Consider the following 288358-nt stretch of genomic DNA (forward strand, 5'->3'; position numbering starts at 1 on the left):
GCAAAGTCTTGCATACCTCGTAGAACTCGATCCATGAGCCTTTGAAAAGTCGCAGGGGCCCCATGAAGCCCAAACGGCATAACCGTAAACTGATAGTGCCCAAAAGGAGTACGGAAGGCTGTATATTCTCTGGAATCCTCTGCTAAGGGAACCTGCCAATATCCCTTACACAAGTCCAAGGTGGTGATAAACTGGGCTTTCCCAACCTTCTCTATCATCTCGTCAATTCGAGGCATAGGATAGGGGTCGAATTTAGACATTGCATTGACTTTCCGAAAATCGATGCAAAATCGGAGGCTGCCATCCTTCTTTGGGACAAGTACGACGGGGCTGCTCCACTCACTGCTGGTAGCTTCTATGACTCCCAAGGACTTCATACTTTCCAACTCATCACGCAACCGTGGAATCAGTTTTTCTGGCACCCTGTAGAACTGCTGTCTGATGGGGTCGACATCCTTCAACGGGATCCGATGCTCCACTAGTCTAGTGTATCCTGGTCTTTCTTGGAACAAGCCAGGAATTAAACAACTAGAGATCTCTCTCTGGTGATCTGCCGATAGATGGCTCAAGTTTGGGCCATGTGACCTTTCATCTGTAGGAAAGTATTGCTCAGTCCGATCTTCCTCCTCCTCTACAGCTCTAATCAAGAGATGCTGCTGAGGCTGCTCAGGACGACTATACCATGGTTTTAATAGGTTAACATGGTAAACCTGCTTAGTCTTGCGGCGGTCTGGCATGGCAATCTCATAAGTCAGCGGGCCCATCTTCTGCAAGACTCTATATGGACCTTGCCATTTAGCCAGCAGCTTGTTTTCTTGAGATGGCAATAGCAACAACACATCTTGACCACGCTGGAACTCTCTGGTACGTGCTGATTTGTCATACCAGGCCTTCTGGTTTTGTTGTGCTTGCTCCATGTTTTCCTGTGCCAATGTCGTCATCTTTTGCAGCCGGTCGCGCATTTGCAGCACGTAGCTAACAACCGTTTGGTCTTCCGCATGGCTCGACTCCCAGGTCTCTCTTAGGATATCCAGCGGCCCTCGCACCTGCCTGCCATACAAGAGTTCAAAAGGTGAAAACCCAGTTGATGCCTGAGGGACTTCTCTATAGGCAAAGAGAAGGTATGGTATCCATTGATCCCAATCTCCTCCTGTCGTGGACACAAATTTTCCCAGCATCGCCTTCAGGGTTCGATTAAAACGCTCCACCAGGCCATCTGTCTGAGGGTGGTAAGGTGTGGTCCTAATACTTTTAATTCCCATCAGCCTGTAAACCTGGTGTAATAGTTTCGATCTAAAATTTGTACCCTGATCCGTAAGAATTTCTCTTGGGATACCTACCCTTGAAAACAATTGTATCAATACATTAGCTATTGGCCTAGCCTTGACATTCCTCAAGGGAAATGCCTCAGGATAGCGAGTTGCATAATCACATATGACCAGTATATATTTATGGCCTGATCTACTCCTCTCCAATGGACCAACCACATCCATGGCTATGCGTTCAAAAGGTGTACTGATTATAGGAAGAGGTGAGAGGTGGGCCTTAGTCCCCTTCCCCCCTGCACATGAAAACTGACACTCAGGACAAGACTTAACAAAATCCCCAACTTCTGTGTATAGGCCTGGCCAAAAAAAACGACTTGCAATACGGGCAAGAGTTTTCTGCTTCCCCAAATGACCCGCCCAGGGGATTGTATGTCCCAACGTCAAAATCTTCCTTCTTAAGGCTTCGGGAATGACCAGTTGCTCTCCTTCCTTACTCTGACGGTACAGTAGGCCTTTAATTAACACAAACCAAGCATCGTTTAAATGATGGCTTCCCTGCTCCCCCTCAATACTAGACAATCTAGTGTACAGAGACTTCAATGTCCCATCAGCTCTCTGTAACTGTTCTAGGTTGTCAGGAACTTCCCACTCCACAGACACAGGAGGTTGGTTCTGACTCAACTTGTCACTCTGCGTTAACCGAGTGGTTCCTCTCAACTTTTCTTGGCGCCTCTGAATCCTTGACTTCTTAGGCCTTATTTCTGATGTTTCAATCTCTGCATCAAAAAATGGCAAGTGATTCAGAGACTCAAGTTGCTTTCTACTCTGTGCTCTAGTAGTCACTACATTACAGGGTCTAGCTACTCCCAGCAACTCCCCTAGTATAGGTATATCTCTACCCAAAATTACACTGTATGGCAACTCATCAACCACACCCACAGTCACTAAAAATGTCTGATCCTGAATAACCAGATAAACATCTGCTGTCGGATACATTTTCTCTTCACCATGCACACAGAGGATCCTAATGCTAGCTCCCTCATTCAAACTCCCTCTAGAGATTAAACTACTCACGACCAGAGTCTGAAAACTCCCAGTGTCTAGAAGAGCTTGACCCCATTTACCATTAACAGAGACTTGTACTAAATTCTCATACACACCCTTTTCCTCCACTGGTTTAGTAGGTCTAGGCACATAACACAAGTTTGATGGTTTAGGTTTCCTCAATGGGCATTCTGGTCTATAGTGACCTGCCTGACCACAGTGATGGCATATTACTTGTTCCCTAGCAGATTTACCAGGCTGATTGGGTAGAAACTGATTTTTAACAAATGGACCACAACCCTTCCTCCACCCTGCAGACTTACCCGGTGTTGGTGTTATGGACCCCCTGGTGTAACGGTAGGCCTTCATTCCTCTCCGAGCCGAGACATAGACATCAGCTAGATGGGCGGCCTCCATAGCAGTTGATGGGTCGTGTTCTTTAATCCAGGTGCCAACCTCTGGATTCATCATCTTCAGGAACTGCTCCAGGATGATAGTTTCACCGATCTGTTGCACTGTGTGATTGTCTGGTTTTATCCATTTCTCATACATTTCTTTGAGACGCACATAGAGTTCTTTTGGGGTCTCCCCTTCCTGGACCTCCAACGCTCTGAATCGTTGACGGTAAGTCTCTGTATTTATTTCATATTTTCTTAGTATAGCAGCTTTCACTTTCTCATAGTCAAGTGTCTCGTCAGGGTGCATAGCCACAAAGGCGCTTCTGGCTTTCCCTGTTAAAAGTGGAACCAGCCTCACAGCCCAGTTAGTTTTCTCCCATGCGCAAGCCACCGCCATGCGCTCAAATGTGGTTAGAAAGTGCTCGATGTCATCTGAGTCTTCTAGTTTCTGCAGCTTTGGCTCTCTCCAGCCCCTGGACCAACCTTGCCTAATATCAGCAGAAGTGTCCTCTACTTTTCTGCCCTCACTGCTGCTCTCAAGGACTCCTCCTTGAAGGCTGTGATGCACTTCTCCTTGAAGCTGGGTGAACTGATGATGTAAACGTCGATATCTTTCATCCTGTCTGACACTCTCTTGTTCTATTCGCTCCTCTCTGGCTCTCTGCACCTCAAGATAGCTTTTGAACATCAATGCTAGTTCATTCACCACTTGATCACCGCCAGATACTGGTTGCACCGCAGCTTGGGAAGTTGCAACTCCACTTGCCATGGCTCCTTCTTCAGAATCCTCTGGTCTCTCTCTTCTCCGCTTTGCAGGCATGTTGCAAACTTTCTGCTGCTTTCCACCTCTCTTCTGTGCTGATGTAATTTTAGAGTGCCTCCTGCTGGCCACTGATGCATCCCACCGCTGCCACCAAATGTTGGAGAGTGCAGCCAGCGGCTGGTGTTGATTCGCAGGGAAGCACGCAGAGCACAGAGAAGTTTGGTGTAAAACCAATTATTTTTATTTAAGAACAATAATTAAACAAAAAGCTAATTGAACCAAATATCAAACAACTTGAAGAAAGAAAAAGTGGAAACCAAAAATAACTATTTATAGTCACCTAGTCACAGGTACTGACTTCAATAAATAAGTCCAACCATAGAGCTGCAAAACTGCTCTCTGATCTACACAAAAGGAAGATCCTGACTGAACCAAATGACAGCCTTTATACCTTTCCAGGCCTACCCCTCCCCCCAGAATAAACCATTATGCAGGTGGTTATACAAGAACAAAACAGCAAACAGTTATCAATAATAAATAAAGTATTCAAAAAGAAACAAATCAATGAATATGTATATATACTAAACATTAATCTAACACATGCATTAATACTATGCTTTAAAACAAACAGAGGGAAAAATAATTAAAATCAACTATCCCCCCCTATCAATATCTTCTACAGGTACAGCCCTGCTACAGGAAGTCAGTACCCAGGGAAGTCAATAAAAGCTTCCCTCACCAACATGGCTGGTTCCCCACTTCCTGTCAAGATGGAGGACCATACCACCACACCCAACTCAGGTTACCTAAACCATTGCATATCAAAAAAACATGCATATTAAAATAACTGTTGTTCATTTTAGCTTAACAATAGTACTGCAATACATTGTTCTGGAAGTGTGCACCCTTCCAAACCAACTGTCTAAACAGTACTCTTGATTAACCTCTCTTTTGTTTTTCAGGACACTCCCAACCACAGGCCTCCAGTCCTGATACCCCAGGTAAGTGAATTTTGTTTTTATTATTTTCCTTACTAGACCCAAGGTTCAGCAACACAATACACAAACAGTTAAAAAAACAATTTGCAGAAAATGTCCAGATACATACAGAGACAAATGTGAGGGTCTCCTCCCTCACACTTTGCCTCACCTTGTAAAAAAGCTGCTAATAACCTTGGTTGTTTCGATGCCATTTGAACACAGCTATGGTGGTATGAGCTGTATGGTGTTGCATTAGTCTGCAGTGACAGTAAAATATTTTGAAGAGCATGTATGCATAATATATGCATATAATGAGAGATGAAATGCATTTTATTTTGCAGCAAAGCAACATGTAAGAGATTTTAACCAAGGCCTGTGCCTTGGGTGGCTCACAGCTGACTATGGCCTTGTATATAGACCAGGGGACTCCAATCCTGGTGCCCCTCCTGGTTTTTGTTCCAACTGTACCCTAAATTAATAAATTGGACCAATTAAGCTCCTAATAAGCAGTGCATCCACAACGAAGCCACCAGACCTATAGTCCCAGAGGACAACACAGATTTTAATGGCTCCACTGCAGACCCGCAGGCACCCTATCAGCCACAGGGGTCGCTGGTGCGCAGTGAACCATAGATTGCCCTGCTGACCTAAGCCCTCCCTACCCGGGCGGCACTCAGCCAATTGTGCGCCGCCCCCTAGGAACCCCCAGTCATGGTCGGCAATGACATAGTCTGGATTGGAACCTGCGACTTCCAGGCTATAGGGCACATCCTGCACTCCGCGCAGAGCGCCTTTACTGGATGCGCCACTCGGGAGCCATGCTACAGCTTTTTAATGTTATTTATTCATTTACATCTGTTTGTCTGAAATAATCAATGTAGTCCACAAAGAGTTTTTGTCAGCAGGGCTTGGGGGTCTCTGTTAAGCGATTCATCAGTAAGCAGTGGTTTTAGAACAGGTGTAATTAATTAGTGTCATCTTTTCCGTTATTAAGAATATAACAGAATGGCTGACCTCCCTACAAAACAATGGGAGAGCTGTATCTGGCTGTTGTATAATAAAATTGATAACTTCAGTGTCCAATGAGGTAACCATCGTGAGAGGATAACTCCCCCGTTGGAGGCACCCTCTTGCTAAATCTAAGTGGTGTTTCCATTCTTCCGGTCCTGGATATGTGCTGCTTCTCTGTGGAATCAGTATAAGTGGTAGGCAATGCTGTGCCGAGAATGGGAGCCTTTGTAATATTTGTTTACAACTATACCTTGTTCCATTGGCAGGATATAGAATTAGAAATTAGTGAACGAGATGCCACTTGGCACAAGATGATTATTATATGGTATTGCCCGTGATACATACAGACGTGCTCAAATTTGTTGGTACCCTTACAGCTCATTGAAATAATGCTTCATTCCTCCTGAAAAGTGATGAAATTAAAAGCTATTTTATCACGTATACTTGCATGCCTTTGGTATGTCATAGAATAAAGCAAAGAAGCTGTGAAAAGAGATTAATTATTGCTTATTCTACAAATATATTCTAAAATGGCCTGGACACATTTGTTGGTACCCCTTAGAAAAGATAATAAATTATTGGATTATAGTGATATTTCAAACTAATTAGTTTCTTTAATTAGTATCACACATACTAATTCGTATCTCGTAATCAGTCATTCAGCCTATTTAAATGGAGAAAAGTAGTCACTGTGCTGTTTGGTATCATTGTGTGCACCACACTGAACATGGACCAGAGAAAGCAAAGGAGAGAGTTGTCTGAGGAGATCAGAAAGAAAATAATAGGCAAGCATGGTAAAGGTAAAGGCTACAAGACCATCTCCAAGCAGCTTGATGTTCCTGTGACAACAGTTGCAAATATTATTAAAAAGTTTAAGGTCAATGGAACTGTAGCCAACCTCCCTGGGCGCGGCCGCAAGAGGAAAATCGACCCCAGAGTGAACAGAAGGATAGTGTGAATGGTAGAAAAAGAACCAAGGATAACTGCCAAAGAGATACAAGCTGAACTCCAAGGTGAAGGTACGTCAGTTTCTGATCACACCATCCGTCGCTTTTTGAGCAAAAGTGGGCTCCATGGAAGAAGACCCAGGAGGACTCCACTTTTGAAAGAAAAACCAACAGGATAATGACCCAAAACACACAGCTAAAAGCACCCAAGAATGGATAAGAACAAAACATTCGACTATTCTGAAGTGGCCTTCTATGAGTCCTGATCTGAATCCTATCGAACATCTATGAAAAGAGCTGAAACTTGCAGTCTGGAGAAGGCACCCATCAAACCTGAGACAGCTGGAGCAGTTTGCTCAGGAAGAGTGGGCCAAACTACCTGTTAACAGGTGCAGAAGTCTCATTGAGAGCTACAGAAAACGTTTGATTGCAGTGATTGCCTCTAAAAGTTGTGCAACAAAATATTAGGTTAGCGGTCCCATTTGTCCATGCCATTTGTTTTCTTATTTACAATATTATGTTGAATAAAAAATCAAAAGCAAAGTATGATTTCTATTAAATATGGAATAAACAATGGTGGATGCCAATTACTTTTGTCAGTTTCAAGTTATTTCAGAGAAAATTGTGCATTCTTCGTTTTTTGTGGAGAGTGTATATCCATAGATAGTGTCATAGAATACTGGTACAGTATACCATTTTTTTTTTTATTAGGTAGAAATAAATCACTGAATGCATTTTGTTACGATCACTCATTTCTACACGCATTCTGTAAATGCGAGTCCCCACCCCTTACTACGCTCGCACACACTCAAGCCCGAAAAGGGGGAAGGGGCGGCGCTCCATCCTGCAGTCAGCTACAAACAGCGCTTGCTGCTGAAGAAGAGAAAGTCGTTTTGTTGCTGAAACGGGAAACCTGGATAGAAAAGGTAAGTGGTGGGAAGACATGCGAGGCGGGCAGGGTCGAGAAGGGCCTCTACTATGTATGAAAGCTGAAGTGGATACAGGCTTAGATAGTGCATGCATTGTGTTTGAATAATGTCTCGAGAAAATGCATCATCCAAAACACGCCAGCCGTGGCCCGCCTGTACAGTGTTATATAGATTAGAAACCTACAGGCAAGGTATTTCCCCTCTTTGAAACCAGTTTCATCGTACGGTACCAGTTTATTTTTGGTGACACTAAAAACGGTTTCAGCAAGAGGTACACGCCTATATTACATACCGATTGTAAATCAAATGTGTGTGATATACGGAAGGTATCCCTTTAGAGATTTATTTGGTTTATTTTTACATTGTGCACCATAAAGTGACTGTTAATGCAAACAATGCTACTGTGCTATAATGCACAACACGTATAACCTATTGAGCCACGCTACATAGTCTTTTATTTACATGCGTTTAATATAAAACAAAAAAACAAGCTCACGGTAAAAAATAAATAAATAAATAAATTGAAATGCACTGCATTCTATTCTGCACTATCCCTGAACACTGGAGATAATTTAGGTGCGGTAACTCGTGAAATCGCACCTCATGTGTTTAATAAACACAAAAAGGCAGAAGTTTAGTGCTGCGTCTGCCTGTGTTAGCCCAGTGACAGCTATTGGCTATACGGCAAAGGCTAATGAGTAGCAAACATAATGCAAAAATGCGCTGCTGTGGTTGACAATTTCTGTTTTATTACACAGAGCACAGTTTGGGAACTGAAGAAGACAAGCAACGTGAGGGGGGAAATGCAGTACTGATCCGTGTCCCTTAAGCAACATTGGGCTGTCTGACAAAATATGCCCTTACTCGCACACCTGTCTCGGGACAGAGGCGAGCTGAGAGATTGGAAGAGAATATTTGTGAGCAAAGGCGTGTATTTAAGTGGTGCTTATTTAACAATTCTAAAGTCTTACATTCATTTTATTGAGCACTTCAAGGAAGTGGGTGGTTGTTTTTCTATTTTTCACATGGAAGGGGGCCGAGGAGAAACTGCCGAGCACGGTGCAAACACCAGACTAGTAGACCGGCACCTTACAGAACAAGTGTGCAGTCCAACCGCATTCATTCCAAATTCCCAATGAAAGCGCACGCCGCTTTATCGATAAGTATTTTCAGCAGAAAGGTAAATAAAGACAGTTTCCACTTTTGACCTTGGTTTGGGGATTCATTAATAATCGTACAGTATTTGGTTATTACCAGCAAGACTATGCTAAACATGTAAACGGAACAGAAGCCGCTGAGGTCTCGGTAATGTGATTCAGAGATGCTTGTAAAGACATAGCAAACAACAAGAGACATGGAAGAGGACAGTGGGAGCTGGTCTGCCATAATTGGGAACAAAAGCGGGATCCTCACCACAGCTACAAAGATTTGGGATTTCCAAAACACTTCCAGTCCGCTGGTTTATTGGGATAACGACAACAAGAGTGCGAATCGGATCATCCCGTTGGAAAGTAAGGGTTACAGTCAGGAGCAAACCTACCGGAACTTCACAATCGCGGCGCAGGTGCTCATCTTCATTGGGTCACTGTTGGGTGAGTTGATTGCAATGCCGTGTGTTGAAATAGAAAGGCGTGCATGGAATATAACTGTATTTATATATGACATTAGCAACCTGCGAGTGTGGGTACGATTGGCTTGTGCAGCTGGTAAAGCTGTATGCTGTTCCAACTGTCTTGCTCAATTTTGTACTTAAATGTGATTTAAGAGTGACTGTTTTTTTATTTCTTTTTTTTTACAACATTCATTATATGGACTCCGGTTATATACATAAGTTGCATGCCTTGTAGGCTTTCCAGTTAGTTTAAATTGTCTAAAGCAGTGGTTCTAAACCTAGGTTCACTGGGAATTTAATACATGTATTTTGTGTTGAACAATATAGCCTGTGCACACACCCCCCCCCCCCACACACACACACACGTAGTACAGAAAACATTATTATTACATTACAGACAGTATGCAAACAACACCTACTTTAGTTTTTTATTCTTGTTTGGGATTTTACTTTTCCTCAGTTTTCAAATGGGGGTCCCAATTCAGTCATCAAAGTTTGTTCAAAAGGTCGTGTCAGCACCATGCACAGAAGCCCCCCCTCCCCTTCTTGCTGTGAGCTGCACAGCATGCTCCTGCTATACCTGCAGCAGCAGGGGGTTATATGCAAGCTTGTGTCCCCGAGAAGCAAAACAAATATGTAAACAAATAAAACACCTCCTTTGTTGTACTCTAATATACATATTGTTATAAATTAATAACATATTACAGTCAACATGGGATTATAAGAAAATATGGTTTATTAATAATAATAATAATAATAATAATAATAATAATAATAATAATAATAACAACAACAATTAAGAATATAATTTTTTAGTATTTTTACAATGCCACACAGCATTTCAAAAAGATTATGCTGTGTTATTTATTCTCTTTCAAAACACGTACCAGAAGAATATCTTATCAAGCTTTGTAGATACAATAAATAATTATAAAATATTTAGAAGAATGTGATGTCCAGAAATGTCAGAATACTGAGCTTGCAACATGTGGATATTTCCACAAACTGTGTTGGATAAGCTTGTTTCGATACATGTGGCTGTTGCGATGTCTGATTGATCCACAATGTTAATAAACACAGGTAATCTACAGTGTAGCAGGCTGTTAGTACTACAACAGTCAATCGAATCTCAGGCTGGTCTCATAGATAACAGTACAAGCATATCAGCAACGTACTGTACGAGAACAAAGAACTGGTGTGTTGTATATGAAACTGGAAGACACAGGGGTCAGTTCAGTGATCTAAATGCTTTGTGGGACTAACATAAACACTGCTACTGTTTGTGTTATACAAATAGGACCGACACATGGTTTTTGTATACAGATAATGAAGGAGGTATGTACCTGTAACAATACAGTTTTACATAGAGAACCGCATACACAATTGTGATAAACTTGGTGAGGACATTCTTTAGGACGTATTAGTCCATGTGTGTCATTAGTCAGATTGGTTCATCCATTCATTTTGGGTCATCAGTATCGTCCTTATGTTTTGAACACGAATATAAATAATCAGCACAGTACACAGAAAATCTCAAACTAGAATGGACGTGAAAGATAGGCACCAGGTACTGTTTCATTCCACCGCGACTGAATACAAATCTGATTCCAAATTAACATAGCGGGGGGATCGCTCTTTATTATCGCACATTTGCAACCAGTTTAAAATCTAGCCCTTGGTTATTGCAGCTGCAAAATGTTCCTTCGCAATTGGTACAGTCCATTCTAGGTATTAGAATATACTGCGCGGTAAATCAATTCATACATGGTGATGGATGCTTTTAGAAAGGCATTGCTTCAGCACAGCATCCTCCGTTTTATTCTGTTTGGAACAACAGGATATTATCAGGGATGCAGAAAGTGATCTCTGACGTAGCTGGTTAGCTTTTTTCTTTTTTGTTTGTGCTGGGACTTACTCAAGCTCTATCCATAAAACTACTAGCGCTTTCTATTTTTAAACGGCAGGCTGTTTTAATAATGCACCAGTTCAGAGTGCCTTGGATGAAAGCCTTTACTAAAACAAAACACAAATACACAAGTTGAAAAGCCAGATATCTTTTCAGAAGCATTTTTGGTTGGAATAGTTAGTAAGCTTGGGAAATAACGATTTGAGAAAAAAACAACAACAAAGATGTTTATTTAAAATAAAAACCAGGCTATTGCTAGATTCTTTAAATCCCAATTCACAGTGTGAAGAAATGTATTTCCATCTGTAACAGGGGAGATCTGGACTGACTATCTGGCACATGCGTGGGACTGCAGGAAGAGGGCAGCAGTCTCATAGGATCCGCCTGTCAGTCATGGCGATGACACGGAGAGGTGGGGAAGAGGGTGTGTGGGCTTTCCCTCTCTCCGAGTGGCTGAGAGGCGGGCCTTGGGAGATTGCTCGGCCCATAAGAACTGCGCTTGGGTGTGCATTCGGGTGGCCGTGCACAGCGAAGCATAGGACGGAGACCCGAGCTGACCGGCATAGCGGCAGTGGGGGCACTGCGTAAGCAGCACTTTTGTTTTGTAGTTTTATTACTGTGTTGTATTTTCTTTTTTATTTCGCATTGGTTTTCATTATTATTTTTGAGCACCTGTGAGTGCGCCTGCCTATACCTGTGTTGGTAACCTGTGGTCCTGATTACCGTTGCCGGTATACAGGCCACAGACAACAGCGCCCTCTGCGGGCAAAAATAAATACAAAAGAAAATAAATAAAACTGGGCACCTGTGTGGTGTTTGTAACTACAATCTTCTGTCTCCCGTGTCAGTGAATACACCCACCCTTCCACACGATGTGATTCAAATCTCAAAGCAATCAGGATTATGTTGAAATATAGATTGCCGCTATGTGTACAGCACGGGATACAGCAAAGATAAAGCAGGTCGTTCTGTAACACTGCTTGGAACAGTAAAGCAGAAATGAAGTGCACATTCATTCAGCTCGGGCTTACTGCTGCCAAAACAGTCTGCAATCCCGGTAATTCCCTTTGTGCTCAGTATTAGGATATAGCTTAATTAAGATAAAAAATTGTGGTGACGCAAATTAAGCCCGTCATTTTGAACTGTGACTATGCACAGGATATTGTCACGGCTCTGAACACAGAATGACTGATAAGCAAGCCAGATTTTAATATAGAGCCCTTTTTTTCTTTTTCTTTTTGCATTATGCAACTTCTGAGCTTTTTTAAAGGTAAAGAAGTGTCAACAGTCATTTTATTTATTTTTACACCTCAGCCTTCCCTGTTAATGATTCACAGTGGGTTTGAGTTCACTTTTGTCTGTATCACATTCCACTTGGCATAAGCTGTGCCTGTAGAATCCTAGTTGCCGACTTTTCAGTACTCTGCAATTTCAGAGAGATCACATGATGGAGCGACCTTTCAACTCTGCTGTCCCCACAGCAGAGTTGAAAGGTCATGGTGTCATGTGAATAGAGCCTGCAACTAGGATTCTACAAGTCATGCAGCACAGGACATTTAGAATTTCAGGTGGTATTGCACAGGGTTAATAGCAAATTAAATGGATTTCACCAAAGTGAAAAATAGTCTGACAATCTATGGAAGAATTATCAGGAACTTCCAAAAAAGGGATTATAGGTAGGTTCTCTTGTAACATTAATGACTGATATCACAGATCCTGATTAGTACTATCATTGGACTAACATCCATTGTTAAGATTTGGTGGATGAAAAAAGGTGATTGGATTGACATAGAGATCAGACAGAGGTTACCTGTTGTTTACTTAATCAGAAGTTTACTTGACTGAAGTTTACTTTCACTCAGATGAAGCAGATATATTACAAACTTGTTAAAATAGATGTGTAATTTAAATCATGTATAGGGCTTCTATTTTTCAGTTTTTATTAATTGTATTTTTCAGTGTTATTTTTAGCTATTTTCAAGTTTTATGTAAATCTTTTTTTTTCAGGGCTTTCGTTTTTGATATACTGTATGAAATTAGTGTTTTCGGTTACTTTCCAAAATGCTTGAGCGTTTTTTTTTTTTTTTTTTTTTGGTCAAAATATGTATAGTAGTAACTTGACATTACTTGCACAGTTATGTTGTACCTTCTTTCCTTTACTGTCTTCCACAACCAAATCCCTGTGGTCACAGGCACATTCTTCTGGGGTTTTTGTGTGTAGGCATTTTTGTACATTTTGCCACAATTCAGTTTTTAATCCTCTGTATCTTAACTGTAATACAGCTTTAAATCCCGCTAAGAAGCCTCCATTCTGATTGTAATTCGTTTTAAATCTCGCAAGCGGAGTCTCCAATAGAAATGTAGAAATGTGCTGTCACTCCGTAGTTGGGGCGGGTTTAAAGTATTCAGGAAGGCGGGAGATTGCCCAGCAGCACTGGGAAATGTATTTATTATTATTTTTGTAGTAGGTTTTATTTTTTAATGGGAAAAGGGTGAAGTCAAGGTGAATTGATTAACCATTTCCACAGTTTTTCTGGTGTTTTCTGGTGTTTATTGGCTATCCACTGATTTCATTATTTTTGTGTTTTATCAGGTTTTATTGGTTAAAACTGAAAATCAGAAGCCCTAATCATGTAGCATACTTTACTAACTTGAAATACCCCAGCTTAGCACAACAAGAGATGCATGCTACTTTGAATTGTTGTTGATTTCCCATAATGATCTGAAATTGCTTGACCTCTTTGCATCTTTGCAGATCATACTCTGTTGGATTACTCAGTGTGTTCATTCATTTAATGGCAGCATGCTGGTTTTATCTTCCGGTTTGTTGTAATTATCAGTATTTAGTTCTAGTGTTATGCTTGTGACATGAAGAGACACTTTGTCACCAAACAAAACAAAACAGAGTCTTTTCACTCAGCTCGAGTAGACGATCAATGGGGGTTCAGGAGGAATGTGGGAGAATCCGGATCAGCGCATTGGAAATGAGGCATACAGTATGTTTGTCTCATGTTCTTGGTAATGAAAGAATCACATTTCATATGAGATTCATCTCTATTTAATTTTTAATACTGAAACCGTTTTGTTTTTGGTTACGGTAGGATTGAACTAAAATGAATTATTCATTTTTCAATTATCCGCTATGAAGGATCGTGATTAAATAATGTTCTCTCTCTTGTTACTGTATTTACTCAATTTCAAATATGTCACCCCTGGATCCCAACCCTTATTTCAGAACCCCTATAAAAAGATTTGAGTTGAAAAACACTGTTATTACCGATGCAAGCATTACATTTTACATTCAAATCACCAGATGAATTAACAAACAAACAATCTAGTAAAAAACGGGAAGAAAGAAACTTAACAGAAGAGTAGCAGTCTTTGTAGTTTAGCTGGAAAAGATTGATACCCTCTCGACATATGAACCATTGGAATGCTAGTGTCTGTGACAACTGGATTATTATTAGTCTAGTATCTGTCTCAATTGTATTATTTGTAGTATTTCTCAGATGTTTTGTGGGGATCAGACTGAAGAGGGCGCCACTCATCAGTGCTGTCACATTGGTTTGTGAAATCTATCAGCTGAGCTCAATGTAGTGTATAGACACAATTCTGTGCCAGATTTGTATTCCACAACTAAGAAAAGGAGCTAAAGGTATGTTAGACTTACTGATAATGAGGACGTTGGGGGAACATGACTGCAGAATTGAAAATTGATACAGGGACCACCTTACAAAATGACAACAAACTGCCATAATACTGTCAGTAGGATGCAGGGCCACCATTTTCAGTCAGGTCTGCACTGGTTCGACTTGAGGAAGGTGTTTAAACTGCTCAAGAGGGATCAGTGACCATACCAAAACAAAATGGAAATATGCAGCAACAATAATACTACAAATCTTTATTTTTAATATAGCACCTTTCACAATAAAAATTGCCACAAAGCGCTTCACATGAATAAAAACATTGACACATATTAATAAAAGAATGCAATGAAAACAAAAGAAACACATAGAACAGTAAAACAAGACAGAGAATAAAAGGAACATAAGTTTAGCATAACAACGCTACATTATAAAAGTGTGTTTTTAATCTTGTTTTAAAAGCAGTGACACTTGGTGCTTCCCTTAAAGAGCTAGGCAGATCATTCCACAGTTTTGGGGCCCTATGACTGAATGCTGTACCACCTGTGTTTTTTGTGTTTATTTGTGGGATAGTAAGCAACCTAGGATTCTGTCATCTGAGTGGGCGTCTAGGAATATATGGCATTAAAAGATAATTTAAATATGGCCATTTAATGCTTTAAAAGTTAAAAGCAACACCTTAAAATCTATCTTGAGTGGGACTGGAAACCAGTGCAGAGATGCTAGCACAGGAGTAATGTGATCTCATCTCTTAGTCCCGGTTCAAATTCTAGCTGCAGCGTTTTGTATAAGTTTCAGTCGAGATACAACATGGCTATGAGTACCAGAGAAGAGGGCATTACAATAATCAATTCTAGAAGATACAAAAGCATGCATCAATCTGTCAGTATCTGAGTGGGAAAGAATACTTCTCAGTTTGCCGATATTTCTTAGATGATAAAAACATTTTTTAATATTGTTCCTACCGTGTTTCTCAAAAGAAAGATTTGGGTCAAAGATTAGACCCAAATTTCTCATTTCGTCTGCAAGTTCATAAGAGAAGCCACCAAGAAGTAAATCAGACATATTACTTTGTCGCTTTTGAGACGGTCCCTTGTGGAACATCATGACCTCCTTTTCTTTCCCTCCTCCTCCCCCTCCTCTGATCTCTCTATCTCTGTTCCTCTGGAATCTACCACACTCTCTCCCTCTTCCTCACCTAAGAACCTTGGTCACCCTGGACCCCTGCCTCTCTTATTCCCAGCACATCTCCACTCTGGCACGCACTTGCAGATTCTTCCTGAGCAACATCCGAAGAATCCGACCCTTCCTCACCAACTATGCTACCCAGCTCCTGGTCCAGGCCCTGGTACTCTCCCGCCTAGACTACTGCAACTCCCTCCTGGCTGGCCTCCCTGCGTCCGCCACCCGTCCGCTCCAGCTCATCCAGAACTCTGCTGCTCGCCTGGTGTTCTCTCTACCTCGCTTCGCCCACGCTACTCCACTACTCCGCTCGCTCCACTGGCTCCCGATCACCGCTCGCATCCAGTTCAAGACTCTTGTACTAGCCTACAGATGCCTTGATCAGACTGCACCCAGCTACCTCCAGACCCTCATCTCTCCCTACACCCCCACTCGACCTCTCCGCTCCGCCTGCACTAGAAGACTGGCTCTACCTCCGCTACGCTCCCCTGCCTCCCGAGCCCGCTCCTTCTCCACCCTTGCTCCGCAGTGGTGGAACGACCTTCCTACAGATGTCAGGACTGCCCAGTCCCTGACCACATTCCGGCGCCTCCTTAAGACTCACCTCTTCAAACAGCACCTGTAGAACTCCTCTGTTGTATCCTGGGACACTATCACCCTTCATTTAAATATGCTTTATTTTGCTCTTATCTGCCCCCTATTTTACAGCATTTAATCCTGTACCTCAGAATATTGTAATCTGCCAAGTGTTTAATCTGTAGTATTTTGTACTTAATCATATCCTGATGTAACTATCACTATTTAATCATATCCTGATGTAACTTTCACTATTATCTGCTGTATTATTGAATTGTGGTTTGTCACACTTGAGAATTATTGTATTTCTTGTTCTTATTGTATGACTTATATTGTAACACTTGAATGTATTTGTATTTGCTTGCGATTGTAAGTCGCCCTGGATAAGGGCGTCTGCTAAGAAATAAATAATAATAATCAGTACAGAATATTGAGAGAAGACCATATAGAAGGTTGGACTGGAGATACGACGAAGAAGAATCAGTACAGTACGTTGTGCGGTTTGGATACAGAAGCACCTGCAAACCGAGCACCTACTACCAGCCCTTTGTCAGACCGTTGCCTTGTAACTGAAACAGGGAGATGCAGCTTTTATATATTACAAAGTCTGGCATGCTTTATGAATAAAATCAGTCATGCAGACCGTTTACACAAAATCTATTCAGGGCTTCTGAGTTTAGGATTAAAGACGATTTCTACGCACCAAATGGAATTTTTAAAAAGAGGGTTATATCTGATTTCATGTGGTAACAAATTAACATAGAAATGCAGTTCGATTAAACTTGTTTTTAAGAATTCAAAATTGAACCAGAGAATTGGAAAATCAGACACCCTATATGCATTGAATAGTCCTTGTGTAGTGGAGGGTATTATTGCAGATGACCAACATGCTAAACATGCTGCCACGTACTGTACAGGTTTGCTGTCTTTGCTTAGAATAGATCATTATTACATAAATGCATTAATGGCTCCTGTTCATCATTCTTTCTTCAGATAATGTAAGCTTTCCTTTATGACAGCAGATTCAATAAGTATTTAATGGTGTCTTAAAAGCATGTGTAGGGCTTTATGAGTACATAACCAATTTACCAGTGAATTGAACAAATAGATTAGTATTCCACCACCTATTTCTCTTAGTCTTTTAAATTGAAATCACATTGTGTTCCAAGGTTCACCACTTCAGACCCCAGCAAAGCTTTCATGACGCACTGTTCCAGAGTTCATAGTTAAAATAAAACCTGATGGGTTTTTTTTTTAAAGAAAGTATTACCCTGATTTTAACTTGCATAGAGTTAAGCATTAAGACACGACAGGTGGTGTGATTAACATGAGAACAAAGTCCCTTTCCCTTTCAGATCCCGGCTGCCGAATACAAAACTTCATTCAAAATCATGTTTATACTCTACGTGAGTCCTCCACAATGTAGACGTGGTTATATCATTACAACACAGAAGTTTGTGCTTTGAAGAGTGATCCCTTAAACCATGCAGTTGCATAATACATATTAAAACCCATTGAAAATATAAATATTTTTTTTATAACAACCTTAAGAGATGACTTATAAGTTCTTCCTATCACCAGACAACCATGCAGAAGGGCTATTTTTCTCTTCCAGGCTTTTCCAAGACTTTAGCTACTCATGCCAATGATAACTTGGGACTTGGGTAAAACGCAATTGACTGTATATAAAAATGTCATGTTAAAAAAATCACTTCCTAGCTCTTTAATAAATTTGTGCAGCAATGACATTGGAATAAATGAGCATTTTACAACCTTGTGTGGTATTCCTGTCATCAGCCACTCTCGTTTCCTAATCAGTGTTTCACAGTAATGCTGCATGTGAATAAATTGTGCTGCAGTAATGAAACATTGACATGCCCCCTTCTTAACTGTGTTCTCTGGCGATGACGTCAGTTTCACTCATTAAGAGCTGTGCAGAGAGACACTGCTGCTCACTTGGAGACAAAGGAGGGTGTGGAATATATGTGGGGATTTCATTGTTTATTTGCTACAGGCTTTACATAAACAAAAGTCTGTGTTTACCTGGGATTTAATGTTTTCCTCTCTGTTTGGATGTGGTGAGGCATCCTGAGAACTGACCACAGAATCACCAGCAAAAAAAAAAAAAAAAATCAGAAATCTTAACTATGTGTGTTGTCCCCTACTAGGCATACAGTGTGTATTGCAATTGTAAGTCGCCCTGGATAAGGGCGTCAGCTAATAAATAAATAATAATAATAATAATAATGTAGGCCTATACTCTGTACAAAACTATGGCACACTTAGATTTTTATTTCTAGATTGAGAACCGCTTATCCAATTGTAAAGAAACTTAGAATTTGGATATGCCTTCCCGTAAGTCCCATAAGTTGATAGTTGATAAGTTAATAAATTATTATTTGTTTATTTAGCAGATGCCTTTATCCAAGGCGACTTACAGAGGCTAGGGTGTGTGAACTATGAATCAGCTGCAGAGTCACTTACAATTACGTCTCACCCGAAAGACGGAGCACTAGGTGACTTGCTCAGGGTCACACAATGAGTCAGTGGCTGAGGTGGGATTTGAACCAGGGACCTCCTGGTTACAAGTCTTTTTCTTTAACCACTGGACCACACAGCCTCTGCAGATAATGTTACTGCAATAGATGCACAATAAGAATTTGATATATTATTGGATGACACTTGGATTTCTAGAGAGTTTTAACAAAGGCCCTTTTGTTCAGATGTCCCGTTTTTTTGTACCCCAGAGGTGGCAACCCTATGAATATCACAACATTGCAGTTATTGAGTATCTGGGGATATATGGAGGAACTTGTCTGTCTGTCTGTCTGTCTGTCTGTCTGTCTGTACCTGCGATGGATGTAGGTCATGGCAATTGTTTTTCATGGTGCTGATTGCAGACTTTGAGAGGAATGGTTGTTACTGCACTACACTTGCTGTTCATTCTGGATGATTAAGAACCACAAGGGTCTGGAATCTGGAGAGGGTCCTTTATTCTCTGAAGGATGTGGAATAAGAGCCCTCGGATATAGCATGAAATCTGATAGGAAACATCTGAGCCTCTACAGCTTCTTATCCTTCAAGAAGCTGCTTGATGAGATTCTGGGATCAATACGCTACTAACAACCAAACGAGCAAGATGGGCTGATTGGCCTCCTCTCGTTTGTAAACTTTCTTATGTTCTTATGTATATGGCACCTTTTCCTAGTGCTGTACCATCACCGACTCTCTCAGTTACGATTAGTGGAAAGCACTTTTTTCGCTTGTTTCACAAATATAGGTAATGTTATTATCAAGTAATAATGTTTCTTGGAGATATCTCAACTTTTGATGCCAAAAGATGGTAGTAAATCAAAGTGGTAAAGGGTACAAGCCCTAATCTGCAATTGATGCAATCTGTTTTCACATGGTTAGTTATATAAGCAGTGCAACTATTCAGCAACAGTCATTTTGATTTCCTGAGGTCACTTTAACTTATGTTACTGTCTAGTGCCAGTACTTAAACAGGTTCTAGCTAATTCAATTCAATTCACCATTTTATAAAAAGGTATCTGGAATTATGTTAGGTTCAAGAAAGTTAGCTTGCCTTACTTTCAAGTACTGTCGTCTGTTACTGTTTAACTTCCCTAGGTTATCTCCCCTCAGCAGTGTCTTCAGGGTCAAAGCATGTTACAGGATACAAAACAGTCAAGAAAGACTGAAGGGTGGAAGCAAGCACACTCTCCCGGTGAAATGGCCAAGAAAAGAGTCTGTAATGTGGTCTGTGCAGGGAGGGTTGGAGTAACACTAAATGGGAAGGAACAGGCAGGTCTGAAAAATGCTGCTTTTGCTTTCCTCAGGTAACGTCATGGTGTTGTGGTCGACCTGCCGAACGACTGTGTTAAAAACTGTGACCAATCGCTTCATCAAGAACCTGGCGTGCTCTGGTATCTGTGCCAGCCTGGTGTGCGTGCCCTTCGACATCGTCCTGAGTGCCAGCCCGCAGTGCTGCTGGTGGGTCTACATCCCGCCCTTCTGCAAAGTCATCAAGTTCCTGCACAAGGTCTTCTGTTCAGTGGGCATCCTCAGCTTCACTGCAATCGCTATGGACAGGTGAGCCTGTAGACAAAACACTCAACACTAACAAAGACAGGTGCTGAGATGAACAATATCCTTTCAATTTGAATTGGCAGGAAAACAAAACAAAAATGTGTACCATATTACAGTAAAACATAATGTCTACACTGTGAAAAAATACATTTTAACAACATGCACATTTCACTAAAGATTAGATCTCCCAACAATTCAGTAGAGAATTGCAAAAATAAGAATAGAGAGCTGTTTTTTTATATTTTCACCTTAATAACGTTTTTCATTAATAATTAGTGTAAGTGATAGAAGACCAAAGGTGAGCTGTTCTCTCCAATCCAATCTCTTACATTAACAGATTCCCTCTTCACTGTCAACCTCACAATTGCACACTGTCTTTGAAAAATAGCAATCCTGAAACAAGAAGGGAGGCAGCGAGCAGCTTGTAGGATCATGAATAAAAGATGACAGGAATGCCATCTGTTTTTTTTATGAAAAGAGCTCTGCAGTGCAGGCTGAGAGCATTATGACGGGTGTCACGGCGGTGTTTCTAAGACATTTTGTCTCTGTTTCTCTATCTATTTGATTTAAATCTCCCTTGGAGGGGCTGCTGGATCTTGGCCAGGAGGGCAGAGTCAGTGTTGTGATGCAGTGGTCCCTCTGGCCCTTCTGCAGATAGGGAGGCTTTGCTAACAGCGAATAAGGGCAAAGACTATAGCAGACATTTCAGTGCTAAAGGCTGTAGGTTCAGGTTATCAACCGTCTTTAGACCTGCTGTACCCATAGCCAGCAGCCAAGCTGCTTATCAGATACTTGGGTGGATGGTTAGCAGTTATTTTCTGTTGTTAAAGGTACACAATGTTAGCTCATTATGACTGAGACAATAATCTCAAAAAAGAAACACTGCAGAAATAGAAAAATAGACCATAGTTTCCTTGCTGGGAAAGCCTCACAATAATGAAGGCTGAAACTGAAATGTTTGCTGACTTGAGTTTCTTTTAAGTTGTACATCAGGGTGCATACCCCTAGTGATGGGGGTATATGAGGCTCCGGAATGTTTCACATTTGAGAACCAAATCCAATTCTTATAAACTAGGAAGCACACGTTTTTGAGAGTTTCATAATCTGAGGGTATATATGGACACTTAAGCATTATCATATTTGACCACAACTGCACTCACATCTAGAATAGATAGTGTCGCTGTAAAAGACAACAACAACAAAAAAAATCAATGTAAATATAAGGATGGAATTCCATGAAGGGGTTATGATGACTTTGATAAACCAAGAGAGCGTTGTGTTAGTTGGGTGTACATTACATATGTATTTATTTAAATCCGATTTAACCAGAATTACATCTAATGGACAAGTGGTATCAAGTACTGTACTAAAAGCGTGCAAAGAGTGTGCTGGGAAGGGGGAGGGGGTCAAAGGCAATGTACGTATGAAATATTAACGTCTTCCTACATAATGACTGTAGCCGCCAGAGATGTCATTTTTTCACAGCGCATGATAGTTTAATTTTGGTTGAGAAAAAGGATCATATAGAGGAGTATAGAAGGCAGTGGAGCATCAGCAAGCCCTGGTTATCTTTCTGTGTTTGTGTTTAAAACTTTCTCCTGAAATTTGTTTAGCAATAGCAGTGTAAAGCATGGCCGATCATTTGAATGGCAAATAATACAGAAAGACAGCACCACACTATTAAATGAAAATGCAATTCATTGTAATACATACAATAATAATGTGTCTAAAATGTGTTTGTACAAAGATCAGCGCAAGATCTTCAAAAAGTCTAATCTCATACAGTATACCCATTGGAAAATTTTGCCTGTCATGTAATACTACTCAGTTTTATTGCAAAATGTCTTGAGCTGCCTCTCTCTGTATATACAATTAAGCAAACAACATGCAAGGCTAGGTAGTGGCTGCTTTCTGCACACAGACAGTGAACAATATTGGAATGAAAAATAGTGTTTTTACCCCTTTGGAAATCCATGAGTCAGTTAAGTTAAAGATCATGATCCTCTTGTGAGCCATTTTGCGCAATATAGGATACAGTAAACTAGTCATTTGTCACTTTCTCTGTGGTAAGTAAATACCTCTAGGGTCTGCTTCTAATGTCAACATTTTTATGTATGCCTTTGGGGGGTGGGGGGTCGGATGGGGGTCTGGAAGAAGAGTACACAGTGTACGCTTGATGCAATTGATGATAATTATGGATGAGCCCTTAATGCCCCCATGGGTCATATAAATTGGATTGGTGTGGGGCTATGACAAGAAGGATAGTTATGAGCGAATGCAATAAATTCGTCTGAATTAACTTGGGACCCAAACTGATGGGAAGGGAGGTTGTGCAAAGAAAAAAAACAGTCGTTGCTATTGAACTGTGTACCAAACAGTATAATAATAATCTATTGTGAAAACCTTTAAAGTCGTGAAGTAGACCGGGGGAGGCTGAACTAAAACAAATATTATTTGATTTGACGCTACCATGCGAGTCAAGATCACAAAATGTGTTAATGCTTCCCAGATGTATATTTATGTGTATTTGTGTTATATATTAGTGAATATTTCTTTAAAAAATGCAGTGCTCTATATGTTTCTTGGTTCACATGGTTAAAATATTAGTTGCAAATATCTCTTCTAAAACATTCTATGATCAGTATATTAAAAACTTCCAAAATAGGAGACCAATTTTTAATTTCCCTTTATTATTTTGCTTTAAAATTTACAACTACCTTCATAGCCTCCTGCTGGTGCAGGTAGTGTCTGTGATTATTCAGATTTAGTTCAAGGATGTTAATGGTGTGGAGTTTAAACATTTCAACCTTTTCCAAGTATCCAAAAACTGTTTAGACAGTAGGAAGAGCACAGTGTAGGTTATTTATTCTGGTTAAAAACCTGGTGGCCACACCCTATCTGCACCACACATCAAAATGATCTGAATTCATTCATCTTTGCTTAAAGACAATTAACACCAAGAGAGACACCCAATAATTTTTTGTGGGCCCTGGGCAATGGACCTCCAGTGGACATTTACTCATATTTGCAATTCTATTTTTGTATGTGTGTGGGCTCCCCTCTGGCGTCGGGGCCCCGGGTGCTTGCCTGGATGCTGACCTGGCCCTGTTGCCAGCATAAAATAAAAAAATAAAAAGGACGTGTTGGGACTTGTTAAAACGATTTAGTGTAACTCTACAATTGAAAAACTCAAGGAACTGTGATAAATCTAACTGATGGCTTGTTTTTTTGGCAGTTTTACCAGTGAAAATGTATCATAGTTACAGTATTTGTACTTTTTAAGGATAGTGTTAGCATAATTAAAATGTAATCCAAGAGTTTCTTTAAATATATACTGACTTTTTTTAAACTAACCCTGTTGTGCTTGGTTAACAGGTACTATTCAGTGTTATACCCCTTGGAAAGGAAAATATCAGATTCCAAGTCCAGAGACATGGTCATATATATCTGGGTGCACGCGATGGTGGCCAGCGTCCCTGTATTTGCAGTCAGCAACGTCACGGACATCTACGCAACATCCCTGTGCACCGAGACTTTGGACTACTCAATTGGCCACTTGGTGTACGTCCTCGCCTACAACATCACCACTGTCATCCTGCCTGTGGCAGTGGTTTTCATCTTCATGATGTTAATCCGCAGAGCCCTGAGCACCAGCCAGAAGAAAAAGGTCATCATCGCCGCATTGCGGACTCCTCAAAACACCATCTCCATCCCTTACGTCTCCCAAAGAGAGGCAGAACTGCACTCCATGCTGCTGTCCATGGTGCTGACATTCATCCTGTGCAGCATCCCCTACGTGACTCTAGTGATCTACAGGACCATCCTCGACATCTCTGACGTATCCGTGTTCCTGCTGCTCACCGCCATATGGCTGCCTAAGATCTCCTTGCTGGCCAACCCCTTGCTGTTTTTGACAGTTAACAAGTCGGTTCGCAAGTGTCTGGTGGGAACCATCGTTCAGCTCCACAGACGCTACAGCCGGAGAAACACCGTGAGCTTGGATGGCATCGCGGATGCTACTCAGGAGCCCAGCGTACGCTCGGGAAGCCAGCTCCTTGAGATGTTCAACATCGGGCAGCAGCAGATATTCAAGCGAAGCGAGGATGAGGAGAATGAGACCAAGTCTGTGGGGTCTGGAGAGTTACGTCCCAAGGCGATCCCAACCACCAGCATGGAGATCAAGGACACCCTGGTGCAGAAGTACTCTCCCCCACACAACAGCTCAGACTCGGCCGTCCAGGTGGCCCCGGCTACCCCCTCGGAGGTAGAAGACATCAATGACAAGTACGCCATGCAGTTTGGTTTCGGGCCCTTCGAGCTCCCACCGCAGTGGCTGTCAGAGACAAGGAACAGTAAGAAAAGGCTGCTCCCTCCGTTAGGAAACACACCAGAGGAGCTCATACAAACCAAGCAGCCCAAGTGCAGAGCAGAGAGGAAGATGAGCAGGAACAATAAAGTCAGCATCTTCCCCAAGGTGGACTCCTGACTTTGGATTGTAAAATAAACAAACAAACGACATGGACCATGTACTTTTTGTCTTTTATGTATCTTTCTTTAAAATGGTGCCAAATATTTTTACTATGAAACTTTTGCTCATGTGGCCATTTTAAAACACTGTTTTTAATGATGAACCTGGGCAATAAAAAAAAAAATGTATTTGACTGCAAAACTGTTCATATTTACCTTTTACTGATTTTTCTATGAGGGGTTTTGAATGCTTTAAATGTTGACAAATTACAAACGGTTGTCTTGAATGTGCACGACCAGCCCTGTACCATAGGAATAGCAAAGCAAATTATGTCTACCATGCAAACTCTGAAATTGTGGTAGATCAACATAATGCTGATGAAAACATATAAGGTAAGTGCTCAACCCTTTATGCCCCCAGCTAACACAAAATAGACTTTATGATGCCAAAATGGAATGACAAATAATTTCCCTACTGTTTAGTTGTGGTATCAGAACTACCTTGTTAAGAAGCAGAGTTGGGCAGGTTAGTTATTACTCGTTATTCATTTCTTCAGAAAAAAAGAAATATAATGATCTTACTTATTATTTAATAAAAAAAGTAGCACATTATATTACTTGTTATATTACTCATTATATTTCTTTCCTTGTCTTGTTCTGCGAAACAGTTGTTGCGAAACATTTTTTAACTATATGTCTGGTAATTCATTTATTAACTGTGTCAAACAGGTTTTTAAAATGTTTGTAGTAAAAATAAATTTTTGGCTTATAAACATAATGTACTGTATATTTTCTGACTTTCAATCATTGTGCAGTATGAAGAGAAAATCATAGAAACGTTAGAATTCAATGAAACCACGAATAGCAAATCAACAATAACAAAAACAAAGAAAGGTCTATAGAAAAATGAACTGTATGGTGATAAACGTAAAAATAATGGGGTGATGCAATAAATGTGCCCACCACTGTACGCAAACAAACAAACAAATAAATAAATAAAAGTGGTACGTACAGTCAGGTATGAGCTTCCTCTCAATCTTGTCCTATTAAAATAGATGCGTTTCCTGTGTGACATTTCTTAAGTGTATCAGCGAAATTGACATGTAGGGATACTCCTTTGTTGTTCCTAGTGCCTAGCCTTATTCAAATACAAGGCTCAGAAAGACTGATTTGATTGCCCCACGGCTTATTATTGCCGTGAGACATCTTGAAGAGATCGCGTCATCAGTGCTGAGGCACCAACATCAGAGCAGTCTGACGCGTCAGGGTTAAAAAAGAAAAGACACTAATGTAAGTGTGCAACAGAGAAAAGGTAAGAACTTGTTTCTTTTTTGCAGAAAGTAACTGTAATATTATTAAAAATCAAACTTGTTACCATTATTGACAAAAGTAATATTATTACAGTAACGCATTACTTAAGTAGAGAGTTACCCCAGCTCTGTTAAGAAGTGTAACTAAAATGATCAGGACTGCAATCAGAAATGTGAGCAACCAGGCTCTTGCTAAATCTGCTCTGAACTGACTGAGTTGTTAAAGGATTTATAATCCATGCTGAAGTAAGTGTCACCTGCAGTCTGTAGGCATTCAATTGAATACTTCATTGAAGCAGGAAGCATGGATGAGTTTAGCATGGGTCAGATAGCTGGCACAATCCTGATCCTTTAAGTACAAAGTAGTTCTGTTAACGATGACAGGGTAATGGACCAGTAGTCCCTCCACCTCATTGGGCAGTTCTATCCAAACATTTAGCACTACATGTGGCCCCCGGGTGCGTATATATCTGTGGATAGAGATATATGGAGAAATGATTCCATTACCATAACAGCACCGTGCAGTTTAGAACACCATCTCTGACCAGCTTCTGAGTGCAGAAGCAGATACATTACCATGGCAACAGCCAGATGCAAACAAGTTTAGCAAGGTAAAAATTGTTTTTTTTACCAGGTGAATCTACTGAAAAGTCCAGTGGCTTTGAAAACTATTCTATTGTAGGAATATTCACTGACAAAAATAGAGATGATAGTAGACTTAGTTGTTCAACAAACAATAATGGGAAAGCTCCATGGCCTCACAAGGGGCATGACAGTGGGTTGCTGTGCAACTGGCTCCATTGACCAACGTGAGACCTCTATCTTCTAAACGATGGGTGCTAACTTATTTGCATTGCAGTTTTTCCTGTGTGACAGGAAACCCCAGACATTTTTCCTCTCTAAAATGCTGGGAAAATGCAGGAACTGTAGGATCTTCTCCTGGAGCAAACGGTACAGCCACCCCATTCATTTCACAATCAGATGATTTCAGAAACCTGGTACTGATATTCACCCAGATATGTTAAGATCATCGGTTTAACCACAATTATAGATTACACATTGACTTCAAAATATTTTAAATATTGATTATTCATTTGAATATAACCATATCATTTGTCCTTCATCTTTTGACGATCAAATGAATCGTCATGATAAAGCCCATGTACACAACAGTGTGTGTCAGCAACTGTTCCAGTTCTTTGTCCTATTCTCTGTGCTTCTCTTGTTGGTTTTCAAACAGCAGATTCTTTGGTAGAGGTTGCACAGTTCTGGGATAATACTTTAGGGAGATTTCCACTAGAAGCTACTGCTTCTTTAGATATTTTAATGAGATATTTCTATCAATAATGGATATCATGACACACATCAGCAAATACCTTTTATTTTGTTTTCTGTGGAGATATAAACATTACATTCAGATTGCCTTTTCTATATAGGTTTGGATCTCCTGTGCTATTATTGAAACATGTTATTAGTTGAGGAAAGAAAGCTCAGGTTTTGATTCAGTCATTTCCAAAGTGCTATATCTATTCATGGGTAACGGTACTACACTTAATGAGTTTCAAAGCTCTGTAGAAGAAAACACTGTCTGATTACAATGTCATAGAGTCAGGAGGGATCAGTAAAGACCTGGATATTGCATTGCTATTTAAATTGCTGTTGATTACGTCATTGTAACGGTATTGTAAGAAGCTCTTTCAGGATCTTTACATATATAGAGAAAACAACCGTGATCCAACAATAGAATTATAAAAAAGAAAATCTAGATTTCTAGCACTGCTGTCTCAAGGGTCTGGCCAGGTGCGTGCATCGTGAGCCATAATCAACACTTTTTCTCCAGTGTTTAATTAACTCCTACTTTCTGTTAATGTTAAAAAAAAAACTTTAGCAAGAAACAACTGAAGTAAAATGGTTTGAAAATGTGCCCAGTTATATTTGCAGGAACATTTTTCAGGAGCATCCGTTTTTGAGCACTGATATTATTCAGGTTGAGGTTGGAGACGCACAGCGGTTCTAAAACCCTAATTTACCAGTCCTGATATATTAACATGGTACTGCATAGTAATAGAAACAACCATCAGGCTCTGTGTGTTAGAGGCCCAGGACTGAATGGCACAGAGGCCGGGGTGTTCAGGTCAGGACTGAGGGTTCAGCCTCCTCAAGCTTTCATGGTGCCTGCCTGCCTGCCTCTAGCCAGTGCCCCTTCCCTCACCTTTCATGGACACTAATTAACCAAACCCCAATCGCCCTGCATTAATTGTTCAGTCCCAGTAAATCTGGAATTTCCACCGCGGTAGTTTTTTCAAAGCTTGGAGGTGTCCCTGTGTTGTATTTTTAATTGCTGTGCTTCTGATCAATCCCTGGTGTTGGACAGCGAGAGCATAATCATAGCGTTCTGTATTGTATAGACATGCCTTTTCTTTTTGCACCTCATTTTTTTTCTAATTCACTTTATTAACAGTATGATTGCAGTACACCGAACAATAAGCGGCTGTACGGTTTGTCATTTGTACAAGTATGCACTTGCATCTCTTCAAATCGATCCTTAGCGTTGCTATAATGAAGTGCCGCCTTCTATATTCACGGAACCCAGCAGCGACGATGTATTGTCATACCCCCGTGTTTTAACCTTATTACAGAGACAGTATTCACAGACCAGAACTCCTGCATAAATTAAAGATGTGTATTGTTTTTAAAGCAGTATTTTTTTTAAAGGAGAGAAACCAATGTTAAGGTTTCATGTTATGTTTTATATATATTTTCATGCTTTTATGTTTTAACTCATCTTAAGCTTTGTTTATTCCAAATGGTTATTACCGAAAGGAGAAAACATGAATTATAATTATAAAACGAACAAGAAACAACAGTACTTGCAACCCCTAATATTCTTACATGTAACTTTATTGGATGGATTGTTCCTTTCTGAAAAAATGATAGCAATTATAATTGTTAGTGATTGATTTGATCCACCTCTACCCTGATAAGCCACAGCTGTTTTCTTCCACATTTTATAGCACTATGGGAAATTAATTAGATTAATTGATGGTACACCTTCAGCAATTACATAGTGACATGGGAGGGACATAGAGACAGATTCTCAAAGCTTTTTATTAACAGAACACAATTCAATTTTAAAATGATTAAAATAAGTAAAGACTTCTTATCAGTCCCTAAATCTGAGTTGTTACTTTATTTCTGGATTTTTTGGAGTAAACAGCTTTGAGAATATAACAGATTGCTTTATAGAGACAGGGATCATCAAAAAATCCAAAATTATAAACTGACACATTGACTCTGAATATCAAAGCTTTTCTGACCATCGGGGATGCTTTTGTGGCGGTGTTTTAACTTTCCAACTGCTTTTTGTGTTCCGAGCAAAAAACAAAAATGACCGTCTAAAGTGGTTGTGTGTTTCAAAGTGTCCTAATGGAGATGGGAACTCAATTCAAACAGGCCCCGTGCTAAAATAAAAAGGTTCTGATGTGGGTGGAGTGTATCGTCAAAGGGCCACCTGTTTGGACCTTACAGGAGATCAAGTGCTACGATGATATCGAATGGATAAAGCTACAATATTGTATTTATGTGATGAACTCAAAGAGGAGTCATGCATTGCCAGTATCACTCACAGCCTTGTCATTCTTTGCCACTGGTTGTTTATATTATTTAATTATTTATTTGGCAGATGCCTTTATCCAAGACTTTATCCAGGTTTTACAGGGCAGTACAAGGTTACAATGCAAGATTAATATTTAAATACAGCATAGTTTACAGTAAGTGCAAATTATACTACTAAAGTACCATATGAAATAAGATGCATGACATCCTGTTATTAATTTTCATAAAGTGCAACCGGGTACATGAAACTATAATTTTTAATAATGTAATCTCTGTTTAAAAGCCATGCTTGCACTTCCTGGGTCATTTCACCTGGAGGATGAAACTGTCTCTACACCTTCACTGGTTAATTTCCTGTCAATCAGCTGCTTTCACTAATGACTGACATGCTTTCAGCCAGTAAAATGCTGTGACCCAGAAGACATTGCTAGGGGGAAATGACCAAGGAAGTGAAGCAGTAATAGACTTCCTGGAAGGCAAGGCAAGCAAACGGAGACCTTTCTTTAACCTAGTGTAGCGCCAGGTGTCTGTTTTAAAATGAAAATACATGTTTGCAATAACTTGTTTCTTCAAAAACTGCACATCTGAGACCTATGTAGCTAATGGATGTGCAAAATGGGGACAACTGAGTCACTCTTATGTTAGCTACAATTACTTTAAAGCTGGTGGGTTCAGTTGCATGTTCAATTGCTCCCAAATGGTTTATTTTCCATGGATGGATGTGGAAATTCAATAAGAGATTAGTGTTATCCCTCAGAGAATGGAGATTCAGTACACAGTGTAATCTGGATTTAAAACTGATCACAATGTTCTGCTTTACCCTCAGCCCTCAGCACATGATAGAATCTTGAATCTAGAATCAAGCAGCTGTTATGGTAGTGCTTTAGACAGGGAAATGGCTGAACTCTTTATCAGGTATTTTCATAAATTCTTTGGGACCATTCCCAACCCTTACTTATGTATGTTTCAGAAGTTCTGCCCTTTTAAATGACTTCATATTGCTGTTGAATTAGTATCCACATGGTTGAGCTATTGTGGATATCTTTTCTCTGCTCTTCGGACATTTCAATACTGTGAAGAAAGTTTATTTGGGGAATCTAAAAAAAATGAGTATTGCGTGGCCCTGGAACTATTGACTAGCACTCAATTTCCTACTAGATTCTCTAATTCATAAATCATATTAAGTAAATATCAATTATCTGGTATTTGTTCATGATAATGCGTGTTAGGGGTTCAATTGTAATACCCAAGTAGTGTAGTTTCCATTGTTATTAATGGAACTCTGGTGTTGCCTGTCAGTCTGCTTTCTGGCCTGCCTGTCTTTGTGCGTCTGTCTGCCTGTTTGCCTGCCTGTCTAGCTGTCTTTGTGACTGTTTGTCAGTCTGCCTCCCAGCTTACCTGTCAGTCTTTGTACCTGTTTATTGCTTGTCTGTCAATCCACTCATACAACTGTAGCTCCTGGCGGCGTAAGAGTTAAGTTAGGCCTGCTTATCCAGCAATGGGTTAGCTCAGTTGCCCGGTAACAGGTGATTCTGCTGCATCAAGCCCTCTGTACCTCCTGCCTCTCCTAATTGTGTATATTTTTTATCTGCTGTTCTGCAATTTCAATACCAGGAAGAACGTTTATCTGGGGAATTAAAAAAACAAAACAAAACATTGGTCCATAGTAAATTGAGAGGATTACAGCAGGTACCTAATAAAGATGAACAAGCTTATGCATGACTTGTTTCCAAGTACAAATATACATGAACATTACGTCTTGAATGACAACATGTGGGTCTGGGAGAAAGATTTCCACCACTTGACAATTCAAATGCAGTGAATTATTTACCATGTGACTTTCTTTTCATTTCAGATGATATAAACCTTAACTGACAATACATTTCATCCTACACATATTTTACAACCCTAACCATGACATCACAAATCATTGGGAGCAGAATTGAAACAGCATCATTTCTTTTTGTTTTTGTCATACTGATAATAATTCAAAGGAATCACCTTATGATTCCAGAGCCCTACTGATTTTATAGTCTTCCAAAATACCACTGACAGGAAATCTTGATTTGCAATGCATGATGTGTAGCTAATAACAAAGGTCTGAGGTACCAGTCAGTAATATTCCAGTACAGAGTGCTTTTTAGGTAGAGAAGAAGAAAGAACAATAAATACAGAATCAGGTAGAGAAACTAAAAAATAAAGCATAATATTATACATTTCAGCGAAATATGATACATATAAAAAAAAATCCAATGAAAAAAACACACTGTAAACACATTCCGTGCACCTCTAGTAATTTAGTGAATAGGTTGGGTTGACACTGTCCCTGTTTTCTCTGGATTGCCTTGGTTTTGAGGAAGATGTACCGGGAATTCAATATTCAATATTCACCAGGACGCTAAATGCCAGTACCATAAATTGAGCACAAGTTAGATAAATCAGGATGCAATATGACTACAATCCGTGCGGAGGTAGGTCCCGTTGTTTTGTACCTCAGAGGTGGCACCCCTATGAATAGCAATAGCAATTTAGTAATTTAGCAAGATATTTATATAATACTTGATACTGTTTTCTGTCTGGAATCAGGCTATTATTAACCTCTAGCTGGAGTTTCTCTTCTACAAAAAGGATTTCTGGGTAAATAGCACATAATGACACCTGTGGGTAACCATATAATTCATACCTGTAATGGCAGATTACAATAAAACAAAGGATTGCAGTGTATCCAGACCACGTTCCCTCCTGCTACAATGCTGGTTTTCTGTTCTCACAATACACCTCTCATTTCAATCAGAGCACCAGCATTGTTGCAGAAGGGAAGCATGAACTGGATACACTTTCTCCTGGCAACCGTATACGAAATTCCCTAGTTGATTTACCTATGATGTTTGAATAAAAATAAAAATCTAAACAATCAGGAATATGCTGAAAAGATGCTGTGATATGGACAACACGTGATACAGCAAAGGTAATGTGTTTCTATAAACGCTGCTGGGGTCCTGAAAGAAACCAGCCAGGCCTGTAATTACAAGAAACAGAAAAGTAAATGGCACCAAACCAAGGTGCCATATACAGTCATTTACAGGGAATCAAAGGAAAGAGCACTCTGGACGAAATCTCTGATCTCATAATCATGAACATCATTTTCTGTGGTATGAAAAAGCAATTTCGCTCTGAAATGGTGTATTGCCATGGAAACGCTATTTAGAAAGTGGGTTTGCTATACAGTAATTTTACTGTACTGTGTACAGATACTGGTATAATTAAAGCACTTCAAATAGTGTTCCCAGAGCAGTTTTAAAGAGATCTCAGCCCAGTGAATTACCCTAAAGACACACTAGCAGAAACCATTAGCAGACTCTAGATCCTAACAACATGCTCCTGGTTTATATTTGCAATAATATCCCATAAAGTTACATATATAATTACCTGCAGATAATGGTCTGTTAAATGCCACTGTCAAGTATCTAGCAGATAACGACTGCAGTGTCTGACTTTAATGTTTAATTAAATAAAAATAAATACATTAAGACTAAAGAACGTTCTCAGTTTTCATGCCTTACTCTCAGAAAAAAAGTGTTGCACTTCCTAGGTCATTTCACCTCAGCACTTTCTTCTGTGTAATGTAACTGACTAAAAGCATGCCAGTCAATCGGGGAGCAGCTGTTAATGACAGGAGAGAAGCCATTAAAAGGGGAAAGTGCCAAGCTATCTGAAAGCATGGTTTGTAAACAGAGATTTACTATATCTAATGTAGTAAAAAATACCATGTTTACTATAACATGGTTTGTTTCAAAATTGCACATTTGAGAGCTTTATAACAAATGTAAGTGCACAGCAGGTAAGATTTATGGAACTTTGTTAACCACACTACCAGTGACTGACAACAGTAGCTGAACTAATATTGCACATCATTCCTGATACTGAAGCACACTGCTGTATCACACTGACATACTACAATGTGTCAGACAGTGAATTATTACAGCTTTCGTTTTTAGATTTAAACTCAGTTGCTGGTCAAGCTGGGACAGTAGCAGGGCTCCTTTATCATAATAACTCAATAACAGCACTTCCACATTTCCATTTCTCACGCTGTCTTTTCAATCTGAAAGTCTCTGAACTAGGAGCCTGAAGTGTGACCATTAAAACAACGCAGCAAGAAACTACAACTGGAATACAATGTGTCAAAAAATCAATTAACTTGACTGCCTTTTAATTTTCAAAGAATACTTCCCATGTCTCACTCCAGTCTCCTGCTGCTGCTGATTCACTGACAAATTGAGGCACACCAGTGGTTACTTAACTAGATAACTCAGGCTATTAGGAGAAGCTTGGGCCTGATTTTCAAAGTGATTACTTCAGGCTTTAATTTACTCTTAGATTGTAAAGTAGGGTTGCCACCTCTGAGGATCTCCAATCAGAAGGGGGGTTGTCAAAACTCTCTTTAGAAATCCAATAGGAAACATTGTTAATATTAGTACTACAGTATTGACATCCAATTAATATTGTGCATCTCTTGCAGTCATATTGTATCCTGATTTATCTAACTTGTGCTCAATTTATGGTGCTGGCATTAGGGTCCTGGGAAAGCATATTGAATTGCTGGGACACCTTCCTCAAAACCAGGACGATCCAGGGAAAACGGGGACAGGTGGCAATCCTATTGTAAAGACTTTGCTTAGGCCTTCACTAATACATGTTTGTTCTAGACTATATAGATTAATTCCCCTCAAGCTATCCTCAGAACTCATACTCTCGACCCCTAAGATCAGTTGCTTTTCTCTGAACTCCCCACAGAGGCAAGGCGTAGACAGTGTTTAGCCTCTACAATTACAGGGTGGAAAACACTCAGTTGGATATTTGTTTGTTGCATAAAGTTGTACAAATTAGATACAGTTTTCATGCAAGGAGTCTTTAACAGTGTGTTCTGTGTTAGAACATATTGAAGCTAAAGACATTGCTAACAATTTTTCATCAAAACATTTGCCCAGTTTATTTTTAGTACCTGTACTACATAATGGTTGTAAATGAACTTTGAGAAATACAAACCAGAATATAAACATATTTCACCGAAATATATGAAGTAATATTGGAGTATAAAATTGAAAACAACATGCAGCTTTATAAACAGTAGGCAAGAGAGATCCAGAATAGCAAATCACCATAGCAACAACATCCACTTACCCTTCACAGACTACCCAGTAATCACCCCTGAGTGAACAAATACAGTACATACTACTTTGGAGAGCAGTGCATTACAATCATTTTACATTTACATTCTTCAGAGGAGCTAGCAGCGTTCTACCGCGTTCATTCAAAGAGCATACTTTCCAAGTGACTACACCATTCTTATTTATATAAATAATTCTTATTAAACGGGAAAATGGTAAGCAAAAACAAAAAGGTGTTTTTTTTTTTTTTGTTGTTGCAATATTAAAGGTCAGTAAGCTATGCAAATTTTCAGACGACACAAAACTGGGAGGGATAGCCAACTCCTAACTTTAATGATACAAAAAGATTTAGACTTGGGCTTGGGCTGACACATGGCAGATGACATTTAATGTGAATACATGTAAAGTCTTGCACATAGGGCGCAAAAACATTAGAGGCAAGTACAGCATAAGTAGTAACGAAATAGAGGACGCTATGTATGAAGAGGACTTGGGGATAGTAGTGGGTGAATCTCTTAAGCCAACTTGACAATGCATAGAAGCTATAAAAAAGGCAAATAAAATGTTAGGTTATATAGCCAAGACAGTTTAATTCAAATCTAGAGAAGTTATATTAAAAGTATACAATGTACTGGTAAGACCACATCTAGTATACTGTCTACAGTTCTGGTCTCCATATCATAAGAAAGACATTGAGGCATTGGAAAGAGTAGGAGAGCGACAGGATTAATTCCAGTATTGAAGGGCATGTCATATGAAGATAGACTGAAAGAGCTGAATCTGTATAGCCTAGAAAGAAGGAGAGACAGAAGTGACTTAATGGAGGTATTTAAAATTGTCAAGGGGTTTAACAAAGTAACTACTGAAAATTATTTTTCACGGGCCACAGAGAACAGAACCAGGGCCCACGGGTGGAAGCTGAAGAAGGGCATATTCAGAACTGAACCACTGGAACAGGCTGCCGGACGGAGTTGTTGAAGCAGATCCTTCAAGAATAGACTGGATGCTGTTCTGAACAATACTGCATGACCCTAGCTAGCCGCCTGGAGAAAGGGCGGTCCGTTCAGCCGTGGATTCCCAGAGGTTTCATTTCCCCTACTAAGGTGGTTTGGGTTTTTTTGTTTTTCCTCTTCTTAGTGCTAACGGACAATGCAGCATCAAAGCGAGAGAGCAAAGGTGGGCCCGATGGCCTTTTCTCGTTCTAGAATTTATCAGTATGTAACACAATTTTTGTTCCTGGGTAGTAAGTGTTATTTCCTAATTGCTTATGCCTCAAAAGTATAGAAAATGGCTATTATTCCCCACAGACTTTGCTTTTGTGACCAGGACAGTGATATTTTGAAATTTACCTATTTCCAGTGAGAAAACGGGCGAATTTGTGTCTTTTCGTTCACATAAAGTTAGGAAAAATCAACATAAGAACCAAATTAACATGTATTTATACTAAAGTAATACAAAAATGACTACAAAAGATTTAGAAGTGAGTAGTTTTTCGAGATTTACGATTATACTGTAAATCACTTTCACGAATCTGCCCCCAAATGTAGTCTCCCATCATGTTCTCGTTATACTGTCCTTGGTAGCGGCGTTCAAAATCCAGTATATCCTGGTGGAAGCGCTCGCCTTGCTCCTCCGAGTACGCTCCCATGTTCTCCTTGAATTTATCAAGATGAGCATCAAGGATATGGACTTTGAGGGACATCCTACAGCTCATTGTGCCGTAGTTCTTCACCAGAGTCTCAACCAGCTCCACATAGTTTTCGGCCTTGTGATTGCCCAGGAAGCCCCGAACCACTGCGACAAAGCTGTTCCAAGCCGCTTTCTCCTTACTAGTGAGCTTCTTGGGGAATTCATTGCACTCCAGGATCTTCTTTATCTGTGGTCTGACAAAGATACCGGCTTTGACCTTTGCCTCAGACTTCTCAGAAGAAGTCTTGAAGGTACTTGAAGGCTGCCGACTCCTTATCTAGAGCTCTGACAAATTGTTTCATAAGGCCCAATTTGATGTGCAGTGGTGGCATCAGCACCTTCCGGGGGTCCACCAGTGGCTCCCACTTGACGTTGTTCCTCCCCACAGAGAACTTGGTCCGCTTGGAAGGGTCCACCATGCAGAAGTAGCAGTTGCTTGAGTGGTCAGTGGGTTCCCGCCAAATTCTTGGGATAGCGAACTTCATGGCTCTCTTTTCCCCTCTGTACCATCCTACAAAAATACATTTATTTCACCCATGACTAATGTGTAAGAGATTCTCGCAACATTTTTCATATATGATATATTTTTTCAATAACATTGAAAATTGTAAAACATTTTAAAATTAAAAACTTTTACAATTTTAAAAATGTTAACACATTTTATAACATAAAATTCCGAGTAACAATTGTCCATCTTACCTTCCAGAGTTTTTTTGCAGTGCTCGCAGGTGAAATGAGGTGCCCAGGGTTTGTCTTGATCCCCGACAGGCATGCCGAAATATGCCTTGTAGGCCTCACACATCTTAGCAGATGCTTTCACGGAGTACTTTTTCGCTCTTGTCTTGATAAATTGGCTGCAGACATAGCAAAATGCGTCTGCCGGATGCTTGCAGCCTCTTGATGCCATCTCAGAAAAATGCAGATATGTATCCACTTAGGCAGCTGGAACTAAACTGAACTGGTGGGCTTAAGGCCCCTGTATTGATACTACTATTTATATTACTGGAAAGTTCTAGAAAGTTCTAGAAGTTACTCCAAGTTTACTCAGCACTGAATCTATCTGGAATGTTCTGGAAAATAGGTAAATTTCAAAATATCACTGTCCTGGTCACAAAAGCAAAGTTTGTGGGGAATAATAGCCATTTTCTATACTTTTGAGGCATAAGCAATTAGGAAATAACACTTACTACCCAGGAACAAAAAAAAAAAAAAAAAAATTGTTACACGGTGTTATGTTCTTATGTTATTCATGCAAATGTGTGAGTCTCACGTCCAATGCGGGAGACCTGACGTGCTTGCAAACAGCATAACGTATCTTTGAATATTACAGTAAAAACAAGTAGAAACATGGTTTATATATCGGTTAGAATACAATATGATAGTCATGTTTAAGATATTGTTTTCTAGTAAGTACCTCAGTGGGGATCTATTTGTTGACAAAAATATGACAATAAATGGACTGCCATAAACGCAGCATTCACTAGCTTAATAAAGTTTGAAAAAGTTTGAATAGCAACCACATCCTGGGTTTTAGCGTCATTGGATACAGGCAAAGTACTGGAAACAGAGAAACACGTTTGACGGAGCTAAATTGCTGTTTTCAGATCATTTGCCACTTACGCGGTACTTCAATAGACAGGTTAGAAAGTTTGTTTATATGTTTTTTGCAAGTAATTTCTTTTTACCATACATGTGACAGGGATATATACGTTGTTCATTTGTACTACGATATAAACTATCGTTTTGCTGTACGGTACTCTTGCCTGTTGTTTTAAGGAACGTTGGTTCACAAATTAAATTGAAAAACAGTTTAATCAATCGGAGGGATCAAAACGAGTAAAAAATCTACTAACAGCTGTCTTTTTGTGGTTTCCTATTACCAGTACCGATTCTACTGCTAGTAAGAACCCCCCAAAAGACAGCTGCCAGTAGTTTAACATCAGGGCTGAAGAAGGAGACATACTTATATTTTATTGATTTTAAGTGTATAGAAAGTGAAATGGGTAGTTATATTAAGAATGTGTTTTGTGCAGCTACTGACAGCAGCAGAATCAGCTGCCTTAGTGCCAGTAAAAAACCTACTGGTTTTGTAACATTAATTTGTGATTTTCTCTTGTTAGGAAAGAAAATGGTTCTAATGACACTAAGTAAAAGGCTTTGAGAATTTGCTTTAAAATATAAATGCTTTGGCGTAGGTGAAGACCGGCCACGCTCTCAATACCTGGTGGAAAAAGACCGGCCAATGTAAAACTATACAGCATTCTTTCGAGCACATCCAGCGTTCTCAACCCTACCTCTAATAAAGAACTGATTTAAATCTTAAGCTCAGTAATTCTCTCAGGTGGCACGTCACTGAAAGGGTGGCCCCTCCTTCTGCACCTGTGGCATTTGTTTGTCTAATGTTATCCCCTTTTAAATAAAATATTTTCTGCAGGGTTTTAAACTGTGTCTGTTTTCTTTTTGTACCTCCAAGGTAACAGTCCTGCTTTAACCTGAGACGATTCTCTTATAATTTAGATAGCCATGGACATCCTGAAGGGGAGCCTGGAAGAGATCTCAAGGCCAGCGTCCAGTGCCAGGTCTCGGCCGGGCAGTCGTGCCTCTAATATGTTAGTGCAGGACAGACTGAGGGTCAGCGTTGCTTGCCTGGGCTCTCTTGAGGTTCTGACCGCTGAATCAGGAGGATCGCAGGTGAACTAGTTTGTAGAACATGCTCTTGGTTATCGCACTGCGTCTATTTCTTGAATTCTTTACCCTCATCCTGTTTTCCAATTCCATTTCCAATTCCTTTTTGAAAATAAATTCACAATTCCAATTCCCATACCCTTTTAATCAATTCCAAGACATTATTGATCAAAATTGAAATTAGCGATTATGTATAGTTATTTTTTTCTGCCTGCAGTAGCAGTCTTCTGAGTTATTTTTCCTCCCTTTGCATTGAAAGTGTTAAAATCTATTTTCTACCTCCTGTTCGTTTTCTAAACATTATTACTTATTATGCTGAGAATATGTTCTTGTTATTGTTCTGCTCAAATACAATACAATGCTATATAACTATTGCATCCTGTATGGCACATAGTTAGATTGCAGCCAGACCACTGAAGTGACTTTGAACTACATGATTGGGTACCGTGAAGCAGAAGCTACTTCATCAATAGCTTTGTCTTTAAAATAGGTTTGTTTGGAGAGGTGTGTATATCTGTGATGCGATGGAAATCCCTCGGTTGTAAATTGTGTTACTTTTGTGATTTATTTTGTGTTAACCTATTTTATATCGGTACTTGTTTTCCTTCACTCATATTCTGCAGTATAAATGTGCAGAATTACCCCAGCAGCTACATCAACAACAGTTTTTTTTTTTTTTTTATATGTTCATATATATGTGTTAAATGCATTACTTTCCCAGGAAAGAGTTAATTTTCAGTCTAATGCTCTGTTCATTTTCATGTGAATGCAGCTGGTCAAGCTCAATTGCTTAATTAATTGGTCATTCAGCCTGGCCCACCTGTAATTAAGCACAGCCCTTTGTGCTAACAGTTAGTTCTGTTTTGGATTCCAGAGAGAGGCTAGCTACATGTGTGCTATGTTGTGCTGTGCTGTGCTGTGCTGTGCTAGAAGCCTGTTAGGCAGCTTTTGTTTTTGCATGGTTAAAAGTATTTCATTTTTGATTCCCCTTTAATAAAAGTGTGCAGCCCTGTGCTTGAACCACATCCTGACTCCTGCTCCAGTGTTTCAGCACTGGATACCATTCTGCCTTTGTCCAGCACGGTCAAACCCTCATAATATCACACTGAATGTTGTCTCATCTTCTACAGGATCGTTCTTCTGATTTGGAGGACCTCCTCTGTCCCCCTGGATCTTCGGCTGACTTTTCTGGGGATGAACTGAGTTGTGAGTCTGAGGGAGCTAATCCTATCAGCACACAGAAAACAGAACCCCCCAAGAGACAACTGCACTTGTTATCTGAAGAGAAAGTCAGCTGTATTTTACAAGGTGTGCAGAATCCCAGTTCAAACACAGGTACGATGGTGCATAGCATTGGTAATACGAATGTGGAGGAGATATCTTTGTTTATAGGCTGAAATCTGTGGAAATAAATCATTTTTCATGTTTTGGTATACATTATGGAGACATATTCTCAGAGCAAGATAAGCTGGCTTTCTGATCTATTTCAGTTTGTTTTTGGAATTGTAGTTAATAATGATGTCAGCAGAACATTCAGTACATATAGGCTGTAATATGGGATTACGGGTAAGCAGAGTAGGCTCTAGTGTTTTAGATAGTGCTGTGTTGTACACATTCCTGTAGTCTTTTTCAACATTTTCACAATATATTGTTTTGATATTTTTATTCACATATTTGGGTAAGCTAGGAGACAAAGCCACCCAGATTGTGGAATACATTTTACAATTACAGTAAATTGTGTTCATGATTTTTTGGTATATGCAGTTGTAAATTGTTGGTTAAAATTCAATAAATAATTTCCTTTGAATTTCTTAAACGTCTAAACTATAAATTAAACATGTTAAACATTTTATACCTATTAGGAATCTTTGTAACCAATCATAAAAGCTCCATTAGAATGCTGTTATTTATTTTTTTGTATTAATTTACATTAATTGTGTACAACATTTGTGTATGTGGAAAATACTTTGAATAAATTACCTTGCACGGTACACATCTGGAGTGTAATTCAAACAGGACAAAAACACTTAAGCCAATCATAAAAATAGTAATACAACATTAAAGTGTAAAAAATAGAACAATTCAAATGTACAAGATCCCGGTCATAGTCAGCATTTACAGGATTTGTAACTGGTGTGATTTAAGCAAAAATTTATGAGGGATTTAAAAAGGTATTGTGAAGAGGCTGTTTTTATGTTAGAAGGCATTGAGTTCCAAAGATGAGATCATCTGATCTTAGTGCCTAGGTAGAGCTACATGCCTTTAACAGAGACGCGAGGTAACTTGAAACATTTCCAGTGTATACCTTATAAACTAAACAAAAAAATGACTGTCTTCTATTCTTCAGACTGAGCCACCCTAAAGTTTCATAGAGAGTACAGTGGTGCTGGTTGTAATCTGCATGAAGTATAAATCTGCAGCACTATTATAGATGGGAGCCAGTATTGTCAGAACTGTGTGGGATGTGCTCATGTATGCTACATCAGCATAGTCTATTAAAGCTAATATCGTTTAGGTTAAACCGATTTGAAAAACTCTAAATATTTAATACGTGGGAAAATGTTTAAACTCTAAACCAGGGCTTCTCAAACTCGGTCCTCTCAATTACTTAACTAGATCCTTAGTTGAACTAATACTTTGCTTAATTAGACCTTTTTACTTGTTTTCAGCTCTTGAACAGTTGCATATTTCAAGTTAGCAGTAACATTTTATAAGTAACTTGAACTGCAACTGTTCAAGAGCTGAAAACAAGTAAAAAGGTCTAACTAAGAAAATTATCAGTTCAATTAAGGGTCTAGTTAAGTAATTGAGAGCTTGGTTGGAATGAAAACCAGCAGCCACAGGGGGTCCCCAGGACCGAGTTTGAGAAGCCCTGCTCTAAACTATTAACACCCCTAATAAACATTAATTAAAATATTATGTGTGATTCTAGACCCATGGCTGACTGTTGTACAGTGTTCTTCTTAGAACAATGCTCTCTTGACATGGGTGTCACTGACTTACTGTCTGTCCTTCCCGGCTTTGCTTATAGAACACAATTCCAGCTCAGCCGACTCGCAAGACAACGATGAAATCAAAGGCAGTGGTGAGATTCAGTTATTTGTATTATACTTATCTAATAATGCCTTTTGCTGGTTAAAAGCAAATGTCATGAGAGAATTCAAAAACAGCAAACTGCTCTATATCCTAGGAGAATCAGGATCCAACAGAATCAACCGCTTCTTATTTTACTATTTTATCAAATTATCAATTTTGTCTTATTAATTTTACATTATCAGTTACTTTTCATCTATCTATCTATCTATCTTTCTATCTATCTATCTATCTATCAATCTATCTATCTATAAACAATTGGGACTGTAGGGGATACAAACATAGAGTAATGAAAAGATTTAAAAATGTCGTTCAGTTCAGCAAAGGTTATTTTTCTCGAATATGGACCAGCACGGCTGATCCTGCTCTACAGTTAAGCATCATTATGTTTTTTTTTCTGCTGTTTCTAAAGCTATTAAGGATGTTTGTTTATAGCTGCATCTCACCCATACAGCTGTTGCTTTGGTAACACTTGCTGTCTCTCTGGCACATTTTCTTCAGATCATTTGGTAACTGCCTGCTTCAGAACCTTCAGTCCTTCATTCACCTTTCTAATACATAACAAGTCAGCTCTGGGAATCTCCCACTTACTGTACCTTCTTTCAGGGCATTTCGTTGATTTGTTAAATAAGCTTGCTTCTCTCAATAGCATTCTGACAGCATTACATGTTTATTTTTCAGTATTACAGACTATTGTACACAAATTATACCATCGTTAGACTAAAATACTTTATTATCCCATAGCCTCTGAGATCTAATGGAGGCCCCTGTATGGCTGACCTACATACATGTGTGTAACAGGGCGAGGTGCCCTGTACATTGTTGTGTTTATTTATTTTTAGATCGGGGTCTCCCCCTCCGCCCCTGTGCAGATTGTTTTGTGTTTGTTTATTTTTATGTCGGCGAAGCGCCGTATATGTTATTGTTTTGTTTAAATGACGACGTAGCCGATTGTTTTGTTTAGCATGGATGGGTAGCCCCATCCACAACACAATTAATAAACCCGTGCAGATTGTGGCCGAGGGGTAATAGGATGATTACTAATTAGTTAAACCCCTCGGCCATGATATAAAAAGCCTGCAGCTCTCGGCACTCGAGGTGGGTGTTTTAGGTGCGTAGAGAGGAACAAAACAAAACAGAACAAAACGAAAATTAAAGAAAGATACCACAGGAACAGTGACAGCAACTGCCCAGCCTGACCTGGGATCGTATTATTTTGTGTTAGTGATTATTTTTGTTTAAACCTTTTATTTTGCTCTGTGAGCACAGTGTGTTTTTACTTTTGTTATTAATAAAAACGGCAAACGCCACTTTAAACTGCAGTACTTGCCTGGTGGTGTCAGTATTTTTTCCCTTCCTGCTTCTGCCTGACGTCAGACGACTCAGTCACCCTGTCACACGTGGAATCGGCTATGCCGTCATTTAAACAAAACAAAACAATAACAAAACATACGGCGCAAACATAAAACAATCTGCACAGGGGCGGAGGGGGAGACCCCGATCTAAAAATAAATAAACACAACAATGTACAGGGCACTTCGCCCTGTTACAATGTGGCACACATGGTTCTTAGCATAAGGGTCATAGGGAGATGCCTGTTTGTCTGTCCCTCAAGTTTTAACCTGATATGGTGTCCATGAGTATTGAATTAATTAGTAGGGTGGACACATCAAGGTTATTGGTCCACAGTCCAAATTCCATAGCGGTAGTTTTCGTTGAAGAGTAAATAGATTTAGATTGGTTGATTGAGTGGTTCTGATTGCAATTAGTTATTGTGTGTGTGTTTTTTCAATAGGTCTTCAGTTCTAGCTGCCTGCCACTAGATTAGCCACAGTGTTTTTATATGAATAAGCACCAGCACCATTTAGAGAGCACTGCTGTGCATTGCCAGAAGTCTAAAAAATTATATGAAAGTGGACTTAAAAAAATGTTGACCTATGCTGAATCCAGACGGTAAACAAAAACCTGTTGGGTGTTTGGTGGCTCTTGAATTTCAGTACCCGTTTTTATCTTATGAAACCTTTTGAATTCAATGCTTTAGGTTCTTCAAAACCCGACGGATCGGATGAAGAAAATAAAGACCCTCGGCTGCAAGAAGCCATTCAGAAAATGAAAAAGCTGGACAAAATACTGGCTTCTAAAGTGTCCAGAGAGAGAGAAATAAAGAAACAAGGGAAAGAACTGAGGATACAATTATGGGAAGAACTGCAGGTAAATGTAACTCACGTTCATGCAACTCATCCACTTAATCGCTTAACCCTATTCACAAAGAATTCGTTCAAGAGTTATTTAAACAGTAAATGCACTGCTGGTGTCTGTCAGTCTGACTTCCTTGAATTTTCGATAATCTTCTTTATCATAGACTTCCTGTAGACCTCAGGGATTGCATTTGGGTATAATCTGAGAATCTGAAGTGTACATGCATGCACTGGTTTTGAGCCTCCTTTATGTATTAAAGTTTTCCATGCATGCATTTTTTCTGCTGTTCAAGAATCCAACATTTGCCTACAACAGTTTAATGTACATCAAACTTAATCAAAAAATAAAAAATGAAACGCATTATTGAACTTCGGGATTTTGGAATGCTTGCATTTCTGCGGTCTTGCAGAATTCTGCACGTGACTCTAGTCTGTTTCTTCAGGGGCCCCTTTTTTGGTACACCAGGGTTGCATTTGGTTGTAATCTTGGGTACAATCTGATAATCTATTGATAAAGATGGCAGTGTTAGCCTAGATTTAATTGAATGACCGTGGGTTTCATCTCGGGCTAGTAGGAACTTAATTGAATCCCTTTTCCCCTTTTGTTAGCTGTTGCCAATCTTTTTTTTTCCTTTAGTATATTTTAATCTAACTATAACATGCTGTTTACAAATATTTTTGGTGCAAGTTTATGAAACACCAATCAATGAAACCTGATTTGTTATTGATAGTCTGTATTGATACAATCTGTATTCCTTTGCAGAGTACAAAGCATGAAGGGCTTTCGGAGAGTCATGATGAACTTGAAAACACCAGGAGGTTTCTGTCTTTGACTCCTACTTATGGTAAGCAGGCATTACAAAACAAAAAATATGAGCAATGTTTTCAATTAACTGTATTAAAACAGTCAACATATGTCTGTCCTGCAGTTTTTGGCTGTGAAAAGCAAAATAAATATTTGATTTGGACAATTTCACATTCAGCTTCATGTTTACTAAGCCCATAAACGTACCCAAATTTGCATCCAGCAGATGGCATCACATGCACAGTTACAGTAGCTGCTTAGGGTCCTGTCTAGGGAACAGGTAAGCCTCCTGAAGAGCTAGTGTTTGCAATTGTTTTTGTCAGAAATATTGATCTAGAATGCATCAACAGGTTATTATTGAGGTTTAATAAACTGGAAAAAAATAGTAAAATATATTACAGTGCTTACAATGTCCTAAATATGTAATATTACAAATCTATAATATTATTTTCACAGATGTTACAAAGTAGTATGCATGTAGTCCATTGACCTGAAAGTTGAATACAAACATTGTAACCGCTGAGTGTGCTGAAAAAGCAGATTTAAAATAATAATAATAATAATAATAATAGTTTAAATAGTTCGTGATGATTTTGTAATAATTGTGATTTTATTTGCTGTCGTCTTAAAGAGATTTTAACCTCAAAGTGACCTCCCGGTTTCATGCAGATTAAATTAATAAAACAATGTGACAATATCACTATGCAGACTGTTCTGTGGCTTGGATAACTTGTTTTCTTTTGATACAGCCTCTGCTGCCATTGAAGACGTGCATTTTGTACCTCTATTTGACACCCAAATTCCTGCTGAAGAATATAAGAGTGATTTCAGTCAGACTGAGGAAGGTACGTATCTACACAGTTTAACAAGGTCCTTATGAGACTCCCTAGTTCTAGTTATTGTCTTCAAACACAGTTTGACATTGTCCATGCTGCAGAGATACATTGAACAAGCAATTCTTCTTTTACATTCAATGGTTAAATACATAAATAAACAAACTGGAAAAACTGTTTAAATGCACAGTGTTTAATTGCCCTGGAATGGCTGTGGATCTTCAATGAAGCTCTCAGTATCTTGTTTTGGTGTACTGCAAATTCCAGAAACTAGGGAACCCAAAAAAGTACAATATTTTATATACATTTATTTTGTGGAATTTACTAAAATATTTATACAAGCCATGCGTTTTTGTTTTTTTTTGTCAGCAGATGGCAGTATTACACTGGTAAACCCTGACCCTCGAACCACATGCTTTGCTGTTAAATATACCTGGTGATATTTTGGTCACTGACACCCAGCCAAGCAGGATTTATACAGTAGATATTGCAGAACAGTTTTATTGTTTTGTAATTCTGCCTATTCCAGATATGACTCAAACCCACGATCATGATGTTTGTGACGTCTCTGAGATCCTTCTAATTTCTCACGATTGTTGCTTAGGTCAAGTGGATCACACCTCAGATGACAATACATTTGCATGCATTGCCACCAAGGGATTATCATATTTCACGTACATGTTCCATTTATTTGGCCAATCAATGTATATTAGACACCAAATATTTTTTTTTTTTTTAGGGTCCTCATTCCAAAGATGGGACCCTTATACGCTGATTGTGTCTGACCATCTGTACGTCCGTCAGTCACACTATACCGGGAGAACACAATAACTGCCTTGATTTTGCACCAGTCCTACTTGTGTCATACATTTCTAGCCTCCTATAATCCGATAAACTTTAGATATTTTTTATATATGAATATTTTTAACCTGTACGTGCACTCATTCATTTTTGTTTAAATTAAGCAGTCCAAAAGCATTGCATCATCACTTTATGACTGTGCTCTGATTACAGGATTACGAGGACCCCCTGTATGCACGTCCCCTGGTTTGCATTCTTTATTGCAGTGTCTGCAAAGATACCCCAGTTTTTTTGGTTAACAAAATTGTCAGTGAAGAACCGCAATTATTGATAAAAGGAGAATAGTACTACTTAGAAAATGGTTTTAGAGCTGGAATAATATGCATTTAAAAGTATGTTTAGTTTATATTTTAAAATAGATTTGTACAAGGAGTATCTTTAAGGGTGCATCTTTTTTTATTTTATTATTTATAGTGAAAATGGAACCGTTTTAGATTAGAAAAAGTATAACCATGTGCTTATGTAATCTAGTTATCTTAGTTTAGTATTTGAGTATTATAAGCAGCACAGGCATAATAAACTAATTACATTTTCGATAACTTGCAACTGTAATGGTTCATTCTTTAGGTAATGTAATATAGTAGCGGATTACATTGTATGTCAAAAAATAACATAGTTGCTCTTAATTGTATTTAAAAAAAAAAAAAGGATCACAGCTAATAACATGAAAATCAGAAAGCAGTTAACAGTGCAAGTCACCCCTTGCATGTTGTATGAATTCATATCATCTTCACCAGCTGGATCTTCAAAGAATATTTTGAGCTGCAGACTGACCAAACGGGGAAAAAAATTATTTAATGTAAACTGTGCCTTAGAAGTAACTGTTTGTAACTATAACTAGTTTTTTTTTTTCGAAATAATAACTTATTGAAACTAATTACAATTGTGTTCAACTAAATTCTTATTATTTGTTTATTTAGCAGACGCCTTTATCCAAGGCGACTTACAGAGACTAGGGTGTGTGAACTATGCATCAGCTGCAGAGTCACTTATAATTACGTCTCACCCGAAAGACGGAGCACAAGGAGGTTAAGTGACTTGCTCACAGTCACACAATGAGTCAGTGGCTGAGGTGGGATTTGAACCGGGGACCTCCTGGTTACAAGCCCTTTTCTTTAACCACTGGACCACATAGCCTCCTAACTGGCACAGTAGCAGTTTGCTTTTTAAAAGTAACCCCCAGCACTGGTGAAATGCTATATAAGCCTCCTTGTGATTGATGCTCAGTGAAGGGTTCATGGGGTTCAAGTGCTATAAGCTTGTATCAGAATTCCAAATAAAAACAAACACCATCAGAGCTCAGACTGCCTTTCTTGTTTCCATTGCAAGATGATCAGAGTGAAAGCACCAATACGTCAAAGACAAGTCGAGACACAGACCAAACAGATCAATCAGCCAACAGACAACGTGGAGTTAACAAGAGCAAGAAAAAACAAGACTTTGTGAAGAAAAACATTGAGGTATGTCAGAGGTCAGAAAGACTGCAACTGTGGTGGAAATATGTGGCAAGCCGTATCTCTAAAAGATACTGGGCTCTATGTAAGCAGTGATAGTTCTAAATACCATCACTCTTACAGTAAACCCCCTTTACACATCTTTTTTTCTCATTTCATTATTTTTTATTGCCTTTTTATAATATATGGTTAAGTACTATAATCTCAGCCCATACAAAAAAAATTCATAATTAAGCGATGTTATGTCAAAGTCATAATTAACAGATGTGACGACTAATAGTTTAATGACTTTCCCAATTATTTTTCTTGGAATATATATATTTAATTCTTTCTAAGGGCTTCCATAAATATACCCCATATATTTAAAAGACATTTCAGTCTACCACAATGGTCACTCTTTATTGTAAAGAAGGGATCATAAGACGTGTCCATTCTCCACTTTCTCCTTTCCAGTATTCAAATACATTTAAGTTGTGTGTAATACATTTTTTATTGAAAGGCAGACCTCGATTTCCACATCTTCTTTTTTTCCAGGCTGAAGATAGTTCATTCTTTTAACATGCTCATGCCATTCAAGAAGTTCTAACCCAGGCTTTAAAATCCATTGTGTTACCTCTTAATTATTGGAAACATTCCCACCAGCTCCCCCCTTATCTTGTGTTTTGAAGATCTTAGTTTTTGTTTGTTTTGTATTCTTTATTTTAGGATATACAGATTATCAAGTACAATGTTGTAGATTTAAAAAAAATCATTTTGCAAGCTATGTTTTCAGATCATGTTGCACTTCCTTGGTCATTTCACCTAATTCTGTCATTATCCAACCAGCTGTTTAACCTTTTGACTGACATATTCAGCCAGTAACACGCTTGACCTAGAAAACACATATGATGTTTTTAAATACTCCAGTTGGCTAAGGATGCTGGGAATGCAGTGCTCATGACAGATGATGAGAAGAGAAGGCTGGCAGAACTACTGAAAGACATTGGCGAGGATGGAAGCACCAATCTTCCAAGCGATGAGGTAGGTAGTGATCCTTAAGATATTGTGCACATGGACTGGATTAACCTCATCTTTTACGTGCCAGAATCCATAGCAACACGGACATAGTGTACTGACTATATTCTTGGCTATAGGGTTGTCTTTTATTACCAAGTACTGTAAAACACGCACATTTCACAGTTGCACAATGCGGGCAAGATAGAGAGATTGCTTTTCAAAAAATAGGGGGGAGGTAGGTCTCTGGAGGCCTGGGTTTGAATGTCTCATCTCGAAAGCTTATATGTTTGGAGATATCAGTGTAGCTACTTGTTCTGGCAGTAGACAGTAGTCCTCTTCACAAAACCCTAATGCAGGATAAATAGCAAATCTAGACACCTCTCAAACAAACAAATACACACTCAAATGCACTTTTAACATGCTTTCAAAAGGACCCAAATAATGATTAAAAAGTCAACTGTTACCATAGGAATAACAATGGTTTTGTCCCAATAATTTGTCTTAAACAAACAAGGCTTTGATCTTGATTAAACCATTCTATAGGCGAGGGGAGCTGTCATTTTTACACTGGCCTCATCACATGAATTCCATCTTGCACAGGTCTGCTGAGAGACGGCCTAATGGTAAAATATGCTGGTGACTTAAGTAATCATTGTGCTGAAACAGTCATAAATTATGTTTTAAATAAAAAATATCAAGAAAGAAATTAAGAGGTATTCCAATTATAGACAGAATTTTTTGCATTTCTCAAATACATACCGGTTATATATTTTTGTACAAGGAAACGTTGGCTGAATGTTGGATTGCATTTTGAAGGAAGTGTTTGTCTTTGGTTTCCAAACTTATTTATAGTTTTAGATATTTAAATACAATATAGTGTGAGAACCATAACCCCCATTTTACACCTGCTCAGGTGTGGGCCTTTGAGGTGCGCTAGAGGCTGAGATATTGAGCTGGATTTAGCTTTCTTTTTCCTCAGTTTGTTTGTTTGTTTATTTTTGTGTGTGTGTGTAATATATATATATATATATATATATATATATATATATATATATATATATATATATATATATATATATATATATAAATATAAAATATAAAAAATCTCATATTGTTAACAACCATGTCTGACTCCTCAGAATTTTGACTAGTCCCAGTGCCAGATTAGGGGCATATTATACTGTACTTAATCATGACAATCTAAATGGTAAAATAAATGTTATGCAGGATTTAAAATGTAGATAATCGGTTTCAGAAATGAGGCTGTGGAAAGCATGATGTGTTTGCTGTCACTGTATATAAGAGGTGTTTGGGAAACCCAATTCATTTTGACATTGCAGGCTTTAATGTGGTGTTTATAGTGCTGATGTGAGCAGTCGTTAATCTTTTTTTTATCTCATTTTACTGTTATTGCTGTAAGCCGTTTTTCTGGGTTTATTATCATATCTCTGTGTAAGGCGCGTGTATGTGTGTGTGTGTATATATATATATATATATATATATATACACATATATATATATATACACACACACACACATTGTATATATACCATTTTGTCAGTGTTTTTTATATTCCTATTTTAATGTTACAATAGAAAGATAAAAACAAAACGCAGTTAATAGGAACAGTGTATATAGTGGAGACAAACATCACACTGTTTTCAGCTATATCTTATGTGACAGGGCAGAGGCCCTGCACACTGGGAAAAGTGTGTTTTGTGGCTGTTTTACACAGCCGCAGGTTTAAGTGTTAATTGTTTTATTAATTTAATTAGGGACACTTGCCTGTAGTGTGTGTCAGGTGGCTGTGTTAAGGCTAAGTCCTGGAGAAGAGACCTGTGGGGTTCAGGCCTGGAGAAGAGACCTGTGGGTTCAGGCCTGGAGAAGAGACCGGTGGGGTTCAGGCCTGGAGAAGAGACCTGTGGGGTTCAGGCCTGGAGAAGAGACCGGTGGGGTTCAGGCCTGGAGAAGAGACCGGTGGGGTTCAGGCCTGGAGAAGAGACTGGTGGGGTTCAGGCCTGGAGAAGAGACCGGTGGGGTTCAGGCCTGGAGAAGAGACTGGTGGGGTTCAGGCCTGGAGAAGAGACCGGTGGGGTTCAGGCCTGGAGAAGAGACTGGTGGGGTTCAGGCCTGGAGAAGAGACCGGTGGGGTTCAGGCCTGGAGAAGAGACCGTGGGGTTCCAGGCCTGTTAGAAGAGACCGGTGGGGTTCAGGCCTGGAGAAGAGACCGGTGGGGTTCAGGCCTGGAGGAGAGACCAGTGGGGTTCAGGCCTGTTAGAAGAGACCGGTGGGGTTCAGGCCTGGAGAAGAGACCTGTGGGGTTCAGGCCTGGAGAAGAGACCTGTGGGGTTCAGGCCTGGAGAAGAGACCGGTGGGGTTCAGGCCTGTTAGAAGAGACCTGTGGGGTTCAGGCCTGGAGAAGAGACCGGAGGGGTTCAGGCCTGGAGAAGAGACCGGTGGGGTTCAGGCCTGGAGAAGAGACTGGTGGGGTTCAGGCCTGGAGAAGAGACCGGTGGGGTTCAGGCCTGGAGAAGAGACCGGTGGGGTTCAGGCCTGGAGAAGAGACCGGTGGGGTTCAGGCCTGGAGAAGAGACCGGTGGGGTTCAGGCCTGGAGAAGAGACCGGTGGGGTTCAGGCCTGTTAGAAGAGGCCGGTGGGGTTCAGGCCTGGAGAAGAGACCTGTGGGGTTCAGGCCTGTTAGGAGAGACCGGTGGGGTTCAGGCCTGGAGAAGAGACCTGTGGGGTTCAGGCCTGGAGAAGAGACCTGTGGGGTTCAGGCCTGGAGAAGAGACCAGTGGGGTTCAGGCCTGTTAGAAGAGACCTGTGGGGTTCAGGCCTGGAGAAGAGACCGGAGGGGTTCAGGCCTGGAGAAGAGACCGGTGGGGTTCAGACCTGGAAAGGTATTGTAATACTTGTAAAGTATGTGTTTTTTGTTGAACTGGTAAACAGCGTAGCTGTCTGGTGGTATTTAAAAAATGTACAAAGTTTAGTTAGTACTCCTGGACGGAGTTAGACTTGTGTTTCATTTGATTTGTTTTGTGTATCAAACATACAGGCACCACCGTGTTTCTGAACTCGGCTGTGGTCCAGAGCTCTTCATTTTACACTAAAAGATAGTGGAAAAGGTCCGAAGCGTGGACCGTCGAAGCAAACCCCACTTTGCCACACTTAGTACATACTCATTTTTGAGGGCAAATTAATCTTCTAAATCTTGGAAGTCCTATTGACAAAGCTGGATTAAAGTCTTTTTTTTTCATTCTTACCTTATTAAAATAATATTTATTGTAAATGATCTGCTAACACGAAAATGAATTGAGACCCAACTAGGAATGAAACCGATGTACTGAAATACTGTGTCCCTGGCTGGGCCGATGGTGACCTACTCTTCAATATTATTTGTTTATTTAGCAGATCTTTATCCAAGGCGACTTACAGAGACTAGGGTGTGTGAACTATGCATCAGCTGCAGTCATACAACAAAGTCTCACCCGAAAGACAGAGCACAATGAGGTGAAGTGACTTGCTCAGGGTCACACAATGAGTCAGTGGCTGAGACGGGATTTGAACTGGGAACCTGCTGGTTACAGGCCCTTTTCTTTGACCACTGGACCACACAGCCTTCTTATGTGTGGTCCAGTCTTGTCACCATTGCAGCAAAACAACCTTTTTGTGGTTAAATGAAGAACAGGTAACCCAGCCAACTATACTGTATCTGTTGTAAATGGATTACATTTGAGGTTTTGATTACTGGGGTACCCAGTTGTCTATCGTTCCTAGATATTGGGGTGTTGTAATATAAAGGCATGGCTATTCCATGAATAGCAGTACAACGGCATGGTTTAGTATATATTTACATGGTTTGTGCTCCAATTGGCTGAAATGATCTTGAGTTTTGTATTCATCCCACATAGAGTGAGTAGGGGTCTTAATACCCGTACAGTTTGGAAGTTAAGTTTGACGTCAAGTGAAGTGAAAAAATTAAGTTTGGAGAACAAAATAATCTACAGACTTCGGAGAAACTTCTAGTTCTTATGAGAGGTAAGACACTGTATTATTCATTACTTCACTATACTCATTCAAAGCTTTGATCACATGATAGTTAGTCAGGACAGCACAGAAAGGATTCAACGTGATAGAGGTTTTGTTGGTGCAAATGTATTATAGAAGGTTGTGCAGATGCTGTGGGTACTGTTACAAGCTGGGTTATTGAAAGCAAACAACTTTACAAATGTCAGTTCCTGCTCTGATATTGCTTTCCAAATTTGAGTTCAGCATTTGGAAGGTTTTATGTTCCTGTTATAGTCAACAGTAACTTAATGCAGTTGAGATGTCAAGTTAGAAATAGTGTGGAGTTTTTTAGGAATTAATGTTTACAAGTGTTTCTGTTAGGTTCTGCAGTTGCTAGTTCGCGAGATAGTTGTTTGTTCTGGAACGTGTCATCTTCTTGGAAGAACGTCCGGTGCAATTATCTGTGTCCTGGTTTTTTTAAGTCTGGTTTCACTTAGTTCACTTAGTTTTGCTGCACAAACGCCAATATCTTAAAAAAAAAAAAAAAAAAAAGAAAAAAAAAGCCATGTGAGATTAGGTTTTAATTAAACTTGAATTACAAGGAATTGAGTTTCTAATAATGTTATGGTAAAACAGTACCCTTTTCTCCCTTAATTATTATAATTGTTAAAATTAGTGAATCGTGCATTTATGCGTGTGTGTGTGATCTGAAACAAAAACACATTGGAAATGTGAGAAAATGCCAAGTTATAAAAAGGGACAAGCCATTTAAAGTGGAGATATCAGGCACAATAAAAGCGGATCAAATGCATGAAAAACACAAGTCAAGTTAGTAGAAACAACTGGGGCAACCTTGGTCCCCATCGGTTTTCCACTTTAAATGGCTTGTCCCTTTTTATAACTTGGCATTTTCTCACATTTCCAATGTGTTTTTGTTTCAGATATCACTTCTTTTTTCACATATCACACACACACACACACATTACGGGAATATAAAAATTGTTCAACCTATATTGAGGCAATGTATTGCCGTTGGATAGGGTAAATGTAAATAGTAGCCTAGTCTGTTGAAAGGGTCTGTGTAGCGTAGCGCTTATGTAGTTGGAGTGAAAGTATGACTAGTTAGGGTTCAAATACTGCCATATATATATATATATATATATATATATATATATATATATATTATATATATATATATATATATATATATATTGTGAGATAGAGGGTTGTGAGAGACAGCAGGGAGGGGGTTAAAACCTCCCTGCGAAAGAAGTGCACATTTTGTTTAATTGTTTTATTGTTTTGTTAATTTGTTTATTGATTAATTATCACCCGCACCAGGGTATTTAAGACGTGCAGCTTGGCTGCACAGGGCTGCTGAGTAGAAGGAAGCAGAAGAGAGGTGCTCTGCTTCCGAGCAGTCAGAAGAAGTAAGTGCTGTGTTAGCGTTTGTGTTCGGTGTCAGGTAAACGGCTTAGCCGTCCTGCAAGGTAGTAAGGGAAAATCCTGTTTAGTTAGCGCTCCAGTGGGAGTTAGGTGTTTGTTTGTGTTTTGTTTACTTTTGTATTTATTAAAAATTAGCGCGTCAGCGCTTAAAAATTCCATTTCCTGTGTGCTGGGTCGTATTTTTAAAGGGGCAACGAACCTGAGTGGGTGAGTTCGTTTTACTATATATATATATATAGTAAAACGAACTCACCCACTCAGGTTCGTTGCCCCTTTAAAAATACGACCCAGCACACAGGAAATGGAATTTTTAAGCGCTGACGCTATATACAGTGCCTTGCGAAAGTATTCGGCCCCCTTGAACTTTGCGACCTTTTGCCACATTTCAGGCTTCAAACATAAAGATATGAAACTAATTTTTTGTGAAGAATCAACAACAAGTGGGACACAATCATGAAGTGGAACGAAATTTATTGGATATTTCAAACTTTTTTAACAAATAAAAAACTGAAAAATTGGGCGTGCAAAATTATTCAGCCCCCTTAAGTTAATACTTTGTAGCGCCACCTTTTGCTGCGATTACAGCTGTAAGTCGCTTGGGGTATGTCTCTATCAGTTTTGCACATCGAGAGACTGAAATTTTTGCCCATTCCTCCTTGCAAAACAGCTCGAGCTCAGTGAGGTTGGATGGAGAGCATTTGTGAACAGCAGTTTTCAGTTCTTTCCACAGATTCTCGATTGGATTCAGGTCTGGACTTTGACTTGGCCATTCTAACACCTGGATATGTTTATTTGTGAACCATTCCATTGTACATTTTGCTTTATGTTTTGGATCATTGTCTTGTTGGAAGACAAATCTCCGTCCCAGTCTCAGGTCTTTTGCAGACTCCATCAGGTTTTCTTCCAGAATGGTCCTGTATTTGGCTCCATCCATCTTCCCATCAATTTTAACCATCTTCCCTGTCCCTGAAGAAAAGCAGGCCCAAACCATGATGCTGCCACCACCATGTTTGACAGTGGGGATGGTGTGTTCAGGGTGATGAGCTGTGTTGCTTTTACGCCAAACATAACGTTTTGCATTGTTGCCAAAAAGTTCGATTTTGGTTTCATCTGACCAGAGCACCTTCTTCCACATGTTTGGTGTGTCTCCCAGGTGGCTTGTGGCAAACTGTAAACGACACTTTTTATGGATATCTTTAAGAAATGGCTTTCTTCTTGCCACTCTTCCATAAAGGCCAGATTTGTGCAGTATACGACTGATTGTTGTCCTATGGACAGAGTCTCCCACCTCAGCTGTAGATCTCTGCAGTTCATCCAGAGTGATCATGGGCCTCTTGGCTGCATCTCTGATCAGTCTTCTCCTTGTATGAGCTGAAAGTTTAGAGGGACGGCCAGGTCTTGGTAGATTTGCAGTGGTCTGATACTCCTTCCATTTCAATATTATCGCTTGCACAGTGCTCCTTGGGATGTTTAAAGCTTGGGAAATCTTTTTGTATCCAAATCCGGCTTTAAACTTCTCCACAACAGTATCTCGGACCTGCCTGGTGTGTTCCTTGTTCTTCAGGATGCTCTCTGCGCTTTAAACGGACCTCTGAGACTATCACAGTGCAGGTGCATTTATACGGAGACTTGATTACACACAGGTGGATTCTATTTATCATCATTAGTCATTTAGGTCAACATTGGATCATTCAGAGATCCTCACTGAACTTCTGGAGAGAGTTTGCTGCACTGAAAGTAAAGGGGCTGAATAATTTTGCACGCCCAATTTTTCAGTTTTTTATTTGTTAAAAAAGTTTGAAATATCCAATAAATTTCGTTCCACTTCATGATTGTGTCCCACTTGTTGTTGATTCTTCACAAAAAATTACAGTTTCATATCTTTATGTTTGAAGCCTGAAATGTGGCAAAAGGTCGCAAAGTTCAAGGGGGCCGAATACTTTCGCAAGGCACTGTATATATATATATATATATATACATATATGTATTGATGCACAACGAAAATGCAACAGTCTAAGTTTTACATCAATAGCGCATTGGGCACATACATAATGTTATTTACATTGATTGTTTGAGTAGTATTGTGCTAATTATGCTAAGCTGATCCCTGGAGCCAGCATTACACTTCAGCCATTAACACCAGACAGAAGGATATCTACATCATCATATGGAAGGAAACGTAAATGGATGGAGACGCATATGGATCACATTAGTTTACTGTAAAGCTACGTCTTAGTTGGTGCTTATCTTGGCGAGAGCCGAGTTCAAATCAGCATGAAGTTTTAACATCTACTCTCGTGTAATGGAAATCATGAAGATCTGGATACGTCCAGTGACTGCTGTGAATAGTGCAGCTGGCAACAAGGGAAAGACCTTGTGACAGCCTGGAGAGACAGCTGACAGGAGGAAAGAGACCCCATTGGGGCTGGTAAGGGTTAGCTACCCTTGTCGGCAGTATCCAGCTCTGTGTTTACAGGATGCTGGAGACACCCGCCCAAGGCTTCTAAGAAATTAAAGAGAAAAATACCCCTAGAGTCTGCGAGAGCGGGGGCGGAAGATGACTCAACGTTGGACAACACGGTTAACGACTTGGGAACGGAAACGGATATGAGTATGGAGAGTACTTCACAAAAGACTAGTTCAAGATCTGCAGTTAAAAAAGACATGGAACTCCAGGTTTGTGTCTGCGGCTGGAGCAAGGCGACAACGGTCAGGGGTTTGAAGATTCATCAAGGGAGAATGAAATGCTTGAGGGAGAAGGGACAAGGGCCTCGCATTGATCAGTACTTCTTACGAAGTCAGTCAAGTCAGTCGAATGAAATCCAGCGACAGGAAGCAAACCACAGTTCGCAGGATATCAGCACCCCTGTCATAGATGTGAGGAGGACTTGCATGGACACAGTTAGTGATGAACCTAATGATCCTTGTGAACCCGGTCAGACAAACCAGCATAAGAGAGAAAAGAACCTCAACGGGCACAAGCCTGGAGTTAAATGGCCAAGAGCTTGTGAGAAAACTGCATGGGACACAGTAAACACAGATCTCTGCGTTGCATTGGAAAGATTAAGTGGAACAGTTGAAAAGAAGCTGGATAAATTTGGGGACATCATCTACGCATATGGAGGTGAGAGGTTTGGAGTTGAAAAAAGGAAGGAAAAAGTACAAACTATTCCTGGAAAGTCTAGACGGCAGCAGGAGATTGAACGCTTAGTTAGAGAAAGGAGACAGCTGAGGAACCAATGGAGAAGAGCAGAACAAAGTCAGAAGGAGGGACTCAATCTCTTACAAAGGGTCATAAAAGATAAGCTTGCAACATTGCGCAGAGCTGAGCGCCTACGGAAACGCTACAAAAAGAAGGAGCGTGCGAGAACTAACTTTTATAAAGACCCATTCAAATTTGTAAAGAAGTTATTCACCAGTGAGAAGAATGGCACACTAAAAGCATCTAAGGTTGAGCTGGAGAGATATTTGGAGGAAACACATACAGATTCAAAAAGGCAGGAGCCTATGTCAATTCCGTCAGACATCCCACCTATCAATCCACCAGAATACCAAATGGAGGACTGTGCACCTAAGTGGAAAGAAATAGAGCAAGCTGTGAAAAAAGCAAGGGCTTCATCATCTCCAGGGCCTAATGGAGTTCCGTACAGAGTGTACAAGAGTGCTTCAGGAGTTCTACGAATTCTGTGGAAATTGATGAAAGTGGCATGGGAAAAACAGGTTGTACCAAGAGCATGGCGCCGAGCAGGTGGAGTCTTTATACCTAAAGAAAAAGATTCTACAAGCATCAGTCAGTTTCGTCCCATTTCCCTATTAAACGTAGAAGGCAAGATTTTCTTCAGCATTATTGCTCAGAGATTGTCAGCTTACCTATTAAAGAACTGCTTCATTGACACTTCAATACAAAAAGCGGGCATTCCAGGTTTCCCAGGTTGCTTAGAACACATCAATGTGATCTGGCAACAAATTCAATCAGCTAAAAAGGAGAGGAAGGAGCTCCATGTGACATTCCTGGATTTGGCTAATGCATATGGTTCAGTGCCACATGAACTACTTTGGGCAGCATTTGATTTTTTCAGTGTACCGATGACAATAACAAATTTAGTGAAAGCCTATTTTGGAGATTTGCAATTCAGTTTTTCAACTTCAGAATTCAGCACTACATGGCAATGCCTAGAGGTTGGAATAATGGCAGGATGCACCATTTCTCCACTGGCTTTTACCATGGCAATGGAAGTAATCATTAGGGCATCAAAATGGGTAGTAGGAGGAGAGCGCTTGGCTTCTGGAATGCGACTACCACCAATTCGAGCATACATGGATGACATGACAACCATGACTACAACAGTAGCCTGCACTAATCGATTATTGGGCAAGTTAACCAATAACATTGAATGGGCACGAATGCAATTCAAGCCCACTAAATCAAGGAGCATCTCTATAATTAAAGGCAAAGTAGTAGATAAAACATTCTTCATTAATGGTGAGGCAATACCAACAGTGTCTGAGAAGCCAGTGAAGAGTCTTGGGAGATGGTACGACGGGGATCTAAAGGACACAGTTCGTGTGGGAGAAGTTAGACAACAAGCAGTGGAAGGGTTGAAGAGCATAGACAGCTGCGCTCTACCAGGTAAACTAAAACTCTGGTGCTTTCAGTTTGGTCTACTGCCGAGGTTGCTGTGGCCACTGACTGCGTACGAGGTTTCTTTGACAACAGTAGAGAAGCTGGAAGCTTTAATCAGTTCATACATCAGGAAATGGTTGGGAGTTCCACGCTGCCTCAGCAGAGTGGGACTTTATGGTAAAGGAATACTGCAGCTACCAGTCTCTGCTCTAACCGAGGAGTTTAAGTGCGCCAAGGTCAGACTGGAAATGACATTAGTAGAGTCACGCGATAAATGCGTAAGGGAGGCAGCACCTGTGTTGAAAACTGGAAGAAAGTGGGCGGCAAAGAAAGCTGTGGAAGATGCAAAGGCTGCCCTTCGAATTGGTGATATCATGGGGCAAGTTCAGCATGGAAGAGGGGGTCTTGGTTTCAGTTCAACTCCTCCTACATGGCACAAGGCGGCCCCAGCTCAAAGAAGGAAGCTGGTAGTCAACGAGGTGCAAAAGCAGGAGGAGAGGATGAGGTGTATAAAGGCCATTTCCCAGGCCAAACAGGGAGAATGGATGAGATGGGAGAGTGTGGAACAACGCAAGATTGGCTGGCAAGACCTATGGTCAATGGAACAGAGCAGGATCAGTTTCCTCATCAGGTCAACATATGATGTTCTCCCATCACCACAGAACCTAAACCTCTGGGTAGGAGAGGATCCCTCATGTCCTTTGTGTTCATCACCTGCAACATTAAGGCACATTTTGACAGGATGTAAGGTGGCTCTTAGCCAAGGACGGTTTACTTGGCGCCATGACCAGGTGCTGCGATGTTTGGCCTTAGCATTGGAAGACAAGCGTAACATGACCAATAAGTTGCCACCTGTTCCATCAAAACATTACACACAAAAGACAACATTCCTCCGCCCAGGAGAGCAACCACCAAGAAAAGGTGTTAAAACCAATCCTCGCCCAGGACAACTGGAAGCTGCTAGAGACTGGAATATGCTGGCAGATGTTGGTCAACGGCTTATTTTTCCACCTGAGATTGCCACCACTAACCTTCGACCAGATATTGTCTTGTGGTCTGGATCAGCACGCCTTGTTCACCTGGTAGAGTTGACAGTGCCATGGGAGGACGCTGTAGATGAGGCGTATGAGAGGAAGAAACTGCGGTATGCTCAACTAGCCACTGAAGCGGAACAGCGAGGATGGAGAGTTCGGGTTTACCCAGTGGAAGTGGGTTGTCGAGGATTTGTGGCACATTCTACAACCCGGTTTCTCAGAGACGTCGGATTCAGTGGCCAAGAGTTGCGTCGCACAGTGAAGAACTTATCTGAAGCAGCAGAGAGGAGCAGCAACTGGCTGTGGTTGAGACGGAAAGATTCTGGCTGGGGACAGGTAAGTAAGCTGGGCTGAGTTGAGTGGGGGACGGAGGGGGGTGATGCTGGGACGCCAGAATCACCGTCGAGCCCTCTTGAGGTGTCGTGGGCTAGTCGACGAAACACTGAGGATGGAAGGTGCCCACTTGAAAACCCCAGAGATGTACCCTACTTAGCTCAATCCAGACGGTTGTCATGCTGATGCGCTGGGGAGGCCGCACTTTGGTTGATCCCCGGAGCCAGCATCGCAGCCGTTGTGTGTGCTGATGCGCCAGGGAGGCAAAATAAGCTGATCCCTGGAGCCAGCATTACACTTCAGCCATTAACACCAGACAGAAGGATATCTACATCATCATATGGAAGGAAACGTAAATGGATGGAGACGCATATGGATCACATTAGTTTACTGTAAAGCTACGTCTTAGTTGGTGCTTATCTTGGCGAGAGCCGAGTTCAAATCAGCATGAAGTTTTAACATCTACTCTCGTGTAATGGAAATCATGAAGATCTGGATACGTCCAGTGACTGCTGTGAATAGTGCAGCTGGCAACAAGGGAAAGACCTTGTGACAGCCTGGAGAGACAGCTGACAGGAGGAAAGAGACCCCATTGGGGCTGGTAAGGGTTAGCTACCCTTGTCGGCAGTATCCAGCTCTGTGTTTACAGGATGCTGGAGACACCCGCCCAAGGCTTCTAAGAAATTAAAGAGAAAAATACCCCTAGAGTCTGCGAGAGCGGGGGCGGAAGATGACTCAACGTTGGACAACACGGTTAACGACTTGGGAACGGAAACGGATATGAGTATGGAGAGTACTTCACAAAAGACTAGTTCAAGATCTGCAGTTAACAAAGACATGGAACTCCAGGTTTGTGTCTGCGGCTGGAGCAAGGCGACAACGGTCAGGGGTTTGAAGATTCATCAAGGGAGAATGAAATGCTTGAGGGAGAAGGGACAAGGGCCTCGCATTGATCAGTACTTCTTACGAAGTCAGTCAAGTCAGTCGAATGAAATCCAGCGACAGGAAGCAAACCACAGTTCGCAGGATATCAGCACCCCTGTCATAGATGTGAGGAGGACTTGCATGGACACAGTTAGTGATGAACCTAATGATCCTTGTGAACCCGGTCAGACAAACCAGCATAAGAGAGAAAAGAACCTCAACGGGCACAAGCCTGGAGTTAAATGGCCAAGAGCTTGTGAGAAAACTGCATGGGACACAGTAAACACAGATCTCTGCGTTGCATTGGAAAGATTAAGTGGAACAGTTGAAAAGAAGCTGGATAAATTTGGGGACATCATCTACGCATATGGAAGTGAGAGGTTTGGAGTTGAAAAAAGGAAGGAAAAAGTACAAACTATTCCTGGAAAGTCTAGACGGCAGCAGGAGATTGAACGCTTAGTTAGAGAAAGGAGACAGCTGAGGAACCAATGGAGAAGAGCAGAACAAAGTCAGAAGGAGGGACTCAATCTCTTACAAAGGGTCATAAAAGATAAGCTTGCAACATTGCGCAGAGCTGAGCGCCTACGGAAACGCTACAAAAAGAAGGAGCGTGCGAGAACTAACTTTTATAAAGACCCATTCAAATTTGTAAAGAAGTTATTCACCAGTGAGAAGAATGGCACACTAAAAGCATCTAAGGTTGAGCTGGAGAGATATTTGGAGGAAACACATACAGATTCAAAAAGGCAGGAGCCTATGTCAATTCCGTCAGACATCCCACCTATCAATCCACCAGAATACCAAATGGAGGACTGTGCACCTAAGTGGAAAGAAATAGAGCAAGCTGTGAAAAAAGCAAGGGCTTCATCATCTCCAGGGCCTAATGGAGTTCCGTACAGAGTGTACAAGAGTGCTTCAGGAGTTCTACGAATTCTGTGGAAATTGATGAAAGTGGCATGGGAAAAACAGGTTGTACCAAGAGCATGGCGCCGAGCAGGTGGAGTCTTTATACCTAAAGAAAAAGATTCTACAAGCATCAGTCAGTTTCGTCCCATTTCCCTATTAAACGTAGAAGGCAAGATTTTCTTCAGCATTATTGCTCAGAGATTGTCAGCTTACCTATTAAAGAACTGCTTCATTGACACTTCAATACAAAAAGCGGGCATTCCAGGTTTCCCAGGTTGCTTAGAACACATCAATGTGATCTGGCAACAAATTCAATCAGCTAAAAAGGAGAGGAAGGAGCTCCATGTGACATTCCTGGATTTGGCTAATGCATATGGTTCAGTGCCACATGAACTACTTTGGGCAGCATTTGATTTTTTCAGTGTACCGATGACAATAACAAATTTAGTGAAAGCCTATTTTGGAGATTTGCAATTCAGTTTTTCAACTTCAGAATTCAGCACTACATGGCAATGCCTAGAGGTTGGAATAATGGCAGGATGCACCATTTCTCCACTGGCTTTTACCATGGCAATGGAAGTAATCATTAGGGCATCAAAATGGGTAGTAGGAGGAGAGCGCTTGGCTTCTGGAATGCGACTACCACCAATTCGAGCATACATGGATGACATGACAACCATGACTACAACAGTAGCCTGCACTAATCGATTATTGGGCAAGTTAACCAATAACATTGAATGGGCACGAATGCAATTCAAGCCCACTAAATCAAGGAGCATCTCTATAATTAAAGGCAAAGTAGTAGATAAAACATTCTTCATTAATGGTGAGGCAATACCAACAGTGTCTGAGAAGCCAGTGAAGAGTCTTGGGAGATGGTACGACGGGGATCTAAAGGACACAGTTCGTGTGGGAGAAGTTAGACAACAAGCAGTGGAAGGGTTGAAGAGCATAGACAGCTGCGCTCTACCAGGTAAACTAAAACTCTGGTGCTTTCAGTTTGGTCTACTGCCGAGGTTGCTGTGGCCACTGACTGTGTACGAGGTTTCTTTGACAACAGTAGAGAAGCTGGAAGCTTTAATCAGTTCATACATCAGGAAATGGTTGGGAGTTCCACGCTGCCTCAGCAGAGTGGGACTTTATGGTAAAGGAATACTGCAGCTACCAGTCTCTGCTCTAACCGAGGAGTTTAAGTGCGCCAAGGTCAGACTGGAAATGACATTAGTAGAGTCACGCGATAAATGCGTAAGGGAGGCAGCACCTGTGTTGAAAACTGGAAGAAAGTGGGCGGCAAAGAAAGCTGTGGAAGATGCAAAGGCTGCCCTTCGAATTGGTGATATCATGGGGCAAGTTCAGCATGGAAGAGGGGGTCTTGGTTTCAGTTCAACTCCTCCTACATGGCACAAGGCGGCCCCAGCTCAAAGAAGGAAGCTGGTAGTCAACGAGGTGCAAAAGCAGGAGGAGAGGATGAGGTGTATAAAGGCCATTTCCCAGGCCAAACAGGGAGAATGGATGAGATGGGAGAGTGTGGAACAACGCAAGATTGGCTGGCAAGACCTATGGTCAATGGAACAGAGCAGGATCAGTTTCCTCATCAGGTCAACATATGATGTTCTCCCATCACCACAGAACCTAAACCTCTGGGTAGGAGAGGATCCCTCATGTCCTTTGTGTTCATCACCTGCAACATTAAGGCACATTTTGACAGGATGTAAGGTGGCTCTTAGCCAAGGACGGTTTACTTGGCGCCATGACCAGGTGCTGCGATGTTTGGCCTTAGCATTGGAAGACAAGCGTAACATGACCAATAAGTTGCCACCTGTTCCATCAAAACATTACACACAAAAGACAACATTCCTCCGCCCAGGAGAGCAACCACCAAGAAAAGGTGTTAAAACCAATCCTCGCCCAGGACAACTGGAAGCTGCTAGAGACTGGAATATGCTGGCAGATGTTGGTCAACGGCTTATTTTTCCACCTGAGATTGCCACCACTAACCTTCGACCAGATATTGTCTTGTGGTCTGGATCAGCACGCCTTGTTCACCTGGTAGAGTTAACAGTGCCATGGGAGGACGCTGTAGATGAGGCGTATGAGAGGAAGAAACTGCGGTATGCTCAACTAGCCACTGAAGCGGAACAGCGAGGATGGAGAGTTCGGGTTTACCCAGTGGAAGTGGGTTGTCGAGGATTTGTGGCACATTCTACAACCCGGTTTCTCAGAGACGTCGGATTCAGTGGCCAAGAGTTGCGTCGCACAGTGAAGAACTTATCTGAAGCAGCAGAGAGGAGCAGCAACTGGCTGTGGTTGAGACGGAAAGATTCTGGCTGGGGACAGGTAAGTAAGCTGGGCTGAGTTGAGTGGGGGACGGAGGGGGGTGATGCTGGGACGCCAGAATCACCGTCGAGCCCTCTTGAGGTGTCGTGGGCTAGTCGACGAAACACTGAGGATGGAAGGTGCCCACTTGAAAACCCCAGAGATGTACCCTACTTAGCTCAATCCAGACGGTTGTCATGCTGATGCGCTGGGGAGGCCGCACTTTGGTTGATCCCTGGAGCCAGCATCGCAGCCGTTGTGTGTGCTGATGCGCCAGGGAGGCAAAATAAGCTGATCCCTGGAGCCAGCATTACACTTCAGCCATTAACACCAGACAGAAGGATATCTACATCATCATATGGAAGGAAACGTAAATGGATGGAGACGCATATGGATCACATTAGTTTACTGTAAAGCTACGTCTTAGTTGGTGCTTATCTTGGCGAGAGCCGAGTTCAAATCAGCATGAAGTTTTAACATCTACTCTCGTGTAATGGAAATCATGAAGATCTGGATACGTCCAGTGACTGCTGTGAATAGTGCAGCTGGCAACAAGGGAAAGACCTTGTGACAGCCTGGAGAGACAGCTGACAGGAGGAAAGAGACCCCATTGGGGCTGGTAAGGGTTAGCTACCCTTGTCGGCAGTATCCAGCTCTGTGTTTACAGGATGCTGGAGACACCCGCCCAAGGCTTCTAAGAAATTAAAGAGAAAAATACCCCTAGAGTCTGCGAGAGCGGGGGCGGAAGATGACTCAACGTTGGACAACACGGTTAACGACTTGGGAACGGAAACGGATATGAGTATGGAGAGTACTTCACAAAAGACTAGTTCAAGATCTGCAGTTAACAAAGACATGGAACTCCAGGTTTGTGTCTGCGGCTGGAGCAAGGCGACAACGGTCAGGGGTTTGAAGATTCATCAAGGGAGAATGAAATGCTTGAGGGAGAAGGGACAAGGGCCTCGCATTGATCAGTACTTCTTACGAAGTCAGTCAAGTCAGTCGAATGAAATCCAGCGACAGGAAGCAAACCACAGTTCGCAGGATATCAGCACCCCTGTCATAGATGTGAGGAGGACTTGCATGGACACAGTTAGTGATGAACCTAATGATCCTTGTGAACCCGGTCAGACAAACCAGCATAAGAGAGAAAAGAACCTCAACGGGCACAAGCCTGGAGTTAAATGGCCAAGAGCTTGTGAGAAAACTGCATGGGACACAGTAAACACAGATCTCTGCGTTGCATTGGAAAGATTAAGTGGAACAGTTGAAAAGAAGCTGGATAAATTTGGGGACATCATCTACGCATATGGAGGTGAGAGGTTTGGAGTTGAAAAAAGGAAGGAAAAAGTACAAACTATTCCTGGAAAGTCTAGACGGCAGCAGGAGATTGAACGCTTAGTTAGAGAAAGGAGACAGCTGAGGAACCAATGGAGAAGAGCAGAACAAAGTCAGAAGGAGGGACTCAATCTCTTACAAAGGGTCATAAAAGATAAGCTTGCAACATTGCGCAGAGCTGAGCGCCTACGGAAACGCTACAAAAAGAAGGAGCGTGCGAGAACTAACTTTTATAAAGACCCATTCAAATTTGTAAAGAAGTTATTCACCAGTGAGAAGAATGGCACACTAAAAGCATCTAAGGTTGAGCTGGAGAGATATTTGGAGGAAACACATACAGATTCAAAAAGGCAGGAGCCTATGTCAATTCCGTCAGACATCCCACCTATCAATCCACCAGAATACCAAATGGAGGACTGTGCACCTAAGTGGAAAGAAATAGAGCAAGCTGTGAAAAAAGCAAGGGCTTCATCATCTCCAGGGCCTAATGGAGTTCCGTACAGAGTGTACAAGAGTGCTTCAGGAGTTCTACGAATTCTGTGGAAATTGATGAAAGTGGCATGGGAAAAACAGGTTGTACCAAGAGCATGGCGCCGAGCAGGTGGAGTCTTTATACCTAAAGAAAAAGATTCTACAAGCATCAGTCAGTTTCGTCCCATTTCCCTATTAAACGTAGAAGGCAAGATTTTCTTCAGCATTATTGCTCAGAGATTGTCAGCTTACCTATTAAAGAACTGCTTCATTGACACTTCAATACAAAAAGCGGGCATTCCAGGTTTCCCAGGTTGCTTAGAACACATCAATGTGATCTGGCAACAAATTCAATCAGCTAAAAAGGAGAGGAAGGAGCTCCATGTGACATTCCTGGATTTGGCTAATGCATATGGTTCAGTGCCACATGAACTACTTTGGGCAGCATTTGATTTTTTCAGTGTACCGATGACAATAACAAATTTAGTGAAAGCCTATTTTGGAGATTTGCAATTCAGTTTTTCAACTTCAGAATTCAGCACTACATGGCAATGCCTAGAGGTTGGAATAATGGCAGGATGCACCATTTCTCCACTGGCTTTTACCATGGCAATGGAAGTAATCATTAGGGCATCAAAATGGGTAGTAGGAGGAGAGCGCTTGGCTTCTGGAATGCGACTACCACCAATTCGAGCATACATGGATGACATGACAACCATGACTACAACAGTAGCCTGCACTAATCGATTATTGGGCAAGTTAACCAATAACATTGAATGGGCACGAATGCAATTCAAGCCCACTAAATCAAGGAGCATCTCTATAATTAAAGGCAAAGTAGTAGATAAAACATTCTTCATTAATGGTGAGGCAATACCAACAGTGTCTGAGAAGCCAGTGAAGAGTCTTGGGAGATGGTACGACGGGGATCTAAAGGACACAGTTCGTGTGGGAGAAGTTAGACAACAAGCAGTGGAAGGGTTGAAGAGCATAGACAGCTGCGCTCTACCAGGTAAACTAAAACTCTGGTGCTTTCAGTTTGGTCTACTGCCGAGGTTGCTGTGGCCACTGACTGTGTACGAGGTTTCTTTGACAACAGTAGAGAAGCTGGAAGCTTTAATCAGTTCATACATCAGGAAATGGTTGGGAGTTCCACGCTGCCTCAGCAGAGTGGGACTTTATGGTAAAGGAATACTGCAGCTACCAGTCTCTGCTCTAACCGAGGAGTTTAAGTGCGCCAAGGTCAGACTGGAAATGACATTAGTAGAGTCACGCGATAAATGCGTAAGGGAGGCAGCACCTGTGTTGAAAACTGGAAGAAAGTGGGCGGCAAAGAAAGCTGTGGAAGATGCAAAGGCTGCCCTTCGAATTGGTGATATCATGGGGCAAGTTCAGCATGGAAGAGGGGGTCTTGGTTTCAGTTCAACTCCTCCTACATGGCACAAGGCGGCCCCAGCTCAAAGAAGGAAGCTGGTAGTCAACGAGGTGCAAAAGCAGGAGGAGAGGATGAGGTGTATAAAGGCCATTTCCCAGGCCAAACAGGGAGAATGGATGAGATGGGAGAGTGTGGAACAACGCAAGATTGGCTGGCAAGACCTATGGTCAATGGAACAGAGCAGGATCAGTTTCCTCATCAGGTCAACATATGATGTTCTCCCATCACCACAGAACCTAAACCTCTGGGTAGGAGAGGATCCCTCATGTCCTTTGTGTTCATCACCTGCAACATTAAGGCACATTTTGACAGGATGTAAGGTGGCTCTTAGCCAAGGACGGTTTACTTGGCGCCATGACCAGGTGCTGCGATGTTTGGCCTTAGCATTGGAAGACAAGCGTAACATGACCAATAAGTTGCCACCTGTTCCATCAAAACATTACACACAAAAGACAACATTCCTCCGCCCAGGAGAGCAACCACCAAGAAAAGGTGTTAAAACCAATCCTCGCCCAGGACAACTGGAAGCTGCTAGAGACTGGAATATGCTGGCAGATGTTGGTCAACGGCTTATTTTTCCACCTGAGATTGCCACCACTAACCTTCGACCAGATATTGTCTTGTGGTCTGGATCAGCACGCCTTGTTCACCTGGTAGAGTTAACAGTGCCATGGGAGGACGCTGTAGATGAGGCGTATGAGAGGAAGAAACTGCGGTATGCTCAACTAGCCACTGAAGCGGAACAGCGAGGATGGAGAGTTCGGGTTTACCCAGTGGAAGTGGGTTGTCGAGGATTTGTGGCACATTCTACAACCCGGTTTCTCAGAGACGTCGGATTCAGTGGCCAAGAGTTGCGTCGCACAGTGAAGAACTTATCTGAAGCAGCAGAGAGGAGCAGCAACTGGCTGTGGTTGAGACGGAAAGATTCTGGCTGGGGACAGGTAAGTAAGCTGGGCTGAGTTGAGTGGGGGACGGAGGGGGGTGATGCTGGGACGCCAGAATCACCGTCGAGCCCTCTTGAGGTGTCGTGGGCTAGTCGACGAAACACTGAGGATGGAAGGTGCCCACTTGAAAACCCCAGAGATGTACCCTACTTAGCTCAATCCAGACGGTTGTCATGCTGATGCGCTGGGGAGGCCGCACTTTGGTTGATCCCTGGAGCCAGCATCGCAGCCGTTGTGTGTGCTGATGCGCCAGGGAGGCAAAATAAGCTGATCCCTGGAGCCAGCATTACACTTCAGCCATTAACACCAGACAGAAGGATATCTACATCATCATATGGAAGGAAACGTAAATGGATGGAGACGCATATGGATCACATTAGTTTACTGTAAAGCTACGTCTTAGTTGGTGCTTATCTTGGCGAGAGCCGAGTTCAAATCAGCATGAAGTTTTAACATCTACTCTCGTGTAATGGAAATCATGTGCCTTGGGATAAGAAAATACTGAGCTCAAGTAATTTGATTTCATAAAAATGCCAGGTGCTCAGTATTTGTTATTTTAGTTGAGTTAAAATTGCCAAAATGAGTTGATTTAATAATCTGTATAAATAGCCATCTGAAAAGACCATTTTAATTAACGCAAGAACAGTGAAATATATGACCACGCCCTGCTTGAGTAATGAAGATCGCCTGGTTGCTAGCGGCCTATCTGTGAGGGAAGTTGCCCGGAGAATGAGATGTTCTGCTTCAACAGTCAGCAGACTAGTCCAGAGAAACCAGGAAACCGGCTCTGTGAGTGGCAGGCCACGTCCTGGAAGGCAGAGGGTCACCACACCAGCCCAGGACCGTTATGCTGACTGTTGCGTTGTTCAAGCCAACCGGTGGGGCAACCGCGACCAGCCAACTTTCACCAGTTGGTTGCAGCTGCACAGGAAGAGTGGCGGAACATCCCACTGCAGTCTATCCAGAGGCTGATTAGGTCTATGCGTCAACACTGCCAGGATTGTGCTCATGCTCAGTGAGGTCATACCCGATACTAATTTTGTAATGTTTTCATTTTGACAAGTGTGTCACGTTTCATACTGAAAACTTATCATAATTCTTTGAACTGTGTTTTTATTCACATTTTCTGTGATTTTGTTTGATATCTCTGTTTAAAATATTTGATTAAATCCATTAGACTTGAGTGTTTTGTTTCATTTGTGCATCAGTGTGTGTGACGACCACTTCGGGGGCTGTGCCGCATCACAGGGCTCTAGCGCATCCACCAATCCCAGACCCCCGTGCCAGTCCTGGACGGCAGTCCCTCCTGGGTCCGGGCTTCCTGGGACTGCTGTCCCCTTCCACACAGCAGGGCAGAGGCTAGCTAGCACAACCCCAACAGCAACCTTGGAACCAGCTGCTGTTTGGCGAGGGCTGGGTGCTGCAGCCAGGGCGTGGCACTCTCTCTCGGGTGGCGATGCTGGGTTTTCTCTCTGGTGCTCTGCTGGCGCGGTGCTCTCTCTTGGACTCGGTCGGCACGAGGTTCTCTCTCTCTCTGGTAGTGCAGGACAGTCTCTTCCTGGAGGCAGGAAGTACTCTTTCGCTGGTGTCGCTGTGCAGTCTCTCACTGGCGGCGGTGCTGCGGCATGGTGCTCTCTTTCTCTGGTGGTAACGCTGAGCACTCTGGCAATGCTTGGCTCTCTCTCTGGGGCTCTGGCACTGGCAGCATAGGACGCTCCCTCCTTGGCGAAACAGGGTACTCTCCCTACGGCGGCGTGGGACTCCAGCAGCGTTTGTGGGCTCTAGTCTAACAATAGTTTACCACCTCTATTTAATAAAACGATGTTCATTACCCAACAGCGTGGTCTAGTTTATTTTCCTTCTGGTATTCTGCCTGGCTGATCCCGTCCCAATCAGAAAGAACGAGTGCCCCTCCTGGCTGCTACATATGTTCAGCAGTAATCTGCCACATAAATTAAAGTGTAAATTTTTTTTTTTTAATAAATATAATTGATTCAGCATAATGCAATTGACATATCCAAATTCGAAAAATGATTTCATCAACAGTATACTACAAATGCATACAATAGAAACTATCAGCATCAACATTTATAACATATTTAAAAGCACCAAAATTCAAACAGCATCCATCTACCTGTAATTTTAGGCAACTTGAACAGAAATCGTTATGCACGTACCTTGCATATTGTTAATACTGTGCTCCTTTTTGCACAGCATAGTCCTTTTAGTACAGTCTCCTTGGCTTAGCTGAACCATTTAGGTATCACTCGCTAACTAATTCCCAAGAATTCTCAGCTGGCTGACTTCACCTTTCAAAATACTGCTTCTCTCAACTAATCGTGTAGCACTGACAGTTATAACACAGCACACTGGCAAAATGAAGGTTGTAGGTTCAAATCCCACATTGTACCAGACCTTTTTATTTATATTTTTGCAGGCAAATGTTCCATGTTAAAACAGAAATAAATCATTTAATATAAATTATATATATACGTCACAATAAGTGTGTTCCCTAGTATATTTCCGTGTTGACAAAACAAGTTAATTGTCATTAAACTCAGATGTTCTGTAATAGACATATACGTGGATAAAAGTGCCTGGGGTCTGTTAAAAAATGTAAAAAAATAATTTGTGTGCGACCTAGTCCATTTTAAAATATCAATACATCATTTAATATAAATGATTCAGATGTCAAAATAAATGCATTCCCCAGTATATTTCCATGTTGACAAAACAAGTAAATTGTCATTAAACTCAGATGTTCTGTAATATACATATGGGTGAATAAAAGTGCCTGGGGTCTGTAAAAAAAAAAAAAAAAAATACAGCGGAAGAACAAGAAAAAGAAAGAGGAGATGGACATTTTTACCTTACTTTGGCGACTTATTTCTCTTACTGTATGACAGGTATTGACTTTTTTGTTTTACATTTCACATAAGAATGTCGGAATCTACACATTAAAAGTGGGATGGTGCTTTTGGATGATTTAGTTTTGCCTCCCCAATACCCCGATATCTGTGGTGCATAGATAGTCACAGGCAGTTCTCGCTGCCTTTTTCTAACTACTGTTCCTCTTGATTATTGAAGAAAAAATGGATGCTGATCTCAAATCAATGAAATTTAGAAAATTATTCAGTTACCGTGTCCACTGAAAACAAAACCATCTCTTATTAAAGCTTACGTCTGCGTAAGTTAGCATAACTCCCATCCTGGTCATGTACCAGACTTCATAATCACCATCGCTTTGTAATTCTTTGGGTTTTTGTAACTCATCATATTTCTAAAACAAGTCAAATGTCAACTAAGTTTAGGAATGCTGGTATCTAAGACATTTAGAACCAGTATAAAAAGGAAAATATCATAGTTTCAAATTCATGTGGACCACTGGACCTGTATAAGCTGTGCAACTATTCAGCAACAATAATGGGAAAAGATCTCAGTAACTTGACAAGGTGCAAGATAGTGATTTGTATGATGTTTGCAAGCATTCTTGGTGGCATTATTGCAATTACTCAAGTACTGTGGCTTTGTTTTTTATGCATTTGAGAAGTCTTGAGTTAACGTGCTTTGACTCAGAGTTCAGAAGCTGCTCTTCAGTTCCATTTTTCTGCCATAGGCTAGATCAGCTAAAGTGTCTTAAGAACATAAGAAAGTTTACAAACGAGAGGAGGCCATTCGGCCCATCTTGCTCGTTTGGTTGTTAGTAGCTTACTGATCCCAGAATCTCATCAAACAGCTTCTTGAAGGATCCCAGGGGGTCAGCTTCAACAACATTACAGGGGAGTTAGTTCCAGACCTCTGTGTAAGAAAGTGCCTCCTATTTTCTGTTCTGAATGCCCCTTTATCTAATCTCCATTTCTGATTCCTGGTCCTTGTTTCTTTTTTCAGGTCGAAAAAGTCCCTTGGGTCGACATTGTCAATACTTTTTAGAATTTTGAATGCTTGAATCAGATCGTCGTGTAGTCTTCTTTGTTCAAGACTGAATAGATTCAATTCTTTAAGCCTGTCTGCATATGACATGCCTTTTAAACCCGGGATAATTCTGGTCGCTCTTCTTTGCACTCTCTCTAGAGCAGCAATATCCTTTTTGTAGCGAGGTAACCAGAACTGAACACAATATTCTAGATAAGATCTTACTAATGCATTGTAAAGTTTTAACATTACTTCCCTTGATTTTAAATTCAACACTTTTCACTATATATCTGTGCATCTTGTTGGCCTTTCTTATAAGTTCCCCACATTGTCTAGATGAAGACATTTCTGAGTCAACATAAACTCTAGGTCTTTTTCATAGATTCCTTTATATTAGTACCACCACCATCTAGTGCTTGGCTGTGTATTGCCAGCAAAACTAAAGGAAACTTGTTTCCAAAGTGGCCAATCACTAGATGGCGCTGTCTCTTGCTTCTATAAAGACACTTTGCAACCAGAACTGAAGAGTCGCTCCTGAACTCTTGAAAAGTATTTTAGTTGTTCCAGTTACAAACACTTAGAGTGATTGCAAAACATAATCCAAAGGTCATAAGAAAATGATCGTGGTGCCATTCACGCAGGGTCCTGACACTTCAGTTTATAACCTTACAGTCCGTTGAATGTTTCTAATCAAGTTTGTCAAAGTTAATTTCATAGTTTTAATAGTTCACTGTTAGACCCCAAAACGAAATGGCCTAATGGTGGTTTTTAGGGATGTTTGTTTGGATGCTGTTGCCAGGTACAGACAAACACTGCAGGAGAAAAGGACAGCTTGAACTCTCTGAGGTTCAAACTCATGCTAGACTGCACACCCAACCGATGGGAGGATATGGTGTGTACCTTTTAACATATGAGAGCAGTTTTAGCTGTTATAGGTTGCAGCAGCGCTCCATTGATGACGTTGCCATCGTTTTGAAGTTTATAAAAAACATTTAGGATATGTTTTTGGCTCCAGTTTTGCTGTAATCGTAATGATCTTGAGCTTGGTGAACCACATGTAAACACACTTGCACAGACTTTGGCAGTTCAGCTTGTTTTTGTCAGCCTTATACTTTATGAATTGTCATCTGATGATGACATGGACATGTTTGTGTGATGAGTTAAAAATAGAGAATCGGAGACAGACAGAAGAACTGGAAAGAGGAGAATTAAGGGGAGCACCAGACTTGAGTCAATTCCTTTTTTACAATTCCCTCAAAGAAAATGGAATTTGAATTGAAAAAAGGAATTTACGCCAGCCCTGGGGATCACTGTAGAAATACAGTGGAAAGTGATTCATATGAGGTCAGGGTTAGGGGTTTAATGGAGGTGCTATTTAGTTCATTAAAACACATCCCAGTGTCTTGTGCACTGCAGTGGATTTTCTGCAAATGTGCTATTCCATGAACACCTGGGAGAATGACCTTAATGCACATGTTGATACTGGTTGCAAGTTCAACGAAAAAGCTGCCCCGTCCTAAGTAAGGGAAAGATTTATAACCAAAATAAAAAATAGGTCTTCAATATGATCTACAGTACAAGGAACACTGTGGTCTATTTACAGCTTTGGAAACTCAGGCCCCGGATGTGATAAATGGATTAATTGATTGTGGAAATGTTGTCAAACACTGTACTCTATAGACTGTAACATATCTAAACACCCACTGTTAAACTGCAGCCGCATATGCCACCCCATTAAACTGTTTTTGTTTCAGGTAATAAAGTCAAATTTATAGCTTTTTATTAAGCCGAAGCAAGAGTGGTGCAATTCAGCAGCCAGGGGAAAGGTTGCACAAAGTGTGTGCTGTTATTACACAAATGAGGGCCTGTATTTGTGTTTAGCACTGATTGAAAATAATTTTTATTACAGTTAGCTTTTGCACCAAATATGTCTATAAAAATATAAAACATAGAAGCTACTCAATGATTGCAAAAAACTGTCGATGACTGACAGAATGAATTTTCTTAACTACAGCATGATTCTGTCAAATTCCATTGCAGGTGTCTAGTAAAAGTTTCAATACCTGTGTGTTTTAACCTCGTATTGAAGAGACCACATTCTTTCAGATCTTGGAACAAAAGCCTTTTTATTCCAAATTGTAATTAGCACAGTTTTCTTCCAGAAGGACACCAATTACTGTCCTAAAATGAATAAAGAAGTACTTGCAAACGCCTACATTCACTGCCTGAGTAGCTTATTTCAGGTTTGGAGACTTATTTTTTCCTTTCTGAAAAATGACACCTTGTATTAAAGAGAATATAGACCATTGTCTTCAAGTTTGGTACCCATCAGTATCCCAGAAATCATTTGAGATTCAGACTTCCTTTTTGTTACATCCAGTCTTTTGAGTAACACGTTCCGATTTGGGGGAAGCATCTAGGATTTGAGGGACCGACTTGGATTCATATACATTTGCACTTATTAATGCACATAGTTTTTGCTCCTGTATTTGTTCCTTCCAGGTTTTACCTTTTTATATACACCTGAGCTTGTTGTTTTCTCCGGCAGGATCATTTTGTTCGTCCAACCATAGAGAAGGACTACTGACTTGGAGATACAAAGCTTTGTCAATTAAAGAATATTGTTTCAGTTTGTTTTTATAAAAAAAAAAAAATGTTGATAAGTTCGGTTCCTCTTGAATATGCTGGCTTTCAATATTCTTTCAGAATTCAACTGCTGGCAGAAACCCATAAAATTCCATTCTAAACAAAAGGAGAACTTTATAAAAAGGTTCCCATAGCAAAGTGTAATAAAATGTTATGAAAACATGGTAAAACATAGGCCATCACTGTAAAGCCCAGGGAGCTGTGGTAAAACATATGAAAACAAAACTTGGCAAGCCATGATAAACTATAGTAAATGCATTGATCAGGGGTGGCCAGCCCTCATCCTGGAGAGCCGCAGGGTCTTGTGGTTTGTGTTCCACCCCAGTTCTCAATTACTTAATTGAACCAATTCTTTTCTTAAATGATCAACACTCACATTTCTTTCCAGGTCTTTAACCATTGATTTAAATATACCCACACAACCTGCAGGATTGTGGCTCTCCAGGACAAGGGGTTAGCCACCCCAGGCATAGTATAACCACGGCAAAAGCATGGCAGAAGTGCAAAATTGCCATGCAAAACTTTTATAAGGAGAGAAACACTTGTACTGTAGAATGTGTGCTAGTTTAAAAGTAATTTATGCATTTCTGGTGTATGCTTGAAACGGTCATTTATGAATTATGTTATAAGAACTAAGGCTATGCACATTAGTTTACTGTAAAGCTACGTCTTAGTTGGTGCTTATCTTGGCGAGAGCCGAGTTCAAATCAGCATGAAGTTTTAACATCTACTCTCGTGTAATGGAAATCATGAAGATCTAGATACGTCCAGTGACTGCTGTGAATAGTGCAGCTGGCAACAAGGGAAAGACCTTGTGACAGCCTGGAGAGACAGCTGACAGGAGGAAAGAGACCCCATTGGGGCTGGTAAGGGTTAGCTACCCTTGTCGGCAGTATCCAGCTCTGTGTTTACAGGATGCTGGAGACACCCGCCCAAGGCTTCTAAGAAATTAAAGAGAAAAATACCCCTAGAGTCTGCGAGAGCGGGGGCGGAAGATGACTCAACGTTGGACAACACGGTTAACGACTTAGGAACGGAAACGGATATGAGTATGGAGAGTACTTCACAAAAGACTAGTTCAAGATCTGCAGTTAACAAAGACATAGAACTCCAGGTTTGTGTCTGCGGCTGGAGCAAGGTGACAACGGTCAGGGGTTTGAAGATTCATCAAGGGAGAATGAAATGCTTGAGGGAGAAGGGACAAGGGCCTCGCATTGATCAGTACTTCTTACGAAGTCAGTCAAGTCAGTCGAATGAAATCCAGCGACAGGAAGCAAACCACAGTTCGCAGGATATCAGCACCCCTGTCATAGATGTGAGGAGGACTTGCATGGACACAATTAGTGATGAACCTAATGATCCTTGTGAACCCGGTCAGACAAACCAGCATAAGAGAGAAAAGAACCTCAACGGGCACAAGCCTGGAGTTAAATGGCCAAGAGCTTGTGAGAAAACTGCATGGGACACAGTAAACACAGATCTCTGCGTTGCATTGGAAAGATTAAGTGGAACAGTTGAAAAGAAGCTGGATAAATTTGGGGACATCATCTACGCATATGGAAGTGAGAGGTTTGGAGTTGAAAAAAGGAAGGAAAAAGTACAAACTATTCCTGGAAAGTCTAGACGGCAGCAGGAGATTGAACGCTTAGTTAGAGAAAGGAGACAGCTGAGGAACCAATGGAGAAGAGCAGAACAAAGTCAGAAGGAGGGACTCAATCTCTTACAAAGGGTCATAAAAGATAAGCTTGCAACATTGCGCAGAGCTGAGCGCCTACGGAAACGTTACAAAAAGAAGGAGCGTGCGAGAGCTAACTTTTATAAAGACCCATTCAAATTTGTAAAGAAGTTATTCACCAGTGAGAAGAATGGCACACTAAAAGCATCTAAGGTTGAGCTGGAGAGATATTTGGAGGAAACACATACAGATTCAAAAAGGCAGGAGCCTATGTCAATTCCGTCAGACATCCCACCTATCAATCCACCAGAATACCAAATGGAGGACTGTGCACCTAAGTGGAAAGAAATAGAGCAAGCTGTGAAAAAAGCAAGGGCTTCATCATCTCCAGGGCCTAATGGAGTTCCGTACAGAGTGTACAAGAGTGCTTCAGGAGTTCTACGAATTCTGTGGAAATTGATGAAAGTGGCATGGGAAAAACAGGTTGTACCAAGAGCATGGCGCCGAGCAGGTGGAGTCTTTATACCTAAAGAAAAAGATTCTACAAGCATCAGTCAGTTTCGTCCCATTTCCCTATTAAACGTAGAAGGCAAGATTTTCTTCAGCATTATTGCTCAGAGATTGTCAGCTTACCTATTAAAGAACTGCTTCATTGACACTTCAATACAAAAAGCGGGCATTCCAGGTTTCCCAGGTTGCTTAGAACACATCAATGTGATCTGGCAACAAATTCAATCAGCTAAAAAGGAGAGGAAGGAGCTCCATGTGACATTCCTGGATTTGGCTAATGCATATGGTTCAGTGCCACATGAACTACTTTGGGCAGCATTTGATTTTTTCAGTGTACCGATGACAATAACAAATTTAGTGAAAGCCTATTTTGGAGATTTGCAATTCAGTTTTTCAACTTCAGAATTCAGCACTACATGGCAATGCCTAGAGGTTGGAATAATGGCAGGATGCACCATTTCTCCACTGGCTTTTACCATGGCAATGGAAGTAATCATTAGGGCATCAAAATGGGTAGTAGGAGGAGAGCGCTTGGCTTCTGGAATGCGACTACCACCAATTCGAGCATACATGGATGACATGACAACCATGACTACAACAGTAGCCTGCACTAATCGATTATTGGGCAAATTAACCAATAACATTGAATGGGCACGAATGCAATTCAAGCCCACTAAATCAAGGAGCATCTCTGTAATTAAAGGCAAAGTAGTAGATAAAACATTCTTCATTAATGGTGAGGCAATACCAACAGTGTCTGAGAAGCCAGTGAAGAGTCTTGGGAGATGGTACGACGGGGATCTAAAGGACACAGTTCGTGTGGGAGAAGTTAGACAACAAGCAGTGGAAGGGTTGAAGAGCATAGACAGCTGCGCTCTACCAGGTAAACTAAAACTCTGGTGCTTTCAGTTTGGTCTACTGCCGAGGTTGCTGTGGCCACTGACTGTGTACGAGGTTTCTTTGACGACAGTAGAGAAGCTGGAAGCTTTAATCAGTTCATACATCAGGAAATGGTTGGGAGTTCCACGCTGCCTCAGCAGAGTGGGACTTTATGGTAAAGGAATACTGCAGCTACCAGTCTCTGCTCTAACCGAGGAGTTTAAGTGCGCCAAGGTCAGACTGGAAATGACATTAGTAGAGTCACGCGATAAATGCGTAAGGGAGGCAGCACCTGTGTTGAAAACTGGAAGAAAGTGGGCGGCAAAGAAAGCTGTGGAAGATGCAAAGGCTGCCCTTCGAATTGGTGATATCATGGGGCAAGTTCAGCATGGAAGAGGGGGTCTTGGTTTCAGTTCAACTCCTCCTACATGGCACAAGGCGGCCCCAGCTCAAAGAAGGAAGCTGGTAGTCAACGAGGTGCAAAAGCAGGAGGAGAGGATGAGGTGTATAAAGGCCATTTCCCAGGCCAAACAGGGAGAATGGATGAGATGGGAGAGTGTGGAACAACGCAAGATTGGCTGGCAAGACCTATGGTCAATGGAACAGAGCAGGATCAGTTTCCTCATCAGGTCAACATATGATGTTCTCCCATCACCACAGAACCTAAACCTCTGGGTAGGAGAGGATCCCTCATGTCCTTTGTGTTCATCACCTGCAACATTAAGGCACATTTTGACAGGATGTAAGGTGGCTCTTAGCCAAGGACGGTTTACTTGGCGCCATGACCAGGTGCTGCGATGTTTGGCCTTAGCATTGGAAGACAAGCGTAACATGACCAATAAGTTGCCACCTGTTCCATCAAAACATTACACACAAAAGACAACATTCCTCCGCCCAGGAGAGCAACCACCAAGAAAAGGTGTTAAAACCAATCCTCGCCCAGGACAACTGGAAGCTGCTAGAGACTGGAATATGCTGGCAGATGTTGGTCAACGGCTTATTTTTCCACCTGAGATTGCCACCACTAACCTTCGACCAGATATTGTCTTGTGGTCTGGATCAGCACGCCTTGTTCACCTGGTAGAGTTAACAGTGCCATGGGAGGACGCTGTAGATGAGGCGTATGAGAGGAAGAAACTGCGGTATGCTCAACTAGCCACTGAAGCGGAACAGCGAGGATGGAGAGTTCGGGTTTACCCAGTGGAAGTGGGTTGTCGAGGATTTGTGGCACATTCTACAACCCGGTTTCTCAGAGACGTCGGATTCAGTGGCCAAGAGTTGCGTCGCACAGTGAAGAACTTATCTGAAGCAGCGGAGAGGAGCAGCAACTGGCTGTGGTTGAGACGGAAAGATTCTGGCTGGGGACAGGTAAGTAAGCTGGGCTGAGTTGAGTGGGGGACGGAGGGGGGTGATGCTGGGACGCCAGAATCACCGTCGAGCCCTCTTGAGGTGTTGTGGGCTAGTCGACGAAACACTGAGGATGGAAGGTGCCCACTTGAAAACCCCAGAGATGTACCCTACTTAGCTCAATCCAGACGGTTGTCATGCTGATGCGCTGGGGAGGCCGCACTTTGGTTGATCCCCGGAGCCAGCATCGCAGCCGTTGTGTGTGCTGATGCGCCAGGGAGGCAAAATAAGCTGATCCCTGGAGCCAGCATTACACTTCAGCCATTAACACCAGACAGAAGGATATCTACATCATCATATGGAAGGAAACGTAAATGGATGGAGACGCATATGGATCACATTAGTTTACTGTAAAGCTACGTCTTAGTTGGTGCTTATCTTGGCGAGAGCCGAGTTCAAATCAGCATGAAGTTTTAACATCTACTCTCGTGTAATGGAAATCATGCTATAAGAACTAAAAGAACATTTTTGCCTTTTGTTCCAGCACTATATTTGAGAGCAACCAGCAGCACCTGCTGGAATATATACTATATAGCTCTCCATTGCCAGATCCTATAAAGTACTTCAGAAAAACAAGAGCGGTTTCATGATCACGGATAGTGTCTAGCTATCAAGCAAGTGTGTAGCTTTCCCTTGGTAGCAGAACAACTGACTGTCTTTATAGCCTCTACATTAGGGCTTCTCAAACTCGGTCCTGGGGACCCCCTGTGGCTGCCGGTTTTCTTTCCAACTGAGCTCTCAATTACTTAACTAGACCCTTAATTGAACTAATAATTTGCTTAATTAGACCCTTTTACTTGTTTTCAAACAGTAAAAAGGTTGCAGTTCAAGTTACTTATAAAATGTTACAGCTAACTTGAAATATGCAACTTCAGAGCTGAAAACAAGTAAAAAGGTCTAATTAAGCAAATGATCAGTTCAATTAAGGGTCTAGTTAAGTAATTGAGAGCTCGGCTGGAATGAAAACCAGCAGCTACAGGGGGTTCCCAGGACCAAATTTGAGAAGGCCTGCTCTACGTCAATGCTTTACCAAGAATGTAGTTTTACTGAAGTTAAAATGTGAATGTGATGCTTCTGTAATGAAGCTTTAATCCAGTGTACTAAAATCAGCTATACTGGCCAATATTTTCAAAAGAATTTGGGTCTATCCAGATTTGTTAATAGATGGTAAGCCTGGATATGTAGGGGAAATAATCAAATTTGGAAAAAAAAAACACATTAATTTGTAGTTGCCTACACATTATTTATTGCTCACAAATACTGTTTAAATTACACCTGTTGTTAAGCTACAGGGTGACTGGTAAGCAAGAGATTACTGCCTTGCCTGTCACTTAGCTGTGGTATTCCGGCATTCTTGCATTAAAATCTAGTCAAGCTTCAATCATGTGTGTGTGTGTTTTTCATTTACTAGCCCCCAATGGACATTGGTACACGTCATAAATGCAGCATAATAGGCACTCTGCTTTTGGGAGGCCCAAGACTGGCTGGCTGGCTGGCTGGCAGGACCTTTCAGGTCAGGACTGAGAGGTTTCTCTGCCAGACTGCCAGTTGTGGTGAAATGTGTGGCATTTGTTTTCTGATGTGGAATAATAAGAGGTTGAGACTAGTTTCACTTGTGACTGGAGGTGCAATTTTCTAATTGGATATCGGACAGGAAATAATCAGAAATTGATTGAAAATATTTTATTATTTAAAAGCAAGAATACAAAAGTTTAGACTCTTCACACAAGTCTGCAAATACAACTAAAAACATGCATGTGCATATTATTATACATAGTCATTTAAAAAGCAAGAATCCAACAAGTGTAGATTCCTCATGAAAGACAAATACAGTTGAAAACTTCTATATGCTAGTAATATGATATATACATGAGGATCTAAATAGGGAACAATCAATCAAGGCTCACAAAATATAGCCATGATGATAAATAATCTATTAATTTACATCTCTACTTGTGACCTGGGCCACAGTTAAACCCAGGCCCCTATAGGTGACAGACAAGAGAAGCTAGTGAATTAGCCTGCTGATCCACCTAGTGTCCCAAATACTTATCTGTCTCCTCTTTTCAGGGCAATCCGTCTCAGTGGGCTGTCTCCCTGACTCCAGGAGAAGGATACACACCAGAACCCAGTGAACTGCATCATCTGACTGAAATCGACTCCAAGCTTCAAGCTCTCCTGTCTGCGGAGGACTACTCGGCTCTGCACAGCCCTTACTCCAGCTGCAGGCAGCTTCAGGTGTGTGACAGTCAATTAAATACAGACTGGGATAACTTTACGACACAACACAGTGCATTTTGTGGCCTCAGAATTAGATAATATTGATACAGCCTAGTTAATGTGAAGAAATAGTTCACTGTGTTGGACAACTTTGCAGGGGAGCTTTATTTTCCCCACTGTGAATATTGTGAAGGTCAGTTCTGCTTTTGAATTTTGAAGTTCAGTTTGGCAAGAGCTATGGAAATCTTCATAAAGCATGTTGTTTAAACTTTTTTTTTTTTTTAATCACTGTGTATCTGCTTTTTATTATTTGTATAATGTTGGCAAAAGATCTTATCCTTTTTCTGACTTCTGAGACAATCTGGGTGGACATTGCATTACATTACAATATTGGCATGATGCATAACGGAAGTATTGGGGGTCATTCTGGGCCTCTTAAGCAGAGATTGTGCTGCATTGTGTGTCTGTGCCGTGCAATGTCCATTGGGAGGTAAGTTAATCCCGCCAGACTCATTTTAGGCTGACAATGACTTTTGAATTAACCTGTATACTGGCTATATTGTCAGAACAAATTATAACGATTGGCTGTTTACAAAGAACCTTCTAAATGTTAATGGCTCTTAACATGAAAAAAAAAATGAAGTGAAAAGGAAAATCTAAAAAGGAATGTCTGCAGACAGTTTATACACTAGTGGAGTTTCTATGCCGGTTTTATGCTACTGAACAGTATTGTATTTGGCAATACAATTTCAATATGGCAGTTAAAATGATACCGTATTCATAATCATGTGTGAGCTTCTGAGAGCAGAAAAGGAAGTTAAGATCAGCGATTTCTTTACCAGGTATATCAAACTAGTCTATTACACCGAGGGATTATGTGAAGCGATGTTTTAAAAAAACAAAGAAAGAAAAACAAGACAAGTCAATAAAACAAGGATTGCATGCTGCATATATTCATCTCAATGATAAAGTAGTGAGTAGTGATACAAACATAAAAACAATAGGTTGCTTGCAAAGATTTTCCATGCTGTAAAACAAGTTACTCTCTTGGCTACTTGGTGCAAAAAGAGATTTATGAAACTATGTATTTATTATTTTAATTCTCTGTCATGCAAATGCATTTTCCATTTTTTTATTTATCTCATGGTTTCTACAAAAGCACTCCTTTGTACACTGCTCTGCTGTGGTAAGTTTGTTAATGTAGTGTAATGGATGTTTATGGCAATCCTCTTAAGTGTTCTTAAACTTTGCGTTGAGAGTCGGTTGCGTAACCTCTGATTTCTTGGGTGCCTGTTTAAGTTAAATAAATAAATATTTTCAGTGTTAACATTTTTTTGGAGTGTTCTAAGTGCCCCAGGGTGAATTATTAAGAACCCAAGTGGTGGCCTAGCTCACCGTTACACCCCCACCCCCACTGGATTTTAGTTCCCCTCCCTCAAAATCACAGTTTAACCACTGACTGTAATAGCTGCAGACCAGTATGGAGAAGAGAGGACTGCTCCAGTAGTGTTGCACCTAAAGTGGGACAAGTGTATTAGAAATAAGAAGTTTAACCACATGAGAAATGGTACAGATAAGGAGGGAGTATAAAAGATCAGAGGTTGCACATTTTAAGAGTGGGAGAGCAGACGTTTGGAGATGTTTTGGCTGCTCAGAAGTCTAGTTAATCCTAAAGTTTAGGTTCAGACAGTAAATAGGACATTTAAAATCTGCCTCAGCCTGACAGCATTGAAAGAATTTATGAGCACTTGCTAACTTTTTACTAATAAAAAGTTGTAGATGGTTCCGAATGAGTGTGAGAGCGAGGCTGAGCAAGATATTGAAGAACTTCAAATGTAAAGATTTGTAACAAAAAGTAAACTGCACTAAATGAGCTTGTCAGGCTGAAGCGAATTGTGTTGTGTATAATATTATTATTATTATTATTATTATGTAATGTTAGCAGAGGTTCTCATTCAAGCTAGTTTTATTGAATTTTTACATTATTGAATTTGAGCAGCTTTGATCACCTTCATTACTCCTAACTTTAGATCCTCACAAAGACAAACTTTTGCAGATGGACATCGCTTTCCCACTTAACAACCTTTATTAAAAGCAGCTGACTGAAATATTTATAATGTGCAAATCTATGGGCACTCGATACAGAATGAACAATGTAGGGCTCCTCGAGATGCCTGGCTGGATGGGATGATTGGATTTGATATTACCCAGAATTAGTGAAGCAGGTTAGGCTGATCATGACATGTGATCCATACAGCATTATAAAGCTGTCATAGTTTACTTTTAAACATCGTTGCAGATCAAGTCCACCGAACAGTGCTTCACGCATTGCCACTACAATCCCCGGATCTCAATCCAGCTGAGCATGTTTGAGATCACGATCCTCTGTCTACCTCTCTGCACCAATTGTGTGAAATATTAATGCAGGGGTGTCCAATCCACGTTCCTCTCCAGGTTTAACATGTAACGTTACATAATGTAACTACTTCAGGGTCTGGTTGCAGGTTTCTTTGGTTCAATTAAACAATTTATATCAGGGTTGGAACAAAGACCAGGAGTGGAAGGGTCAACTGTATCCACCCCTGTATTAATGACTGAATGGATTAACTTCCCTTGATACACCCTCCAGCACCTTGTGGAGTGTGTTGATGAGAGCCTGTGTACACTTGCTTAATATACACATCTCTGAATAGCTGATAATTGGGCAGAACACAGTTTGTCAACCTGTTTTTTATAGACAAAAATTTAAATGTCCCAGGCTGAGAATATAATGGAATGAATACCACAAGTATAAGTTTATTCAACCAATCTTTGTCCCTCTTAATCTCAATTTAAAGTTGTGTTGAGTCTCGTTGAATTGTTCTGCAGGGGAACATGACTATTCCTCAATGATTACCAGCCTCTAGTTTCTCCAGGGAAGTTCTCCAGAATAGCCCATTACTTTTTTGGCACTGCTCCTTGTGAAACACTAGATTTATAGGTGTACAGCCTGCACTTGGACAACAGTGATTATTAATTAATCTAGTATGTTAACTGTCATGCTGCTTTCTTTGCAGTCTAACATTTGAAAGGCTGCTTGCTCTAGCCATTTAGAATCCAAGTCTTTGAGTCTCTTGATGTTACTGCTGGATAGAGGACCAGTTGTCACATGCTCTTGGCTGGGTGATGAAAAGAAATACATTATCTCATTGCTTTCAGGTTCTGTTTTTTTATTAATTTCATAAACTATGGTTAAGATATTTGGTGACTGTTTTTGTAGATAAATAGATTCAGTATATCCATATTTTATTCCTGAAAGAATTGTAAAGTATGTAAAACTGCATCGCATAGTAATGTGGATGTAAAAAAAAAAAAAAAACAACCTAGGCTTGGTTTAACATGCAGTCTAGAAACTCCAAATCCTCTCTCCATTGTCGTGAGAATGTGACGTAGCTGGTATGGGATACTGGTATACTGGATCCCCAGTAACAAACATAACAGTGCACTGTCGATGTCGGATTCAAGTATTTCATTTGTTTGCTATCTGTGGAATTATATGTCTGGGGTTTTGTTTTGTTTCCTTGGTGTGTTTTTTTTTTTTTTTTTTTTTCATTTTGTTTGTGACCAATAAGGTTCAACCTAAAAACGTCTTGTACACACAGTTTGAGAAAGCTGCACAATATCAAGGCCAAATTGGAACACTGACAGAAACTTTTTAATATACCCTCCCATATTTTAATATTAATTAGGTAATTCGATTTTTTGAAGAAGAATTTCTCTACCCAAAAGAAAACTACATGTAAACCCAAATTGCCCGAAAGTTACAACCAAAACAGCGTGCCAAAAAGGTGAGCCTTATTTTTATTTTTACATGTAAACCAAGCCATAGTAGTGCAATGGGTCACATACACTATAAATACAAAAGAAAGACTGAGAATGATCATCCCAGCTCTGCTGTGGCTCCTAGAAATAGTGATCTTTGTAATTATGGCTAGGATTTTAAGAAGCTCAATGCAACCAACCTACCCAAGGTGTCCCATCTCGCCTTTTCAACTCTACAACAGTTTAAAGAGATGCTTCATCAGCCTGTATTTGAACAAAATGTACTTTAGCATTTTTAGAACAGAGAAGTCAGCCAGGGTGTAATTTGGTTAAAATTACTATTACTATTAATAAGAGCAGTATATTTATGTGTTTGTCATTGTGGATTGGCCTCTTGAGCCTTAAATGTATGCCAGTGCAGTTTCTTTTGTCTACTCTGTTGTTTTTTTAATATAAACCACAGCAAGGGCACAGTTCCCATTCACTGATACTAATTCAATACATGTGTCTGCAACAATGATGACTGGATGTCAGAACTTTCATTTTTGCTGCAAATTGACAGTTGGTTAATTTAGTACTACAGTTGATGTACAAACATTCATGAGGTGCCTAGGGTATTATTATCGTCCTCACTCGCGGAATAACTACAGTACTGCATTAATATGTTTTGCAAGAGCTTTACCATACCTCTCTGGGCTTTACCATGCTTCTCTATGGTTTACCATGATTTTTACTACTGTATGCTTGTTTTATACTTTACTATGCTTTTAAAAGGGTGAGTAGAATTAATCACACATAGCATAAACTGTGTTATGAATGCAAATGCACCTGCCATCCGAATCTATCAAACTCTGTCAGGTCTTGACTGAAGCTGACTCACAACAGAGAGATGCAGCTTTTTAATATTGCAGACTACAAGACAGAGATGCCGTTTACATAGGTAATCAGTCTTTTTATGAGAATCCAGTTACGTACACTAAAAGTGTGTGATACCTTGTCCAACCCTGTACATATTGTTAGCAGCGTGTACAAGGAAAGGGCTCTAAATTATTTGTATTGTTCTTTCATGTTTGCTGAGAGCCAGTGCCAAGGGAACCAGTTCTGTCATGAAGCCTTGTTAATAAACTCCTTGCTTTTACAGTGAAAATAAAGTAATCCAATTAATTTTATTATATCCACTGTGTAGCCTTATTGGCGGCATATAATCAAGTAACAGCAGTACTGTGCAATGTTTATAGCGTCCGGCTTTTGGGCAAGGTACAGCACTGATTCTTTATACAAATATAAGCTTAAAGGGCTACTGTAACATTTCTTATTTGTAATTATTCACCTGTTTGTGTAGTTCTGTGTGTTTCTGTGTGGTTGTCAAAAGTCGAAGATCAGTTGTATTTTGCAATGTGATTTTTTGTAAATGTGATATTTTGTAACAACTGAGTTGTCCTAGATAAGGGTGTCTGCTAAGATAATAATAATAAAAATATAAGGGTTGTGCCCCTTGAAACTGAGAATGTTGTATAGAGGTTTAGCAGAGGGGGCAGAAATGACAGTTACACTCCTCTAGTGGTCACATCCTACATTTCAGAAATTCACGTTTTTGAAGCAGCCCCCATGATTGAAATGTTTGTAAACCAATGAGGGACTACAGTAAGAAGCAATATAAATGTCCGATCTGCCATACAAGTGCAGTGGCATCATTTGCTCTGGATTTGTTTGCAGCAGTGATGTCATTTCTGTCTTCTTTATTTGCTGCTCCAGAGTTGATATTTTTAAGCACGGTACAATGAGCTTAATGGCCCGTGCACTTGTAATGCGTTTTTTGCCATTAATAGATCCTCCAATTGAAGTGCTTTGATATTTTAAGAAAGGTTATGCTTTTGTGATACCAGTGAAGTATTTTTTATGGAGAAATGCAATCATGTGGCTAGAATTCGATAGGTAAATTCAGATAAATGAATTATTACATCATTGGAAGGATTAAAACATTCAGAAGGAAGCTATATTAAAAAAGGAGATATGGTATATTCGGGACCGATATAGATGAGACATGGACTGCATTTGGAAGAAATGTTTTAGGTATCAACACAATTATAAACTAATTCCTTTATCCCTTTATAACCTTGCTATGTTTGTACACATGAAATGTTTTTGGTCAGGTAGAATACTTTACCACTCTTTGTACAGCTGCATACTGTATTTCCAATCAGGCTTCCAAAGCCAGTATTATGTGTTGCCAGCCAATTCAGTTTTGTGTTTGGCTATTGAATTTAATCTTTTTATAGATTTAATTCTAGCAAATGGTGGGGGGGTGGGGGGGGGGGCTATTGCAGGCTATTGCAGAGCTTGTGTATTAGTGTAAACTTAAAGAAACAGGTTTGTAGGATGGCCTATTTAAATTAATGTGCAAGACTGTGAGCAAAGCCATTTTATTTTGAACCTAAAATGGATCCCAACAACAGGGTATCCCAAGGTTCAAATTCCAGAGGCGCCTCTCATAAAGTCTCTATACTCCTTTTAAAATTTAACAACCTTAGGAAATCTGATCAGTCAGAGATTTTATGAGCTTTCACAGAAGTATAAAAGTTGGTTTCCAGCTTTATTAGCTGAATAATTGAAATTTATTTTAGTTTGTCTATATTTACGAGATATTGTCCTTAATAAGTAAGGGTCGAACTGTTCATTATGACCTGTCAGTTTCAACTTTCTTATTCTTTTTATGTCCAGATTTGAACTGTGATTCTAGCCAGAAACAGAAGTTTGTCTAGAGAGAAAAGGAAATACCAGTTTGTTTTGAAAGGACAGACCCGAGAAGCTGTGAGGCGGTGCATAGTTGCCAAGATAAACATTTATTTCAAAGACATTTAAATTCCTCTTTTTTGTTCCCTTGGCTGAAATTGACTCTTATGCGAGCTGTAAATTTAGAAAAAAAAGTCAAATTGTCAGGGTTGTTTGTAGAAAAAATAGGCTGTAAAAAACTTTATAAACCTGTGTACTGTCCAGATGAGCTAGGTCTTGGCACTTTTGTATTTTAAAGTGTCTGCAAACCATTTATGTTTTATTTCTTTATGGACACGCAAAAGGTTTAAATGAATGGAAATTACGAATAAACAAACAAAACAAAAATAATAATAAAAAAGATCTGATGTTGAAAATGAACAGCATGTACTGTGTTTAAAATAATGAGACAATTAAGTGGTAACCTGAAAATTAATCTGAATTTTCCTGGCTACCAATGGCGTCTGCAAAAAAAAAAAAAACCCAAAAAACATATTCTTGCTGAACGTTTTTGTGTACTCCTTTTTTTTTTTTTAACTGCAATTAAACCAGCACACATACTTAGAGGTCCTCTTAATCTTGCACTAAATTATCTGTCTGAAGCAGATTTGCCAGTCTGTTACTGTTGCAAATGGTAAATAGATTGTGTAAATTCAACCATTTATCAGTTTATACACAAATGCAATCTGAAAGGTCTGCAAGAGGCCAGGAGTCTAATAAAAGTTTGTTCCCTCACCGCAGCAACTTTCCACTGTACATAGAGTATAATAAGAGATCTTTTCTTTTCAGTATGTCTGAAATGGTTTACATTGTAATTTTTCACTGCTTTTGTGTTTGTCTTGGTAAGATCTCAGCTTCTTTGATAAGTACAATCTTATTTTTCTTGTGTGTGTTTAGACATTTTATTTGCGGTTCAACAACTGCACAATTCAGAACGGCGCCGGTGGGACATGCGAGTGTATATGCTTGCTTTTGTTTTTTTGTTTTTTTAATGCTATAAATGCTATAAATGCCAGAAAAGGAAAATCACATACTTGCAGCGATTTTAGGCAAACAAGACTTATAAACCATGCTGGATTCCAGAATACACAAGTTCTAGATTGTACAGTATCACATCGTTAGTTTCAATAGAGGTTTTCTTTTCTTTTTTTGATATATTAATCTCACATCACACACACACACACACACACACACACACACACACACACACACACACACACACACACACACACACACACACACCTAGTGTCCAGAAGGTTTATAGTCTATGCCCCAAAGACATTCTGCTACACTGGTTTTAATAGTTAGCCATATCATTTTTTTTTTTTTTGCATTGAACCCATGTTTGCACTAACAGTGAACATGCTGAAAGTAGATTCTGCTGTATATAAATTAATAGAATACACATCTGCCCATTTTCCTTCAGCTGCGGGCTATTCAAGAGCTCCAGTAAAGATAAATATGCTTTTTTGTGGTTGCCTGTTCTCTCGGCAGTAGCTTGTGCCAGTTAAACTCTTAATTAAAACCGTATGCAGATGCGCAAAACCCAGCTGTTGGATAGACATGTTTTTTTTTCATTTCTTTTCTTTTAGAAATTCCTAATTCATTAACACACTCATCAGTAAGGACATCCTAAATTATTGAAGGCACATGAAGCTTAGATATCTGTGAAGACTTTAAAAGGAAAGAAATGACTTCTGTAAACGGGCAGAAGAACATTTTGTCCCGGGGCTTCAGATGGAGTTTATCAAGGCAACTGACATTTTTGGGAATAGCATTACAATAGCTAAGGGTATGTGCCACAAATGCGACTGTGGAGTAGTGGTTAGGGCTCTGGGCTCTGGACTCTTGACTGGAGGGTGGTGGGTTCAATCCCTGGTGGGGGGACACTGCTGCTGTACCCTTGAGCAAGGTACTTTACCTAGATTGCTCCAGTAAAAACCCAACTGTATAAATAGGTAATTCTATGTAAAAATAATGTGGTATCTTGTAACAATTGTAAGTCGCCCTGGATAAGGGCGTCTGCTAAGAAATAAGTAATAATAATAATAAAATAGAAAGCATCACATATTGATGTGAAAGTTCTACCTTTTTAACGGAGGGTATTTATTTTAGTATTATGGAGGTATAATGGAGGGTAGCAAGTGGACATGTCCCTTTTTTAAAAGGCTGTTTGTACCTATGAAAGCTGTTCAGGTTGTTAGGCAAGCTGGGATGATCTTTTTTGCAGATGACAGGTGAAAGGACAATAATAAACAACGCAAAAGTTGAGCAATATCACATCTGCACTCCTTTATACTTTAGTGTGCAATTACACCCCTTCATTGTTAAAATATCAATGTGCCTGCTGGGTTTGATATCAACATTGATATTTAAGGCTGCTACATTGACAATTGTTTGTAAATGTGTAAAACTCTCTGATTTATATAAACTAAACAGCAACGTTAAAATGAGGGGCCTTCTCATGCAAAATATGAAAACAAATACAAAATAATAAAGCGTACTTCACAATTACTACAAATGAGTATCTAATACAGTTTTCTAGCAAGACAGAAACATTTAATCAGGTTATTTGGCACCTGCTTTTGTGTGGCGCATTGTGTTTACTTTAATCAGTAAATCTGCTTTAATCTAAAGTAAATTAGACCCCCAGTCATCTTGCTCAGTAAGATACTTTACTTTAACTGCTGCCACACTATATATTCTCTGTGCACCACCTGAGCCCACATATTCTCTAACTGTATGAAATTGGCTTAAATGGAGTCATAGTGGGAAAAAAAAAACCTTTAGAAAAATCTACTTATGATAATGTTGATTTGCTAATGAAAGAGGGGACAAAATTGGGTTTAAAGGAAAAGTTATGTTTTTCCTCATCGCATGTGGTGTTCATTACATCTTTGTTTAACATCCATTTTAATTCCTCTTGGTTAGGAAATGCAACATGCAGAGGTAATGTCTGCACCCAGCCAGGGTAAGAACACATTCCAGTACACTTCGCCTGGCAGGAAGTCATTGGCACCGCCAGGGTTTTCTGCTATTATGTTACTTCTCTCCAGTCTTGTGGATCATTGTGTACCGTAGCAATGGAAAGCCTTGCCTCTCTGGAATCTGTGTATAATTACAGGACACCCTAGGCAGTCCTGTCCTGTAGGTTGGAGCTTGTGGAATCCTGCCAGCTACTGAACCGCTGGCAGATCATTCACGACATCTCGTTCTGAAATGCCGATTTAGAGGAAACGGCTGTGTTCACCTAATCATTTCTTTAGGTCTGCCTGGGACTACTTTTCAATTTTCCGTGGCTCCGTTCGAGATCTTGCTGGGAGGATGATAAAGAAAACATCTTTGTGATAAGCAAAGGGGGAAAGTGGCGCCAATGTGGAATGTAGGCCCCTGTGCTTTCCTGAGACGCTGTCTCTCCGAAGCGAGGCACGCAATGATAGAAAGCTGCCTGACCACTGTGGCTTTCCCTAACCAAAAGGTCACAGTAACCGGCTTCATTAAAGGGGTAATGTCAACAGACCTTCGAAACTAGACACTGCCCTGGCTTATTTGCGCAGTTAATTAAAGAACATTTAGGATTGTCAAGCAGAGTCACAACTAAAGAGATCCCTGGGCTAATCTGATGGTAGTGAACACTGTGCAGGTCAGAGGTTGATATGTAATGACTCTGACCCTGTATAAAAAATAAACACATACATCATGAACTTTTCTACTACATGCCTAGAACTAGACACCAGATATGAGTTTTTAACCCTTTACATGGTATAACTAAGTTTATTAAAATCTATGGGGATTAGGTGATTTACAGCCAGTTTACTCATTTCATTTGATTAGGTTCTCATTCCACTGGGTTTGCGTCTTGCACAGCAGACAACATTCCTTCATTAAAATGAGTGGCTCCATGAAAGCAAGTCATTGGAATTTGGGATTGTAACAGGGGTACCTGTGATGTAATGAATGACTGAGTGAATTCTCTGGCTGACGTGCATGCGTGTTCGCTTGTTGATTTACAGGATTGACACGCTCCACAGGCGAGTAGGTTGATTTACACACACAGCCCCCCCCCACCACCACGTGACGCTACCAACAATGGTAGCTCACGGGGGACATAGGGCCAGCGTACAAAAAGCAAAAATAAACACTGTACAAAAAAACAAAAGTTGCCATGAAAATGGCGTGTGCTACTCCGCTAATAAAATGGAGGTCCCGCTTCCACACCTGTCTGCTATACTGGGTGGGATCTACTATCCCGAAACTAACTCCCTGTTGCTTAGGCAGTTCACCCAACTCCAGCCTCGGATATCTGCTCGATCGCCATTAGAGTGGGTTGCTTAGTTCCTGAACCCAGTCGTTTCAGCAGCACAGACGGACCGACAGGAGCAGCGCTGTGACCCCTATGGCTTACAGCAGCCCCGATCTGTATAATTGGGACCCTTTTATTCCTGGCACTCTGCTGCACCACGCCCACCTGTTGATTAGGAGCTCACAGCTGGTAATCACACACACGCTGATAAACACAGCAGGCAGGCTGCTACGCACATAGCGTCAGGTTCCCCCTTAAAAACCAATCCCACTATTTATTTATTTTTACCATCACAACACTCATATTTACAATAAACAATCACAGAAGCCCCCTCACTGTGCATGGTAAAACTATTATTTTTTATGTAAATATGTTTATGTATTATTTGCTTGTGGATTGATCTCTAATGAAGGGTGAGTGACCATGGCACTGGCTACAGATGGACACTATGTACACTCCTCACAGCTCAGAGAGAGAGAGAGAGACAGAGAGAGAGAGAGAGAGAGAGAGAGAGAGAGAGAGAGAGAGAGAGAGAGAGAGAGAGAGAGAGAGAGAGAGAGAGAGAGAGAGAGAGAGAGAGAGAGAGAGAGAGAGAGAGAGAGAGAGAGAGAGAGAGAGAGAGAGAACCTCAATCCTGACCTGACACACCCTGCCTGCCATTCAGGCCTGGGCCTCCTTCAAACAGACACTATACCTCTTTTCCATGGACAGCCAACTCGAGTGCACTCGAATTGGTCTGAATTCTCCCAGAACTCGAGTTGGTGAAAAAGGAGGCGTTTCCATGCTTTTCCAAGTTATCACGTGAGTTGGGCAGGAAATACTTGCGAGTTAAAGGTCAAGACGTGCATTCGCTGCAGACGGTATTACAGTCAAATTGTCAAGCACTGGACATGGGAAATAATGTGACAGATGTCAAAGCTGATATGAGAATGGCAGTGATGAAGCCAATTTGCTTGAAAACATTGAAAGTAGACTGGACATTTCCATTAATGGATATAAAAAATCTGGATGCGATCAGAAACCCAGAGGCACTGTAAACTGCACCTGTTACTGCAGTAGGACTGTTCTTTTTTTATGTTAAGCATTTTTCGTGTTTTTTTTTTTACAAGGGTTCAATTAAGTAACAGCCAAAATTGTTTATGCCAGACTGTCAGAAAGTCTGTAACAAAATGGTTGATTGTTATTGTCGATATGTTGTAGATATTACTAAAGACACCCACCGTGGAGGTATCGCAAAGTCCATAAACAAAACAAAACGTTAAAATTAATTGGTTCTGCACTGTATAAAACTGAGCTGATTTTACCAGTGCTTGCTAGTCTAACTGATTAGAAGGCCTTTTTTGTTGTACTCCAAGTTGCTGCAGTGACATTGTAGATGGCAGTATAACGAGTCACTGTTAATGAGATACAGTTTTAGCAGACAGATTTCAACTCGAGCATGTACCCAGGTTATGTGTTTTATGGAAACGTGGTACTAGAGGATACACCATGAACCCTCACAGCTCACAGAGAGAGAGAGAGAGAGAGAGAGATAATGGAGAGACCACTTAAATCCTGACCTGAACACCGCCTGCCTGCTATTCAGTCCTGTGTCTCTCTCATGGTTTTGGGATGTGAAGTCCACTCAGGACCACAAATCTCATTTTACTTGTGACCTGGGCTGGATTTCAATCTAGGCATCCATAGATTAAATGCTGCTGATATAGCTGCATCACACATACTCCACAGCATGTCCATGATGGCCAAATGATGACCTTTGAAAAGCTGCTTATTTTTATCAATTTTTGTGATTTTAATATTATGTAATTCTTCAAAACTGAATGCACATAATGGCATGTCTGGCACAAGACATATATTTTTGTTTTATCTTTTATATAATTTCCAAATCAGTAATGCTTTCAGATGCTAAAGGGTGGTCTTTAAATGTTTTTTTGGGCCCTGTCTTTTTTTTTGACAGCCTTAAAAGAGAGACTAAGTAGTGCTCTGCCCAAAGCTGCAAATGATTGAGAGAAGCTACAGCTTTCCTTTGATGTTCCTATAAAAAACAGTCTGTGATCAAAACCAGAAAGGTTTAATGTGGGTCGTGGAACAGCTCATACACATTGCCAAAGATAGGGAGACAACTACAGACAAAAGGATCTCCAATCCAGGTCCAGGTCTGAAGAAAATTGAAGTATTTGATCTCACTTTTGGGGTGGAAACAATTGTGAAGTTTCCATGAGTAAAATTCAGGTCCATTCAAGTTCTTATTCCTGTGATTAGACTTAAACTTTTTTTAACATTCCTTTGAGCAATGAGTAAACTGGTTAATTGCAAGACTGTAAGTAGAAGTCATAAGTCATAACACCTGCTGTTGCTATAGACTGCTAGACAAATATTCCTTAATGGACTGTTAATGTAAAGCAGAGGCTGGTTATCTAAACAGTTGGTTTCCTTCAAATTAAAGACTTAACAGCGCATGGTTTCCCATGACGTTCTGATGCTAATCTTTGGCTCATTTTCCACTAAAGAGCGTGATTTGCGTTCCTTATCCATCCGATTAGAAGACCAGTGATGCACTGTCTGCTTTCCAGATTACGCATCTGATCAAGACCTGCTATATGAGACGTTCCAAAATTACTGGAGTTGTTTTGGTGGCAGATATAACCATACGAAATCATCTTAATGTGTCTGCTAGGTGTTTACATTGTTTTAACGGGATCAAGACCATTGCTCAATGATTACTGCTTCTAATTTATTCAGATGGGGGAATCATGCATGACCTGTAGATTCATCGCTTTTTTCCATCCTTGTGAAACCTGTAGTTTGTGCAGTCTTGGATACTGAAACACCTGCTAACTGAGCACCTACCATCTGCCCTCGTTCGAAGTGTGTCATATCAGCTGAAACTGGAAAAAGCAGCTTTTATATATAACAAAATACATGTTGTGCCATAGGACACTAGTCCTTTAATTTACTAATACAATTTTAGAGATATCCTGCTATTAAAGCTGAGGGAACACAAAGGCACTTTTCTAAGAACAGTGGCTTGAAACCTGGTTCCAGGAGATCGGGAGACCTAGTTTGAGGCAACTCCAGGTCTCCCCTGGTGTGCCATGCAGTGGCCTGAAACCTAGTCTCCTGAAACCAAGTTCCAAGCCACAAAGTGGCTTTGTGTTCCCTCAGCTTTAGATCAGTCAAGGAACAAACAAAATGTGTCTTTATAAGTAGGTGGTCTTACTACTGAAGGGACATAACAATTTCTCTAAGAAATGTAACACATCATGGGCCTGATTTTTCATGACTGGGCAAACTTAATACTAGGACAAAACACTTTGCCCCTGATTTTGATGAAAACAAACTGGGAGTAGACAGCCTTTGCTATGTAATGTGATTTTGGTGACATGCTTTGCCCCGTCCTTTTATGTCTGTGTTAGTGCCAGTGGTCGACATATTATTATTATTATTATTATTATTATTATTATTATTATTGTTATTATTATTATTATTTATTTCTTAGCAGACGCCCTTATCCAGGGAGACTTACAGTCGTAAACAAAAATACATTTCAAGAATCACAGTACAAGTAATAATACAATTAAGAGCAAGATAAATACAATGACTTTGGTTCTAGCAAGTACAAGTATGACAAAATACAATTCAATAACTTACAGGGTGTGTCCTCATTTCCATGTTGACTGAGCGATTTTAGTGACGGCACAGAAAAGGGAACATCAATAGCAAGTGGTGAAGGAGAAGGAGCGAGTGATCGACACAGATAGACAAGACACTTTTTTAAAATCTCTTATATACAGTATATACAGTGCCTATAGAAAGTCAACACCCCCTTGAACTTTTTTCACATTTTATTGTGTCAGTGCCTCAGAGTTTCATGCATTTAAATGAGGTTTTTTCCACTTATTTACACACCATACTCCACACTGTTAAAGGGAAAAATGTTTTTATTGAGAAAAAGGTTATATATTAAAAATACAAAACTGAAAGATCATAATTGGATAAGTCTCCACCCACCTGAGTTAATTCTTGGTGGAAGCACCTTTGGCAGCAATTACAGCTGTGAGTCTGTTGGGATAGGTCTCTACCAACTTTGCACACCTAGATTTGGCAATATTTGACCATTCTTCTTTACAAAATTGTCGGGGCTCAGACTGGGCCACTCAAGGACATTTACCTTTTTTTCCTTAGCCACTCCAGTGTAAATTTGGCTGTATGCTTTGGGTTGCTGTCATGCTGAAAGGTGAACTTCCATCCCAGTTTCAGCTTTCTTGCAGAGGGCAGCAGGTTTTCCTCAAGGACTTTTCTGTACTTTGCTCCATTCATCTTCCCTTCTATCCTGACAAGTGCCCCAGTCCCTGCCAATGAGAAACATCCCCATAACATGATGCTGCCACCACCATGCTTCACAGTAAGGATGGTGTTCTTTGGGTGGTGCACTGTGGTTGGTTTATGCCAAACATAATGCATTTTAATTCCAGGCTATAAGGCAACAAAAGGAACATTTAGAAAGGAGGTGTCGTGGGTTCAATCCCAGGTGGGGGACACTGCTGCTGTACCTTTGAGCAAGGTACTTTACCTAGATTGCTCCAGTAAAAAACCCAACTGTATAAATGGGTAATGTGTAAAAATAATGTGTAAAAAATAATGTAATTGTATGTAAAAATAATGTGATATCTTGTAACAATTGTAAGTTGCCCTGGATAAGGGCGTCTGCTAAAAAATAAATGTGGAACGTGCCTTCATTAACTTCAGGGCTACAATGAAAAATATAGTTTTATATGAAAAATTACTTTTTCTTTTTTGTTTTGTTTTTTTAAATGCATTATCTTGAACACATTATTTCGCACAGGTATGAAATACAGCTTTTTATTATTCGAGAAAACAGTTTTTGTTTATTAGATTTTTTCAGAGCATCACTAAAATGTATGAAGCTGGTAAGATGACATTCTGTTAGTACTGTGTCACTTTGGAGAAGTCCTAAAAACTGTATTGGAAAGACGTGATTTATACCTAAACTTACTAAACTATGGTAATAAATACAAGGCTTGCATGTGACATTTATAATAACCACAGCTCATTTTCTAATCCCCTCATTGTACTTAGAATAACAGAATTTGCTTACATTTCCCCAACAGGCATTATAATTACTGAGTACGATGTGAATGTTTGATTTGCCACTAGAGCGCACGTCCTAGGCTTGTGAGAATTGGATCGAAAGGGATATGCTGTAGTGGAGCTGCTTGTATGGGCGTATGTCTGTCTTGCAGTTACATATTACAGTTAGCATTAGATTTTCAGAATGTTAGGTGAAAGTAAAAACAGTTGCTGTGTGCGTTGTGGTCTAGGCAAATTTGCCATGTGGTTTTACTCCACTACAGAAACACCTGTGTGCAAATCCTGATTTATTTTTCTACCTTACTAGTGTATGTACTGCAGATATAAATATGGTGTACTGTATAATGCCCAGTTGTAAGGTTTGTGTGATTTCTTTTTTTTTTAATTTACAAACCTTTTTACTTTACCAATTCTTTAACTTACCAATTTTATTTCAATTTTTTTTTTCTAGCGTAGACTCGCCCATTGTTTTAATGTTACAGTTTAGTTTTCTGCAGATGGTTTACTGGTTATAAGTTGCAACCTTCTTGGCGTTATGTTTCTTCTTAGAACAAAATCATTACTGCCTCTTCTCGTGTTTGCTTTCTCATGCTTTGCTTGTTGTTTATACCGTACTTTTATTTGTAGCTATTTCAACAACAAAGATTGAAAGCTGCTGCTGGTATCTAATTGGATTGTGTGCTGTAGTTCAGACTCACTATAGTGGTCTAAATGCAACCAGATTGAAATTCGAGCTGCAATCAGATGCGCATATGCCACTAATAAGAGCCTGGGAGCATGTTGGAGGTGTAACTCAATTCCCTGCCCAGGACTCGATTTTATATGAGGTTTAAACGATAAATTGCTTAGCTGGGATTCCTCTGACATTTACTTTTTTTTTTTTTCTAGGCTTTGATGTGCTTCCAAAAATTGTGGCAGCTTTTTGATTAAAAGCTTCTAAATCAAAAGCTACATGTTAAAGAATTGTAGGTGTTGTGTTTGCTTTAACCCCAGGTATCACAGTGTGACTGGATGTTCTTTGTTTTGTGAGCATTATCCCTTAGCCAGTTTCATAAAGTATGTTTATAAAAGGATCACTTTTGATAGTTTCTGGTCAGTTTGATGAATCGGATAAGTGTACAATTACTACCACTGATATCTGGGAAGGTAAAGTGCATGCTATCATTTGTGATTTTATTCATATCTGGTTAGATAACATTATTATTATTATTTGTTTATTTAGCAGCCGCCTTTATCCAAGACGACTTACAGAGACTAGGGTGTGTGAACTATGCATCAGCTGCAGAGTCATTTACAATTACTTCTCACCCGAAAGACGGAGCACAAGGAGGTTAAGTGACTTGCTCAGGGTCACACAATGAGTCAGTGACTGAGGTGGGATTTGAACCGGGGACCTCCTGGTTACAAGCCTTTTTCTTTAACCACTGGACCACACAGCATCCTATATTGCAGCTGGCATTGAGTTCTGGCTTCATGGAAACTGTGTTGGACGATAATGACATTTTATCAGCAACAAATGATCACAATAATCATGATTTATTAAATCAATAACTGCGACTTCATTTTTGCTTGTTGGATTTTAGTGAAGAAGCTATATCTCAGCTCTCTTACACAATAGAAGGGGGGTCTGAAGTAAAGTTATTTTCCAATGTCTCTTAATGGACAAATTTGTTGTCTAAAGAAGAACAAAACATCTTGGTAGCAATGGCTAAAGATCTTTTTTTAAGCTTTAGGTGAATGTCAGATACACTGTTAACAACAAACGCATTATTGATAATATCATGATAAATAATTATTGTTCCAACAGTTTATGCCTGCTTTAATCGTCGGGCTTATCTCCAGTGATTTCTGCCTGTGCTTCTGTGGAGTTGGCCAAATAATGTCCCCTCGTTGGTGGCTTCCTGTGCTGCTGTTTCACAGTGGTTCTGCTTGTTCCCTTGGCATTAGATTCCACATGCTTTTTATCCATCACAATTTAACACAATCAAGATTTAATAGTACGACCAATAAAGCCACATGGAAAATCACTGTAAGGTGTTTTTCAATGTATTTAAGGATTTCCTCCTCGATGTGGTTATGACTAGGAGGACCCAGAACACAAACCTAGTTTGGAAAGAACCTAATTCAATGAGCATGACTGAGGTGTTCATCACTTGCTTATCTTTTGAAGTTGTATCCAATTAGATTTAACAAGTCAGTCTTTGTCCGTGTCAAATAGAATTACACAATTTAGTTCTTGTCCAGTAAATTTGGATTTGGAGACGCTATTTCAGCTCGTAACAGCAGAAATGTTCAGTTTTATATAAATTAACGCACTAGGATTTTCCAGTCCTAAAATGAATGAGCCCATTTTATACCATGATCGTTCTGACTTAGCTGGCTATTTTTACAGGATGGCTCTTAACTGACTTGGCCACTTTTTGTTGGTGGAAAAACCATTCACCACAGAGCAATGAAACTCAGCCTGTGAAAGCACCACGTATTGGGCTTCAAGAATCAAGTACTGCCACTGTGAGTCATAGGGGTGTTGTTGCAGATGCCCATAAGTGTTTCTGCATTCATTTCTAAACAGCCACCATTCTGCATCCTTGGGGGAAACTACGCACTGAACACTCTTGATGAACACTGTCCTTCAGTTTGCTTTTCTGCTATACTTCTCTGACTTGGAAAACTCGGAAGGAGAATCCGCCCACTAATCAACATGTCATATCCAAGTGCCATAAAAACTCTGGCTTTCATTCATGTCGTTTGGCCACTCAGTCACACGCAGCAAGGCCAAACAGGGAGACGGCCATCTTTAGAGTTGTCTCCCTGGATTCCCTAAGGTTTCCTCCTACCAGTGAGTAGGTTTTTTTTTTCCTTGCCTGAGTGCTGAGCGGTTTGTATTTAGTTTCTGCAGGGTGTGCGGCAGGCTGGAGAGACCGGGTTCTCCCTCAGTGTATTTCATGCTCTGGGGGGGCGGGCCTGTGTCTCAGCTGCTTACTTTTCATTCATCCTTTTCCTTTTTTTTGGGGGGGGGGGGGGGGGGCGGCTAGGTGGCATTGCGCCACTGCATTTGTTGCATTACCCATTCTTCATCTTCATTTTATCCAGTCATGGTTTGACGGCTTTGACATTTTACATATTTCGTTATCACTCACAACCACTGGTTGAAGCGAGGGTGGGCCCAGGAGATCCAACCCCCCAAGCTAAGAAAACCGCTAAAGAGTGCCCCTATCTATATGGAACTAGGGGCCAACTCAGTGCACTCATTTTTATATCCAACAATGGGCCACCTCTGGAGCAGTGGAATCCACTATCATATGTGAAGTCTTGGACAGCACAAAACAGAAGAGCTGCAGCTGCAACTGCGTGCATGTCCAGGAAGCACAAAGAGGAGACATCACCACTAGCTCCTCTGTGAATGTTTGAAAGATTCATGACATGACTCACTGCAAGGTTTATGTTTTCTTGTTATATTGTTCAAAGTTTGGTATTTTTTTCTTTTCTAATATAGATAATAAAATGTTGTACAGGATAGTTGATTTTTAAAAATGTTTTCTAAGAGGAATGACCTAGTGAGTTAGGCACTGCCCCCACTCATGGTTATGTCATTGTCACATGTCCTGCCAACAGTGAACCTCTGTGTAAAATCTATAACCGGTTGGATTTAAACTAAGAAATAATTGTCCAAACCAGTGCCCAGATCTAAATAGCTCAATTTAAATCATTAAAAGAATGGGACAGTCTGTGTGTGAGTCTCTGCAGTTTATTTAGTATCTGTAAAATAAAGTAAATTGGCAGGTTTGTTCCTATTTTTTAATATGTAATCAGTAGTGATGTAGTATACCAGGGTAAAAGAAAAGCATAGTGAGGTGATGCATTAATGAAAAGCAATAGGAAGCCTGTTAAAGAACAGATTTAACTGTGGATAAGCATAGCAAAGGCATAGTAAAATGCAACATTAACATGCACATGTAGATTGATTTTAGATATTAGCTACAGATCTAAGTCAGGTACATTCTAGTGAAGACAACTGCACTGTAAGATCTCGGGACTGGTATTTTGCAACAGTATTACAAGTGGTATTGGCAGAATTGTTCTGATTGACAAATTATGTGCAAAGAAAGACTAATTTGAAAGCCTGGCGATTGTGTTTAATGGATCCCGTTATAATTTGGCACCGTTTCTCTTCACTCATGCTTTCTCTCTAGCTGGTCCACAAATGTTGCTTGTGTTTAACGTTACCAGCCTACACAAGAGCAAAGTTTTAAAAAGCATAAATTATACACATGCATAGCCCTGCTTTAATCATCAGCCAACTTTAGACACAGTTAATCCTATTTACTAGACGCTTTAATTTATAAAATTCCAAATGAAAAAAATATGTTAAATAAAACTAGAAATAAAAAACCGTTGGTGGATTCAATAATAAATAAATAAATAAATAAAACTATCCTGGTTATATTCCTGTTGTGTGAGGCATGGTAAATAAAGAACAGGGAAATTATGCTTTTATTTAATTGAATTACATTTTATAATTGTACACTGCTAGAAGTAGCCTAGTGATGTCTGGAAACTGGTTGGTCAGAATTCCAGTTCCTGTGAGTCTCTGCTGGTGATTGTAGAGGCCCTCTCTGAAGGCCCCGGTGCAGCCACCACATTCCCCTGCAGTGGAAACACCTTGCTGGGCAAGGAGCCTGTTGTCTAGCATCCTTTTGCTCACTCTTCTGCTGCATCCTGTGCAGATTGCTCTTTTCATCTCTCTCTTAGGAATCAGTTGGCTAGCTTATTTACACTTCTCACGAGTTCCCACTTGAAAATGAACCCTTTCCAATATGTTTTATTTCTGATGACGTTTCCAAAGATTTTGTTTAAATAGGAATGTATTAGTCATGACACTGTGGATAAAGAGACACAATCATACTTCATGCTAACCTTTCTCGTAAGCATAATAACTTTCTTGCAAGCCCCTTATCATTTCTCTGTGTCCTGAACTCACTCCATGTGCAGCAGTTATTAGGATCCCACCTGACACCTTTTTTTTGTTTGTTTTTGCAGCAATGGTAATAAATTGTGCTCCTGTTTTTATACCCAACTTGAAATGCCCAATGTGAATGTCTCCTCTCCACTGACAAGTAGGGGTCCCTAACATACAGAAGACAAAGGCCAATGCAACACTCTCCATAGGCTCCCAGCCAAGATCAGCAAATAACATGATTTGAACTATGCATGCAATATTCACCCTGCACTCCAAGCGATTGGGTTTTTAGCTCCTAGTCCAAGTTCAACAGACCATACCAGATCAACAGTTTAATTAAAAACACAATATGCAGTCATTGATGACCTTTCAAGCATAAAATCTGATCGGTACACAACCACACAATGATTTATAAGTTCGTTTTTTTAAGACTATTCTTGGCTATTATCTGGTTGCCTGTCTTATTTAATACATGTGTGATATAAGTAGGCATATGGCAAAGTTGTGTTTTGAAATGTAGAAGAATTCACTTTCCATATGGAATTAGTTTGGTGAGCATATCTTAGGTGTGCCATGAGACATGTGCATGTGATTGTGGCAAGAACTTAATGTATACATTAAAATAGATGAGATCCATGTGTAAAAAGTGATGGGGTCACAGGAGATTGTTGTTCAGATACACTGTGCCATGCTGGAGGTTTCTGGTTGCAGTGTGCAGTACATTTGAGAAGTTGCATAAGAGATTTCACAAGGAGATCAAGACTACTATGGAGTTGTCATAGTAAAGTCTTATTTAGATGGAAAAAAATAGACATGCCCTCAATGGATAACAATGTTGGTGAATATACACCTTTTTTCTAAGAACTTGATATGAGTGAGATAATACTTTGTCTGGTTACACTACTGCCAGTTCCACCTGTAATACATCTGTTGTCATTGCATCCTATTCAATCCTACAAAACTCTATTGAAATTCAAATTTCATTTTGTATAGTGTGATCCTTTATCTCAAATACTGAAGATCTGTTTCCTGTTTTAGGCATGTATATATCAGTTATAAGCTCCTTGTACAGAATTGAGTGTTTGGAGTTATGGATCAACACCAAGATTAAGGCATGTTATTATCCAAACTTTTTTCTACTTTTAGGAATGAAAATTCAGATCATCTTAGATGCAGAAATCAAGATTTTAAGAAATATGTTTCCGATTTTTAAGTAGTGTGCATTGAGTGAGAGCACTGTGATTATAAAAGATATAGATAGTTTCGGGAGGGATCAGATTCAGTATAGGGTGTCAATTAAGATTTTCAAATTCTGCATTCTTTGAAATAACGAGATTCAGGGTTTCAGGATCAGCAATTTCTGGCATTTCGCTGACTGTATGGTTTGAGCTGAACCGCAAAACTTGAACACTGCCTATAAATGGTTGAGGCTGGAATGGCTGTGTGAAATAGTAACTAAAATCATCTTTCTCTATGCTGTGTAAACAACACATATTATTTAAAACAGAAAACACCCACGCTTCTGTGTTTACTAGTATTTCCCTAATAGTTGACCTGCTTTCATCTTTCCTGTAGAAGAGAAGCCCTGGTTGTAGCTAGAGCTGTACTGGTCAAGCTTGTCATGAACATGGGAATACATTATTTTTTACTCATCCATAACACCTATAAATAATATGGCTGTTCTTCAGTAATGTTGTTTAAATTTAAATCTATCAGACAAATGTTTCTGCTAACACTGATGAAGGCATTAGCGGAAATAGGGGTTTACTTGACTTAATTTCCAGTTTTATCTCCACTTTGGGATCTATTTTATTGATCGAAACAGTGGTGGATCTAAGTACTGCCACTCTACCTCTATATTAATTCAGCAGGTGTTTTCCACCAGAGGTGATTTATTACTACAAATAACTTTGTAAAAAATGTTCTTGGTGTGCTAGGCAGGTCATACAGTCGTCAGTCTTTGCTGACGATTCCACTGGGAGCGATGCATTGGCTCTGGTGCTCCCGAGTATTAGGGAGGCAAAATGGTCTTAGACTATTTCTCACTGCGCTGCAGTGACCCCACTGGCCAGGTAAGCTTAATGCGGACCCCTGCAGGACTGGCCTTTGTCTTTCAGGGGCTGGTAGCTTATCGACATCTGCTGTGGAACTCTTGGGTGTAAAGAGGCAATTGGCTTGGTCGTGGGATCGGAGGATGTACTGACCATAACATAATTGGACATTCTAAATTGGGGGAGAAAAAATGGGTAAACTAATTAGGCATACTAAATACAAAAAATAAACAACTCATTTATCTTGTAGCACTCTTTTTTTGTGGGGGGGTGGGTGGGGGAGTTTTCTATTTTATTTTTTTATTTTTAAATAACACATGCTAAATCTTTCCAGTGTGTTTATTCAAATGCTGACTGTGGGGTGTGTCACGAAATGGACTGTTGCACCACCGTTCGTGGCAACATAATTAACAATAATGTAACAAAGATTTTCACTCCTATACCAAAGCCTAAGCCAGATCCAGTTGCATTGGGTAAGAAAGACCACTGAACCCAGATGTGCTTGTGTGCTCAATGCAGGGCTCTCCAACCCTGGTCCTGGAGAGCCCCAATCCTGCAGGTTTCCTAGGTGTCTTTACATCGTCAATGGCTAAAGATCTGGAACACCTGTTAATCTTGACTAATTAAGCCAATAATTGGTGCAGTTAAGTAACCAGAAGATCCAGTAGCTCTCCAGGACCATGGTTGGAGACCCTTGGCTTAATGGATGAAGTGTCTAGCAAACAGACGTGAGCTGGTAGACAACGTGTTGTAGCTTTTGGTAGGGATGTGTAGCAGGTGCCAAATCAATACAGCTGGATGAATTACATACGGTTTGCTGTTTGTGAAACCTTTAATGCTTGTGTTTTAAAACAATCAGGTGTACAAACTTTTAGAACCAGTGCACACAGATACAGAGGCTCCTCATAATCACATAATAGTTGCAAAGTATCTGAAAGATAAAAAACATATTTGTGTAAAACCAAGAGTTTATCGGAGTATGGACAAATGTTAGGAGTGTATAGACAAGTTTGGTGAAGATTGTTGCAAAATTAGCGTGTATAAGGACCCCCACTTTTTGAATGAGGAAAATTAAAAAAAAAAAAAAAAACTGTTGTGTGATCAGCAGCCATTTGAAAAAAAAGAGACTTTTTTCCTCTTTTGATTTCAATTAAAAGTGATTAATTGTACACTTTCAAATTCCTACTTTTTAAACTACTGTGAATTTGATATGTTAATAACAGACACTCTCGGTTTTCAGTTGTGCCTATAGACTCTATAAATCCACAGGGTTTTTTTTTATCTTCCAGTGAAGTCATTTCAAAATTATACAATACATTTCCAGAGGTGGCTTGGCAGACCGCAACGACATTTAGAACTCTGTGCTTTGTTTTTTAAAAGCACCCTCTAAAAACAGCCGCACTAGTATTATACACAGAGTGCCATTTTTCAGTGCCACACATATTCCTGTTCAAGACTTGTGTTCCCATGCTGTAAAATCGTTAACAGATGCTGGATCTGAGGTCACTTCGTTGATGTTGTTGTGTACTGGTGCTGGCATGCTACTGTCTTATTTCAGTTCCCTTGTCCAGTCCTGCAGTGACACCCTTACTGTACGATCCCTGCATAATTTCATAGAGGCGATAATCTTTTCCATCTGTTTTTCCATAAATATTGGCAAGTCTGTCTAAATGTACTGTTGGCAGTCATTTGTTTGTTCACAGCAGGATTTGTTTGAGCGGACAGCAATTTCCTCAGTACAGACAGCAGTAGATACAAGGTCACGGTAAAAAAAAATAACGGAGGTGGCCACCCATTTTTAATGAATGGTGTCTTTCCCATGTAGATATTTACTGTGTCAGAAGCAGAGCGCTTTGTAATTTGTGGTAACATTACATATGAGAATTGACTCTTTGCAGCAATTGTATCTGGATTAGTATACCGACCATAAAGATATACATTAAAGGAATTAATGTGATATTTTTTTAATTAAAATCCAATTGGGCACTACAGGGCAAAAATCATATAATCCAAGATCTCTTACGAATTCTTAACGTGTTTTATCACATTTATCTAGTACAGTATGTTGGCAATTGGTGGCTAATTAAAATGTTAGCATCTTCAAATCTTGTTATATTTTATTTCGTCATCGTTACCTATTACTATGATGTTTACAATCCATCTCTATAGTATGACTATGGGGCTAACACATGATTTCTTTGTAATCAGGAATTCCATAATCGGAGCTGGCAACTAGAATTTTACAGGCACGGATAATGCCATGTGGATTCAAACATAGGTGGCGGAAAGGGGTGGGGGGGGGGGTGGGGGGTGGGGGGGGTCGGGGTTCCGCCGCCTATGTCTGAATCGATGTCCTTTAACCTGAAAAATACGTACAGTTTTTTTTTTTTTATGTATTTTACCTTTCTCTGCTTGATGAAAGAAAACCTCTGTTCTAGTACACACACTCTGAATGCAACAATACAGTAAGCCAAACAGGAATAGCAACTAGTCTCTGGTTTGAATGAAAACTGAATGCAGATTACTATAAATAAACTTTATGAACACACTACTGTGAACAAGTTACTGAACAAACAGCATGACCAGTACTAACACTTTTTTTTTTATACTTTCGCTAATACTTTTTAGCGCCTATTGGTAACTTCGATAGTTACACAAATACACAAACGTTCAATTAACTCCTAATTAAAAAATTAAAAGTTACCGGTACTTTTATTCTTTTACATTTTTTAAATATTTAAGAGGTAGATGAAAACAAACGGTTCACAAACCATGTTCGCTTTTATGTAGGCAGTACCTGAAGTGAAGAACAGTTTTCTGGTAAAGCCGAGGGAATGCTCGCTTGATCACATGTGTTTCTGACAGACAGTAAAGCATGAATTCAAGCAAACACATTTACAAAATAGATACTCCTCAACTGTAATAAAATGTGCAAAGTTTTGTTTTTGGCTCAATGAACAGCTCTGTCATTTTCCAACTGGTCTTTGCAACATTCATCAATGATTCATTCAGCATTTCTGTTGCATTCCAAGAGCTAAGTAAGCCCTCTGGGAAATGCAGTTTAAAAGTTTCCCCCAAATGTTCCCTAGTCTTACAGTTTGACTTTGATGCAGAATTGTCAGAAAATTTCCCAAAACCTTATTTAACTGAGCCAAGAGCAGTCCTAATAGAGCAACGCTTCTCCAAGCCAGCTGTTTCACGAAGAGGTCACTTGGCGGCCATCTTGTGTATCCTGGATCCCAAGCAGTTGTGGTAAATGGGCCACTGATTTAGTGCTTAATGTAATAAGCATGCCTTCCATAGCCTTTTAAATCCTATAATTCATGTTGTGATTGATTTAATTTCTGGTACTAGCTTTGGTTTTGTTAAACAGCATGTTTGCTTTCAGTCATTACAGTATGGCCGTGTTCCCTCCTGTGTATTTACTGTTAAGCTCACTCGAAATGGCGCCTCACCACTGTAGCATGTTTGTCTTCCTCCTTAATAGATCAGCTAACAACTGCTTTGTTGGCAAAAATCTACCAATACAGTGCAAGGTGTTCCCATTATTAACTGACCCTTATAAAATAAATAATTTTGCCTGCTACAAGAGAAATAATACATAAAATACATAAACGAGAATTTAAGGTGAAATATATTTAGTTGATTGCTCTATTTTACCTCCGTGACATCCTTAACCCAGATACAGGTATGCAATTTGTCCTACATATAGGTCACTTGGAATTATAATTCAGGCATATCTGGTTTAACAGGAGTGTGCTGTTACTTGTCACTCGTAAACTGACTCAGTATGGCAGTAAAAATATCAGCACTCTGGATGAGAGGATAATAATCTTCCAATTGGCTTTTAAAACACTCAGTGTGGATGTTAATTGCCATTAATTAGTAGTCGATTGTAAACTGAGCGAAGGGCAGCTTTTCTTGTTTTTAAATCAACATGTTAATGAATCAATTTATTGAATGCCTGCCAGAAAAGCAATTCCCAGTACGAGCAATAAGTAACTGCACACCCCTAACCCATAACTTGCTAAGTTTGGGATCTATGGAGTGTGAAGGATGGACTGAAAGACATCGAAACCATCATTTTAGAAAACTGTGCCTCGCTTCTGATAATAAGGAATATCTGCATTTAAATAAATGTTCGGATTCCAGTGATAGCACTTTTTTGTAGCTAACATCCCGAGCACTCCTGAAAATGTTTTATGAAGGAAATGTTGTGCTCACTCATCCGTTCCAATATTGCTTATCTTGCTTAGTTTGTTTAGCTGAAAGTTATCAGGTACTAATTGCTCCTGTTTTGCCTTGTAAAGCTTAAGCACATGCTGAGTTTCAAGCAGAGAAAACAAATAGATAAGGGTAATAATGCTTTTTGGCAAGTTGCCATTGTAACCTCAGGGAGGTTACATCTACAGGAAATGACATAGCTAATAATTAGAGCCAAACTGCAACTTTGAGTCGGCAAACTAGGCCTCGGAGATATGCTGGTCATTGTGGGAGCTTAGTGAGATAGAATGATGATTGTTGACCACCTGCATTATATAGAATGAGTTCCAAGGGATTTCTGAAACATTGTTTGCTGGAATAATTAAGTCTGATAAATAATGATCTAAGCAGAAATAGCATTAGAGAATGGTAGAGAACATACGTAACAGAATATTAAGCAAGTGGGAAATGAAATATTAGGAACAGCTTTTATGAAGTATTCCATTAAACCCAAACAACACCAGAAACATGTTTCTTTGACTGCTTTAAGGAAACATTTTCGAGCACAATACAGTGTGAGCATTAATTCGGCATTGGTGCCACTGTGTTATGTTGTTATTCTGGGTATTTTTCTAATACTTGCAATCATGCACAAAAAATCCTGATTGCTAAAAGACAAAAAATATGACCTGTTCAAAGAGCAGGAAGAATGGTACCGCAGTGGCATTCCAATTGTATTTAAAAAAAGGATACAGAATGGTTCTAACGATGTCTTTACTCACAAGTGAATTCTTTTTGAGTAACCCACGAGTAACCATTGTGTTCTGTGTTGATACCATGTGTAATTAACTATTTACTTATCATGATTGATTTAATGATGTCACTTATTTTTGTTTTGCGAAATAACTATTGCTGTGGGGAACTCTGAATTCAAAACTTGGCAATGCAGCATTTGTTACACTACTACAAACTGGCCATTGAAAAATGGGCGTTCTTTGGAGCCCCCACACATGTAGGATAAAATGGTAGAAACCATTTAACATTGCAGCAACATCAGTGCCAGCATGCTCTTGTATCCTGACCACTGTTTAGCAATATTTGTTCCATTCTGTTAAATGCTACTGGTAATGCTGTGATGTGCTAATGGTTCTGCTATGGTTTCTTCAGGGTAATATACTACTGTACTCCAGACCCACCGCATCGATAGTCCTCAGGAACTTGGGGTTTATCTCCTAATTCTTTAGGAATGCCAAGCAGCTGTAATCTGACATCTGATATGGTTTCACAAATGCCTCAGTAGGTCAGACAGAAGGGTGGGTTTTATGGAAGACTTGCTGGTGGAGCTGGAATCTGTACCGATACCTTTCCTATTTACCCTGCTTAGCAGCCAAGACTTTTTAATCTGTTTCAACTTTCACTGTGCTAAGTACCTGAGTGTTATTTATGCATCTCTGGCCACCATGAAGTTTTTGGCATGTTGTAGCACAGCCTTGAAGTTATGTTTTATGCTTTTTTGGGGGGGGGGGGAAGCTGTTATTTAGATTTGCCTTAAAATAATTATCTGCAGACAGGATAAAATTGAGGCACCAGCATGTTAGTCACACTTTAGAGAGGGTTATAGGAGGTAACTGCTTTTCCAATTTTGGGGAACTTGTTTAGGATGTCTGTAGCAAGTTATTCAGTATGAAAGGAATCTTCTTTGGGTGAAATCGGGTTCTATTTTGAACTACAGCAGTCATTGTGCCTTCCGAGTAATCAAGGGACCCGATGTACCCCAGAAGAACATGCTCCACATAAGGGCAGTGCCAAATCTAGTTCAGTAGACAAGTCCTAATAAAATGGCCAGGCAGTGCATGGGTTATGTTACACTTAGAGTAGGTAGCGGGGTTCCGAAAAATATAGCGTTATAAGTCCCTACGTGTTGCTTTTTATTTTTCTCTTCATTTTTAACATCCTGACAACATTTTACACTTATAACTTTAAAGTCTGTTTCAAAGCTCTTTTCAAAATGTCCACGCTAGTGCACTGGGGTTTGAGAGCTGTCCTCTAAATCACTGCAGGAAGAAAAATAAATAAATAAATACATTTAAAAAAAAGAAGTGCTTTGGCTTTTCTGTTCCGTACCACATCATGGATCGTTATTGCTGTGTTACGTGTTTGACAATGTGGGCAATACTCCTTACACTATCAGTGCACTAGAGTGGACAGTTTGAAAAGAGCTTTGAAACAGATTTTAAAGTTATAAGTGTAAAAAGTTGTCAAGATGTTAACAATGAAAAAAATAAATTACAGGTACATTGTTTTAAACAGTTGTAGCAACACCTGGGGATGTGTATTTCATTATATTTCGCTATATTTTATGTGTTTTATAATTTCTTTATAATCCACATATTATATTGATTCTATAGAACTAATAGCTTCAGGGTGACAAGTCTGGCAGAATTGTGTGTTTTTAAACGTTAGACTTAAGTGTAACATAACCAGTGTATTTTTTTTTCTGCATTAATACAGTTTATATTAACCAGGCAGGGATGACCATAGGAATCTGGACGACTGAATGAAAACCAAGAGGGGTTTTCACACTTTCAGAAAACGTAATGAAGCCATTGATAGTAGCACGAATACAGGAAGGCACAGTGGATAATGTTGTGGGTGCTAACTTTAAATGAATAGTCTCTTTTTGGTTCACTTGGCACAACAATCTGCAAGTTGCCTGTTTGCAATTGTATTGCTTGTGTACATTTTCCCAGAAAGTGATGGAGATAGATGAAAAATTATATGTTTGTTGTGTTCAGTTTTAAATATAACATGGTTTACGACAAAGTCTGCAGGATACATTAAAAAAAATAAATAAGCATATGGTATGAGAATAACCATAAAACATAGACTGATCATCACTTTCTTAAAGCAACACAGCCAATCTCCTGTGGTTAAAATGTGACTAAATATAAGGTGTATTTCAATCGCTTCAGCTTTTTTGGAAAAAGATGTTCACTAAGAAGCCATACTCCTGTCTCACAGCAGTTAATGACTGTCTTTATTTTTAGTTTATTGTCAGTTTTACTGACACAGGTGGTTGCGCAATGCTATCTACTCAAGTTAACGGGGTAATTTACAGAATGTCTGAACTTTTTATTCTTATATTGAAGACTAGCTGTTTGGTATCATTGTGTGCACCACACTGAACATGGACCAGAGAAAGCAAAGGCGAGAGTTGTCTGAGGAGATCAGAAAGAAAATAATAGACAAGCATGGTAAAGGTAAAGGCTACAAGACCATCTCCAAGCAGCTTGATGTTCCTGTGACAACAGTTGCAAATATTATTAAGAAGTTTAAGGTCCATGGAACTGTAGGCAACCTCCCTGGGCGCGGCCGCAAGAGGAAAATCGACCCCAGATTGAACAGAAGGATAGTGCGAATGGTAGAAAAAGAACCAAGGATAACTGCCAAAGAGATACAAGCTGAACTCCAAGGTGAAGGTACGTCAGTTTCTGATCGCATCATCCGTCGCTTTTTGAGCGAAAGTGGGCTCCATGGAAGAAGACCCAGGAGGACTCCACTTTTGACAGAAAAACATAAAAAAGCCAGACTGGAATTTGCTAAAATGCATATTGACAAGCCACAATCCTTCTGGGAGAATGTCCTTTGGACAGATGAGTCAAAACTGGAGCTTTTTGGCAAGTCACATGTTCACAGATGAAAAAATGAAGCTTTCAAAGAAAAGAACACCATACCTACAGTGAAACATGGAGGAGGCTCGGTTATGTTTTGGGGCTGCTTTGCTGCGCCTGGCACAGGGTGCCTTGAATCTGTGCAGGGCACAATGAAATCTCAAGACTATCAAGGCATTCTGGAGCGAAACGTACTGCCCAGTGTCAGAAAGCTCTGTCTCAGTCGCAGGTCATGGGTCCTCCAACAGGATAATGACCCAAAACACACAGCTAAAAGCACCCAAGAATGGATAAGAACAAAACATTGGACTATTCTGAAGTGGCCTTCTATGAGTCCTGATCTGAATCCTATCGAACATCTCTGGAAAGAGCTGAAACTTGCAGTCTGGAGAAGGCACCCATCAAACCTGAGACAGCTGGAGCAGTTTGCTCAGGAAGAGTGGGCCAAACTACCTGTTAACAGGTGCAGAAGTCTCATTGAGAGCTACAGAAAACGTTTGATTGCAGTGATTGCCTCTAAAGGTTGTGCAACAAAATATTAGGTTAGCGGTCCCATCATTTTTGTCCATGCCATTTTCATTTGTTTTATTATTTACAATATTATGTTGAATAAAAAATCAAAAGTAAAATCTGATTTCTATTAAATATGGAATAAACAATGGTGGATGCCAATTACTTTTGTCAGTTTCAAGTTATTTCAGAGAAAATTGTGCATTCTTCGTTTTTTGTGGAGGGGTACCAACAAATTTGAGCACGTCTGTATATATATATATATATATATATATATATATATATATATATATATATATATATATATAGTGCCATGCATAAGTATTCACCCCCCTTGGACTTTTCAGGTTCTTGTTTTTAAACCACTCCAGTGAAGCTTTGGCTGTGTGTTTAGGGTCATTGTCCTGATGGAAGGTGAACCTCTGCCCCAGTCCCAGGTCTCTTGCAGACTGAAACAGGTTTTCCTCTAGAATTTCCCTGTATTTGGCTCCATCCATCCTGACCTCAATCCTGACCAGTTTCCCAGTCCCTGCCGATGAAAAGCATCCCCATTACATGATGCTGCCACCACCATGCTTCACCGTGGGGATGGTGTTCTCAGGGTGATGAGCAGTGTTGGCTTTGCACCACGCATAGCTTTTGCGCTAAGGCCAAAAAGTTCAATTTTGGTCTCATCAGACCAGAGAACCTTTTTCCACATGTTTGCTGTGTCTCCCACATGCCTTTTGGCAAAATCCAAATGGGATTTGATATGGGTTTTTTTCAGCAATGGCTTTCTTCTCGCCACTCTTCCATAAAGCCCAGCTTTGTGGAGCGTCCGGGTTATAGTTGTCCCATGGACGGTTTCTCCCATCTCAGCTGTGGATCTCTCCAGCTCCTTCAGAGTTACCACTGGCCTCTTGGTTACTTCTCTGACTAATGCCCTCCTTACCTGGTCACTGAGTTTTGGTGGACGGCCTTCTCTAGGCAGAGTCGCGGTTGTGCCATATTCTTTCCATTTTTTAATAATGGATTTAACAGTGCTTCGGGGGATGTTCAAAGTTTGGGATGTTTTTTTATAACCCAACCCTGATTGGTGCTTCTCCAGAACTTTATCCCGGACTTGTTTTGATAGCTCCTTGGTCTTCATGATGCTGTTTGTTTAGATATGCTCTCTAACAAACTCTGGGGCCTTCCAGAAACAGGTGTATTTAATCTGAGATCATGTGACACTTTAATTGCACACAGGTGGACTCCATTCAACTAATTATGTGACTTCTGAAGGCAATTGGTTGCACCAGAGCTTATTTAGGGTGTCACAGCAAAGGGGGGGAATACTTATGCAATCAAGACTTTTCAGTTTTTTATTTGTAAATAATTTTGAAAAATATGTAGATTTCTTTCCCCACTTCGACATTATGGACTATTTTGTGTGGATCAGTGACAAAAAATCCTAATTAAATCCATTTTAATTCCAGGTTGTAACACTACAAAATGTGGAAAAGTCCAAGGGGGGTGAATACTTATGCAAGGCACTGTATATATATATATATATATATATATATATATATATATATATATATATATATATATTGTGACAAAGCACAACTCACTCGGGTTCGTGCCCCTTTAAAAATACGACCCAGAACAATGAAATGGAGTTTTAAGCGCTGGTGCGCTATTTTTAATAAACACAAAAAATCAAACAAAATACACAAAATAAACACCTAACTCCTCTTGGAGCACTAACTCAACTCTCAGGAACACCCTGACTAACGCGGGACAGCTACGCTGTTTCCCCGTCCTCACAAAACACACTGGTTTGAAACAGCACTTACACTTTCACTCCCGACTGCCAGGAAGCAGAGCACACCTTTCTGCCTCCTTCTCCTCAGCAGCTTCGAGCAGACTGCCTGCTCTCCTTTTAAACTCCCCACCTGGATCTAATTTTTAATAACGCCCAGGTGCGGATGATAATTAATAATAAAACAATTAAACAAACCAATTAGCAATACAAATCAAACAGAAGGTGCATTCCACACAGGTTTCTCTCGCAGGGAGATTTTAACCCCCTCCCTGCTGTCTCTCACAACCCGCTATCTTACACATCCCCCCCCTTGTCTTTTCAAGACACCGGCCATACCACGGCCACCTCCCTCCACCCTTAAAAGACCACCCAGCCTCAAGTCCAGCAATGTCCATTGCCGCCCTCTTCCACGGGCGGGCTTGAGGATGGGTCGGTCCTTCCGGCGCTGCCAGGAAGGGACCGCAAACCGGCGACACGGGACCCCACCGGGCTAACAGGGCCGACCGAAGCATAGGCCGGGGCACTGGAGGATGCCGCAGTGGACACAGGTCTTCCCCTGGGAACTGGCGCAGTGATGTCCGATCACCCAGGGGGAGCGAAGCAGCTAACAGGGGGAGCAACAGCGACGTCTGGCAGCAGCCCAGCGACGTCTGGGTGCTTGGGGAGAGCGGAGCAGGTAACCAGGGGCAGAGCTGTGGCCAGTGCTGCAGACTCCTGGGCTCCAGGTCCAGCACAGGGAGGTCCAGGAAGACCGGCAGGGTGTCCAGGAGCAAGGGGTGAGGGACTGGATGCAGCGGCGCCGAACTGGACTGTAGGGGTGGTGGTCGGGGCTGTGGTGGAGGTATGCTTTTCACCTCCTCCCCTCTGGGCTCCGGAAGCGGCGGCTGCTCCCCTCTGGGCTCCGGAAGCGGCGGCTGCACCCCTCTGGGCTCCGGAAGCGGCGGCTCCTCCCCTCTGGGCTCCGGAAGCGGCGGCTCCTCCCCTCTGGGCTCCGGAAGCGGCGGCTCCTCCCCTCTGGGCTCCGGAAGCGGCGGCTCCTCCCCTCTGGGCTCCGGAAGCGGCGGCTCCTCCCCTCTGGGCTCCGGAAGCGGCGGCTCCTCCCCTCTGGGCTCCGGAAGCGGCGGCTCCTCCCCTCTGGGCTCCGGAAGCGGCGGCTCCTCCCCTCTGGGCTCCGGAAGCGGCGGCTCCTCCCCTCTGGGCTCTGGAAGCGGCGGCTCCTCCCCTCTGGGCTCTGGAAGCGGCGGCTCCTCCCCTCTGGGCTCTGGAAGCGGCGGCTCCTCCCCTCTGGGCTCTGGAGCTGGAGTCAGCGGGGTACCTCTTGCTTGCTCCCACTTTTGGAGTAGCAGGTCTAGCTCTGTCGGCTCCGGATCCGGTAGCCCCCACTCCTGTCTCCACTTCTTTGTCTGCTCTTTCTGAGCAGCGGTGTTGCGACTGATCATTGCAATTAATTCTTTAAAATCCATTTTCTGGGTCGTAGGGATGCCCACACACTCTGCCCGCATTCTCCACCATATGTGACAAAGCACAACTCACTCGGGTTCGTGCCCCTTTAAAAATACGACCCAGAACAATGAAATGGAGTTTTAAGCGCTGGTGCGCTATTTTTAATAAACACAAAAAATCAAACAAAATACACAAAATAAACACCTAACTCCTCTTGGAGCACTAACTCAACTCTCAGGAACACCCTGACTAACGCGGGACAGCTACGCTGTTTCCCCGTCCTCACAAAACACACTGGTTTGAAACAGCACTTACACTTTCACTCCCGACTGCCAGGAAGCAGAGCACACCTTTCTGCCTCCTTCTCCTCAGCAGCTTCGAGCAGACTGCCTGCTCTCCTTTTAAACTCCCCACCTGGATCTAATTTTTAATAACGCCCAGGTGCGGATGATAATTAATAATAAAACAATTAAACAAACCAATTAGCAATACAAATCAAACAGAAGGTGCATTCCACACAGGTTTCTCTCGCAGGGAGATTTTAACCCCCTCCCTGCTGTCTCTCACAACCCGCTATCTTACAATATATATATAAAACACATCTATGAAAATTAAGTTACTTTAAGCTTTACTCAATTTAAAATATGGCTGTATTCAGAAGGCTAGATTTTGATGTAAATTGTCCAGATCTGCAACGTGTTAGAGAATATGGTCTTTTCAGCTCCAACAGATATGACAAGCAGCAATTGAGGGCAAAATCATCAGATTTTCCAAGAAATATTAAATGACATCTTCTTAGCCAGGGCATGTTTCACCAAAGCAGAACAATCAGACTATTAATATAATCAAGATGGGCGCTTTCAAAGGTTCACCACACTAATACAATAGCATCTGCTTCTGCATCCCTTGACAAATGACCGTATTCTTTAAGACCTGAAGAGGGAAATAGTTTCAGGCATGACATGTGTCTTCTAAACAGTTCCAGGGTGTGTCTTCAGACAGAACATCTGCAAACAATGTAGCTTGTGATGTGGACACTAACAGGATTCGACATACAAGAAGGAGATGTGCGTGGGACTGGGATGAGCAGAACTCTGGAGAGTTCCAGTGTTCTGTACTGGAAGACGTTCTGACAAAGAGATGACCCAGTCATTGACGACAGCTTTTATCTGCCCACTGACAAGTTGTTGGATTTGCTTACAAAAAACCGCAATGCTTACATTTGTGACGTTTGGCTTAATTCAGTTCAGAAAAATCCCATTTGCAATGTAGGGTGCCAGTTCCTGGCAGACAGGCATAGCAGACAGACAGACATGGGGTGAAATGCACTTCAAAGGATTTTGCTGACAGTAAAAAGGGATTTTGAGCCCTACGGAAAGACAGACTGATAAGTACTAAAGAAGAAAGAAAGGCAGACAGGAATAAGACACATGAATGTTGTGGCTATTAAAATAAATCCATGGAAATGCTTAGACTGTCAGATACAGACAGACAAAGATTATATGAAAGTCCAGTGAAAACCGCAGCACAAACAGTGAGTGTTTCAAAGTAACTGCAATAAGTCTCCTGATTTGAACTGCGTGCCGGGCAGCACGCATAGTGGGCTAACTAAATTCAGGATTGTTTAGTTTCAAAATACAGCTGCCATTTTTGCCATTCCTTCGATTTTGAGTAGCTGCTAGAGTTCAATTAGCCTCTGAAACTCAATGCAAGCTTATTGCACACTCCCTTGTTTATGTTTTACTAAAGCCAGCGTGCTTTTTTTTTTAAAAGTAGCTCTCATGAAGTTTTTGAATCCATGCACTCTAAGGCTTTTATTTGTTTACAGAAGATTTTTATTTCACATTGGAGACTCCTGAAGAGAGTGGCAGTGATTTGAAAGTTATTTCCCTTGTTCACAAGTCCATGCAGCAGATGAAAAAGGTATTTCAGAAGATAACACAAAGCGTTTTAGACTGAGCGCTCCAGCCTCCAGCAGAGGAAATGCCACAAGTTCCCTTTTCCAAGCTGGCATTTATATCCTAAATATATTATTTTCCCTTTTTCGAAACCTTGTGGTTCTTTACTAGCTTGTATTTGGGATATAGAGATTTTTCAAACCGCAGGTCTGATTGCAGTAAGTTTCAGTGAAATTGACCTAAAGCCCCGGAAGTGGTTAGGTACTAGAAGCAACAGCAACTTAGATTCTAGAGCCTTTTTTAAATATCTTCTTATCACCTATTATATGTACGAGTACAGTCAGCGCTCCTGTGGAGTCAGGGGTTTGTTTTCTTTTGTTTGCACTGGGAAACCGCAGGGAAACAAAGCGCAACCGCGCTCAAGGAAAGAGATTGAAATATTTCTTGTCAGAGTCGGGTTTGGGTTTTCTTTTACTTTGTATTTTTGTGCTTGGCTGGAAAGAGTAATATGATTTAGAATCTCCCACGTGAGTGCATTGTGGGGCTGTTTTGTGTATGCTGAGCAACGTTATAAGCCAAGTACCCAAATAACTGACACAGAGAGAAAACAGTGGAAATCTTATTGTTTATTAAAGAGAGGAAAAGAACAACATTATTTTGAGCTGTGCACCAGCATACCAGGGATCACGGGATAACTCTCCCGAGACAGTAAACCTCCTGTAAATAAGAATAAAGGAAGTGTAAGATGAAATTGTACCGGGGCAGGCTATAATTTAATCTTGTGGAACATACTTTCCTTACCTTACACGCTGATTCACGGCGTCCACTAGAGGGCAGTGAGAAGTACTTACCTGATCTCCTTCACTGTAATAGAGACCAGTACCCCCTGCTGGACCTGTAACATAGAAACACACCACAGTTCAATTACTGAAAGATATGGTGTCCTGGAAATAAATAGAACAGAAAAAGAGAAATGCATTAAAGACTACTTACCTGACCAGACCAGGTTACGAAACAGACTGGTATCCAATTATGAGAAACTGGGGCCTGGACTAAAATAAATAATATATGTGTTTATTTGAAGTTACTTTGGAATGGTACACTGTAACTTTATAAAATTGTGGCAATTAAACTTTGTTCTTCTGATCAGTCCTTCACCCTGCAATACAAAAACACTTGGATACCCACAAACTCGTGAAACACTCTCTCACAATATATACACACAAAGAAATGGATTTAAAGTCTTTGTTACCACTCCTATAAAGGGGGAAGGACATAGGTGCAGAAAGACGGACCATGCTCTTTACCTGGTGCAGAAAGATGGCCAATGTAAAACTGTACTACATTCTTTTGCATGAAAGACACACATGGAACTTTCTCTTTGAGCTGTTACTTGTTCTCGAGACCCTAACATTAAGGTAGGTGTGTGTGTGTTGTAATTAAGAACTGATTTAAATCCTAAGCTCAGTATTCAAATTATCTCTGCTGGCCTGTCGTTCTACACCTATGCTGGGGGAAATTAAAATGTTGTTCCAGTAAGACGTAATATATTTTAATGACTTGGTTAGCACATCTTTAGAGGAGGTGGCTGTGATAATGCTGCGTGTGCTATTGAGAGGTAAGAAAATGCATTTTCATGCTTTTGGTTGGTGCTCATCTAAAGAAGACCAATGATAAATTTGCTATGGCTAATAAGAGGTAAGATCATGTATTTTAAAAACCTTAGGTTAGCATGGGTTTAAAGAGGGCCATTGATAATTTATTGCTTTCTCTCATAAGATTTTATTTAGAAGAAGAAAAAAATGACAAGAAGCCAATTTTCCATTAATGGTGCCATAAAGACTGGAAGTGTTTCAAAGCGTGTGCCAACATCATATTGGAAAGTATGGAGTAAAAGGGACCTTTATGAGACACACAAGGCAGCATCACTGGGTGCCAGACAGATGCCATGGAGCTGGGGCCAAGCAGGAAGAATTAGTTCAATTAAAAAATTCCAAATCACCTTTCAAACATTATACATTTGACCTAATGACAGAAATCACATTGAAGTACATATGAATTTCCGTTATTGAATTATTAACCTTCACAGGAGGGGGGCTTATATCCCTGCTGTCCAGTAAAAGTGTCTATACGCAAGATACCAAGTAGTTTAGAGTTTCGTGTTTCCTTGTAACTCATTTTTGATAATGGTTAGCAGTGACTCCAATAATTATTGAGAGCATTAAAATCTAGGCGTTTATTAAGAGGGCTGTTGATCCGTGTGTACTGTGTCATGCTTATACACACTGTGACCCTAGGTCATGATGATCTACGGTTTCATTATAGTGATAGTTCTAATTTTCTATTAACAGACCATAGCAATGGGTTGTATGTTACTGACACACCAATAATTATTTTCAAACTAAACCTTGAGTTGAATTTAGAGTATTGTAGGAATTCTTGACTCCTGGTGATAAGCTCTTAAAGCTGCAGCCACATTGCCTATCTCTCTCTCTCTCTCTCTCTCTCTCTCTCTCTCTCTCTCTCTCTCTCTCTCTGTGTGTGATTGAGTCACCATCATTGCTGTTCAGGTTAGCAAATAAGTTTGCACCCATTTGCCAGAGTTTATGGAGTGCCCAGCCTTTAGCCATGCATTAACTTCATCTTAAAGTACACCCAGAAAAATATAGCCAAAGATAAACACTAGCCATGCTGTAAAAGACCCTTTGTCTGGGAATCCGGTCAGGGAGGTTTACAATTAGTGTCAGTCTTGACAGGAGCTGTGCAGTGTGTGTGTGTGCTGTTTATTGGCATCTGAAACAAATTAGACTGGTTATGGTTACTCCAGGCCAATAACTCCACAGGAGTAAGTCTGCAGTGCATGTGGGGTGGGGTGGTGAGGGGATTCAGAACTAAATCCTCTTCACTTATTAGCTAATCCAAACAAAAGCATTTACAGCAACAGCAGTAAATTAAACTATTTCCTCCACTGGTTCCATTTAGCTCCTTCAGTTTGGAATGTCAGTTTGCAGAAATAGCTGTCTGTTGAGGCTTAAATAAAATAAATAAATAAAGCCTTAAAATGACCAGATATACAGCCCATTGAATTAATAGTGTTTGAGATGCATGGTTTTATTTAAATGTTCTGAGCAGTGTGTGAAGAACTGTAGGGTGCAATCTTCACTGTTGACAATAATAAATCCACAAGACTCTTGTAAGTATAATAAGCACAAGACGATCTCAATGTGCACAAGCAGAGACTGAGCCTTGTACTCAATCCGCTACTTAGGTGAAGATATGCAAATGAGCTTTTGAATCAGGTTCATTACAAGAGGCAGATCTTAATATGCAGGCCAAACTGTGCCCTATCGTAGACTGTAGTCTTTAAACCACATCCTCTTTTAATAATGTTTGTCACATCTCATAATGCTAAACTACATACTGAAGACTGAAGTTGTTTAAAGATGGCACACACATTTAAATATGTCGGCAAAATTCCCATTTTTATAGACCTATTCTGTACTTTATTTCTCACCCAGCTTTCCTACTTTCCAATGTTTTTACTCACTGAAAATGATCACTTCTGATCACTTTCTTGTATCAATTTTACCCTCGTTTCATATTTAAAATTTACAATTCACATGTCGCCTCACTGCTGCAACATCTTACAGAGTGAAACATCTTACAGAAATGAAGAAAAATAAATACATAAAACATACAGACATAAAACCATACAGACGGGAAAATACAAGTTTGTGTTGTTTTTTTTTTTTGCATTTTCATAGACTATTGAGAAGCCAGATCAATACTGTAATGTAATGCTATTGTCAAAATCATGTTACAAGTCAACAGGTATTATAGTAGTGGAGCCACCTAATCTGGGACTGCAAGACCGTCGTAAACCTTAGTTCTTTACGAAATAACATGTAGGAAAGGATCCCAGGTTTTTTATTTTATTTCTTATACCCATTGGAGAGTCTGGTTAACATGTGTTCATAAGAGGCGGTTTATGTAATATAATCCAGCCATTCTTTAATGTTTTTGGGGTGCAAAGACTATTGTAGCTGTAATCAAACGCATTTCCAAATCTGTCAGATTCCTATTTCATTCAGCACTTGTGGACCACAACGGAAAGACAAGCAGACATTTCCAAATGTAGAAGTGCACACTTCTTTCCTACATCTCCAGCAATGATGATTGCTTATTATACCCATTCTGTGAAGCCTAATGGGGGCCCAGTAGTGTCCTGCTTCCCTTTTTGACTTTGACACAGTGCTTTGTAAATGAACCCCCCCTTTACTCCCCTATAACACATGGCAGTAACAGATTGTGGTATGAAGTGTTCACCACTCAAATGGATAAGAGAAGGTCAATGTTCAACCCATAATGCTGCTCTGTACAATCCTGGCAGCAGCAGCAGGTATTTACACTGGAACCCTGATCTGATGAATTCTTTAGACAGATCCGAGCAGTAAATCATCAGTCATCTTGCCAGGGAATGATAGGGGCTCCGTGAAGCTGTGTATTTAAATGCAGTCTGCTTTATGTTATTAAGTCTCTTGCAGTGGCAGTTTCCCCTTATGAATAGATCCTTCAGTGCAAGACCTTCCTATTACAGAATGGAAGGTTCTGAATCTAGAAGATAAACAAGGTTCATTTCAATCTCATGCACATTTTCTTCTTGTCCAGTTTAATACTATTAATACAAACTAAGAAGAACAGCACCACAAGAGGTGTGTGAGTCCCGTGTTATTAAACAGACTGTGTTTCTGTGAACATTTAACAGGCAAACATGCCAGGATGCTTTTGATTAATTGGTGTTTGATCTCTCTCCAGTTTTAATCTTGCCAATCTTCGTCAAACAGTGAATAGATGTTTGTGTGAGGCACAGCAGTCAAGCTTTCATTATAAAAATTCAGTTTTAATAACAAGCAAAAAAGTAGACAAACATTTTGAAAATCCTCAATGTGCAGACTTAATTATCTTAAAGCTGAAATATAACAGCACAGAAATATCATATAGTAGAACTTTTTTTTTTTTTTTAATAATTAAAAATGTTTAAGTTTGAAGGTTGTCATGTTGAAAATCTCAGTTTAACGGGTTATTGCTCTCAAAAGTTACAAGTATAATGAAAAGCACTTTTTTGTTTGCTGTCTTGTGGCACAACAGACTTGCAGATGAATTGCATAACATCCAGCTGCTGTATGTGGTCATCCTTGTTTAGCAGCAAGCGTGGCGGGGCTTGAAAGAGGTGAGCTTGTGTGCCTGCCTTTAACCCATTAAGTACCAAATAAATTTCTTTCAAAAAATCAGAACCCAAGCTGTATTTATGTCATCTGATACATTCTAAATCAATATGCTACCATTCTAAAAAGTTTTCAGTCTTTTATAAGTGTAAAATGACATATTAAAGCTATATTCCTAGCGTCCAATTATTCAGGACAGTAAAGTTAGACGTGTCTGTACTCAAACCAGTAAAAGTTCACGCTGGCTGTGAAGCGCAACACATAGAAAATGGAGCTGGGTCATTCAACGCCAACTCAACCAGAAAAGGGACATTTCATTACCCGTCCGTCTCAGCTTCCTAAAAAAAAATCAGCTGGGGGTTTTCAGACACGCTGGTAGCATCTAAATTGTACCCAGGGTGATTTTTCTGGTCAAGGTCCCTTTCTCACTCTAGGTTGACCTTTGCAAGATCACAGGTCGAAGGGGAAATTAAAAAAAATATATATATATATATATTTTTTAATTCGGCGTGTCTGAAAACCCCCAGGTGAATTTGTCTAGGAAAATCTGAGACGGGCGGGCAACAGCACTGGTTGAGTTGGCATGAAATGACCCAGCTTTATCACCACTGCGGGTAGGAAAACATAATTTTTAGGCTTATTTTGTATTGAGGCGTCATAAAAGCATCTGAAGGTCTAATATTTGCAGAATTAAGTTACATTTAGAGTTTTGCGGTTAACAAAAGAGTAAGTTCACAACAATGTAGTTAAAGAGAAAATTTAAATAACAGATAGATGCCAGTTAAAAATGCTCCAAAAAATACAAAGTAGCCTGTCCTCAAATGAGGACAGTGGCACTTAACGGGTTAAGTATTATACACAAACTTGACAAACAAGGTCTGGTTTCTCGTGGAGAATGTAGTGGTCAGAATGTAGTGATCAGTCACGCCGGGATCTTATTGTCGTAGAACATTAAACGTGATTGTGGGACACTGCAGCTTTCAAAGAAACATTTTATTTTAAATCATATTTTTTAAAATAATGTCACCAAATGCTGTAATTTGCTGGTGTGTTACCCTCTTCTGTGCTGTTCACTGTAACATCCACTAGATGGGCCACCAGTTTATTTATTTATTTATTTATTTATTTATTTATTTACATGAACTACGTTTGTTCAGATACCGTGCAAATGTAAAAAAAATACCACTGAGTATAAAAATCAACCACAGCCATTATTTATTTAGCTGAACAAACAAGTTAACAAGTTAGGAACTACAAGAGCACCCCACTCCCCCCCGGATAATTGGAACCCCATCTGAGACTACACCCTCACACAACTCGTAGGATCCTTAGTTAATTTGCTATGATAGAGAGGGAAGAAAATGTTTTCCTTGGTTACCGCCACATCAAGGAGGTTGGCTAAGAAATTGAAATGTACGATGATGGCTACATCAGAATGCTGGCACTTGTTGTCTGAATGTTCATAATAAAGTTGACCTGATTGGCAAATGGTTTGTTTTTGCTATTGAGAAGTTTTGTGACAGCGTGGTAGTTCATTCTGCCAGTTCTGACTTTAGAGTACAGATGGGAGCCATATCGTTGGCAAAAAATAATAATCACATTTTTAAAACGTATCTCTTTTTCATTAACTCCGTGATCTGGCTGTACTCGTGGTATTGACTGTGGCCGATTTTATCACCCTGAATATAACAAATTAAACAAAGTGTCCTGCCAAAGATACCATAGTTCAAAACAGTTCACCCACATCATTTCTTAGTTATTTTATTGTAATTTCCTTTTGATGTATTTATAATAAACCATTTAAAATAATGTAACTGGTAAACAAGGCCTGCAGGGTATTGTTTTTTTTAGTCATTGGCTGTATTTCTTTTTGGCATTTAAAGCATTTTACGTTGTTCAATAAAAAATAAATACAAAATGAAATACCTATATTGTTCGAAACTTGCTCTAAAATGATACGTCCGTTTGTTCAAATATTGGAGTTATTTCATATTACATTTTAATATTTGTATTCCCTTCCAATTTCCATGGCTACCTACCAGTAGTGTCCATTAGGTTTAAAACCCCTGCACCAGCTTTGTTTTTCAAAAAGCGAAGTCTCTGCAGTTTTTCCTGCAGGTTTACTTGAGTAATACTTGGACGCTTCAATTGAGTTAGTGTTGATATCTAATTTATTGTCCAGTCCACATTGTTTGATCAGATACGGTTGTAACTGATGGAATATGATTGTTTGGGGTTTTTAGCGATGGAAACACCCTACTGCAGTGAGGAATTTCAAGAGCAGTAGAAGTTCAGAGCACTTTCCCCGATAATATGAAATAAATCAATACAATTCAGTGCTGAGAACTACTCTGAACATTTTGCAAATATCATATAAACAAACAAACTAACATTCAGAAGCTATTTCTTTTTAAGAAAAGCAGGTCAATCAAATTGATTTTAATGGTACTATCATTTTATTGTGGGATCCCTTATATACTAGCTCTTTTGTCCAAATACGTGTAAGTTAATTGTCGTGCTGTGTATTGTTGCTGAACAGTTTCGATAAAGGACTCAAAATGAAAGGAATCTTCTTTCACAGGAAGATTAGCACTTGTACTCTTCCCCGTGAGCGGTTGCTGATCACTGTCCGCTCTCTGGTAGAGTGCTGTGATCAGTTAGCTGACACACAGGTCACTTTTTCATAATTTTGACTGTTTGCACAGTTTTCCACTAGGCCATTTGACTGAGGGAAATTTGGACTTCAGGAGGAGAAGTCCCAGTCTTTAGCAAATCTTTAGAATTCAGCACTTGCAAACTCTGGTCCGTTATCGCTGAAGATCTTATTGGCTTGGTTTACATGCACTTGAAAATCGACTCTACAGTCATGACTGTGTGACGTTGTCACACGAATACATCGTGAAACAGCAAAAGGACGTAGCGCAACTTTAAGGGCAGGGTCAGTCGCCTTCTCAGGAGCAGGAATCATGCTTGTGGCTCACAAGGTTTCAGCAGTCAAGATCCCGTTTTTCTGACTTAATCTCATGTAATCTCCAGCAGAAAGGCCGTACAAAGCATAGACAGCTCCCAACACGCACACTCACACTGTACATTTATAGACTACTTCAACACTAGAACCGCCGTGGTTATACTCATACCTACAACAGCTGGTACATTTTAAACACCATCAATATTAAAATGAAAGACAAAGTTTTATTCAAACACATCATATCAAACATCTGCACAGCCGAAATGCAGTATTTAAATGAACAATTAAACATTAAATGGTTTATTTTCTAACTTACCACATATAGGAGGCTGTGTGGTCCAGTGGTTAAAGAAACCGGCTTGTAACCAGAAGGTCCCCGGTTCAAATCCCACCTCAGCCACTGACTCATTGTGTGACCCTGAGCAAGTCACTTAACCTCTTTGTGCTCCGTCTTTCGGGTGAGATGTAATTGTAAGTGACTCTGCAACTGATGCATAGTTCACACACCCTAGTCTCTGTAAGTCGCCTTGGATAAAGGCGTCTGCTAAATAAACAAATATAAAGCACTACTTCAAAAAATGAAAAAATATAATAAAATAAAAAATTCAAAAGAAACTAGTGTGTAAACAGGTGTACGCACATACAAAACTGTAAAAACAAAAGTCGTTTTTCCTAAAACTATCATGACTTGTGCATGTAAACGCTACCATTGAGTATACCATGTCTAGAGAAAATGGCTTTCATGCTGTTTATCACCACTTCACTGGCTGTGCTGCTTAACTTTGGGGTAGAGTGAGTAATAGTCAGTAACAATGAGAAAGTCTTTTCCTTGACACATGAATAGGTCTGTGCCAACCTTCTGGTAAGGTCGCTGTGGCACAAGAGTGAGGATTTAGTGGTTGTTTGGTCTATATTTCAGGCATGATGTGCAATTGGGAACTTGTGCTATTTCTTGATTTATTCTGGGCCAGTACATGACTTTGGTGTTCTTTTATTACACAGTTCCATGCCCAGTTGGTGAGTGGGGCTATCTTCTCTGAAAGATTTAGGTGTACATTTTCCCATGTAATTGACCAGACCCATGAATCTCTGGACATCTTTTTTGCATTGCAGGCACAGTATGTTTTCAACGGCTGAGACTTTTACACTGTCAGGCCTGATCCATTTACTGATGATAACGTCACCTACAGACGTGCTCAAATTTGTTGGTACCCTTACAGCTCATTGGAATAATGCTTCATTCCTCCTGAAAAGTGATGAAATCAAAAGCTATTTTATCACGTATATTTGCATGCCTTTGGTATGTCATAGAATAAAGCAAAGAAGCTGTGAAAAGAGATGAATTATTGCTTATTCTACAAAGATATTCTAAAACGGCCTGGACACATTTGTTGGTACCCCTTAGAAAAGATAATAAATAATTGGATTATAGTGATATTTCAAACTAATTAGTTTCTTTAATTAGTATCACACATGTCTCCAATCTTGTAATCAGTCATTCAGCCTATTTAAATGGAGAAAAGTAGTCACTGTGCTGTTTGGTATCATTGTGTGCACCACACTGAACATGGACCAGAGAAAGCAAAGGCGAGAGTTGTCTGAGGAGATCAGAAAGAAAATAATAGACAAGCATGGTAAAGGTAAAGGCTACAAGACCATCTCCAAGCAGCTTGATGTTCCTGTGACAACAGTTGCAAATATTATTAAGAAGTTTAAGGTCCATGGAACTGTAGGCAATCTCCCTGGGCGCGGCCGCAAGAGGAAAATCGACCCCAGATTGAACAGAAGGATAGTGCGAATGGTAGAAAAAGAACCAAGGATAACTGCCAAAGAGATACAAGCTGAACTCCAAGGTGAAGGTACGTCAGTTTCTGATCGCACCATCCGTCGCTTTTTGAGCGAAAGTGGGCTCCATGGAAGAAGACCCAGGAGGACTCCACTTTTGACAGAAAAACATAAAAAAGCCAGACTGGAATTTGCTAAAATGCATATTGACAAGCCACAATCCTTCTGGGAGAATGTCCTTTGGACAGATGAGTCAAAACTGGAGCTTTTTGGCAAGTCACATGTTCACAGACGAAAAAATGAAGCTTTCAAAGAAAAGAACACCATACCTACAGTGAAACATGGAGGAGGCTCGGTTATGTTTTGGGGCTGCTTTGCTGCGCCTGGCACAGGGTGCCTTGAATCTGTGCAGGGCACAATGAAATCTCAAGACTATCAAGGCATTCTGGAGCGAAACGTACTGCCCAGTGTCAGAAAGCTCTGTCTCAGTCGCAGGTCATGGGTCCTCCAACAGGATAATGACCCAAAACACACAGCTAAAAGCACCCAAGAATGGATAAGAACAAAACATTGGACTATTCTGAAGTGGCCTTCTATGAGTCCTGATCTGAATCCTATCGAACATCTCTGGAAAGAGCTGAAACTTGCAGTCTGGAGAAGGCACCCATCAAACCTGAGACAGCTGGAGCAGTTTGCTCAGGAAGAGTGGGCCAAACTACCTGTTAATAGGTGCAGAAGTCTCATTGAGAGCTACAGAAAACGTTTGATTGCAGTGATTGCCTCTAAAGGTTGTGCAACAAATATTAGGTTAGCGGTCCCATCATTTTTGTCCATGCCATTTTCATTTGTTTTATTATTTACAATATCATGTTGAATAAAAAATCAAAAACAAAGTCTGGTTTCTATTAAATATGGAATAAACAATGGTGGATGCCAATTACTTTTGTCAGTTTCAAGTTATTTCAGAGAAAATTGTGCATTCTTCGTTTTTTGTGGAGGGGTACCAACAAATTTGAGCACGTCTGTACAAACATCAGCTCTGTGACTCCAACGATGTATTTCTCCTTATGAGTATCAAGTGTGCCCTTTTAGTAGCATCAAGCACTTTCTTCAGTCTGGAATTATGTTCCTCTTTAGACAATCCCTATATAATTTAGCATTAGCAGACTGGGCCATGATGTCTTCTCGTGTTGCAAGTTTAACATGTTCTCTTTCAATTGCACGATTTAGATCCCTGGGGTCCAATCATATTCTCCGTTCTCCTTTCTTCTTATTAACAATTACAAGCGAGTTCACCCACTGTTGACTCATCGATCTTCTTGATCACATTCATGCTTTCCATTCTGTCAAGCTCTGGTTTGATTGTTCCTGAAGTGCAAATGGAACCTCTCTGCAGGCATGAATTACTGGAGACACTTGTCAGTCTGTGTTCTCCTGGTAGGCAAAGTATTTTAAACAGATCACTATACTCCTGCATTAACACATACTACATGCGATTCGCAACCACAAGCACCCTTTTTACCAGGTCCAATTTATCACAAGCAGACAAACCAAGTGTTGGCTGTACATCTTTTGGCATGACTACGAATAACTCTGTGTTCTTATATGTAAAATTACCGACACACTTTTCTTTCGCTGATATCTCTGTGCCACAGTGTCCAGTTACTTTTACCTTGGCTTCATGCAATTTTCAAATAGGCTGAAGTCTTTTATAATCTTTTTCAGAGATGGCAATCACTTGTGCTCTGGTGTCTAATTTAAATGGGACAGTAATGCCATTCACTTGTAATGGAAGTAACCAGTCTAAACCTTTTCCAGTGTTCTACAATATTTAACTGCTGATTTGACGTTGTATGCAGTTTACCCATTTTCTTTTTTTTTTTTTTTTTATTCTATATGGGAGCACCGCCGTGTTTTTCTCCGATCAGAGTTTCCTTTCATAAGAACATAAGAACATAAGAAAGTTTACAAATGAGAGGAGGCCATTCAGCCCATCTTGCTCGTTTGGTTGTTAGTAGCTTATTGATCCCAGAATCTCATCAAGCAGCTTCTTGAAGGATCCCAGGGTGTCATTTCTTTGCTTCTGACACCATGTCGTGTGTGTAGTGTTGCTTAACATGTTCAATAAAGGACTAAAAATGAAATGAAATACTATTTTTATTTGTCGTTTATCATTAACACACCTTCAGGCAGCCATGTTCTTTTAGTCTGCTCTGCACTCTCCCTGTCTGGACTGTCTACCAATGACCACACTGTTAGCATTATGTACACACAAATAACCACTTATTCAATTTAATTTCATTACAGTCATCTTCAAAACATCTAAAGTGAACTATTGTTTATGATTAGCACTATAACTTTCTCCAAAGGCAATATTTTGCAGTTGAGCTTGAGTTTTCCTGACTTATTTGTAACTTGACTGGTGAAGTCCATTGACATGACTCCACAGCATAGATTCACTTCCTCTGCAATTCCTCTTCCTCTGTATTAGAACCGCAGTATGAAGCAAGGGGAAGTAGGCCTGATGTTTAAAGTGACGGCAGTACATTGTGTACATTGTGTACATTAGATTAACATGATTACAATTAGGAACAAATCTGTGGAAGACCAGGCTGCTGATGATTTCATGTTGTCTACCCGACTTCATCAATTTGATTCAATTGACAAACGCCTTCGGCTTCAAAGCCTTGTTTAATTTTCTGAAACTAGGATGTTTCTTGGCACAGCATTGCAGAATGTCTGTCTGCTATATAATACATTGCAGCATAACAGGGTCTCCAAACTTTTCTCCGAATATGGTTTTGTCAACAGTCACAATTCTAATCTATGTATTTTGTTTTAATTCTAATTCAGATCAAGACGTAGCGTGATGGAGAAATCGATTTATAGATTATTGGTCATCATGGCTTTTATTTCGCAAGCCTGAATTAAACATCCATTGATCGATCAATTACCCTGATGCTTTAGAATAATAATGTTCTCAATGCAGTTGGTTACTGATTGCACCTCCAGGGTAGTAAACTGTAGTTTATTTTTTTGTTTTTTTTTTATGAAAATGTGGGTCTCTTGAACAGTCAGGGACAATGGCACTGTATTCTGACAATAGCAGTGGTGTTTGTTTTGTGATGTGTAACTAATGTCCACTGGGGACTAAGTTTGAGCTTGTTTCACTTGTGACCTGTACACCTGGATTCAAAACTCAGAAAGAGATAAATGGCTAGTGAACTAGCCTGCTATACCAAGCCAGGAACATGTATGTTTGTTTGCATAACATCCAGCTCTACATGGACTATAAGCATGCCAATACATTAAGCCATTGCATCCAGTTACAACAACAAAACTAACCAAAAGGGCCACATTTGGAATAGAGAAGCCGTGCCCTTTCGCTGCTGTGAAACCAATTATGTATGTTGACCACAGCTAGTTAGAGGAAAACTCTAATGTAAGAGTTTCTGTGGTGATTCCAGGATTATTTATGGACATCTCCTACCATAACCCATTGGTCACATACATATTCTGTACTTAGCAATTATCACACAGATGGGATAGATTAGAACGTATTGTTAGAAGTTTTTTGGAGGGCTGTAACATCATACAGCAGACAGTTTTGCCTGTGGTTGGTAAGGGTGGAACAGTTTACAGATGCCAATTAAGTTAGCCCAGTTGCGTTTGTGTATGAGTTGCTTTTTATAACTTCACCCTAATTTGTTTTGACATCATATTTATTAAAGCATACTTCTGCACAGAGGCTGGTTTGGAGCTGTCTCTTTTAAAACATTGAATTAAGCCAAATGAAACCGAGACATTGCATTTGTATTGTTTACAACTGAAGAAGATTGATACAATGTTTAACAGGATTTGTAGATTCAGAGTTCTCCTTTAGAGCATCACTGTACCTTGTATTCCAGGTTAAACTTGCTGTCACCTGATAATAGAAGGAACTTTCACTGGAATCAGATTCTTTTTAAAGGGGTGTTTAACAAACGCCTGTTTTATTTGAGTGATCTATTCCAGGAGTTTACTTGTGATTACAGCTTACGAAATGTTTGTGAAACCAAATATTTTAAAATACCGATGGTAAAAAGTGCTACTGGAAGGAAATCTTTTGCTTTTGCTGCAGTTTCAGATTGGAATGTATCGCTGATGGTACTTAGATCAGAGACTTCTTATCGTCAATTTGAAAATGTGTTGTTCCACTATCTGAAGAAACCCTGTGTATGATGTGTAGAGTTTTAAAGAGTATTCCGTGTTTGTATGTGATTGTGACCTGCTGTTGGATGCCGTTATAGCTAATACAAGCTAATCATAGCTCATATGGCCTTTTTCCAATAAAAACATGAAATAAATAAATAAAACAGTGTTTGCTGCTAACAAGAATCATTGACTGTGCGGATCTCAAATGCACAGTTCTGAAATAAACACATGATGCAACTACAGTCAATTCTCATTGACATGAATTTCAAGGGACCAGCAAAATTAAAGTGTATTATCAGGAGTCTAAGCCAAATGCATGCTGTCAATTTCTATTGAAGTGGGTTTTTTTTACATTTTTTAAATTTAGTAGTCACCAAGTGATTTTACCCTGTTTTTCTCTCAATTTGAAATAGCCAGTTGTATTTTAGGCTCAGCTCACCGCTACGACCCCCGTGCTGACTTGGGAGCGGCGAAGACGAACACACGCTTTCCTCTGGGAACTCCCGTTGAAATCTGCAGCAACATCTTTCTTTTTCTTGTACACTGGAGCATCATCCACCAATTTCAAAACCTCCACTTTTGTCTGCCAGGATAATGCAAGTTTTTGCATAATGTGTGAGCACTATGGGAACTCGAACTGCACAATGGGATCAGTAGTCCCAAAACAACATTTTAATTAAAAGTAGATGCTGGCATTTGGGCTACTAGCCATAAGGTTTAATCAATCATATGTGACCTAATATTGAGTTTTGAGTCTGGCAAGGGGCTGCTTCACTGGAGTCAGCCAGGAGGCAGAGGAGCATTGTAACATCCCTGGCCTGTGTTAATAAGATCACTGTGTGTCATTTATTAACTTTGAACTAATATGAAAGAGATGTGTTTTTCTTTAATACGCAATGGTGATATATTGTGACAGTGATTCTTCTTTCAGAGAAGCTGGTTTTTATTAAGATGATAACAATACACGTTTCAATCAGAGTTGTGCAACATAAACCTCAAAATGAGATAGAGAGCTGTGAGAGGTCACTCACGGTTTCTCACCTTTCTTAAGCACTAAAAGAAAAGTACTAGCAGTGTTTAAACCTGTGATCTTCTGGACCAGTGCACAAATACTACCAGCGGAACTGTGGATTCCCATAAGATATATTTATTTCAAACCCTGGAGCCTGGACTGTAATTATGGTCAGATAAGTGCTACTACAAATTAAAAAAATCGAGCATTTGCCTAAACTCCATAGGGAAAGACAAAAATAGTTCTCTGCTAAATGACATGAAATGATGTCATCGCAGGATATTCCCTGGCCTGGAAAGACACTTGAAAACCTTTAAACCCGGTCACTCAGTGTAAGTAAGCTGAGAAGTATGCACAAAATGCATATAAGAAATCTTCAATTATCAGCAAGCCACCACTGAAAATGACATCTCGTGTTAATGTATAATTTGTTGTGAGGTTGGATGTTTACAGCGAGGAGTACTGGGTTCTTTAGTTTTTTAATGAACCCAGATTTGTGTTGCTAAAACAGATTTTTTGGTAACAAACCTATAGTTAGTGGGATTAGGGGGATAGTAATAGTAGATTCTGCTCTGTGTTTTGCTAAGTTATTTCAGCATGTTTTTTAGATGGGATTTGTCCACGAGGAGATCCATTACATATTGACGTAGGCACTTCTTTTTAAATATATCATCATGAAGCAGGAAACCCTTCCTAAACCAAGTTTAAAATACAGGGTGTAGTTGGGTTGTCTGTTCAGTGTGCTTGCATGCACAGTGGAAAATGTTTTTATCTGATTGTCCCTGGTAGCTTTATCTGTTTTCATACTCCTACTGAGCATGCTTAATGTTAGGAATGCTCATTAAGCTGTCCCACTTCATATTTTCATTGTTATGTAAAATGACCTTTGACCTAAACCATATTTTGGCCATGTGACCTTTTGGTTTCCAAAAGACCTTACTCTTTGAGATATTGGTTTGATACCTGCTACACATCTCTAATTCAAATGTGGGTGTCGTTCAAGAAATAATGTCTGCTAAGAAATAAATAATGTAATGTTAAAGAAAAAAAAAAAATCATTTTCTGGCATGCTATGAGTCTGTCAGTCAAGTTCCAGTGCAGGTGTTGTCAGTTCACTGCCACGTACTGTAGATTTAGCTGTATCAATGATTTTTCTTTTTATTGAATTGATTCAATCAGATTTTGTAGGTTGAATGATTGTCAGCAATAAAGCAATACTGGGTGTGCAGGATTAGTTTATCCCTAAGGTTAAAATGTCCAGACTACTGTAATAAGAAGTCACTGCAGTGGTTTTACAGGTCTATCAAGCTCATTGTTAGGAAAAAGAGGGAGCTGTCCTGTGTGCAAAAAGGATGGCAGTGTAGCAAAACTAAAAGACTGTATGTAAATGCTTGAATAAATAGCAAATAGAGGATACTGAACTGGGACAGGCCCTCTACTAACAAGACTAGTACAATCAGGGGTTAATTCATTTAAGAAAAAGCTACCAGACATTTTAATTAAGGAAGGGGGATAGCATTTTTGTTTCTATACCTAATATACTGACCTGGATTTACAATAGCTCCCATATATACTTCAAGTTTTCATCTGCTTGGGGATCGGGGTATCGTGCCTTATTGTTTGAACAATACTAGTGGTGGGCTGATGAATCTGGAGAACAGGAACCACAACACTGCTGCTCTTAAGAATGATCATGTTTTGACATTGTGCCATTTTGGGTGTAAAAAACACTTAGTCGTCGCATTTTAAAATATTTTGTTGTAGTACACTTCTGTCATTTAATGCGTGGAACAGGGGAGCGTTTTTACAAATTTTCATCATTTGAAAACTGTTTAATTGTCGTGTCAGACAAGACAAAAAGGTACCGGATCCGGGTTCCGGTGTGATCTGGCACATATTAACCCCTGAGTGCAGTCCTGTTTAGCGCAGAACTAAGAAGATTAGGGAGACTTAGTCCAAGTCAACAAAGTTAATCCTAGTCACTATTTCAAGTGCAGAGGGTTGAATACTTTTTTTTACACACAGAGTTGTGCCTGTCTACAATGGGCTACCAAGCCATGTTGTTGTTGCTGAATCAGCAGGGGCGTTTGAGAACCAACCAGACGAGCAAGGTCTGCTCTCGGCCTGTAGTTGTTCTGATGTTCTTAATTATTATTATCTTGTTTTCAAAGAGGTGCAGTGCATGTGACTGCTTTGTGTAACAGCCTGCTGATCTCCAATACGTTTTGGATCTCATTCCTTACAACATATTTAGCAACCGCTTTCTGGCAGTCAGCACCCAAAAATCTGGTAGCTTTATTTGGCAATATATTTAGGTCAGGCACAGTTCGTATTTGTAAAGGAATCAAAACATTAGTAGAGATCGTTCAGGAATAGCTTTTTTTTTACGCAGCGTAAATTTGTTTGCATTTCTGAAATTACCACTAGGCATACGCCTGTAATATCTGCTCATTCTGTAACTTTGGGAACTTGAAGTTAGAAAATGGAAAATCTTTTAACACAATCAGTTTCAGAGGGGACAGAAATTAATTACATTTTCAATACACCTTAAATCAGCTTTCTGGAGTCTTTCCAAGAGCAGAGACATATTATTATTTATTTCTTAGCAGACACCCTTATCCAGGACGACTTACAATTGTTACAAGATATCGCATTATCTTTACACACAATTACATTATTTTTTACACATTATTTTTACATACAATTACCCATTTATACAGTTGGGTTTTTTGCTGGAGCAATCTAGGTAAAGTACCTTGCTCAAGGGTACAGCAGCAGTGTCCCCCCACCAGGGATTGAACCCACGACCCTCCAGTCAAGAGTCCAGAGCCCTAACCACTACTCCACACTGCTGCCCCAGCAGATTTAAATTGCAGATTATTGAACAGGTAAGAAAATACATATTATAAACGTAGGTGAAAGTGTTTATTTTGTATTTTATTCATACTTTGTATCAGAGAAGGCAAGAAAACAAGTGCAAATACTGTATATGGAGATTTAAATAAGGTTTGTTTGTTTTATTAATCTGCTGCCGTGTTTTAAATTGCATCCATGAACAGTTTTGGAGTAAATTAGGTGTATTATATTATATTATGGATTTTAAGCACAGCAGATTGTATTTTATATAATCAGAGTTTTTGTTGCTGTACCTCACAGTCAGGTGTTAGCATCATTTTAACTATTCACATGCAGTATAGATATAGGGGACCAATGTTCAACATTGAATCGTCAGATTACACCTTGTTCTCTTTCTGTAATGAAGACCTTATTATCCTTGGTTATCTGTATTTTTAACAGTCATGGTACCGTTTATCCCACTAGACCCTTGCTAATAAAGTGAAGTATACAATAAAAGATAAACCCCTTAAAGAATTACCACAGCAGATTTGCATGGCCATGTTGCTGTGTTCCCATGCTTGCACAGTGCATTTACCATAGTTTACCATGGTTTCCTAAGTTTTTAATATGCTTTACCATACTTCTGTGAGGCTTTCCAATGCTTATGTAGGCTTTCCCATGAGTTTACTGTGCTTTATTACACTTTGCTACGCTGTTTCACCATTGACCCATTTAGTTGCTTGTTGACATGACAAGTTGTAACCTGGGGTCATTTGGAGTGGAATTTGGACACTCAGGGAGAAGTGGAATCTCACATCGTGTCTCTACAGGAACGATTGCTATTTTTTTACATGCATTTCTTCCCGTCACTGGGTTATATCTTAGAATTATACCGGCGGTGGGTATCATTGCTGATCACAACTTCAAGTCTCAGCTGGAAGTGAAGTTTAATCAAGATGCCAGACCTGCATCTGCATCCTCCTGGGAGCTCTGTTAGCGCTCTGCATTGAAGAAAATGAATCTGTTGTGATGAGTTGGAAGTATTACTGAAAAATATTTCTTGTACTTCACTCTCGTGAGCTGTAACCTTTGATTTATTTAAGAATGTTTCTTAGATTTTTAACTGATGGTAGTCATTTTTCAAACGCACCCCTAGCAACTCTTTATTGACAGAAAGAGTTCACCATCAGGTCTAAATATGTTACATCCAGGGGTCATCCGTTTGTCTTTCTATTTTAGGTTGTAAAGTAAATATAGCTACGTCACTAACGTACATCCACTGCCACGGCTGTAAATTCTAAACAGAGCTATCTGTATAAAGAAATAGCTGATCACCATGACACACATCAACGGTATGTACAGAATACTACTGAATAGGAATTTGCAGTGAAATATAGCCCCCAAATCTGATACTATGATACATTTATGTTAAATAATGATAATACAATGTTTCATGACAATTGGGTAAGAGGTTCTCCCTATGAATGCAACTATGTATTGTAACATACTGATGAACGGATGTGCAGGCAGACAGAAACCCCCATATATCTCCAGAATCTGATCATTTCAATAACTTTTGCCAAACAGTGTTCATACCAAGTTTCAAAACAATTGGATAAATGGTTCTTGAACTATATGGAGAGATGTTTAGGATGACATACCTACTGAACATACGACTGCCTCCCATCAAAATCTATTAAACAGTAATAATAGGTCTTGAATTAGTTTTTTGCATTACTCATCCAGAACCAATATGTTTTCTTCCTTTTCAGTTAGTTTTGAAGCTGTTGCTAGAATTCCTGTCATTGGTTGCTGTCTGTCAATGCTTCACTGAATTTCTATATTCAGTAATGTCCATGTCACGTTTTCTCCTTTTAGTGCTTGTGCTGCATTGTGGGTTTTTGGTTTTGAAATTAAGCTGCTGCTATCATGATGTATGAGATTGAGTACTGAATATTACATACAACATATACAGACAGATTATAAAGCTCATATTTCAGACATTTAGAAGATGTGTTGTTGCATTAACTGTTTAATATGGGAAATGTATTGAATTGCTTTATCACATAAAAAAAGCAGAATGGAGTATTTTTACAGGGATCGATACCATGATTCAAATCAGTTTGTTTCTATCACATCAGCATTGCTAAGTTTATTTATCATCTGGTTTTCAATACCAGATAGGAAGACACAAATAAATTATACCAAATGAATAATTCATGTCATTACCTATTTATTATCCCTTGTCATTTGACTGTGTTGCTACTGATGAGTGCTAAAGACTGGTTTATAAGGTTGATAGACTTTACAATGGGTGAATGTGTGTGTTTGTGTTTTTTATCAGGAGTGCTTGGCCAGTTCAGACAATAAGGAGACGCTTCCAGGAGAGAAGGTCCTGCTGGACACGAAGGAGAGTAGAGGGTACGAGACGAGACTGAGAGAGATTGAGCAACAGCTGGGACATCTGGACACAGAACTACAGAGTGCTGTAAGTGCAGACAAAACAAAATCACCCTCATAAGAGTTTATCATAGTAGAAACAGTAAAGCATAATGAAAGCATGTTAAAGCAGATGTAGGCATTATAAAGTCCAGAGAGGTATGGTACAGCATATTAAATAACATGACAAATCATAGTAACATATGATAAATACTTGGGGGTTCCCAGAGTGGTTCGAATCCTGCCTGTGTGAAGTCGGCAGTCTTCGCTGGGGATTCCAGAGGGAACGTCGCATTGGCTCTGGCGCTCCTGTGGGTTAGGGATGGACTGTTTCTCCTCATCGCGCTGCAGCAGACCTTACTGGCAAGGCGCCTGGTGAGCTCAAGCAGGCACCAGCAGGGCTGGCCTTTGTCCTCTTGAGGCCAGTAGCTCACTGACATCCGCTCTCGAGTTCCCGGGTGAAAAAGAGGTAGTTGGCTTGGTCGTGGAATTGGAGGACATCCACTTAACCTTCAGTTCTCCTCAGCTGTGTGATAATTGGACATTCTAAATTGGTGTGAAAATCAGTGGGAAATGATTGGGCACTCTAAATTCATTAAAAGAAAGAATAGGGGTAAAAGAATGGAGAAAACTGCAAAATGACTGTACAAATTTACCCTGTTAAACTTTTAAAACGGACAGGTAGCCTAACATGTACTTTTAGATAGCTTAGAACGAGAGAAAAAAAGAAATAAGCAAACATTCCTGCTCAGTGTATATTTGAATGTAGTCTGGTATCTGAATACCTGTAGACCTGTTGTATGGTGAAACTATTTCCACTGTATTTGTATTGCACTCAGTGATCAATAAGGGTATAGATAATTCAGCCGGACCAGGTAAAACAACAGCATGACTAATGTACAGTTACATTTCTATCAGAACCCAGTATTATCTGTTCAGGTCCCATTGTATTGATCATGCGGAATATACTCAAGCCTGGCCTCCACTCATTCTTATGTAAGAAAGAGAGTGTCTAGCTTTAGAAAAATTGATTTATAATGAAAACCTGTACTGTGAGTTTAACAAAAACTATTCTCAATAAAGATAAATACAGCCTATGTAGCCCCAAAATATATTTCAGCAAGGAGCGCTTTAATGAATCCTGACAGCTCTCACCGAGTCCTGGCAGAAGCCAGCGCGGAGCGTATGAAGTATTAATTTGGTCTGCACCCCTCGGGAAATGACAGAACCTTTCCAAACCTTTTTGGATGTGTCAGCTTGATTATATTAAACATCTGCTCTCAATGATAAAATGACCACCATTGCACTGGGGAGATTCATCTACATTCTTCAGGGATTGGATAAATACTTGGCTGCAGTTATCACTACAGGTCAGGCAGTATGTCATTCGTGTTCACCGGTGCAATGTGACGGCCTTGTCTACCATTTGTACTGTGTACACTCAGTAGACTTGCATCTCTGGGTGAAGATACAGTACCAAAACCCTTGATTTATAACCTAGCCATTTGTAAAACAAGCTATTTATAAATATAAGAAATGCAAATACTAAAAACAGCAGTCTTTAATTAAAATAATATATGCAGTTAATACACTAACGTTAGACAACTACAGGACACCTATTTTGAATTATATTTCCAAAATGGATAAGTCCACTGCATTTATATTATTGGGTTTAACATCTAATCTGAATTTACCAAATCCTAAAGGAAAACTTTTATTAACAAGCCTTTCAAGGTTTACAGTTTTTGGATAACGGTGTGCAGTAACCAGTCACATACTTGTCTCTCCACATAGTTCTGACAACAAGGATAAAGCAATCATTTTCACTAGATTTAGATTTCCAGCCTCTGAAACGGGAAGGCTACTTCAACACAGAACCCTGCCACATAAGGCATTATGGGAAACTATGAAACAATCTATAATTTAAATAATGAAGGCATGTGGTGTAGTATAGTAAAATGCATTTCTTGACAGTAGAGAAGAAAAAAAACACATTTATGTTTTAAGATAAAGTTGGTGGTTTAAGAATATTTTAATGAATCCCATTTCCAGTAGCTTATGAGCTCTTTTGGGCATTAACATACTGTGGCTCTATTGTGAAGTGTGGCAGGACAAAATCCCTGCTTGAGTAAATGGTGTGTGTGGGAATGTAAGGTTGGCAGAGATGGGGTGAATTATGTCCCTGCCAGCAACCACAAGTGTGGCCATTCTCCTATTAGGTAATTGAGTGCTAACTGGAGAATGGTCACCTGTATCATAGGAGGAGAAATCATTTGTGTGGGAGAGTATTAGGTGTATGAAACTGTATTTTGAAGTAGTGAAGGTGAATGCCCAGCCTACATATTTTTGTTTGGTTTAAATCTTTATTTTGGCGCTCGTGCCCTACATGTTTGTCCCTGTTTTCTTCTATTTGTGTCTGTTAAATGTGAGCAATAACGCTGTAACTGCAGCTTCTTGACTTTGAGTCTCTTTCATACCTATACCATCAGGGGACACGCGCTGTCCTGTTACATGAAGGGAAAGGGACACTTCCAGTCATACAATGGTAATGGTGTTAAATTAGCAAGTACCCACTGAGTTGCAGGTAAAGCTGTTACTGTCAGTAGATGTATACTGTTATTATATGGCGCCCTAAAATGTTTCCTTTGCACATGCTTCAGAACAAGGCTGAATATAATATAGCAAAACAGGGAGCACTGTACTCACCCTTCTAAATATATCTGACAGTGAATTTCAATCCCTACTGCATTTAAAAGCTTGGTGCGATTCCGTTCCAAATTCCTTTACCTTGAAGTCCCTTGGAAACCATTCACCACTGCCTCGTTATGTGAACTTCCATGGCATTGCTGCCACAGAAAACTCTCAGCTTCTCAAAGCCCCGGTTGCTAAGTGTCAAACGGTGGAATTTGCCCCAGACAAAAGATGATGGATTTGTTTTCTTCATTCTCTGACATTCATGACTTTAATTCGGTGTGTAGCGAGAAGGCTAGGGCATTAAATTCCTGAATTTTGCCATGTCATTGTTCAAATGGCATTCGCTTACAAGCGCTCACAAAGAAGCCAAAGAAATACCTGCCTCATCACCAGCTACTTATGTGCACATTTTACAATAGATAGCTCTCTTGGAATAGAATGCTTGCTTGAGAGTCTGTGACCCATTTAAGAATGTGACCCATTTTGCTAGGCCTTGTTCCTATTAAGTGTTTGCGTGTGTGTGTGTGTTTTATTTTTTAACAATAACATTACTACAGGCATACACAGCGCTGCGTGTTATTTAAGTAAACAGATTCTGTATTTTTACAGAAGTTTCACAACAATCTAATATAGATTTCAAGACCCATTGTAACTCTCTGCTTCCGGTTTTCTCTTTCGCTCAACAGTTCCTGCAATGATAACGACAAATTACAGCTGGCGAGAGCTGTGTTTTATATTGCATTGTTTTATTCTCTGTTCCTTCAGCACCTTCCTTCAGCTACAGTAGGTATAGTAATGGAATCATTTCACCAAATCTAATGTACTGTAAGTAGTGATGTGCTCACTACACACAGGAAATGCATTTAGGCTTACTGTGTGTGCAAGGTGGAAAGAAATGGAGATTATACACAAAAACAACTGCAATGCAATGGCTAAAATGTACAGGATAATGACTTTTATTTTGTGATTGGTTAATACATGAAAGAGAATGATTGTAGGGAATGCAGGATCCCATTTAAATGACTGATTATTCATTTATAATTACACGAATATCATACTGTAAATCGAGATCGTAGATGCCCATGTAGATTACTTTAAGTTCCAATTTAAATATTTTGAATACACTTCTTAACATAATTTAAAGTAGTGGAGCATAAACAAATACACTAAGTTAATATATTGTGTGCAGTGTGTTATTTATTGTATAAGAGCATACAAAAAAGCAACAATTGGACTGCTTTGAACAAAGATGTGATTTGCCAATGGTACAAAGCCCTTCAGAGCCGTCTGTGTTTGTCAGAAACATGCCATGCAGATGGAAATCTATTTCATTAAGAAAACATAAACAGCTACGATTGCTACGATGCATTACTTTGGGCAAGGAGTATGTCTGAAACCATTAGCAGACAATCTGCCTGTAATTAGCAAGAAGTACTGATAAACAATAAAAGAAAATACAAAACCGTGATGGCCAGTGTGATAAATCAATTGTAACTGTACCACGGCAGGAAGGAAGCTGGGCTTTGACTGTGATGACAGACTGATTTCTCATGGTAAATAAGAAATCAACCTATTTGTAATTAGTTAATGAATTCTCTGTGTTTAGGACTTTAAGGCATTTGTTAGCATATTGGCACGAAAAACATGTAGTGGAATTGTAGGGAAAGCGTGTGTCAGTTTCGTCTCTCCAGAAAAGTAATAACTCAACAAGCCCATCACAACAAAACTGTCTGCAGGGACTAGTGATCAAATTGGTCTCACTCTCTTACCCTTAGTTTCACATTGATAACGCAAAAAGCTAAGACTTCTCGAAATAGTCTACAGCAGCTAGGCTTGGGGCTATTTAAAATCTTAATGATGTGATGAAAAAAAAGACAAGATTTGGAAACCAAATAACATGAATGACACGGGAGAATAATACCTTTTTTTTTATTGGCTCTTTCCATTCTGCTTTCAAAGATCCCTGGTGAATTGAGTACCTCCATTTAAGAAAGCTCAGCTCAGACTGGTACTTGGCTGCAAGATCAATAAAGACAGCCACTGGAAAATTAGTCATTAATATTGTATATGATGTTATCAAAAGAAATGCTTATCTGTTTTTATTACCCAGTTTCTTAAGGTGCTGTGAGAAAGTTTTGTAAAATGCATTTGATACATTAATCCTAAGTAAATGCAATGAATGCTAACAAAAAAATCAAGTGAATTGCATTTGCAGCTTTCCTGCTATAGCAGTCATCTCTAAAAGGTTGTTGTCTGGGTAATCAGTTAGAATAAGAAGTCAAAAGGGAAAGCTGGAGGGGTTTTTGATATTACACAACTGGGTAAGTGTTTACAGGAACAAAGTTATGACCCCATACATCATGGATTGTGAGGAAATGATCACAACATCATTTTATTGGACAGAACGTTGGCACGTGTGGACGTGGTTAGCAGGACACTGCAGGGTTTTATTAAACACAGATAAATACGAATGATGCTGTTTTTCTCCCATGTGTATACATTTGGTCCAACTTGTTTTCTTGTTCCACAGAAGTGGAACAAGAAGTGATGGCCTCTGTACTATATTTAGGTATATTAACAGCTATCTTTGCAGACAATAAAATAAAATAAGATTAAAAAATACATAAATAAATAAACACGTGGCATTACAGCTTTTTGGCCCTGTAGGGGGCAGCACTGATGAATTATTGGGATGTCTTGAATGGGCAGGTTGCATCTAGTAGTCACCAGAGAATATTGTTTTTTTGGGGGTTTTTTTTAGAATGTAATAGACTTTAATACATTCTCACAATTCTCTTGTTGTTCTACTGCTTATATTTTTGTTTTGCAGATTTTAGTTTTCATTTTGGACCATATGTTCACTTCCTGTGTTACAAGCAATAAGATATCTCTTAGCCCACACAGTTCTAGGCTTTCTATAGAAAACAGTGGGTCCTATTCAGAAAACTTTAACAACTGGTTTAAAGACATTTTAAGGACAGTTTTTTGAAGAATATTTATAAAGTTATTGTTCGAGGAAAAAAACAACTGTGTTTTGAAAAATGAGAATGAAGTTCTGTCACGAATGGGGGCGCTGTTGTTCAGCGCACACAGTAAAACAAAACAAAAGCAAAAGAAAGGAAACAAGTCAGGTCAATATGGAGTCAGAGGCGTATAGGGCTGTTGTAGAAAACTCCACCGCAGAGCTTTTACTTCCTGTGTCAGACTTGCATGGTCTACCAGAGTGAGGTCCTTTGGCTAGACTATGAACATTGACCACAACAAGTCATGTGGTATGAGGAAAAAGTAAGTGCAGACATTATTTTGCTTCTGTGCAGCGGTGCTTAAAAAGCTACATATGACTAAAAAAAAGAGATTTTAAAGCCTTGTTGGTTTTACTCTGTAAATTCCTGAACATCTTATCAGTATTAAATACATGTTTTGGTGTCAAGCTGCTAAATCACCCACATATTGAAATGCTGTGCAAATTTTGGAGTACATTTTTCTAAGCCCATTATTGTAATATTGTTTTATCATTAAAATCCTTTGCAGTTCGAGCATTTGTGGCATTGACTACTTTCAGCAGGAGGGCCTTTGAGAAGTGCAATCCCAGCTTCGCCTGAAAGTATAGACTTTGTTCTGGAGATGGGACCACTTTCCTGGACTGAAAGTGGCAGTGAGGATGCAGGACACAACTGTAACACACATGCTTTGAATCTGGCATGCCTATATCTGCAGACTTTATTGAAACCTGTGGGGTTTCCAGGGGGAGACTGGCTGAGCATCAGGGTGGGATTCTTCGCATACCAGCCCCTCTAAACTGGGAGGAAATAAAAACCCATGAAATGCAACTCTCACAAGGTTTTTAATATGATGTTGTTGTTGTCTAACAACAAACGCCATTGAGTCTACATGAAACACAGTCTTGGGTAAGACAGCCAGTTAACTAAAACCTGTGCTCAACCACAGCATCGCGAATGGGGGTGCCGAGAGCTAAAAAATATCATACATGCCTCTCGTTTGGTCTATGTTCTTTTTGTTAAATTGCCTGTGTATTTATTTATTAGAAATAAAACAATTTTTCATCATTTTAAAGAGTTTTGTTTGGTGCATCCACTGCCATGTTTTTTCATTTTTCATTATGGGTGGACCCAAAGCCAGAAGCGTGCCTTCAGCTTGTTTCAGTCAGAAAGAGGAAATGTTTTGGGAGAGTCTGACAGTGCATTCCAAACTATACTGTAGACTAGACTGTCTTATTAAATACAGACACAGTTCCCCGTTATGATAACTGCATTGCTTCTGTGTACCTGCTGGTTTATTTAAAACAGCCCTTCTATATAATACACATAATTGGCTGTTTTTTTCTTCTTTTCTTAGCTGGTCTGCTGTGCAGGCATCTAAAGCAGCATCTCCTTTTAGCTGATGCAACAGTCTTTACTGTTTTACTGTTTGCCTCCCTCAGATAAAACAGATACAATCTAATCAGCATCCTTTTTTTAAATGTTAGTTTATCTTTCGTCCTCCGAAACGTGCTCCTGCCAAGCCGTCATTTTTCGCACTGCAGATCCACAGCAATGCCACCAGACCTATAGTGCCGGAGGACAACACAGATCTGGTGGCTCCGCTGCAGAGCCACAGGCGCCCTATCGGCCACAGGGGTCACTGATGCGCGGTGAGCCGTGGATTCCCCTGCCGACCTAAGCCCTCCCTACCCGGGCAGCACTCAGCCAATTGTGCGCTGCCCCCTAGGAACTCCCGGTCATGGTCAGCTGTGACATAGCCTGGATTCGAACCTGCGATCTCCAGGCTATAGGGCACATCCTGCACTCCGCGCGGAGCACCTTTACTGGATGCGCCACTCAGGAGCCTTTAAATGTTAGTTTAGATGTAGACATTGATAATAAATGTGTTGTTAATGCTATATTAAAGCCTAAAACACCTGTATGTTCTGTTACCATCTTGTACCGCTATTACTTGACTGCTTGTGGCAAAGTGATTTGCAGTGCGCAAGTGTAGAACTGATGTAATGCGTAACAGATGACAGACAAAGTTCACGGTCCAAACCATTCTTTATTGGTTTGGTTTGTAATCCAGGTCGTTGCGACCGTAAATAATAATCCCGAGCAATACACAGCAATGTGTATTGCACTGTTTTAATCTACGGGTTACAGTCCCGAAATAATAAACACAGTATAAACACACACAACACAAACACGATCACAAATCCAGAGTGAGTGCTAACGTGCAAGTGGTGAAATGCAATTTATTATTGCACAGTGTGCAGTGCTGTCCAGGTTGGTGCTGGCCTTAAGCGACAGCTCCCGGTACGTGTTAGCCGTCCAATAAGAACAAACGAGTACAATTAGAAACGACAAAACAAACAAACACTAAACACTCACGGTTACTTTCTTCTCCTTAAGCGGTTCTCTCTCATAACAAAGGAACATATCGCTTAGCCAAGTCCCCTTTTGTACCGTCAGCCACACCCCCTTGGTTAGCAAGTGCAACCGTTTTTCCTCCAATCCACGTTTGCCACATCACTTCCCGTCTGGGCCGATGACTTGGTGTACCGTGGCTCCGCCCCCTTTCTAGATGGCCGACTTCCACCTTTCCCTGGAATGAATTGTCAGACCATCCAGTCCAGGGCACACTGTTCCCTTTACACAGGTCACAGGTCAGGAGGGAGATTTATAACCAAGATTCATTCTTTCTCTGTCACACTGCTTTATCAGTAGTAAATGTTAGGTCAACATGACAACAATGAATAAGTATTTATGAACAGATTTGGAGATACATTTCTGCTTCTCTGTGCAGTTTCTCATGCAAACATTGGACACAGCACCGAAATACCTGTGCCTTATGTTTAGAGTATCAAACTCTATATGTGTGTTTTCTCCAAGACATGAGAAAGCTCTGTTATATTGTGTAGTCATCAATGATAGGTTAATAACTTAAATAACTTGGTCTGCTGTCTTTCTAAGCAGACTTTTATTCTTAATTTAAAACACTGGTATACAGTCACATTACTTTGTAATAAATTGTTAATTAAAATGTAATCAAGTATGAAATTTGCAATTGGCTTCATATGAAGTAAACATCCATTGTTACATTAAATATGAAACCCTACCCTAAATTAGTAGCAGATATGTTTTAAAATAAAATGACATGCGTTTCTGTCAAAAGTGGACATTTGAGACTTTTGTTATAAGTGGAGGTACACAACTTGTAAGGTTTTGTTTGCTGCAATCACTGTACTGAGGGGGTCACTGTAAGAACACACGGACTGACTGAAGGAGCAGAGTCGGCAACAGAGTGCTTCACACACTGGCGTGTGTGTTACTGTTGAGTTTGGAAAGCCCCTTTCTGGCGGCACATTGTTACCACATTAAAAAGAAGAAAAACGCCCAATGAACATTGGAATTTTCATAAATAAGCAAGAAATGTGTTTAGTTGTGTAAAACTACAGAAGCTCCCGTTTAAAAAAAGCTGCAAATTCATTTTAAAAATAAACATACTAAACATACTGGTATTGGTTGCTTTCTAATTAACACGCTCTGTTTCTGTTCTTCAGCTTTGATCACATGTTTTTCTCCACTTGCTATAGGCGGTGAAGCTAGGATTTTTGTACCTTGAAGTCACTGTTATAGAAATTCAAGGATAATGTAAAGCATTGGAGCCCGGAGCTTAGGCAGGGGAAGAGGGTACCTGTGAAATGAGAATAATGTGAGCAAGGAGACGGGCATACTGTTTAAATATTGGCATTATACTGCAGTAACAGTGAAGTAAAAGGTAAATAAAATCAGTATAGTAACACTGGGTTTTAAACCACTAAAAGCTAATACTTAATGGAACAATCACATGGTTTAAATAGTCTTCTCAGTGGATTAAGGATTTTATACCAGCAAGGGAGACTGTTGTTATACTTTATTATATAGTAATGATTTGGTATTTCCTTTTTAAAGTCCTGTTTTTTTTATAGAAAAGTACTGTTTTTTATAGGGATTTGGGATCCCTATGAAGGCAGAGAGATTCCACCTGCTAGATAAAGTACAGTAATTCTGTTCATCTTCATTTCAATTCAGTCTACTATTTTACCTATTCTTGGTTATGGGATAACCACACTTTGTGAACATTTAATGTAAGCAAGCAATTCATAAAAGGAAGTTATACATATAAGGAACTGTTCTTCTTGCCCCAAGATGTCCCTACACAGATTTCTGTTTACTGGAAAATCACATAATCACAGGACATGAAAACTATCTCTCAGCTATTTTTGCAAGCAACACAACACAGCAAGATTACTTACTTGAAACCACAACCTACCAATTTAAGTGAAATGGATTATTTGAATTCTTTGGAGAATTGATATAATCTAGGGAGCTATAAGGCAATCGGCACGCAATGTGGAGAACGTCATGTCACAGTCCTCCTGAATTTATGTAATTGCGTTTCATGAGACTTAAACACTTCCAGGCATTAATATGTACTAAACAGATGACTTTAGAGTGCTTTAGATGAAATGCTAAATACTTTATACATTATTACAGTATTAAATACTTTATTAGAACATAGGGCTGGGCCACCGTTTTCCCTGATCTCAGCCTTGACATGATGTGGCATAGGCTCCTCAACAAATGCGTCATTTAAGTTCATCTCATCGGTGTACAAGTGCAGCATTGTTGGGTGGACTTGCTCCACAGCGATGCTTAAGTAAACTTCTAGAGTAATCAAAGAACCCAGACCACACCAGGGTGATAGACAGGGCCTAATAAAGTGGCCAGGCAGTATATATGTTGATACTGGTCTCTCTAATTTTATATTTCAAGTACTGGAACACATAGTAAGTTCGACCCTAGATATTCAGTATCCTCAAAAACGGTTGTTGGCAAGGGTAGTCTTTTTCAGCCCATGCTTTTGCAATCCAGCAAGACCTATTTTTTGCCAGAGGGTAAAAGTGCAACCAACTGCACAGCCTAAATAACATCAATCATCCATTGACCCAGTCCACCCTTCGTGTTGAACACAAAGCAGCTGGTCTCTCCTTGTTGGAGGCTGTTGAGTTTCAGTAAGGTATGGTTCAAGAGGAATCCCCCAGCTAATCACTAGAGGTATTAATGAAGACAAAATTCATTTGATGTGCTGCAAATGTATCCCTTGCAACACTCGGCCCCACTGGGTTTGGCATGGGGTCCTTGAATGTGTTCCCAGAATATCATTATGTAGAGCACCATGCGCGCAGAGAAGGAGCCCTCTGTTCACACAGCAGCTGAACCGCTTCACTTTTCTTTTAAATCAATTTGAATAGGAGGGAATACAAGGCTCACAGCCCTAAGGTGCCCATGTGGACCTAATCAGCCTGACTTATGCCTGTTTCACACTGCAGTGGCTGCTACCTGGTTACGGGCCGGACAGATCTGGCTGTCTTCGGCTCATTTCACTATGAAATTTACATGGTAATTACTCGTGGCTGATGTTTTAATAGCCAGCCGCTGCCAAAACCAGACGTTTCACAAAGATAACACTGACAGCAATTGTGATCCAGTAAATCTGCAGAGCAAGGCATTCCTGCTTCTTTTAGAAAGCCACAAAATTGACAATTCCGTTTTAGAAAGGCAGGGTGTTTAATAGCCCGGCATTGACAGCAATTATGGCAGCAAAAAAAAAACAACAAAAAAAACAATCCGCTTTAGCAGGAATTAAAAATTAAAAATAAATCCTCACTGGCTTTCGAGGTCTGGAGGCTGACTTCTAGCACACTGGTTCTTACAAAAAGAGGAGTCTGGGAGAAGTTTAATAAGCACAGCTGGCTGTCCACTATGAATATGGCTGGTTTAGTAATGGACCAACACATTAGCTACAGCTCTGTTTTGAATGGACTTGAATTCCTTACCTCTGCTAATTAGTTAAGTCTAATCCTGTTAATTAAAGCATCATTGCAAGGTAGTTATATTAGGAAACCTAGTGCACAAAATAGTTAACATACTGAAAGCCAATTTAATTTTTTCTAAAGAAACTAAAGGGATACCTCCTAAACAAGATTTTTTTTTTTAATATAAAGTAGAACGTTGAAATTGCCTTTTTTTTCTGAGAAATATATCAAGTTCGTCATGCCATGATTGCAAAATAAACAACTTTGGCATGCTTTTGAGGTTTCTATTGCTTGTGTAAAATTTGTCCTGATACATTTGTACAGTAATATTGCGGTGTCCATATTTTTCCGATTCCTATACTATGCGTGTGTGGTGCTTTGCCATGGTTAACATATAAAATCTAATAAACAGTATCAGGTGTGATGAGCCAGGAAAAACAATTCCAGAGACACCAGTAACACTTTACATTAAGTGTCTCTAATTACTATGTATTTAGATAGTAGTTACTTAGTAAGTTAATTACAATGTTATTATGCAAAGTTACAATGTACTTAATGTGCACATTATTTTTTCACGAAATAGCTAAGTACACAATTGTACCAGAAAAGGGTTAGGGATAGGATTATATCTTGCAAAATGATTTACATAATGACATTGCTGTTGCATGTTCCACTGTAATAATGGAACTCCCTGGTTCAAATAATGCCCTGGGCTTTATTGACTCCATTATTAGCAGTGTGGAGTAGTGGTTAGGGCTCTGGACTCTTGACCAGAGGGTTGTGGGTTCAATCCCAGGTGGGGGACACTGCTGCTGTACCCTTGAGCAAGGTACTTTACCTAGATTGCTCCAGTAAAAAAAAAAAAACCTGTATAAATGGGTAATTGTATGTAAAAATAATGTGATATCTTGTAACAATTGTAAGTCACCCTGGATAAGGGCGTCTGCTAAGAAATAAATAAATAACAAATAAAAAAAAAACAACTGCTATGCCATTATCGCTTTCATTTATCCAGTTCACTTGACTGAAAATATCCATATACAGTACAACTGACCCCATGATAACTTCTGTCCAAAATGCTTTAAAAATATATATTCTTTGAAGCTTTAAAGTAATCTGTGGTCGTCCTCCCATACACCCAGTGAAACTGGATCTCAGTGAATTTTCTTATAACAGTAGATGATGTGATACTGCAGTGTCAAACCTGTCCTTTCATGATGCTGCTGAGGCACAGCGACATTTGCAATCCTTGTAAATTTCCAGGCACCTGAGCTGTGTAGCACAGGTCAATCTGCACAATGCAGCCAGACTGGATCCGGTATTGCGTGCTCATACTGTCCCTCATGTTAGTAATCCCATGTGGTCGAGGTAATGGTTTACAATAAGTGGCAGGAAGTCAAAGCAATTTCATATTAAAATATTATTCCATTACATTTTCATCCTTTTCTTTTGTACCAGGTACAAAATAAAGAGATTGCCTCACCTTATATTCACAGCCTGCCTTGGTGCTGTTCTGAATTTTAAACTTAAATTATTCTTGTCCCCAATTTGTTCGTATGGTGTCGACCGTTGGAGTAAATCAGACCTACAGCACAGGAAGGGATAAACAACCAGGAAACAGCAGCAGCTTATCATGTTGTATTTCAAAATCAGCACTGAAGTACATTAATCAAACCAAAAGATCTTTAGCACAAAAAAAAGACAGCAATAATGTTGCAAATGCTAAATCGAGCAGTAAGTTTAAAGTTGTTATCTTTTAGAAAAAGTGGTACGCACTTGGCACTGGAGCAAAATGCTTAGTGAATGTGACTCCTAATCATAAAAGTGAAACTGTAAGAGAAAGACAAGTGCTTGATGTGGTCAGCTGCACAAACCCAGGTTATTTTCAAATAACCACATAACTTAATGCCTAAATGCCCCACTGGTAAATGAGCGGAACACACACTGGTGCTAAACACTATAATTAAAATGCTTTTAAGTAATTTTAACAGTCAGACCTAAAAATAGCGTATTTGAAGGTGTAAACTAAGTACTTTTGTTTATAGCGGGCAGTGTTGTGTGATGCTCTGAAGAGTGTAACAGGCAGTGTTGTGTGATGCTCTGAAGAGTGTAACGGGATATGTTGTGTGATGCTCTGAAGAGTGTGACGGGCAGTGTTGTGTGATGCTCTGAAGAGTGTAACGGGCAGTGTTGTGTGATGCTCTGAAGAGTGTAACAGGCAGTGTTGTGTGATGCTCTGAAGAGTGTAACGGGCTGTGTTGTGTGATGCTCTGAAGAGTGTAACGGGCAGTGTTGTGTGATGCTCTGAAGAGTGTAACGGGCAGTGTTGTGTGATGCTCTGAAGAGTGTAACAGGCATTGTTGTGTGATGCTCTGAAGAGTGTAACAGGCAGTGTTGTGTGATGCTCTGAAGAGTGTAACGGGCTGTGTTGTGTGATGCTCTGAAGAGTGTAACGGGCAGTGTTGTGTGATGCTCTGAAGAGTGTAACAGGCATTGTTGTGTGATGCTCTGAAGAGTGTAACAGGCTGTGTTGTGTGATGCTCTGAAGAGTGTAACGGGCTGTGTTGTGTGATGCTCTGAAGAGTGTAACGGGCTGTGTTGTGTGATGCTCTGAAGAGTGTGACGGGCAGTGTTGTGTGATGCTCTGAAGAGTGTAACGGGCAGTGTTGTGTGATGCTCTGAAGAGTGTAACAGGCAGTGTTGTGTGATGCTCTGAAGAGTGTAACGGGCTGTGTTGTGTGATGCTCTGAAGAGTGTAACGGGCTGTGTTGTGTGATGCATTGCTGTTATGGATTCTGTCCCCTGTCAGTTAGATGAGAATGGGTTAAAAGCTCTAAAACCAGAAATGCAGACAAGCCTGTCTCTTGTATAGTGGTTTAGATGCTCGCTTGCGGTGCGCAGGGTCGCTGGTTTGCACCCAGCCTCCGCCCTGTTACATTTGCCACATATTTATTGTGATTCATTTAAACTATTTATACTTGTTCCTTTTCCTGTACTGAAAGAGGTCACTGAATGAAGTACATGGAGCTAGTAAAATAATCCCAGCTACTAATGGACAAAATGTACAGATTGCTCCTTTAAATATAGTTAAATGCTGCACTTCCTGCAGGTCACTTAAAGGAACACAGCGACACTGAAAACATGCGAGTTACAGAAAAAGCACTGATTGGTCATGTTTTTGAGAAGGACAGTCAGAGTGTGAGGCTTCTGGGAGTCTGAGTTCTATTAAAACTCCTAGAAGTAAGTCCTCTGTAGCCAATCACTGCTTTTCGAATGACTTGCATGTTTTCAATGTCCATGCAGTCTTGAAGAAAATATGCCAGAAGTGTAGCAATGAGATCATTCAAGGAGCGATCATTACATTGTGTTCATTAATAGAAACAAAATAAAATACTTATTTTACAATGGTAACTGTGAAATCTACAACGTGATACGCATCAGGTAAGGTATACTAGAATTATTTTGTCAGCACTATGTAAACAAATAGACCATGAGAAAATATATTCACTGACCAATAGAAAGCATAACCATTTCACTGTTTATAAGAGAGTTTACAATGGATTTATTTGTACTATTGGGACGCAGTTGGCTGCCAGCGTGGCTTTGACGGATGTGAATCTCCTAACAAAGGACAGGCATCTGATAAAGGGGCAGCCTGCTTCACCTTCCTACTGCCTATTCCAGGACATGCTTTAAAACATTTGATATGGCAGCCACTGTCAAACTCTGTTATTTACCAAACGCTCCTTCTTTTTCATTATCATCTTGTTTGAACTCTGAACCAGCATTTGAGTGTCTGTCTTTCTTTCTTTCTTTCATTCTTTTTCTTTCTTTCTTTATTACAATTGTTGGTAAAAACAGATGATAACAACAGGCGCCCCCCAGGCCCCCTCTTCCATTGCCCGTCTTTGACCTGGCTAGGTAGAGGAGGGGTGACGGTGAAACCCTGATCACAGTCATAAGCAACAGATTAAGAAAATGTACTCTTTCAACACCTCAGGCCAGTATAAAACTATAAGACAAACATACAAACGTTTATGGTTGTGTAAATCAGATGAAAGGGAAGCTAGGTTGTGGTATTGGCAGAGAGCCTGTACAATGCATGTTAGTTAAGCCATGAGTTTGCATAAAGATTTAAACCTTGTGGCGAGATTGTGACAAGACTTACCTGTCATTTCTCATAGACAAACACGCGTTTCATAAGTAATGGAACAGAAGTGTATATTTTAAAAGCATCTTGCTTTTAAAGCGATTGTATGGAATCACAGCTTCAGATACATATAAAATAAGGAGAGTTTAACTGGGGTTATACAGTTAAACATTGGGGAGGTGCTACATCAGTTAATATAAAAGAGAATACTAATATAGATATTTATTTTTTTGGCAGTGATCTAGATTGTATATCTCTCTTTTGTGACCACCTAAACGTGGGTATATTTAAGAATTTAATATCCCTCAGCTCAAAGATTGGTATCATTACAAAAACAAAGAATTAAATACTGTACTGCTCTATGGCTGCCAAATGAGTCTTTGAAACATCTTCTAAGTCCCAAATGTAAGAATGCAATATTTAATAAAATCCCTTTTACAGTATTTCTGAACAATAATGCAAGGCATTTATTTTTTATAAACAATAGTAAAGTCTGGTCAGTTTTTCAGTGGCATTGTTAAAAAGCTGCAGTTGCTAACTTTGTTCCCAAAAGAGAGATATAAAATTAGGATCGCTGTACATCTGGGTATGCTGCCAAAAGCAGAGCCTGGCAACGGGCTGAAAGAGAATTGCATTGCAATGAATCCCAGAACATCCCCATGCTGAGAATGAGGAGGGGAAGCAGAAAAGCCCCCTGCCTCTCCACAGTGTCCCCTCATGGGCCAGTGATCAGGCAACGCTGGAGAGGGACATTCCTGTGATTAGTATAAGTATGTGTAAATTCGCATGCGAGACAGGAGGCATACTGTGAGAATGAAAAGGAGGGGGCTGCAGGTGTTAATTCACTAATCTCGATGGGAAAGGAAAGCTTTCACAAGTCTGAGAATGGGAATTGGAGCACAGTGCACCAATGGGACAGGCTCTTTTCTTGCCAGTGCCTTTGTTACTGTGCGGGCTGGACAGAATGACTGATGTGCTTCAGAAAGCCTTCACAGTACTGCAAATAAATCAATAAATAAAACAAACCAGGGCATTCCTTTATCATGGATAATGTATGTGTCTAAATGTGGCTTTTATAGAATTGAATATACAAGCAATATAAAGACATTGAGAAAGTGCAGAAGCATGTGTTCCTTTTATGTTCACTGTATGTGAATTGTGATTGAGTGTTTAAGTTAAGCCTGCCATAACACTGTCAACAGGGTGTAGGGATGTTCAGTCAGGACTGTGCTGACGGGGTGTTAGAAAGGTGTTTGAATTGTTCTGGGGTGATACATGACCATCCCTTAGTGATTACAGGATCTACACTGAAGTCTGTTCTCCAGAGTAGTCCATAGAGAGAGTCATGACTTTGAGACTGTCTCACAGTACTTTGTGCAGGCTAGGATATAGAAGCACTTGCCAACTGATCTTCTACTAAATCATCGCTCAATCAGTTCAGCTGTCGTGACTGAACCTGGGAGCAACAGGGAGATGCAGCTGAATGTTACTATTTATGTACATCTCAGTGGAAAACTACAGTAACTAAACAGTTATTTTTAGTTACTGGTTGAGTTTTACATTGTGTGCTTTATTTTTACTGCATTAGTAGAACTGCTGTATGTTTGAGGGCCAAGTTTCATGTGCTTTGATCCTGTGTGTAGCTGTTATATTGTGAATATATTCCTTTATTAACATTAACACATGTTCAGATTTATTCATTCTAGATGTAGTTTGATATTTTTAATGTCTTTTTCTGTTCTTAAATAATTACCTAAATAGTGGTTAATAATAATAATAATAATAATAATAATAATAATAATAATAATAATAATAAATACTGCCAATATAAAATAGATATCTGATATTTTGCATATCTGTTTCCACTGTACTTAATGTATTTAGTTTATAACAAGGTAAATAAATCACCCAGACTGGGGGAGAACACTAACGGGATTATACAATAACTTGTTATTAAGCTTCTTCAAATAAGCCTCTTTATCTTTCAGTTCTTTTCCATTTCAGCAGACAGCATTCCCCAGAGTAGTGCTTTGTTAGTTAACACATAATGTACCTCTTCACCCATTTTTTCACAAGACCTGTCCTTTAGTTGCTATTGTCTTGCTCTCCTCTTTTAAAGTAACTACAAAGCTAAAAAGACGCATGGTATAGGTTTCATACTGTAAGTGTCTGATTATATTGAAAATGGAACATAAAAAGAAAAAAAAGAATGGACATTATAATGGGCATTGTATTAGGTGTATGCCTTCAGGAAAGGTCTTAAATGTATAGGGTTTCAATCCACAGCATATGAGATGTAATCATGACTTAAAGAAACTAAAACCCAACGCATGTGCTGGAAATCTCTACTTTTACTCTGAAAAAATAAACACGACACAACTGAATTATACGCACTAATGTACCTCTTTAAACAATGTAATAACTGTGCTGTACTGTTTGATAATAGATAGCATTATCATTTTGTATACGATTTATCTTGACTAAGGTTGTCAGCCAATGTCTTAAGAAGAAATGAGATATCATGTCAGGCAGCCCTTTCTGTCCTCCTTTTTGTTTGACCCTCTGTACTCTCTTAACTTCTTTTTCTCTGTCTGCTTTACTCTCTTTCCTTTCCGGTATTGCTGGTATTTCGATTATTGTATCTGCCCTTGTATAAATCCAACAGCCCATCTGTTCTAAACCCACAATCCTTCCAAGCAATCGGCTTCACAGGATCCCATTGCCTGTCATCTGTAGGTGTTATTTTGACCTTTTATTACTGCTGATCTCATTGTCCTTGAGTGTTTGTATAATATCTCACGGATGTTCAAGTCTCAGTCAAGTGATGAAGTCTCTTTGTAACTCTATTTAAATCAGTTTAGGGAACAGGTTTAAAGAGATGTAAGAAATGATGATAGCTCTTCTTCTTTTTCATTAATGTGCCTCAGGCAGCATCTTTTCCAGTTTCAAATCCCACTGTTTATTATGAATAATAACAAACTGTCACCTTTTTAAGAATGGGGTAGACCATATTTTATAGATGCCAGTATGCCTGGTCTTAACCCAAAAGACAGAACTGTTACTTAAGTTATAGTCAGTTTTTCACCGTTGTTCTACTATATGTTCATGCAAGTGTAACTGAGGTGGATTTACCAGTGGGCATGAGGATGATGGGAAATGTAGTTCTGAGAGGTCCATGTGGGTACTTGTGAAGCCATCTTGAGGCAGGGAATGCAATTTAAAAGTTTAAAAAAGTGGTCAAAATGTTAAAAAAATATAATTAATTAATTAATTAATTAATTAATTAATTAAAACAGTACACACACCTTATGTAAACAGTTGTAGCAACACATGGGAACATATAACACAATAAAATAAAAAGGTCCATATGTACCCTTTAATTGTGAGCCCAATGGGAACGCTGCACTGGGGAAGAAAATCAGCTGGGGATAGTCTTAGGGGTCCCCTATTGGCCCAGCAAAGACGAGCCAGGCTGGGCCTCTTTCACAGGGTCCAGTAGCTCAGTAACATGCATTGCTCAGTTTTAAACACAGTTTAACACAATTGATATTCCTCTTAACCCGGCTCAACAATGGCTTGTGTTTTTTTATGTTAATAAGCCACGTTTCCATAACTTTCTAGATCATTAAAAAAAACATGCTTTATCTGTGTCCTGATTAATACAGATTTAGTTTGAAGTTGTTTGAAGTTATGGATGGAAACAACTCATTGGAAACAAATAGGTGCTTGTGTTGTTTTGTAGAAAGGTTTTCCATTTCCCCTGATAATATTCTAGTCCAGGGCATAACAAATTCATTAAAAACACATGAGACAGGTGTCATTACAGAAGGTGTGACAAAAGTATATATTTTCAACCTTACTAACATGACAACACAATGGCAGACAGGCCCTTTCTATGATTCTTTGGGGAATTCACAAATCCTAAAAGGAGAAAAACACCTGTTGATGTCACAAAACTAGAAAGTAAGAAGATCCCTTGAAATAAATTCCTAAATTGTTCATTTCAACTTCAATGGGTGTTTTCCTTTCAGAAAAAATCCTAATAGAGAAAACAGCTTTGCTGAATTTATCCAAAGTATCTTGTGTGGTGTTGGGGGACTGCAGTCAATAAAATAACCAGCAAGACTCTGCCACCTATCTCTTGTTACCCCTCTGCTTCCATCCTTATATTCTTCTTTCCTTTAAGTTGTGTTTTCTGCCTGGACTCAGCAATGGCAGTTATGTGATAATACCGTGTGACCCCTGTCTCCTAGCTGCTGCCCCTAGGCCTTCACCAGCCATTGTTCCCCATGCAGCAAACTATAACATTGATTGATGGACCTGTTCTGAGCTTGAACCCCATTCAACGAGGTGATAGGCCAATCTTTTTATTTGAGAGGATTTCTGAAGAGAATGCAGTTTGTCAAATCCCCTTTCTACATACCTCCTTTGTGTTTCTCAAGAAATGTGAACTGCTTGTATTTCTTTATTTATAGTTCTAAGAATTGCATTGGATGTTTGTCCGAGCAGTGTGGAACGTGACAATACGTGGAGCTGCGTCTATGGCTGAAATGTGTTTGTTTTAACTGAAACTGCATTCAACTATCATGCTTTACCATATGAATCAGTCACGTGAGTTATACATATCTAATCATTTATCCAAACCCTGTAGCTTTCTTTTAGATTTTACTGTTCAGATAGATTCCCGCTGTTCAGATATCCCCTTTTAAAACATCACACTGTGTTACTTGCACATGAGTTTCCTTCAATGAAGGCAGCTTATACCATTGGCGCCTCCGGAATATGCATTGTAAAAGTGAATTGTCCGCCACAGTCTGTATTGTACTGTGTTTGAATATAGCGGCAGGTATCAGAGCAGGACAAGCAAGCAGATTTGTTCAGTGCTGAGTTTATCTGCCTGATCTCGGCGTGAATAAGCAGCAGCTCTCCTCTTGTATTTTAACACCTCCAAAGTCTGTGACTGCAGGGGAGGAACATTCTTCAACTGTGACAGCAGCCCGCGCTATTGTGCTGATACGAAGCGAGGGATGACGAGGTAACTTGAACTTCAGAGTGTCTTTTGTTGAAAGGTTCCTGTGAAGTTTGGATAAGGGTGTTGAAGCTTTGTGTCTGACCGTTTTAATAATATAGAAGATTGCTTATAAAACTTGTATTTTTTTAAAAACTAATTATCGGTGTTGAGCTTACTATAGCCAAGGCAACTTAGAGCCAAGACCATTTTTCAAATGGTATTTAAGCTGGTCTGATTAGTCACAAAGGAACCTATCCATATTACATGTTTTAAATCATCTCTTCTTTTGACCCGTTTAATGAGGGCACATGAAGGATTGATTAGCACATAATCTTATACTTAATGTTGTCTCATTTTCTATTTTTAATACAAAATACTGTTAGGAACCACTCACCTTTCAGAGTAACATGTTTGTTTTGAGCAGATCATGGTTCTTCATTGAAACAACTTTTTAACTTTGTGCAATCCAATGCTTTAATTCAATAACATACGTGATTTATAATATACAGTATGTAAAGTATATTGAGACAGCAGGCTAGTTTTCTGTTGCTATCCTCGCCCAGTTCATCAGATTAGTCAAACTTTTTGGAAACTGTTGTACTGTGATTTAGAAATGCATTTGAATAATCTTCTGATTCCAGACTAAGATCAAGAATCTGATCTTTAATGAGTTTTTCACAACTATATAGTAGCTGCATAGTTGTATAGTAAAAAAAAAAAACTCTTCTAGCGCCAGCACATGCTGTAAAGGTGAATCCTATAAAAACTTACAGACAGTAACATATTGTCTGGTTTAAAATCTATCACACAGGTTTTTAACTTATGGTACACTTTCTTCGTCCATCTTCAGATTCTCACACTGCGGGGGGATAAAAGGTCTGCTTCTTGAAGTTGTTTGGGGTTTCACCCTTTTTATGTTAAAGAAATGCCGATGCAGGAATGCAGTAAGGGCTTGGCAGATGTCTTTGATAAAGGTGCATGACCATGAAAGTATTTGGAAGCGCTGGGTTTGATTAAGATCAGACTGCCCTGGACTGCGCTCTGGTTCCTTCCAGGTGTTGGCTGCCTCTGGACCCTGTCCTGCCTGCTGGCTGTGGATTTTATCAGGAGTACAACAGGTTTAATAGCTGCTGGTATCCAGACAGCTGGGCTACTGAGGAGTTACTTCATTGCCAATGTGCTGAGTGGTTTACTGCTCACGGTGGGTGCACTTTATTTCTTAAGTGCTCATTCCTTAAGTTCCTAAAGATTGTAGTTAGTATAATAATTCCATAAATCTTATCTATTTTGCACTTAACTACATTGGTCTCAAATGAGCAGTTTTGAAAGAAACACATGTATATAGCAAACATGTTCATTTACATCTGTTACACTTGCACTTCCTAGGTAAGTAAGGGTTTGTTTTTTTCCAGCAAAATGAAGTATAGTGTAAAAGCATTGGAATATGTCAGAAATAATTTGTTATTGATAGATGCACCCAGAAGAGGATTCAGTGAACACACACAAGTATGTTTGTCTACAGAACCAATTATCCAATTGTGATGTAGGACATTCTTTAGTGTCTCACTTTTCTCTTTTTCTGAGGGTCTCACATTTGGGGAATATAAGGGGGTGCCCGTCCATTGCAATACACTTTGTCATGGTACTGCTAGCTGTATGTTCAATGGGTTTATGTAAAGCTCAACGTTATCATCCTTAGAAAAGGTTACATTGTATCAAGTGGGTTCAGTCCTTTCCAGATTTAAAAAAAAAAAAAACAGCTTACCCAAAATCAAAGCCGAGCTTAACGCCAATGAACCACTGTGACTGTTTTCCATCAGGCTGTCAGGACATGAAGAATACGAAGAAGATAAATTGTCGAGACCCGATCATGCTTTTGTAATCTCTGTCTTTGCCTACATTTCCATGGTAATTATCACAGCTGAAAATATTTCCAGGGTGTTAGCTAGTTGGCTGAATGATTCTAAAACTGAATCATAGCAAATAAGTCTACAGTAGCTAATGTCTTCTAATTGCATGTTTTTTAAAGTTAATTTTACAAGCCACCACACTGTCAAAGCCTCGGACCATTAGGCGCTGACTGCATCTTCGCAGCGTTACATAAACACCACATGCGGAAGATGTCCTTGACCTCTGACCCAATACGCCTGCCAACAGAAACATATTCATTTTGGGTGGGATTTATTTAGTTCCTCCTAAGAAATGGCAGTTATTCCAAGATTCCACTGCAGTTTTAAGACTGTGAGGTGTTAGTTTGTTTAGTTTTTTAAAGAGTAATCACATGATTTAATTCTCTGATAATTGCATTCCACTGGGACATCCAGTATTTTCAATAATTGTTTAACAATGAGTAAAAGGTCAGACTTCAGTCTTCAATCGCATCCTGTACTTTGCGGGGATTCTTGCAATCTATACAGTCCCATAGTTAAAGAATCGCTTTGGCATGTTACTAGCAAGTTATACATTTTGCAAAGCATTTGATTGTAGATTGTTAAGAATAACATCCCCGCAGCCAGTAAAATGGCATATTTGGCAAGGCGCTTAAAACAATACTCAGTTACTGGGCTGAAGTCAGGGTCACATTTAATGGGTAGTCTTAATCTTTAGAGGAAATGCTAATTACAGTGTTCAGCATTAGTCAGCAATGCTCACTGGAGATCTTAAAGACTTATTTATTTACACAAAACAAAACCTAATTTTAAACTGCATAACCCCCCCCCCCCCCCCCCCCCCCCTCCCGTGTAGGGAATGCCATCTGCTTATCAGTGGCTTAATAATAACCGTGTTTTCATTTTGTATGTAATGCTTGGAATGGAATGATTTTTAGACCCCTGGGTTTTTACTTGTCTGTCAATTTTGAATGAAAACTCATCACATGAAGATTTTAGTCCTTATTTTAAAAGAGTTCATTATATACATTTCTAATGACATGGGCAGCCAGCTTTGACAGCATCTTTGACAATGAGATGGATTTCTCTTGGGGTTATGTGCTTTTTAAATATACCAGTATTTAAAAAACAATTAAGCAATAGAACCTTCAGCATGGACATCTAATGGCACGATGCAGACCTTACCAGACTGTAAAACCCTTTTGTGAGGGTTCTATTGTATGAGAAAATGGATACCTTAAATATCTAGTTCTGTTTGTTCATTAACTTGTGTTTTCATAGCGTTTATTAAAAGCCTGTGGCTTTGTGTGAGAAGGGAGTAATGTGCCTGTGTTTGATATGCTGAAATAAAGTTGCTGAAAGTAATCAGTCTGCATCCAGTTGTTTAATTTCTATAACTTGTCATTCAGACCGGAGACAAGTTGCTATTGCTGTTGTGATTACTGTGTTTTTTTTAACTATTTGCTATACTAAGTTTAAACAGATAGATTGAACGTGTAGGACAGTGAGGAAGCAGTCTACATTGATAGACAGCATTCAGAGGGCGTGTACGAGAACTGATCTTTTCTGTCATCAAGCAGAAAAAAAGGTCAAGTACATGAATGAATACTATATTTAAGTATTTTCTGGCAGAGTGATTTGGAACAGAGATTAAACATAGTTTGAATGATATTATTTGAGGTCCTTTACCAGAGACCTCATATTAACCAATCCGATTAAAGGAAATCTCCAATCCATGTTCTAATTCATAAGAGGTTGTAATATTTTAAAGGACATAGAGCTAACAAAATAATTCCAGTAAATCATTCCCATATGAAAGATACACACATGCTTTATATGTATTTGATTTGTTTAAATTGTATTTTTTCTGTAGCAGTCAATGAATTCAGATTTTCTACCATTTCTTTACTTTTTACAAGCACTCGAAATCCCAGAAGCCATTGCAACTCCCGCACGCTTTGACTCATCCATTAGCTGCTTTTCCTATGACTCACAATGTCTTCGTGTCCTTACCTTTTGACTATTTCATGAAGGAACACTGGGACATGGATGTTCAGCATTGAAAAAGGAGAGCTTGGTACATTTTGGAATTGCTGGAGATTTCACCAACGCCTCGCCTTTAGTTTTGTGTCGTCCCCATCCTGTTTCTCAAAACACATCTTGTCAATTTGTGAGTTGATTTTGAAACAAGGGGCTTTGAGGTCCTTCCCTTCTTGTAAAGCTATTGAGTAGAGCAGAGTATCTGATTTAACAAACAGAGGGGCAGGGGGAGGTGTTGTTGCACTAATCTGGGTATTCGGATATTTATGTGTCAGTTATGTGCTAGGTAGGTAAATGACCAAAAAACTAGTTCAGACTACATTTACGCATAAAGAAACATAGCTAGTGGTTTCTACAGAATTGACGCTTGGAAGATCATAACTTGGCATTCGGATTGAGCTCGTAAATTGTTGATGTAAAGTTGGAGGGGAGCATTTCACAGTTGGAAGCCCTTTGGCCGTGCACTTGGAATATAAATTTCAATCTTATTATGGGGATAAGCTTGGTTCTTTGTTCATTGTTCACTGGACTCACTGGTGAATCTAAGCCCACCCCCCCTTACTCAAGAGAGGCATAGACGAGTTTCAATTCCACAATTACATGACATGCAGTTTATTGAATGAATTGTGTTATGGGTTTTTGAAAACAATGTCAGTTTAGCTCTGAGTGAAATCTGGACAAAGACTCCTAGGTAATGCATCAGTATACAGCTGTCCTTACTCTGCACCTGTGAACTTCTCAAATACTAAACAAGAAATATATGTCTACTTCGAAGCAGGTAAAATAATTCCATAGATTATTACTGATGCGTTGGGGGTTACTAGAGAGAAAAGAGAAATGTGGCTTAGCCACTGACCTTGTAACATGAGTAGCACACCTTATGGTCTAGGACAGAGCTCTAAACGCATGCCTGGGATACAAAAACCTGAAACCTTAGAGCTAAAAAGCCAACACGCACAACCCCCAGCTGAGACACCTGCATTCTTAATGCAGCGATCGTTTTTCCAAGAAAAGCGATTTGGTTCACAACTTCTGTATTTGTTTAAAGCTGCAGTGTCCCAAAATGAGGATCCGTTTTACACCAAAATATCCCTCTGTCTCTATTTACTACCAGACCTAGCATAAATATAGCTATAAATATGGTTTGTGAAAAGTAACTATTATTTGAAAATAATTAAATACAAAGTTAAGTAATTAAAAATAATTAAATACAGGTTGCAGAAAGTAACTATTATTTGAAAATAATTAAATATGGTTTGTGGAAAGCAATTATTATTTGAAAATAATTAAATATGAGTAAAGTAGTTGAAATACATTGAAATACATTAAACTCTTCATAAATATGTAACTGTCACATACAGCAGCCTAATTATTATCCTGCATTCTAAGCAGGTTAAGCCTTGTCCTTGTTAACCAATCAATTATCTTTTGGAAACTGCTCTATATCAATTAGATTTAATTTGATCAATTAATTGAAATATTTGAATATTTTATTTCAGTGGGTAAATATCTGAAAGAAATGAGATATCTTTAACCACTGGTTTAATGGTCTGTTTGGAAGTTATTGAATTGAACATGTTTAGCAGTTTCCTCGTTAGAAATCCTCCTCAACCACCATGTGGTAAGACTTGGTCCATAATTATACATTTAGGATAATAATTAGGTTTTAGAGTTTTGATTATTCACTAACTATTTTTTTAAAATGTATTAAAATATTTTCAAATAATATTTGTTTTCTTCAAAAAAATGTAAATATTTTCTAATATTTGAATATTTAAAAACAAAATTGATTTATCTGAGCATATATATTTAAATATTTTAACTATTTGAAATAGTTGGTGTTTACAAATAAAATATCAAACACAACTATTTTTGCCCCAGGTCTGTTTACTACATCCTTCCACAGCTTTGCCTGCCGTGTTTACTTTTGACAGCCCTGTTTGTTTATATTACCATGTATAGAATCATTCTCCAGCTCTACTGGAGGTGCAGCAGTAGATGGTTATACATGATATCTTAGCAGTGTTATAGCCCAGGAAGCAAAAAATAAACAGCTAGTGTTATAATGGTAACATTTTACAGAGAACTGTGCTCGGCTTCCAACATGGACTTCTAAAGGGATACCATCTACGGTACATTGTCAGATTTTAATGTAAATTCTTACCTGTTTAATATCATATAATATGTGTTTTGTATAATTCTATATATATGCTTTTGCTGTGAACATTAATTAGTAGGCATACTAACTCATCTCATTCCACATGGTCTGTTTCTGAAAAGACTCCTGTACCCTTAAAGGTAACCGTATTCATGTTTTTTTGTAGTTGCCCTTATTTGAAATCATTCTTATCCATTTATCGTACTTACTACGTGCTCTTAATGGAATTTACTCTTCTAACCAAATATTTAAGTTTAACTGATCTTAGTCGTAATCGCTCTCAAACGTAATTGACTGTATTTATTTTCTTTCATTTGAATTCGCTTTTACTTACTACTGATTTTATTGTATTTTATAACTGCTCTTATCTGTATTGTGATATTTTTTTAATGTGATACTTTGTAACAACTGTGAGTCGCCATGGATAAGGGTGTCTTCTAATAATAATAATAATAATAATAATAATAATAATAATAATAATAATAATAATAATACTGAATTTCTCAGCAAGGTGGTTTTAGTAATGACCACTAGGTGGTGTGCAAGTGGTTTCTGCCCACTGCAACTGTAGCCAATCAGAAATAAACAACTGACACATTTAAATTAGGGGTCTGAGGAGTCTGAAGTTGTTTCTTATACACTTTAGAATTGTATTGATGTTTTTTCCTAAAATAACACTAATGACAATGTTGATTAAATAGCTTTGAGAAAATAGACGAAAACCTTAATATCAGGATTATGGAAATGTACAATTAAATCTCACAGCTAAAATATATTTTACAGAAAAATTATATATATATATATATATATATATATATATATATATATATATATATATATATATATATATAGTCTCTTGTCTAGTAAGTTTAATATTATTGTGATTCTATTTTAGAATGCAAAAAGTCCAACTAAGTTTAGATTTCCAGAAGAAACCTATGTGGTTGCGAAAGGACATTGGTGAGTAAGCCTGGTAATTATGAGCAGAAATTGCAACAGACACTAATACAAAACACACAGAATAGAATTGAACATGCTTTAAGATAAACAATCATGGATGAAGCACAACTAAAAAACTAACCACAAAAAAAATATTGCACTTGAACAAAACAGTTCTGCATGTTTTTCATTGCAGTGGTGCTATATATTATAAACAGCAGTCACACAATTTCAGAAAAAAAAACAACCCTGCTGTATAAAAAGCAGCATGTCAATGGATCTCGCTCTATTTGCTATTAAGGATGTCTGCAATGTTAGGAATGTCGAAGTACACTGCAAAGTCAGACAGAGTGCATGTTAATTTAAAATTAACTACTCTGGTCGCAGTAGGAGGTCTGCTGTATATTTAATGAGTCTCCCTTGATTCGTCTGGATATGCATGCTAAAGGCTGTTCGATCACAAAGGGTTTCAAGCAGGACTTGCATTCTCTGTGCAGATCCACTCAAGTTTCTAGCTTCTCTTAAAGCATAAGTAGCTGGGTTACAAAAAATACAGTGTTATACATCCCCACATGTTGCTGCAACTGTTTAAATAATGTTCGTTGTTGACATCTTGACAACCTTTTACACTTATACCTTTAAAGTCTGTTTCATAGCTATTTTCAAAGTGGCTACTCTAGTGCACTGGGGTTTGAGATCTGTCCTCTAAATCACTGCAGGATAAGCGATTAAAAAAAACCAAAAAAAAACATAACAAGGTCTCTGGCTTTTCTTTACAATACCACATAATGGATTGTTATTGCTGTGTTACCTGTTTGACAGTGTGGGCAATAATCCTTACAGTATCAGAGTACTAGAACTGACATTTTGAAAAGAGCTTAGAAGCCGATTTTAAAAGTGTAAAAAATTGTCGGGATGTTAACAATGAAAAGAAAAATGACATATATTATTTAAACAGTTGTATCAACACGTAGGGATGTGTAACGCTATATTTTTTGTACACTGCAGTAGAAAGTGCATCTCTGTCTCTACTTGTTGGAGTTGACAGTGATGACACAGCCGGTCCTCTTTGGGCAGCCAGGTCTGCCTGTGTCGGCCTGTTTCTATGGCCAGGCTGTGCTCACTGAGCCTGTATTTGGTTAGGATCTGCCTCTGCTTGTTGTCTTTCACCCTGCTCTCTCTCTCTCTCTCTCTCTCTCTCTCTCTCTCTCTCTCTCTCTCTCTCTCTCTCTCTCTCTCTCTCTCTCTCTCTCTCTCTCTCTCCTCCGTCACTCCTCTCGCACACTCTCTCCTTCTGACACCCACCCTAAACTAGAGAGCTGCAGGCTTTTTATAACAGGTGACCATCTCCCAATTAGCAACAAATTAAATCACCTAATTAATTCGGGAGATGGCCACCTTCTGCACGAGTTTTAATTATTACTCCTGGCAGAGGACGAGCACCGATCTCGCCTCTGCCAGGACACGGTTTAAAAAAAAAGAAAACAATAACACGGCGGTACGCCGTCATAAATATAATACAATAAAAATAAATAAACAATACAAAACAATCTGCACAGGGGCGGAGGGGGAGACCCGATCTAAAAATAAATAAACAATGTACAGGGCTGCTCGCCCTGTTACAGTACCAAATAACAGTTAGTCAATGCTGACACTGCCAAAAGCTAATTGACAGAATCAAAATTGTTTGTTTCTCAAGAAGGAACAAAGAAGGGCAACTAGGCTGATCCCAGGACTTAATGACATGAGCTATGAGGAAAGCTTGAAAGAATTAAATCACTTCAGCCTAGAAAAAGAAGGGAAAGAGGGGACTTGATTGAAGTCTATAAAATCATAAATGTTACAGATAAAGTTAACTGAAGACACTACCATACTTCAAATTTAGCACAGGGAGTAGAACAAGAGGGCATACATGGAAACTGAGTAAAAGCATGTTTAGAACTGAAGGTAGGAAGCACCTTTTTACAGACCTGCATGGAATAGCCTTCCAGTGAAGTAGTAGGATCTAAAACACTGGGAACATTTAAAAAAAGACTAGATTCTGTGCTTTTAAATGAGATCTCCCCCAGCAGGTGAGAAAGGTGAACTAACAAGAGACAAGCCTGATGGTCCAAATGGCCTTTTCTTGTTCTCAAACCTTTGTGTTATGTTCTTATTTTTTGGTATGTTTAAAAGTCACTATAAGAATATTAGCACTATATTTAAAGTTTGGTTCATCCACTCTGTGGAGCTGTTCCTCAGACCTTACTTGCCAGGCTCCAGAGATTACACAGTTGATGTTTTCATTGGAAAGGCTTTGAGGTTTTGAGAACAGAATAAAGAAATGTGACACTGTAATAAACTGTTTAATGTCCTATGCCTGCTGAGGAAGCATGTCCTAGGCAGCAGGGATATAGTGGTTGTGACTGTACGCTGCAACTTGCAGCAGTAGGGGGTCATTGTTTTTTTGAGGCTACTAATTCCATTTATTACAGTACCGCAATAACTTGAGTACATTTTCACAAAAAAAAAAAAAATTATATATATAAACTTGGTTAATAGTCAGATAGACAAAGGTCCAGAATCATCTAGTTGGATTTCTAGTTTCTAAGTGGGTCAAATTTACTGTCATAACAGCACTTGCAGTGGCTAACTGTAATTAAGGGTTTAAATAACTCTGTCTTGGGAAGCAAAAGAGACAAATTAAAACTTTTTTTTTTCTTTCAAAATTGTGTTTTTCTCATATTGGGCCCTATTCAACACTGTTTTAACGAGTGTTTATAAACATGGGGTATATTATGAAAGCATCTCCTGCAGCCTTTTAATTAAATTCCTATTTTTGGAAAGTTGAAAAACACCTGTTTCTTTAACAAAACTAGAACGAAGTAAGATACATCAAGGTCTCTTGAACACTTTGTTCTGTTTCTTAGTTCTCAAAAAAGACTGCAAATATTGCCCTGCGCCTTTAATATAACTGTTAAACAAATAATGTGGAGAATCTGGTATAGTATTGTGTTCAGCACCATCACACATGCATGTGGTGTGCCACTGTCATTAGTATTCTGCATGCACATAAAAAATATGTTTTCTTCAATAGAGTCCACGGGGGCAGTACAAAATTTGAAAGGAAAGTCGTTTCTTTATTTCAGACGGCACTGCTCCTACAGAGACACACATACAGAAGACACAATATCAGTCCTCCACCACAGGCGTCCTTCAGCAACCTATTCTAGTCAGCATGGCCTGCCATTATTCAGCCCAGGGATAAGCTTTAGGAAGTGAAATGAGGGCTGCAGCCTCTTGGGGCCGAGATATCTTCTAGAGCTTCAGTCTTTCCCACGGACTCACCCAGAAACTATTAATGTAGGACTTGAACGAATAAGTGCAAAACAGTCTGTTATCGAGTCAGCACGATCCCGACACCACACATACTGAATACAAAACTCCTAAATGTCATGTAATTGTAATGTTTTTAGTTATTTAGGAGTTTTGTTACCCTATGAGAACATGTGTTTGATCATATCAACTAGGAGTTTCCTGTAAAATGGAAATTGTCTCAAGCAGCGTCTAGGGAATGTAAGCAATACTGTCTGTTTTCTGATAAAGTAGAGTGCACACAAGGCTAAGCAGACAGTCGCACAAGCAATACATTTCTATGAAGGTCATTGTGAAAAACAGATTTCCGATTTCCACCATGACTACCCTGAAGGAATGAGAGGCAATGAGGAATAGTCATGTATCTCTCCAAACACCTTCCAGACCTGTCACATCAAACAAGTGCTGCCCTGGCAGTCCATGGTGGTGTTTCACATTTTTTGTCTAAAAGCCTGTACATTTTTTTCTCTTAATTTGACTTCCGGCTCACATAAATCCCCCAACTGCTTTTTATCTGCAAAGGGTTAAAACCAAGTTCATTATTTTCAATAACTCTGTTGAAATGCGCCTTTGTTTTCAGAAATTCTGTTTCATTTTAAAATGCCCTAATGCCATTGAAGGTAACCCTGGCCACAGCATGCTTGGTTTAATATGACAGAATATGATTGTGGGATCTCTTGCCATCAGGTAATGAGCTCATTGTGCTGCCTGGCTGCCACTGCTGCTTTGTTCTGCTCAGGGAGTTAGAACAAGGCCTGGTTTATAATGCTCTTGGACACAGCTGGGGCTTCAGGTCCACCTGCACAAGATTAGCTCTCTCGAGCAGCCTGTTGCCATGACAATCGGTGTCACTACCTTGGAGAGACCAGGCCCAATCCAACTATTAGTCAACAAGGGACATCTTACACCGGTCTTCAAGAGGTGTTCTTGTGTCATTAGCAGTTATGTGTAGAATGAAGCTACAACTACACACATTCTTAATTCAAGGACATAGTTAATTGGGGTTGGGCCTTAAATTACCCTTTTAAATTAAAGACCTAATAAACTATTTACAAACTGTGCTATGCAGCAACCCTCACACTCATCACTGTGAATTTCACCAGACACTAGGTTGGGTTTGTTCATCATACTGCAGAGTCTTACCCGTAGTCCTAATGCTGTAGTTACCTGGAATTGTGACTAGCTGTTTATAGCACTTATGCTAGTATATCCTGCTTGATTGAAGTTTCAAGTACAGTTTATACATTTTACAAGTGGTCTGAATTATCAGAATTAGCTAGCACTTAATATATGGAAGCTTGCAGTTCCCCATAATACCTTGCTAGGCTCCGAGGGGGCGATGTAATATTATGATCCCATAAATTGAGCATTAACTCAACCGCAACCATGTTCAGATTATAGTGTTGACTAATATTGCAGCAGCATAATTAATATTATATATATATTAATGGTATGGGACAGAAGTGGAGAAAAAGGGGAGAATAAAAAGACTAGAAGTTTTGGTGGTAAATCACTCTAGAAGTTTTCTAGAAGTTTCTAGAAGTTTCGGTGGTAAATCACTCACACAGTTTCTAGAAGTTTCCAGAAGTTTCGGTGGTAAATCACTCACACAGTTTCTAGAAGTTTCTAGAAGTTTCGGTGGTAAATCACTCACACAGTGGTCTGTGTGAGTGATTTACTGGGAACAATATATCAAAGCAACCAGAGATATAACACAGATGACACCAGGGTAGGGTTTAAAACCGGTCACCACACACTTGTTTCTCCCTCGATAGTTAATATATATTTTTTTATCATGTACATTTTCTTTTTAGATCTGGTTTACAAAGGTGTGCTGGGTGACAGCAGCCGTTCACATACAAATGATACATCTCTATTTCATACACTCTCAAGGTTACAAAAGGTTCAACAGGAATGAGATGACCTAAAATTGTAAAGATTTTAAAAGTGTTAATGGATAATGATCTAAACTCAATAGACAAGCTATTCTAGGATGAGCTTCTTGAGATGCAAAGGTCACTTCCAAACCTGGTTTTGCATTAAGGAGTTGCCAAGACATTACCACCACGTGGTCTTAAAGAGCATGGCTCTGAAAATATAGTGTTACACATCCCCATGTGTAGCTACAACTGTTTAAATAATGCACCTGGATTTTTTTTTTCATTGTTAACACCCTGGGGTTTGAGATCTGTTGAGAACAAGTGGCTTTTTGTTATTGCTGTGTTACCTGTTTGACAATGTGGGCAATAATCCTTAAACTATCAGTGCACTAGAGTGGACATTTTGAAAAGAGCTTTTAAACAGACATTAAAGTTATAAGTAAAAAAAAATGGTCAGGATGTTAACAATGAAAAAAAAAATCACAGGTACATTATTTAAAAAGTTGTAGCAACACGTGGGGCCGTGCAACACTATGTTTTTCGGAAACCCGCTATTTAAGTTTTAAAAAGTGCAGATTTGTTGCATAAATATGAATGACCTTTGTCAATTAAACAGTTAGAAATAAATGTTAACCAAAGGAGATGTCTCTGAAGTAACCTTGAGTTCATGTCACTGTGGTGTGTGTTAAAACACAGGTCAAGTCAATCAGCCGGATAGAGTTTTGCAGTCGTAAACTATGTCAGTGGTGTCTCAAGTTGGTAATAAAACTGTTCCCTTATTTCTTAATAGAGCACCACATTTATAGTGCACCTTTCATATCAAGCTATCAATACATGAAGCTGTGGGTCAAGCCACACACCAAGATACTTTTAAAAGCATTCTTTAGATCACTTTAGATAGCTTTGTGAATGGTTTTGAATGTTGTTCTGCTGTGTTATTGAACACGAAATAGCTCTCTTATGGATGCCAAGGAGACTGGGATCTCTGGTTTAACACTGCTGTCTAATATTTAGCGGCTCCTTGTGTATATTGTATGCTTCTCAACCAAGAAGCCGGATGAGGCCTAAATAAACTTGGCAGCTGCAGCCGTTCTTTGACAGGGGAGGCTTTTCCTCTTCGAGTTTGTTCCTCTTCGTGCTTTACCTGGGGCATGCCTATGCAGTCCATATTGTGTCTGGTGATCTGAAATTATATTAGTAGCATTTTGAAATGCAGCTATTTCTATGTGGAAGAAATTAATGTATTGTCTATTATCTTTTTTCTCTCTGGGAATGTTTGGAACATTCTTGGAAACATGTATGTTTAAAGTGATTGAAGCTACCATAATAGTTCCATGATGTTTTCCCACCGTGCACATCCATTCACTATATAGGTCTCAAGTATGCAGTTTTAAAAGAAAAGCATGTTTGCCGAGTAGAGTATTTATAGCAGAACATGAGAAGTCACAACAGCTTCTGACAGCCCTGTGTATGAGGAGACCCTGGTGGTATGTAAACATTAACTGAGCAACACCTTTCGATTCAGTGTCAAGATCCTCACCTCACTGTAGCTGTCCTCTGAGATATACTGCATGCACTGTCCTTCACATAGGGCCCTACCCTCTTCATTGTTCACATGTTCAACTCTAAAGTGCTACTGTGTATACAAAGCGTGACAATTTAACATCTAAAATCTGTCTCAACCACACTCAAATCACTGCCTTGTGGTGCAGCAGTGTGGAGTAGTGGTTAGGGCTCTGGACTCTTGACCGGAGGGTTGTGGGTTCAATCCCATGTGGGGGAGACTGCTGCTGTACCCTTGAGCAAGGTACTTTACCTCGATTGCTCCAGTAAAAACCCAATTGTATAAATGGGTAATTGTATGTAAAAATAATGTGATATCTTGTAACAATTGTAAGTCGCCCTGGATAAGGGTGTCTGCTAAGAAATAAGTATGACAGAGAAAGCCTTCATAACTATTAAACACTCAATAGCACTGAATTTAGAAATACTAAAATAAACTTAAATTCAATGACAAACATTTCAACTAGTCTTTTTCAATCTCTTGTGGAATGAGCTTCTGAAACTCTCTAATTGATGTCAGTATACTGTAGCATAAATATAGCAGCGAGATACGCACAACTTGGTATTATTGATCATAAACACTATTAAAAATGAGTCCAGCATGAAAACAGATTCTCCCTTTTCTCAAATAAATATGCTCTCCTCAGTCTCTGTATCCACTTACATGGATTTTAATGCATACTATATAGTCTCCCAATCATGTGCTAATGTGATAGTAATGCACTTATTAGACAAGATAAGCACTTGGGCGTGTATGCACCAGGACTGTTTTACAAAAGGGTTTCAAATATATTAGAAGTCGACCTACTAAATCTTCCCTGACTGGTCACTGATAACAAAAAAAAGAATTCTGCTGGAGCAGGATAATACACGAGCCCCATTACATTAAAATACATTTATTGTATAATGTCTGTTATCAACCATTCGGTTGACAAGTAATGCACATTTAAAAAACATCTCTGTCCCCACTTCTGGCATTCACACTCATCTTTACATATGCATTGCATTTTCACAGAAAATGAACTACGTCCAAATACATAATTTAGCACAAATCTGAATCAGAATCTGAAGAAATGCTGTATGGACCTGGCTGTTTGTAATGATACGTGCATGTTAGTAACACTTTTTACTGTGGATGTAGGTTATAGTGATAATAGTTATGTATAAGAGCTGGGGCAGAGGAAGGTAGTTCCTCGGTGACCACACCCTGTATAATCTTTTAATAAAGTACTTCAATAGCATGCATGTACTGTAGTTGGCGACTGAGCCAGGCTGATAAGCGTCTCAGCTGTGCGCTGTCCAGGTTTCTGCAGACACTGATTTAGTGCAGCAGGGCAGTGACACTGGGGGCTTAACCTTCTCATGAAACTGTTTTGCAGACCGGCACGGTCCAGGAAATAGCTTGTCTAGGAAAAAGGACTTGAGCTGACCTTGAGACTCACAGCTGTGAGCAGAGGGATTTTACAATACACGCCAGAGCAACTGGCAGTATCCAGAATTGTTTCATGGTCTCTTCTGTTCACTGAACTCTCTGTTCTGGATTTGTTTGCTTACATGGTTCATTTCTATTCATCCGTAGTTGAAAAAATTGAATATTTTAACATGCAATATTTCGCTTTCTCTGGTTAATGCAATACTTCTGAACAGATTTGCATTTATAAGTGAACATGTACCAATAAATACATTTAGCAATCTAAGTGTGACAGACAGATGGATAGATAGGCACTGATACTCTTAATATTAAGTACTCTCATGATTAGATAAGCCCATGGATTAATTTGGGCTGGATCACAGCAGATCCCAGAACTGGTACCTGTTTATCTGACAGGCAGAAATTATACAGTTTGCAAATAATGAACCATATGAAAATGAAAAGAAGAAAAAAATGCAAAAAAACCCTCTATATACATAACATGTACAATAATTGAATGTACCAGCCTAAAAGCATAGCAAAGTGTAGCAAAGCACTCTAACTATAAAAACGCTCAAAAGTGGTACATTTTGAAATACTAAAAGAAGCATGTGTCGTATGATGTAGTCAAAACATTTGTCATTGAATTTTAATTTTCTTTTAGTATTTTTAGTAGAGTGTAGTATTAAGCACAGAGAAAGGAGGGTGAAGCACATTGAATCATGTTAAACCACAGATCTGTATGGTAAAGAATAATACAAATTCACGGGATAAAGCATGATAAAATACAAAATGACTGTGCAGATTTATCATGTGAAACACAGGAGGCAAACTTGATGTTAATGTTATGCCTCCGGTTGTTAGTTGTTGTTCCTGGTATTTTCAGCTGTGCTCTGATTTGTGTGGCAGTTAAGAGCAATCATTCACCAAGACAAGCTCCTGAGCTGAGGGATCAGTTGTTCCTCTCTGACAGTGCTTCCAGCCCCTCAGTGGCACGTGTATAAATCTTAACTAGCTAAGTGTTTTTCCAGAAGCCATTCCTTAACCTTTTAATGGTCATATTTCCCCTAAATTCAACCACTGTGAAAATCACATACTGGTATTCCAAAATGTGTTTGAATCGCCCATTTCATTACAATCGAGAGAGAGAGAGAGAGAGAGAGAGAGAGAGAGAGAGAGAGAGAGAGAGAGAGAGAGAGAGAGAGAGAGAGAGAGAGAGAGAGAGAGAGAGAGAGAGAGAGAGAGAGAGAGAGAGAGAGAGAGAGAGAGAGAGAGAGAGAAATATTTCTGGTATCTTGCTATTAAAATACCTTCTCCAAGTTCAAATTCCACTATTTTAATTTGTGTTTTACAAACAATGGCTGAGTGGTCTTGTTCTCTTTGGTAGGGGTTTATTTTTATGTTTTTTTATATAAAATGTTTCGCCATTGATCAGATCATCTCCAAAATCAAAATCTTGGTCGTTTTATACCTTCTAAGTTTCAGGTCAATAAAACTGGTTTCACAGTAATCTTGGACTACCTTGTGTTACCTTTGGCAGTGCTATTTAGGGCCTGTAAAAGTAGTCTTTGCTCACCTAGTAAAAGCACAACCGCATGGTGTGCAGGGTGAGTCATAGAGCGCAGGTTCACGCCCAGGATGTGCAAAGTAGCCGGTCTACACTATGGATTACGAGGGGAGTGTCACATTGGCTCTGGCGCGCCCATAGGTTAGGGAAGCAAAACCGGCAGGGACTGTTTCTCCTCATCGCACTACAGCGAACCCTGCTGGCAAGACACCCAGTGAGCTCAAAAGCAGACACCTGCAGGACTGGCCTTTGTCCTCCATAGGTAGGTAGCTCGCTGACATCTGCTCTCGAATTCCTGCATGTAAAAGAAGAAGCTGGCTTGATTGTGGGATTGGAGGACGGCCACCAAACCTTCAGCTTCTCCTAAGCTGTGTGAGTAATTGCTGCGCGGAGGGGAAAAAATTATTGGACATTCCAAATTGGGGAGAAAATCGGGGGTAAAATAATTGGGCACACTAGATTAATAAAAAAATGTAAAGATAAAAAAGTAGCCTTTAGTTCCAGAGATACCGTGACAACCAAAAAGCACAGCCTGCATCAAACAGATTGCATCAAATATTAAACAGACCATGATAATGAACCTTGAATGTAGGAACAACTGCACTATAACTACATTCAGGTCCATTATCAGTCTTGTGGCTGGAGATGGCTATTTGATCCCCCTGCGTCCATCACCTCTCTATTCTGTCTCATATAGTTTAATTGTTTAGTCCAAACAGCTACTTCACACTATGTCAGGCAAGTTGGTACTCCATCTGTCAAGTCCATGCTGAGAAATGTAACCCTACTTTTCCACTTAATATAAATAATACTATAAAAATAGATGGGATTGGCATTGACTACCCCCCACAGTAGTGTATTGGTTGTTTATAATTTGAAAAAAAAACATATTTGTGGCGATGCGATTTCCTTTGTTGATTGTAATCAGAAATGCATCAAACCTTAATCTATAGTGACTTGCAGTATCTTTCAGCTTTGTGTTGTTTGACTGTAGCTCTTGCATGGTTCAACCAAAATTGACACCCGTAGTAAACATGTCATGCTTTTAGTCCTTTAAAGTAATCCATCATCAATTTGTGACTGCGGTTTTGAAAGTGTTTCTCTCTTGCACTGTATAAATAAACTCCACATTCTACAGGACCCAGAGGGCATTGCACATGGTCTTCAAAACAACAGTCTGCATGCTGTGTTTACCTTATATCACAGCCACAGGCTACACACACCATTACAAACTCAGCACCTCTACTGCTTGTTGCTTTAAGGTTAAACATTTATATGAGTATATGCATGTTTCTCTCATGTGTAATCTACGTGGATAGTATGTTCAATAATGTATTAGGGTAGTATGCCGCGATACTTCGCAAAGAAACACAATTCATCACATCGACCGTACCATATTGAGTGCTTTATTCTCAATATTGATACGGGTGACTTGCTTCACCTGCTTTAAAAGGTCATACCTTAGGCATCTTTCGGAATTCTATTCAACTGCAATGTCAAAACAGTGACATCACAAGGGGCCACCTACCTTAGCCACTTACCGGTATTCTCATCATCATTTTCCTCTTTTCAATGAAAATGTCTGTGTTTAAATAAAGTCCTTTACCGGTCTAGTAGAACCTCTCCAGCTCTAATACATATCGCATTAGATGTTTCCATTCTGTAAAAGTTGGACATTTCTTTCCAGTATGTAAGGATTAACTTAATAATCACCACTGAAGGTGTGAGTATGGGTTGTGGGTTTAGATTTATACATGTATGAATGTTAAAGTTATATATTTGAGAATATGTTTATATTAAATTTAATACAAATATTTATTTTTAAAATGTATTTTAAAAAATAAAGCAGTGTTTAATGGATACAAGTATCTGTGACTGGCTTATATTGAAACATGTTCCCTTCTACTCGTACCAATATTCCCTCATACACAGACATTCAGCATCCTATAACACTCTAATATTCCCTCATACACAGACATTCGGCATCCTATAACACTCTAATATTCCCTCATACACAGACATTCGGCATCCTATAACACTCTAATGTTTGTCATTTGTTTTCACCATGGTTTTCCCTCTCTTCAGAACAGGGGCTGTGTTCTGTGTTTGAGCCAGGGCTCACTCTACATAGTTCAGGTGTTGGCTGAGCTAAGAGAGTACAAACACCTGGCTTTGTAAAGAAACAATGATTTTAAACAATCTAAGAGGAAGCATACAGTTACTACCTCTGAGTGCACAAAGCTGCAAATGTACCTTCTGACAGAGAGCATTTCTGAGCTGTGAATATTCTTTTGAGGTTACCACGGTATCAAGTCCATTATTGCATGGAAATGGTACCTTTGGGGAAGTAGCTGCACCTGGCTTGTCTTTGTCCTACAAGAGATCACTGGCTGAATATGATCTATACATGCAAGTACTTTATCTTACAGATTGGGTCATATGTCTCAAGATTTCATTACTGTGGCTCCACTGAGCTAACGGCTGTTAAAGGTATCAGTGCGCTCTTAATGTGTCTGTACATACTAACAAAAATGGTCACCTCATGTATGTAGCTCTACAAGTGTTCCTGTAAAAGTAATGTTATTTTAGTTGTCCTTCCCCAAGCTACAGTGAAGCTTGTAGATCACATTTATAACATCAGCAACATACACAGACAACTACTTACACATTGTGAACTCTTTACCTTGCCTGACTGAAAGCAAATATTCATGAATGGTAAGAAAGGGATGTGGCAATGTAGTGTACCACAAGAACTGTAGTCCAAACAACTGTAATATCATTAGTGTCCTGAAGCTGTCCTTTTCTTTAAGAATGCATTGTTTTAGATAACAGTAACTTAATATAGCTGAGTAACGGGGAGCAGCTTTTCCAAACCACACCATCATCTCCTCACTAGAATGTAATCACAGTTAGTTATCAGCTCCTGTCAGGCTACAAACTAATTTGAGGAGTGGAGTTCAAATGAATAGTGTGGGGACACTTGTTATTAGCGCTTCAAATTAAGGGTACTGATTGATTGACATGTGGATGTTTACAGATACAAGCAAGGTACAATGAAGCTCAGTATGACACACAGATGGACACAGTAATGAGGACTTTAAAGAAAGGCATGTCGCTCCTTTTTCCATTCTGCTGAACCAGAGGGCCCTGTTTTTGTTGCTTAACTTCAGACATTGCCAAATGTTATACAGTGTGTCAAGCGATTCTGGCTTGAAGAACTATCCATGAAAATGCATAAAACTCTTTAAACACGTTTTAGCTAGATTGGGACTAAATGTAAAAGATAGAAGCTGTTTAACGATGATAATGCTAATACAAGCATGCAAGTCGTTCATTACATACATATGACAGAAAGAGCTGTACATTAAACAAGCCCTGACCTCGCTTAACAAACTCTACTGTATTTTAGTTTGCCGTCTGTATTTTAAAGCAGGCTTGAAATGGACAGTATATAACCATTGGGTTTGAATGAATACTGCCTGTGATCTTCAAATACATTGTGTGCTCTTGATTTTGAATTTCAGCTCAATGAAATCCAAAGAGACTGATTCTATTGCATGGGAATTTGTTTCCAGTGTAGGGGGTTAGATGGCACAGTGGTTTATGTACTGTGGATGCTTTGTTGTATTCGCAGAAACACACATGTGTGGTTTGCCAAGTAATAAAAATAATGCACCTGTTTAGAACATCTGGATACAGAAGATGTTGCCAGAAGTGAATACACATTACAAAAACCACCACTGGTGCTGAGCAAAACATTGACTAACTTTTAGTTTGTTTGAAACTGTTGTAATACTACAATTTTTATATTTATATTTATATATATATATATATATATATATATATATATATATATATATATACATATATATATATATTGTAACACAGCAGGGAGGGGGTTAATCCTCCCTGCATGGGAAAAAAAAAACATGTGCGAATGCACATTTGTTTAGTTTAATTGTTTTGCTTTATTGTTTAATTTAGTTTGTTAATTGTTTTATTATTAATTATCCCCTGCACCTGGTAGCTATTGTTAAATTAAAACCAGGTGCAGGGTATTAAAGGAGGGCAGTCATTTTGCTAGAGGCTGCTGAGGAGAAGGAGGCAGAAGAGGTGCTCTGTCTCCGAGTAGCCAAAGTGAATAAAAAGTAAGTGTGGTATTAAACCTGTGTTTTGTGTAAGGACGGGGAAACAGCTTAGCTGTCCCGTGTTAGACAGCGTGTTCCTGGAAGTTTTAGTTAGCACTCCAAAAGAGCTAGGTGTTTATTTTGTGTTGTTTTGTTTGTGTTCATTAAAAATTAAGTGCACCAGCACTGAAAAAATCCATTCCAGTGTGTTGGGTCGTGTTTTCAAAGGGGCAACGAACCCGAGTGGGTGAAGTTCTTTTACTATATATATATATATATATATGTTATAAGCACGTGTTATATTGCATATCAGATAAACTAGAATGTGTGCTGGCTAATTATCATCATACATCTGTTGATAGCTAACAGGTGTTTGTTATGAAAATCTGTAATTGTGTCTGTTCCATTCCACGAAAGCTTGCATTGAAATAAAAACAAACAAAAACACAGTATGTGCACTTTGCATAATACCATGAGTCACTTAACCTCCTTGTGCTCCATCTTTCAGGTGAGACGTAATTGTAAGTGACTCTGCAGCTGATGCATAGTTCACACACCCTAGTCTCTGTAAGTTGCCTTGGATAAAAGCGTCTGCTAAATAATTTTGCCAGTTCCAGATAGTGCCCTCTGTACAGTAAATTAAAAGGAAATGAATGCCACAGTTTCTCTTTCAAGGATGGATCCGTAGCCATACCGGTAGTCTTCATTCAAATAAGAGTATTTGAATATATTTCAAATGTTATTATTCTGTGAGGACATGCACGGTGAATTGTAGTCAGACCTCGAAATGTGTTCATGTTTCTTTAACTACAGTCTCACAAAAGATCAGATTCAAATGCATTTTGTTTGTTCAAGGACTGCAGCTGCACAGAGAGCTGAATAGAAAGGTGTGGCTCTGGAGGAAAGGCAGTTTGATAATTGGATAAGTGCAAGAGGTTTAATAATCCGCTCGGATTCTGAAAGGAGAAACTTTGCAACATTCTTTTGTGTTTTCATTCACCGCTGTGCACATCTTGCTTTATTCCCACAAAAATCCTTCGGTGTACCATAAATGTGTACTTTTTTTTAACTAATTTCAACGGTTTTAACCTCCCATCTTTGTAGCAGCAAATTAGACACGTAAAAAAGACACATGCATTTTACATTGAAATGCGTTACTTATTCACCTTGGAAACACAAGAAAACTGATTTAACCATAGCGAAATTGGTTACTAAACAGTGGTTGTAACAATTTATCCTTGCAGCTGAAGCATGTAAAAAAAAACTTGGGCAGTAAACAATGGCTTCAGCAGATGACCATTTCTAAATATTTCGTCACCTTTAATTTGTGATTCAGGGATCTTACCCCCATAGTACTGCTTACATTATTACATTTTTGCATATGGAAGATGAGAGGGATAATTCTTATTTACATGGTTTTATGAAATAGGAAAAGATATGCAGAAAATGATTGTTGTTTTTAGGATGCAAAAACAGTTAGTTATATAGCAGCACTTTTAAAATAAAAGCTTGGTCAAAAGTTTAGTAAGAATCAATTCTGATAAATGTTCTGAGATTCAGAACATATCAGTGTTTGGGGTATTCAAAGTTGTTTTCTTTCCCAGTTTGTAATAAAATAAAGTGTTGAGTGACATAGTTTCTGGCGTAACCCACTAGCTCAGCTCCAACACGCAACCATTTGCCTTTAAACTTATAATAATTTACAGGAACAGATAATTAAAAACATTAATGTCTCTGAGCCAGTATTAAAATGTCAGAAGTTTGTTGTTTTTTACTCAAAAAACTTTACAGTCATCTACTTCTTAACCTCACAGTTACACAAGATGCAGGAAGCTGCAGCTATTAAAACGGCACAGGTAGTGAGTAATAGTCCTCGCAGCTGGCTGGTTCCTGTCAACCTCTTCCCTCACAGACCAGCTCTGCGGAGGAATGATGACCTTAACAAAAGACCTGCTCCCCTGCTGGGTACAAGGGTCTAGTCTATCAGCAGGGAGAGGGACACAGGGGACAGCTGATAGCAACAAGAAAATGGATTCCTGCAGCAGAGCTCATTAGTAGAAGTGCATACCCTGGGGCAAAGAATGTGTACTGCCATTGAGAGGTGGAGCACCTGAGATTGAACTCACTGCCCTGTAAAGCACTACCTGACAAGGTAATTGTAGGGTCCGTCCTAAACATGACTTCAGCCTCCCCTACTCTTTCGCACTTCAACTGTCACTGAGACTGAGGTCTCTTTAAAGCCTTATCTTAGCACCGTATGTTAACATATGCTGTCGTAAATCACGATGGAACCTCTGGGGTCCCAGTCTGAGGTAGTGTGTAAATAAATAAATATATATATATATATATATATATATATAAACAAAAGTAAAGATTTCTTGTTTTTACATTCTGTTTTTAAGCTTTCTTAGTCAATTATTTAAATCATATGTTAAATTATTTCAAAAATATTAATTACATGATGTCTATTGCTATTAAGTACTTTTTGTCATTAATTGTAAATCGATTTTTTTAAAATGTAATAAACATAATTGAAACAGAAGAACCCCATCTTTCACTTGTCCATAGTGATCCTCAGGAAACAGGTTGTTTGAACCCCTGATCGTCACTTTCCTGTGCCTTGTTTTCAATTAACTGGATCCATATAGTATGAGCAAGTGGGCAAGTAGAAATGTCAGTTTGTACAGAGTCTAATTCTCTAGGAACATCCATGCTTCCAGGAAGATCTATACATAAACCTCATTCCTGAACTTGCATCACAATTTTACCCCAAACCTTTAACATAATCCAAACCTGTCAAATGTCTTGTTTAAGCAAACATGTGTTTAATTTATCTGGCACTACACTACATTAAAGAAATATCTGTTTGCAAGCCTTGCATCAGACAAATCGACAACAATGCAGTGGTTGCGTAAAAATCCTTCTATTATAAGTAAGCTGTATATGAGGGTAATCCTTGACAAGTCTGTTTACTTGCCCTACAGGTGAAGGTGCAGAGTGAAACACTATGTAGGCATGAGTTACAGGATCACATAAAGCAAAGCAAGCCCCACGGCCTGCAGGTCAGCCTGGTCACAGCCTCAGAGCAGGGCCCCAAATCCTTTGTAAAGAATTTTCAAATTGTAAAAAAATTCCAAGATTAGGCATGTTAAAATGATGAAATAATTTGTATTTTAAAGCATTTAAAATGAATCTTTCAGACAGTCTATTATTAAAAAAATAACTTATTTTCAAATAAGGTTTATAGTGATTTATGCCTCGTGAAATTGTTTCTACATATTTTGTTTAAATGTGAATAATAACATGTCATTTTTGTACTCTGTGACTAATGTTTTTTGAGAAAGTACATGTGATTTTTTTTTCCCCCTCAGACAAACTTTTAATGATGTTCAGATTTAAAGAGAAAATGAATCTCCAAAACAAGTAACTCATAAAAGTGTTCCCTGTTTAGTGCAAATCCCAAACCTAGTTGTAAAATGTTCATTTTACCCGTTAACAGTACCTTTTTCAAATGAAATTCCTGCAAGAGTTTATAATTAATGAGAGTGTACTTCAGCTGTCATCCGCACAAGAGTTTTTTTGAGGAGGCCTGGTTGTAAGATGAATGGTTTCTGCTGTGAGGGAGCCTCTGCGGGAGTCTCCAGGAGTGCTAGCTGCGCTCCAACTGGAAGTGTTCCGTGCATGCTAGCAATGCCAAGCCAGCAGGGAAGTCATGCCCATGCATCCGGAGTCCCAGCCCGACCACAGAGATTTCACACTGCAAACGCTTCAGCATATTCCATTAAGAGAATGTAACTCGGCCTTTTTTAAATCACTTAACATATATCAGATGTTACATTGGCTTGAGAAAAAAGACACCAATAAAAAAAGAAGTCCTGAGTAATAATCCCTATTTAAAACATATTTATATATTTGTGACTCAAAAGTGCATATATAAGTGAGGGTAGTTGTTTTAATTGTTATATAATACTTTTATTTATGTTATTTTGAACTTACACCTATCTAGTGACACTCTGAAAATATTAATAAACATATGAATTCAGTGAGGGACAACAAGATGTACTGTTTTATTTGTCTTACATTTTAAGACTTTGATAGGAGTAAAACAAAATATATTTGAGTGGGTCCTTGAACTTGACAACACCAGCAATGTTGAGAACAAGACTGTTTGACCCGTCGAGGCTCAGCCCTTTCTAGCACATCATTTCCAGGGCAGATACTAATTGTTTTAGACGTTACTACTTCACCTGGTTAGCTATTTTATTAGGATTTTTTTTTTTATACTCTACACCAGCGGTGACAAACTCCTGGAGGGCCACAGTGTCTTCTGGCTTTTGTTCAACCTGATCTCTCAATTACTTAATTGCTGTAATTATCTGATGAATTGGACAAATTGAACACTTCTCTCCAGGCCTCAAAAGGTTTCATGGGTAATGTACCTTGGAACAAGTGTACCTTTAAGTCAACAACTGTGAAAGACCTTGAAAAATATGAAATATGGAGTATTGAACAAATAATTAGATCAATTATGTTTGAGAACCAGAAGACCCTGCGGCCCTCAAGAACTGGAGTTTGACACCCCTGCTTTACACAGTGCTTCCTAACTTCTCTGTAATTTTACTCAGCTTCCATTTGTGCACTCTTGTCATGCAGGAATTTGTGAACCACAAAAAATAACTTTAAAAAATAAAAGTTTATACTGTTAGAATATCTTAGTGTGCTCTCATTGCCGCATTGATGTAAATTACAGGAATAATGACAAAAAAGCCCTGTAAAATCTCCCCTGCATCTGCATTCAATAAATGCTGATTTTTTGGAGAATGCAAGCAAGATCAAGCACTGTACTGTATCTCAATGTTTTGTAGACCCCGGGCTAAAATGTGTTACCCATATTGATGAAAACGTGTGTCGAACTGGAACTGTTGAATGAATCTTAACAATGTCCGGAGTGGAGGATTATTGAACAGATTTCAAGGGCTGAGGGTTGTAAAGCTGCCAGATTTGGTCTATGGTTCGGTTATTACAGAAAATGCATTTCCAGCTGCTTCAGTCAAACTGGATGTTGTTTTTTTTTTTTTTTTTTTTTTTTTTGTTAATACCAGGAGATTTGAATTGCCATTAGCAGACACATCACTGGGACTCTACAAAGCGTGGATTATAAAGTAAAATGAGACCTCTTCTATAGCATAACTCAGCCTTTCCTGTTACTCAAGAGTGATCCTTTGGAACTTAAGACCCAAACTGAAGGGGTGACCTAAGATAACCTAGTTATAGACATGTATAGACACAGATCAAGCAAGTGGAAGGCATGTCAGCATTTCATGCAGCTTAATAAGCAGTCACCAAGTGGAAGAAGCACTGTACTGTTAGAACGTCCTTCAACCTTTCTGGCCATCTTTCTCTGGTATTGCCCAACAACCTTCATGTAGAATACAACCCCAAAATATATTCATGTAGAGACTGATTCACCCAATAAAAACACATTGGATAACGGTTTTAGGGAATTTACACTTTGTTTTTACATAAATCTATTGAAACACATGTGTTAAAACTTGCTATGGACAAACATGTTAAGCACATTCTGGGGGCATAAGGAGGCATCTGTCTGTCTGCCTGTATGTCACTTTATTTGTTTATGACACTGACACTGATAACTGTAGTTAGGATACCCACGCACTGGACCCTTATTCATCCGTCCGTGTGTCTGTCTGTCACTCCTGCAACCTGGATTGTGTTTAGGAATACTTTTTTTTACAAATTTTACAACTATTTATGAGATTATAGGGACCCTCTGTATGTGCGTTTTGTATCAGGAGATGTTACTGTTTTATATGTAGTGTTTTTTTTTTTTTGTTTTTTTTTCAGTTGGAAAGACCATCTTTAACTGAAAACCAGTTAAAAAGCCTGTTGGAGGAATGCATGCAAGCACAGAACAGAACTGGCAGTGTAAGTCTAACAGAAGATCCATCCACAAGACCTCAGTCCAGTGCATCAAGTGTCTCCTGTCTCGTAGTGCCTGCGACCCCGTCTACAGTGCACAGTACACCAAGGCTTGTGTCTGCAACCCCCTCTACAGTACACAGCACACCAAGGCTCTCTGACTCCATGCTCTCTCTGCTGCTGGAGGAGGCAGGCTGGTCTAGGACTTCCACAGCCCGAGAGGGAGAGCAGAACGGGGAGAGGGGAGCAGAGCACCTGCAGGACGGGAGCAGCCTGTCAGAGAAACTGCTGACAGAGTTAGATGGGAAGGAGGCTGGCAGTGCTGCTGCTGATGGCTCCTACATGGCCCAAGCTCTCAGGAGAACAGGAGTGAAGAGGCCTCCTTTCCTGGACGACCCGTCTTACACCAGCAGTGACTCTGTAGACAGACCGACAGATGAAGCAGACATTTCAGCCGAGACAGGTGAGCGAGACTTAAAAAAGGGAGGCTCTCAGTAGTCATTCTTTGTTCTGACTAATTTGACTTGTATGCAATTATTGAATGTTTGATGTCTGGACATGCATGAAGGTGTTTTCTTCATATCATCAATATTTTCAATGTTAGTCCCAATCTTATTTTTTATGACTTACTCATTCCTCATACTGTTTGTATCTGCAATGTTTTGCTACTTTTCTACAGTTGTGGATGTGTTATGTATCTCGTAATGGCCTTACTTTTGGGCTGTGGAATAGTGTCCTGTGATTTGTAAAAAGCTAACCCCAATATTAGGATCTTATGCCAGGGTACAGTTGGCATGAAAAGAGGGGTTACTAAACCCTTATGAAATGATTTCCATTGGTAATCCAAGGGCATAACAATTGTTATGTGTAGATCAACAGGGCATCTGCAGTGGTATGCACCATTGGTACAATGGTAGCACAGTTTTAACATTTTTCTGACATAAAATACCAGTGGCATCACACTGATGGAACCGTGGCACCATATCAGTACAAGGCAGATAGTATATCAGAACCCCTGGGCAATATTTGTTGCCAATGCTGGTAATGCTGTGATCTGCTAATAGAAGTTTTTTTATGGGATTTTCCACCTGGAGATCCAATCAGATTAACAAAGCAATGGAAATGAACACCTTAATGTATGCTGAAGAAATAAGTGCGTCACTGTGTTTATATTACACCTTGAAACTACAAGGACTGAATGTTCATCCAAATTGAAATAAACTACCGTCTCTGTTATTACTCTTAACTGGCATGTAACATTTAGACAGGTACCAGATTGTTCAAGGCTAATAATTATAGGGCTTAATACCAATTGGATCAAGGCGTACAAACATTACAATAGCTAATATCCTGATGTAACTATCACTATTTAATCATATCCTGATGTAACTTTCACTATTATCTGCTGTATTATTGAATTGTGGTTTGTCACACTTGAAAAAATTATTGTATTTCTTGCTCTTATTGTATGACTTGTATTGTAACACTTGAATGTATTTGTATTTGCTTGCGATTGTAAGTCGCCCTGGATAAGGGCGTCTGCTAAGAAATAAATAATAATAATAATAATAATAATAATACTGCTGTGATAATAAACATTAGCCTGTGGATGTAAGTAGCAGTGAATGCCTGTGAAGTAATAGAACTGCTACATTGGGACTTGTAAAATGTGTTTATCCTGTGCAAGATATAATATGAACTGTGCTTTACTGTTTTCCTGCAGGTGCAGAAACAGAAGAAGGTCCAGTTTAACTAATCTCTTGTTTGACGGCTGTGGAACCAGTCATTCCTGCACTGTGTTCCTGTCAGTCTTAAATATAAACAAATGTAAATAAAATAGTAATCTTTGCTTAATCTGTATCTACGTTACTGACAAAAAGAAACAATTATAATGATGCAATTTTAACATAACACAAAAGACATTGACAAAGACTTGGCGTTGTTTGGTTTATTTTTATTACTACTGTTATCATGGTTGAGTCTTTAAATGGCTTATTATAGCTAATGGCTCAATTCCAAGTCTTACCTGTAGTGCACTTCGTTGCGCTATATAGACTATGGAAAATATGTATTTCCTTTTAAAATACTATACCTGGTACCATACTCGGTGAAAGAAGTGTCTCAGTGTGTTGTTGCTTATTTCCAAGAAAGATGGAGTTGAAAGTGGGGACAATTTCACTCTCGAGGTAAAATAACCTAGGAAGTGCATGGTTACCTGAAAGTAAGGCACGTAAACCAATGCTTTCTGTAACCGGCTGTGGTCCCAGGCACCATTTTTAAAAGCCCTCTTTCAAAACTGCATGTGTGAGACCTAGGATACTTAGTGAATGGAAGTGCATGAGAAGTAAAAACTATTCAATTGGTTAGAAACTACAGATAAATTACTTGTGTTTGAACCTGGAGTCTGGAAAATTGTATTTGTTATGAGGTTAAAGCTTTGGTTATACGGTTTTTACATTGATGCTGCAAAATAAAAAAAAATAAAAAAAATGTCCCGTGATCTCCTCTCTTAATGTAATCCCTGATGCGGGTGCTTTGCTGGAGTTTTTTGAAGAATTGTTTTTTCGCTAGACCTGCGTGATTATTTGGAGTAATGACTTGCTAAGGTATGCAGAACTCTCTTGATGCTCTTGAGATAACATCACATTGTGAAGTCTTCTGTAGAACTGTGCCCTAATTAAGAACACACCTGTTTCGTGCTTTAATTTTTTTTTTTATATATATATCAACTGCTCATAGAATAGTTGCATGCTTGTGTTTTCAGCTGGCATTCAAAGCAAATTTTGTTACCTTGTTAAAATAACAAGGTTTTCTCTGATACATTGTAATGTCTGTTATAAATGTATTGCTGTTTTGTTATGCTGCTTTTATCTATATCCAAGACAATGGTCAAATAAAATGTATGCATCGGTAAGCAAATGAAATATTCCTATTAATTCTGCATCACTAGTAGAGATGAGCAAAAGTTTAAAAATGTTTAAAAAAAATTTTTAAATCAAAATTCAAAGATATTAATTAAATGTATATGTCTAGTAATTCATTATAATTCAAAGGAAATGCCTATCCCGTTTTGTAATTCTAATTTGCAGATGGCCCTGTAATCATTTATTCTGCCAACTCTTTCTCAATGATTTAAAAAGCTCTCAGTAAGTGAGAACCATTGCACATCCACTCAGATTTGTTAGGAAAGAGATGATTTACAGAAGAAAAGTACATGTGTAAATGTTACTATTCTAATACAACAAACGTTAACAAGAATTAAGGAGTGCAAAATGATCATTTACCATACCTTACTGTGTTTTAAATACAAAATCCCTTTGTGATTGACAGACAAACCAGATCCGGTTTTCTGTTACAAACATTACTTTGATTAACCTGTTTGTTTTAACATCCAGTGTCCTGAACTGCACTTTAGCTCTCATAAAACGTCGTACAAGACAATATATATGATCTCTTTTATTAAAAACTAACTTTACATATGGCTTGTCTTTTTTAATTTAATGAAGCAATTAGTGCAAAGGGTCAGAAACCGTAACGGCACACCACACTGGTCTTTACAGCCTTACCCCTGTAACCTGAGTGATCGTCAGAAGCCAATCTCTGAGATCCGGTTCACGGCATTAAAGTAACAGGGTGGAGGCTGGGCACGAACCGGCAACTCTGCACACCGCGAGCAAGCGTCTTAACAACTGTGATGCACTGCCCTTCCGGATTGTGAGATAAGGTTAAACGCTCAATAATCACGAAGGCAGGAGAGCCTGGCTCTTCTGCACAGTGGTTAAGACGCTTGCTTGTGGTGTGTGTAGTCGCAGGTTAGCTCCCAGGCCTCCGCCCTGTTACACAAGTCGTCCATAACCTCACCCTATTTTAATGATCTGCCTGGAAACATATTCAGGTCCACTACTGCAGATCACATGAATTGATCCCTGCTACTGCATTACAGGTCAATGATAATTGCTGTTTTGCTTTTGTTTGTGATGATCAGCTGCCAGTTACCACGTCTGAGAATCACAACGTGTTTGAGTGCAAAATCCCAGGAAACACCACGTATCCATCTCGGCCCTGGCTTTGCTTTTGTTGGGATTTACCTGTAACGATCTCATTTGTTCATGATGCAGGGGAATTACTTTTGAGAGAATATCATCACTGTCTCAAGCTTCAAAAGTATAAATCTGCTTACTTTTTGTATTTCACCTTCAATGTATGTTTGGAAACCTTAATAAAAATCTGCTAAAAGACAAGTGACACCTCCATATATCCCCACAATCTTACACTCCCAATAACTTCTGCTAAACATTGTTGGAAGTGTCATCACGATTTGATAAGCGGCTTTCCAGATATATGCAGACATGTAAGTGTAAATTAGATGGACAAATGTACAGACACCCCACAATCTAATTATCTAAAAAAACTTATGATAAATAATTTTTATACCAGAGGTGCAGGAGGATTAGAAAGTGAGTTTACCACATCAACACACCATATCATTGACGTGGTAAACCTACTTTCTAGTCACCCTGTATATAGAAATGGGTAGTGTGACATACGTATGTATGACCATCGCCACTATATGCCTGTGCTTTTATTAAACACCTAAATCAGTTTAAAATGTAATGACTACATTTCCTGAAAAGGATTTATCCCTGTATCTAAAAGCTGTTAATTAATGTTGTGTACTTTGTTTTGGAGCTATACTGAAGTTGCTTCGATTAATCAGTTAAAACATTGAGATAAAATCCGACTTTAAAAAAACAACATGACTAAAATGATTGTTGTCTTTAAAAGATAACTCCTTTGGTAAGAAGAATTATTAGCCATTGCAATGTGTCTTGAAATTAACCATTATTCAATGTATGGGAAAGTGAGTATGAGCAGATTCTTATGAGTATAGTGCACAGCAGCTCAGTAATGTACATAGAGGCCTGCAATAGAGTTGACATTTGTTCTGTTTATTGTTTTGTATGTTACAGATTGTTTCCTTTTTTTTGTAAAAAAACTGGTAGGAATGTGTACAAACAAGCATCCGCTAATGGTAAAAAATAGAAAGAAACCCCCCCAAAAAAAAGATAATCATAAGCAAAACATCCTCACGTCACTGTGCAAACGGTTTATACAGACAGAAACGCTTAACTCTACGGGTAGCGTTTCCTGATAAATTATTTAAATAGCATATATCTACACAATTATGAAATTATCTGTTACAAGTAGCAACAATAATTTATTTTTAAAAGCAAAGGCATACTCTAAGCTAAACATTAGAAAACAACCAAGTTTTCAACGCCGTTATCGTGGATACGTTTCTTTCATCAGCAAAAATATTTTGTATTTTTTTTTTTTTTACTATGTACAACATTTTGTATTACAGTAGCTTTTAAGTAAATTGAAGTGTTCTGCTGCTATATCCAAAAGGTACTCTCTCTCTTTTTTTTGTTTCAATCATACAATAATAATGAGGTAATATTTGTACATCAAAGTTCCTTTATCAGTTTCTTTTTAAAATTTGTTTTTTTACATTTTTACTTTCAGAAAAGAAACGATAGGCTTCACACATACTGCCAAAGGCATGTGTGAAAAAGAAGGCACTCTTTGCTTTTCTCTGAATAAGCAGAATGAAGGCATCGCATTACTAAAGGCCCCGCTGCCTGTCTGAAAACATTTCGACAGGCTCAAAGAGGACGCCCCCTTTCAGTTCTACTCAGGGCTGGGGGGGTCCTCTTTTTAAACAAAACAATTAGGACACAACTACTGGACAAAAATAAAATTCTAAGCATCAATATAGAACAATGTTAATAAATAATTACTTTATTTACAATCTTACATGCTGCAGTCTCACTAGACTAGCAATAAACCTCACATCGCTGTCTGTCACCTGTTATCCTACTCCCCTCCACATAAAGAAAGTGTCCTTCGCTCTAATATAAATAATAAATTACAGATTGGGCTTCATTGAAAACTGGTGTCTGAAACAATTTCAAATGTTTAATGCTCTTATTTTTTTGCCCCCTGTAGTTCCACATCTTCTTAACCATTAACTAATATAAACTCCTTCAACATGGGGGGGCAGGGTTAACACTGGTTGCTGTGCAGACAGGGTAGCAGAGCTGTCTGGCTTAACCCTGAGGATACGCCCCTTGCTACACTGAGCAACATGTACATCTGCAGTCAACCATGGCACTATGGCTGAGTCAGCCACAGCAATGTCTGGGTTCTATTACTTGCTTCTTTCAACAAGAGAGATGTTTGGTCTGACTTTGATGAGGTTATTCATAACTGTTCCTAGATGGGTTTGTTGAAGAGGGGGGGGGTTAGCAGGCAGGCAGGAGAGTTTGGGGCGGGGGGGGGGTCCTTTTAATTTCATGTACAGACACGCTAAGAAGCTCATAAAAGCTAGCACACAATTCTCAGTTAATATGAAGTCCACAACTATACATTTCAATAGCAACAGTCTCTCCATGTTTTATTCATCGTTCACTGACAATCAAGTCCCCAGGGTTTCTGACCCTAAAATAAAAGGTCTTATTGCTTTCTTCATACAACTTATACAACTTTGTCCTTTTTTTTTTTTTTTTTTTAATAGTCCACATCAGATCTGTGGTTGGTCTTTAAAAATAATAAAAAATACTTGAGTCCTTCCTTGGGACCATCCAGACAGATGAGCAGACAGGTTCTGAAGTGCAAGGGGAACTGCGGAAAGTGAAGTCGTTTCCAGGCGTAGCGGGAGGGTGGTCCGGAGGGCTTAGCGACGGAGACTCAGCTCCCCTGGATCGAGGGAGAACACTGAGCGTTTTACTGGCAGTCAGCTGGCTTCTCCCAACGTCACGTCACTTCGAGGCAGGTCACATGCTCTGATTCCACCCAAGTCTTTTGCAGCAGGAAAAGTAATGAAAATAATGGCCCCAGAATTCATTTTGAAAAATATATATATATATATTTATATAGAAAGGTGCAATATCCAAACAGTCTCTCTCGTCTGTGATTATGCATCTGAAAAGAGGAGAAGAAATGGGAGAATCAATTAGCGTCATTGCAATAACATACTGGATCATTGCATAAAGCAACACTGTCTATGCAATGTCAGAATGAGTTTCCCCTGTTTTAAAATAAAATTATAATCAGTGTTTAGTGGGGGGTGATTTGAATGCCCAAAGATCTTTTTACACCCAAACTAAAGACTAAAATATTTAGGCAAAACTTAAACTCAGTGAAGCATTGGCTAGCTATTGATAATACTATGTATTTGCTATAAATAATCAATTTAACTGGGAATCCGGAATCATGGCATATATTAATTCAGCTTAATATATATAAATAATGATACCCAATGTTAAACAGAAGTGGGAAATGATATACCAACAAACAGAATGATCCTTACCTCTGCATTCGTACTTGAGGTCTGAGAAGTAAACCATTTCTTGAGAAAACACAAACAGACCCAATCGACCACCGGCATAGGTCTTGTCATAGATGGCTCCAGAATCTGCCATTATTCTCTTGCCCTCGTACATCACAACTCTGCAATGAAGAACCAATATTCAATCCACCTATTTGCGTAGAACAAACTCTTTCTTACGTTTACTTTCCGCTACTTTAGATTTATCCAGCATCTCATAATCGCCCTAAACGTGTTCGTTGATGCGATGTCACTCACCTGATGTGCCCAGTCTTTGGCCTGTGGGTAAGGTGCCATCTGTAGGCTGTGAAGTCTTTCCAGCCAACATTGCGAGGGTCGTGCCACAAGGTGCGCACCTGATGAGAAAAAGACATGTATAAAGATGACTGCCGAGTCATACGCAAAAGAACATGGCTGCCATCTAAAGTATAACAACAAAGTGTGGTGTTCAGTCATCAATCGTTACTATGTGTTATTCTGAGACGATATGGTGCTTAGCAGCATACTTAGCAAGTGGGAGAACACCACATGCCCATATGGGATCACAAGTAATACCACAATATTTAGGTCTTTAATATTCTATCAGAATGAATATAAATTGTGGTTCAACAGGGACAGCTAAAGGAATCTAAGGTGGATTTGACAGTGACAGATCTTCTACTGATAAACCGCGGTAGTGTTTTTCTTACCTGTCCAGAAGTGTTGCCCGTATGCCACAGTGCGTTACGCAGATGCTCCCCTGGACCGGTGGTGGAGTTGACCACCTTAATGGACAGCCCTGAGTATCCCTGAGCTTTGGTGGGAGAGTCGGACCAGTAGGTCTGTGTGATCTGCTTCCACATGACCACGTAGAAGCGAGCGCTGGACTGGTAGCCAAACACGAAGCCAGCGTAGTCGTCATCTCGCTCGGTGTTGATGAAAAAGGTGCCGCTGAAATCCACTGCGTTGAATTCATCAAAACCTGAAAATGGGAAAGTGGGATCAATATTCTCATCCAGTACAACTGTGTCTAAGATACAATGGAATTTCCATTAATTGAATGGTACCACAGTGCAGATGTTTCAATATTCGGTATGAAACAATACACACTGGTAGTCCGTTGCAGTACTGTATTGAGTCCATTCCAGTATGAGGTTCTAATGGATACCCCAGTGGAACTGTTCTAAAAACCCAGTGAACATCTCTGCTTCAGCGGCGCCGTGTGTCATGTAAGTGCTCAGTCAGACTCACCGACAGCAATGCCAGGGTCGCAGTTGACGGTTTGCACCAGCTCCTTGCCCTGATGCCGCACCACCCAGTTAGGATCAATCTGGGAGGTTCCCTTGGGGTCCAGGGGTACCATCTGGAATTTGCGGAAGTCGGTCTCACTGATTTCAAAGTTCTCTGGGCAGACGTCGTAGATATCGGGCACGTTATCTTGGTCAAAGTCGTCTTTGCAGATATCTCCGCGTCCATCTCCTAAAAATCAACAACAGCAAAAAAGTTAATGAAGTGAACATCTCAACACAATGTCAATCTCCGTTTGAGACAACGGCAGGCAGGGGGAGAAAGAAGCTGGAACCCTAATGCCAGCACCATGGCTGACTGTAGCCTGTGCCATTCATGAGCACTATATTTCAATAAAGCTGCTTTTTCATCTTCTATACTAACAGTTGACCATTGCCTTGATTATTAAGCCATCGATCCTCACCATCAGAGTCGAGCTGGTCAGGGTTGAAAGCCAGTCTGCAGTTGTCTTTGTCGTCTGGGATGCCGTCATTGTCATCATCGTGGTCGCAGGCATCACCCTTCCCGTCTTTGTCGTGGTCGGCCTGGTTGGCGTTGGGGATGTAGGGACAATTGTCCAGGTTGTTCTGGTGTCCATCTTCATCAATGTCCTGGTTGCTGTCACACTTGTCCCCAACTCGGTCAGAGTCAGAATCCACCTGTGATCGAAAACCAAAGCAAAGTTACCTCAAACACAAGTCACTATGCCCACTGAAGGTTCATCCAGGACTTTAAACACGCACTTATATGATATTCAGTGCTACAAAAAAAGTTAACAAATGTGAGCCAGAGTAAGATTCTGGATTTCAAAAAGTCAAAAAAGCAGTCAAACTCAAGGAAAGGATTCAATATGGAAGCATTTGATTGCAGCATCATTTTTTTTTTTTTTTTTGTAGGACTACATTGTTACTCAGACGGAAAATATCCAGACAGACGTTCTTTGCTTTTCCCTTCCTCCCCAAAAACTAACAGTATGATAACGTAGAAAATTGGGTTCAGCAGGCTCAGATTCTTTTCACAATTTGTATTTGTGATAAGTGTAAAATGATCTGAGTCAGTCCTGTCATGCTGCAGGCTAAAAGAGCTAAACACTGAATACTTCCTTTATTACAGCAATAAGAAACAGGGGTCCATTTACAGCGGCTAATGCCACCTGGGTGTTCCAGCTTTGGGACACTGATATATCTGACCTGTTTTTATTACTCTATCAATAATACCCTAAAATAATACATATTATCATCCCGTGTGTGTTTGTATTGGTCACTGAAATTCAAGCCAACTTTGTATGCCTACCAAAGCAGTTTCCAATTCTGAAAGCATCAATCATTTTCAACTGACAAGGAGAATATTTCAGTTTGACGGTCTGAGCAGCACATTAAACAACACTGAGAAATGCTCTCTGTTGCGTAGCTAGGCTCTTCAGACAACCATCCTAGCAATGCCCCTCGGGCTAGGCTTCTTGTCCTTGCAGTTGGCAGTACTACACAGATATTCGTTCCCGTACGAAGGAGGGTGGAGGACATGTTTTTTTCTCATTTTTCATTTGAGTAAGCACCTTGGCTACACAAGTCTGCACTCCGTCCCAGGATTGAATAACATCAGGTGCGCAATGCAAGCACAGTTTACGGACAGGGCATGCATGACCATACAAGTGTACCTGTACGTTTATAATTAGGAGCTTAAGAAAGAAAGGGATTTGATTTTATAATGAAACTGGGTGTGCCATTATACAAGATCATTGGTGCATACCTGTACCACACTCCTCCCTAATACAGACCCCCCCGGCCCTGTAAGACGTGTGATAAAGAATGCACTCCTAAATCTTTGCTCAGCAGCAGCTAAATTATAGCCTTGCAGCGAGTTTTAGTAAGTAGGCACGGCTCTAAGCCTTATTAGTGGGGCGTATGTGCATGATGTCTAGACAAGGTGATGGAAACACTTAGGAACTGCTCTAATAGACTTGTCTTTTACCAACATACTTTGTGTGACATACTTTGGGTCATACTGCTTCTGTTACGGATACAATGAATTCCTTCAGGCAGAGGCCCCAGACAGTGGCCACTAATCCATCCATATAATAGGACGTGTTGAACACAGCTTTGAATTCTGGTATGCGGCTTTTCTTTTCTGGTTATCGGTATTGCTGAAGGACATACCTGGTCAGGGTTGTGCTCCAGTGGGCAGTTATCGCAGTGATCTCCCACACCGTCCAAATCTGTATCTCTCTGGTCAACATTGTAAACGTAGGGGCAGTTATCCTTCTCATTCAGAATACCTGCGAAGTACGAGATTTCAATAAAGACTTCATTTGAAGAGTGGTAGAGAATAGGAGGAGTCCCTCTCCCCAAGACAATCTTCCATGCTGTCAAAGTGTTATGTAATCTGTTATGTCATTTTTACAGGTTTAGTCCAGTGGTATTAAATCGCATCACTACTTAGATTTAACTGCCTTTCTGATTATATAAATAGTATTCAAGTTTTTTATTCTATTTAAACTCATTTCTAATATATTTAATTCAGACAGTTCTTACAGTACAGTTTAAGGCTAATCTCCTCTGTCCTCTGGTGTTAACTGATCCAGTCAAACCCTTACCATCTCCGTCGATGTCCACGGCACATGCATCTCCCTCCCCGTTGCTGTCGGTGTCAGCCTGGTCAGGGTTGTGGTTGTAGGGGCAGTTATCACAGCGATCACCAACATCGTCACGGTCGTAGTCATACTGACGAGGGTTGTAGATGAACTGGCAGTTGTCCTAAAAACAAACAAAAAGGCAGGTTTTACATATGAACCGAAACGCAGCAGCTGAAATGGAAAACAAGAACTAATGAACTATCTTTATGTGCAGTCTCTGCTAATAATGATTTTATGTTGAGTGTTTTCCCCATGTAGTTCTCATTGGGTTTAAGTGGCTATAAATAGCAGTGAGTGTAGTACCTCAGTGTTGGAATGCAAGGCCTCAATCTGAGGAAGCTAGTGTTTGCTTGTGCTTTTTTTTCCTGTCCCGGCAAATCCTCTTTACATGGATGCTGGATACAAAGCACACAGTGTGAACCAGAGAACCTGGCCTTGCTCTCATAACACAGCCATCTGGTTTGGGTTCCATCAGGTTGTCATCTATATGCTACCACTGAGGGTTTCTGTGCTATTGCAGAGGCTGAGAGGCCTGTAGCCTGGGGCTTTGTTTCTCAGTAGATGAGAGAGGTTAAATGAATCGTTCAGCCTCCTGACACAGAATTCCCTTTCAAGTCTTACCCTCTCATCTGGGACACTATCATTATCGTCGTCGCTATCACAGGCATCGCCGGTTCCGTCCTTATCGTAATCTTCCTGTCCAGAGTTGGGAAGGTTCGGGCAGTTGTCCTGCAAATGAAACACTGTTATTTAGTCCTGAGTCGGCTTTTCCACCCCAATCATCTGCAAACAATCCCTTTTAAGTTATCTAAACATATGATGTGGAGAGGAAAAAGGGAAGACAGAAACCTTAAATTATAAAAATAGTTTTTTTTTTGTTTTTTTTAATGAAGATAACAGGACATTTTTCTAAAAATTCAAAACAGGATAGGAAAAGTATATTTATTCTCAATATAGTCATTTTGTGAGTCAGGAAGGATTTTGTCTGTGCAGATGCTTTTTCTGTTATGTTTTGCATCATTAGATATGACCCAGTGATTCAAAACTTCAAACACTGGGAGGAAAGATTAGAGGAGACAAGAAAGAAGTTTGGCAAAAAATAAAATAGTGACATGGCTTTTTACGACAGTGCACTCCGTTTATAAGAATGACTGATATAAGAATCAACCGCATATAGTGAGCAAAATCACTGGGACAAAATCATTCCATGCTAAACTATCCGTTTGTAAGAATCAAGCAATCTGCTTATAAAAACCATTTTTGGGCAAACTGACTACATGTAATACGGTACTGTATCAAGTGCAATGACTTGTACAGCCAATAAAGATTTTTTAAAAAAAATTTGATCACATCTTGCGTGATTAGGCACATTCGAAGCGTGTATACAGTATAATCCCTGGTCTGCAGCGACTCCCATGGCAGTTAAACTAGGCACCTCACGAGACATTCGCTTCTCAAGTACACTGTAGTAAAATAGATTCTGCAGCCTTGAGTAAACATAATCATGATCATATAAGAAGTTGCTTATCCACAAGGACTTGTTTTGATGTATTGTCCTCAGTGATTGAGCACCATTGACATTTGTATACTGTATTTAAACTGCTGATGCGCGGAGGCACGCTTTTGCTAATTGTAATCATTATCATTGTAATCAATCGCTTTTAAGAATCAAATCATCCGGGACAGATGTGATTCTTATAAACGGAGTGCACTGTATAAGTTTTACCTTATAGTAAAGTTACTATATACTATATACTTCCCACCTGGCTCTTAAGCTTTTATACATGAATTGTAACATAATGCCCTCCTATACGCGCCCTCATTATTCCATGTAACTCTGTGCAGTATTTCTCTGCGTACCTTCTTGCAGTGGTAGGTGGCGTTTTCCACACACACAAGCTCCTCGTTGGGCCAGCCGTCCAGGTCGGTGTCCTCTCCGCAGATGTGTCCGTTCCCAGCATAGCCGGGCTTGCACTCACAGCGGAACATGGGCTCTGTGTAGTGCCCCAGGTAGATACAGCGGGCGTTCGCATTGCAGTCGTGGGTTCCGTCATTGCAGGGGTTACGAGGCTTGCAGACCTGCAGACAAGACCCAGGAGGTCAGTTTACCTTCCTTCCAAGTCCCAGAAACATCGCTTACTGACTTGAAAATCGGTCATGCATCGTGCACATATTTACAGGACCAATAAAACATCAAAAGGCACTCCACTAAAAGAAATATTGTTTCTGGAATATAAACCAGAACTGTAGTTGCAGGTCTGCCGTTATACTGAATTTTCTCCTCTATAGTATCCCTTGCCTGCTTTTTAGCTGTGGCATCCTCCACTCCTCGGCCGTAGGGCTGCTCCCCAGAATAGCGTGGCGGGCAAGGCAGACAGTTGTATCCAGGATCTGTGTTTTCACATCTGTGGACGTCGTTGAACACAAAGCAGGCGTTGGGCACCTCTTTACACTGAGAGGAGAGAGGAGAGCAGGGAGTTTTAGTTTTCGAGCTCTGAGATTAATGAGGTGCCCTGAAGGCTGGCTGAACTGACTTAAATAGGCCCAGACCTCTTACCTCATCAATATCTTTGCACTGAACTCCATTGCCTTGGTAGCCAGTTGGGCAGGGCCCGCACTTCCAGGAACCGTCGGGGAAGCTGGTGCACTTAGACCCAGCGAAGCAGGGGTTGGACAGGCAACCATCTGTGAATAAACATGCATGAGTACAAGCCTCTCTACTGCCAACACACAGCTTCACAAAAAAATAATTAGAAGGAGGAACATTCATTTTTCTTGTTTTTCCTAAAGGCTGTTGGACAACCTTATTTTTGGCTCTGTGATTAAAGATTCTTCCAAAAGAATGCAGTGGCACATTAATTTCATGGCTTTTGTTGTTGTTATTATTTTCTGGAGTTGGGTTTGAGCTAAAATAAGCATTTTTTGATTTTGATTTTTATAATAGTATAATAATGTATGATTTAAAAAGCACTGAGAAATGACATCTTGTTTACAGGGTCTTCTGTGGTTCTGTTTTTCTTATAGTTTTCCATAGCATATGCCTATAACAATGAACCCTGGATCTCCCAAGGAACTGAATGTTAACGAGACTAGCTGATTCTACCTCAAAAAGCTAAACAAAAACAAAAAAACTGAGATATCTGCAGCCTGGACAGCTGTGATTGTTGCTCACGCTCACCGACAGGGCAGTCGTCCTTGTTGCAGAGCTGGGACTCTTTGGGCTCCCCAATGCAGTCTTTGCCCCCATACTTAGCGGGTGGGTTATTGCAAAGACGCTTGCGCTTCTGAACCCCTCCTCCGCAGGTGACGGTGCAGGTATCCCACATCGACCAGGGACCCCATTTACCATTGACTAGAAAAGCAACACACACAAGCCAGTGTTAATCACTAAGCTTAGTTAGACACATTTTTATTTCAATTCTGCCTGTTTTTGGAAACATGTTACGTTTACCATACATTTCTCAATATAAATGTGGGCAGCGGCTCGACAATGGCAATGAGCCTGTAAGTAATCCATTGCAGTACAGTACCATCGTACCATATGGATACCTTGACTACTGACTTGACTACCCCACAGGGGACTAATATAATGGTATCCCAATAAGACTTATTTCAAACTTTTCTGACATTGTTTGCTTTACATCTTCATTATGTATTCATGTGTATTTTTTTCTTTGCTACACATCATTATTCTTCATTGTGCTTACTTGGACATGGTGATTTCTGACACTTCTCGGTCTGCCTGCCCTCTCCCACGCAGTCTTTCCCTCCCATCTGGGGGGTGGGTGAGTTGCACAGGCGGATTCGGGTAATGACTCCAGCGCCGCAGGAAACTGAGCAGGACGACCACGGGGACCAGTGGCTCCAGTGTCCGTCTTGTTTGACTGGAGAAATGAAGACAAGATGAGATGTAAAGAGCTGCTGGATCTGGGAGTAGGATCTGTCACCTCTCTGTGTGCGGCGATGGGTAACTCACATCTCTTGTCGCATTCCTGGATGTAGCAGTCCCGGGTCTGCACGGAGGTGCCCTCGCAGCTGCTGCTGATACGATCACAGGAGCGGCCCCTCTGCTGGATACCTCTTCCACAGGTCACTGAACAATGAGTCCATTCAGACCAAGGGGACCAGCCGTCCTCTGCAGAGTCACTCGCTGTGAAACACAAGCGATTCCACGGTGAGAAATTAGGGAATCAGAGCTTCCCTTATACAAGCAACCACGGTGCTTACCTATGCTTTATTACACTTTGCTATGCTTTTACTCTGGCAAACTTTTAAAAGGGCTGTGTGTCGTGATGCACAACCATTACAGTCATTAGTGATCAAAGTGGTTTTTATGCATATCATACACCATCCCATGCATCATGATACATATCGGATGGTGACCTGCGTATTGTGTATTTTGATTCTAGTGTATTGACACAAGTCTAATTTTTAGCATTTGTTTTACTTGACGGAGAAGAGAATGCGAATGGCACAGAGTATGGCACAGCCCTGGAAATGCAATTAGTCGTTGACTTTATTGGGCTCATTGTTTTACTTGAATGGAGGTTAGGGGAGGAGTGTCAAATAACCACCAAAAATAATGTCAATTAAAGACAGTCGAATCAGCTGCTTCCTGTCTGGCTCTTGGTATGTGAAAAAACGTTTTTCGGATACGTAAACAGCCAGTTTGTTTTATTGCTGCTAGTTTCCCAGATTAAAAAAACAGCCCTCTTCAGCTGAGCAATTAAGATGCAGACAAGCTCTCCTCACCTCCTTAACCAGTTACTGTTATTGCACACAAATAGGGCAGGCGACAGAAAGGCGTAAAAAGAACCAGGCTGCAGAACAATGGCTTCTTTCAGTGGGTGGGATCTTAACTTAGGCTAATTTGTAAATGTTAATGCTTTTTCTAAGCCCTGGCTACAGTTTAATCAAATGTTTCAGGTTTTAATAACTTAATTCTATCAGGTTTATTTAGTTAGTAAATCCTGAAATTGATTTGATGACAATGGTTGAAGATTAGTACAGTTACAAATATCATAGAAAATACTGAAAGATTTTGTTTTATTTATTAATATTTCTTACGTTTGATCATGTGCCTGATATGTGTCTTCAAACTATTATAAATCTTAGCAGTTGAATGCTACTGTCTGCTACATCCTATTCAAAACTCACATCCTACGAATAAGATGTATAGTCTGGACATGTGCCATTAATAGCTAACTGGAGAAGCTAGGCAGCAAAACCTATAGACCCAAGCAATTGGCACTTGGCCCGCGAAGACTCAAGGTGACGAGTCTGCTCTTTCATTTGTGCTTTTAACGAGATACTTACGGGTGCCGCAGCGAGGGCAACACTCTCCGTCTGGAACTGTGGCGTTGGCACAGGGCATGAGGGGGCAGGAGATCTCACGGCACACTGTAGCAGAGTTCTGTGGGTGAGAAGAACCGTTAGCCTCACTGCACAGGCATGCTTCACTAGTCCTGAAAGCTGAATTGTTAACTTATAAAACTGGCTCTATCGAGACTAATTGCAGTGTTTTGGAGTGCAGAAATGATCTTTGGCTTGCACTTGAGTCTCCCGCTGAGTCCTGGCACAGCAGCTGACACTCGCCGAGAGGGGGGCAGAGTAAACCTGATAGAACGTGACGGGGGAAGCCCAAAAAACAGACGTCTTGTTTGTTTTTTTTTACCGACAAGAGGTTAAACTCCAGTGGCCTGCAAGGCTTATCTGCAAATTCACCAGCAATAGAAAACGCTGCCAAACATACCACGACACTTTAACCTTCTGGAAACTTAAGCTGCTGTACTGCAAAGTCTTCTTAATTAAAGAGCTAATTCTTCAGTGTCTTGTCTAGCTGCCAAGTTAGGTAACATATAGGAAAATGGTGACATGATGTTTAACTCAACAGAACAAAGAGGTCATTTTTAATTTCCAATTTGCATTTTCACTGTTATGTTATGGCACTAAAGCACAATTCAACAGTAAATGTATTCTGCAACTCCATTTGAGATCCTGTCATCAACTATTTCTGGCATATGCAAGCATTTGGAGTGTGAGGATACATACATAAGATGCATCTAAAACTGTGCCTGAGGCAAAGACACAAACCTACACTATAGTGTTGCTGATTATGGGATTTGAAGCCAGTGTAAATCCTCTCCATCTTAACCATACCTGGCAGGTGCATTCGGTGCAGCCGTCCACTGTCCACTCCTCCTTGTTGTTGTGGAAGATGCCATTGTGGACGCAGATACCTGGTCGGATTTGAATTGTTTTCTGGATGAGTTCATTTTCTTCAGTCTGGGGAATAAACAAGCATGGACAGAACTTCTATTAATCCACTACAAATCTTCCTCAATGCAGAACTGCTTTCAGCAGCGGCACTGGGTTTTAAACACATTCAAATCCTGATTGCAGCTATAGGTTGGTGCCCTGTCCTTTCAGTTTAAATATGTCTATTTATTATTATTATTATTATTATTATTATTATTATTATTATTATTATTATTATTATTATTATTATTATTTGGATATTATAAAATCAGCATTTAGGACACAAGTTCAGTAAATCCTGTTCATAGATTAAGCGTTAAACACAGCACTTTTATTATAATGAATAGTAGTTCCTAAGTACAATCGTAATTTTTCGAGATTTATAATAAGTTAACACATTAATGTAGGGTGTCTCTTATAATCAAAATCATTCTGTTTCAGTCGCTAATGCAGCTCTCGTACTAGTAAAGAGAGTCTGGGCGCTTACCACTTTGTGCACTTTATCCACCAGCTGGGTGACGATGACTCTGAGACCCTGCAGCTCCTTGAACATGTTGGCCAGCTCATCACAGGAGAAGCCGCACACAGTCTGAATGTCTGTTGGCGGGAGAACATTATAAGCACTTGTGCTGTGAATACTCAATGGGTTTCAGATCAGTTAACACAGATACACATGTGTGAGTATTATCAGCTGCAACATCCACCACTTCTCATGAGCATAGCTAACGATTACAAATTGTTACGAAAATTGTGTTTCACTGTTTTTTTATATATAGATACAATAAAATATAGAATATCCACGAATTAAAATCATACACACGGTGCTAATATTTATGAATACTACCGAATCTGTCAAAATGCCAACAAGTATGACATTTACCTTTGGTTTTGTGCCCGATGTAGTCTGTTCTGATAGCCGGGCTGGATCCATTAACAGGGTTGTCCAAAGTGATAGTGTCAGTGATAGCTGCAAAACAATATAGAACACACATCAAAACGTGTGCTGTATCTATACATTGCAACAGGAAAAACTGAATGCCGTTTTATTTATTTACCAGTAATATGTCAATAGTATCAGCAGTAAAAACGATATATACAACCTTTCGTGAATGTCTTCAAACGGGTACAATACTGTAGTCTGCAGCCAAAACATGACTGTTTAATGTATTTGAACTACCACAGCCACTGCGGTGAGTGAACTCAACAATGCTTTCATCAAGTGGAGACAGTAATGCTGTACGCTATACCACAAGGCTCCATGTGATTGTGGTTAAGTTGCGGTTTCAGTTCTGAGCATGAATTAAAGGGTGTTTATCTGTGTACATTCGATATCTGAAAGACTCTATACATTCAATCCCGATCAAACAGCTTGCCTAGCTCGCGGGTTGGGTTAGGGAACGCTGCCAGGCGTGACGTCAGCAATAACATCCAAATCATATTTGAAGAAATACGGTACGTGTCTGTGGCTATGCATTTATGCATTTGTATGAATGTGTAGGTTTAGACTATATGCTACATACCTAGGTGCCTCTAAAGGGTGTAGTTGTTTTAAACGAAAGGTGAATCAAACACAATTAACGAGTTTCCTTCTAACTTACATCTGGAGCATCCTTTGTTTCTCAGAATTGCTTCCAATGTGGTTCCAAACACAAAGCGTACGTTCTGTAGCACCCCCTGTGGACAAAAGAGGAACAATCCCTTAGTTTAACATCGTGTTATTCAAGCGTTGGTGCTTCTGTGCGCTTACAATTCCAGTCCTGTCCCAAACAGACTATCGGTGTTTGCCACTTACTGTAACATACCACACGACACAAATAACAATGCATCCTATAGACCTAACCAGTTTGAGATATTCGTAGGGTAAAAAATACTAATTTAAACATAATCTAGAAAAAAAAGTGTTTACTTTTCCATCTACACAGCTGAAGAAGGGCTTTTGTCCAAAGTCATGAAATAAATGATTGTGGTATAGGTTAACGCAGGAAGGCTCATCACACAGGCGGAGAGCGGGCTCTCTTGCACTAAAGCAAATCGCGGATACCGCTGGCCCCTTTGCAAGGAGCGCATATTCGGCTTAACAGCCCTGCTGCCGCCTTCCCCCATGCACGCTACTATATATATATATATATATATATATATATATATATATATATATATATATATATATATATATATATATACACACACACACACACACATATGCCTTAGTTCAACTTTAAGTCAACAATCAGTGGGCTTCCTTACCTGGAACTTGTCCTCGATCGCCCCTTTTCCCACCCTGAGTCGGGCAGTGCCAGGCAACTCCTGGGTGAGGATTCTGTGGATGGAAGCGTCCATCTCGACTGTGTCAATCTCATCGCAGCCCACGTACAGCTGTACCCGGTCCTCCTGCACTAACAGCGTGATGTTCTTCCAGTTACCGGTCGCTAGCTCCGCATCTTCCAGCGACACGACGTGCTGCTTGTCCTCAATGGTATAAACCAGATCCATGGTGCCCGCATTGCCGTTCGAGACGATCTCGAAGACCTGACCGGACCCGTCGAGCTTCTCAATGGTCAGCAGGCTGCCCCGGCTCCTCTTGGATTGCTTCAGGGTAGCAAGGAACAGAAACCCTTTCTCCGCGTGAATGGCATCTAGCAGGTCCCGGAAGGGGGTCTCGGGAACCGGGGGAATCAGGTCCGCGTTGAGAATCTTGTAAGCGGGGCTGTATGGATCTGGTCCTTTCACGAGTGCGACGCCGTTGTTTTTTCGTGCCACTCGGCTGACTTCGAATAGGTCAAATACACTATTGTCTTCTCCAGTTTCTAAAAAGGGATACACGACATAGTGTTAAACAAAAGGAGAACGATATTAAAGAGGAGAAAATAAAGTGAGAAAGTGTGGTTATAAAGTGACGAAGACACCATTAACACCGGTTCATTCTTAGATGCCACTTGTTTTTCTAGGCAGCTTGGTACACAGCGGCAGAAGAATTTAGAAGCAGTTGGTAAGCGGCAGGTGCTTACAGTTGAGTCAACATGCTGCTGGCTTAAATATGTATTTTCTCACCTGCAACTCGACTTGCTTCACAGATGCCCAGCATTAGGAGCAAAAACAGCCCTTCAGATAACGTCATTGTAATTCTCTGAGAAATAAAATGAACAATATATAGAAATGTAACAAAAATCAATCTATAGACCTATACGAAACTCAACGACAGTTTTTAATCATGAAACCAGAGTATGCTATATATATATATTTGTCATTTGTCTGGTAGGGACCCATACAGTTGTATTACTCTGCTGAATAGACATTGAAAATGGCACAACGCGTTTGTTTGGCGTTTCTTTAGCTTTACTCGTATTTTTGATTAAATTCACGTAAGTCAACCTTTTTCAAACCCTTTTATTTTAAAATGTAGTAGCCCCATATACTGTAACGATCTGAGTTTTAGAGCATAAATTACAGCTTTGCGCCGCTCTGCATTGTACTGAATGACTTGGCTAGTCATGTATCACAGCATAATCTGTAAAGTAAACCCAAGAAGAAAAAAAAAAACACCTACCTGTACAGAGAGGAGATATTCACACACCAGGGGAAATTCAAATATATCTATATAGATATATAGATATAGATATAGATATATAGATCCACTTGAAAAAAAGCGTTCAAAATCCTGTGGGCACTGACCAAGTCCTGAAAGTTCTACAAAAGTTCCTTTTCTTTCTTTCTAAAAAAATTATTAAATAAATACAAATAAAAAAAATGAAATAAGTTCTTCACTGAAGCCTTTCAGACTGAAAGCAGTTACCCTTGTTGGAGAGCTTAAAGACTGATGCTCAAAACTAACTATAAGGACTGCAAGGCTGCCCTCCTTTAAATACAATCTAACATTCCTAAGAATGAGTCTGCTCCAATCAGAAACGGCCTGGCAGGAAAAAGGGGTCGTGTTTATCCAGTTACCTCACAACAAGAAAAAAAAAATCAGTCTTCCAAAGACAGGCACTTGAGCCACAAAAAAAAGAACATTTAGACACATTCCAGAACTCGAATTCCAAATGAGACAATTCTTTTTATAGACCAAAAACCTACCAAGTCACCCCTTCCTGTAAAATAATTGGGAAATAAAATTGTTCATCAGGTGGCTGGACTTTCACTCTTAAATTGACCAAAATGTGATTCTTTTTTAATATATATATATATATATATATATATATATATATATATATATATATATATATATATATATATATATATATATATATATATATAACTTTTTAAAAAACGTATTTCCTAAAACTACGAGTTCTTTCAAGAAGTCCCCCCCCCCCTTTAAACCTAGTGCTAAATATTAAATACATTGCTTTACACACAAATATAAAGGGACATGAACGAACAACACATAATAATAATAATAATAATAATAATAATAATAATAATAATAATAATAATAATAATAATAATAATAATAATGTGTTAGATAAAGTCCAAGACGTTTACTGGTATAGGGGTACTCAGTTCACGTTCAGTATTCGTTTCTCCGGTTAAAAATTAAACTTTGGTTGCTGAATGGCAGATTGTCCGCTAGGGGGGGTTGTGAATTCACACGAAGTTCAGAAAAACGGAAAAGGGTACTAGACACGAGATTCTTTCCACTCAGCATTCAGACGTGATGGGCTTTTTTTTTTTTTTTTTTTTTTTTTTTTAATAATAATAATAATAATAATAATAATAATAATAATAATAATAATAATAAACAACACTCTCGTTCCCTTAACTATCTTTATAGTTTCCCTTGGTTTCAAACAAGAGTTATCTGTAACATTGTTAATCTGCTTGAACAGACAACATTGTTCAGATAGCCATACCTTTCATTGTTTTATTGCAACACAGTTTCAGTTGAAGCAGGTCCTATTTTATAGTTCTTATCTCATAGGGAATTATGTAGAATTCGTACTGTAGTTTTACTATTGTGATATGTATGGAAAATGTACTGTATATTGCCTTTATATTAAAGTGATATGTTCTAATTATCATAAATATATTTATATGTTATTTGTTTTATCTTTTTTTGTCTTGGCAAACAAATTTAAAAGAGAGATGCTACGTTCTTAATACGTTTATTATGTATTTATTTTTGTATGTATTTATTACGGTTTTCCTGAATGTATTTTTGCATGCGTCAGGTTTGAAGTTTGACGTCATTACTTTCCCTCTTACAGCTCCCGGCTCAGAACGAGACGAATAGTCTGCATGCCTTACAGATACAGCAATTACCCAATGTCCAAGGCGCGCTTCACGTTTATAAAAAGTGCATACAGTAGTTCACTTTTGAGTGTGGAAGAAATGTGAGTAGGTTTTGTTTCCCTGGCTGGCAGAAAATAAACTAAAAAGTACATTTTTGCGAACGCTAATGACTCAGCTATTCTATACATCATTATACCAAACAATCCGTGAGCCTATATAGCTATGTTAAAAAATAAAACATAAGAAAACTTTATATACGCGACGATCAATATAATCTAAACACAGTAATTATAAACCACATATATACACACAATCGCGCGTGTGTAAAATGATACGAGCTAAATGATATTGCTATAATACAGTACATAGATTTGTTATTCTGCAACAATTGAAGAAATTAAAAACAGTCCCCAATCTGGAAGTAGCTTCTGAAAATCACACAGACTGCCAGAATTTAATATCCTCATACAATGCATGGCAAGCGCTAGAATGGTTGATGGCATCAGGGAATAAGTGAGTAGCACCACCAATTATTCACATTTTAAATGTAACCACTGAAAAATAATGCTATCTAGGTGTATTGCCAGGATAAAATGACTTTAAAGATGTTTTGTGGCCGGGAGACCTGCCCCTGTAAATAATGTATATTTGGTAGTGGTTTATATTATAAATATGGTGGCTTAAAAATCAAATAATGTGTATTTGTTTGTAAACTAGTGTGTGCTAGATATGGTAGGATAGGGAGATTAAACTTGCCTCCCTGGTCACCTGCCTTTAAAAAATGGCCAGAAAAGCCAAGTCCTTTATTATATTTGTTCTTGTGTTCTGTGTTCTGTGTTCTGCAAGCCTGGAGGTGAAGGTGAGGGTGATGGTGAAGGAAGAGAACCCTCAAGCCTGCATGCATAACCAGGGTGAGTGACGGGTTATCACCATGTGTAGATCGGGATACCTGCAACTTTAGGGTAGGGATTTATCTAGGGGATTGTAATCCTGCCCAGATATTTAGTTTATGTAGGGAGATGGTTCCTGAAGCAGGACCTCCATTTCAGTGGGAGTAGCGCTTGGCTTGGCCACCTTGGGTCAGTTGCAGCATACTACTGATGTAATTAACATCAAGTGGACTAAAATGCAGACTAGAAAGTCACGCAAATCTGTACTAACTTAATCCTGAATGCAGTGCACCAAACAGATGATCCCGGTAATGGGTTTAACTGATAATGGGGAGTAACCTACAGCTATGGCAAAGTTTTGCCTCACCCTATTGAACTGAAAAGTTGAATGAAACCTGCTAAATAATTTTATGTTAATATATTACATTACATTACATACCACTTTACAGTTTTCCATATACTTAACAAAAAACTGACAAATCTAATATGAAATACAGTACTACTATTCTGGCTTCTGGTAGACTCTTGCAATATCATTTTGTAGTTTCTTTGATTATATGATGTTAAATAAAATATCTAGATTATGTTAATATAGTTTTTTTTTTTTTTTAATTGTCTCAATCCTAAAATTCTAGGTGTGCAAAACTTTTGGTCATAGCTGTGTAAACCCTTCTTTACTAATCTGATATGTGGAATTCAGTGTCAGATAAATATATAAAGGGATCCCATTTTTATTACATTAAACATTTAAGTAAAAATAAATGTCATGTATTTTTGTGCACATTTGGAACTAGCAGATCATACTTGCATTTAGCTGCCAGCTTCTGCATAGGCACAGAAATGTTTAATTGCGTGTAATGGACCATTAGTTGTTTATAGTTGAAGCATATTAACTGAAATTGTATTGCGTTAAACTGAAAACAATATCAAAGGTACATGACATTTTTAAGCAGTAAATGCTTAGAACGAGCAAGCGTACTAAGTTAGTCTTATCATTCACAGTACTACGCTAATCCATTTGAACAGGATCATCACAAATCTGATTTGGCACACTGCAATCGGGATTAGACAGTGTAGTAACTTCAGTCCAATCAGGTGGACTAAACCTGCTTAAACTAAACTAAATTTGGTACGCTGCAATTGCCCCTCTGTGTCTCTCTAATATCTCAGCAGATACCCACACCGTGACAGGACCCGCTGGTACATGTTTAAATAAACAGAAGTCTATTTGACCAAAACGCTTCAGTACAAAAGCAACCAGCCGAGTTAAAATACAAATATCTAATGTCAAATGTTGATCTTTATTTTCACTATATAGACTTTAAGGGTGGTGATATTTAGATCCATCGCTGTTTAAATAATTAACATAGTTTTAAAAAATACCCAACAAGACCCAACTGGGCCAAGTTAGCAGCAATTGTGCTTTATCAGTATATTTGCACCATTTTGCAGAATGTTAGGAACAATCAATATCATTGGTCATTGTCTTTTTTTAAGGCACGTAATATCAGATCAAATCAAAATGATCCCATCACTGTCTTACTCCAATTACAAGCTTGGTGTACAAGATACAATCTGACATGGACATGTTTGTGAAATTAATGTCCGTACAGTCATTTCCTACTTTAAAATCGGTTTAACAAACAGATCTGTTGTGCAATCGTAGATAAATTCTATCAACCAGAACGGTGCACCACGTGGATTAGCACACTGAGGGGTAAGGGAGCACCTAGACAGTGGCCATATTATTAGGATTCTCCAGTACAATGGCCACACTCAGTATATGTAGATGAACATATTCTAACACAGCTGTTTGTAGCCTGATTGAAAAAGGTCAGAGCGCTTGAATTAGGGGCCCTGTATGGACACACATGACTGACACCCACTCATGAGAAAGAAGGAATTCCTTGTTTTTACATTGTGTGTCTTTTAATTCCAGGGGATTCCAATGTCAATGATGGCTCTTCCTGTGTGTGGAACCTGCTCCCTCAAAGTTTATCGAATATCCCCGCTATTAAAACACATTTTCTTCCCTCTCATCAGCACACCTTTCATACATGTCCGTTATCATTTTTGATGCAGGTGGTTAAGCTTTCTATAAGAGAAAGGTAGGATGTCTGGCAGTGAAGGGAGAGCGCACATCAATACAGAAATCCTCCAAACCCTGATAAGATTTCGAACTGTGAGGCAGCGGAAACCATTCAAAATGCTCTCAAATACTGTAGCCAAAAGATAACCCACAAACATCACTGCAAGATAGTGAGCGATGAAGCCACACCTCATTCTCCAAAAAGAGAAGCAGCATCTCCAGTTATGGTTCTATAAACAGCAGGGATGAGCCCCCCCCCCCCCCCCCCCCCTTTAGAGAGTAACTGATTACCTTTTTTAATAGGATTTATCTTGCAAGTTAAAAGTTTAATTCTAGACAGCAAACAAGTTTGTTTATAATTTAAAGCCAAGAAATGCCTCACACTTATTGCACCGGTTAGCACTGAAGTTGAAGGATTATCTGTGTCTTCTAGGCTGAGTCATCCTCAGGTTCAGACCTGGGTGTTTGTAAAGTGTGATGCACACCAAAGCAATCCACTGCGTGTGTCTGTTTGATTACTTGAATGAGTATAATAAACTCATACCCACGCTGAAGAACAATGTGTCATTAGTCATGCTTTGGAGCTGGAAATTCACTTCAGGTAGTTTATATGAGTCATGATGGCAGTGGTTTTATATACGTTAGTATATATATTAAAAGTGCTTGTTTGCTGATATTTTTTTGGAGTCAAGTAAAATTAAGGTCCATATCTCAGCTTTTTATTTCTTCTAAAAACGCTGCTTTGTTGTGCTATTTTTTTTATTCACACATCATAATTGAAATGAGTGGCATATTGCAGGAACAGTAAACAAGCATTGTTGTACGAAGGAGTGTAATCTGGAAACTTACTGGTAGACACTTAGATATCTGTTTTTCTCCTGGCGAATGCTCATGAGTAAATGTTGAGAAATGATTTGCTATATATAGCAATGCCATTAACACTGTTATACTACAGACATTTCAAGTAATTTTTAATGTACCTTTGTTTTGTCTGAAATAATCATTCTTATCAATGATTTCTTGAACTTTTTTTTAGAGCAGGCCTCAAGCTTCCAGCGTGTCGTTAATTAGTGCCATCTCATCAGTGCATTATTTGTAATAACAGAATGACTGGCTTCCACAGAAAACAACGAGTCTGTTTTTTGTATAACATATTGTAATTAACTATTAACAAAACGTTATTAACAGTTAATAAAGCAAAAATGTGCACCGTAAAAAAAAAAAAAAAAAAGAAAGTGTGACCAAAAAAACATTTTAGAAATCATCTTTATTACACAGGTTAGCAAGGAAAAACTGTCCAGGGATAATTCACCTCATTGTGCATCAGCGCCCACTACTGGTCAAATGAGTCCTGGCGGATAACCTCCCAGGCCAGGTTGCTTGGCAACATCCATTGCTTAAGTTCGGAAGTTACTGTTTCTGAGATCCTGGCAGGCTATGTTTTCAGTGTTTTCTTTTAGAATACAATAAAGTGTTGTTTGGTTGTAAAATGCTAAAGCAATGAGCAGCCAGTTTTGCCACTCACAAGGGCATTGATTTGTAGCAGTGAAAAGGTCAAGCCTGACAGTGAATATAAAATAAGAGAGAGTTTGTACAACAGTGCAGTAATGGGGAGAGCAGTGAAGTGATGGACGGTTTGAGGTTTGGTTTTGTGGTTTGTGTGGAAGACACTACTGCTGTGCTCCTAACCCCATACTCCAGTTCAAATATCTTTACAGGGACAGAACTGCAGATGTAAAACAACATGCTGATCATGTTGAGTGCTGTAATACTGAGCCACAATATCACAGTCTTTGCAGCAACTATTGGAAGGAATTTCCTGTTTACATTTTGTGCTGGAAGCACAGATCATAAACAAGGGACAGCAGACCACACTGTACACTGGGGCAAAGAATACAGAGGTAGAAAAGCTTTACAGTGTTATTGGTGCTAAAATGGGATAGACGTGTGATAGCACACATATTTGTTAAGTGGGCTGACCCTCAAATGACTGGCTAATATGCTATGCTAAAATAATCCCATGTATTCTGCTTAACCTTTAATCTGCCCCCCTTCAACACTCTGCTCCAAGTGGATGAAAGATGGATTAAAAGATATTCTGCAGATGTATGATTGTGTATGTATCCAATTTATTCCAGAGAAAGTGCTTTGTTTTTTCCTGCCTGTGTGCTGTAGATGGCTTCACTCAAACTCTTGATGACACGGTAAGTTTAAACAAACAGACGATTCACGCGTGTGCGCCGACAGCTGGAGCTCCTCATCCTGAAGAAACACTGACATTTAATGGAAGTTAATGAATCCCTTGACAAGATTAAGGGTATATCTGGCAGGGCTGATGTTACCAAAGAGACACCCAAAGGAATCCCCATCTGTGGCCTTATACCTAAAATGGTTCAAACCAGAATCAACACTATTGAAAGTATGTATTCACCTATGGCAATTGGAAAGCATAACGTTTTATATTTCCCCACTATCATAGTCAGTGACACCAAAATCTATTCTAGTTTAGTTTCACTAAAGCTGCAGTGTCATCGGACATGTTCCGGGTACTTCTTGCGGCAGTTGGAGGTTATAAACAACATCCTTAAAGGGATACTCGATACAATCATATTTCATTACCTATTTAATATCCTGTTATGTATGGCTCTGGTGTTTCTAATCATTCTCTGCCTTGCTTACTAACTATTCCAGCAAAACAAATGCTTCTGAAAAGACTCCTGAAAGCAGAGGTGGAACATATTAGTATTGCACCGGCTCCAGTGCACTATATTATTATTTATTACAGGCACTAATAGGTGACTACTATGTCTTTTCAAAAGCTCTTTTTGTTGGACTACTAAAGCTACTAGACATTGTTTTCTGTACTGAAACTGACAGCTTTACAAGGACTTTTACAGAAACAACCATAAAAATTGTGGGAGAACAGAAGAATGTAGCTTAAACAATATATACATATCTTATACAGTAGGTAAACTCATTCGGTAGTATTACTCCTCAAGGGCACAAGTTAAATGTTAATCATGGAAAAGCAACACTTGATCTTTTTTCTTTTATCTCTGATTAATGTCTAACAATAACAGATTTAGTTAAGTTTAGCTCTCCCCTCCATCGTAACTTCTCCTAACTCTACAAGCTTGTGCTTGCTTTCATGCACTTTAGATTACTATCATGCCTTTCTTTCATCTGCCCAGCCTGAGATATGCAAATCTGCTTGTCTGATCTGGAAATATGTTGAAAGAAGCACTAGACATTTTGTGAAACCTCTTCTTCTGCCTCCAGTGATTTAAGACACTAATATTCCCCAGAACACGCAGCAGCCATTGTGAATGGAAGGAATGTTTTATATCCACAGCATGTGTATAATATTCAATGATATCTTAATTATCTCATTGTGTGTTTGCTAATAATATCTTTTTTTTAAATGATTCATCAATAATACATTTTTGGCATGTTTAATCAACTCACCTGTTTATTTTTGCTTTGAGCAGTCTCTGAGCAAGTCAGTGAAAGGTTGAATTGGAGGTGTGCACAGGAATTATTTTTTTCCACCTTAAACAATGGGACAGTTTCCATGGAAAAATAAAAATAAGTCTTATCTTTTTCTCACTTTGTTTTGGTAGTACTTTTGGGCTGTGTGTGTCCTGTGGCAATGTGCCCCGCCCCTGTGTGCATATTATGTGTTGTATGTTGCGTGCGTGTGTTAATGTTGGTGTATAGTCATTGGTACACAGGATATAAACGGGTCTGTGTTTCACGTGTGTTTAAAAAGTGTAGATTTGTATTTAGGCACGAGGAGGGCACAAATCACTTCACGTGCTGGTTAAATGTAATATGTGAGCACGGGGTTGCACAGAATTAATTCACGTGCTGGGATTCAAGTGAATAATTAATTAGTAATTGAATCCCAGCACAACAGTATATATAGATGCACATTTCATTCAGTCGGGGTTGTGTGTTCGGTGAGTGGAGAAGGGGATTGGAGACGGAGGTAATAATAATAGTAATAATCGTTAAAAGAAGCTCACCGTGTTTTGTCTGTTTGGTCCGTTTTTGTTTGTCTTTTTATTTTGGCGTATAGTGCCGTGTCCTGTTTTGTGTTCCAACCTTTTATTTTCTGTTCTGTTTATTAAATGCTGAGCGAAAGCATTCGCTCAGCTTCACCAAACCACACCTCTCTGTCTGTTTATTTCCTGCTTCTGGTCTGACGCCACCCACTCCGGCCGTCTTTGTGACACGTGGTGTCCTGTGTGGGATTTACAGCGCCGCCAGGACTCAGGCCAGAGCAGGAAACGCATTTTTGGATTAAAAAAATAAATAAATATGGCAGAAGACGCCATCAAACTGCGGGACTGGATCCGGGAAAATGCTGGACTGGAGGCCCAGTCGATACCAGTAGCCGTCCGGTTCCTGCGGTTGATGGACAGCGAGCGATGGGAGGCGTATGCGAGGGAACAGACCGTAAGCACCTGGGAGGAAGGTGTGGGATTGGTCCTCAGCTACCTGGAGGCAGTTATAAGTGGAACAGCAGCCCAGGTAGCAGGTCCACCAGCAGAGGAAGAATGCCTGCTGTCCCCGTCTCCACCAGCAGAGGAAGAATGCCTGCTGGTTTTGCCTCCACAGCCCAAGTGGGAGGAGCCAGAGCGTCCACAGCCCGAGCGGGAGGAGCCTGAGCGTCCACAGCCCGAGCGGGAGGAGCCTGAGCGTTCACAGCCCAAGCGGGAGGAGCCTGAGCGTCCACAGCCCAAGCGGGAGGATCTTGCGCGTCCACGGCCCAAGCGGGAGGAGCCTGAGCGTCCACAGCCCAAGCGGGAGGAGCCTGAGCGTCCACAGCCCAAGCGGGAGGAGCCCGAGCGTCCTACGCCTGAGTGGGAGGAGCCCGAACGTCCTACACCTCAGTGGGAGGAGCCCGAACGTCCTACGCCTGAGTGGGGGGAGCCCGAACGTCCTACGCCTGAGTGGGGGGAGCCCGAGCGTCCACAGCCCAAGAGGGGGGAGTCGGTGCGTCCACAGCCCAAAAGGGAGGAGTCGGTGCGTCCACAGCCCAAAAGGGAGGAGTCGGTGCGTCCACAGCCCAAAAGGGAGGAGTCCACAGCCCGAAGAGAGGGAAGTCGGGGCTTCCACAGCCCTAGGACCCAAGCTGCCAGCAGAGGGAGAATACCTGTTGGTTCACCTGCTGCTGCCATCCCGAGAGCTAAAGGGGGAGGAGCCATCGCTGCCATCCCAAGAGCCAGAAGGGGAGGAGTTACAGACGCAACCCCCTGAATTTTTCTGGGGGGGAGAAGGGCAGGATGCTGGTGTCCCCCAGCAGCCTCTATTTATGCTGCTGAAGGGAGCACGGCGCATACCAGCCCAACCGCCACAGCCTCCCTCTGAGTGGCCAGCATCAGCCCCATGGCCTCTGCCTCCACCGCAAGGAGCAGAGCAGCAGGAGCTGCCTCTGCCTCCGCCACCTCCACCGCTTCCTCCACTAGGAGCAGAGGAGCAGGAGCTGCCTCTGCCTCCACCACCGCCAGGAGCAGAGGAGCAGGAGCTGCCTCTGCCTCTGTCTCCGCCACCACCACCGCAAGGAGCAGAGCAGCAGGAGTACGGTGGCCGGAGCCCCAGAAAGGGGAACTGTCGGCCACGAAGAAGGGGGAGGACGTCCGGAGACCACCAACCCCAGCAGCAGTTTCGCTGCCGGAGATCGTGGGGGAGGTCAGGAGACCTGCTCCCACTGCAGCTTCTTTGCTGCTGGAAGTACTGTGGTCGGAGCCCCACCAAAAGGAGCTACCGGCTACAAAGACAGGGGGAGAGGTCAGGAGACCACTTTCCCCAGCAGCAGTTTCGACTGCAGGAACGGACCAGCATGCTGTCAGCCGTGCCACTACCGGCAGGGGTGCTGACAGCATGGCCAGCCATGGGCCCACTGAAGCCTCCCTTCCCAGCCCGAGACTTTGTCCTGGACTGCTGGATTTTTAAGGGGGGAGGTGGCCGTTGAGGCCATGTGTGCTTTGCACAGGGGGGGGTATATGTGGCAATGTGCCCCGCCCCTGTGTGCATATTATGTGTTGTATGTTGCGTGCGTGTGTTAATGTTGGTGTATAGTCATTGGTACACGGGATATAAACGGGTCTGTGTTTCACGTGTATTTAAAAAGTGTAGATTTGTATTTAGGCACGAGGAGGGCACAAATCACTTCACGTGCTGGTTAATTCACGTGCTGGGATTCAAGTGAATAATTAATTAGTAATTGAATCCCAGCACAACAGTATATATAGATGCACATTTCATTCAGTCGGGGTTGGGTGTTCGGTGAGTGGAGAACGGGATTGGAGACGGAGGTAATAATAATAGTAATAATCGTTAAAAGAAGCTCACCGTGTTTTGTCTGTTTGGTCCGTTTTTGTTTGTCTTTTTATTTGGCGTATAGTGCCGTGTCCTGTTTTGTGTTCCAACCTTTTATTTTCTGTTCTGTTTATTAAATGCTGAGCGAAAGCATTCGCTCAGCTTCACCAAACCACACCTCTCTGTCTGTTTATTTCCTGCTTCTGGTCTGACGCCACCCACTCCGGCCGTCTTTGTGACAGTTCTATGTCGTTTTCTTTAGCCAGAGAAATTCTTCCAAATGCAAATAACCTAATTAATATTAAAATATGGGAGGTTATATTTCAATATGTTTTTATTTTTGTTTGTTTTGTTTTTGGCCAATATTGGCAACATACAGTACTATAACTTACAACATTTAACAAAATAAAATAAAATTTTAAAAAAATCTTTCAAATGGCTTTTTAACTGTTAAAACCTACATATTAAAGGAACAAAAATGCTTTTCCCCTATCTAGCTGCTTAAAGTTAGTGACTGCCACTATTCTCCCTGTTTTAGATTATGGTGACAATATTTAACAATTTGCTTCTATGACATCTCTACATAAATGAGATGTAGGCCTACTGTATCATTCATGTGGCAGATTTGTTGTGAGTGTTTGACACATCATTGTCACGTGTACTGTACATTAAACTAGGCTGGCTCTCGCTTATGAACCGTAGGCTTTATCATTGGTAACCGTAGGCATTATCATTGGCGTTTCAGATTTTTTAAGGCTTGGTACCTCCTTATTTGAGTGCTCTGGTAGAAAGGACTAGCATTGGTTATAGTTACACTCTCAGGATTGTGTTATACTGGCTATTCCAAGGGTTTGAACACACGTGGGAGAATTCTTTTGCACGTGAACTCCCGAAGACGTGGAATTGTTTCCATCATAGTTTGAAGATGGAATTTGATAATCTTCTGTTCTCTAAATCATATTTAAGAATTGCTAAGAACTTCCTGCCAATGCTTCTCCTTTAGTCCACATTAACAAATAGATATGTCTTATGTATTCTATTCTTCGATCTCCGTATGCTGCTGATTAAATTGAGCCACACATTTTTTTTTTTACTGTTGTTTGTACTTTGTAATTGTCTCTTTATTGTTTTCCAGGATCCCCTTTGTGAATGAGGCCTCGGTCTCAATGGATAAATCTTCTGTTTAAATAAATAATTACATAAATAAATACACAGTTCAGTAGTTACATATACAAAACTATTCTAGTTTTAACCACTCTCAGATGGTTTGCTCTTTAGTTGTGTTACAGTAATGTGGAGTTTCTCAAGAGCAAGTAGCTGGGCTCCAAAACATATAGTGTGAACAAGTGCTCTGGCTTTTCTGTCCCGTACCACATCATGGGTCGTTACTGCTGTGTTACCTGTTTGACAATGTAAGCAATAATCCTGCTGTGTTACCTGTTTGACAATGTAGGCAATAATCCTGACACCATCGGAGCACTAGAGCGGACATTTTGAAAAGAGCTTTGAAACCAACTTTAAAGTTATAAGTGTAAAAAAGTTGTCAGGATGTTAACAATGAAAATAAAAATTACAGGTATGTTATTTAAATAGTTGTAGCAACGCGTGGGGACATGTAATTCTATATTTTTCAGAACCCCGCTACTTACTCTTTAATTTAAGACAAAAACAGTTTGAAAATACACACAAAAGGTCAAAACCATTGCAAACTATCAGTTCCAGATCCAAGGTCCCACCAATATCTAAGGCCAAACTGCCTTATCGTTATTATATCACCTATGAGTAATTCTGTCTTGAATAGTCATGCTTTATCAGAACCAAGTTAGGCAGCAAAAAACAGCAGCTATATTTCTGGGAATGAGTGCAAGATGTCGGAAGGTCTCCTGCAGTAAACTGTTCACTAAGGTGGGTACCCAGTGCAATGTGTGATGCACGCTGACACACTGGGCATTCCTGCCAGCTTACCTCAAGTAACTCCAGTAAAGGTTTTTAACAGGAAATTAAATGAATGGTGTATGAACTACACTGTGAACACAGCCAGAACAAGACCTACAGCATCACATTTATAGGCCTTCCTGGGGTTTATTTTTTGAAAACCATCAAATCGTAACCATTCCTGATGCACGTTTTTGGCAGAAACTCAAACATTTAGAGCAGCCAGCGCTCCACAGTACAGTAAATTGAGCTAATAAAAATATGGTCGGTAGGTGAATTGTTCTTAAAACATGTATTAGACTAAAATAGATGTCACTGTTAAAAAGAGAAAGTAATGAATTATAGTAACTAAAGGTTTTCTACACTGTATAGTACAAACACAGTATTATAAATTAAACAATATACACCACAACATTTTGTGTTAATTTGATATCAGACAACTAGGAAGTACTATACAACCATACAGGTAGTAAAAACATAGTGAAAGCATGGTAGAGAACAGAGAGGTATGTTAAAGCAAAGTTAAAAACACGAGAAATGCAGAGCCATGGGAAAATACAAAACAAGTGTGGCAAACTATTATAACGTATATAAAAATGTTCAAGAGGCAATAGCATTCATGTGCTTCTAGAACTAAAAACACATTCCGAATAAGAACACTGTGACTCTCTAAGCTTTCAATGCAAGTAAAACAGACACACTGGACAGTGACGAAGAGCACAAAACATTTTTCTTAACTCACAGTTATATCCCTACTAAAATATTTCAAATGTGTATTTCAAATAATAAAAGATCACTCAACATTTACCTGGTTCAGCTGATATAGTGTCGACACAGACCTCTCCTTATAAAAGTTTCTGCACAGCAACGTGTAATACAGCATAGTGAAAGCATGGTAAAACATGCATAACGATTGTAAAGCACAGAGAGATATGGTAAAGCATAAAAACTTGGCAAACCATGGTTAACTATGGTAAATGCATAGTAAAGATAGAGGTGAAAGATATTGTGCAGTCTATAAGGATGACAAGATAAGATGTACTGGCAGTTGACAATTCCTTAACAGCGATTGGTTTCTCACACGTGGTTTGTAGCGTATACCTGATTACTTACATAAGATTACAAAGATCTGGTCTATGTTCTTCATTTTTAGATTGTCTAACAAAACTGTATTTCAAAAGCATGCAATCTGTCCTCTCCCAGTATTCTCTCCATAAAACTTTTACAAGTCCCTGTTTGTTCCTAGTGTTTGCCACAGTGGGAGCAGTGGGGTTGCAAAGAGCAATTAAATACTGTTTACACTTCAGAAAGCATCTAGGCACTTTTTTTCCCTACTGTGCAGCCTGGGATAATGTTTATGACCCCTTGGCCCTTTTTGCTTGCAGGCAGATTGTGAGGGCTTCAACTTGTGAAGGGAAAAATATGTAACATAAGATGACATGTGGTTCTTATGTTAGTCCTTTTGTTTGGAAGAAACCTACTGGAACAGAGTGAGTTATTGACTGGGTTCTTGCAGCGTCACAAACCCAAACAAAGGGATGGAATGCAAAAGCAGCTGGTCTTTAATGCAACAGTTTAAATTTGAAAGGTGTAGAAACAGAAGGAAGCATAATATAGACAAAATTTGCAACAGGAAGCAAAATGTAGTGGTTAGGGCTCTGGACTCTTGACAAGAGGGTCGTGGGTTCAATCCCCAGTGGGGAACACTGCTGCTGTAGCCTTGAGCAAGGTACTTTACCTAGATTGCTCCAATAAAAACCCAACTGTATGAATGGGTAATTGTATGTAAAAATAATGTGATATCTTGTAACAATTGTAAGTCGCCCTGGATAAGGGCGTCTGCTAAGAAATAAATAATAATAAAAAATAAAGATGGGTGAATATGAAACACACACCAGACCCAGATTCACAGAAATCTTGTTTTTTTATGTTAGTGTATGTTTTTTCCCCAAAATGAAATAATCAGAGGTTAAATCTCACTAGGTTCAGATTGCGGGTTCTAGAAAATCCAAGTTCAAGTCCAAATTTGGTTTGTGTTTCATACCCACTCAATATTTATCTTGGAGAGTTACTGTGTTGTGATGAGTGCCAGAGGCTCCTCCTAAGTCAGACCTGCCTTTAAACTTACAGAGGGAGCAATAATAATGTGCCAAAAATATAAAGTGACCCAAGTGGCTGTCATGCAAACAGCTAAATTTACATCATATTCCTGGCCGTCATTTGTAGCTACATCTGTGAAACTTGGATCTAAAAACCCATTATATACTATCGGTGCCATTCTGTTCATACTCTTGGGTCTGCACCTGTTTAGGGTGTCTGAGTCTGGAGTCCTCAGAAAAGTAGGTCATTAAAGAATTATTACTAACTTACTGAAATGAATGTGACTTACCAGGACCAGTTTAGTAGAGGCACCACAATGACAATGCACTGATTCTGTACTGAGGGCAATGGCCACTTCTCCCTCCAGAACACTTTAAACACCTTCCAGATCCGCAAGGACACTGAATCAGTTCTGCCTTGGCTGACCACGATAGTCCCACACCCTACTGACAGTGTCATGGCAAGCCTAATTTTTTTTGGTCCAACACCAGTACAAACACATTATTAATGTCGATGCTCTGGATTCTGTATCCTTTTGTTAAAATGCCAGAAAAGACACCAACAATGCAACAAAGTGGCCAGATGACACACTAATTAATTGCACAATTGTTGCAAAGCAGCGACTGTGACCTAAACATTTGCAGTAACTTGTGGGAGTTTTCAGATGTGTTTGTCCCTCAACAATGTAGAGGAGGACGCAAATAGCGCTTCTTATTGTTCTTTGACGTTCTTTGACATCAGTTGGTAAAATACGAAAATGCAAGTTAATTAATATTAGAAAAGTGGCTTTTTTCAGAGGGTCATTTGGCACAGCAGGTTAATTCAGTAGCCTCTCGTGCATTTTACCTTTGGAACGCTGGATTCAGAACCAGCCCTCTATAGTCCTCAAAACTACGGTACAATTTGTCAGAACTGGTCAGTCTCTGCTTGAGGGAGGCCCAGGACTAATTGGCAGGCAGGGGGTGTTCAGGTCAGGATTGAGGTGCTCTATCTCTCTCTCTCTCTCTCTCTCTCTCTCTCTCTCTCTCTCTCTCTCTCTCTCTCTCTCTCTCTCTCTCTCTCTCTCTCTCTTATGCAGAGATGTGAAGGGAAGCTCTGATGGTGCCTACCTGCCTCCTGTCACTGGCCATTGTCCCTCTCCTTTCATAAGCCCTTAATTTGATAACACTTTACACTGTGTCTCAAATTACTCTGTATTTACATAGTAGTTACTTTGTAAATACATGTATACTTACATATAATTACAATGTTATTATGCACAGTTGCAATGTGCTTAATGTGTAAATCGTTTTGCATGATATAACCCAAACCCCCTAACCCAAACCCCCTAACACTAACCCTTTTCTGATACAATTGTGTACTTACATATTTTGTGCAAAAAAGATTTACACAAAAGATTTACACATTTAAGTATACATATATTTACTAAGTAACTACTATATAAATAGAAATTAGAGACATTTAATGTAAAGTGTTACCTTTAATTCACAATATAAAAAAATATAGAGAAAGAAGCAAAGCTTTCCTGTCACAAAGACACTGACAATGCAGCCTTGAAGCAGAAAATGTCAAACACGCTCAGTTTCCATGTTCACATTGTACTTTCCCCTTGAGTCAATAGCTCGGGCAGAAAACAAAGTCACCGCAAGAATTCCGCTAGCCCTGTGCTTCCCAGCACTGTGAAATTCCTATTTGCAGATAGCTGGGGCCACGTTGTGTTGTGCTCTACTCTGTAGTGCATTGTTAACAGATTGTTTGTGGGTTCACATATATTAATTAGAGCCGCAAGTCCCTACGTTTGCAATGGCCTGAAAACAATAGAATATGCATGGTAGACAGTTACAGTTTATAGTCAAGTGGGAATTTGCATTGTGGTTTCAGTCTGAGGAAGAGGAAGTATTACTGTACATATGTAATTGAAATTTAACAGCCCACACCATTCCACATTAGTGTACAGGCCAATTACAGTGGGGCTGTGATGAAAACTAAAATAATTCTCTCTTGTGCCACTGCTCAAAGCTGGATTCTTAATGCAATAAGATACTGTTATATTTTTTTAATACTCTATACAATAGTATGGATTTAGCTTTCATGTATTGTAAATGATGTCTTAAAATACAAATTTACTTAACATGAATTTCCAGTTTGTTTAAATTATTTTGGAGCCTCCCAGGGAAGAAAAATTTGAATAAAACAAATTGCCCTTGTTTCAACAGCTGAGTGTAAAGGAGATTAGGAAATGTATTAGCTTGCATCCAGATGAGTGCCTCTGTACTGTATTTTAGTGCTGTTTTGGGACTACTGATCCTGTGCAGTAGGTCCAGATGCCATAGTGCTCACGCATCAATGCCATTTCCATGAAGTATATAAATAAGTAGTGCAAAGAAACTTGCATTATTGCAGACAAAAGTGGAGGTGTTGAAAGCGGTGGATAATGCATCATCGTCCAAGAAAAAGACTGATTTCAACATTCCCATAAACACTTTCTCAAGCATTCTGAAAAACAAGGCTACAATAATACACACCTATGAACAGCAAAACTGTGGATGCAAGTGATCATTCTGGGAAACAGTATGAACGTGACTACAAAAAATTATTCTCAGCTCAATTGATAGCGTGTCAGCAAACAAAAAACAAAACAAAAAAAAAACAATGACAACATAATAAATAAACTCTTTTTGTTCTTTCCATGCATTCCGTTAGTTAGGCATGAGATTATTTACAGAGCTGCGTCAAATAAACAACTGAAGTTCATTTAGCTCAGCAATCTGGGCTATTTTCGAACTTCCACCTAGCCGTGTTTATTTAAGCTGCTCCTTGTCACTGCTGTTGTTTACACCGGTTGTCATGGCGATGCATTGGAAAATATCATTAAATAATGGTGTTCACATCTCTGAAGGTGGGCCTTGCTTTGGCCAAATGCTTTCTGAGAGCAGAGCAAGCTGTGAAAGCAGGAGCTGATTCCAGTACAGTCCCCTCTTTACTGGTAAACATGTGATAACAGAATCTTTACAAAACATTGTATTACCTCTCATTAGCATAACGTTTTCAAGTCCCTTACTATTATAATAAAGTTTTACAGAGTTTATTTTCACTTAACCCTGGGTCATTTATTGTACACACCGATTCAGATAATTGAACTAATAACATGCTTAATTAGACCTTTTTAATTGTTCTCAGCTCCTAAAAAGTTGCTGATTTCAAGTTACTTATAAAATGGTAGAGTTAACTTGAAATCTCCAACTGTTTAAAAGCTGAAAACAATTAAAAAGGTTTAATTAAGCTAATTAATAATTCAATTAAGTGTTCAATTAAGTAATTGAGAACTCAGTTGGAATGAAAAGCAGCAGACATAGGGGTACCTCAGGACCAGGATTGGGAAACCCTGCCATAAGGGACAGAATCAACTATACCTATTAACTTATTATATTATAAAGCATGCGTTTAGTAAAAAAACAAACTCAATACTCAGTAAAAGCTGTTATCCATTTTGCCTGTTTGAATTGTGTCAGTTGGTTGTCTCCTGTGCACAAAACGACACTGTAAAGGCCTGGGATCTGTCGTTTGGATTGGCTAACTTCACAGTCGATAATAACAGGTACCACACATAATATGCTGTTACTTTATGGTCACAATGTCAATACAGGGTTAAAGTTGTACCTTGAATTGCAAGCAATAAATCAGCAGTAAAGAAAGGACACTGTCATTAGACAATCGTATGTAATCCAGGTATAGAAAGTAAATCACAGACAGTTCTGTTTTGCAATATTATTATTATTATTATTTATTTCTTAGCCGACGCCCTTATCCAGGGCGATTTACAATTATTACAAGTTATCACATTATTTTTACATACAATTACCCATTTATACAGTTGGGTTTTTACTGGAGCAATCTAGGTAAAGTACCTTGCTCAAGGGTACAGCAGCAGTGTCCCCACCTGGGATTGAACCCACAACCCTCCGGTCAAGAGTCCAGAGCCCTAACCACTACTCCACACTGCTCCACATACAATACTGTATGTACTGTATTTTCTTGACACTGTATCTAAAGAGTTAGGGAGGTTATCAGTTGTCCTTAATACATTACAGTAAATATTACATGTCAATTAAATAAGGGGTGGCTGTGACTTATATCCATGTCAATATTATGATCTGATCCCTAGATGATTCATTAATGAGTAGTGGTTTTGTTGTAGTGACTTTTCATGTCTAGACAATAAAGCAAACACACAGTAGTCTCCTGTTAGAGCAATCATTGTCTGGTTTGTGTTCTTGCTGTAATACATTGAAACTTCAATTCACGTAGCCCCAGCACTCTCCAAGAACTTTAAACAAGAAAAGCGTCAATAACCGACCAGTTGCAAAGTGAGGAAAACCTTATTTAAGAAGTCTTTCTATGATGGATGTGACATTAACCTGCTTGCTCTGGGTGATTTGTAATATTAGAGAATTTAAAATCAATTTCACTGATTGTAGATCTACTTTACAGTCTCTTATTCTGCAGTCACCCCCACAGCCTCACACAATTTACTGCCTCCACAAGCCAGCAGCTGTTTCCCAAAAGCCCCCTTGACTGAATGTGTATAGTACAAAACTACTTTAATAGACTCAGGGGTTCCCAAACTCCACGGTGTCTCCAGACATGCACTTGAGCATGTACTTGAGATTAAGAGTGGTCTCAGTTAGGTGTGAAGATCTTCAACTGCTGCCCGCCATCTAAATGTACTAAGATATGTTTATGTTTTTTTTTTTATTAATTCAATAAAGCACAGAGATGGGTTCAGATTTGTTATTTATAGAGCAACTGATCAAGCAATAAGCCAACAGTATTGGATAATCATGGACAATTAATCTCCCTCTCTTCCACTGTAGCAGCCTGAAGGAAATTTGGTTCAGCTAATGATTACCGGTGTGGCTTGGCAAATAAACGTCACTTGGTATTATTTGTTGCATCTTGTCTAAGAAACCACAAATGTTGTTTTTTTCCAAACAATATTGTTAATATTTAAAATGTGAAAGAATATGCTAAATGATCGACTATGTTACGTATATTTATCCAAGTTATTAAAGGGAATTCTCTGAGGGAAAAGGGGAAATGGCACATTTCTTTAATGGGGCACTGGAACTTGAATACTGTGGAACAGAAAAAACTAGCAGAAATGCAGAATTGTTGCACACCAAACTAGTCAGCCAATAAAATGTGCAAACAGCAGTCAGTACATTTATGGTTCTGTATAAGATGCAATAAAAAGCAGTATCAAATAGATGGTGCAATAAATAACATTACAGGACAATATACAATACAGGACATCCATATAAAATAGATACGAGTGCAATATGACACTCCACAGACAATTGTATTACTGTAGCTAAAACATTTATGAGATGCCCTTTGATATTTTAAATGATTAATTCTATGAATCTTCTAACTAAAAGTGGCTGTGTGGCATTGAGGAGAAGGGGAGTGTGTGGAAAATATATTATTGATTAACGAATCTACTGTTGATTCGTCAACGAAAACCACAGTCAAAACAATTCAACAGAAAAGCGAATACCATTTTATTACACAGCAACATTTCACCAAGCAGTTAATTATAGTGTTACACATTTCAAACGTAACACTTAGAACAGGGCTTGGGATTCCATCTCTAGCATTTCATATTGTTAAAGAAAAGTAATATAATTATGCATTAACATAATGCAAAGAAGAAAAACAGTTTTCAGAATTACATAAACATCCCCTCTTCTAATTTTTATTTCACATTTCTTTTGGACAGGATCAGGAACAGCAATTGCATCGTCATTTAGTACACCGCCATCAATTACACGGACGTTAGGTGTAAACAGCTTTTGCATTTCTTTCGTTTAACCACTGTTCAAGCAAGCTGTACATTTAGTCTGAGTACTTCTCGAAATAGCAGTGCTATTTAGTTCTTAATCTTAATCTGTTTAAGGTTCGGCAAAATGATCAAACACATTTCATATTCCTTTGTTTTTTGCATTTTTATTTTTCCAATGCCAACTTCATGTTCTACATCTAAAACATAGTCTTCACTTACTATCTTCACTTACAACAGGCAATTTTATCTGTGAGAGTGGGATTTAAAACTCAGACTCCGAGGAACTCATGACAGCATCCCCACAATGTGAGACAAAAACATTTTATAACAAAAGAGCAAAAAACTAATTATCCACATTGAATTACCGATTCAACAATTAGCGTTGTTTATCCCTTACTGCTTATGTCCCTGTAAACAAAACCAGCAGACAGATTTTTGAACAACAGAAGTAAATGGAAGGCAATTCTAATCTACTGGGATTAGAAAAATAAACCGCAGCAAAGTAGTATTGGTGGACTGTCAATTAAAACACAAATACGCAAATCAGAGCTAACAGATTGTCTATCTGGAGACGGGACGCAAAGGGTCAATGGTAAGGTCATGTGATTACTCAGTGGTGAATGTAAACCAGTACGGATAGTCTGGTACGCTGTTCTATTAAGAAATTTAGTGCCGTTACGGCGTACCGGGTAGAAACATTTTATCAACAAAAAATTTTAAATATATTGTTGTGTTAATTAACCGTTATCATTTATTTCATTATAGTAAATGACGTAGTCAGATGTACAGTATAGGGCTGTGTTCAAAGGTTCGTTCGCTAGCCAAGGATTCGTAGATTGTTTTAAACCAAAGGTTCATCAGACACCATTGAAGCACTGTTTTTTTTTTCTTCCTGTTAACGGAAACTGTTTGACAATGTATGAATATGATAATTAACACATTAAGTGTCACTCACGTGCAAAAAATGATCTTTTGATTTGTATAATGCATATTACGTATACAAAAGTTGTATTAAAATTCACTACCAAATTGTTATATTTAGCAACTCTATATGGTGCCGCTGCCGTGTGTACGGAGCAGGGTATAGTATTATTATTATTATTATTATTTATTTCTTAGCTGACGCCCTTATCCAGGGCGACTTACAATTGTTACAAGATATCACATTATTTTTACATACAATTACCCATTTATACAGTTGGGTTTTTACTGGAGCAATCTAGGTAAAGTACCTTGCTCAAGGGTACAGCAGCAGTGTCCCCTCACCATGGATTGAACCCACAACCCTCCGGTCAAGAGTCCAGAGCCCTAACCACTACTCCACACTGCTGCCTAGTATCCAGAGCACTGGCGTGGTACGGTTGTAGTGCTTCAGTAAAATATGTACTGAATATCTAGTGTGCAAGACAGTGTAAGAGAAGTGCTATGGTAGAATATGTTTGAAACATACAAAATATAGACAAAGCCACAGGATCACGCCTACTACGCACCGCTGTGGAATTGTCTTTGATTTGGTAAGTTGCTTTCTCAAATTAAAAAATACTCTACCTTCTGAAATTGAATAATTGAATTCTGTTTTATTGTTATAAAACAGAATTGCACATTTTACTGATAACCCCTTGCTGATATGAAAAGTGGTCAGGTGGTAAAAGACAATCATGCTTCTGTTCCTTCAGACAAGGACATTGTTTTTAATATATGGCTTTTTATGAGATATCATGACATAAAATTCCTGCAGACTTCATGATTAAAGAACTTGGGTATTGCCTTTTAAAAAAGGAACTTGTCAAACATTGACTGATATAAAAAAAAAAGTTGATCGCTCCAGCGTCTTCTATTTAAGGTATAGTAACAGTAGATTTCAAATGATTGGTCAACGTTCAATATCTTTTGAACATTTCAAGGTCAATAATTTAAATAGGCTTGGTGATTGATAGATTTGATTTGATGAATTCAGTGGATTTCTTTAACATTTTTTTACACACATAGTATATTTAGGGCTTCTGATTTTCGGTTTTAACCGATAAAACACCCCCGATACAAAAAAATGAAATTGGTGGATAGCCAATAAACACCGGAAAACACTGTAAAAACGGTGGAAATTGTTAATCTGTTCACGTTGACTTTACCTTTTTCACATTAAAAAAATAAAACCTACTACAAAAATAACAAATACATTTCCCAGTGCAATGTCCCTCCTTCCTGACTTGTGTCTATCATTGATTAGTTCTGAATACTTTAAATCCGCCCCACCAACTGAGTGACAGCACATTCCTACATTTCTATTGGAGACGCCACTTGCGCGATTTAAAACGAGATTACAATCAGGAATAGAGGCTTGTTAGCGGGATTCTGTTAAAATACGGAGGACTTAAAAATTGCAAATTGTGGCGAAATGTAAAAAATATGCCTATACACACAAAAAACCCAGAAGAATGTGTCCTTGACCATAGGGATTTCGTTGTGGAAGACAGTAAAGGAAAGAAGGTACAACTTAAGTGTGCAAATACTGTCGCGTTACTATACATATTTTGACACACACACAAAAAACGCGCAAGCATTTTGGAAAGTAACCAAAAACACTAATTTCATACAGTATATCAAAAACGAAAGCCCCGGAAAAAAAAACGATTTACATAAAACTCGAAATAGCTAAAATTAAGCACTGAAAAATACAATTAATAAAACCCGAAAAACAGAAGCCCAAAGTATATTATTACTGTTTTAAGAGAAACAAGGATTATCAACCCAATAGATTGTATTTAATAATGAACACAAACAATAACATCATTTTCCCAGGATAGTTCTTTAATTACTAATGTGGCAGGGTGCCCCACTCCTGTGTGTATTTTTGTGTTATATGTTGTATGTGGTATGTATGTATTGGGGCACGGAGGGTGGGTTATCACGGGTGATTTAAAATATATAGTTGTATTTAGGTACGGGGATTGCACAATCTAGTTAACGTGCTGGGATTCAAGTGAATAATTAATTAGTAATTGAATCTCGGCACAGCTGTATATATAGATGCACGAATCGGGGTTAGGTGTTCATTGTGGAGAGAATGGGAGAGATGAGGACGAAGAAGAATAATAATAATAACAACAACAATTGATACTTGTCTTGAGGTTTGTCCACTGTTTTGTCTGTCTATTTTGGCCAATGTGCCATTTTGTTTGTTCTGTGATTTGTTTTGGGTTTAAATAGTTTATTTATAATAAACCTGCGCAACAGCGCAATTCACTCACCACTGTGTCCTGTCTACTTTTTGGCCTGATATCACCACCAGCCAGCCTGTTCATAACTAACTTTGTTTTACAGCAGATTTCCTTATTGTGGCCAAATAATATTCTTCATGTGAGGTCCTCACTCTAGCAGTGCTAAACCTTTTTCCATACATCAGGCAAAAATGATATCTGTTTTCCCTGAAGGAAGTGAGATTTGCATTATACTGCCTTTTTTGTCTTGATGATGCTGAAAAAAAAAATATGAAAAAACCATGCATCAACAGGAGGACAGCTTAAGTATATCTATGAATGTAAAATCATAATAAAAAGCAAATGTAGATGTTCACCTGAGGACCCCACCCAATGGATTCTATACTTTTATTCTCATTACAGAATTGTACACAGAATAGAACATTCTTTTTTTCTAGAATTCTAATGTTATTGTAAGAGGGCTGGGTGTGTACTATGGTTTTAGAGCTTTTAGTTCTAAAAGGACAGAATCCGTAACGGCAGTATATCACACAACACTGCTCATACCATCATGATTACTACTGCTAAAAAATGTGGAAATGCACGTTGAAAGCGAGGGAGATATAAATGAAAGGAAGGATGACAAGTAACCCTCGATGATTAGATATTAAAAATGGAAACGCTTCTTGAATATCTGTCTAAAATCTTAAAGAATGCTGTTAAAGAATGCGTGTTTAATTCATACTTCCATTCTTATGATGCATGACATCCAAAATATTAGCATAGTTTTTCCTTCATTTCCATGAAATGGCACTGTCACTTTGTGTTGTAAAGTCAGGTAGTCATAAGAATAGGGTCAAGTGGACTTGTGCGTTCCACCTCTATTTTTGTTGTAAACATTGGTAGTGCACGCATTCAAAATGTGGATTATAAAATTACGATAGATCATTTCAAGGTAGTACAAAATAATTATATTATAAATTAATTGAAATTCCTAACAACACTGTTTATGTAAATAATATAGTCCCCTGAACTTGGGAACATTGCTTTATGAGGGGCCTGGTTCATTTGGGGAAGAATTAGTCTGTCTGTGCTTCCCTGATAATACTGTATGTTTTGCAGACATGGTCTTCTGTGTACATATCCAAAAAATATAGATTATTGCAGCAGTCTAGACTACATTATAGCAAATAATGCACAGGGGTCTGGATACAGCAGCATAAGGACTAGTCTTGATGCGATACCATGGTATTAGCATTGTGTGTTGCTTTATTTCATTGCGATACAATTGGTTAGTCCACTGTAGATGCCATTGAACTTCTATTGACCTTTAGCAAAGTCCCGTTACACTGCCACTGTTGTCTATTGCTGCACTGTCTTTAATTATCAAGGGTGATGGATGTTTGTTTTGTTCTACTAATGTTTTTGCCAAAATCCACAATGCTGTGACATATTAGCTGTCTTGAAAAGTGATTACTTGACTTTTAAATTAATTCTAATGAAGTGTCTTAATGGAGTGTAAAAAAAGAATTAAAATAAGAGGATCACAAATCAACTGTTTTCATAAGTGTGCGAGTTATGACACAATACTGAGACATGTGGTTACGACTGACAGGTGATTTATGACGACTGCCTGAGAGTTATAGAGCTTTAACATCATTCTTGAATTATGTTTAAAAAGAACAGCAAGTGCTCTTGGTTTAAATGGCAATACAAAAGAGGAAATGACTCTTTTCAAATTGCTCAGTTGTTTAATTGAAAGTTTGCAGTTTAATCCTCCGCTGTTACAGAATGCCAAGTGTTTTTTTTTTAAATTAATTTATCTGTGCTATTTATTCCAGCTGTGATACTGACATTGCAGAATCATAAACAGATACAGTATAAAGATAAACAGATGGGTCCCACTGGTACCACTAGCCACTGGTAGCTATGGATACAGTAACTGCAGGATGAGGAAGAGATAAATAGCGTTATATATGGCGAACGTCTGGTGGAATATCTGCATGAGTAGAAGTGAACGGGCTGAGGCTGAAACCAGGGGTCTGTTTAAGCGCTACAAGTGTAAATATAACCCATACACAGACATGCACCCTCCTGTAACTCTATTATATACTGCTTTATTGTTAATATACAAGTTACAAATCCAGACATATTTGTTTTCTAATCATTACCAACCTTTGTTTAGTCCATTGTCAATTTCATTGAAAAGAGATAAAGGCTGATGAAGAGAATGTCGTTAAGAGGCTGAGGTATGCACCTGATTGTGATGTCACCGTTTTCAATAGACTTTGCAGTTGAATGGAATTCCGAGAGGTGCTTGGGTATGATTTTTTAGAGCAGGTGATGTCAACAGTGCTCATGGAGAATACAGCATCGTAAAAACTGAAAGTGACATTTTTGATGTCATGAATAGGGTTTCTCCATGATGTGTGGCGGAATTCCGAAGGCTAAACTGAACTCTGATTGAACTCTGAACTCTGATTGGCTGAAAGATCCTGACCAGTCTATAATAGAACTTTGATAAGGAGCTGGGCTTGTCAAAACAGTTCAAAGGTCATACGAAAAAATCAATGAAATGTGAATGTTCAGAACTACGCAGCACAATTGCAAATAAAATAGTAAGGAAAGAAGAAGAGAAATTAAAATAATGAGAAGGGAGGAAATGAAAGGCAGTAGAACAGGGGCAGCAACCTGGAAAAGATGAGTGGGGTGGGCGTTCAGAGCACACGTGGTGGTTTTGTGGCCCTGGAGCAGGGAGCAAAGATCAGAGTCTGAGAAGGGCAAGAAGGAGGAGAAGGAGGTTTATTAGTAGGGGTTGCAGAGGACAGGGGGTGGGTGGGGAAGGAAGTGAGGTATTGAAGAGTTTGCGGATGTCAGTGATTTTGGAGGCAGCATCATCAGCTGAGATAGAGGAAGATAGAAGAGGGGAAGAGAAGGTAGAGAAGAGTTTACAGGGGTTGTTAGTAGAAGACTGAATGATAGAATGGAAGTAGGAGCATTTGGCAGAGGTCAGTGTAGAAGAGAAGGAAGAAAGGAGCGAGCGATAGAGATCCAAGGCAGCAGGGAGTTGCTTCCATTTATTTTCAACAGAGAGCAGTTTGGTATTAGGAGAGCCAGGGCTGTGGCAGGGAGGGGTGGGCAGGTCGAGAGGCTAGGGGGCAAAGGGAGTTGAGGCAGGAGGTGAGGGAAGCGAAGAGGGTGAAGGTAATCGAGTCTACAGAGAGCTGGGAGAAGGAGTCGATAGAGAGGGGAGGTGCGAAATAGCATGAGAGGAAAAGATATAAGGGGAGAGAGAACAGAGGTTCGACAGAAGGTGACAGAGGGGGTCAGTGGAGTAGGAAGGGATGGGAGTGACAGAGAGAAGGAGATAAAGTAGTGATCAGAGATATCGAGCAGAGTGACCGAGAGGGCGTGGGGGAAGCAGTCCCTGGTGAAGATGAGGTCCAGTTGACAGCCAGCTGTGTGAGGTGGGGGGGGGGGGAGAAATCCAGCAGTGTGGTTCAGGTTGGAGAGGTGGATGTTGAAGTCACCTATAGAATAACAGGGGTGGAGGGAGAGAGGAGGGAGGAGAGGAGGAAGTCAAGCTCATGAAGAAAGTGAGTAAGGGGGCCAGGAGGGCAGTAGCCTACTTTCCTCCTATTTTCACAAGAGAACCAGTCTTATAACCTTGAGGTCAACAATGACATGACAAGAACCCAGTGTTTTTTCACACAGACAGGTTCTAAATGACACCAATGAGTAATGTAACATGAATCCCAGGTCTGCTATATTTAGTGTGCCCTTTTGTGCTGACAAACTAACCTATTTGCTTGGGAAGGTCTGGTGGAAGGTAGCTGGTGTACGTTTAGGTTGCTGGTAGACGATAGATGTTTAATAGTTTTCTGGGAGAGCCAGAAGTGCATGTTTGCTCAGTGCATTGCAAATACAGCAAGGCTTAACCATTAACTACTGGCCTGAAATAACTTTAATAACAATAACAAACTTATCTGACTTACAAAGCATTTTCACCATCAGATTAAAAGAGACATAACACACATTGTTGGGTGGATAATGTTGACAGGAGTTAAGGGTTAAATACAATATGAACTAGAAAGGGTATATGCACGCTATTTTAGTACATGACCCTAATAGAAGGGTTAAACCTGTGGTGTGGTCAGCACTTGTGTGAACTTTCTTGAGCGGAAATGATAAGGTAGTAATTAAGCAGGGAATTTCCAGAGGTTTCAGACTGGTGCTTCCTGATGTGCAGGGGGTTATTGTGATTATATGTCAATGACGATAGTGAATGTGAATTTATCGCTGCTTTATGTGTGTCTTTGATGCATTTTAGTTTTTCTGTCAGCTTGCATGCTCTGGCCATTGACATATGTTTGCTTATAAGTGTTTGGTGGCTACCTCTAATCAAGTTGAGTGTGAATTTCTTGTGCACTCTTTGCTGTGTCAGTCTGTCATACAAAGCGTGCAAGAGAAAATACACTCTCAACTTGATTAGAGGTAGCCACCAAATACTTATAAACATAAGTCATTAAATCAAAATAAATGAATACAAAAGATGATCAGCTTATATTAACATATTTAATAGTGTTGCTGGTAATAGGTTTCGGTCAGGACTTGACTGATAATTAGGGTTGCCACCTGTCCCTGTTTTCCCTGGATCGTCCCGGTTTTGAGGAAGATGTCCACGGAATTCAATATGTCTTCACAGGACACCAAATACCAGCACCATAAATTGAGCATGTTAGATAAATCAGGATACAATATTACTGCAATAGACACAAAATATGAATTGGTTGTCAGTATTATAGTAGTAATATTATCAATGTTTCTTATGTTCAGAGGTCCCATTCTTTTGTACCTCAGAGGTGGTAACCCTACTTATGAAATGTGTTTTGTATATATTTCCTATAGATAAAACTGAGTATATTGTGTCTGCTAGTGTTAATAGTACTGCTGTTGCTTTTGCAGAGTTTTCCTGACAGTCATATATAGTCATAATGTACTATAATAATAATAAGCTTGCCAAAGTTTTTTCCTCCAAATTATCATTAGCACTGATAACGTTGCCAAACCACAAATAAACAACTCAGCCATTTAATTTACAGGCTTGTGTATTTTTTATTGTTACTTATAATTTGCAACTAGTGCATTCTTTCAAAAAATAAACTAATAACGATTCAGAGTAAAAAGTCACAAATCCAGCCCCATTGCGTTCGGTTTCTCTCAGCAGAAGAAAATGGGTAGTTTAGCAGATCTTTGTTGAGTTGACAGCATTGTGTACAAACCCAGGATGCAAGACTAAAAAGAGGTCATAAAAATGAAAAGAGAGGGCCTCTAAACCAAACGGACTTTCATTAAGGGAGACAGACAGTTTCAAAGCAAGTGGCTTTGCACACATACACTACTTGTGGTCAATGGACACACAAACACACACACGTCTTAACTTCAAGCATCTGGGCCAACTGTTGTAAATAAAATCCTTTCAGAAGCAGCAGGGGTGTGGCCCAGGGTATAAAAGGAAGCCCAATACTGGCACATTACAAAAACAAAGGAAATATACTGTGGCTTTGGGTTAAATACAGTATATATGTGTTACGATTAAAATGGAAAATCTGTCCATTTGTAATGGATCTCCTCCTAGCGGCTGATAAGTTAACAATACTGCCTTCACCATAAGACATGTACCTCTTGACTAGCAGCGCTTTCTATTTGGTTAAATGGTAAGACGTCTGTCTTTGAACTGTGAGGTTACTGGTAGGCATCCAGCCCTTGCCTTTTCATTCAGTTCAATGGATTGAGATGCCAAGCCATTAAAAATGTATAAAATAACAGGATACATTGATAGCTACCAGGTAACTCAATTTATAAAATACACATGGCAAAACGGAAATGTATGAAGTAACCAGTAAATATACTGTATAAAGTTACCAGCTGATGGGTCAGTGAAATGACAAAGGAAATGTTGGTTCATTTATAGAATAGCTGGTTAATTGATAAAGTCATCGGTACATTTATAAAGAACATACATTAAACGTCAGGTAAGTTAGCTTAGATTAATGTGTGAAATCATGTTTAAACTCGTATTAAAGTTTGATTTCTCTCAAATCAGTAATGCGCTGTAGGGTTAAATTCAACAATTTTCATTTAGTTCTTTCTTTCATTTTTTTTTAAAGCACATGATTTACTATTTTTTAAAACTTCCCCATATATAAACACAACACATTGTACAAATGCTAAGTATAGGCTACTCTTTTCATTTGAATGTTGTGTTTATTTTATAAATGGACCGATCACATCAGATTTTATAAAGTAACCAGAACACATAAACATTTATCCCACCCATAACTATAACACAAAACTAGAAGATAACATCAACATTTCTCATTGGTATTTCAAACTTGTCATGAGTTTAGTTCCCCTGGCAATCATTAGGCGACCCTGTGCCATGCTTCACCGCTCATGAAGTATTGGGATTACCTCACGCTAGAAACATTGTAGCGTGTTTCCATATGGTGATCAACCTTTAATCCTTTTGTGATTATTTGTATGATTCAATTTCAATTCATTTGTTTGTCACAGAAACCACAACAAACAAACCACTCACAGCAACCAACTCCAAAGCTTTTTAAAAATTAAAATCAGTCAATTAAAGTTGGAATACATTCTCCATTCCCTGTTTGTGGAAAAATGTGATATTTCTGAAAACTTAATTATAATTGTGTAGAGTCTTAATGACTTATTTTATTATGTGAAACAAATTCATTAGGAATTATAAGGGAAGTTGCAAACAGCAATAACAACAATTATAAACACATAAGTATTATAAACTAAAAATTAAAAAAGCTATTTTTTTTGTAGTATTGAATTTCACTGTGGGGTTCAACCATTTTTCTGTGGACACTTTGGATCCCACATGATGGTAAGGTTAAGTAGGACACCTATGTGGGCAACTTATGGGAATTCATGATGGATTGGTTTAGTTACCTGACTTTACCCTCACCACAAAATGGAAGCTGCTTAATACATCATCCAAAAGTGCCCCCTCTACCATAGCCAGCTGTGAACATTTGATTAGTTGGTGAATTTGCTATGGCATCTTGCTCTCTGTTCTTTCGTTTATAGAACAGTTTGGTCTCCTCATTCATTTGCTCTTTTGTGAAAAAAAGAAAACCACATGTCTCAAAACTACAATAAAAATAAACATCTTATTGTAATAAATTCCTGAGTTTTTATTTATTCATTTCGTAACCTCAATGCATGTCTTTCTCCTTTCAGAAAGTAAATGGTTCTGTGAATTTTTCCCATTGTGTGTTACCACGCTAACACTGAACTGATGAAAACTGGACATAGGTCACTCAGCAGCAGCAGCAGAAACACATGCCCACTGTGTGGTATACCTCAATGAAGCCTAATGAGGTACATGACCACTGATTAAGAGAAAAGTCATTTGGTTAGGAGTAGCTACAGTATTACTGTCAGCACAGCTGAGCTGTTGAAATAAAAGTGGCAAACACAATAGCATACTATTCAAGGTGATGTATGCACCGGTCATAAAACTATTTCCATTAAAGAGGAAGAGGGAAAAAACACTGTAGAATAAATACTGTACCTTTTGTGTATCAGAATCTAAATAGATTTGTTTGTTTCATTCAGAAAAATACATTTCATTTCAAAAGGATGGTAGATTCTTTTTGCAATCGTTTTCTGTAAGTAAATGAATCTGTTTGAAGTACAAATGAATGTATTTTGCATTCATTCACAATAAATAGTTTGTTAACTCAGAAGAAAAGCTGTTTAAAAGAGTTAATAGCAATCCATATTATAATGGAGAATAGACACATTTGGGGTTATTAAACAGTCAAACAGTGAATCAAACCAATTACATGTCTATATTTCACAAAAATGTCTGAACTGGAATGAAAAACACCTCTGCCCAATATAATCCATCAAGCTGGGTGTTTTATGTGGTAGATAACCATGCTGCTGGCTTATTGTTGCATAGGCTACTATTTGTATATTCCATGAACTTGCTGTCTGAGTATATATGCATCTCGCTTCCATGCAGATATAATAGGTGCTTTCTAGGGCCGAAGACTAGTGCAAATGAAAAAGGTGCCTACATTATTATTACAATATAACAAACCAGTTAGCTGTGAAATTGTGTTCAAGAACGGTATGCAGGATAAAAGACTGCATTAAGTGTTGCAGTTTTTCATTTTTTTCTCTCTATTTTCTACTCTCTGCCAAAATATAGTGTTGGATACAAGCACCTGCAATTATATACTGGCACACTCCTCCCACCTAAATGCTTGTGATTATACAGAATCATATCTTGTCTTCTTCAGTTCTCACTTTGCAAACAGATAAAACATGTACTTCAGTGGACTTATGTTAAAAGCGATCAAAAAGGAACCTAAAATTAAATCAAACCGGAGATTTACATTGTAACATGACTCCCAATTACTAGTCCTGTGGAGAAAAAATACACAGCAAACAACATCGCGTTGCTAGCTGAAAGTTTGAGAAAGCGCTTTAGAACAGCCAGGCTTAGAAAAGAAACTTGTACATTTTTTTAACTGAATGAACGAATAACACATAAAAATGTTACAGCGTAAAATAATAATGGTTGCTGAGCTGAAATCAGATTTTTCTTTCTTTCATGTGGCTGATTGCTTCATTCTTTGTACCGCATACTTGGTGTAACGACATGAAAATTTTCCATCCATAAAACATTAAAGGTTTCAGAAGCACTGGTAGCGTGTAATGTATATGACACATTACTGTCTGCGCAGCTCTGTGGCACGATGCAGTGGGTGCAGCATTGTTAAATACTTGCTTTACAACAATATCGGTTTAAAAGGCTGCGAGGGATAATCTTTCGCTAATTAGACTTGCATAGCTTATTTAAGATCTATTTGGGATGTAGTGCTTCTAAACCATCTTCCTAACCCACTTGTTATGCCTTTTCTAATCCCTCCAGTATCCAGCCACTTTAACCAGCCATTTGTAACCTACATGACCGCTGTGGTCTGAGGCAGGATTCAGTGACGTTTATAATGGGAAAGCGTTGTGGAATACAGGTGAGTGTAGTATCTCCACATGGTAGCTAATGTTTCCCTCCACAATTTGTAGTGAGCAACACAGATCTAAACACACCTTTTTGTCAAGTGTGTGGTTTCCAGGATAACAAAACATACCCCAGCCTGAAGTGCTAGAACATGTTGAAAATAGTTTGAGTGATACATGATACATCAGAAATACAACCTCCATTGTGTCTAACCCACCAGAATTCTCCCAATATAATCCTTAACCTTAGCGCTAAGGTTGACTTGGTAAGTGCGTTAGCCACTGTTGTGCAAAGCAATTGAATGTATGTAGACAGGGGGACCCAACAGCATGGCAATGTAAACCATACCATCGACCTTATACCTGAATTGTGTCAGAACAGTCGATATTGCATTGGATAGTCTGATAACATATATTCAAACAGTACTCTTTTAAGTGTTTATAATAAGATGTACTTGAATTATTAAAAAATACCTTTTTATTTTTATTTTTCAATGCACTCTAGCAGGATAATGTACTGTGTTTCTAAGGTCCTTAGACAACAAATGAGGACCCTTATACGCTGATCGCGTCCGTCTGTCTGTCCGTCTGTCACACTATACCTGGGGAACACGATACCTTAATTTTGCATCAAAACTTTTAGCATACACACCTAGTCTCCTATAGACGTTTCAGAATGCATTTGGCTATAATCTGATACACTTTCATTTTAATATTAATATTTTAAACCTATACATGCACTCATTCACTTTCTTACCTAAAGCAGTCTAAAAACTTTACATCATCACTTTACATTGTATCCGCCTAATGGACTTGCACACTGTACACTGCACTTATTAGGGGACTATGAGGATCCTATGTATGTGCCTGCACTGGTTTTTCTTGCACTGCTCCTGCTATCTGATCCTTTTGACAAAGAGAAAACAAAGGGTTGTATTAAGCCATACAATACAGAAAGCAAAAGAAGAAGGTCAAGGGAGGGCTGAGAGCCCAAGCTGGTTGAAATGGGATAGGAAGGGCTGCCATGCTGTATACATCTTTTCAGTGGATCCCATGCATTGTACATTTTCTGTACTTTGAGAAATCACATAATATCCCTAACCGAGTGAACATAAGATGGAGGAGCTGCTTGCTTCCGGTTTACCAGGATCAGGCATCTGGCCAACAAAGTCAATGGGGTCTTTTGGTCTCCTACTGGACAGGGAAATATATCACTCGTCATTACACAGAAACAAGCAATAAATAAGAGCTGCACAAACCGATTATTCAATTGTTTGAATCAAGCTCTCCGCAGGTGAGGGTCATTGGTGTTATTTCAAGTGAAACAAGTGCAGAAACAGCTGCTTGGATTTAAATGGAATGCTGTTCTCCATAGAGTCTAAGAAAAGCACGTTCAATGCTAAATTAGCCCAGTCAATACCAAGACCCTCACCTGATTGTCAACACCTAGAGCACAATCCGAATAATCAGATAATTTGTGCAACACTGCAATAAGTTGTGTTATCCACACAGAACTACCATGCCTTTTCTGTGTGTCTTACTTAAAAATCATTCACATCATTCTATCTGCTAAAACTCCAGCAATTACACCATTGCTGTCCCTCTCAGGTCTGTTCATTCAACTCTCATGGACTTATAGACCAAAAACATAGTGTACTGTATCTACTGCCTGATTTCAATTGCAAAACAAAAACTGATTTATGGTCAAAATCAGAACAGCTGGCACAAGGAAATCTTCAATTAGAGTCCTTCATTATTAGGAAACAGCAATCGATAACCTCTGGAAAGGACTTAAACTTGGAAACGGATCAGTTATTTCTGTCTGAATATGAGAAAAGCTGTCACAGGACACTGGAATGTATTTTAAGGTAATTGTTCATACAGACATGTTAATAATCCCTTGGATCTATGACTCACGAAAAGGCTAGAAGGTAATGGCTGGGTCATTGTTGAACTGTGGGGTGGGGCAGGTTAAGGAGGTGGGTTTGTCAATCAGCGCCTGTCTCTTTGTTTGTTCACCTGGTAACCACGTTAGGGCGGCACTGCTGGTACCCTGTCTAACTTACAAATAAAAGATTTGAAATACAGTCACCCCTGTTATCAATGTTAGTAAATAAAATCATTGAATTATTTTTTGTTTTTGTGCAAGCTTGTTATACTGGTTTATTATGTTTTTGTGCATGGAAGGATCTTTGTTTTATTATTTATTTCTATAAAAACGTGAAAGTGAAGTTTTGAACGACTGGCTGCAGGTCCCTTTCCCTCCACAAAACTCATGCTGCAAAGCAAAATAACACAAGCATAACAGAACACTGAAACAACTTCAAGTTTAATTAATTCCTCAAAATACCTCCACATACAATGTATTAATGCAGTCTGCAGTGATGGATGTTTCAGTGGTTTATAGATCTTGAGTTAAAAGAACCTGACTGAGATGTTTATTTTTAAAAGTTCCTGAACAATAAAAAACTATAAATCTGCAGCACTTCTTAAAATAACAAAATGCCGACAGCTGACCGATGGAAGAGTCCCATGCTAATATGTGTGCCAGAACAGTTCTAAAAGAGGCTGGATGTTTGTCAAGGGGTCTGTTTAACTTCAAACTGAAAGGGGAGTTTCAAGTTCAGACTGTTTTTAAAGCTTTTAAAATGAAAACTTGTACAAGTTGCCTTCCAATTTCCTTGTATAATTTGCAATTAGTGGCATAAGATGAAGTGTCTTTGAAAAAGGCAACAGTCCTGAATGGATACATTGGAGCGTTAGAGGCCAGCCTGTGGATCTGCTTCCAAGTAGTACCTTTCCATCTGTCTATAGCACTCTACATTATCCCTGTCACTGTTTTCCAATGTGCACAATATGACTGGTCTTACCATAAATATGTTGGGTTTTAATCGTGCAAGTGGCCATTTTTCTCCTGATTGTGTTGCAGCAGTGAGGCGGCATTCAAATTGGAAATTTTAAATTGGATAGAAAACAATGACGCAACTAAATGTAGTAACAGTGTGTAGCAAGTGTGTCACTGCCTCTTTCTGATCACATGGGGTCCTGTCTTGTTGGGTCGTTGCAAATGAAAGTGACAGTGACAATAAACAAAATACTGGGTCTCTAACATAGGTCCATTACACAGGCATGACAACTGTACAGATACAGGTTGTCTCTTTGGGCTCTTGGTCATTTGCCATCAATCACAGTACAGGGCATAGACAGCTGGGGAGAGAAAGGTGGATGGTCCATTGAAAACTATTAACATTATTATTATTATTATTATTATTATTATTATTATTATTATTATTATTATTATTATTATTATTATTATTTGTTTATTTAGCAGACGCCTTTATCCAAGGCGACTTACAGAGATTAGGGTGTGTGAACTATGCATCAGCTGCAGAGTCACTTACAGCTACGTCTCACCCGAAAGACGGAGCACAAGGAGGTTAAGTGACTTGCTCAGGGTCACACAATGAGTCAGTGGCTGAGGTGGGATTTGAACCGGGGATCTCCTGGTTACAAGCCCTTTTCTTTAACCACTGGACCACACAGCCTCCTGTGTTGGCCATGGACTAGCAATGCTTGAAGATCTATTGTCTATGCTGATAAGAGCAGGCTGTTTATAGAGCTGTCAATATCCGTGGTTACTGTTGGATTTATGGGGCCAAGTGTTTACAAAGACCCTTACAAAAGTTTATACATGGAAAAAACATAGTGACGAATAGAGGAGAAGATTAATGGAAACATCATATCATGGGAATCGCATGCGCGACTGCTGAATTAAAGTGCCATTGTAAACTTTTTATGTGAAGTCTAACGTGGGGGACTAATGTGCTTAATGTAATATTCCAGCAATTTACAATTTAAAGTTACAATTTAACAAACAGGAACAAATCAGTAAACATATTAGCTTCTCCCAAAAGTCTGATTGCTCTGTGCTGTCCTTTCTACATATGGGATTTCAGACTAGTAATGCATATTCTGATTATTTCTTTAAATCCTAGCAATTGGCTATGGTGTTATGCTTTTATAATGTTTTACAATACTTTGCAATGCTTTTGCATGCACCCATGTGATTTCCAATCAGAAATCTATCTGATAAGCTAATGGGAGTAGATACTAACTGATCTGGCTGTTTTGAACTCAATCAAGCCGTTATCCTGAAAGGGAGAAATGTGACGGAAAAGCTGTATCTCAAGTGGTGAGTAATGAGACACCACCATGTACAACAAGCTAGGAAGGAACGGCTGCTCAGCTTTGGGTCTCCTACTGCCAATAGGTTAAGCTATATTCCAAACACAGCGATGTAAAGCACCACGTAGACACACACCATGGACCAAGGTCTTATTGTCATTTTTGTATGAAAGGAGGATTTGACTAGTACTGTTCATTTAATGACTCAAAACTGTGTATTTTAAAACACTGACAGTTTTCCTTTCACAAAATAAAATGTGAATGTGGTATGTATGGCAGCTTACCCAGTGGTACATAGGTGGGCACTGTTGTATTTATTGTGACATACCTAAACTGTGCATGATTCAACAAGGACCTCATAGAGAACAATCCTAGGACTGTGGTCAGTTTGAGGATAGCATCCTAGTGCAGTGGAAAACCCTCAGCTGTGCCAGAGAGCTGGAATCTGGCCTGTGGTTGGTCAAAGAATCCAGGTATGATGTCATAATTGGAATGCAAACCATTTAGGAATTGAAGAGATATCTTCATTTTAGTGAGTTGTTTACAGTCATCCTCATGATGAGCATGCCATGAGCATTCAGGTTTATATAACAAGTGCAGTGGAACAGAAAGTAACATTAACTTAAATTAAACAGCTTAATTATGAGAATTAATATCCTTAGATCCAGCTCCCCGTATGCTTAGCAACACACTGTAATTTGGAGTGATTTGCAATTCTTTTGTTGGATTTGAATGATTGCCAGATAGATTGCAAAATAAGATCTGCTAAAAATAAAAATAAAAACTCAACAGCATTGAATATTATTCAATGCTACATCTCTCGACACGATTTACATGGAAGTTCTGTCCTGCCGGAAAAATACCAATGCTTCAAAACAGCCAAGAGATGCTTTTGGTATAAAGAAATAGCTGCGGCTTGCTTCGTATTTCTAATGTCCGTCCAACACTTATTTAAACATCTGGCACTCAAAAACACCTTGTTAAACAATTAAAGCAGTTAAAATTCCTATACCGGGAAGAAAACTAAAAAGAGAAATGTAAGTAAAATATTCTTCATGGCGAAAAAAACAGAATTTCAAAGCTGATGAAATAGTAAAGTGATGACAGTGTGTTGGAAATAACAAAGCTGGTGTCTGGGTCTGCAGCCAAGGCTGTGCATTTGGGCTGAATCAAGTTGGGAAGCGATGCTGCAGGTCTCTCTGTCATGATGAGCTGTAATCAGAGTCATCTCAGCGGGACGGAGATATTTTAAGAAGGATTTGCTCAGAAATGTTATCATATTGTTTCCCAAAACAGCACAATGTGGAAATTGTGGTAACTCTCTGGACATGGTCACTTTGATTAACACACCTACACAAGGGATGTAGTAATGTCCGGTTTAAATTGTGAATGGGTTGTGTAACAGGGCTTGTATTTAATTTCCCTGTAACAAACTAGACCCTGGTTTTAGTGGCGGTTTTAGTGGCTCTCTCTCTCTGAGGGAACTTGACAGCACTTCCTGAGCGTAGCCAGCGCCATTGTCCCTTTCATGAACTCTAAATTCATATTCATATAAAAAAGTCACCCAAGAAATGGTCTCCAAAGATCAGCTTCCATGTCTGTCAATAGTTTCAAGCCCATGCCTTTGGAGGGGAAGGAGACCCATCTCAGATTAAAGCAGAGAATTCCTTCAAATGTGCCATTGTAGTCCTAATCCCACAACTAAATTATTTATTTCTAGTTTTATATTGTCATATGGGTTTTATTCCTCTCAGAATAGTTGCTTATATTTACACAGAGAGGGGTGAAGATAAGGTATGGGTTACCAAGCCCCATTGGTGAACCGGAACTCAACAAGCACTAATGGGCCAAATGGTGTTCTTAGATGATCTTATGCCTAATGTCTGCTCCGAAGGGTGGGACCATCTGTATTACAAGGTCTGGTGGGGTATTGCTTGAGCTCTGGCTCAAAGAGAAGTGCCCCCCTACTGAGCTAGCAACACTACTTCATACTTAGCAGCATAAAATGCAGCCTGGGCATGACCTTGCTTGACTTCAGATACAGGAGAGACCAAAGAATATATCTTTCCTAAATATATTCTTTTGTGACTGCATGTGTTCTAGTTAATGTACCACAAGGTACTTGATTTACTGAAACTCAAAATGTGCCAGGATTTATTTTATTATTTGTTTCTTAGCAGACGCCCTTATCTAGGGCAACTTACAATTTTTACAAGATATCACATTATTTTTACATACAATTACATTTTTTTTTTTTTAATACATTATTTTTACATACAATTACCCTTTTATACAGTTGTTTTTTTTATTTTTTTATTGGATCGATCTAGGTAAAGTACCTTGCTCAAGGGTACAGCAGCAGTGTCCCCCACCAGGGATTAAACCCACAACCCTCCGGTCAAGAGTCCAGAGCCCTAACCACTACTCCACACTGCTGATTCATACCAGAGCCTTTGTAACCTTACTGCACTGTAAGCAATGGGAAATCTCAGCAGGTGAACAGTCTATGGGCTTGTGTAATGTGCAAGCAAGCTTAGAAACATTGCTTTTAAATAACAGTTACAACTGTCCTCTGGATATTTTCACAAGAAACTTGTAATAATGAGACACTGTACATACCTATGATTTATTATGAAATCTAGACATGTTTATATCCGCTGACAAATGTTTCCATTACTAGGAGATAACAGCATTTTTAGGCACAGGGGAATATTACGTCAAGAGGATTTGTTGAAGAATGTATGTTTGGCAATTCTTTTTCTTTTTTGACATGATTCGGAAGCAAAGTAAATAGGAAAGTATTTAATAGATGTGTGCACTGTTTATCCAGTGTAAACCTTACTAATTCCACTGCAACTCAAGAATATATACAGTGCCTTGCAAAAGTATTCAGACCCCTGACCAATTCTCTCATATTACTGAATTACAAATGTACCATTTGTAATTCAGTAATATGAGAGAATTGGTCAGGGGTCTGAATACTTCTGCAAGGAACTGTATATATACCATATTTCCATGACTTTTAATATATTTTTGTTATGGGCTGTCCAATGCTTTCCCATGCTTTCTCTATGCTTTATTATATTTGGTTAGGTTTTTACCATAGTAAACATTTACAAGGGCAAAATGGGGCCCAATTATCATTGACACTGTCATCTGTTAGAGACTAGAGAGCTGGTCCTACCAATCTAGGAATCCTGAAATGGAATGGTATGAGACCAGTGAAAACAACGTGGGTTACTGGTGTTACATCAGGCTTGCTAGAAGATTAATGACCTGTAACCATCTTCATATCCACAGGGAAGACCTACCAGATTATTTCAACAAGCGGTGGGTGAGAATACTGCCGCACTGTAGCTCTCTGTTGAACAAGCTGTTGTGATCACTTAATGCAGGTCCATGATAGATAAGGTCTACATGTTTTAGGGTGGCGTTATTAAGACCCACCACTGCTTAGACTATTAAAATGCAAAAAATAGACCCCTTGGGGAGGTCTTATTGTTTTTATACTCAATAGCACTGGCCAGACCGCACACTTACAATGGTATTGGTAGATCTTATAGGCATTGTTTTCATGCTCATCTAATGGGCAGTGTTGTGTGATACACTGCCGTTACGGATTCTGTCCTGTCCAGTCGGTGAGATGAGAGGAGAGGAGGTTAAAAGCTCTAAAACCACGAAAGCAGATGAGACCGTCTCTTTTGCATTTTGGTTAAGATGCTTGCTTGTGGTGTGCAGGGTCTACTATTTCTATGGAAACAGAGCCATGTTGTTTAAAATGTAATTATTTATTAAGGTAATTTTAGCAAACACAAGCTGCTTCTCATTGATGATGTTGATTCAAATGGACTTACTTGCAACAGTAAAAGGTCATAAAAGTTATCTTAATGCTCTTTTATAGCTCAGAAAGCTAACTAATATACCGGAAACACACATTGAGCTGATAATTTCAGCATATGCTAATAAGATAACAAATATTTACACACTATTTTTTTAAATAACGCATGAGGTAATGCTATCTTTTATTGACAGAAATGTAGAAATGGAGTCAGGACACTGTATATTTTTATCAGTCACGTGTTTGTCACTTTTGTATGTTACTGGAACATTTTGTATGCACTTTATCTGTTTCCAGCATGTAGAGAGAGAATTGTGACTACTTTAGAAATGCTCATTTTAATTGCCACCAATGAGGATTATGCAGCGACAGTAAAAATGGCAATGTGCGTTTCACATAACTTCAGATTGTGTTTTATTATGTTTTGTCAAGATTCTAAATTCCACATAAATCTTTGGTTCTTTTTACCACACACTCCTACTATTGTTGCACAGCAGGGAGTGATTGAAAATCTTTAAAATTCCAGTCTGAGTGTTTAAAATTGGATTTATAAATACCTTTGTGGTTAGTTTTTGTAAGTCGTGTTTCCAAAAATATCTCGTCGTCAACCAAGAATCTCGTTTCAGACGATTTATTAATGGTTTATTGTAAAGCAGCTGAGTAATGCTTTAGTGAGGTTTAATACGACAGCCAAACAAGTACTAACTTATCAAATTGAACATGTGTTAATGTGTTTATTAGCACAAGTTGTTCCTCCATATAGAAGTGAGGCAATATTGTTGCAATGATATAATATATGAGGCGTATTCGATCCTGGATACAGCACTGGAGCATCTGTAAAAGTATTTCAGATGATTTTCCTGCGAAACGCTTGAAAGATTGACTTAAATCAGGCCAGGCGGAGGTTTCTGCATTAATTTAATACACACGTTTAAGCACATTATTTTCTTGTCTTGTGTTTTATCAAACACAGTGTTCATGTTTCAAGTACATAAAGCTAACAAAACAATGCCAGTACATTTCACCTAATATGTATTACCACTACTGTGTAGATCTGTCGTTTTCATATAATCAAGATGCATATATTTTAGATTTTATTTATAATGGTATTTTCTTATACCTATTGTTGAGCCAAAAAAAAAAAAATGATGAACGAATCTTGGAACTACGCAACTTGCTTCTGGGAGTTTGAGTTCTGGTGAACTGAAAAACAACAACAGATTCTTTGTTTTTTTATACAATGATACTTTCTCAGCATATTTTTACAATTAAAAAAACTTGAACTATAATAAATGCCTCCTATTATTTCCATTACAAGAACTTAATCAGTCACACATTGCTGTCCTTCCCAGATACCTATCACTGCTTTTCCTTTGACTGATTTTCATAACCATAAAAAATATAGTTTTCCTTTACCATAATGTCTGCATATTTCAGGAGATGTGAGATCTAAGAAATGATGGCAATGCATATTACTGTAGGTAAGATCCCTTATAAAGGTTTCCCATAGTAAAACCATAACAGAATGTAATAAAACACAGTGAAAACATGGTAAAGCACAGGTAAGCATTGTAAAGCCCAGAGAGGTATGACAAAGCATCTTAAAAATCATGACAAACCAAAGTAAACTTTAGTAAATCATAGTATAATAATGGGAAAAGTGTAGGAAACTGCAAAATGACTTTGGTAAACGTTTATGGTGGATTTACTGCAATTACTTGTTTGCTCTGTGTACTTTACAGGTTTATCTTTAATGTCAGATTTAAAGAACTTGGCCAGGTCTATTTAAGGCCATGCTTGGAAGCCAATGAATGTGTAACGATGGGTACAAACAGTACAAGAACTTACGGGGGGTTCTGTGATTGTGATCAACAATAGCTGAATATTAAATAAGCAAAAAGGTGTCTGTAAAGCAACACCTGCTCAACACACCCCCAGCTGTTGCATCTTGTTGTGTGGCTATTACACTTCTGCATGACCTGCTAGGCAGCCGGCAACCAGGGTGGCCAGCTATACCGCTTCATGAAGCTGAAACACAACAGCTCTGCTCTCCCAGGTGTTTGCTCATCTGCGTCATTGCAGGAGCAGTGCAGACATTAAATGGCAAACCAAACTCAAGCATGACTTTAATACCATCTGTTAACAGTGAAAAGTTGTTTTTTTTTGCATCAGAATGTTGAATGTAACAGTGTGGAGGATGACATAATGTATGTGCCTCCTTGTATAATTGTATACATTTACAAAAGTTTACAATAGAAAAAGTGTAACAAAGTTTAGTGAAAGCATGCAAAAGGGGTATGGTAAATCATATGAAAAATGCATGGAAAACTGCCAAATTATTGAGTAGCTTTACAGTGGTGAATATCTATAAGGGCAGGTCTGAGTTTCCAATAAAATGCGTGAATTCTGAATATATACAGTATAATGTGTGAATATATCTAATTATGAATGAATACAAATCATCAAAAATTGAATATTAAGACAATCTTCCCCAAAAACTAGATTCAGGATTGTCAATCAAGTGAGATTAGATAGAAGACGCATGGTGGGGAGAAAGAAACCAAGAAAGCCTTGATCTTGGTCCTCTTTTCTCAAAACTAGACCCACATATAGTGCAAGTATTCTGGAATCTGCAGCCATTACCATGCACTGATAGCATCATCATAGCGAGTGTGCAGTGAGGAAAGTGTGAAAATCAATAGGAAGCATGTTTTTACTTGGTACTTTGAGAAAGGCCTTAACAGGTTGATTAGCCAAGTTCTGATGGCCGCCATTGCATCGATTCACACTTTAGGGATCAGGTTTCACTGCTGCTGGGAATTTTCTCCTACCTGTGCTTTTAATCTTAAGATTATTGCACAATGTTTTATTTCAGTTTTCTATTAATCAGCTTGTGCATATTAAGCCTCATCTCAGTGTTCTTGCCAATAAGTATCAAAACACAGAACACAGAACCCGCTGTCAAACTATCTTGAGAACACCTATACCTATGACCTGGAACACCTATACATGCACACAGCCTTGTTATACATGCACTGTCTTGTACTCAATTGTATTACATTATTTCACAAGGTTTAAGCTATGCTTGCATCCATTGGGTGGAGGGCTGTGTTTGTCCCACACCAGTATATATCGTGTATATCTGGTGGCTCCAAAATTGTCTCTTTAATCTCTTTAATATAATGTATTCTTATTGTATAATGTATGTTATCATGTGTTTTCTAATGTACACTAAAATGTATTTATGAATTTAAATGTAAAACAAAACAAAACAAAAAAGTATCAAGAATTTCTATCAGTCAGTCAATCAATCGATATTTACCCGCGGGGTCACCCTTCATTTGAATACTCTTTTTTATTTAACTTCTTAACTGTTTACAGCTAGCTTACCAGCACATTAAAGTAATTGAAGCTAACAAAAGAATTACATAAATCTGACCCATTTTGCATTTCCATTAGCCACAGAGCTCTCAAATGTTGTACCAGATGTTTGCACATTAGGTTAAAGAAAGGTCTTTGTTTGCTTGCCTTGCCCTCCAGGAAGTGTGTTACTGCTTTACTTCCTTGGTCATTTCACCCTGGCAGTGTCTTCTGGGTTAAAACATGCTGCTGGCTGAAAGCATGTCAGTCATTAGGGGCAGTAGCTGGCTGGTTACTGACAGGAAAGAAAGCCCTGAAGAGGTGGAGACAATTTCACTCTCCAGGTGAAATGACCCAGAAGTTCAAAACAAAAAGCATGTCTTGCAAACAGAATCGGGAGATGGTCACTAGCATAAAAGCCTGCAGTTTCCCTGTCTCTGTGGGGGTGTTCGGAGGAGAGAACAGGAGGGAGAAGATTAATCAAAAGTAGAAAAGAAACAAGTAAGGATCAGTGAAGGCAGTTGCCCAGCCTGACCTTAGGGTTTTTTGTGCTTGTGATTTGTTTTCATTCAACCATTTATTTTTGCTCTGTGAGCAAGTGTTTTTTTGTTAAATCTTTTTATTTGTATTTTTGAAATAAAAATAGTGCTGCAGTGTGCGTTGCACCCAAGTACCTGTCTGTTTTGCAGTTCCTGCTTCTGGCCTGATGTTATCACTCAGCCATCCCTGTTACAGGGACCTATATAATGAATGGATGTGTATTGTGAAGAACATTCGTGGCACTATTTTGTTAGCTACAATTATTTTACCAACTGTTGTTCCTTTTGTTCATATTAGTTCAACATTAGTTCATATATGTATACTAATGAAAGGTGAAATCATACAGAATCTAATCTACTTTGCAAAACAGTATGACAGTAACATGTTTAAAATTGTCTTTAAATTGAACTCACTACGTAGGGCTCTGATATTTGCTGTGTAGTTTGAGCTGACCTTAAGGTAGTTCATGAATAGGTTACTATATATTAACTAAATATTAACAAAAACAAACAATGTTTGTTAACTTGTTAGTCAGTCTCACCTATTATGGGCACTGCCCCCTGGGGTGTGGGGTGAGTCATGCATTTAGGAGATCACTGAGTTGAATTCCATTAGCACTGATCTTGGCTGGGGGACCACAAGTAGAGTTGCATTGCCTATTGCGCTCTCCTGGGCTAGATAAGGGGAAATGATTGAGCTGAATTCTGCCCCCCAGAGTTCAGCAGCCAGGCAACAATTGTTGTTAAGGTTCACCAGGTTGAAAAAAGGCAATTCTCACGTCAGCTTGATCAGAGGGAGCATTCACACTTATCTTTCACAGTACATGGCTTGCAACAGTGTTGTGACATTCAAATTGGAGAAAAAACAAAAAACCTGATTTGGCATAAATGTTAATTCAGAAACGACATGAAACAGTGATGCACACACACACAAAGGTTGATGCACACAATGAACTACATTGCGCACATTGACCTGATAACTAAAACGGTTATCACAGTCTGAGAGTGTGGGGGTTGTCTTGTAGAATCTGGATACCCTTTCCTGGTAGGGTAAAATATCATTATAGAAAGCACATGCTGTGCCTAAGATGATGTATTTTTAAAGTATCTTTAAAATGAAACTTTGATTGCTGTTGTACATTCTGTGGCTTGTGATGTTTAGATGCCCAACCAGCTGCTCTCTGAAATACTGTTACATATAAGTGTGTCTGTGTTTATATGGCTACTAGGAAACCAGTGAACTTCCAGGACCAATTGCAGGACAACCATACATTTCCGCCAGCAAGCAATCATCCCCATAGAAATCTATTCATTTATTAAGTAAAATACTCAAATTTAAGAAGCAAAATGTATTTCTAAAAAGGATTATTTTTTTTTTATCTCAGAAGAAAATATTCCAGGCTTTTCCGATTAGAAGCACGTTGACATGGCAGCTATGAATCAACACTGTAAACCACAATATTGCGAGTTAGGTGAATCCCCACTATAAAAGTGGCTTAAAGAGACTGCCTCAAGCACTTTGCAGCGTTATACATCTACAAAAGGCTTCAGTGAGTCAGCTGTGTATAGCAGGACCTTGTAAATCTGTTATGACAAATAGGTTGTTTTGGTCCTCACTTTCGTGCTGAGAAGTTAAGCCTTAATGATTCAGCACTGTCTGCCTGTCAGCCACATAACCTCCAGGTAAACTTTTTTCCTTACGAACATTAAAATACACCAAAAACAGCAGGTTATGCTATGTAGAGCATTAGTCATGCATTTAGCAACCTTATAGAACAAATTCCATTCGGTATACCAACAGTAATTGATTAGGCCATGTTACAAAACGTTAAATATAGTATACATGGGCCCTGGTAACCACATTTGTTTGAAAAAATAAACCTTTTCAAAGTTTTTGAGTTTTAACTTTTAGTAAATAGCTCCCATATGAAAAAAATCTATACATGTATAGAATTGCTGATTCCAGGCTATTAGGTACGATATTTATCTAATAAATGACATACCCTACGATATGAAAAAACAAATTAGATAGATATTGTACCTACTAGCCTGGAATCAGCTTTCTTATTTATTTTATAATGTAAATTAATTAAATTGGGTTTATTTTGTAGAAAGCTGTTATGCTTAACTGTAAACTAGCAACCACCGAGTGTTTTATATATATATATATATATATATATATATATATATATATATATATATATATATATACTGTTTGTAATGTACTGAACATGTATTTAGTTATACTTCAGGTATAGAGGTTGGACAAAAACATTAGAAGCACCTTGTGGCAGGATGGCTTGCAGTGGTGAAGTGTGGTGACGTCACGAACCAGGAAGTAACAGAAACCAAAACAGTGGATGGGCGGGTGAAGCTGAACGCTACGGCGTTCAGCTAATTTTATTAAATAAATAAACAAAACAAAAGGTTTAAACAAACAACACAAAACAAAAGGGCACGTTGGAACCATACTTTCTGTGAAAGATAACTTAGCCTGTAAATGTTAAAAAAATCTAAAAAAAACAACTGAGAGGGTTTGTTAAATGTGTTTGTTACTTGTTTTGTAGCATAACCAAAGTTCCCAAAATAAGGATCAAAGTGACCAACACTTCTGTATCTGCTAGCAATCCTTCACAGCAACATCCTTCAATGTTGAATTTGAAGATCGTCAACATATGTTTGCCACATGCAAAGCTCAATTCAGAAAGGCTTATTATCATTCTTGTGGCCTTTTGCGGACTGGCACAACTCATTAAGCAATAAAAAACAGATTTAGGGGGAAACTCTTGAGAGGGTTCAAGCCTGTTGTGAAAAAAAGGACAAAACAAATACAGCTTCAATGAAATTCATTAGCTCGACAGGAATTACAAGAATGCCACATCCTCCTTTTCCCCCCTTTTCCATGGAAACAGAAGGTTTCATCTGTTGACGGGAGCTCAAAATGTTGTTCTTTCCTCTAGTACTGATCAGAAGCCCTGTCTTTATACAACCATTCTTTCAGCCTAGCCAAGAACAGAAGCCGCTTCAGGCTTGGATATAGCAACCCCAGCTCCTTCTGGGATTGACTGCAGTGTCATGGACCACCCAGGGGCCTTTAATCAATGTGAAGGCGAATTACTTTCTTTGAGATGTCTTTTTGATAGGTTGGTTGAAACAAACAGCGGCTGGTAGTAATAAATAGAATTTGTGAAAATGTTTCTATATTCAAAGCTGCTCTCAAAAGCATGTGTGGTTGATTATGGACAACATATTAACATTTGGTTAAAGGACAGCTCAATTTCTGTTAACTGTAGCACTCACTTGTATTTAAAGAGAATATTAGTAGAGGTTTGAAATTTCAACTAATTGAACTAATTTATTCTCCTGGTTGTTTTCTGTTTCAGTTGTCAAAGCCTGGTGATTTTTTTAAAGCTCTAAAGCCCTCAAAGGGCTTCTCTCTAATTTCAGCTGGTACACCAGAGTGTAACCATTGGGCTGTCCCCTGCAGCACTCTGCTGACAGTGGATTTAAGAAATAGGTCAGAAAGAAATACCAAATAGAGCAAAAGTGGCATTTCTTACATCCACTAGGGGCACAGTGTTGCAGGGGGATAGGTTAATAGTTACACTCTGGTGTACCAGCTGAACTTAGAGAGAAAGAAATATCTTTGCATTCAGGGGAACAATATGGGACAATATGTGTTGCTATTGCTAATAAGTGAGAAAATAAGAAAACGTATTGCCTTGGTTAGCACTCCTTCAAGTTCAAAATGATTTGTGAACAAATTAACATTGGAACATCTTTGAAGGATCTCTGAACCTTCACCTTCTTGGTTTGTGTGTCACCAACTCACTTGAGTGTGCCCGAGCTGCTTCTCTCTCCTCTGTCCTAATTCTCCTCGACCTCTCTGCTGCCTTTGACACTGTTGATCACTCTATTCTACTATCATCTCTTGCTGACCTGGGGATCTCTGGCACTGCTCTGGCCTGGTTCTCCTCCTACCTCTCCAACCGCACTTACCAGGTAACCTGGCGTGGAGCAAACTCCACACCTCACCCTCTCTTAACTGGAGTCCCCCAAGGGTCAGTCTTGGGTCCTCTCCTGTTCCCTCTCTACACCCGCTCCCTGGGCCCCCTCATCGCATCCTATGGTTTCTCATACCATTTCTATGCTGATGATGCTCAGATTTTCCTCTCCTTCCCCACCTCTGACTCCACCATCTCCTCCCGTATCTCTACCTGTCTGTCTGCTATTTCCTCCTGGATGCACTCGCATCACCTCAAACTCAACCTCTCTAAATCTGACCTCCTTTTCTTTCCCTCCTCCTCCCCCTTCTCTGATCTCTCTATCTCTGTTCCTCTGGAATCTACCACTCTCTCTCCCTTTTCCTCCGCTAAGAACCTTGGAGTCACCCTGGACCCCTGCCTCTCTTATTCCCAGCACATCTCCACTCTGGCACGCACTTGCCGATTCTTCCTGAGCAACATCCGAAGAATCCGACCCTTCCTCACCAACTATGCTACCCAGCTCCTGGTCCAGGCCCTGGTACTCTCCCGCCTAGACTACTGCAACTCCCTCCTGGCTGGCCTCCCTGCGTCCGCCACCCGTCCGCTCCAGCTCATTCAGAACTCTGCTGCCCGCCTGGTGTTCTCTCTGCCTTGCTTCGCCCACGCTACTCCACTACTCCGTTCGCTCCACTGGCTCCCGATCACCGCTCGCATCCAGTTCAAGACTCTTGTACTAGCCTACAGATGCCTTGACCAGACTGCACCCAGCTACATCCAGACCCTCATCTCTCCCTACACCCCCACTCGACCTCTCCGCTCTGCCTCCACTAGAAGACTGGCTCTACCTCCGCTACGCTCCCCTGCCTCCAGAGCCCGCTCCTTCTCCACCCTTGCTCCGCAGTGGTGGAATGACCTTACAGATGTCAGGACTGCCCAGTCCCTGACCACATTCCGGCGCCTCCTTAAGACTCACCTCTTCAAACAGCACCTGTAGAACTCCTCTGTTTGTATCCTGAGACACTATCACCCTTCATGTAAATGTGCTTTATTTTGCTCTTATCTGCCCCCTATTTTACTGCATTTAATCCTGTACTTCAGAATACTGTAATCTGCCAAGTGTTTAACCTGTAGTATGTTGTATTTAGTCATATCCTGATGTAACTATCACTATGTAATCATATCCTGATGTAACTATCACTATTATCTGCTGTATTATTGAATTGTGGTTTGTCACACTTGAACAAAAGTTATTGTATTTCTTGCTGTTATTGTATTACTTGTATTGTAACACTTGAAATGTATTTGCTTACGATTGTAAGTCGCCCTGGATAAGGGCGTCTGCTAAGAAATAAATAATAATAATAATAATAATTTATACCCCAACAATTTGTTTTTAAATAATGCATCTACTGGATATATGTTATCTTCATATCTAACTACCTGGCTAGCTACATGAAAAGAAAGAGCACAAACCAATTTGTGCCGTGAAACATATTTTTCATTACAGAGATTTAACAATATGACAAAATGATGTTTCATCTGAACCTCATATACTGACTTAAGACCGTAGGAAATATTGGGAAAGAGAAGAGTGCACCATTCCCCACACGGCAGCATCTGAATGCTTCCTCAATGACCTCAGTGGTTTAGGCTGCTGCAGGCTAATCTGCTAGACTAAGCACACATTTATTAGTCTGTCTTCTAACTTCTGTTCTACGTTTCATGTATGCCCTCTAGTCCTGTTCTGTGTGCTTGGAATACAGCACTAATGGAGATGTTCCTGGAGTCTTTGTCAAACCTTCAAACTTTCCCAACAGTTAGACGAAACAGGAGTGACCCCTTCCCACAGGCAAGCTGAGCAGTATGAAAAATAAAGTCTGATCTATTTCCTAAAGGAAGTTGAACTCGCTGTCGCTAGAGATCATGAGTAACACTCCCTTTCGCAGACCTTTATTATTATTATTATTTATTTCTTAGCAGACACCCTTTTCCAGGGCGACTTACAATTGTTACAACATATCACATTATACATTATTTCACATTATACAGATATCACATTATTTTTTTTTTACATACAATTACCCATTTATACAGTTGGGTTTTTACTGGAGCAATCTAGGTAAAGTACCTTGCTCAAGGGTACAACAGAGGTGTCCCCCACTGGGGATTGAACCCACAACCCTCCGGTCAAGAGTCCAGAGCCCTAACCACTACTCCACACTGCTTCCACACTGCTTCCCCCTTTATTCTTAATCAATGATTGTGATTGTCATTTCCCAACCTTTTCATGGCGTGTACATGAAATACTCTCAAAATGACAAACGTTATTCTATTAATTCCAATGCAACATAGATGGTGCATTGATTCAGCACAATGCACAGATCTAATTCAGCTTTGAAACTGAGTATCGTTGACATTAATGGTTCAGTTTACTTATACAGACGTGCTCAAATTTGTTGGTACCCCTCCACAAAAAACGAAGTATGCACAATTTTCTCTGAAATAACTTGAAACTGACAAAAGTAATTGGCATCCACCATTGTTTATTCCATATTTAATAGAAATCAGACTTTGTTTTTGATTTTTTATTCAACATGATATTGTAAATAATAAAACAAATGAAAATGGCATGGACAAAAATGATGGGACCGCTAACCTAATATTTTGTTGCACAACCTTTAGAGGCAATCACTGCAATCAAACGTTTTCTGTAGCTCTCAATGAGACTTCTGCACCTGTTAACAGGTAGTTTGGCCCACTCTTCCTGAGCAAACTGCTCCAGCTGTCTCAGGTTTGATGGGTGCCTTCTCCAGACTGCAAGTTTCAGCTCTTTCCATAGATGTTTGATAGGATTCAGATCAGGACTCATAGAAGGCCACTTCAGAATAGTCCAATGTTTTGTTCTTATCCATTCTTGGGTGCTTTTAGCTGTGTGTTTTGGGTCATTATCCTGTTGGAGGACCCATGACCTGCGACTGAGACAGAGCTTTCTGACACTGGGCAGTACGTTTCGCTCCAGAATGCCTTGATAGTCTTGGGATTTCATTGTGCCCTGCACAGATTCAAGGCACCCTGTGCCAGGCGCAGCAAAGCAGCCCCAAAACATAACCAAGCCTCCATGTTTCACTGTAGGTATGGTGTTCTTTTCTTTGAAAGCTTCATTTTTTCGTCTGTGAACATAGAGCTGATGTGACTTGCCAAAAAGCTCCAGTTTTGACTCATCTGTCCAAAGGACATTCTCCCAGAAGGATTGTGGCTTGTCAATATGCATTTTAGCAAATTCCAGTCTGGCTTTTTTATGTTTTTCTGTCAAAAGTGGAGTCCTCCTGGGTCTTCTTCCATGGAGCCCACTTTCGCTCAAAAAGCGATGGAAACTGACGTACCTTCACCTTGGAGTTCAGCTTGTATCTCTTTGGCAGTTATCCTTGGTTCTTTTTCTACCATTCGCACTATCCTTCTGTTCACTCTGGGGTCGATTTTCCTCTTGCGGCCGCACCCAGGGAGGTTGCCTACAGTTCCATGGACCTTAAACTTCTAAATAATATTTGCAACTGTTGTCACAGGAACATCAAGCTGCTTGGAGATGGTCTTGTAGCCTTTACCTTTACCATGCTTGTCTATTATTTTCTTTCTGATCTCCTCAGACAACTCTCTCCTTTGCTTTCTCTGGTCCATGTTCAGTGTGGTGCACACAATGATACCAAACAGCACAGTGACTACATTTCTCCATTTAAATAGGCTGAATGACTGATTACAAGATTGGAGACATGTGTGATACTAATTAAAGAAACTAATTAGTTTGAAATATCACTATAATGCAATTATTTATTATCTTTTCTAAGGGGTACCAACAAATGTGTCCAGGCCATTTTAGAATATCTTTGTAGAATAAGCAATAATTCATCTTTTTTCACGGCTTCTTTGCTTTATTCTATGACATACCAAAGGCATGCAAGTATACATGATAAAATAGCTTTTAATTTCATCACTTTTCAGGAGGAATGAAGCATTATTTCAATGAGCTGTAAGGGTACCAACAAATTTGAGCACGTCTGTATATTCAGCTGTTAAATATAAAATGTATGTAGTAAAAACCACTTGCTTTACTTCAAACCTACATGTATTTAATCAAGATTTAAAGACAGCCCAAGACTTTAGTCAAGATATTAGGGAATAAGATGTTCTTTTCATTCTCAACAGTTTTTTTTCCCCGCCTTACCACTGCAGCCCACTTACCTCTTGTCAACTTAGAATAAATAAGGTATTAAAATGGGTCATCTTTCATAGTCACTTATCAAGCATCAACTGCAGTACAATTATTCACAATTATTATGCTTTGGTTTTGTTATTTCATGGTTATGTTGTATATCTAAATCAGAAGTTTGTAATTGTTAGGACAATAAGCCAAAACAGATATTTAATGACTCACAAAATACTTTTTCCTCAGAACCTGATCATTTCCTGTTTACTGTACTGCATGGACATTGGAACTTGCATACATATACACTGTAAATAGATATGTACACTTGGCACTGTTATATGTGTATACGTTTCCAAGACAGAACCACTGACTGGTTTCCATATATAGATTTATGATGGATTTTTCATCAGAACTGGGAGTTTTGTTAAATCCATGCCACCTAGCTCCATTTTAGATTAAATAGTGGGTATTTATACATGTAATAGAGTGTAGATGGAAGTGTTTGTGAAATAGGGCTGCAGACCACAAGATCCACTGGTTAAACCTCAGTGGTAAATAAGAACACATGATGTCATGCAATATGTATTCTAACTGATTGTGCAGCTGGACTTGCAGTATAGTACTCCCATTGATCATGTATCTAATAAAAACATGTGTTTTTGCAGCCAAACAAAATTGACTGCAACAAATGATGGCAATATAAAATAATCATAGATACTGTATTGCGATATCATTTTGTAGTTTCTTTGATTACATGATGTTAAATAAAAGATCTAAATTATGTTAACATATATATTTTTTCAATTATCTCTCAATCCTAAATTTCTAGGTGCTGCAGAACTTTTGGCCATAGCTGTACTGTTTCAAATACCCACAGCACTTTCTGAAAAGAATACTGTGACTGTATCAGAGTGAAAACACTGCATTCAGCGTCCGAGTTTAAACTGTCCAGCTTTCTTTCCTATAACATACAACTGGATTGCTGTGAACATGACATCTCTTGATGACTGATTGGGAAATAGGAAGGTTGAAGATCAAAGATGGCACAATAAAATGCATTGACTTTAAGCAGCTATGTTAGCAGTTGCTCACTGTGTTGTACGATTAAGAGTTGGCATTTCATGCATATGTAAGTATGATGCAGTTCCGAGAGAGTCCTACAGCTTGTTGAACCTAAATATTATTTGGTTGCATACCCCTGTAAAATATGCTAATTGTTTGCCACAGAGATATATAATGTCAGTCGCAGACCCTATTGATTTCAAGATCGCAATCACACGTGAAAGACAGGATCCTGTAATTTATAATTTCACTCCATTCACAGTTTCCACTGAGAAGTCTGGTCAATATCAAGTTGAGACTTTCTTCCATCCAGTAATTGGGGGAGAACCACATAATAAAACAAGCATTATTTCAAACCATGGCATTTCAGTTCTGCTTCCTGCTCCTCAATTATATTTCCCTTCCTTTTTTGCCAGTCTTTCCTTGGTTTTTCTGTTGTTCTGCTTACAGACAGCATACCTCCCCCCCCCCATATTCAGATTCTCAGTAACCTAAAATGCCCTTTTCAGGTTTCATCATCCCAGTAACTTGATTATCAATGCTCTAGATATGTACAAATGTAACAGTGACATACAGAAAGCTTCTGATACTCTCAATAACCTTTACTAAAAATAACTTCCATCACAACTGGGTAAGCAGCTCTTTAGATATATGTTAATATAAGTATGGCATAAAGATAGACTGCCAGCCTTCCTATACCTCTACATTTCATCACAATTGGAGAAGCAGCTCTATAGATATGTGTCATAATAGTAAGCCCTCACAGATACTGTATTGTAATAGTTCAGGGCTGTAATGTACATGAGATGCTACTGAAATCATTCCCAGCATTCACTGCCCTGTAGTATCACTCATGCAGAGCTCTGAACAATGCTTCAAGTTTGTTATCATTGCCAGTATGCTTCAATTCAGTATATTTATACAAGGAAAGCTGAGGGAAGCTAATACCTGTGTTGATGTAGACTTGTCATAGGGATTAACACAGTTAATTACAGATAACAAAGACACTGACACTTTTTATTCCAGGCTTTATGTCTGAGCTCTACATTCACAGGCTTCCCGGAGTTTAAGTCCTGGCAGTTTCCTTAAGTCTGTACATTCTGACTATAAAATCAGAATCAAGACCAAACATAAGAAAGACATAACACTCTTTTTTTTAATAATTCAGATTTCTGTATGTACAATAATAATGTATAAGACCATCATTTTCCTCACCTTTTGACAACCCTTACAAAAGTTTATCATAATAAATGCATAGCAAAATCTAATAACACATAGTAAAACAGTATGGTGACACATATCAACAAACATGGTCAATTATGGTAACTGCATAATCTAACCAATGGAAAAGTATGGGGGAATCATAATTACTGTGGTAAAGTTTTGTAAAGGAACAGGTTCTAGAAGTGGAAATCTGTGGTTATTTGGTGGTTAATCGTGCTGAATAAAGCGAGGCACTTGCTTAGTGAAAGCCTACTTTGGAGATATGCAATTTTGTTTTTCAACTTCAGTATTCACCACTACATGGCAATGTCTAGAAATTGGAATAATGGCAGGATACACCATTTCTCCACTTTCGCTGAAATGCATGTTTAAAATACGCTTGTGTGTACTGATAATGTCATACATCTGAGGGCTTTATGAAGGAGCCGCAGATCAAAGCCATGTACTGTTTCCACAAGCCAGAAATGTCTCATCTGAGGACTCTTTGATGCATATGAATTAGGAGGTTCTTATAAAAGCAGGCCCTTCCTTCAGCATCGCCCCTAGTGTTAAGCCACATTGCAGTCTGCAGGCTGGAAGCTGTTTGTTTTCAGGGAGAGGAGGTGCTGTAAAGAGCTCTGGTGATCTGTGAGGCTCTCTGAATGCACAGGGCAGTCTTTAGGTGCAGTTAAATAAACAGGGCCGGTTGATACACGGCCATCACAATTTACACAGGTGGGCCAGTGGGGGATAATGAAGAACCACCTTCCCTGTCTATTGAGTGCAGTGGGAACAAGTAGCTCATTGTTCAGGAAAGGGAATCTGAACAGGCTGGTTTAATTATAGATATGCATTGTAAATAAAGGTGAAGGAAGGCCTGTGGTCGGCACTCAGAACTCAGTATATACAATTAGCCTGGCACAGTATGTAAATGCTTATATAAGCAAGGTTCAGACAAGATCTGTCATTCGTAATAGGTGTATGCTCACCATATGCACCCAGTACTGCACTGATTCAACATGACAGGTCTGGAGAGCTTAAGTAGTTCTGGATGGATACAAACACTGTTCTGCAGAATGATTTCCCTTGAAAGGCTCACTGTGGTAAACAGTGGTAAAAGCACAGTGTAATACAGCAGAAAACAAACAGCCTGGTTTTCTGAGGTGGTAGAGGTTGTGGGTTTACTGGCATTTTAGTTTCAGCAGTGTGACGGTGGCAGTACCATCCTCTTTGTTGGCTCACTGGCAGCTCACTGGCAGCTCAGAGGTCATTTTAAGCTTGCTGTGGATTGTGACGGGTTGAAACCCTTCACTTGTAAACAGTGTTATTTTTGCGATTTGTTTTGTGTTAACCTATTTGGTACATTCATTCCCATATTCTACTGTATAAATGTGTAGAATTATTTCACCAACAAGATAAGTAACAGTATTAAAAATATTTCCATATTTAAATGTGTTTATAAATGTTCAATAGTGTTAGTTGTTAAATGTGGATATTAACTGGATCCAGGAATAGGTTAAGTTTGGGCTTTGATTTAAAATACTTACATTTCCATGTGAGAATGTGGATGGAATTGAGTAAAATATGGACCTTGGTTGGTGGTCCAATCAATCAGTTATTGAATTGATTGTAGAGGCAGGGGCTTAAGTAGGCACACCAGTAGGGTGTGGTCAAACACAAAGTGAGGGCTGTATATGACATGTGCAGGACATTTGCATTTATGAGCTCATAGGAAAATGTATGTACTGTAAGGATTGCCTTATGCTTCATATGAAACAAGAGTAAAATAAAACAGACAAGACAAATCTCAAGTTCACCTCTCCAGTAAACTTTAATGTATACTCCATATGTCTAGCAAGCTTCTGCTTAGACTATTGACATACACTTTGTTATTGGGTAGCAAGTGATATATTCATTGCTAACAAACAATATGACTTCATTATACCTCGACAGACACTAATTTCTGGATGTTTTCTGATTAACTAGTGCAGTAACCAACCTGCTCCTAATTTAAGTCAATGTATCCCGTTGCCTCTTATGGTATAAATCAGTATTTGGATGACAAAAGAATCATAAAGCCTATCCCCTGTAAATGCAATTTCCTACAAGAGAATGTTACAGCATAAGGACTCAATCAGTTTATAGTGTAATATTATGCACAGGCTCTCAGCCTTGTATTCTGGTAAAATGTAACCATGAAGAAACTGTGCCTATTATTTTTAATTCAGATACCTGTCAATAGAGTACAGAGCTACCATGAGAGGCTGGGCACCATTACCACAAACCTACAAAGAGACTTGCCCTGTAGTGTGCAAATCTATTAGAAGAGCTCAAGATTGGTCATGTATATCCTTTTATACCTCTATACCTACCTTATCAAAACCTCAGGGTTTGAGAATTTCATTTTTTGTTCAGTAATCAGTGATATAGAAACAATAGGCACTGAAAATGTTAGACCACTTTGTGCTTTAATTAGGCATCTTAAACAACTTCTGAAAAGTGTCCAGCATTTTACCATTTGCGGCTCTGTGTTCCTTTTCTCTTACTATTTTAAATTAAATGCACGTGTGGCCTGTTAAGGTCATCAAGGCTTATTTTGACGATTGCCCCAGTTTTTCAGTTCCAGTGGTTTGATTTCAAACTACAGAAGCAATGGGATGTTCTAACACATTTGCACACAAATGTATATTATTATTATTATTATTATTATTATTATTATTATTATTATTATTATTATTATTATTGAACACTTCTTTGAGATCCTGAATGTCCACACAGCAAAACCTTTTTTGTTATTTCTCAGTGCCTGGTAATCTTCTGCCTTTGGCCCACATGTCTTAATAATAAGCCGTCAACACATACTGAAGAAGTTCATCTCTCCTCAAACCTTCAACCTGACCTGGATTGTTTCTGTAAAATATTATTTTGAAGCTGTTTGGCTTCCATAATGCATTCACCAGCAGAGAGGCTCATGTGTTTTTTACACTTGTCAGCTCTGGGACATACCACAGACATTACTTCACTTACGTACTGTAGATATGTTGTAGCTGACATCAGGTACCTTAATAAGATATTGTGTTTATTGGGTGAGCTGGTATTACCAACAATAGTTCACAGTTAAATAATATATTTGAATGGTCTTAATGTACATACATGTATATTAATGTAGTGTATAAGGTTACTGCAGGTTACTCAGACAGCCATAGTTACTAATGAGTGAGTGACCGGTTCAGTGGACAATAGCACAAACTATTTTTGTTCATGTGATACTGTATTATTTTCTTAATAATTGCTTATGAGAAATTTGTTCAATGGGCACATCCAGTTGATATTTCCCGTAATAACCAGCCAGTTATTACAGGAAACACGCGCTCATTCCCACCAGCAACAGAGCGTGACCCCAGCGCAACCTGTCAAACTGAAAGGAATTCAAACCTTACCTCACAGAGTTGCTGTCTTATCTTGCTCGCTTCTCAGCCGTGAAAAAAAAAATTGTTCGCCAGAGATTATAAAAAATACTGCATGGGGTTGTGTGTGATAAATTAGAATTTAATGCCCACCCTCAGGGTGAGATGTTTGGATAAACCCCTCGGGCTTCACCCTTGGGATTTATATAGCATTCCACCTTATGGGTGGGCATTCAGTTCTCATATCACACACTAGCCCATGCATTATTCTATATTTTACAATGTGTGTGATTACAATATCCAGATTGGCCATTCGGGGTTTTCGGCTGACCGGTCCAGATTTCATATTGATCCTCTCTTTCCCAAAACAGCCACCACAGAGAGGGGAGAGGAAGGTTGGTAAACCAGTTCTGTTATAATGTTTTTCTAATTATTACATACCTGCAAAATCCATGAGCCGCATTCACTGGGGAGAAATTAACAGAGTAGGTTCCCAGACCGCTAAAATAAGCCAAGGTAAAGGATAGTCTCCCAGGGTGCTCTGCTAAAGCTATTTCACCTCCATGAGAGAGGAGAGAGAGAAAAATCACTGAAATAATCTGCTGACAGAGTCATGCTGAGGCACAGAGAGACACAAAGCAGGTGAGGACAGACAGGTGAGAAAGAATACATCTGACACATCTGTCACCCGCCGCTTTGAAGAGAAAACTACCAGGAGGAGTTGTTCCTACTTTCCGTTGGCTGCAGATGAAAATAATCAAGAATCTTCTTTACTTTTTAAATATTTGCCACTTTGAAAGGTTAGAATCTGGAATAGAGATATAATTTAGTATAAAAACAGAAGCTTGAGACTTATGGCAAGACTCAAATACCTGATTTGTATTGTCAAAATCATTAAATAGGAAGAACCATTGCTGAAGACAGCTCCTCTATTTACCACGACTGTGTAGTTCCAGTGCTGTGGTATTACCATTTCTTGCATATTTGCACTTTATAGAAGGTGGAGTATAGGAATATTAGCAGGTGCATTATGGTCTTGAAAGTGACCAGCACCATCAGGGTACAAGTGAGCATTGTTGAGTAGACAGACCTAATCAAGTGGCCAGGTAAATAAAAGTAGATAATATTTCAGAGCACTATAAAAGTCTAAAAATAGTGGTACTTGCTTCCTTACTAAAAATGAATGCTGTAATTTGTTAAAAGCAAGCATACAACATCCCCCAACAATTGCTGCCGACATTCTCTGTCTCTGTGTTGTGAAGACTTGCCCATACATTGAGACTCCACGTTCTGCATCCACTGAATTGGTTGGAAGTATAAGGCAATGCTTTGCCAAGTTATACAGATGTGGAAATCGATCAGAAACAGTCCCAAAACTCGGTAACCCAAGGGCATCTGGCATTCTTTAATAAAGGCCATATATGCAGCACATTCATTGTCATGTTGTTAGTCCCATTCAGGAATTTATTTTATTAGTACCGAATCAAAAGAAAGAAAACATGCCTAGTTGGGGCTAAAATTCTAACTGCGTTTAAAAAGTAAGCAGCAGGTTGTTTGAAGCGAGGTGGCGGTGCTGGATCGTACCTGTAGTACTGATTTAACTTGGTGTGATGGGGTACACCTCGTCCCTGTATTATTATTTGTATATTTCGTATTATTATTATTATTATATTTGTATTTGACGGTGGGAAAGCCGTGTTTTTTTATTGTTCGTTTTGTTTATTAATTTAAAAAGCCTGTGTGAATGTGGCTGGAGCCTCAATAAGGTAATTGTTTTATTGATAATTAATTAAGGCTCCAGCCACAGCTTAAAAGAACCAGCTCCAGGCTAATAGGGGGAGATTTTCCTTTGAGTTAGAGATGGGAGGACGGTTTAGAACGAGATCATACATCCGAAGCAACTGCTACCGCTGTACCACTCGGTATTTGTTTCTTTATGTATTTTTGGCCATCGAGCCCTTTTGTTTGGTATAAAGTGTTTTGTTTATTGTTTGATTTATTATTAAAACCTGAGCGCAAACGCGTCTCGTTTCCCCTACCTACCTTTGCCTTTGTTTTGTATTGCTTCTTCCTGGTCCGTGACGTCAGTACTGCAACCGCTCTGCCACACTTGGCTACAACCGACAGTAATACTTTTTGTCTGCGCTGACTTTGCAGTGCAATGGTACAAGATGTGCAAAACAATTTACCTCCATCTGCATGTAAAGTTTCTTTGGGAAATTTCTTGACACGATCCTCAGCCAAAATACACTTTGCTTTTTTTTTTCTTTATTGTCCACTTTTGGTATTTTACCTCCAGTGCTGAAAACTAGGCTCTTTAACAATGTAGACTGACAAGGATACTAAGTTTCTAATAGCACCCAGGGCAACTTACAATACAACATGTGCCATTGTCAGCGCCACCATATATATAGGGTGATGGGAAGGGGGGCAGAATTGTACTGAGGGATTTTTGAACCCCCACAATCCCACACTTGTGATTCCCCAAATTAAAAAGTGGTAAAGAATGTTTGGTTTGTATAATGAGCATTCTTTACTTTATTAAAGTGTCTCCAGCGACAGCAATGGCCTCCTTTCCCAGGCGTACCTGTGCTGTGTGCCGGCACTGCGACTTGGTCTGAGCCACTTTCCCAGGGTTACAGAGTTCTTGGCTTACTCCATTCCAATTATCACATCAGTCACACAATCCTAGGTTACAGAGCTGGCATGTAAACACAGAACTATTAAACCCTCTTTCACTTTTAATCTCCCCTAATTCTTTGTTCAACTTTTCTGAAGTTAATTATTATTTTGGAAAAAAGTGCCCCCCCAACACAATATACAATAATATTTCTCAGCAACATCTCTACCCCCGCCCCCCCTCCCCATTGTACATTTAGATAATGATGAAGCACACAAGTCTGTCCTTGTTCCTTGGTTTATTATGCATACCTTTATATGGATTAGAGAAGGGCCCGATTTTGTGAAGGCCTTTTATCTTGTTGACCAGGAAACCCACACTACACAATGGGTTGATGCATTCTGATAGCTTTATCTGTTACATGTAGAATTCCAGCATTTACAACAAATCTCAGATCTTTTGGGACTGCAAACCAAAACCAAAAACAAAACAAAAACATCCTTTTTACTGCATGTACAGTGCAGTAAAGATCAGCTTTAATAGTTTCATCGCAAGCTTCTAAGCTAGACAGAGTTGGTACTTTTACTAAACTTTTCCCCTACTTTTACTAAACACTGGTAAGAAGTGCTAGCCAAGATTTTAAAACATTTTCCTAAACGTGTTATTAGCACTAGCAACATTGTCTGTGGTCGCCTTTTTTATTGTGTTAAACATGATTAGTTTGTTTACTTGTTTTATACTGTAATTCTGAAAATGCAGCCTTTTCAGACTCTAGAATGAAACAGTTGCAGTAGTTTCCTGTGATGCATGTACTGTAAAAAAGATTTACAGTACATTAAGTACATTGTAACTATAAATAATAACATTGTAATTACTTGTAAGTAAATATGTATTTACCACGTAACTACTATGTAAATACACAGTAATTAGAGACACCAAATATATAGAGTTACCCAATTTAAGAAGTGATTAGGCACCAGATAGCAACAGAAATGTAAATCACAACTTTAAGTTTAAAACACATATTTTGAAAAGGGGATCAGTGATGTTAAAGACTAGGTTATAACACTGTCTAGTATTTAGGGTTAATAAAGAAAAAGAAAACTAAGAAACTTACACAAATGTGGCAGTTGAGGTGAAGCTTATAAAATGAGAACAATCCTTAGTCATGAGGAATGGGAGTTGTTAACCATCATCACTGGCACTATGTGAACAAGTGGTTTGCAGTGTGCAGGTGTAGATGTGATGCAGTGCTCCAACAACAACAAACAAACAGAGTTCACGGTCCAACAGTTCTTTTTATTTTGTTTGCTAGGTTTGGCACCGTTAAATAATAACATTGGCAACTACACAGCAATGTGAAGCTGCACACCTAAATAACACAGGGTTTCAGTCCTGAAACAATAATTAACAAAGGCAATGTACATGAAGGGCTCCACGTCCTTTCACGGTGCTCCCATGCTGGTGTTGAATACACAATTATCATGACTGGTGCAGTATTTATAATCCGGGTGTGATGCTGGCTTGACAGTGATAGCTCCCGGTTTGTTAGCCATCTAATAATTATAAATAAACAGTTAGTAACAAACACACAAATACAAAACACTCACGGTTTATACTTTTTGTCCTTTACAAGTCTGTTTGTAAGCATAACAAAGGAACAGATTGCATCATCACATCTCCTGAAATACCCTTAGTCACGCCCCCTCCGATAGCTAGTTCAATCACGTCTCCTCCAATCCATGACTGACACATTGCTTACCGTACTAGGGCGATGACTTCTGGTATTGTGGCTCCGCCCCTTCTGGGATGGCAGGCTTCTGACTGACCCTGGAATGAACTGCCGAACCATCCAGTCCGGGGCACATTGTTCTTGTTATACAGCGCCCTCACAGGTCGGAGGGAGATTGTTGACTAGGATTCATTCGTTCTGTTACACACTATCATTGGTGGCAGTGTGGAATGCACTTGCTGACTGATTTGAGTTCTAATTATTTTGACATTTCTGTACGTTTCTCTGAGTGCAGACAGCAGGATAGCCACTATACTGCAGAGCCAGCTTGATCCTGAGTCTACAGTATGTTACATGTTAAGAACACTGACACAACTGATCCTTCCCATGGTTGAACATGGCTTTTACAATCATTTACTAACCTTGTGTGAATAACCATGCTTGCCTGTGCTCTCCCATGTTTTCATAATGATTGTATTGTATTTTTATTATTCAAGTAGCCCACTGGGACCATAACATGTATCACGACCTGTGTATCAAGACATGACTGCATTGTTATACCCCTAGTTTTAGGGTCCTGACAGTATACAAACCTCAGACTTAGATGTGAAGATGATGACAGAAGGCTGCACTTTAACTTCCTAATATTATTGTATAAGAGATGTCATCTGGTGCAGTTCTGTCTGCTCAAACTGTGTGAAGTGATGTTTCGTATGTAATAAGACCCACCGAAACCTGACTTATTAACTTATTATAAATCACACGCTTGAAGATTGGACTCAGGAACAGTTTCAAAATGAAAGATATTTTTATCTCCCAGTCATGAAATGGTTCAGTTCAAAATCATCATGTCATGGTGAGACTATAGTATTTAGTCACAACAAAAGTGCAGCCAGAGAAACATGCATTTTCTTTAAGTTTGTAGCAATTTCGGTAATATTTTCTTTGAAGAAACTAGTGTGAAGTTCATCAAAATTTAAAGAAAGAATTAAGTTAACAGGATGCTCAATTTCCCAAAAGGTGCCGGTTATGTATTTTCTTTGTATTTTTTAACACTGGAATTAGGTGTGGTGTTCTATGCACAGGATGACATCTCTACACAGGATAATAGGTACTGGAATATTGGCAAATACTGCAATGTGATTGGGTGATTTCTGACATGGAATTTATAATCCTGCTAAAATCAAAGATGAAGAATTTCAACAGGATCTGATTTCCTCCACATTTGCTGTGGTAATAAAAAATGAGCTTATCAGGGCATTGATGTTGAATTTTAGTCAAGGTCAATGGTGTGATACTAACAGAATCACTGGTTTACGGATGTTTCAGAATACAAGTTTCGGGTTCACACTTTGCCAGTAAGTACATTAAAACAGATTTGTGAAGCTTGATGAGTTATTGTTGTTGCTGTAATGAGAAAGCTGGAAGCCCTTTGCTTACTCTTTCTGTGTCTTTTTTATTATGATGGATAGATTGTTCTGAAAGACCAGCCAAGGCTTTAAAGGTATTAAACAGTTTACTTTAGCCTTAACTTCCTTTTTACAAATCCATGGAACTATTTCTCTGTGTTTGCCAGGACTGAATATTTCACATTGTGTTTGCTTCTGTTGCTTACTATCACCGCATATTATCGCAGAACTGATTTTGGAGATGTGTTTTTGTCATTTTGATTAAAACTAAAGAAAGTTATTTGGAGTAGATTCAACAAAAACAAAATACAACCAATGTGTTATTCCCTTTTTATGTCAACATTGAATCAAACTTTCCAAGGGCATGGTATATCTGTTTTGTACATTAAGGGTTTTAAATACAGGTTTAAACTGTTACAGAACTTAGAAGATATTTTTCTTGTACGCATCACAGTGTATCCAGATCACGCTACCTCCTGCAACAATGCTGGTGCTCTGACTGAAATGTGTGGGGTATTATGGGAACAAAAAAAACATTGCTTTTGCAGTAAATGTTGAGAAATGTATTACCCAATTGATTTTAAAAGTTAAAAAATGTCAGCAATATATTAAAAAATATATATATACACGATATGGTCAACATGGATGCAGCAAAAGTAATGTAACATGTTTCTTATAAAACCTGCAGGGGGTTCTTTACACTTAACACAATTGTAAGACTCTTTTGCTACAGTAGTAAGCAAACATGTACTTACAACTAATGTAAAAATGACATCAAGATTAACTAGCTTCAAATATAATTTTAATTGCTCCAATATTGGGTTATTTTATGTTTTCTTTACCTGGCTTTGAGCTTTTCCAGAGAAACCTTTCAGGCTGCTCTCTCTGTATAAATAGTTGAAAAGTTGAATTGAATAGATGTAGTGATATGGGAGCAACAGAAGCCAGAATAACTGAAAACACCATCAAATAGAAAGGGAATATAAAAAAAGCTATTAAAATGGCATTTTGGTCCACATACTCTTTAATTTCAATTAAAAATACATAGCTGTTTTATGTGTTATGTAAAAAATGCATTATGGGTGCGGATCCCTTGTGTTTACTTTCACTGCACATTTATAATTTCCATACTGTGAATAAAGTTTATTTTTGGAGAAAAGTAATTCTTTCTCCAGTGCCTCTATGCACAGAATAGAAATTACACTCCACAGCAAATACCAGACTCAGTTAATGAAGCAGAAGCATGATTTAGCAGATGCCTGAAATGCTTGTTTTAATTAGAAGGATTGCTCGCTTGCGATTGATTCTTCTGGTTCTAAATTTGCTGTTGTGTCTGAAAATTACTCTCGCAAATGTATACTTTTATTTGACAGTCTTCTAAACAGAATTAAAAGCTCTTCAATCACCTTCATACACCCCTGGAGCGTACATGTGGGACTTAAGTTCAGAACAGAGTAGGAAACAATTTTTTTTACACAGACAGTTACAAATGCATGCCTACCGTGAAATAGTAACATCTAAAACATTAGAATCATTTAATTAAATGTACTTATGTTGCATCTGTTTCTTTCATTTTTACATTTTGTGCTTCAAATGATGCCCAGAATTAAGACATTGACTTTGTAAATAGACTAACAAGGTAATAGAAAGTAAAAAGAGACATAATAAACAAGTCATACGGTAAGGTACATGAACTTATGGTGACATGATCAGATTTGTACTGCATTACTGCAAGAGCATTCTCAGAGCTGCTTTAGAGAGGGCCTTCAAAATGATATGCTAAAATTGAGATCCTCAGACAATCCAGAAATGAGTTTCATTAACTATGAACACAGGATGTATTTACTAAAAACATTTGTTTTTAATTTTTTTACATTTGAAACCATTATGTTCCCTTTAAGACTGCCATAAATCTCCTTCCCGATCTGTGAGGGTGCTGTATAACAGGAACAGTGTGCCCCAGATTGGATGGATTGGCAATTCATTCCAGGGAAAGTCGGAAGTCGGACATCCAGAAAGGGAGCGGAGTCACAATACTAGAAGTCATCGCTTTAATGCGGTTGGCAATGTGGCAATCGCAGGTTGGAGGAAAAGCAATTGCACTCGCTACCAAAGGGGCGTATCAGGGGATGTGGCGAAGCAATCTGTTCCTTTCTTATGGTTATGAAAGGACCTGTAAAGGAGAACCAATTGTAAAATAACCGTGAGTGTTTTGTGTTGTTTTGTCAGTCTATTAAATTGTCATATTTATAAGGGAGCTGTCGCTACAAAGCCAGCACCAAACCTCATACTAAACTGCACTACTGTTGTCACTGCTCTTGTATAAATTCACCACTTGCACTAGAAGCACTCACATACACGATCACTGGTGATCGTGTATGTGTTTAAAGTGCATGTTTTTATTATAAGTATTATTTCAGGACTGAACCCTGTGGGTTTTGACTGGGCTTTACACATTGCTGTTATTTAAGCAATTATTTAAGCAAATATAAAGCTTTGTTTTACCATGGAAGTGTGTTGGGTTATTATTCTACTGCACTGCATCATCACTGCACCTGCGCACTGCAAACCACTTTGCCACAGGGGTATACAAAAATATTTAGCACATAAACACAGAGTAACTTTCTAACCAAAAATAATTAATTGATGTAAGTCATTAACATAACCTGCTTGTCCATTTGTGCTAGAATGACCTCAATGGCTTACAATATACCATTGTAACTGCTCTTGATCTGCCCACTAGTACAGAATCATTTCTTTTATGCTTTTACCACAGTATACTGCAGTATTGAAGGGCCCTTACTCAAAGAGCAGGGATTTTAATATTACTTTGGAAAAGCAATATATTACTGATTACTGAGTACTGGCTCTAAGTATTACTAATGACATTACTTATTATATTACTTTTGCCAATAATAATAATGATACCAGTTATTATTATTATTATTATTATTATTATTATTATTATTATTATTATTATTATTATTATTATACAATATGAAAATCATGAAACTCTTTTGCACTTGAGTTTTACTGGCCAGTAGCTTAGTAAGGTAAGGTAGAAAAATACGTCAGATCAATTAAGGAAAAGTTTTTTGCCTACAGGTACTTCTGCCAACAGCAGATGCTGCATATGATAATCATTCTTTACTTTAGGACCTGAAAAGTAATCTGATAACTTAAAATATTACATTAAAAAAATGTAATGCCTTTCTATAATAAATTACTCACAAAAGTAAGCTGATTACAAATAGCGTGTTACTGTAACTAGTTACTTTAACCACAGAAAGAGATTTGTACAAAAAAGAAATGCTTTCCCCTTTGAATTGATCTGTGATTTAGAAGAATGAATGATGCATCTTTAACAACTTACAAGATCATATCCAGCAGGGCTAAGCAGGGAAATGTGTATTGAAATACATTCTCTTGCACTGCAGCTCTTCAAATGTGATCTCAGAGATCTGGAGAACCTAATACTGCTCTATCAGAACAAGAACGCAGATCAGGTATTAGAAAAAGAACATAGTTTTCATGTGTGTGTGAGTTCTAAAACTAAGACTGTTATATAAAACCACTTATATCAAACAGCTCTTTCTCTATGAAGTCATTCAAGGGTGGGAACTCAATGCCAACCTTGCCCCCCCCCCCCCCCCCCCCCCTCTTGCAGGTTGAAACAATGCATCTTTGTGGGTCTTGCTTTCCTGGGATCTGTTGGATGGGATTATGTGAGCCAGCTTAATGTTTAAACTCCCCTCTGTAAAGAGCAACACCCACTTACACATGATAAAAGAAGAACATGAGCATCTTTGTTCATCTAATCTTTGTGTACAGTACTACAAAAGTGCCGAAGATGCATTGTAAAACGAGGTTTGACGTTTAACAAATTATAACACTATAATTAGGGCCTCCAGTGTTCAGTGTTTATTTCTAAGGAGTGTGCAAAGTACCATAATGAATCGTTCATGTTTGTTTTGAGCCGACCCGGGCTCTGCATTGAAAATAATAATTTGACGGCACTTTCTGTGGGGTTCTACTTGAAACTTGGCTAGACCACCTGACATTAATATGTAGAAAATGGCATATCACCTTCAAATTTCAGCTGAAAGTGATGCTATTTTTCCAATAGTACCAATGCTAATGCCAGGTTTACGAGCCAAGTTTCAAGTGTGACAGAAAAGAGTTGCAGAGCAGCATCAAATGCATTATTTTCTAAGAAGGGCATGTTGTCACTCATAAACTGACATAAAGCAACAGTTTAGAGTTTTCCAGAAATGTCAAGCAACTCTTGTTTCTTAGTGTGTGTGTTATATGTTGCGCGTGGTGTGATAATGTTGGTGTATTGTAGTTGGTACACGGGATATAATGTGGGTAATGAGCATGAGTGTTTAAAATGTATAATTGTATTTAGGCACGGGGATTGCACTTCACTTGCATTTAAAGTATGTAATAGTATGTGAGCACGGGATTGCACAGAATTAGTTCACGTGCTAGGATTCAAGTGAATAATTAATTAGTAATTGAATCCCGGCACACCAGTATATATAGATGCATGAATCACTCACTCAGGGTTGTGTGTTCAGGGCGAAGGAACTGGAGTGAGTGAGGAGATAAATAATAAGAAGCAATTGCTACGTGGTGCTGGAGAACCAGCACGGTACGTGTTTGTTTAGTGTACGTCCCTGTTTATTAGTGTCTGTTTGTTTTGTTTGTCTATTTATTTTGGCCGCAAGTGCCGTATTCTGTTTTTTGTTCAGCATTTTATTTTCTGTGTATCATTAAACGCACTGAACGCAGCAGCGTGTCAGTTTCACTCACCAGAGTACTGCCTGTCTGTGTGTGATTCTTTCTGGCCTGACGTCACCACTAAAGCCAGCTTGTCACACTTAGCAAATCTAAAAGCTCAGGATCCCACTCCCCAACCTCTGCCCCACCCTTCGTAGGCTTCTGAATAAATCATACTTGGTAAATAATATATTAGTATGTTTTGGATTGTATGTATATTGATACATATGTAATACCACATTCCATGGTTAGTTGTTTTTTTTTTGCACAGGTGCCGATTTTGTTTTTTTAAACAGATTTCTTGTAAAGTACTGTATGTGTTATTGAAAGCATTTGGATGAGTGCTACACTATCTTGTTGGAACGTTTTGCCATAAATCTGTAATTTCTGTTTCATCTAAGTACAGCCTGTCCCTAGCAGGTAAACCCTGTCATGCTAATATCCAGGCTCCAGTCTGCAGCCCCTGGAAACATGTAGTCATAAAACTGTAGGTAAACTCCAGAGAAACTGATGCTGGAAGAGTAACCTGCATGTTGGCTACGGTATCATACCTTGAGATGAAAGACCAAGAACAATATAGTGTTGAGCAGCATGCAGTGCAGGTTTATTTGTGTTTTTTCTTGTTCTGTAGGCAGCTTTTTTCCATTTCAGCAATATGAGATATCCAGGATGATGAAGTTGCTCCAGTTTGATGATTATTGTTTGTGGTTGTTTTTATTTTCTTTAATTAGTGTACCATAGTTTTCTGAATACACCATGCACCTTATGCACATAGCTGAGCAGTTTATGTGTTTAAGACACATGCCTTTGTAATGTGCAGTGTTGTGTGATACTGCCGTGATGGATTCTGTCCCCTGTCGGTGAGATTAGATGAGGTTAAAAGATCTATAACCATGAATGCAGACGAGCCCGGCTCTTTTGCATTGTGATTAAGACGCTCGCGTGCAGTGTTGCCAGTTCAAATGATATAAAATGTTACTTCCAACATAAACCGGCCAGCAGGAATCCTGAAGTTGCCAAAACCCATCACTAAACACTGTGTTTGATGCACAAACTGCTCTTTTATATCAACGAGAAAAGCACTTTTGGGCTTAATATCAGGACACCGATCTCCATCGGTTTCAGATCCCAAATGTACCCACCCTAAGAAAAATGCAGTTCATGAAGGGAGTTCTGCAGGTTAGAAAGGGAGTTCTGTGTTGCTGAAATCTTCAGATTCTATAAAGCCTCTCTTTGAGTGCCGGTTGAGGAAAATAAATCTGAACTGACTGATAAAAGATGTGTTTTGATCTGCAGAGGAAATAGGATCTCTCTAAAGCTTCTCTGACTCCTACTGGGAACAGCGCTCCAGTAGCATGTGTAAACATCTGGGACATGCAGCTATTCCAAACATTCAGGTGAAGGTATCTGTAGGGTAACGTTACAAATGAGAAGTACATGCAAACTGGTTTCTTCATATCCTGCTATTTTATTTTCTCATTTATCATAAGTGACACCAGTGAGACTTGGTATAAGGCTTCTTGTTCACTTAAGCATTTTTCCTGAATAGAGAATAGTATTTTGGGCAATGTATTAAAGTACACAGACTTAAAATAAGTATTCCTGCAAACTGTACCTGATATGTATTACAATCATTTTGTGGCTCTTACATTTCCCAATATGAAAGATGTAATATTATGTTAAACATGTATTTTATTTGATTCATAACAATTGGCGAACGCCTTTTGCACTTTTTAATGATGCACTTAAAGATACAGTCACAATTGAAAAGACTTTCTGGGAATCCAGTACACCATGAGTTGGCGCAAATATTAATAAAACAAGATTTAATTTCATGTCATCTCCAATTGCTGAGATGCTAGAAATCCATGCTGCATCATACCTCCAAACACCCACACACACTCCTAAACTAAATAACACCAAGATGAATTAGGTGAATTAGTGACCAGAAAGCTTCATTAGAGAGATATCCTGTGCATATGCAGCTCCCCTGGGTAATATAAAGAAACTGGCAGGACAACAAGAAGAATGCATAGAAGGAGAAACTATGACAGAATGTGGGAAACAGTCACCTAGGAATCAGATATTACAGTAGTGGAAATTGAAGATGATTGTGGAGCAGCAGCTCTATTGAAAATAAGCTGTTCTATTGGGGAGTTTATCGTTAAATATACATTGTATGGCTTTGTTGCTTTATTTGAGGATGTAGCTTTTCCATACTAAGTTGTAGCAAGTTCTGATCCACCAACCTCCACTCTGTGTCAAGAGAATATTTTTACATTATATACTCAAAGGAACTTTCCTCTTGAATAAGCCAGCGTTTGAGCTTCTACCTCCCCGCCTAGAGGACTTTCCACAGTTATTTTCCTAGGAAAATCATGCTTCCTTAAACTAACAGTAAACAGATTACACATTATGGGAACACTTTACAGTAATTGCTGCACGTGCTTTTGAAATTCATGAGAATGTCAATAGGATTTAGCAGGATTGCATAGGAGTAACACCTGATACATAATACAGATGACAAATGAGTATTAAAATAATGCAATGGATATTTATATTCAAACTGGACAACAATATAACATGCATGAGTTGCAAAATGTCTCCAGTTTTTAATTTTTGGGTAAAAACTGCACTTGCTGCAAAAAAAACTCCCATTTAAAAAAAGAATGAGCTTGCAAGTTTACTTTTTTAAAAGCTGCATTGCACATGTAAAATACACATTATTATTATTATTATTATTATTATTATTATTATTATTATTATTATTATTATTATTATTATTATTATTACTATAATGCAGGGTGAGTGATATTTTTTCTTATTGTGTATAATAAGGTTGATGATAAAACTACTACCCTCAGGTTTCAAAAACAAACTCTGCCACCAGTACATGAACACAACAAAACACCATCAATACCAAGACAAACAACAATGTCCTGCTGATTTCAAGATGTATCCGCAGAACACAGGGAGACATTTGTGGAAGAGCTGAATACTTTTAGAAAAACAATAAGTGCAATACATTTAGTAAGAAATGACGAGAGAAGTAAACAGGTAACAGGAAAAAGCAATTTTTTTTTAGCTAGCTGCAATCAGAAATATTTGCATATCCTGAATTAACATATAACCAAGACTCGCAGTACAATAAAAGGGGGTTACACTGTACATTCAGTGTCTCTTATTACTTTGTATTTACATAGTAAATTCATGTGTACGTCCACATAATTATGCATAGTTACAGTGTACTTAATGTGTAAGTCTTTTTGCACGATATATGTAAGTGGACAATTGTATCAGAAAAGGGTTAGGGTTATATTGTGCAAAATATTTGCATAATAAGTACATTGTAACTATGTATAATAACATTGTAATTATATGTACATATTATATTATATTATAATTATATGTTTCACCAAGGAAATGTATACAAGTGTATAGTACTGCCCAGTAAAAGAGAAACATAGTGAAACCATTGCCAAAGCATGGCAGCAGTGTGGAGTAGTGGTTAGGGCTCTGGACTCTTGACCGGAGGGTCGTGGGTTCAATCCCAGGTGAGGGACAACTACTGTTGTACCCTTGAACAAGGTACTTTACCTAGATTGCTCCAGTAAAAACCCAACTGTGTAAATGGATAATTGTAAATACATGTTAATTTGGATTCATATGTTGTTTTTTTCTGACATTATGTCAACGAAAAGACACAAATTCGCCCGTTTTCCCACTGGAAATAGGTAAATTTCAAAATATCACTGTCCTGGTCACAAAAGCAAAGTTTGTGGGGAATACTAGCCATTTTCTATACTTTTGAGGCATAAGCAATTAGAAAATAACACTTACTACCCAGGAACAAAAATTGTGTTACATAGTTGAAGTCTTTAGTTATCACCTTTAATAACACCTGTGGTCATTTAAACATCTGAACAGCAACAGAAACATTATTTATTTCTCAACCAGCACATCTCTTTGGCTTTTACCTGGAAGCATGCCATACTTAACCTACCAATCAGGTATCAAGGGTGCTGGATTCAATTCTGTGAGGTTTCATCATGAGGAGGTGTCAGAGACGTCTCTCATGTTGCTTTTCACCAGTCATTAACTTGCAGGATCTGTATTACCAGATGGTTAGCTATGCTCATGGAAAGTGGAGTGGAACTATTTTTGAACTGTACTTCAGTCCTCTTTCAGCAGTGGTATATGGAGCAATAATAAGCCCATCTTTGTCCAACTGAGTGGGAATTTCCTGCATACTGGACATTCTGAACTCTGAGCAGATGATGCGTTAAGCAACTGATAAAACCAGCTCAAGAGTAAAGCAGCAGGTATCCTCATGACTCATTGGAAAAAGGGGATGCCAGGTTCTTGTCAGACGCAATGCAAAAACATCAGTTTTTCTGATGTGATGTAGGTGGCCAGCCAAGAAAAGTGTGTAACATATTTTGGGTCCTGGCTCATTGCCGACAGCATATTTGTTCCCTCTTTTTTCGTTAAAGTAGATATATTTTATTTTTGTTAGCATTTGTGTTCCTGAACTGGAGTCACCCCAATTTTTAGACACTTATTTAGCTGTTATAATCTGTATGGGTTCCAAATAAAGAGTCTGTTCAGGGATAATGAGAAATTCACCTGGCAGCCATCAGCTAGCGCAGGAATCCAGTCATAGCTTGTAATTCAGAGGCACAGAGATCGCTGAAACTTTTTGTGAAACTTCTGAATGTTTGAAACATATATAGGAATGTAACGTTTCCAAGTAATCTTTAACGGAAATTTAATTGGATTGGATATATTTGTATTAACATTTATTTACACAGAATGCAGAATTAAAACAGATTTAGTGTGGAAAAAAACAAGTAACAATTTTAAACTAGCAAGAAATCAAAAACAAATTGGATCAGATGTGATTAGACACCAGGGGCCCGTTTCATAAAAGCGATTTGCGAGGAATCGCTGTCGCAGACCCCTCGCAGGTTGCCATTTGTGTTTCATAAAACTTTCGCAGGGCTGTGACGTCGCAGGTTTTCCCCTGAAACTTGCGAGTGCTAGAGGCCAACCACAAGTAGTAATTTTCATCGCAAATCATTTCAGTAGATATCATGGCTCTCATACTGCTACTAGCTCGTCGTTGAGTTAGTATGGCTGTTGTAGACGATTCATAAATTAGAAAACATTTAGTATTAATGCAAAGACAGGTTCTTGTGTTCAACTTTATGTATCACAATGCAATGTAAACAATAACAAATAGTGTTTTACTACAAAGTTTTGTTTGTGTCACTTATAATATGAAATAACTAAATAATAAATAGCAAAAACAGCTGACTATAAAAGTGCTAAAACTAGGGAAGAAAATAACTATTTCAGTATTTACAATATGTAGAACAAAATGGTCTTTCACACACAAATAAACAGATAGCTTTAACAAGAACTTAGTATTTAACATGTGAATTAACATACTCTTAAACAACAGTCTAAAGATTCCAGTTACCTTTCTTTGCCTATCTGTAGGCACTGTAAAAGGCAAAGAACGTTGACTCGTAGGTTGCGAAAGTTGTGCAGAGGCAGATATAGGCACTGAGTCTTCGCTGTCCTCTGTGAAGAACACATCCATGGTGTCACTGGAATACACATTCACAGCAAAATTCACCACTGGGTCCATTTATGATGTGCAATGCTTCCATTTCCTGAACCTGATTGCACCATGCAAGACTGGACACCGCTGCCAATCTTTGCAGGGGACATGCTTGCATAGAAGGTAAACTCCCTAAAGCCTATCATCAATATCACCAGGCATAACACAGACATGCTATACAGTATACCAAGCCCTGAAGGAACTGGCAGGCAGGCAAATGTTAAGGATCTGCAGCATACTTAGCAGATCCAGACATGCACCTTAGTCACCCAGTGACCTGAATCATGGAGGCTGTGTACTGATTATCAGAGTAGTATCAAGACAGTGAAACTGGGACTGTAGTGGCTAAGGTCAAGTTAACTGTCAGCCCTTCTTTGCATTATCTTTGGTATGTGGACATGTAGAGGAGAGGGTGGAACCACCCCCTGTGAAGTGCTGCAGAACTCCAAGATTACCCTTTAGCAGCATGCAGCAGACCATGCTGTTATCACTTGAGTTTCTTATTTGAGTAGGTAGGGAGAATGGCTTGCGACAAAACAGAGCTACTGTGTGTCAGCTACGCTTTGACTTTGCGTAATGTATCACATCTCCGCTTTTTACCATAGGAAACAAATACGCAGTTTGTGAGACAATTATCTTGATGCAGTAGTTACTGTAATAGGACAATTTAAACCTAATGTCGCCTTAGGATATACTGTTCAAACTTAACCTCACAGTAGTAATATAATATGGGTTGCACATGACTATTTTTTTTTAATAAAAAATGTGTATGTAATATGGTTGAAGCTAGAAACTGTATTTTTTAGAAATAAGTATTTATTTAACAGAGAGGCATGTTGGGACTGACAACAGTAATATTCACAATACTAACCCTGTTAAAAGGTTAATTTAACTTGACTGGTAACAGTACCAAGTAACAGTGTATTGAGACAGATAAATGATTCATTGAGTCTCTGAGTCACACGGGTGGCATGCCCTGAATCCTCATAGCATCTTGCCTCATCTTAGCAGTTTCCCCGTGCAGCCAAGAAGGGTTTTTTACAGAAAAATAAAAAGATGAATATGATACAACTCAAAGAAAACATCCCTGAAGTAACCACAAAACTTTAATTGATAGGCTTGAAAACACTCCACATAATCTTTCTCCTGTGCCAAAGTATACAGTCAGCAAGTCTGCCAGGGCTGTAAAACAGAGCAGTTCACAATGTCCATGCTTCTACAAGTTCATGCCAAGTTACATTATAAATCAAGTTTGTTTGGTCTTTGTAAAATGCCCACACAAATAACAGAGGCTCTGAACCCGACAGATCCGTCTGTAGCTCACTGACCTGCTTTGGAGGGGTAACTTGGTATCCACCGGCTCTGGGAGCAGGGCTTCCCTCAGTATGTCGTCCACATAGGCGGTCAGTAATTCTGCCGTATTTGCAAGGCGGGTCACCTGCCCCTCTGCTGCATACACCCTTTTCAGGTGTGTCTCCGTAACCCTGCACTGCGGGTTCGGGCACACAGGGTCCCTAGGTAATCCCCCCATCGGCAGAGCCTTGACCAAGGTCGCAATGGTGGAATCCACCGGAGGAAAACCCCAGGCCCAGCTTCTCCGCGCCTTCCAAAGAAGCAAGCTGTGAGGCTTGCTTCAACACGCTTGGCACCGAGGCCGGACGATCGCAAGATGAGCGCACCTCCTCCATGAAGTCTGGGAAAGCTGGGAAAGCTGGGAAAGGCTGCAGGCAGGGAGCTACGGCCTGCGTCTGGAACACGGACCGGAGTGGCTTAGCCGCTGTCTTCCAGGGGACCTGCAAAAAGTTTACAGCACGTACCATCAGTGCCGACATAGACCTCGAAAGCGGGGGCACACTGGCTTCTGAGGCAACCTCAGAACTAGGCTCCGCCTCGACAGAGAGCGCAGACTCCTCTCCTTCCCCAGGAGGCCGCTATAGATATCATGTCCTCCTCTGCCATCAGTGATGGTGCTTCCCGCTCACCCTGAGCTCCCCTGGGGGAGACAGGGGCTGGTACTGGGGGTGGCGATGGCGGAGACAGGGCTGCGGCTGGAGCCTCAAATAGTTAATGCCATTATTCTTTTTGGCCTTTTTTGTCAGTTGTAAGTCATTTGCACACAAGACAACAATAACGGCAAAAACAAACTAAATGTACTGGAATGTTTTGAAATGTGGTATTTTGATTGGCTGAGAGGGGCTTTATAGTTTATATTTGCCATTATAAACCAGGGTTATACCCTAACTATTGTTTCCAAGTTTTTCATGGAAAACAATTTGTAACACAATAAGAAACATATACAAAAGGAAAGATTTTTTTTTTCCTGAGGATATTCTGTAACTTCAAAACATACAGCAGATTTAAAAGAAACTGAAGATAACCCTCTTTTGCTTGTTTCTTTCTTTTTTGTGAATGCCAGCATGACTATTTAAACTGACAAGGAGCCACTCCGAGATAGGGGGTGTCTTAATATGTATGTGTTCCTTCCAGCTGATTAAACAAGTTCATAGAGCTCAGTATAGAAATCAGAGCGACTAATGCCCTTTGCTTTCCGAATCCCAAACCTTCAGCAGTCAATGTATTTTCTATTTAGTTTTAATTAGGAGAACCCCATTAAAGGCAGATCCGACTGACCCTTCTTGCTGCTGAATGTTGCAGTGAACACAGGTCACGGAACAAGCCGTATATGGTGACATCGCTTCATTTAAATGGAATGTTCATGGGTAGGGATATTTGTTTTTCCTAAATAAAAGGGTCAATGGGTGAAGGTCAAGCAGATTCCTATCAATTAAGGGGGCAATAGTGGGGTTCACTTGTTATTCTAGTTGCACCAGTCAGAAGGTTGCACGAAATACAATATTAAAGAATAAGTATATAGCTTTTTTAAATTACTGTTCCCTTACCTTTTCATGATGTTTGTAATCATGCTGAAAGGCTCTTATTGCAATTACTGTACACACTTTGTATTTTCTTTTAAGGTGCTTCAGGAGCTGCTCTTCAGTTCTAGTTGCCTAGCATAGATGTAATGTAACCGAGATCAGAGCAAGTGTCTTTATGTTAGTAAGCGCCATCTAGTGCACAGCAGTATATTGCCGGAAGTACAAAAGGAAACTGATCACTAGATGGCACTGGATCCTGTTTCTATAAAGACATCTGGGCTGATCAGCCTGGGTTACATGAATCTATGACAGGCAACTAGATCAAGATTAGTCACTGGCTGGGAAGAATGACAGATATTAGGGGATGCTGCTTGTTGGTTAATGGCAAGATATGAGACAATAAAGGGGTTGGGTACAATGTCTCTCTCCAGGTGAATTGACCTACAGTATGATGTGCAAGACTACCTGGAAGTAATACATGCAATCAGAGATTTCTTTAACCCAGTACAGTACCACTTGTAAAAGACGCTTGTTATAACATGTTGTACATACAAGATCTGCATGGCGAACAGAAATGCACAGTACGTATTATTTATGGAATTGTTTAATTAGCTAGTTTACAAAAGAAATAAAGGACAAAATGACATGGCAATGTTATAAAACGAGAAACAAACTACTTGAGCATGATCAAGAGACTTGGAATTATATGACTTCTAATTCTGACTTGATTCTGATTCATTTATGGCAGCACCATAGTGTGGTTTGGTGTTTTTGAGCAATGTTTTTCCTGCTAATAGAAGGTTTACTCTACAAACAGATACCTTTACTGAAAATGAGCGATGGGCTGTGAATCAGAGTATTAGCATCCAGCTTCAAAGGCACTGCTTAAGCACAATCTCTGCATCTTATTAAAAGCAACTAATGCAAACATGCTGACGCAGACCGTCAGGAACACTCTTCAAGACACGTCTGACCCCATAAAAGAAACAAGATCCTTTTTTTCTTTTTTAACCGCCTGTGTGGTCTCAGATAGCAGCCCACATGAGTGATGTGCTTTACCATTTTTCAGCTAAACAGTACCGTATGCAGACTTTGAGGATGCTCAATGCATTACATTAAAGATAGAATTGTCTTGACAAATAACTTATTTGATGCATTAAATTAAATTACATCATTTTCTTGACACATAGTTTCTTTTATTTGATACAACCTAAAAAATGCATTGAAGAACACATTTTCTATAATGCAGCAAATCTAACAATCTACAAAAACATCTACAGAATTGTCAGAAAGTGCAATATGCATTGTAAGTCACATTCCCATTGGAAAATATTTGCTGCAACTACACTTATAAATTCTCTGAGAGTGCAGATCGCATGTTCAGGCTACCACTAATCAAGTTGAGAGGGTTTTATGTTTCTAGTTTTCTTCACGCACGGACCCTGATGGATGAACACAATTTTTCCAAGTTGAATAATTTTGTTTTTAGCCATTCTTACTGTTGAGTCAATAAGCCATCTTGTTACTAAATGTCTAAATTATTTCTTTAGAATGGAACACTTGAAGAGCACAGACCCAAAAACTTTTGAATGCCTTTTTTTGTTAGAGACTGACATCCAGGATAATCTGCAGTCTGTAATGATGATATTCCAAGTACAAATAAAAGTGAACAAATTCTACAGTAAACGCTTTGAACATATGCCCCTTCGCTTGCTATGGTTTTATGGCTTTAAAGGTAATTTTAATTTTCATATTGTATGATGTTTGCAATTATTCTCAGTAGATCTATGTTCTGATTTTCTGTCAATCTGCCTTTACCTGGCTTGTCTGGAGAAACTTAAATGCCGGGACAAACAGAATTGGAAAACACAAATCAACACAGGAGAAACATAACCCAAAAGCATCATAAAATGGTAAGAAATTAAAATGACATTTGAAGCTACTTACTCTTCACAGTTTTTGAAGTGTTTAAAGTATGGAGGAGACTGTATAAGAATAACATTGTATTATCCTAAAGAAGCAGTGCCCTTAGGTCAAATACCAGTAATGTTACAAAACGAAAACTGAAAAATGTGGTTTGTGGGTGGATTTAAGGATTCTTATGTGCTTCATTGTTCCGTGATATTAACAGGTGGTGTTTGTCCTTTGAGAAAAAAGAAGAAAAAAAACACAGTCCACGTGTTAGACTGTTGGACAAAAACTCTGAAAACAAGCCAGCTCCTGG

The 288358-nt window shown here is 39.3% G+C and overlaps 3 protein-coding genes across 3 annotated transcripts; 2 read left to right on the forward strand and 1 right to left on the reverse strand.

The window, feature by feature from the left end:
• Nucleotides 1-7198: 7198 nt before the first annotated feature.
• LOC117422691 (G-protein coupled receptor 176-like) lies at nucleotides 7199-25816 on the forward strand. Its single transcript, XM_034037952.3, has 4 exons — nucleotides 7199-7337; nucleotides 8099-8932; nucleotides 20100-20352; nucleotides 23725-25816. Exons 2-4 carry the CDS (start codon nucleotides 8695-8697, stop codon nucleotides 24833-24835), a joined length of 1602 nt encoding a protein of 533 aa, XP_033893843.3. The 5' UTR covers nucleotides 7199-7337; nucleotides 8099-8694; the 3' UTR covers nucleotides 24836-25816.
• Nucleotides 25817-38145: 12329 nt separating this feature from the next.
• On the forward strand, nucleotides 38146-191150 carry LOC117422719 (fibrous sheath-interacting protein 1-like). The gene is made up of 13 exons (XM_058987374.1): nucleotides 38146-38240; nucleotides 39119-39292; nucleotides 40417-40621; nucleotides 42318-42371; nucleotides 44421-44590; nucleotides 45341-45422; nucleotides 46132-46227; nucleotides 48406-48536; nucleotides 49437-49550; nucleotides 82405-82572; nucleotides 139431-139574; nucleotides 187022-187559; nucleotides 188820-191150. The coding sequence occupies exons 2-13, from the start codon at nucleotides 39125-39127 to the stop codon at nucleotides 188846-188848; spliced, it is 1899 nt and encodes a 632-aa protein (XP_058843357.1). The 5' UTR covers nucleotides 38146-38240; nucleotides 39119-39124; the 3' UTR covers nucleotides 188849-191150.
• An 879-nt stretch (nucleotides 191151-192029) lies between these two features.
• Nucleotides 192030-208480, reverse strand: LOC117973984 (thrombospondin-1-like). Its single transcript, XM_058987373.1, has 23 exons — nucleotides 208187-208480; nucleotides 207691-207766; nucleotides 206887-207446; nucleotides 206241-206316; nucleotides 205523-205609; nucleotides 205130-205239; nucleotides 204544-204669; nucleotides 203701-203797; nucleotides 202361-202534; nucleotides 202092-202268; nucleotides 201563-201736; nucleotides 200942-201069; nucleotides 200684-200836; nucleotides 200245-200463; nucleotides 199006-199113; nucleotides 198346-198505; nucleotides 197909-198027; nucleotides 196177-196411; nucleotides 195717-195944; nucleotides 195176-195447; nucleotides 194745-194842; nucleotides 194469-194608; nucleotides 192030-194080 (listed from the first exon to the last, which is right to left on the reverse strand). Exons 2-23 carry the CDS (start codon nucleotides 207755-207757, stop codon nucleotides 194073-194075), a joined length of 3516 nt encoding a protein of 1171 aa, XP_058843356.1. The 5' UTR covers nucleotides 207758-207766; nucleotides 208187-208480; the 3' UTR covers nucleotides 192030-194072.
• Between the last annotated feature and the right edge of the window lie 79878 nt (nucleotides 208481-288358).

This window comes from Acipenser ruthenus, chromosome 15 (assembly GCF_902713425.1).
Source record: "Acipenser ruthenus chromosome 15, fAciRut3.2 maternal haplotype, whole genome shotgun sequence".
Classification (NCBI taxonomy): domain Eukaryota; kingdom Metazoa; phylum Chordata; class Actinopteri; order Acipenseriformes; family Acipenseridae; genus Acipenser; species Acipenser ruthenus.

What these genes read in the sequence shown, in the direction of transcription:
- LOC117422691 (XM_034037952.3), top strand. Translation starts at nt 8,695, where the DNA reads ATGGAAGAGGACAGTGGGAGCTGGTCTGCCATAATTGGGAACAAAAGC. An exon ending in CTTCATTGGGTCACTGTTGG is followed by an intron (nt 8,933 to 20,099) that starts GTGAGTTGATTG and finishes TGCTTTCCTCAG; the next exon opens with GTAACGTCATGGTGTTGTGG. An exon ending in ACTGCAATCGCTATGGACAG is followed by an intron (nt 20,353 to 23,724) that starts GTGAGCCTGTAG and finishes CTTGGTTAACAG; the next exon opens with GTACTATTCAGTGTTATACC.
- LOC117973984 (XM_058987373.1), bottom strand. Translation starts at nt 207,757, where the DNA reads ATGACGTTATCTGAAGGGCTGTTTTTGCTCCTAATGCTGGGCATCTGT. An exon ending in GCACCGAATGCACCTGCCAG is followed by an intron (nt 203,798 to 204,543) that starts GTATGGTTAAGA and finishes TCTCACCCACAG; the next exon opens with AACTCTGCTACAGTGTGCCG. An exon ending in TTGCCCTCGCTGCGGCACCC is followed by an intron (nt 202,535 to 203,700) that starts GTAAGTATCTCG and finishes TGTGTTTCACAG; the next exon opens with CGAGTGACTCTGCAGAGGAC.
- LOC117422719 (XM_058987374.1), top strand. Translation starts at nt 39,125, where the DNA reads ATGGACATCCTGAAGGGGAGCCTGGAAGAGATCTCAAGGCCAGCGTCC. An exon ending in CGATGAAATCAAAGGCAGTG is followed by an intron (nt 42,372 to 44,420) that starts GTGAGATTCAGT and finishes TCAATGCTTTAG; the next exon opens with GTTCTTCAAAACCCGACGGA. An exon ending in AGACATTTCAGCCGAGACAG is followed by an intron (nt 187,560 to 188,819) that starts GTGAGCGAGACT and finishes GTTTTCCTGCAG; the next exon opens with GTGCAGAAACAGAAGAAGGT.